We start from the raw sequence: 288,358 nt of genomic DNA, 5'->3' as shown, positions 1-288,358 counted from the left end.
ACTTACTGCCCCTAGAATTTGTCCGGACATGTACTTCCTCGCCCTGCCCTGATGTGGCCATTTGGCGTGCTGAACAGCTTTATTTTTTGTTTTTGTTTTAGAGCCCAGCTCTTTGGCGCCCGTTCCTGCGTTTCGCGTCGCCGTCTGCGTTGTCCCTCGTAACCAGCTCCGCAGCCAGGGCAGCGCACGCTCCTGCCACCATTCGCCGCTGCGTGTCCCCCCCCCCCTCCCCCTACCTTTTTCCTTTGTGGCGGCGACGGTGTTTTCCGGTGTAAGTGGATCGCGGTGCATACATCCTAAGCCGAAACGCAGAGCCATGTTGACTTGACTCGCTAGCGGCGTCAGCGGCATCAGTCAGTCGCTGCTATCTCTTCGCTGCGCAACGCTCCTACAGGTCCATACGCTGCCTTACGCGAACTCCTGATCCACAAAGTTTCCTTCATGTCAGTCAAGAACTGTTAGTGGAGTGTTTCTTGAAGAAATACGTGTGAAAAATAAAATAAAAAAGTTGTCTGTAACTGTACATACATGTCTTGCTCGAAATCTTTGCCTCAATCTATCGAAAAGCTGGAACAGCCAACGAGATACGCTCAAATTTCGCATTAGGAAGTAACGGAATTGTCGGTAATTTTTCCGTTGTAATAAATGTAGAAAAAAAAAAACGCGCGCGCTGATATATGTGGGTGTGCGTACTTTCCTTTTCATAACGCGCTGACCGCTTTCTTTTTTCCCTGGTGGGGGTGGGGGGGGGGGTGGAGGCATTTCCATTGAAACACACGAGGCTATATAGTGTTGACGGTAAGCTAATCGCCCCTCCCCCTCCCCCATTTTTGTTTTTATTTAGAATAGCAGCTTGGGCGTGTTGCTTATGCATCTTGAGGTGACAGCGCGGAACGTGGACGGGAGCACAAGGTCAGAAGACGACACAACGAATAGATTGATGTTTTAGATTCAGCTCCTTTTGCTATATACAGCAACATGAGCAGGTGGACTGAAGGCGAATGCACCAGCGCTGGCAGTAAGCGTACATTGGTAATGGTACTCCAGCTATAATAACTACCGCGAGCTCTAGTTTTAAGTCAGTCTGCGCTCTTGTTGCGACATTTTTAGCTATAAGGTGCGTTGAGAAAGCGGACTGCCATACTAGCAGCACTCGAGAGCGTGAGTGCAACATGATATTTCTGAAATATATTCAAAATATATGTAATGCCTCCCTGAGGGGTAATGTAAATAAAATAAATAAATAAACATATTCTGACGACCAGAAAAGATAGACATCACGAGCAGTTATATAGATATGCTCCGCTTTGCAACTAGCACATGTGTTTCTTGACAATAATTTCATAAGTTGAAATTTACCAGCCCCGGAATTCTATTTACATGTCTGGGGATTGTACAGTAAGATACCCTTGTTGATTCATCTGCGGTTCCAATGAAGAAGGGGGGGATCGCCCCATTTAGACAAGTACTGGCGAACCTACACCGTTTGCAAACATTGTCCCCACGAATGTGTGAAGGGTTTGTTTCATCATTGATGGAAAAAAGAAAAACAGCCCGAGGAAACAGTACGGAAAATCGAAGAACTGACAAACATGGCTGTCAATCCTCACATTCCTTCTGTAGGTAAACCCTCGTAACTGCCATAAATAAAGCGGGTACTCCAAAGCACTTTCCATGCGCCGCGACGTCAACGCCGCCGTCACGGCAGGCGTCGCAAAAGGGGAATGCACCTGCATGTTCGTGGTGCTGGCTCGCTCACCCTCTCGCGCGGACTGAGAAAATTTGAAAACCTTCTGTGAAGAAAAGAAGCAGGGGGAGCTAAGTGGACCTCAGGACGAGAAGAACGGAGTAGGGGACAGCCGCGCGGTCCCAACCCCTCGCTAGTTTTCGACGCGTGTAGCACGCGCCAGATATCTGGCAGGGACAGATCACAGCATCAGAGCTCGCGATGCACGCAGGCGCTGCGCGCATGCGCAGACCGGCTTTGGCTGACGCGTGCGACGACGTTAGCGCGGCAGTGCATGACGCATGTGTGTTTGGAGTCGGGGCTTATGTATTCCAGTAGTTCCCTTCACCCCACGCCACTTCTACCCCCAACATGACGCAATTTTGGATGTACTTTGGGGAAGTGGTATGCCTTTATACTTTCTTCAATCGCCACACTGAGAGAAAAAACTTGACGAATGCTAAGCAGCACGGGCATCGGAATGTATTCATTTTCACGTTAGACAAAACATTTTCCCAGTGCATGCCCACATTATTGTGGTCAATTTTGGTCAATCTAGTCTGAATTTACTAGCTTTTGTAGGCTTACAAAAAGCGGCTGTGAGCTTTAGGCACACTGTCTCTCTGCAATGCTGTTTCTTGGGCTAGTTGGTGGAGTTTGCTCATTTTGACAAAGCGCAAAAAAGAGGCAGGGATGGTCGAGAGACATGGGACAAAGCGCTTTGCCTGTCCCTCGTGCCTGTATATTTTTAGCCCTTGCCCAAAATGACCAGTCGCTGTCCTTCTCTCTTCCTCTATCATGAGATCAATCATGGTGGCAATTCGTTGACCTCACCGCAATGTTTTGTTGTTTCACTATGCCATGCAGCGTTTCAGCAGGATTAGGGTTGAACAATGGCAGAGCTGGTTCAGGGCCACTCGTTGCACCTAACCCTTATCCTCCTGCTTTTTTTGTCCACACAAGAACTCCTTAGAATGACTTTCCAATCAGTCGGCTGAAGTATGCTCGTGAACGCTCAAGATGCAAGTTGATAGACCCTTGAAGCAATATCTCTAAACCAAGAAAATGGCAGATGCTGCGAATATTTATGCAGTTTCTTCTGCGGCGATGCTGTTTCAAGTCATTTTGTTTTTTGAACATTATGTTTCCATTCCCTCCCATTTATTTCCGATTTTATCATTGCAAAGGAGTGGAAATTTCCCTTCTTATCACAAAAAAAAAGTAGTCTGCAAGGCGTGGTCGCCAGTTATCTGTGCACAGCAAAAATGGGTGATGTCTCGACATATAGCTGTCTACATCGAATTGACGTGGTATTGTTATCAAAAATCATTTCGAAACGGATTGAACAGGTTCAGCCCAGTTCGTGAATGTGCCTGAGGGAAGCAACAACTGCTGCCTTGGTAGATCTTGCCGCGTGTCTTCTGCGTGTTTGCTTGGAATTGCTTTCGCACTGCTAGCTGTGCTACTATGCTTATATTTCTGAATCTTTTTGAGTAAGACCACGTGGCTCCTTGATGCTAAGCAGTAAGGATTACAACTAGCGTTAGTCTTTGATTTTATTTTCTTTTACTGCTTTGCATGTTTGTTATCGGAAATGCTTTCAGTAAAAAAAGAAAAATGCCGCTGGTGACCTCGACGTCAAAACTGCGCGCCGAATCAGACTGTCATGTGATTTCCGCTCCACACATCGTCGCATATTTCATTTCGGTGGTGTCAATCGACATTCAGCCATTCGGAGGCAAAAATTCTGAGCCTCCTCTACTTACTTTACTAAAACCAACTGACGTGTTCGAAGGTGTGAAGAAAACGATGTCCTATGTCAACACCAAACGCGACGTTTATTTACTTTTTGTTTTCGGTACAAAACCGAAATGAGGTGCAAGAAACACCCAAAAAGCTTGGAATTTCACCGCGATGACAAATCGGGGATGACCATGTGCGCTCGCAAAGGGAGGCTGTCATTGTGCTAATAAATACGTTCGATTTTTTTCATTGCGGCAGTCTAAAAACAGTGGCGATGTGCGTGTGCCGCGATGGATATCAGTACTCTGTTCTGCACGACCGCCCGATACAGACACGCGCTTCATTCCGCCAACCCACCACATGCACTAAATGTCCGCGAAAGCGTTTACGGTGCATTGAATAATAATAATAATAATAATAATAATAATAATAATAATAATAATAATAATAATAATAATAATAATAATAATAATAATAATATTAAAACAGACCCCTGGCCTTGAAACATGAATCCACGGCTTCGAGGCTTACTATTTTGAGCATAGCGTAGACGCACAGAGAAGTAGAGAGTGCCGGCTGCGCACGCGCATTAGCCCTACTTGGCCCCACTAATGCCACTGCGTGTGCGCCGAAGGAATCCGGTAATTCGGTTTACATGTAGGCAAGCACTTTTCTCTTGTCACAGTGAAATGCGCCCAGCTGCCCTCTCGGTGTCACTTTGTTTATGTTACGCTGTCTGCAGTTGAAACTTCTCTCTTTCCACGCAGCGTAATGCGGTAAACTGTCCCACCTTAGCGAAGATGTCCATACACGCTTCGTAAGTGACCAAATACAATTAGACAGACGTACAACGGCTGTTACGTTTCATTATCGTTTCATTACGATGATTCTCGGTGATGACGTCTGGTTTTTGATTATCTATGAGCACATATTTGTAATGTTTATAAGCATGAAAAGCACTGAACCAAAACAGTGTACATTCTCATTTCAGCTAACGCTCGACATTCGGTTCAGCAGCGTCGAATTCCTTCGTTTCTTTTTTTTTTTTTTTTCATCTGTACTCCGTATGCGACGTCGTCCTTTTGCAGTTGTATTTCTTGTAGCGGCTGCGAAGCTACATTCAAACCGGTGCTTTCCGAGAGGACAGCTGCACCTAAGCACACGTGTGCCACTGAAAGCTCTAGGGAACAGAGCACGCACCAACGAAGATGTGAAGGAGACAACAACTCGATACCACCGGCCGAAACTATTTCTTTTGGTCTACTGTCCTATTCCTTTTTCGACCAATATTTGAGAGTCGCATGACGCACATAGCATTTAAACGGTGGATCATACGCGTGGTACGCCAGCTGGCGTATCGTGATGTCACGTGCGAGCATTTTGCCAGCACACCATGCAGCATAACGTGGCGATATCCGTAGCACTCGCTGTCAAACACATAATGTCTAGATTTTGCGAGAAATACTACTGGACCAACTGCGCGCACGGATGAAGAACCTCGACCAAGCAACCTGCAATCTGTCAAGGCATGTCTTAATTTTGATAAATTTGCACTTTTGTCGCCAGCCGAAAAGCAAGCCCGATAGTGTAAATTTACCGGAAGATTCTGCGCATTCCGAGCATGAAGCGCCTGGCGAAATACGAATGCGTGAGGGAAAAAGTACAGGGCCAGAAGCATATTCAGAAAAGCACAAAATAGCGCAAAGCCCCTCAGCGATTGAGCGTGATGGTTAGCGGCTTAGCACTGCAGGCGAGCGTCCACTGTTCGCACACAATGCAGGGGTGCAAAGGGTGATGCGGTGACCATGTGCAGGTTCTTCGTGCGAGCGAATAGCCCCTGCATAAACCACAGTGTATGCGCGCAAAACATGTGCACGCACGCAGTGTGCGTGTCATGTCGTGTCACCTAAAAAAAACTTTCACTCCGCGGTCCTTCCCTAATGAACTGTTTGTGTTTCCACTTTGAGTAGATGCGTCTCCTTGTGCTAAGAACCAGTGGTGTCTCGCACCACGTTCTAAATCGAGTGGTGCCTCCAGGTATCCATTCATTCCTTTCACTCCACTGACACTCTCTGCTTTCCTCTAGATCATGAATTGTAGCCTCTGCATCAGGTGAGAGAGTTGTCGAAATTCTTCCTCTATTGTATGTTTGAAACCGGATCTGCTGCAGAAAGAAGTTGTTTTGACAGGCAATGAATTTTTGAAAAGTGTGACACTCACCTCACAAACAGCAATGCAAATAGCAACAAGCAAAACACTTCACAGCACAAAAGTAGTATAGGTGGGTTGCTGAAACCTAAAAGTGAGCAGAGCAAAACCCCTTCACCACGGCAGCCAAACCTGTTTTGAGGGCAGAAGTTGGGTGCAGCGCAGAATACTTCTATGTCCAGCCTGATGTGTTGAGCAGAATTCCTTCGCTATTGAGAGCCTGGAGGAGGTAGGGGCAGGGGAGGTGTTATGAATGGCACTCACAAACGGAGGGGTTCTTAATCCCATAATTGCGACAAGAAGAAGAGGGGTACAGGAAATGGACTTGGCCATTATTGCCACAATAGAGGTCTCCTGCACTGCACCTGATTTCTGCCCCCAAAACAGGTTTGGCCGCCATGGTGAAGGGGTTTTTGCACTGCAGAGAAGCTGACTTCTAGATTGGAGGTAGGGAAAAACAGTCAGACGTTCCACCAGTGACAAAGGACGAGGTCAAGAAAGCACTAGAAACTATGAAAAGGGGGAAATCAGCTGGAGAGGATCAGATAACTACAGATTTGCTGAAGGACGGGGGGGATATCGTGCTAGAAAAACTGGCCACCCTGTATACGCAGTGCCTGGTGTCATCGACGGTACCGGAACCATGGAAGAATGCAAACATTATCCTCATTCATAAGAAAGGGGACTCTAAGGACCTTAAAAATTACAGACCAATCAGCTTACTGTCTGTTACGTATAAGGTATTTACTAAGGTAATGGCTAATAGAATCAAGACAACCTTAGACTGCAATCAAGCAAAGGATCAAGCAGGGTTTCGGAAACGGTACTCTACTATCGATCATATCCATACCATCAATCAGGTGATAGAAAAATGCTCGGAATATAACCAGCCCTTATACATAGCATTCATTGATTACGAAAAAGCATTTGACTCAGTTGAAACCTCGGCGGTGATGCAGGCGTTGCGAAATCAGGGGGTAGACGAGCCGTACGTGAAAGTGCGGGAAGATATATATAGTGGCTGCACAGCAACCATAGTTCTGCATAAAGAAAGTAACAAAATTCCCATAAAGAAAGGTGTTAGGCAAGGAGACACAATCTCCCCAGTACTATTCATAGCTTGTTTAGAGGAAGTATTCAGAGACTTGGAATGGGAGCAGTTAGGGATAAGGGTAGATGGAGAATACCTCAGTAATCTGCGATTTGCTCATGACATTGCCTTGCTAAGCAACTCGGGGGATGAACTGCAAATAATGATTGATGACCTAGACAGGAAAAGTAGACATGTAGGCTTGAAAATCAATATGCAGAAGACTAAGGTAATGTTCAACAGCCTCGGAAAGGAACAGCAGTTTACATTAGGTAGCGAAGTACTGGAAGTAGTAGGCGAATATATCTACTTAGGACAGGTATTAACCGCAGATCCGGACCATGAAAAAGAAATAACAAGAAGAATAAGATTGGGATGGAGCGCATTTGGCAAGCACTCACAGATTATGACTAGCAGCTTACCGGTATCGCTAAAGAGGAAAGTATATAACAGTTGCATCTTACCTGTACTCACCTATGGGGCTGAAACGTGGAGGCTAACCGAGAGAGTTCTGCTTAAGTTGAGGACAACCCAGAGGGCCATGGAACGAAAAATGGTAGGGGTAACATTAAGAGACAGGAAGCGTGCAGAGTGGGTCAGAGAAATAACTAAGGTTACCGACATTCTAGTGGAAATTAAGAAGAAGAAATGGACATGGGCAGGACATGTAGTGCGAAGAGAGGATAACCGATGGTCGCTGAGGGTAACAAACTGGATTCCAAGGGAAGGAAAGCGTAGCAGGGGGCGGCAGAAAGTTAGGTGGGCGGATGAGATTAAGAAGTTCGCAGGGGTCAAGTGGATGCAGCTAGCACAGAACCGGGTTAAATGGAGAAATATGGGAGAGGCCTTCGCCCTGCAGTGGGTATAATCAGGTTGATGATGATAATGACACTTTTGCTGCTTTTACCTAGATGGCGCTAGCAGTAAAAAACCTTTAATGACCGAATACAGGTGCAAATACTAATTATCACCATAGTTTGTGCTTCTTATTTTAACTTTATTTTACAGTAATACAATATTAAAAAAAAGCCAACTCAAACAAGGCTCACGTTGTTGTGTATGACGGCCTTCTCGATTGAATGCCGTGTAGGAAAAATTGAATATATTTGAAGGCTCAGTATAATCGTGATAAATGTATAAAGCGCAATTTGCGATCATGTTCACAAATAACTACTATTCTTGTTTCGCCATGCATGATTCCTAGGCTGTAGAATGAGCGGTTTTTCTGGTCAAGCTATGCGATGTGAGGCAGTATTACGGAAATCTTCAAATTGGAAAGGTAATTAAAAACGAACTAGCGAATAAATTTCGATGAAACTTCGTACACTCAACTATTATAATGTGCGCCCGAAGTGGTAAATATTTTACTGTTGTGCACGTTGATAAAGCGCAGATATTCGTGCCCAAAATAGCCAAACTTTACCATGTTGAAAAGGCTGCCGATCAAATACTGATTAAATTAAAACTAATTACGCGCCATGTTACCTAATATAAATACCCATTCTATGTGTAGGCCAAAGGAAACTGTTCTAAGTGCAGCAGTTTCTTCAGCAAATTAATCCGAAGTAGGGTATATCAACGACGCTAGCGAATTTGTCATCTGCAATACCACCTCTCATGCAGTTGATAACGTTGGCACACTAAAGCAGCGCACATCATTTGACAGAGCGTATATTAAGCTTTCGAATGATGCCTACATTGTGATGTTCGAAAAAGAACAACGCGCAGAATGCTCACGCAAACATTGCCTAAAATGGCACATTCGCGCTGCCGGAGTGGGACCCCCGCCACGGAACACAAGAAGGAGTACACGGGACAGCGCTGGACTAACAACTGAAGTTTTATTGGAGAGTGGTAAACCCAGGAAGCCAAACGACACATGCGTATCAGCGCGTTACACCCACGTGATGAGACCCCTTTACACGCTCAACCAACAGCCTCCCCCCCCCCCCCAAAAAAAAAAAAAAAAAAACAATGCATCGACACAGGGAAACTTCTTTTTACTTTTTCCGCCTACACGCGTACACTGTTTTTTATCAACCTATATTCTTTATCCGTTGTCACCCGTTAATAATAAGAGGGATTATTAACGATGCGCCCTTAACGGTGCGCACACTCCCAGACACCCAAAGGCGCGGTTATACTCCGACGTTTTCGGCGCGCAGGCGCGCGCCGGCTGAAGTCGGATACGTCAAGTCGCCGACGCCGCGCCAAGCGAAAAACCGGTCCCCTAGAGTGCAACAGACTCTGACGCGGCAGAGCGTCGGCAGCTGTGGCTGCGCATGCGCAAAAAGCTCAAAGCGTCCAGCCTGCCGCCTTTCGGGAAACTTGCGAAGCAACTTCCTTGTTCCCGGAGGTTCCTTTTTCCCGCTACTCCCGCGCAGCCGCGCTACTCCTAGCTCTCTCGCGCGTAGTGCAGCTGTTCGAGGTTGTTACCGTATTCCTTTTAAGATGGCCTGGACGTATCCGGTGCCAAGGAATATAATTCTAGCGTAACTGCTCCACCGTCTGCGTCGAAAGAGGAGGACGGCTTTCTATATAAGAGCATGAACAGGCATTCGACAGACGTCCCGAGCACGGAGAGTACCACCACCTGGTACAGGAACTGCGGCAGAGCGATCCAGAATACCACTTCAAGTATTTCAGGTAAACGATAGCGAAGGATGCTCGTGTTGCTTCCGGGATTATGCAGCTCGAGTACGTGCTGAAATGTGCTGTTATGGATTTATTGAACGCAGGATGACAAAGGCATCTTTTGATAAGCTGTTGAGCCTCGTATATGAGCGGCTCATACACGCACCAACCCATACAAGGCCGATTTCTCCGGGAGAAAGGCTTGCGGTGACATTGAGGTAAGGATATATTCCGTTCATATTTTTCTAGAAATTATCCAATGCAGCGATGTGCGTGCATAGTGTAGTTTTAATAACATACATTATTTTTTCTTTCGTATGCTTCAGAACTTGAGTCGCATAAGTTTTAATATGGTGTTGGTCAAATAATAAGGGGAAACCCCCAAGGTGGAGTATATTTCTAATAAAAAAGTAATTACTCATTATCATACACCCGAGCGCAGCCTTATGGCTACAAAGGAAAGCTGAATAGCTTTCTCAGAAACTTCGTAGCTAAAGAAAAAAAAAACATGTATGGCTGCGCTCGGGTGGATGACAATGAGTAATTATTCCTTTATTATAATTTTTATTATATTGCGCGATTTTATTTTTATTTGGCGATATCAGCATATTTGTAGCAAGCTGCATCACAAGGCTTTTGGGCTTACAGAAAATCATCCCAGGATGTTTTTCGTCTCACTTTGCATTTAATAATGTTTCTCCCTAAAACCATCACAGGACTATTTCTGGTCAATATCAACTACAAAAAAAAAAAACATCCTCCACGTTTACCTTGGACTCATAGACTTGGCTTCCTTAATTGTTATCACCTTGTCATGTCTTGAGGTCGAAAAACATTTGTTTTTTTCAAGTCCCTGTTTCTCAGAATTTTGAAATTGTATACAGCACCTATATATTTGCTTCCCTACACTTCAAATTCCATGTCTGTTCTGCATGCTATAGCCCTGTAACTGCCCTTATCCTGTTTGTGAAACATGATGCATGTGCTTTTCATTCTTAAGATAATGTATACAGCAATAAAGTTGTTCGATTAATACTTGAACATTACTACAAAACAATGGTTCTCTTCATGTCTTGTTTTGCATGCTATAGTCCTGTAACTGCCCTTATCCTGTTTGTGAAACATGATGCATATGCTTTTCATTCTTAAGATAATGTTTACAGCAATAAAGTTGTTAGATTAATACTTGAACATTACTACAAAACAATGGTTCTCTTCATATCTTGTTTTGCAGATACCTGGCAACAGGGGGTTCAATCGCCGACATCTCAATGAGCTACCGTATGCATGCCTTAACTGTGCTAGGAATCCCAGCAATCTGGGATTGTCTAAAACCAGTTGTGCTTGGGCGTCCAAGTGCAAAAAGATGGGAGAAAATTAGAGAAGAGTTCGAAGTACAATGGAATTTTCCAAATGCCGTGGGAAGTATAGACGGCAAGCACTTCGCCATCAAATGCCCCGACAATAGTGGCTCTCAATATTTCAACTATAAAGGGTTCCACTCTGTTCTGCTAGGCATTTCAGATGCCAATTACCGGTTCATAATGGTGGACGTCGGTGCTCAAGGACGGCTTTCGGATGGTTCCGTTTTCCGAGATAGCATCTTGAAGACTAATCTTTAGCAAGGAACTTTGGGAATTCCCTACATAGTGAATATGTGGCCTGCTTGTTTGCTTGGTGACGCTGCGTTCCCACTACAAACCCATTTAACGCGTCCATATCCAGGGAGGAAGCTTGACGAAAGAAAGTTTTCACCTATCGTCTTTCTAGGGCACGCAGGTGTGTTGAAAATGCTTTCGGTATATTAGTTGCAAGGTGGCGGGTGTTCCTCGGAACAGTGGAAGGCGAGCCAGAGCTCCTCACTGACATGATAGAGGCAGCTGTGTGCCTTCATAACTTCCTCATAGATGATGCTGCCTACTGCCTATATGATTACGGTGACCGGCCATGTGAGGAGGTTGTGCAGCACGGAGAGTGAAGGCGCACAGTTGCCCAAGTTGGCACACCTGCACCACCATCGAACCACCGACCTAGCTCAGCTGCCACGGCAATGAGGGATGAAATTGCAGATTATTTCATGTCTGCAGAAGGCTCATTACCATGGCAGCTGAGTGTTGTCAGGCGGAGCTAACAACCTAACACCACATTACTCATGATTAAACTGCATGAACGACAAGCACCAACTAGCCCGCCAGAAAACCACATTGGTGTTAATATGCCTTTTTCATAAACTCTATTACCACAATTTAAACTTACTTTCTTTTTGGGTTCTACCACAACCATATATTTCATCTCCCCTAAACCACCGCCCAAAAATGAATATTCCACGTAGTATGCTATTCATATTCTTTTCCTCCCCAAACAAGCAAATATTGAAACAACTTACCTGTGTCACTTACTAGCGTAACCAGTACTGAAAATTTTAAAACGGCCGTTCAAGGTTTTATCTTGTAAGATATAACAAATGACTTATTGTGCATAATAGCTATGTTTCTTTTACAATGTATTTGGTACTCATAGTTCCGGTCGCGCTACCATGTAACACTCGGGACGATTGATATTTTTTTGTTGACATTAGTATTCTTGTGGTGTTTTCTATATTTTTAATTTTTTTGTATCTTTACGTTTTGTATTTGCTTTCTTGTGTTTGTTTTCTTGTGCAATTTTCCTTTGTTATTTACCCTTCTCCTCTAAATGTACGATGTACCTTGAGGCTATAACAAATGAATGTATACATGTGAGTGCTTTTCTCTCATGATCGTATAGTCTTGTCATTGGGCTTTTGTCTGACTTAAGGGAACTCATTGCATGCACTGAATAATGATGCTTTTGAATAGGGAACCATGAGCCATAGGGTTCAAGGCAAAGTGCAATACTATAAACACCATTTGCCAAAAACAGAATCACAACACACTAAATCATAAAAATAACGGATTACTCACGGCTACTTTTTTGTGTATTATTCAATTCTTTTCATCCTTACCAGGTATCCATTCTGATGTTCAATGCACTTTTGAAACATATGAAATTCTGTTCTTATTTACTTATATGCAAATTCCTGATCTATTTCCATGTAGACACATATTCAGCACTGTATAGTAGTTTCTTTGAATTTAAGCTGCTAATTCTTGCTATCCATTGCACAACATTCTTCACTTTTTGCTCTTATGCTCGATGCTGTATGCTACATGCTGTATCGTGTTGTTGCCCATACAGTTCCTATAAATTATCTGCCTTTGAATAGCAATCTCCAGTCTGGCTGGATGTGGGTTTTCATGCTTTGGCATAGCTACATACTTTCATTAAAACAAAGAATTTCAGGAATCTATAACAGTACCCACAATCAGACACCCATCAGTAAGGGTTTAGCTTTTTCAAAGATAACTAGTCCTTTCTCACAATGGAGGACTCTCTTGAATAATGATAAAACTGGTCACAACTGTTATATGTGTGAAAAAATTAATCTAGAAAGTAAGCCACAATGGAACTTAACGTTGCAACATTGTGGTGTATAACAGTTCGTGAATAAGTCAAACCACAACATTGCACTTCAACAATGGTATGTTTTTCATCATATTGTCACGATATTGGCGACTAGGGCTAGGTTATCACAGCCGGTGCAGGTGGAATTACACGGTCAAAGCTTTAGGTACGTCCTTCTAGTCCGGAGCCGATTCACTTCGTTCTTTTTCCCCGAGCGCCACTTCAACGTCTTTCGCTCCGAGCGCCCCCTGGCATTCCTCCCTCCTTAAGCGTGACGCACACGGCACACGTGCACACAGGTGGGCAAAAGCAAACAAAAAAAAACAAAGTTTGCAGATGCCGTCTTTCAGTTACCGAATAAAAATACGGCTTCATGCGTAGGACATGAACTGTCTCTGGACGAGGTAGCCGACGGCCTCTCTGCTCTGGGCCATCTGGGAGGACCTCATAGTTAACGTCGCTGAGGCGCCGCAAGATTTTATACGGTCCGAAGTAACGGCAAATCAGCTTTTCTGATAGGCCACGGCGTCGAACAGGAGTCCACGCCCACACCTGGTCCCCGGTGTTGTAGGAAGCTTGTTTGTGGCGGAGGTTGTACCGGCGTGAATCCTTGTCCTGTTGCTGGGCGATGTGGACGCGTGCTAGTTGGCGTGCTTGCTCAGCATCTTGGGCAAAGTGTTCGGCGTCGGTAGAAAGCTCGGTATGTGTTTCGCAAGGGAGCATTGCGTCCAGCATTGTCCGAACCTCCCTGCCGTAAACTAGGCGAAACGGCGTGAAGCGTGTCGTCTCTTGGGCTGCCGTATTGTAAGCGAATGTCACATATGGTAGGATAGCATCCCAAGTCTTGTGCTGGGCGTCGACATACATCGCCAGCATGTCCGCAATGATCTTATTAAGCCTTTCCGTCAGCCCTTTGGTCTGCGGATGGTAAGCAGTAGCTTTTCGATGCGCCGTACTGCTGAGATGAAAAACTTCGGCCATCCTCGGTCCCTCTTCGGTCCCTCTGTCAGTAATAATACAGGTCGAAGCACCGTGCCGCAGCATGATCTGGTGTACAAAGAAATGGGCAACCTCCGATGCTGTACCACTAGGTAACGCTTTGTTCTCGGCATATCGAGTCAGGTGGTCCGTGGCGATGATTATCCAGCGGTTGCCCCCGGAGGATCGAGGGAAAGGACCGAGAAGGTCCATGCCGACTTGATCAAACGGTGCGCGTGGTGGTATTATGGGCACGAGAAGGCCTGCAGGCTTTGATTGCGGAACCTCCCCCCACTGTCCACCCTCCGGTCGAAAATATTTTCTTCCCCGGTGACTGTGAGACTTCGCCCCTAGAACGCAAGGCCGCAAAATGTTTTTGAAAAGAGTAACTAATAACGCAGTTACAGCCACCCCAATCACCCGATTCTGTCATGCTTCTCTCCTTCCGTTCCCTCGCAAAGGTTTTTCACTCTCCTGCCCGAGGTCGTTTAGCCTCCGCAAGACAAATTCCCCTTCCTCCTCCGCGTTGGGCGGGAGGTGGGGCGTGGCATTCCGCGAGCGCGAAAAAAAAAAACGGCCGAGGGAGCGCGCGCCGCTGGATTCAGTCTGGCCGTGGCGAGGGAAAAGCGCGCTGCGAGCGGTAGACACCCATCCTTCTCCCGTCAGTCAGCGAGACGGACCAATGGACGCCGTTCGCGGTACGTACGTCATTATTGTGGCCCGTCGGGCCAGCGCAGGAAACGGGGAAGCTGGCTTCCCACAGGAGAGCATGAGAGAGCTTTGAATTGTGTTTTCGATGCTTTGCGGCGCGCGTGTCACTGTAGCATTTTGCACAGACTATCTCCGGTACCTGATTGAAACACTGGGCTCCTTTGCTTAAAAGGGCCTTCCCTGGACAGTGGCCCACTGTCCACCCTCCGGTCGAAAATATTTTCTTCCCCGGTGACTGTGAGACTTCGCCCCTGGAACGCAAGGCCGCAAAATGTTTTTGAAAAGAGTAACTAATAACGCAGTTACAGCCACCGCAATCACCCGATTCTATCCTGCCTCTCTCCTTCCGTTCCCTCGCAAAGGTTTTTCACTCTCCTGCCCGAGGTCGTCTAGCCTCCGCAATACAAATTCCCCTTCCTCCTCCGCGTTTGGCGGGAGGTGGGGCGTGGCTCTCCGCGAGCGCGAAAAAAAAACGGTCGAGGGAGCGCGCGCTGCTGGATTCAGTCTGGCCGTGGCGAGGGAAAAGCGCGCTGCGAGCGGTAGACACCCATCCTTCTCCCGTCAGTCAGCGAGATGGACCAATGGACGTCGTTCCCGGTACGTAAGTCATTAGGGAGTTTTAGAATAGGGGAACCCAAGGATTGGGGCCCCCAAGAAAATACCGTGCCGTGGCGTAACGTTCGAGCAGACCGGAGAGTTTTAGAATAGGGGTTTGCCGACGCAGCGGAGCGGGGCTTGCGTTAGTCGATCGCAGCGCCCTGACGGTAAACCGTGAAAGCATTTAAATATATAAAAGCCAAAACAACGCTATCTTATTAAACAGACACTGCTGTCATTGTACAAAAATATCCTAAAAATCCCAGTTATATAATCTGTTTTCTTCAGACAATACGAAATCGACCAATCTTAATCAATCCAGGCTGAGCCGGGAAACCTCATTTGAACCTTCCGCGCTTTCCGACGCCTGGTCCCCATGGCAACCACACGATGCGAACTCGCTAAGCCTAGCAGCTCGGTAAATCCGGAAGCAATCTGGTAATATGGGGCGTTTTATCGCTTAAATTTGGTGGTGCGGGCATCATGAGACATAGCACAAGCTTCGTTGGCCTTTCGTTTGCCGTGAACGCGTGACACAATGCAGCGGTAACGACGAATGTGTGCCGAGGCGAGCGGCGGCCGCTTGACCGGACGCCGCCATATTGCCCGACCCTATCCGGCAATAGGGTCCACGCTATTTCGCCGAGATAGGGTCGCCGTCGTCCGCTGACCCAAAAACCCAAGGCCCGCTTGGGTTCTGCGCATGCGCACTCGCGCCCCGCTATTACCCTATCCCCCTAACCGATAGGGTCCCCCTATTCTAAAACTCCCTATTATCGAGGCCCGTCGGGCCAGCGCAGGAAGCGGTGAAGCTGGCTTCTCAAAGGAGAGCATGAGGGAGCTTTGAATTGTATTTTCGATGCTTTGCGGCGCGCGTGTCACTGTAGAATTTTGCACAATCTCCGGTACCTAATCGAAACACTGGGCTCCTTTTCTTAAAAGGGCCTTCCCTGGACAGTGGCCCTTTAACATAGCGCTTAACGACAGTGGTAAGGTTGGGCCAGTAGAATGTCTTTCGTATTCTAGCAAGTGTGCGAGTATAGCCCAAGTGGCCAGAAGTTGGTTCATCGTGGCACGCGGAAAGGATTTCCTCTCGCAGAGCTGCGGGTAACACGAGGAGGTAGGTTCTCGAATCGGATCTAGACCTGCGCTTATAGAGTACACCACTTCTCAGACAGAAAGTTGAGAGGCTCCGAGAAAAGCACTTAGGTATTGTGGCTGGCTGACCTTCTAAATAATCGATCAGGGCTCGTAACTCTGGATAAGCACACTGCCGCTGAGACATATCTGAAGCATCAACAGCTCCGAGAAAACTGCCAAAGTCACCCGTGTGTGGTGAAGCGAGCTCGACGGGCGCACGAGAGAGCGCGTCAGCATCTTCATGCTTATGTCCGGACTTATAGACTATAGTGAGGTCAAACTCCTGTAGGCGAAGGCTCCATCGCGCCAGGCGGCCGCATGGGTCATGCAGGTTGGCCAGCCAACACAAGGAATGGTGGTCAGTGACCACTTTAAATGGGCGACCATAAAGGTAGGGGCGAAATTTTGCAGCAGCCCAAATAATGGCGAGGCATTCCTTTTCAGTAGTTGAATAGTTCGTCTCGGCGCGGGATAAATTACGGCTGGCATAGGCCACGACTCGTTTCACACCCTTTTGACGTTGCACGAGAACCGCCCCAAGGCCAATGTTACTGGCGTCAGTGTGGATTTCTGTCTCACCGTGCTCATCGAAATGGGCTAGAATAGGCGGCGATTGGAGACGGAGACGCAACTCGGTAAAAGCAGCTTCTTGCTCGTGACTCCAAACAAAAGGGGTGTCTCTCCGGGTGAGCCGAGTCAGCGGTTCAGCAAGATCAGCGAAGTTATCGATAAAACGGCGGTAATAACTGCACAAGCCGAGAAATCTGCGAACAGCTTTCTTGTCACGTGGAATCGGAAATTCCGCAACAGCAGTAAGCTTGTCAGGGTCGGGCTTCACGCCGGCAGCGCTTACGACATGACCGAGGAATTTAAGCTCTTGGTAGCCAAAGTGACATTTCTGTGGCTTAAGTGTCAAGTTAGCGGATCGAAGGGCTTCGAGTACTGACCGCAGGCGCTTAAGATGTTGTGAAAACGATTCTGCGAAGACCACCACGTCATCTAGGTAGACTAGGCAACACTGCCATTTAAGCCCGGCGAGGACAGTGTCCATCATCCGCTGAAATTTGGCCGGCGCGGAGCAAAGTCCGAAAGGTAGAACTTTAAATTCGTAAAGTTTGTCGGGTGTGACAAAAGCCGTTTTTTCACGATCTCGCTCATCTACCTCAATCTGCCAGTAGCCACTTTTCAGATCGATTGACGAAAAGTACTTCGCACGCCGAAGGCTGTCGAGAGAGTCGTCAATCCGCGGCAAGGGGTAAACATCCTTCTTGGTTACGGCGTTCAGCTTGCGGTAATCGACGCAAAAACGTAACGTGCCGTCTTTCTTTTTAACTAGAACTACTGGGGAGGACCATGGGGTATTTGAAGGCTGGATAACATCATCTTCGAGCATTTGTTTAACTTGTGACTTAATAACTTCGCGCTCGGTCGAAGAGACGCGGTAGGGGTGCTGGTGAATTGGGCGCACATCATCGAACGTCACGATCTGGTGCTTGGCAATGGGAGTCTGATGCACTTTTGACGATGATGCAAAACACTATCTGAATTCGAGTAACAATGAAAACAGCTGTTCACGCTGGCTCACCGATAGCTCTGAGCTAATATCGAGGTTGTCGAGGGATGTGGGCGGTGGTACGGTTTCTGTGGACAAGCACTCGGAGACTTCAGATATGCGTTCCGCGAAAGCTACGGAAGTATTCCGAAAAAGGTGTCGATACTCGTGCGAAAAATTGGTAACAAGTACCTTGGACTGACCACAGTTAAAATGGACCAAACTGCGAGCCACGCAGACTCCCTGCGTCAACAGTAACGAGAGGTTATTTTCGGCTATTGCATCACCATCGTCAAGTGCATTGCATTTGACATTAACGAAGGTGCTGGTTCGGGGTGGCAGCGTGACACTGTCAGCATAAACTCGAAGCACATTGAGTGGTCGCTGTGTACTGCTGAGGGCCACTGCTTTCTCAGTTGAAAACGAGACCTTAAAATCCCGGAGGTCAATAATTGCGCCATATTCACGAAGAGAATCTACGCCCAGAATTAGGACACGTGAGCAGTTTTTCAGAACGAGGCAGCTTACCACAAATGTCGACTCTTGAATTTGAACCCTGGCCGTGCACATGCCTAGAGGAGTAACCAGATGACCACCCGCAGTGCGAACGTGTGTGCCAGCCCACGGAGTCAAAACCTTCTTCAGAATCGCGGCAAACTGGATGCTTAAAATAGAATAATCAGCGTCAGTATCCAACAAAGCTCGAACATGGCGACCATCCAGTATTACTGGTATGTCCAACGACAGCTTCTCGCGAATTTCAGGCCTCTGAGTGTTTGAGTGCTCTGCGTCAGTGTACGCGGTATGCTTCACCTGCAATTCGTCGTTGTTGCAGGCGCGTTGTTGCGGTGTCCGTTCCACCGGCCATTCGTCGTTGTTGTGGGTGCATTGTTGCGTCGTCTGTTTCACCGGCAATTCGTCGTTGTTGTCGGTGCGTTGGTGCGTCGTCGGTTCCACCGGCAATTCGTCGTCGTAGCGGGTGCGTCGTGGTGGCGTCGAGGTAGCGTTATAATCGGCAACCGCGGACTTTTCCAATGTCGATCCATAGAGTTTCCATGTCCGCGTCGATGGGGGGGTCTCCCGCGCAGCGATGTCCAGCGAGCCTAGTTTTCCCGCTGGGGGCTGGGCAATCGGCCGTGCGCTGCCCATGAGGACCTCGCAGCAGATGGCGAAGGGCGAGCCCTGGGCGATGGTGATCGAGATTGCCGCAGACGAGACGGAACACCACGGCGCTGGTCATTGAGGAAATCTTCAACGGCTCGGGGCCGTTCGCCGTAGCGAGGCCGCGGAGAATCGGCGTAAAAACCTTCGAGGCCCAGTCGACGGTAGGGGCAGCGCCGATAGACATGACCCGGTTCGCCGCAGTGAAAGCATAAAGGCCGTCGGTAGGGGGTACGCCACTCGTCTGCTTTCCGTCTAGACTGTCGGGAGTCCGTTACGTACTGGATCACGGGGGCCGGTGTTGTTGGTGCAGCTACGTTAGAAGGAATGAGGGTCGGCGACTGGGGTGGCGAGTATTGTAGCACCTCGGCGTATGTAGGACGCTGGCACTCAGGTGGCGTAAGAGGAGGAGCAGGGCGAGGTTCACCGCTTGAAAACGGAGGCCGGAGCGCTTGCTGCACTTCGTCGCGGACAACGCTCGCAATGGAGGTAGAAGCTGGTTGATGTGCGCCATACAGCAGTCTGAGTTCGTCGCGCACAATCGAACGTACGAGCTCACGTAGCGCCGATGCGTCTATGCCATGCGATGGTAGCTCAGCAGAGACGGAGGTGGCGTGGACGGTACGATTCTGTGCCGAAGCTCGCTGCTGAAGCACTTTTTCTATCGTGGATGTTTCCGCAAGGAATTCTGCGACAGTTTTCGGTGGGCTGCGCACCAGGCCAGCAAAAAGCTGCTCTTTAACGCCAAGCATGAGGTAGCGCAGCTTTTTGTCCTCGGACATTTTAGGGTCTGCCCGCTTGAAGAGGCGTGTCATGTCTTCGATATATGCCGCAACGGTTTCGTTAGGCATTTGAACCCGAGATTGGAGAGCGCGTTCGGCCCGTTCGCGGCGATCTGAGCTACCGTAAGCAGCCGCAAGATGCTCGAACTCACTCCAGGAAGACAGCTGGTCTTCATGGTTCTCGAACCATGTCCGAGCGCCATCTTCAAGGCTGAAGTAGACGTTGCGAAGCCGGGCGGCGTCATCCCAGAGGTTGAAGGTAGCTACCCTTTCGTAGTACTGCAACCAGTCGTCGACGTCTTCATAGGTGTCCCCGTGAAAGGTCTTTGGGACGCGGAGGTTCTGAAACGTCACGTAAATAGGGGCCGCTCCAGGCATTGCGACGACGTCGTGGCTGCCGGTAGTCATAGCCGATGGGGAAAACTCAGGTAATAGGCCTCGTTGCCTGCGGCTGGTGCGATGAACAGGCGTTTCCTCGAATATATGACCAGCACTCCTGCTTAGCGGAGGGGTACGGGACATGAGACCTCACCTCCACCAGATTTGTCACGATATTGGCAACTAGGGCTAGGTTATCAGAGCCGGTGCAGGTGGAATTACACGGTCAAAGCTTTAGGTACGTCCTTCTAGTCCGGAGCCGATTCACTTCGTTCTTTTTCCCCGAGCGCCACTTCAACGTCTTTCGCTCCGAGCGCCCCCTGGCAATATTTATGCCCCTCAAAAAGTAACACAACCAAAACATTTCATCACATATATATTGCACATTATATACGATATGATGCTTGAAATACAGTAATCATCTCACACTTGATTTGTTCCAAGGAGCATTGATCGCTCGGTTTGAGGCCCACTGCATGGAACATTTGTGGCGACCGAGGACGGCAGCTACCTTGGTTTGGTCTCAGACCCAGGGTTTGAGGCCCACTGCATGGAACATTTGTGGCGACCGAGGACGGCAGCTACCTTGGTTTGGTCTCAGACCCAGCGGCCAACACTCACCAGCGCTGACGCCCGTTCAGGCCACACTATCGAAAAGCTGTTTCAAGTTAGCATGTGGCATTACAACTTAGAAACCTCGGCGGTGATGCAGGCATTGCGAAATCAGGGGGTAGACGAGCCGTACGTGAAAGTGCTGGAAGATATATATAGTGGCTGCACAGCAACCATAGTTCTGCATAAAGAAAGTAACAAAATTCCCATAAAGAAAGGTGTTAGGCAAGGAGACACAATCTCCCCAGTACTATTCACAGCTTTTTTAGAGGAAGTATTCAGACTTAGAATGGGAGCAGTTAGGGATAAGGGTAGATGGAAAATACCTGAGTAATCTGCGATTTGCTGATGACATTGTCTTGCTAAGCAACTCGGGGGATGAACTGCAAATAATGATTGATGACCTAGACAGGAAAAGTAGAAAAGTAGGCTTGAAAATCAATATGCAGAAGACTAAGGTAATGTTCAACAGCCTCGGTAAGGAACAGCAGTTTACATTAGGAAGCGAAATACTGGAAGTAGTAGGCGAATATCTCTACTTAGGACAGGTAGTAACCGCAGATCCGGACCATGAAAAGGAAATAACAAGAAGAATAAGATTGGGATGGAGCGCATTTGGCAAGCCCTCGCAGATCATCACTAGCAGCTTATCGGTATCGCTCAAGAGTAAATTATACAACAATTACATCTTACCTGTATTGGCATAATGAAAAAGGGTCTACTTAAGTTGAGGACAAGGCAGAGGGCTATTTAACGAAAATGGTAGGGGTAACGTGCAGAGTGGGTCAGAGAATAGGAAGCGTGCAGAGTGGGTCAGAGAAATAACTCAAGTTACCGACATTCTAGTGGAAATAAAGAAGAAGAAATGGACATGGGCAGGACATGTAGTGCGAAGAGAGGATAACCGATGGTCTCTGAGGGTAACAAACTGGATTCCAAGGGAAGGAAAGCGTAGCAGGGGGCGGCAGAAAGTTAGGTGGGCGGATGAGATTAAGAAGTTCGCAGGGGTCAAGTGGATGCAGCCAGCACAGAACCGGGTTAGGTGGAGAAATATGGGAGAGGCCTTCGACCTGCAGTGGGTATAATCAGGCTGATGATGATGATGATTAGCACTTTACTGAAATGAGATCCAATATCACAGTAAGCCAAGATAGTAATACCAAACAAGTTAATGAAATAAATATTGCACTTTTTTTAATCTGTCATCATGCTGAAATGGCTATATGTAAAATAGAAACATTACTATTAACCTAATGCAACAATGAGATTTGGGACAGTAATGGTATACACATTACTATCAAGAAGCAAATACCCGTAGTTGTACACTATGTGGTGCCTCGGATCACACTGTACAGCTATTAAATAATCAATGTGTTTGAGGCATTCGCCCTGTTAGATACTGCTGCTCTAGTTGTTGCCCTTGTAATACCAAATGTACGCAAGAAAAAGTGTCTGCTACATGAGGAATGCAATGCCACAAGATATCGGTTCTTGTTAAAGAACAGTAGTTCAACAAAAACAGCTCACCTCCAAGGCAATTCCTTGCTTGGTAGACAATGGATAGACAACTAAAACCATAAGACAGATATTTGTTTTATCCTTCACTTATGTTCCATCAAAATGATGCCTTGCTATTCTTAGTGCCACTTAGAACCACAGGTGGTCAAAATTTCCAGAGCCCTCCACTATAGCGTCCCTTGTAGCCTGAGTTGCTTTGGGACTTTAATCCCCATAAACTAAACCAAACACCTCAGTTTCTCTGCGACTTTAAACACTATAAACTAAACCAAACCAACGAAGAAAATGAGCTACATGCAAACAGTTTTGTACTTCATCAAAATTAGATTTGATATTGCACTGTTAATATTTGTACTACTTTATCACAGCATAGCTTAACAGCATGTCACACCCTGAAACACTCAAGAAATTCATGCAGTCTTGCGAGAATAAATGAATTACACTGAAAATTTTGCGTTCTCTGCATTATTCAGCTAGGTAATCTAGCTTAGCATTAATAAAAGAAAATTTAAATCAGTACTATAAGCAAAACATGAATGCACACCTTATATATATATATATATATATATATATATATATATATATATATATATATATATATATATATATATATATATATATATATATATATATATATATATATTCAATTTGTACCTAATCTTCTTAAAAATGGGGGATTAATGCCACATTAATCGACTCTGGGGTATAATTCCATATCTTCTTCCAGCTCTGCAAGGATCTGCATGATCCGAACCTTACCTTTGGATGCCAATTTACGAGGCATCCTCTCTAAACTCATGGCTACAGTTAGGCCAAATGCCTCTTTCTGTCATTTTTTTTTTCGAGCTGGCCCAAAAGTTGGTCCTCAAAGCTGTCTGTTTTTTGCCCTTTTTTTGTGCTTTTGTACGGCCTCAATGTGCCTTTCTGTTGGTGGTGTTGCCAATGGTGGCGGCGTCACTGGTGATTGTTGCTCAAGAGAAGCATCCAGGAAGCCTTCCATTGTTGTTGGTGATGGTGGGGCACTCAGCATTCTTCAAAAGATGCCCTCAGCAGTCTCGCCAAAATCACCAATAGACTGCGAAGGCGTTTCTATACTGCATGTAGTTCTGCAGAGGAAACGCTGACATTGTTCGAGGAAAAGCAAATGTGCGTTCGTGACGCTAAAAAATTGATTTCGGCATATTTCATTTGCATGCATTGCTCCTTGAGAATGCTGAAAACTTCTTTGGAGCAATAATATCGTATATACAATATTGATATACAAGAAAGAAAGTTACAAAAGTCGCTTGCACAATCGTTGGTGTCATGCTGCAAAAGGTCAAGTTAACATCAACGAGACAAACAATTCTGTCGAAATATTAAGTGTTCAATTTATAGTTGTGTAAGGACCAAAGACATATGAAAAACAGCACTCTTAAGATTCTGTGTTTAAAGAAAAATTAAGATGCGGCCAACTAAAATAAACACATCTATCTTAAACGAATGCACGAAAAACTAATAATGACGCAAACATGAAAATTCAAAACGCAATGCGAATCAGGATCGCTAGGCTTCTCCGCATGACAGCAATGTTGTAGTCAAGAAGCTTTACAAAAACAAAGTATGTATGATTATGGAACACAGTTATCAAAAGAGATGAAAGACTAAACAGCAAAAAATGCTTTCTGAAAACTGTGAGAAAGCACAAAAACTCACTTTCTTGGACGGCCGAAATCCCTGTAAAAGGCCATGGATTCAGCGAACTCCCACGCTCGCCGTGAAACATAGCCGCTGAGGCTACCAAGAGGTAGCCTCAATCGCCTTCAATTCGCGCGTGTATCGGTCCCTCGACCGTTTCCACAATTTGAGGCACTCTTCAACAGAAACGAGAAAAGCAAGCCAAACCTGCCGATGGTGACTGCGTACCAGATCCGGAGAAGTATCCACACGAGCAGTGCCGCTCAATTGAAGCGCACGAGGAGAGACACGAAGCGTTGACGTACCTGTCGCGAGGCCTGAGTGCAGTCGGATACGCTCCCATGCATTATTTTTTCGCCACGATAATCAACTCTTTTCGTGTCGTAGACGCAGGGGTGCTGTTGCACGGCGTCCAAGAACCTCTCTATTACGGACCCGGTGAGGTCCACCATTGACATGGAGTCGTTGGAGGCGGCCATCTTGTGCTGGTAGGAAGCGACGGCGACAGAGGGCGCGCAGTGCGGACGACCACTGACCTCGGCGCGGCCCGGGCGAAATGCAGACGGTTGCATTCGGCGCCGTCGGGCCGCGTCGGAGGCCGCTGAACCCGTCGGCGCCGAGCGCCGCTGGAGTGTAGAGGGTCGCGTTTTGGCCGACGTGACGTCGCCGTGCCGCGCCTGTGAGGGTAGCTGTTCCGGTCGCAAAGGAGATGTCCTCGACCTGCGTGGCAAGCTCAGCCGGAATGCAGCTACCTTGTAGTGACAGAAGGGGGTGGCCGTTTGGTGCCCAGCGGTCGCCGGTTCAACCCAGAGTAAGGTTCGGAGTCAGAAGTAACAAATAAAACACAGTATATGCACAGCAAGAGACGATACAAAGGAATACACAAGAACACTTGAAATGCGCAGACGAGAGGTTCACAGAATACAAACACTAAGCATGCAACTACAGAGGTATTCAATATAACACAGAGGCTTTACAACACAGATGAAACACGAGAGTCACATAAACAAACACCAAATTGTTCACCGGGCACTGTTGCAGTCCGACGCCTCCAGAGTCACGATGTGGCCGCCATGCAAGACGAGCGCCGCTCCCTCGCAGGCCCGTGGGCTTGTCAGCAGCGGGTGATCCCCGGGAGTACAGTCAAAGCACTGGCGAACACTCGCAACCACTGACTGACTGAATACACAAGCGGCGCGGCCTCAATAAATAGGGCGCGCCGCGTCTGTCTGTTAAGGCGCTCTAAAGCTAGCGCGCACACACAGTTATTTGGAAAACTTTGAAAGAGCGCAAACACACACGACCACTAAAGACAAGAGACGAGACACAAGCGCCGTGTGTCTCGGCGCTTGTGTCTCGTCTCTTGTCTTTAGTGGTCGTGTGTGTTTGCGCTCTTTCAAAGTTTTCCGAATATGTACCAACTCGCCCAAAAAGAAGTGTTAATGAACACACACTTAGCTTAGCCGGTTAGAGCGCTCCCTATTCCTCCCGTCGAGCCGCGCGTCGTCATTGGCCACGACCCGTACAACATTCTTGATCGATCTAGCGTGCTCCAGACTGATGATTCACCGTCATCCCCGGGCAATGGGAAACAGGGTGACGCGTACAAAGCTACGCGCCTCTCGCGCGGGGAAGGACGTTTTTCTCTAACTTTCCATGCGGCGCCGCGTGGGCCTCGCCCCGTGAAATGTGCGCCGATTTCGTGACATCCGTAAGGAACAGAGATGGAGCGCTAGCGCACTTATCACTGCCTTGCAACCTAATGTGAAAGGCTTCCAGTATTTCCCTTTCCTCTTTGCTCTGTCCTTTTCCTAGTATGGAAATCTTGTCTAACGCGGAAGGTTATTTTAGTTTGACACACTTTTGAAGTACCTAATTATTGTGTTCGCGTGCCCGGTCATTCACATATCTACCGGTCTGGCCGGTGTAAACCCGGTTGCAAGAGAGGGGTATCTGGTACACGACACGTGTGGAACAACCGACAAACTTGTTCAGATGCTTGACAGTGCAGCTGTTGGTATCTTTCCTTTCTTTGCCTTTCGCAATTCTCGAGCACAGACCAGAAAGCTTACTGGGTGCCGAGAATACCACAGTCACGCCGTGCCGTTGTGCCACTGTCTTGAGATTATGTGAGAAGCCATGCAAATAAGGCGCTACCTCGACTTTCTTCTTTTCAAGCCTAGCATTTTCCAACAGAAAGAAACCCATCAACAGATTTGCGGTGAGGGGGAGGGCAGAAGAGCTGTATTGTCAAGTCATCCATGTAGGTGCGCGCGTAATTGCGGTGTGGCGCCAGTACCTGATTAATGATCCTCTGAAACGTGGAGCTCGCCTTTCGGAGATCGAAGGGCACGACCCTCCATATTTACTGCCCCACTGGCGTGACAAACACCGTGGGTGTCTGTGCCTGCTTCGTCCACAGGTATGCCAGTAGCCTCGGAGCTATTTCTTTTAGGCTGATGTAATTAGCCTTTGCCACACTGAACAGCAGCTCGGAAGGCATGCTCATCGGAAACGTGTCCTGTTCTGCTATCGCGTTCAGTTTCTAATAATCGCAGCACAAGCGCAGCCCTCCATTCTCTTTCGCGACACAAACCACTGGGTGCGCGTGTGGACTGGGATATATCAATCCCTACTCCAGGAGCTCATCCACCTGCAGCTCGACTTCCTTTCGATACCCCATCGGTAACTTATACACATGGCCTGCTCGTGGCTCTTCCTTCAGCGTGATTACTCCAAGGGTGCATTTGCCGGGCTTGCTACTGAAAACTTGCTTATTTCCCTCGATAAATGCCTCTCGCTCCCGGCGTTGCGTTTCACTCAGATGCTCGAGAGCACCGGGAGAGAGCTGGTCTCCCGGCGCTTCACAGCTGGGGAACGTTGGCACGTCGCCAAACTCTGCGTCACCCTCAAAAATCATTCCCACTACACTCGCCCGCGCGTGTTACGCCCTTTTGCATGCACAGACCGACGCGCGCCGTTATAGAGCTCAATGAAGTAACTGTCTTCCGCACCACACCGTCACGGACCCCGTCCATTTAGACATCAGCTTTTCCTCACCATCCTTTTCCAGCCACAGTACATGCTGCCCGTCAGTGAAGTGTTTGTGACTAGTACGCAAGTTATAATGCCCGACGTACCTGCGCTGCGCTACCGCGTTGTTATCCCCTGCCTTCGCGTTTGCTTCAGCTAGCTTTTCGCGCAGTGCCGACAGGTAATCTACCGCAGGTGCTAAAATCGGCACCGTCTAAAATCCGGCACCGTCCAATCTCCGGTCCACGTCTTTTGAAGAATAAATAGGGGTCCAGTCGGTATTCTGCCATACATTAGTTCAAATGGTGACCGCCCTGTCGTCTCAATGGGGACTTCTCTGTACGCGCAGAGCAAAAATGGTACCAGCTTGTCCCAATCACGCCCGTGCTCCAGAACGATGGGGAAGAGCATGGATTTGAAACTCGCATCCCATCGCTCGACCAGTCCATTGCTTTGAGGATGGTCGGGCGTGGATAATCTCGGACAAGCTCCTAAGTTTTTGAGAAGCTCTTCCGTGAGGCTTGCAGTAAAGATTGTACCCTTGTCACAACACACTGTTTCGGGAACTCCTAGGCGCGAAAGTATTCGCAAAAAAACATCGCATGTGGCCTTGGCAGTCAGTTCTTCTAAACACACCACCTCGGGCCACCGCGTGTTTGCGTCTACCACACAAAGTGCATAGCGATGCCCTCGCGTTGATGGAGTATCTATAGGACCTATGCAGTCAATGTTTGTCACTCTGGTCTAGCGATCGCCGCTATCGGCACTCGATCTACTGTGCATGCAGGTGATTTCACTTGGCACGAGTAGCACGAACGACAGTATTCCGTCACGTCGCGCGCCACCCCAGGCCAGTAAAAGGAAGCCTTTACACGCTGCAGCGTCCTGCGCTCGCCGAGATGTCCTGCTCATGCTGAATCACCTCTGAGCGCCGTTCCGTAGGGAGAACAAGCTGGCTACACAGGTGCCCGGTGATAGGCTCCTGGTGGAAAAGAAGCTCGTCCCGCACTGTCATACCATGCGTTCCCTTTCTAGCCTGAGCCCAAGCTTCCCTGAGGGATTCGTCTGCAATTTGCGCCTCGTGAAACTGCTGCCGCTTTGTCGGCACTACAGTAGGTTGCCCCTCACAGTTATCTGCTGTCACTGCGCACGCTAAAATCTCCTCAACCCGCTCCTTAATCTCATCACTTTCTACGTCAGAAGTTGCAACTTCTTCCTCTATAGCCTGCACACGATCTTCGAGAAGCTGCTCGTAGTCGTCATGTGTGATTAGTGCGTTTATCCCAGGTAACAGCTCGTCAGTGACTGCGCTCAGTATGCCCCGCTCCGAGAGGTCGTTGGACACCAGCGGTACACTCTGGGCTGCCACGAGTGGAACGTACGCTAGCTCCGTGACGACCTGTTTCCCAAAAGCACCCTTGAGCTTTATTGTGGACCCAGCGCATTCGTATTGCGGCCGGAGTGACCTACGGATAACCGTTATGTCGGCCCCTGAATCAATACGCGCACTGATGGGATTGCCACTACTCAGCAATCACACCTGTCCTGAGCTAGATTTCTCGCTGTCGGACTGTACTTCACCTGAGCTCTGCAGTACATCATTTTCTTGGAAGGGGACAGATGCTCGGGCGACTACAGCTTTCTCATCTGTGCGCCCACTCCTCACCTCTAGCTTTCCCATGGTGTGCGTTTTTGGGCAAAATTTAGCCAGGTGTCTGCGGCCATGGCAGTTCTTCTGACACGGTGTTCCGCGCTGTCCTGCTTAGCCTGAGCTGCGCTACCCTTTTTTAGCTCGACTGGCTCCTTCGTCGACGCGCTCGCTGCTGGCTTAAATCTTCGGCTCTCGTCAAAATTTTCCTCCAGCTTCACGACCTCGCTAGGTCTCAAGAAGCCTGCTTGTCATTGAGGGCGATATGAGCTTCTGCATTCAGGGCTTCTTTCAATCGATCCGAGATGATTAGTTGTTCGAACCTGTCTAGGAAATTTACCTGGCAGCTGTCAAGGTAGTTTTCTAGACGCACCGCAAACTGCTCCCATGTTGCACGCCTGTACTCGGCAGCCTCAGGCCGTTTTGCTTTTCAGGAGTGCGTACTTGCTCCGCTCCTAGCCAGGCAAACGCGTGCCTCAATCGGGGCAAAACTATAGCCCAGCCCACCAATGGGTCGGAACTTCGACGCCAGTGTGGCCTCTACGTCATCGAACCACCCTCGCAATAGTGCTTCTTGAAGCGGCATAGGTGCATTCAAAAGGTGTGTGAATCTTCTGTCCTCATCCGTTCTCCCGTTTGCTTCCGCTCTAGCCCGTTCGCTGTTGCACTCTACTTGGAGCGTATTGTTGCGTTCTCCAGTGCCAAGAGTTCTTTTTCAACCTGCAGTTCCGCAATTCGTAATTGCACCTGCAGCGCTGTCATTTGCTGCCCGACGCCATAACTGTAGGAGGACTTTCCATTGTCCGCGGCTGCCATCTCTCCGCTTCCCATCCCGTTCTCCATCTCTCGCTACTCAAAACCCGCACGAGCCGGACAGAAAGGTACTCGCCTGGCTCCGCTTTACGAGGCACTGCGCCGCCTGGAACTCAGCGTTGCTTTGCCGATCCCGCTGCTTCCTTACTGATCAGCGTCCGAGATGCGTCTTCACAGCCCCTTCTTGTCTCCGTAGCGTGACCGGTCAGCTTCAATCGGGATTCTTGTCAATTGCGCCAGTTACGCAAAACGAGTTTTTTTTTTTTTTTCTACTTCTTCAACCCCCGATTCCGCGGGACCACGTATGCGACAACTTGCAATGTAGTACAAACGTTTATTAACGCGAAAGCGTTACTTCGCTAGGTTAGCAGGGGCCGGATCACGCACCGCTCTCAAAATCGCTCTCAAGTTTGAGAGCGTGACGTCAAAATGACGAAGCCCAGGCATGTGAAGTTTGACGACATCGTGGCTTTAGCCAATTACAAGCATTACAAGCAAGGCTAGGGGGCTTAATAGCAGAACCCCGCCCCGGAATCTTTTATTTGCACGATAAGAGGGCCATGTGCAAACATTTTTCGTGAAAACGCAGCAAGTAAAAGTATAAATATTCTATTTACGCAAGCAGCATTGTTTGAAGCTAAAAAACGGCGACTAAAGATATAAGCATTTTTAGTATTACAATTAAATGTGTTCCTAGGTAAGTATTTTCGCGTGAACATGGCGGCCTGTAAAGAAACAGTTGATTTCCCGGCTAGTTGCTGCTTCTTACGCGTCATTTAAAACCTGTGCAGATGTCGTTAATAGCCGGAAACATCTGCCTGAAAGCAGTGAAGAGATAGTGTTTTCCATCAGTGCTTACTTACCAGCGATGACAAGCTGTGTGATCTAGTGTTCTGGTTCTTTTGGAAAGTACAAGAGAAAAATGAGAGCTACATTATTACCTCTGCCGACAGGTAGAAGCTGGCAGTATCAGTAAAGTAGGTGGCAGCCGCTATGCAAGAGCTCGCGACTGCAGTGCGGGAAATGAGATGAGGTGCCACCACCTCAAAAAAGTCGCGAAACGTTCAGAGGTTGACGTCGTCTTTTCAGCGCCTAATAAGCTTTCCGCCCTTTGCGCGTAAGTAAATAAACCTCTGATCGCCCATGGGCTGACTTATTCGGAACAACTCGTCCCCTGCAAAACCGTCGTCGTCTACTCCCTGCCCGTACCCTGTGGGAAGAGATACATTGGCCAGACCGGCAGGTGCCTCAACATTAGGCTACAAGAGCACAGGAACAACGTAAACAGCATTGCAATTTCCGGGCACCTCGCCATATGCACTGCAAAAAGTGTAAACGTAACGATGATGATCCGGACGAAACCTGTTACCCAGATTTCAATCGCTGCACAATTCTTGCTAGAGGACGGGATAGGATATCCAGGGAAATCGCAGAAGCGTTCGAAATCCACAGCGCAAAGGAACAATGTGTGAGTGCACCCTCCCTGTGCTTGTCGCAAATAGAATTGGAATTTCTGAGAGGCAGGGTAAATGTTAAATCTTTTTCATAAATGCCGCTCTCCGCCACTTTTTGTTAATCACTTTGTGCCACGACTTTAGTCCCGTGTTTTTTTACCGTTATATTTTAACGCTTCTACTTGCCTTTTTGGTTATGTATATATGTGTTTTTACCGGTTTTACTTTCCGTCCCGGCCTCTTACACCGTGGTTTTTATCGCTTTTAGTCTTTTCGGCCTTCCACCTTTTTATCGTTTTTACTCTTGGACGTGACTACACTGTTTCGGTGATTGTTCAGGATCGCCTTTGCCCCCCCCCCCCCTCTTTGTACCTTATATATGTGACCTGCATTGGAATAAAATTGTCTTTGTTTCCTGTCCTTCGTGTTTCGTCCCGTTCCTTGCGCTGTTTTATTTCATCAAGATACACGAGCTTCATGGAAGGGAAAACAGATTATTTAAAAAACAAACAAGGTTTCACATGCGTTAGACAGGATACCGGTAAGCTCTATAAGGAGACGTAAGATTTCTTTAAGGAACGCCAAAGTATGAAAGCTTCCAATCGAACATAGAGGATATAGTTGTCAGAGACATCAAAGCTAATCAATAAGCGCAAATTGGCCGATATATAGAAGAATAACATGTAGAACATTGAGCATGCTGTAAAGAACGTGGGAAGCCTTAAAGCGATGATGAAGAAATTGGGCATAGGCAAAAATCAGATGTATGCGCTAAGGAACAAGGCGGGAAACGTCATCATGAATATGGACAAGATAGTCAAAGTAGCCGAGGAGTTCTGTAGTGGTCTCTACAGTAGCCAAGGAGGTCAGGACAACAATGAAATTGGCGGTAGGGAAATGCAACCAGACGTTTCACCATTGGCGAAAGAGGAAGTTAAGAAAGCATTAAAAACTATGAAAAGGAGGAAAGCAGATGGAGAGGATCAGGTAACTATAGGTTTGTTGAAGGACGGGAATATTGTGCTAGAAAAACTGGCCACGCTGTATAGGCAGTGCCTGGTGTAATCGACGGTACCGGAACCATAAAAAAATGCAAACATTATCTTAATTCATAAGAACGGGGACGCTACGGACTTAAAAAGTTACAGACCAATAATCTTACGGTCGTTACGTATAAGGTATTTACCAAGGTAATCGCTAATAGAATCGGGACAACTTTAGACTGTAACCAAGCAAAAGATCAAGCAGGTTTTCGGAAAGGGTACTCTACTATTGATCATATCCATACCATCAACCAGGTGATAGAAAAATGCTCGAAATGTAACCAGCCCTTATACATAGCATTCGTTGATTATTTATTTTTATTTGTTTATTCTGAACATACTGCTAGCCTCGTTCGATGCGGTTGCAAGATTGGGGCACATCATGATATTTAATTTGAGACACGTCACGAGTTATATAACCACTATGGAATAACGTCGAATTTGAGTAGCCATCATGCGCGGTAATGTCAAAGTCTAATATGCTATGCAACATGAGTTCAGTTCAGGCGTTCAGTCGTGTCCGACTCTTCGTGACCCTATGGACCATGTCATACCACGCTTTCCGGTCTCTCACCATCTTCCTAACATCACATAACTTCATCTGCAGTGACTCGAGGATGCCATCTAACCATCGCGTTCGCTGCCTACCCCTTCTCCGGCGACCCTCAACCTTTCCCAACATCAAATCTTTCTCCAGCGACTCCTCTCTTCTCATCAGATGACCAAAGTAGCTGAGCTTTGACTTTAGAATTTGACCCTCCAATGAGCAGTCAGGGTTTATGGTCGACAATATCGACTGATTTGATCTTCTGGCGGTCCAAGGAACTCTCAAGAGTCTTCGCCAGCACCACAATTCAAACGCGTCAATTCTTCGGCGGTCAGCCTTTTTCACAGTCCAATCTCGCATCCATACATCACAACTGGAAAGACCATAGCACGAGTTATACGGATCTTGGTTGACAGACTAATGTCTCTGCTCTTTACTAGGCGGTCAAGGCTAACCATTGCTCTCTTTCCCAAAAGCAGGCGTCTCCTAATTTCATGGCTGCAGTCTCCTTCCCAGGTAATACTCCAGTATTTCCTGCCAACATGAGTACAGGTGAAGTAATATTTCTTAACCAAGACTACTCAAATACTAGGTTATGATGGTCCAGAAAAAAATGATTACGGCAGGTTAAAAAGAAACATTTGCCGATTCAGAGCCAACAATATCATCGGGTAACATGTTCCATTCCATAATTGCTTTCGGAGAAAATGAATAACGAAAGGTCTCAGTATGAGAATTTATACTCTTCTAAATGATGTGAATGTTGTGCATTTATTTTAGATGAAGGGATCAGGTAAAGCTCTGAATATAGTGACACATGTCATTCAAAGACGACGAAGGTTTGAACGGGCGATTCGGAAAAGACGACGAAGCAATACGGTGCTGCGCTTTTGTGCTGCCTTGACTGGCTGTTGGTGTTCTTCGGTGCCAGAGTGCCAGAGCGTCTTCTCTGTAACGTTACGTTACAAATCTGGTGGAGGAATAGCCAGGTATCGATCCAGTCCTGCATAATCAACCTGTCAATACGGAGCTTACCCCCGTACATCAACGCCTCGGCCGCCGCCTACGTGGAGAGCCCCCTGAATTTGGACCCCTTCCGGCCGCTACCAGGACGACGCACCCTCAGACGGCCGTAGAACCTGCTGCAATGACATCTGAGAGCAGGCTTCCCACCCACATTCTGTGTCATCAGCCGCGAACACCACCCTCTTTTCATGGCGACGTGTTCGAGGACGCCGAGGACCGGCTTGAGAACTACGAGCGAGTTGCTCGTTACAACGGGTGGACTGATGAGCGTAAGCTCCACAACGTGTTCTTCGCTCTTGAAGAGTCTGCACGGACTTGGTTTGAAAACCATGAGGCTTCCTTCCCATCCTGGGCAGCCTTCTGTCGTGATTTCAAAGCCACGTTTCCTAGCGCCGACCGCCGGGAGCGAGCAGAAGCTGCGCTACACTCACGCATTCAGCGCCAGAACGAGAGCGTGCGTATGTTCTTTGAGGACATGACACGCCTTTTCAACCGTGCAGACCCACAAATGTCAGAAGATAAGAAGCTGCGTCACCTGATGCGGGGCGTTAAGCAAGAACTTTTCGCGGGACTGGTGCGCAGTCCACCACGCACTGTGGCGGAGTTTCTCAGCGAGGCAGCGACCATGGAGACAACGCTGCAACACCGAGCCCGTCAGTACAACCGTGACGTGAACATCATTAGGTCCGACGCACCCCCTGTACATGTCGGCAGTGACATGGACTCACTACGCAATCTCATCCGTTCGGTCGTGCGGGAGGAACTGCAAGCGCTCCGGATGCCTTGCAGCACAGCATCTTTTCCTTCATTGGCTGAAGTCGTCCGGGACGAGGTGCGTATGGCAGCTCAGCAAGTTGCTGACTTTGTTCCCCAGCAGCGCGTTCCTCACCAGACGTTTGACGCGAGGCCCACCTACGCGTCCGTCCTGAGTAAGGCTCCCCCGCCAGACCATAGTATCAACGCCGCAGCTCCAGCAATGGAGCCGCAGGGTCCCCGCATGGAGCACCTCGCATGGAGCCGCATGCAGCCTCGCTACTCCCCTCCGCCAATCTACCAGCCACCCCGTAGAAGTCAAGTATGGCAGCCCCGGGATCGTCGGCCCCTGTGCTATCATTGCGGTGAAGCCAGTCACCTTTACCGGGCGTGCCCGTACCGCCGCGTCAACATGCGGGGTTTCGCCTCGGAGGGCCTCTACCCTCGGAATGCAGAACGGCCCACTGAGATTGCAAGCGACCTTGCAGCACGACAGTACCCCGTCACATCCGGTTACCAAGAGCGTCGGTCTACGTCCCCGACGAGCAACCGTTCGACAAGTCCCCACTCTTCCCGACGCCGCTCTCCCAGCCCTGGCCGGGAAAACTAATACCAGCGGCCTTCGGAGGCAGGGTCGCTGATGTCGGGAAATGTGAAGATCCTCCGTCATCGTCAGGCCGACCCGACGAGATTTCACTTGTGTCAGGTAGCGACAGCATCCGGCATACTACCTCCGATTTGTGTGTAACGATTGATGGAGTGGATGTCACCGCGTTACTCGACACTGGTGCCGATTATTCTGTAATGAGCCGTGGTCTCGCCCGAGAATTGAAGAAAGTTTTGACAAATTGGTCCGGCCCGAAAATTCGTACGGCGGGAAGTCACTTGATTGAACCTGCAGGCAAGTGCACAGCGCGGGTCGGCATCCGTGGTTTTGTGTATGTCGGAGAATTTATCGTGCTTCCTGAGTGTTCGAAAGACTTGATCCTTGGTCTAGACTTCCTGCAGACCAACGGCGCTGTCATTGACCTGAAAGAAGCGCGTGTTTCTTTTTCGACGAAACGAGCGGTGGCGCGCATTGAAAACGAAGATCCGGGTCTGAACGTTTTGCGTATAGTCGACGATGACGTGAGGGTTCCGGCACGTTCTAGTGTGCTGGTTCTTGTAAAGCATGATTTGTTCCACGATTACGAGGGCATCGCCGATGGGCACCTTCCGCTACTACTCGAGAAGGAATTAGCCGTTGCTCGAGGACTGGTACAACTCCAGAACAGTTGTGCTACTGTCCTCCTGACAAATTTTGCTAAGGAGATGCGGCATCTCGCCAAGGACACGGCTGTTGCCGTCCTTCACGATGTTACTGCCTTACCTCATTTATGCACCGCCGGAACGAACCCTAAAGAAGAGGCCGCACCTTGTCATGCTCTGCAAACCGTTAAAATTAGCCCCGACTTGAGGCCCGATCAAAGGAATCTTCTCTCGGCTCTTCTGAGCGATTTCGCAGACTGCTTCGCCACAGGCTCGAAGGTCGGTCGTACTCCTGTCGCCAAGCACCGCATCATCACCGATGAGACCACGTTACCGGTATGCCAGCGCCCGTACCGGGTTTCTCCTAAGGAACGTGACGCCATTAAAACGCAAGTGGATGAAATGCTTGCGGACGACGTGATCCAGCCTTCGACGAGCCCATGGGCGTCGCCAGTGGTCCTTGTCAAAAAGAAGGATGGCACCTTGAGATTCTGTGTCGATTACCGAAAGTTAAATAACGTGACCAAAAAGGACGTCTATCCGCTGCCCAGGATTGATGATGCCCTCGACCGACTACGCGATGCCAGGTACTTCTCCTCATTAGACCTCAAAAGCGGATACTGGCAAATCGAAGTGGATCAGAGAGACAGAGAGAAGACTGCATTTGTGACGCCCGACGGCCTATACGAGTTTAAGGTGCTTCCGTTTGGTCTTTGCTCTGCACCGGCCACGTTCCAACGTATGATGGACACGGTTTTATCAGGTCTCAAGTGGCAATCGTGCTTGGTGTACTTAGATGATGTTGTTATTTTCTCGCCTACTTTCGAGCAACACTTGGACAGGTTGCGCATCGTGCTTCAAGCTCTCAAAGGCGCGCAACTAACGATCAAGCCTGAGAAATGCCACTTTGCTTTCAAAGAACTACGCTTCCTCGGCCATGTTGTCAGTGCACAGGGCGTTCTCCCTGATCCCGAGAAGACTACCGCAGTGTCAAATTTTCCACGTCCCACCGACAAAAAGGCACTTCGACGATTTCTAGGTCTTTGTTCGTACTATCGACGCTTCGTCAAAGATTTTTCTAAGATAGCTGAACCACTGACAGCACTAACCAGAGATGACATACCCTTCCTGTGGGGAGACGATCAAGAGCAAGCCTTCCAGGAGCTTAGAAGCCGCCTACACAAACCCCAAATTCTCGCCCATTTCGATGAAGACGCCGCAACAGACGTACATACTGATGCCAGCAACGTTGGCCTCGGCGCGGTACTCATTCAGTGGCAAGGCGGAGTAGAACGGGTTATCGCCTACGCGAGCCGAACACTGTCACGATCAGAGGCGAACTATTCGACAACGGAGAAGGAGTGCCTTGCGGTAATCTGGGCCATCAGCAAGTTTCGACCATATTTGTACGGACGACCCTTTCGTATTGTCAGCGACCATCATTCCTTGTGCTGGCTGGCAAGCCTTAAAGACCCGTCTGGACGCTTAGCTCGTTGGAGCCTCCGTCTTCAAGAGTATGACGTTACTGTTGTCTATAAGTCGGGACATAAACACCAAGATGCGGATTGCTTGTCACGCGCGCCATTGGACTCCACCGCAGTATAAAACGCCGACGAGTTTCCCTTTATTGGGGCCATTACTCAATCCCATATGGCTGACCTTCAACGCAAGGACCCGGAGCTGGCGCCGCTCATCGATTATCTGGAAGGACGCGGTGGTAGAGTACCGCTTGTTTTTCGTCGTGGCTTGCAGTCATACGCTCTACGAAGTGGAGTTCTCTACAAGCGCAATTTTGAAAGATCAAGAGAGACATTTCTACTCGTAGTACCTACGCACCTACGGCCTGACATCTTGAGCGCTTGTCACGACGAACCGTCCGCCGGCCACTTGGGAGTTAGTCGTACGCTTGCAAGAATTCGGGAGAAATACTATTGGCCGAAATTATTACCTTCAGTACGATCCTACGTTAAAACCTGCCATGACTGTCAACGCCGAAAGACTCCACCCGTGAAACCAGCTGGATTTCTTCAGCCGATCGCTCCACCGCAAACTCCATTCCAACAAGTGGGAATGGACCTTCTTGGTCCTTTCCCGAAGTCAACTAATGGAAAGCGTTGGATTGTTGTCGCGACAGACTACTTGACCCGATATGCTGAAACCGCGTCGCTCACAAATGGAACTGCCACCGAAGTAGCAGAGTTTTTTGTCCACGACATCGTGTTGCGTCATGGCGCTCCGGCTGTTATCATAACCGACCGCGGGGCAGCTTTTACGGCCCGCCTGACTAAGGCTGTACTGAACCTTACACATACTAGCCATAGACGGGCCACGGCATACCACCCGCAGACTAATGGCTTGGTGGAACGGCTAAACAGAACTCTGGCCGACATGCTGTCTATGTACGTGGACATAGAGCATAAGACCTGGGATCAAATCCTCCCATATGCCACGTTCGCATACAATACGGCACTTCAGGAGACGACGCGGCTCACACCCTTCGAGCTTGTCTTCGGCCGTCGAGTGACCACTCCACTGGATACAATGCTGCCCGTATACAACGACGACGAACATGAGCTTGACCTGGACATTGCTAGTTTTACTCAGCGTGCGGAAGAAGCGCGGCAGCTGGCAAGACAGCGCATATACCTACAACAGCAACTAGACGCTGACCGTTACAACAAGGGACGGCGCTTCGCTGCCTACGAGCCTGGAGACTATGTCTGGATTTGGACGCCCGTTCGTCATCGTGGGCTCTCTGAAAAATTGCTGCGTCGGTACTTCGGCCCATACCGTGTCCTCCGCCGCCTCAGCGACGTTACTTATGAAGTTGAATCCGCGACCCAAGATCCCTCAAGCCGCAGACGACTCAAGTTCACTGATGTTGTGCACGTCGTCCGGATGAAACCCTACCACGGTCGCCCCGCTGACTAATCTTGAGACTGATGGCGCCCCGTTTTGTGATCCCATACCAACCTAGCATACTATCTGTCAGCTCATCGCATCAAGCAGCATTTGCAGCATCGAGGCGATGCTGCCAAGAAGGGGGGCAATGACACATGTCATTCAAAGACGACGAAGGTTTGAACGGGCGATTCGGAAAAGACGACGAAGCAATACGGTGCTGCGCTTTTGTGCTGCCTTGACTGGCTGTTGGTGTTCTTCGGTGCCAGAGTGCCAGAGCGTCTTCTCTGTAACGTTACGTTACAATATTTTTAAAACACCGTTTATTAAAAGGAAGAGGAACGTGAGGCGCAAAGTTTGGGAGCGGTTACTAATAGTGGGAAGGTTCGCGCTGTTTGAAAGTTCAGTTGGGGAGTCGTTACGTGGATATTTGCTGAAAATAAACCTTACCGCTTTCCGCTGGACGCTCTCTAATTTATCTATGCATTGTTGTGTGTGCGGAAACCAGCAAAGAATGCTGTACTCGAGCACAGGCCGGACAAGGAGAAAATATGCTAGCAACTTGTTGTCGGGGGAGGCAGACGGGATCGATCATTTAAGAGAAAAAAGCGCGGAAAATTCTTTTGATGTTATATTGTGACGTGGTGGTGACAAAGTCGATGACACAAATGAAGAGTCTTGGAGTGCAGTGAAAAATTGTTTATTGGGCTGACTTGCGCCCGCAAAAGTACTAAGCAACTCGGCGGCGGCGATAGCAACAAACCTGCTCGTCGATCGTCGAACAAAAAATTCCCGTTACACTTGTCAGTACTGAATTTAGAGGCGGCGAAGAAAGATCCAGATAAACCCGCAAACGGTACTAGCATGACCTGGAACATTTTAGAAACACACGCGAGCGGCTGGAATCTTCGAGATACGTCCCGACGCATTTTTCCCTACAAAGAAAATAATAACGTGTCATTTCGCGACAACTAGCATGAACAAACACGGAATACAGAATTGATAGGAGAGCTATAAACCAAATGATAAGGCCACATGCCAGCGGCTGTCGAAGAAAAACCAATAAGGATTTAATCAGTTCGCGGCAATATATTGCACTTGTTTTTTTCCCATTTCCGGTCTGAAGAGATGAGGACGAGATATTTGTATCCTTGGTCTGCTTTTAATGATTTATTTCCAACTTCATACGGCAACAAGCATTTGACTTAGTAGAAACCTCGGCGGTCATGCAGGCATTGCGAAATCAGTGTGCGACGAGCCGTACGTGAAAGTATCTGGGGGGAAGATATATATGGGGGCTGCACAGAAACCATAGTTCTGCATAAAGTAGCAAAATTCCTATAAAGAAAGGTGCTAGGCAAGGAGACACAATCTCCTCATAGCTATTCACAGTTAAGCTTAAAAGAAGTATTCAGAGACTTGGATTGGAGCAGTTGGGGATAAGGGTAGATGGAGAATACCTCAGTAATCTGCGATTTTCTGATGACATTGCCTTGCTGAGCAAATCAGGGAATGAACTGCAAATAATGATCGATAACCTAGACAGGAAGAGCAGAAGGGTAGGCTTGAAAATTAATATTCAGAAAACTAAGGTAATGTTCAACAGCCTTGGGAAATAACGGTAGTTTACGTTAGGTTGCGAAGCACTAGAAGTAATAGGCGAATATGTCTACTTAGGACAGGTAGTATCCGCAGATCCGAACCATGAACGGAAAATAACAAGGAGAATAAGACTGGGATGGAGCGCATTTGACAAGCATTCGCCGAGTAGGACTAGCAGCTTACCGTTATCGCTCATGAGGAAAGTATGCAACAGTTGTATCTTACCTGTACTCACCTATGGGGCTGAAACGTGGAGGCTAACAAAGAGAATTCTACTTAAGTTGTGGACAACGCAGAGGGTTATGGAAAGAGAAATGGTAGGGGTAACATTAAGAGATAGGAAACGTGCAGAGTGGGTCATAAAAATAACTAGAGTCACTGACATTCTAGTGGAAATCAAGAAGAAGAAATGGGCATGGGCAGGACATGTAGTGGGAAGAGAGGATAACTGATGGTCGCTTAGGGTAACAAACTCGATTCCAAGGGAAGGAAAGTGTAGCAGGGGGCAGCAGAAAGTTAGGTGGGCGGATGAGGTTAAGGAGTTCGCAGGGGTCAAGTGGATGCAGCTAGCAAAGGAACGGGTTAAGTGGAGAAATATGGGAGAGGCCTTCGCCCTGCAGTGGGTATAGTCAGGCTGATGATGATGATGATTAATTCATCTAAAAACATTACGTCACTAATTGTTTCAGGGCTGTTGTAAAAATGAGGTCCAATATATTGGAGCCACGCAATGACTTGGAAACTGTTTAAAATATGCTAAAATCTACAGTCACGTTTATGAAATTTGCTGAGGCATCACAATGGGATGATAGCCTTATCCAGTCAATCTGTGGCAAGCAAAAATTCCCAAACAGGTAAGTGACATCGGCCTGGAAGAGTTCAAGGGCCCTCGTCATGCTTTCACGAAGTTTATTTGGAAAACAACTTTAGGAACAATACGAACTGGTGGGCGAGTTGGTGTGACATATTGCTACATATATGCCCTGCGCGTCGCTGGATGTTGAAGAAGAGGACGATAAACAGTAGTGATGCGAGAGGAAGACGAAGCTGAAGAAACCGTTGGGACTTGCCTGAACACTTGCTGTGTTCTGCTTTACTGTGCTGTGAACGCTTGCCCATCACCTGCTGTGGTTTCCTGGGCTAGCCTTCTGCCCCGTATCATCTTGGTGGAGATGCGGGTTAATCTGTGCGCACGGGGATCATTGGTCACCTCCACCAAGTGCGAAAAACCTAGCCTCGACATGTTTTTTAGCGCGAAAACGCACAAAGTAGGCGTGCCATTACGTGTGATCGTTTCAGAGAAAGGCACGTGGCAGAAGAGCCTGGGGAAGTTTTTACAAAACAACCTAGCTTACCTAACTATTGACGGCCCTTATCAGGTAAAGAAGTCGGCCTAAGTAATTGAATTTCTAAAAACTGACCAGGCCAAGCCATTCCGCGCATTTTCCATTGACGTAAAAGACCTATACTATTCCATCCCTATGACAAGCTGCTAAAGTGCATTAGTGAAGCAATTGACGACTACGGAGCGGTAGCATTTCAGAATGCCTGTGGCATTTCTGCAGAGAGCTTTTTATACCTGCTGCAAGTGCACCTTCAGTCAACCTATGCAGAATGGGGAGGCACTGTTTTTATTCAAAAGAATGGGATCTTGCATCGCCCCAGTACTAAGCGACATTTTTGTTGCCAAGCTTGACCGGACACTCGAGCATTCGCTCATTAGCTCTACAGCTGCACGAGTGTTCCGATATGTAGATGAAGAAAAGGGTCCATCATTGCAATCGTGTTTCACCCAAATCGGAAAGAATTTAAGGTGTCGGAATGGCGAAAGCAGCATCTTGTTCAAGAAGGAAGGCGGTCTTTTGTACCGATGCTACACGCAGAAGGACGGACGGCAGGTGCGACAGCTAGTCGCTCCCGAACGGCACCGAGAAACGGTGCTCAAGACGGCGCATGACGGCGTAATGGCAGGACACCTGAGGGCAAAGAAAACAAAAGAACGGATTTTAGAAGAGTTTTTCTGGCCTGGCATCACAGTGGATGTTAAGAGATCTGTGGCATCATGAGATGTCTGTCAGCGTACCACACCGAAGGGGAGAGTGCCACGCGTGCTCCTGGGAAAGCCTCCAGTTATTGACATCCCCTTCAATCGGGTTGCCATTGGCATCGTCGGTCCAATCTACCCCCCGTCTAAACAGGGCAACTGAACCGCCGAGTTCTTCGCGTGTAACACATTATGGGTGTAAGAACGTCGGGGCGGACTGCCTAGCCGACATTAGGGTTCATATGATTTTGCATGCATTATGGAATAATGGTTATGTTCCTATGTTATCTGAACTTCAGTTTTGTTATGTGTTACTTATTGTATATTGCATGTCCATGCGTTCTATCGGCCTGCGTGCCACGTTTTGTTTGTTTAGAATATTATTCCATAATATTCTGAAAGTGGGGGGCCGTGTCACAAACGTGGCAGCATTTATATTTTTAGAATATTGCAATTAATCATATGCAGTATTCTAGAAGAGTTGATTGAGATATTTCAGTGTATTCTGTGTGCCTCTGCCTTGTCGGTAATGTCAAGAGCACGCGTACGTGCGCGTTCTCGTCGCGGGGTAGTTCCCGTGCAGTTAGGCAAATCCCATCGCAGTGCGCGAGCGGGGGCGTCCTCCCAGCTTGTTTTGCAAAGTGACCCCTAGCAGGGCCGAAGCTGTTGGCGTACGTGCATCCTCTTTTGGTTGTTTTGGTTGTGACTTACGTTTTTTCATCCGCAACATGGCGGCCATGCAGTGTGGAAGTTGCGGGGCTTACGTGCCCCTTCCAGCGTGTGCACTTGTGCGTGTTTGTTTCTACGGACCCTAACTTGGGGAGGGAACTATTGCGTGGGCGTGTCTTACGCATTGTCAACCGAAGGCTAGAAAAGAAGCCGACTCGGACCCAACGGCAGTGCGCCTCTCGCCTCCAAGCACTCCGGGCTCCCCGAACCGCCGCCGCATCGCACCACGAAGACTTCGCCCCAGGGCTCCGGAAGGACCATCGCCTTCGAGAGCTCCCCATCTGCATCGTCTTTGTGAGTGGAGTGCCGCCGCGCTCGTCGGACAATATGCCCGTTTCCTAGTCTCTTCTGAACTTTCTCTACGCTCGTCTTATCTTGTTTTAAACATCTGTGTTCAATTTGCATGTATCCTGATAGTGAGAATTTTGACTGATGTATTTCTAATTGCTAGTTTTCTCATGTACGCTACCTTAACTGTGCCTGTAAATGCTTGCGTCGTATCATCCTGTGTATAATACTAAGAATATATAGTTGTTTTTCCATCATTGACTTCGTGGCTCTGTTCTCATTCGCAACGCTGAACATAACCGGCTAACACTGGGTGTCAAAGTTCCAACTACCTTTGCCTCGGTTCGAGAAGGTGTCTTGCACCCCTTCAGGAGCCGTGACAGTCATATCGATAGCCTGACCGCTTTGTTAGGATGAGGGTGGGGCAAAAGCTGGCGACCACACCATCGCCCTTTCGCGCTACAGAACAGATTATTGCTGTCCAAATTGCGCGTATGATGTACTGTCATGATTCTGTAGCAAAATTAGGTGCCAGCACTGATATCCGAACCAATAGCGTGACCTCTTTATTCGCTGTGCAACCTAATGCCACTGAACGCTTTCTAGGTTAGGGTAGCGCTGCAACTTGCAAATTTTAAATTTTGCGGGCCGGCTTAATCGTTAAGAAGGAACACGCGAAAGTTACTAAAGAGTATAATTGTCGCTAAGTAGTCAGTGAAATGGCCCCAAACATAAAAACGACTTCCTGGCTCGGTCAAAGCAACTGCTTACAACCCTGCACATGTTAAAGCATTGTCAACCATGTATCACAGCGCCATAGAGGTAAGCCTAAATTAAATGTGTAACTTTGTGCCTATGAAATCAAACAAAATTTGATGAACCTGCTTACCTAAAGGCGGCGTCAAATAATTCCGCTTGAATCCTTGCATATCACTTGTCTCCTCAACGCCGGCATTCGAAGAATTTGCATCTGATGCACCGTGCTGCCGACGAAGTCGTAATCAACTTTCAGGCCAGCTGTCAGCAGGATTTCGATGTCTCGGGCCTGAAATGGCCTTGCCAACTGGACTGTGTGCGCCTGTGGCAGGATCTTCCTTGCAGATGGCTGAATTAAGTTTCCCCTTCATATGGCGATGTGAGGAACACTTGATGATGATGAAATCGGGGTCTCTTGATGAATTGATGGTTCGGACTCGCAAACATTCACATTACTCGGCGGCAGGACAAAAGGCTAACTATTTATTTAAACATAAATAAAACAAGCAGAAGCAAGCAAGGAGAAAACTGTTTACATGACTGACCCGTTGATCAGACAAAATCAGCCCTGGTTTCAACCGGAGCGCTTATTTTTAAGCCCTCTGTCTACGCCTTTGGCGGGGACGGCAATCAAAAAGACACTTCTCACCAATCGACGATTAAAGAAAGGAAGATAAAGTTTCCGTCACCTAATCAAAGACTGGGGAAAGGATGTTAATCAAAACCTTGGGAAAGGAGAGGTCCCAAGCAAACATGCGAACAGCATTGAGGTCACTGCATTACGAACCTCTGCTTTTCCCTACGTTTTCTTTTCCGCACACGCATGCCGCAGGCGCAATCGCTGAAGGCTCTTGGTAAAAAAAAAAAAAAAAAAAAAGAGAAGAAGAAGAACAATGTTGTCGCTGAGGGTGCTCGCACCTGCAGCCCAAACGATCATTGGCGCCTCATCGCACACTGGTCCGCCACTGTACAGCTGCTAGCGCACAATAGCCCTAAAAAAAACGTCCACTGGCAACAGAAATTACATTCAACACTGTGAACACTGCCTGAAGTTGCGCGCTGGAAAGACGTCTCTGGTAGGAATGCAAGACGAGGGGGGAACGAGCGCTCTGCAGCACAACCGAGCCTCCGTCGTGCGTCCGCGGTCCCAACAATTTGTCAATCCCCGTGACCGGGGACAGGTGCACACCGTTGCTACCTCGCGCCAACCACTCTGTGCGGGAGACCAAATACCGCACCCCGTGACCGGGGACAGGTGCACACTGATTGCTACCTCGCCCCAACCACTCTGTGCGGGAGACAAAATACCGCACCTAAAAGTTCAGCGAACTTCACAGCTATAAAAAAATTCACCAAGATGTTATGTGCGGAAGAGGGAACCCAACTTAGAGGGCAGAAAGGCATAATGCCTCTCTCTTAACTTGCCGTTTATTCGCAACTTTCACAGACGGTGGCGACGCTATGCGGAAGCCGTCGTAACCCTCCATGAGGGGATACCCCGTAGTCCGCTCGCGTCCCAGTCTGCCGGCCCTGCTTGCTTCAAGCGACATCGTTGAGTCTTTCTTGCTTTGGTTTGTCGTGATCGCTTTTTGCGGTGGTTCTCATCTCGGACAGGTGTTTTGTGTCCCAAGTATTCTTTTGACTTCCATTTTGTTCATTATGAGCAAAAAGTATAAGAGCCACAAAATGTGCTGTGTGCCGCAGTGCACACACCGTGCAGTCAAAGGCGAGGTAAGCCTCCATTCTTTTCCTTGCGAAGATCGCACGAGAAAGGAATGGACAGTGAAACTTCGCATCGGAAAGCCTGTCACAAAAGCGATGAAGGTATGCAGCGCACACTTTGTGCCCGAGGATTTCTTCTGGGGTACAACTGGTAAGTGCATGTTTTGTACTGTTTTACAAGTGAGGCTGGGACGCGTTGCAACATAGTCTCGGTTAGTACTCGCGCGTCGAAATCATTTTCATTACCAGGTTTTAAAAAAATCTGTTCGAAAACCATGTAGGGCACAATCAGGCCTTGGTAGACACTCCAGATAAGTTCTCACTGCACCGAAATGTTTTAACATGCGCCTAAATATATCGACTACTACTTTCGCCTGTATTAAAATGCGGCCACCGTGACTGGGATGAAATCCGCCAAGTTGCGCTCGACGCTCTAATCTCGGAGCTGGGAGAAGCAGTACTTAACTGTAGAAGGATTAAACAGATCAAATCAAAAGTTCCGGGTGCCGTATTACTGCGATGCTTTCGGGGGCATCTGCGGACTTAGCTTCTATTTTCGAGCAAAATACGCGCAGTGCTGCTTTCGCCGATTGTGCTTTGGGATTGACAGACGCAATATTACTAGATATCGGCAACGGCTGTGCGACTGATTAGGCTAATTTTATGTTTTTAGCTATTCACATTGTATCTCGGGTTGCAATTATTATTTTGCAAGCACAACGACTAGAAACTGTTAATAATGAATGAAATTTTCAAGGCTATGATTATTTAATGTAGCATAAAATTAAGGGCACAAATTTTGGCTTGCATAGCAGTATCATAGTGTTTGCTGACCCCAAAAGGCATCCTGTGATGGTAGCATTCATGTGGTCATTGCATCATTTTTGGACAGCTTAGATCTCGTAGCATTCAATCACAGCTTTGTAGTAAAAGTTCTGTTATAAAAGGGCTAAAATGCCTAACCCACAGACACGTTGCAGCTGAGTTATGATTTTGTTAGTCAGATTTAGTGTTGAGAAAATATTTCCTTTTTCTTTACCAGCTTTTACTGATATTTGTATTAACCACATTTATTTGTCTCCAAAGGTTGTAAAAAAAAATGTGCGCTATGAAATGCCAACGTAGAAATGTTACTGAAATATGACCTCCCATTGTCAAGATCCAGAAATTTGGAGGCCAGCCCGAAGGCTACTAAAGAAGACAGCAGTACCGTCTCAGTGTCTACCTGTGCGGAGCCTCGATAACAAGGATCCAGCAAGAGACCAAGCATCAGCTGAAAGATCCAGGCGAGCATCAGCAAGAGTAGCAAGTGGGTCGTTTTTTCCTACATCTTGCAGGTTACATATTATCAGAAATTGTTATGAAGTGAAATCTTAACTGTTGTTTCAACACTCATGTGCTATCATGCTTGTTACACATTAAGCGCATGGAATATCTTGTTAAATGTTGTTGCCAAAAGTGTCCATGTTTTGTACATTTTCATTTTTCGGGAAGTGAGAAACATTTTTTTCTCAGCCCCTTATTTTTGTACAAAATGTTAACCGAACAAACTTTAAAGCCAGTGTTATTTGCGGGTGTAGATACTACGTTTAATGAATGCAACATTTCCTCTTTATGCACTATTCAGGATTTCACACTGCCAATCCATGGGATGCCTCTGCAGCTATTCCTTGCTCATCACTACAGAACGATTCAGTAAGTGCAAGCCTATTGTCTAATTTTTAAATGGGCTTCATGTAGTTAAGTTTTGAAAGCATGATATAGTATAATTTATATGTGGTTACATAAAGTAAACCTGTTCAGTGCCAAGAGTCAAATTGTGATTAACGACCAACTGCATTTTTAAGAGTTAATTCTCTTCTGCATGAGAAATTGTCACGTTTCCAGATAATTGACTCAGAAACTTTTCCAGTCATTTTTTGTATTGCATTCAATGCGAAAAAACGCAGTTTCTATTGCCTCTTTCACTGCAGTTAATTTACCCGTTGTCTGTCTGTTATCAGGAAGACTCAGAACACAGAAACGATGGCAACGAGGCAACAGAGGAGACAAGCAGAAGCTGGGCTGCTGCAGCTCTTCTCCTTGGTGCGCACAGGGCGGAATTTGACGATTAGAATAACAATATCGAGGCTCTCCTGCAGTCCGACCAGACATCACTTCATAAGGCTGTTCAGGTCAACTCAGAAACAGCCTCCAGCACGTGCAGAACGCTTATTGACTTGTTCCAAACTGACACTTGTGTGAAAGCCTTCACAGGTGTGGAGGATTTGAAGCTGTTGAACTCTATCGCTGATTGTGTGGCTGAGGTTGACGAGCTTAAAGCGGAAAGGAGCATACTGGAAAGAGTGACGATGGTGCTTGTGCGTCTGAAGACTTTTCTGTCATTTAGGTGCTTACCCACATTATTTGCAGTGTCTGAGGCAACTGTACACAGGTATTTTTATGGCACAATTCGCCCCTTGGCAGCTATCCTTGAAGCAGCCATTCCATGGCCAAGCAAGGCAGAAGTGCAGCAGAATCAGCCTCGATGATTTGTAGCATACAGTGATGTGAGGATAGTGCTTGACTGCACAGAAGTTGAGGTGGAAAAATCCCACTGTGCATCTTGCCGCATTCTCACATACTCCCACTACAAAGGTACTCACACTGTAAAAGCTTTAGTTGGTGTATCGCCAGGTGCACTAATTACATTTCTGAGTGATTGCTTTGGAGGTCGTGCCTCTGATAAAGCATGCGTGGAAGATTCAGATGTATTAGGAAGACTAGAGCCTTTTAAGGATGATGTGATGGTGGACAAGGGATTTAACATCGAGAGCACATGCACTACCATGGGGATTGGTGTTATTCAACCCCCATTTCTGCGGAAGCAGACCCAGTTTTCACCAGAGGATGCAGCCAAAACGTTGCAAGTTGCACGAGCACGTGTGCATGTTGAGCGGGCAATTCAGCGGTTGAAGCTGTTCAGAATATTAAAGGGCCCATTACCTTGGGAAATGCTAGCTGTTATTGATGAGGCGATGATTATAATTGCTGGCATTGTTAATTTATCAGCACCAGTGCTTGCAGACAAAAGATTTTAGAAGGCAAGTTTTGTGATTCACACGAGTTTCACGGCAGTGGTATGTGTGAGTAACAGGTCAACAGTTCCAGCTATTTGGTTTGTGGAGTTTAACGTTCCAAAGCAACTCAGGCTATGAGAGACACCGCAATGCATATAGCGCATATAAAATGCATATAAGCGAACAAGAATTTGCAAACAGAGACTTACACTGGAGCATTTAAAAATATTGTGTCATATCCTTAAAGGCAGAGTTTAAGTTTTTATGATAGTTTTCAATAGTTTTCAATATTTATTCTTCATGCCCTTTCTTATCTCACACATGTAAGAGGCGGGAAAAACATTTATTTGTAATGAAAAAATTTATATCTCGGTTCGTGAGCCCAATGGCCTAAACAGCTGCTTTTCCCCTTCCCGTCAGGTGCGTCTGGACAGTCCCTGCTTTGCAGGGTGCCCTCTCAACATTCCTAGTTGTGTCAAGTGTTTCTTCAAAAGTAGTTTCTTTGGCAAAGTCACGTCATGTGTAACATTGTGCTTGGTTTCCCGCCTAAGGAGTAGGCCAGATTATACATTGTGTGATGCTTTTTGTTCAAGCTACTGGATTTGGCAGAGTGAGAATTCATACTTTGCTGATTATGTGTTCTTCCTTATTTATATTCTTACTAGGTATGGAAAAACTTCTGTTGACCCTATAATAGTCTGTGGTATCCCCATAGCGTATTAGTGGGCTCGACGAGTTCACGGGAGAGTATGATGGCTGCATACAGTCAGCTGCCTCATTACAGGAAGTGTTTGCACGCCCAGAGGTCCGGTGGACCAGTGCACTCTTTGGTGTGTTCCAGCAGGGTTTCCTTACTCACCCTCCGAAGAGATCCGCACTGCTGTTTAAGAGACAGACATTACTGTTGTGTTTCGCTGCAATGGATGACAAGGGCTATCTATGGCTATTTCTCCCACTTCCATTGCGTTCCGTACACCAATTGCTTCGCTTTTAATGAAAGAGCCTTAGGGCATTGCCATCCTTATTGTGGCTATTTAATTCAGCATCTAGTGTACTGTATCCTAGCAACTGGATATACATTTTCTTTTTCTATCACTCCTTTACACAGGACTGGGTGGACCTTTTTTGATACGCTGGTGCTTACAGGTCGTTATTTCTTGCCAACTGCTCGATAGGATATGGTGATCTTGAGCCTTTGAAGGTTTTGACATAGGCAACCTCGTTATTTGGTTCATTCTGTACTCCTCTTTAAGTTCTTCAAACATATTTTGAATGCCGAGTCACATGAGCCTGTCCATTGGCATGCAAAGTGGATGTCATAGTACCGTTTTGACTGCATTCCTGATGTCTAGCTGTCTTCCTCAGCTTTGGTGGGGGTAGCGAGTGTGATACTACATCCATTCTTGCAGTACCATAACCATCAAACTCCAGTCGTTCCCTCAATTACCTCAAACTCTCATTTATGATTTCTACAGCGATTCACAGGCTGCCCTCCGTTCTAATCGAAATAGTATGTTAACCCTAGACTTAAGAGGGGATCTCGAAAAAGCATTGTCGGCTCTCCATTCATAACCCATCACTCTTAGGTAAATTCCTGGCCATAAGGTATTGTCGGAAATGACATGGGTAATCAGTTAGCCTGCAACGTTCAATACTGGGCGCCGTCAATCTTTTGGGCCAGCCCACCTACAAGTGTTGAGGCACTGGGCAACTTGGTCCTGCTTGGACCAAGTTGGTCCGATGATATGACAAATAAACAAAATGTATAAAGGTGCCTCTTTGTCTCAGGTTGATGGGTGTGAATTTCTGCATGGTTGCATGTGTTTGATGGTCTTTCTGTTAAAGATGAAGTGTGATATAGTGATAACAGCACATATTTCCACACAGTGATTACAGTGTTTATGTTTCAATGCATTTGTACGAGCTGTGGCAAATAATGTTTAAAATACACGTACTGCAGTCTTGGAATTAATGCATCAATAAACTGCATACATTTCCTTACAGTTATTACTAAGGACTCCACCTTGCTGTAGACGACAAGGTGGGCTTCTTCCAAATGCAGGAGAAATAGTCCCAATTGGACTTGTGTGTAATAGCAATGTGTGGGCTTCAAGGCATAATTTTCACCTTCAGGTAAAATATACGGCACTTTCTTTTTCCTCACAAGGTCAGAATTTTTTTCTGTTTTGCCTAGAGTAGGACTTTTTACCTCTAGCAAGATAGCTGGCTTTCGATTTTTAAATACAGTCCTGTCTGGGCTGAAGCCGAGCCATGGAACTAGAGGGTTCACAACAAGGCCCATTGATGTCACTGCATTGCCTGTGCTCAACATCTACTCCTCCATAGCTGGCTTTTCACAAGCCTTCCCATATCTCGTGGCATCGCTGCCTGCAAAGTTCTGCGTCAGCATTTTTCTGACCTTGGCTTCCCAGCTCTGATCTGGCGATGGCACAAACCTATAAAATGTATGTGCCTTGCTTCCAGTTATCCGGAGCATTCGTTCCCTTTGCCATTGTGTGCTGTTCTGGCCAGCTGTCTGGTCACAAATGTTTATTGCCTGTGCTTAACTCACAGCAACCATGTAGGAATAAAATTTTGACAGACTAGGACACAGGTCTGTCTTTAGTGCTCTATAAATTGTACATTTGTTCCAATCCTGAAATGCAATTTCGTGAAACTGAAGTTCCTCAAACTTCTGGGCATGTTGGTTGGCAAGGATGTGTTGCAGTAATAAACTGGGCTCACATCGTGTGTTTGTGTCACATATGTCCGCAGCACTTTCTTCAACATTGCGACTCTGAAGGCAGCGGCCCTCAACATGCCTTGCTAGGGCGCTTCGTGGAGCAGCAGCAATAAGCCGCTGTCGGATGTCAGCAAGTTTTTGAGGCCCCAACCGGATCCTTGCTTCTGAGACCACATGACACAAGTCCTTAACTTTTCTTGGCTGATAAATGTTCTTTACTTTCAGCTTCCCCCATGCTTGCTTCACGTCTGTAGATGTACGTCCAAGTTCTGGATGCCAGTTCTGCAGCAGTGAATAGATGGTATTGCATAGTAATAAAGCATTTGCAACAGCAACTCTGTAATTTTGTTAGAAAAGAGAACTGCTACATTCACACATAGACAGGATACAGCCCACCAAACTGTGGCAAAAATGTTGGAAATTAACAACACAGGCAAATTTATGTGAAAAGATCCCATTCTGCTCGGGAATCATCGCTACGCATCCTTACCTGTGTGTAAAAAGCAACAGTGCAATCATGTGCTTGCAACAGGCAGAATTCCCTGCTTTGCACGAGCAGTGGCCCTGTAAGGAACACCAAAAATTTCACTCAATGGATTTCAGGAAAAGCATTTTCATGTTATGATTCATTACTCTCCAGTATGTTTCCAGCAACATTCATATATTTCATATTCGGAGTAAACAGCATAGCTAATCTCCACAGTACGCGCTATTAAAGTATTCAAAAGTGACGGCACGCCCGCGACCCAATATTAAAACGACGAATTAGGAATTGATGCAACACTTGCGCCAAGGGGCGTTTTGCAGATACGGTTCATCAAACGATGAGCAGACAAAACAATGCTCGCACTGCATTAAAATCTGCTTTCTGGAATGCGTGCATGAGTGAACTTTCGACGTGTGCTTTACGACAAATCCCGCTTTAGTGATCACATGCAAGCAAATGCATTTCTTTACAAGCGCATATAAACGGCGCCTGTTTTTGTTTGCAACACGAAGGGAGATTTCGGATGCCGTTCAGGTTGGCGTAGCTTAGCCTGCTCCCACACCTTGCATAACCTCAGGCGCACTTCTTTTGCACGGCGTATTTGGGCTCACTGACCAAAAGATATTTCTACACCTGAACAGCAGACGCGAAGAATGGCCTACTTTGTTGAGGCAAGTCAACGGGAATTCCCTCGTTGGTTAACAACGGCGCGACATAGCAAACAAGGTCAACAAATTCAGCTAGTAAATAGCGCATGCACCCACCTTTAGAGATTCGTCGCTTCCATACTCGAATCACAGCTCGTGCGGACTTTGCCGTACGTGTGATGTTTGCAGGCATAATCCTTGCACGGTATACGACGACGCTGTACATTCCTTCACACCGGCGCAAATAATATGCCCTGTGTTTAAAACTTCTCGTTCAACAAGACATCGAACACGCGTTTCTGCACATCCGATGTGGGACATAATGCATCCTAGTGTCATTGGTGTTTTAAATAAAGACATGGCAACCTTTAAGAACGCCGCGGTGGCTGCAAAACAAAGCGACACGTTCGCCGGGTACACTATCCGGCAGCCGGTATCCCCTCAACTACAGCCATATTGAATACCCAGTGCCGCCCCCTATAGGAGGTGAAAGCTGCGAATATTTTTTGGCTACACTGACATTCATACAACCGAAAAAGACGGAATTATCAGAGTGAAAATATGTCAAAAACAGAACATTGTTTCTCCCAACAATAGATTATAACACCTGACGGAAAAACAAATGGGTTCATGTGATCACCGGTTGTAAGGTAGTCCGTTGCCTCGCTATAGTTCCTCATGCCTTGATATTACTTAAATTATCATGTATCTGCTGCATATGTTGCTGGACCAGATATCATTTCCCAGTCATTAAGAAGCCAAGAAATTGTTAAATGAAATCGAACTTCGCCGAATGCAAGAGATCAAGCAAAAAACAAGCCTTTAGTTCCGACGTTCATCACGTCCACATTCTGATAATGACTGTACAGAGACCAGAGTTAGAGTATTTTGTGCTCGTCACCGTCTATTTAGATTTTATCGACGCATGGACAAACCAGCCTAACGAATGCATGAATGTACAGTAAGGCGTATCGATCACCCCTTGTTTCATATGCGCCATTGGGAGTCGTATATTTTAAATCCTTTTCTTTGCCGCAAAGAATTCGTCGGGGATACAGGCCACTTGTGTCAGCAAAAGACTGCAGAAGCATATTCACAACGAAAGAATAAATATTTGGTGACTTACCATTCACTGTCCTGAAAGTATACACTGCAGCTGCCGCCCTCCAAACTTTATAAACACAACTATAACGGCAAATAGAAAACCAGCTTATTCGCGAAATACTTGATGCAGCCATAACCTCTAATCAATACGCAAACTGAATTGTAGCACGCTATCGTATCCCTTTAGAAAGAAAAAATTTCGTCAATCTCTTGATCGATATATATTCCACCTGACTTAAGCCCAATGCTGTACATGCCACCATCAACGATCCCTTTGAAATTTTCAATTTATTTTGTTCCCTCATCCTGTCAGCGTTGTGCCTTGTCAATTATTGCCTCAGATATATATCACTCCTTTTTTAATTTCCCGTTTAGTGCACCATCACTTTTGCCATGCAATCATCATAGCCACTTTGGTTATTGACATTTGTTTACTCGGCGTTGGTTGATTTTTCTGATTAAGTTGGTGCGTTGTCTTCTTCTCTTTTGTTTGTTTTCTTGATGATTTCGCCTTCGCGACAAGTCATTTCATGAGTGACTGTTATGGAAAATTTCTACTGGTACCTTTGACCGCAGGTTACAGAAATGTGCGTGTGCGCGTCACTTCCTTTCGTAACAATGTAAAGTATGCATTAAATGCTTCAGAAATAAATAGTTTGGATACCATAGTGAATATATTTGCTCAGTTCAGAAATCATTCGTCTCTGAGCGCAGCATGCTTTCTTCAAAAAAGTTAAACCCTCCTGTTCTTTCAGGAGTCCAGACTTCCTAGGGGTCTGTTTTGGTCTCGGTATTTGTTTTTTTTATCTATAAAAATGATGTGGTAGTCTTTGAGTACAAATTTAGGTTAAATTGCACGACTCCGTCATTTATGATGCTGTTCAAAATGATCGCTATACATGTTAACAGTGTACTCAGCAACCTATGTTTCGTTTAGGGGGGCCTGCCGATGAATGGTAAATGTCAATATGTGCTAATCACCTCTGCACGTCTGCCGACGTCTTGAGGGGTTTAGCACCATAAATATCTTGGGGTCGAGTTTTCACTAAACATGACATGAAAGTAGATATATTCAACATCTAATACGCATCCTCAAATTCTTAGCCTCATTCGACGCAATAAAAAGCTGCGCTAATCAGACACGGACGAAGGAAAGGTAGGACGCACACAAACGCAGACTGACAACTTTATTTCGTGAAGAAAACCAAGGCATATATACGCGATCTCCGCTACTATTTAATCACAAAAAACAGCAAGCGAAAAAGTGACGTGCACTAAAAACACAACATATCAAATTCTGCTGCAGAGATGATAAACATAACTAGGGCCGGCCCGCTAAGTAAACCAAAAATCTTCCAGTCTAATTGATTATCAGCACAACCATCAAATGGTAATGCACAGTGATGCAAGTCAAAACCCATAGTACATCATACCACCTTCTTCAGGCTGGACAACGGAACATGGTATAAAACCAGGTCACACAAGCAGCTTAAACAAGCCTCGTCAGAAACAAGAAATGCAGTGAAAAAAGGCACCAAGTCAGGCTAAAACCAATTGCCTAACATTAATACCAACCACAACAACAACACTAACAACAAAACAAATATCGCGAAGCTATGACATCCGACCAACACGCGGCCCACAACGCAGACACATGAAAAGGCAAAAGCAGAACCTATACATGACCGTCTAAAAACTTAATTTCTTTTTCCGACAACGAAATAGAGGGCTTGCTGCCGCAAACGCTTGTGGTGCTGATGAAGAAGGTCTCAATTACTAGGCGCTCCCATTTGTCTTTCGACCTGGCCAGAAACTTCCTCCTCTCAAAGTAAGGCATGCATTCCCGTTTGTTTTCTTTCTTGCAGTCAGCACAGTGCTCGGCCAAAAACCCTCTTTCATTTTTCTCTACATTCAACTTGTGCTCTTTTGCTCTTTCATTAAAGCATCTGCCGGTTTGGCCTATGTAAACTTTTCCACAACTTAGGGGAATGCGGTAAACTACTCCAGAAGCACATTCTGTGAATTTCCTTTGATGTTTGATAATGCTGGGAGGCTTCCTATTCACTTTCATCATCGCACACACCTTCGAGAGTTTGCAAGGTGCGGAGAAAACGATGTTGACGCCGCCTTTCTTCGCAATTCTCTTTACGTTGTGCGAAAATTTATGAAAATACGGGATTACGTGGATCTTCACTGACTGCTCTTCTTCATTACTTTTGCTGCCAGACTTCATTTTCTGTAGCAGTTTCTCGCACACGCTCGAAATGATATGCGGAGGATATCCAGCAGCTCGCAAACGCTGAAGCTGATGCTGAAAACTTTCTTCAGCCATATGGGCGCATGACTTTTCCAGGGCCGACGTGATGCACAACGAAATGATGCCTCTCTTGACCAGCTTTGAATGGGCACTGCTATATGGAAGCAGCGCTTTTCTCGACCTGGGTCTGAAGGACCAACATAAACATTGTTCCCCTATGTGCAAAACTAAGTCCAGGAACTGCAGTTGACCTTCTAAAGGAAACTCGCTGGTGAACCGGAGCCCGCCGGAAACACTTGAAAAAGTAGACAGGACCATAAGGAAGTCATTGAACAAATCAAGAGCGGGCTTCCAGTTCAGACCACAGCCTTTTCGGTGGATATTGAAGACATGTTTTATTCGATTCCACACGGCGGTCTGTTCGCTGCCATCAGAGAAAGCGTTGAGCTTCATGGGGAACTGCGGTTTCAGAATGCGGTTGGTCTCCACACAGGCAATTTCCTTGAACATTTAGATTTTTATCTCAAGTCTTCAGCCATCCACCACAACGGACAGTACCACATTCAAAAAGCTGGAATTTGCATAGGTTCAAGCATAGCTCCCGCTCTAAGCGATATATTTCTGGCTTCCTTTGACAGGCGCTTACAAGGGAAGTTGCAAGATTTGGGTGTGATTTGTGTGTGCCGATATGTTGACGATTATCTGGTTTTCCTGAGTGCTCCTGCGATCGGCAACATCCACGATACGGCTGCGATGGTCCTGTCTACTTTTTCAAGTGTTTCCGGCGGGCTCCGGTTCACCAGCGAGTTTCCTTTAGAAGGACAACTGCAGTACCTGGACTTAGTTTTGCACATAGGGGAACAATGTTTATGTTGGTCCTTCAGACCCAGGTCGAGAAAAGCGCTGCTTCCATATAGCAGTGCCCATTCAAAGCTGGTCAAGAGAGGCATCATTTCGTTGTGCATCACGTCGGCCCTGGAAAAGTCATGCGTCCATATGGCTGAAGAAAGTTTTCAGCATCAGCTTCAGCGTTTGCGAGCTGCTGGATATCCTCCGCATATCATTTCGAGCGTGTGCGAGAAACTGCTACAGAAAATGAAGTCTGGCAGCAAAACTAATGAAGAAGAGCAGTCAGTGAAGATCCACGTAATCCCGTATTTTCATAAATTTTCGCACAACGTAAAGAGAATTGCGAAGAAAGGCGGCGTCAACATCGTTTTCTCCGCACCTTGCAAACTCTCGAAGGTGTGTGCGATGATGAAAGTGAATAGGAAGCCTCCCTGCATTATCAAACATCGAAGGAAATTCACAGAATGTGCTTCTGGAGTAGTTTACCGCATTCCCCTAAGTTGTGGAAAAGTTTACATAGGCCAAACCGGCAGATGCTTTAATGAAAGAGCAAAAGAGCACAAGTTGAATGTAGAGAAAAATGAAAGAGGGGTTTTGGCCGAGCACTGCTGACTGCAAGAAAGAAAACAAACGGGAATGCGTGCCTTACTTTGAGAGGACGAAGTTTCTGGCCAGGTCGAAAGACAGATGGGAGCGCCTAGTAATTGAGACCTTCTTCATCAGCACCACAAGCGTTTGCGTCAGCAAGCCCTCTATTTCGTTGTCGGAAAAAGAAATTAAGTTTTTAGACGGTCATGTATAGGTTCTGCTTTTGCCTTTTCATGTGTCTGCGTTGTGGGCCGCGTGTTGGTCGGATGTCATCAGTTGAGTTCAGGCGTTCAGTCGTGTCCGACTCTTCGTGACCCTATGGACCATGTCACGCCACGCTTTCCGGTCTCTCACTATCTTCTTAACATCACATAGCTTCATCTGCAATGCCTCGAGGATGCCATCTAACCATCGCGTTCGCTGCCTACCCCTTCTCCGGCGACCCTCAACTTTTCCCAACATCAAATCTTTCTCCAGCGACTCCTCTCTTCTCATCAGATGACCAAAGTAGCTGAGCTTTAACTTTACAATTTGACCCTCCAATGAGCAGTCAGGGTTTATGGTCGACAATATCGACTGATTTGATCTTCTGGCAGTCCAAGGAACTCTCAAGAGTCTTCGCCAGCACCACAATTCAAACGCGTCAATTCTTCGGCGGTCAGCCTTTTTCACAGTCCAACTCTCGCATCCATACATCACAACTGGAAAGACCATAGCACGAGTTATACGGATCTTGGTTGGCAGACTAATGTCTCTGCTCTTTACTAGGCGGTCAAGGCTAACCATTGCTCTCTTTATCAAAAGCAGGCGTCTCCTAATTTCATGGCTGCAGTCTCCTTCCGAGGTAATCTTGGCGCCCAAGAACAGAAAATCTGTCACAGCTTCCACTTCTTGTCCATTGATGCTCCAGGACTTGATAGGGCAAGACGCCATGATCTTTGTCTTTTTAATGTTCAGTTTAAGCCCAAACTTCTCACTCTCTTCTTGTACGCGCATCAGAAGTCTCTTGAGGTCCACTTCACTTTCTGCCATTAAAGTGGTATCATCCGCATATCTAAGGTTGTTGATACGTTTTCCAGCAATCTTCACTCCAGCTGAAGACTCGTCCAGACCGGCCTTCCTCATGATGCACTCTGCATATAGGTTAAATAGGCAGGGCGACTGTATGCAGCCTTGCCTCACCCCTTTCTCAATCGGAAACCAATCAGTAAGACCATGCCCAGTTCTGACTGTGGCCTCTTGCCCTTCATACAGGTTCCTGAGGAGACAGATGAGGTGAATTGGAACTCCCATCTCTTGGAGAGCTTGCCACAATCTGCTGTGATCAACGCAGTCAAACGCTTTCGCATAATCAATAAAGCAGAAGTAAATGGGTTTCTGGAACTCTCTTGCTTTTTCCATGATCCAGCGAAGGTTGGCAATTTGGTCTCTAGTTCCTCTGCCCTTGCGAAACCCAGCTTGCACGTCCGGAAGCTCCCGATCCACATACTGCTGCAGCCTACCTTGCAGGATTTTAACATCACCTTGCTAACATGCGAAATAAGCGCGATCGTGCGGTAGTTGGAACAATCTTTGGCACTGCCTTTCTTTGGCAGTGCCAAAGAAAGTGCCAAAGTCGGATGTCATAGCTTCGCGATATTTGTTTTGTCGTTAGTGTTGTTGCTGTGGTTGGTATTAATGTTAGACAATTGGTTTTAGCCTGACTTGGTGCCTTTTTTCACTGCATTTCTTGTTTCTGACGAGGCTTGTTTAAGCTGCTTGTGTGACCTGGTTTTATACCATGTTTCGTTGTCCAGCTTGAAGAAGGTGGTATGATGTACTATGGGTTTTGACTTGCATTACTGTGCATTACCATTTGATGGTTGTGCTGATAATCAGACTGGAAGATTTTTGGTTTACTTAGCGGGCCGGCCCTAGTTATGCTTATCATCTCTGCAGCAGAATTTGATATGTTGTGTTTTTAGTGCACGTCACTTTTTCGCTTGCTGTTTTTTGTGATTAGATAGTAGCGGAGATCGCGTATATATGCCTTGGTTTTCTTCACGAAATAAAGTTGTCAGTCTGCGTTTGTGTTCGTCCTACCTTTCGTTCGTCCGTGTCTGATTAGCGCAGCTTTTTATTGCATTGAACTATGAACCAACTAGCCCGACAAATTTTACTCATTCGACGTCACTTGCATAAAGTCATCCCCCCCCCCCCCCGAAAAAAAAGCAAAAGAACAGCTTTTCATTACAAATCTGAACGCCATACGCTATCCACTTGTATCTCAGAGAAAAACTTGAACACATCGAAACTCATGTTACCAGGTTTATTTCTGATCATAATACCCCCGCAGCAATGCTCCAAGATTAAAGCAAACCTTGGCTGGAAAGAGCCAGCTACACCGCCAGCTAGCCGCGAAATTAGGCAAATTTCCAAATTTATTCTGCTTTTTGTGAAAAACAAAAACAAACAAGAGTTCGCACATTTTACCACCATACTTTATTACTTTATTTATAAGCGATATGCGATCACGGGTTGAAAGTTCTCGGAAAGGGCTTCCAAGTCGGCAGCACGTGGTTGATATGATCGTATTTTGATTGTGAATACAGCCGGTGGTACCGATATATCTGGTAAATATTTTGTCTTCTCTGTAATAGTAATACAGTAGTAGTAAGTGGTTCTATTCACATAAACAAAAACGGAAGTAAAAAGATGCTCGTCAGCACCTATATCTGCTATCTAATCACCAGAAGCACTTCTACTGAGCGGCGGAAATAAAGGGATATTAAGGAAGACGGATAAGAAAAGAGTTGAGCGACAGGAAGAAAGGACAAGGACTTTTGCCTTTCCTGCCTTGCAAGATCCCCGTTTTGGTCTCACCATGGTATGGTATATATAACTTTAATGAAATGCCGGCCAACGACAGTTCTGTTTTTGTTAAGACATCAATAAAAGCCAACGTCAGTCTATGTCCTTTAAAAGCAGGGCGTTATAAACGCAGAAGAGAACAATTAGGCATCGCGAGAATTGAAAAAGAATGACAACATCCGACTAATGCACATCGGAAAGCCTGAGCTCGGCCTGTTGCACATCTCTTGAGACGTTTCGGCTGTTGGGCCTGAGCCGAGGTCGACAGCCATTTTTATAGGACCTTTCAAGCAGTTGTACTACGTCAATCCGTGGTCTGTGCAGTACTGGTTGCAAGAATGACCAATTACTTGTATACTTTGTCCCTATCACTTTGTCCCTATCAATTCGATTTATTGCTGCTCTAGACTGCTATCTATAGTGTTTCCTTTAACTGACAAAACAAATGCTCTCTTCTACGAGAAGTAAAAAGGCTGCAGGCCAAATATCAGGGCATTTATTACGATTTTGCAGTGCTTGAAAGGCAAACTGGAAATAATGTACAAAGCTCCCCTGGTCCTTTCTTGCTGTCGCTCCCCTCTGCACATCCCCCCGCTATCGTCTCCCTATCCATTTGCTTTCCCGCCGGTCGCAGCTCGCTTTCTCCAGATTTTAGGCAGGAGTTGCCGCGGCCGGCAGCACTCTTTTCCTTCCTTTCGTTTGATTATTCAATAAATAACCACTACCTCAACCAGTCGTCAAATCTAAAGACTTGCCACTGTTAGTGAAAGCCGCGTTCAAAGTAACCGCTGTTAGGAGCGCCTTTATAATACATTGTTGTGACCGTGCATGGTCCGCGCTTGCGCGCACTATTGTGCGCATGTTGGCATGGTAATAATATGGGCTGTTGGTGCAAGGGCTCTAAGTGAGCCTGTTCCCAATGAATCCTTTTGTGTGAGCATGCTTTGCTTTGTCGTGACCCTGAAACTGCCAAGTTGGCCCTGTCAAGGGAACGTCAAGAAAAATACAAAGAAACGTCACCCTGTGAGAAATAGCCGGAAGTGCTTTTGTTCAACTGTTCACCCTTCCCGTCGAGAGGCGCTATTGTCAAGTGAGGAATGCCTATTGTCCAAAGGAGACGATCGGAGTGACACATCCGCTGACGTACAGGAGAAGAAAGGAGCATGGTGATTACGACCATTAGAGGATTTCCCGGAAATGCAGGAAAGAGTTGCAATTGCCGGAAAGGGACAATGTTGGGAGCAGTATTCGTGGCGCGCACGTACACTTGGGTTTCTGAGAAGGAAATCCACTTGCCGGAACCACCATATCGGATCTTTGCAGAAGAATCGAAATTTACCTCCTCGCCGTTCCCAAGCTCTACCCGCCAACAAGTGACCACGGCCGACGAAACCATACTGGACCAGTCAGTGCATCAGACCATCAGTGCAGTGATGTGATCGATTGGTTGCCAATATCTGAGGGATGTGTCCTGGAACTGATTGGTCAGCATGTTCAGAGAGGGGCTGGACATAGGGGGATTTAAGGACGTTGCAGAGCACGAAATGACATTCTGATCCCTGGGCAAACGGCTCATCCAGACGCTTCTCGCTATGAACTCTTAGCGCTTGCCATTTTGCAGATATACCCTTTTTTCATGTAAATAAGTTTTCTCAAAGTGCCATTAAACCTGCTTGTGTATATTTTACCAACTTCGAAGATTCAATCCTTCATCAACCCGGAGTCTCTGCACGCTACCAAGTGAAGGCCAGGTTGACTTAGTCCCAGCGTCACGACAACTGGTGACCAGCGGTGGGATATGAATCTACAAGCCACAACATCTGGTGATTGGAGGTGGATCAGAATCTACAAGCCACAACATCTGGTGATCGGAGGTGGCATCTCAAGCAACAAGCAGGAGCAACAATCGGCCAACAAGAGAGCAGCTCGGAACATCGATCGCATGTGTGGGTGAGTGCTTGGCTTTTATTCTGATGTGGACCAGGTTCTAGAACAGGTTAGATTTTTGAACTGGTAAAGAGTGTTGAAACGCCTTTAGATTTGGTAGTTTGCAGAGTTGTTTTGGAAGTAGCCGACACTCGGAGCGATCATGGACCTACAAAAGCTGCAGAAACCGGAACTGTTGCTATTGTGTGAGGAATTGGGAATCGATTAAAGTGGTTTGGCACGAAAACCCTTGATTTTAAAGGCAATCAATGATTTGGGAACCGATGATGAGGAGCTCAGTGAAGCATGGAACCTCATCGGACAAAAAAAGGAGGAGCAGCTCAGACAGCAGAAAGAGCGGGAAAAAGAGGAAAAGAGGCGTCAGCGTGAAATTGAGAGAGAAGCAAAAAGGCTGGAGCAAGAAATTGAGCTCCGGAAATTGAAAGTAGAGTTGAGCAAGAGGTCGGGCAATTGTCCCCAGCTAGCTGTACCTCTTCTCAATAAGGAGGCAGATTTCACATGCAGCCACATGTGACATCAGGGGATATCGGTCTGTATCTGGCTAACTTTGAGCGAACCTGCGAAAACCTGTCCTTCCAGCGAGACACTTGGTCTCAGAGATTATTGACGGTTCTGCCCTGCGAGGCAGTGGAGGTGGTCGCGCGGCTAAGCAAGGAGGACGCGGATAACTACGAGAAGGTCAAGGCTTGCCTTCTGAGAAAGTATATAGGCTTAGCACCGAGGCGTTAAGACAACGTTTTCGGAACGCTACTAAGTCCAGGGACGAGAGTTACCCTGAATTCCTGTACAATTTAAGAGTCAATTTGGGCGAGTGGCTAAAGAGCACTGATTCCTACAGTGATAGGGACGCTGTAGTCGAACGAATTCTTTTGGAGCAGTTTTAAAACTGCCTCCCAGAAAAAGAAAGAAATTGGCTACAGGACCGAGGCGACAGTAATTCGGCAACTGAAGCTGCCGAACTCATGAGGAGTACGCTTCGCGCCGACAATTCAGCAACCCAGCAGTGGATAGGCTCCGCAATCCTAAGTTGAGTGTGAATAACCGTCAGGAAAGGCACTTTGCTAGAGTTGCAAACGAAGAAAGGAAGGCTTCTTCAGGCAAACTCCCTAGAAAGGACGGCAGTGAGAAAAGTGGGCAAGTGAGCAACGCGCAGAGCACAAAAACAAGCGTGAGGCTAGGAAGCCGCTCACATGCTTTAGGTGTAATGAGCAGGGTCACATTGCCGTTAACTGCCGGAAAGAAAAGATTGCTTTCTCGTATGTCAGTGACTGCGATGAAAACATGAAGCATTTGGAACCCTACATGCATGACCTAGTAGTCACCGGGAAGCCTTGCAAGGTACTGCGCGATTCGGCCGCAACGATGGATGTTGTCCATCCGGCGTATGTGTCGCCTTCAGACTATACAGGAGAGTGTGCATGGATCCACCAGGTAGTGGAGGAACAGAGTGTGTGCTTGCCAATCGCGAACGTGGTCATCGAGGGCCCTTTCGGCGAGTTAACAACCGAGGCTGCCGTTTCAGGAAAGCTTCCGAAGTGCTATCCGTATTTGTTCTCCAACAAATCGGACATGCCACTGCGAAAGAGGGGCATCCTTGTCGGAGACAGAGTTGTGCAAGCCTTAAAACGTTCAAAGGCGCGAGAACTAGCTACACTGCTCACTCCAGAAAAATCCACAGCGGAGGAAACGGCAGTTAAAACAGTGGTCGATGCGCAAGATAGCGGGTCAGAAAACTTTGAGAGCGAGGCATCTCAGATAAGTCAACTTGAAAGTGAGCTTGATGAGACGCGGAATGAGGACGTTCTTGAGAGTAACCTCTTGCCGCGAGTGTCTAGTAATCTCACGATACTTTTAAGTGGAACCCGAGAGGACTTAGCTATGGAGCAAGCCAATGATCCCAAGATACAGGAGATAAGGGAGCGCCACCGCGCCACTAAGACAGCAAAGAATATTTCTTTCGAGATGAGAAAGGGAGTGCTGTATCACTTATTTAAGGATAAGCGCGGAGTAGAGCGAGACCAATTAGTCGTTCCCCAAAAGTATCGCAAAGACTTACTACGACTTTCCCATGGCAGCTCGTGGTCATGTCACCTTGGAATAAGGAAATCAAAGCAGAGGCTGTTGCAGGAATACTATTGGCCTGGATGTTTTAAGACACGGAAAATTTTGTACGGTCATGCGACACGTGCCAGCGGGTTGGAAATGCGCAAGATAAGTGAAAAGCTCCGATGGTGTTAGTACCAATCATTACCGAGCCGTTTCACCGGTTAGTAATAGATGTAGTTGGGCCACTTCCTGTGGCAGAGTCAGGGTACCGTTATATCTTCCCGATGGTATGCCCAGCCACAAAGTTTCCAGAGGCTGTTCGCTGCGCGAGGTGACGTCCGAGAGTGTAGTGGATTCGCTGCTGTCAGTGTTTGCACGAGTTGGATTCCCTTACGAGGTCCAAAGTGATCAGGGTAGCGTTTTCACAAGTGTCCTCACTACCTCATTTCTCGAACGATGCGGCATTAAGGTAGTTCACAGCTCGATCCACCATCCGCAGAACAACAGCGTAGAAAGATGGCATTCTGTTCTCAAACGCGTCCTGAGGGGACTGTGCTAAGAAAACAAGCTCGAATGGGATACCTGCCTGCCTGCAGCACTTTTCGCTTTGCGGTCAGTGCCGCACGAATCCACTGGATTTAGCCCAGCCGAGTTGGTGTACGGAAGGTCACTGCGCTCACCTTTGCGAATGGTGCGCGAAGCCTGGGAGGGGCGCGGAGAAGACCCAACAGTAGTAGAATTCATTCTGAACCTCCTGAATCGCTTTCATAACACTAAGGAACTCGTTGAGGCCAGCAGGAAGTCAGCCCAGGCTCGTTCCAAAGTGTTCTATGATAAGTCAGCCCGTCAAAGGACGTTTCGTATCGGGGACCAGGTGATGTTGCTGAGAGGTTCAAGGCAGAATAAGCTCGAAGTACAGTGGGAAGGGCCTGCTGAAGTCGTTGCAAAGCTTTCTAACACTAACTACGCAGTGACAATACCCGGTAGGCGTAAAGAGAGCGCTTGCATTGTATGGGCCATTCAAAAATTGCAGTGCTATCTTGGAGGGGCCAAATTCACCATAGAGACGGACCGTTGTCTCCTGGCTTGACTGCAAACTGCGATTTCAAAGAACAGTCGCCTTCTGAGGTGGAGCTTGATTTTACAGCAGTTCAATTTGAAATAAGATACCAAAAGGGGAATTTAAATGGGAATGCGGACGCGCTTAGCCGCTGTTTCTAAGTGGTCCGAGGTGCTCCTCACCATGTATCCAAACTGATACTCAGGTTCCTTTTTTCGTGCGCTTGTATATATGTGACTATGTAAAGCAGCACGTTTGGTTTTCCAGGCATACGTGGGTCCTGAGCGTCAAGAGTGTGGGCTTTGCGATGGCAGTTTTCCTTAGACCTGGTTTCTTCAGACGGGAGCCGAGTGCTTGCTTAGACATGTGGTTGAGTTTCAGAGACAGCTCAAGCAATTTAGCTTACGACAATCAACACAACGCGACAAGCGACAGCGAGCTTCAAGCGTTCATGTGCAGCTGCGACTGCTGCCCTCCCTGACTCTTCTGGCGGGGGAGGAGGCTGTTGTGACCGTGCATGGTCCGCGCTTGCGCGCACTATTCTGCGCCTGTGGGCATGGTATTAATATGTGCTGTTGGTGCAAGGGCTCTAAGTGAGCCTGTTCCCATGAATCCTTTTGTGTGAGCATGCTTTCCTTTGTCGTGACCCTGCAAATGCCAAGTTGGCCCTGTCAAGGGAACATCAAGAAAAATACAAAGAAACGTCGCCCTGTGAGCAATAGCCAGAAGTGCTTTTGTTCAACTGTTCACCCTTCCCGTCGAGAGGCGCTATTGTCAAGTGAGGAATGCCTATTGTCCAAAGGAGACGATCGGAGTGACACATCCGCTGATGTACAGGAGAAGAAAGGAGCATGATGATTACGGCCATTAGAGGATTTCCCGGGAATGCAGGAGAGAGTCGCAATTGCCGGAAAGGGACAATGCTGGGAGCAGTATTCGTGGCGCGCACGTACGCTTGGGTTTCTGAGAAGGAAATCCACTTGCGGGAACCAACATATCGGATCTTTGCAGAAGAATTGAAATTTACCTCCTCGCCGTTCCCAACCTCTACCCGCCAATAAGTGACCACGCCCGACGAAACCATACTGGACCAGTCAGTGCATCAGACCATCAGTGCAGTGATGTGATCGATTGGTTGCGGATATCTGAGGGGTGTGCCCTGAAACTGATTGGTCAGCATCTTCAGAGAGGGGCTGGACATAGGGGGATTTAAAGACATTGCAGAGCACGAAATGACGCTCTGAGCCCTGGGTAAACGGCTCATCCAGAACTTCTCGCTATGAACTCTTAACGCTTACCATTTTGCAGATATACCATTTTTTTCAGGTAAATAATATCAAAGGGCCATTAAACCTGCTTGTATATATTTTATCAACTTCTAAGATCCAATCCTTCATCAACCCGGAGTCTCTGCAAGCTACCAAGTGAAGACCGGGTCGACTTAGTACCAGCGTCACGACAACATCCAAAGGAAAGAATAATACAAAGAAAGGCCAACTTTGAATGGTTAGAGAACCTTATATGAGCGCCATAACTCTCAGAATTCCAGCTCTGGCTTTCTCAAATAAAATGTCTGAATGAAACCGGAAATTTGAGCACTAGCAGTTTTATAATTACGATTATTGTATGTCCTTTCAATTTTTTTTGCATTGGTTATCTGTTATTCTCTTTCATTCTAGTTCGTATAAAAAGGAGGCGATATTCAGCACATAATTTTCTTATTTCAGTTTAGAATGTCGCATACCTTTTTTGGTTGGCGCACTGCAGCGCCCTCACGCCCTTGCCGTGCGAATGCTCAGTTCAAAAGGAAAATGCACAGCAAAACGAGCGATCTATGAAGCGTTAAAGAAGGCGTCAGGCATATGAAGTAAATTTTTGAACGGCATTTCTTTCTTTCCGCCGGCTGCAGCTCGGGTGCTTAAGATATACCAATGGACATTTTTCAAGTAGCACTACTGCACATGCGCGACGCCTCCTCGACCGCCACTTTCGCCTGGATTTGAACGAGAACATCTTCGGCGGAAATCCGCCTGGTTGGGTTCCTGAAACAAAAGTTTCGGGAACACTATCACCAACCAAAAATATTTGTTAGAACCCGACGTTTCAAGACCAACTCGGTCCCTTTCTCGGTTGCTCAGGGGTGACTGAAATGCAAGGCCCGCAGTAGCAAGCAGCGGTGTTTGCTTCCCCTTTCACAATACTTCGCGGAGTCCAATGGTGTACGCGGAGGGTAGCGTCCCCGAATTCCAATTTACTGCTGCTGCTGTCAGTCGGATGAACCAAGAGTGGACATGTCGTCTTTTGAAAAGATTGGTTTCCACGGCAAGGACGCTTTCCTCCTCAAAGACGATCCCTTGCTCCATCAACGCAACAAACTGTTGCACAATAATTGTGCCCAGTGCTAGCATCCCCTAGGCCTTCGGAATGTACGAATTGCATTGTCCCTGTCTCCCCTAGGTCGCCTAAAGTGAGGAGACATGGCTAGGTTCGTCACCGTCGTGTTAGCAAGGGTTAAAAGGGTAGAGCGGAAGAAGGATCGGAGGGGGGGGGGGGGGGGTGAGTCAAGGTGGGTCCACAGGTGACTCGCATCTCTGCCCAGGTTAAGCGAAACAGCCTTGCATACAACTACTGCTTGGAAAGTGAGCCCACCCCACTATTGTGAAATAATTTCTGCACAATTTTACAGCAAAGCAGGAAAATGAGCTTTTGTCCCCGTGTAGTGTGTGTGTGTGTGTGTGTGTGTGTGTGTGTGTGTGTGTGTGTGTGTGTGTGTGTGTGTGTGTGTGTGTGTGTGTGTGTGTGTGTGTGTGTGTGTGTGTGTGTGTGTGTGTGTGTGTGTGTGTGTGTGTGTGTGTGTGTGTGTGTGTGTGTGTGTGTGTGTGTGTGTTCGTGTGTTGTGTGTGAAAGAGGGGGGGAGGGGGGACAACAATCACTAAAGGGATGAATAAGCCTGAAGCTAATGTTAACCATATGCATATGATCAGTGAGCAGCAGTAGGGCCGCGTCCTTCACTTCCCCTCTTTAGTTAGCAGGCGTGTGGAAGGGACCTAGCGGGCTAAAACGTTTCCGGTAACCTGCTTACAGTCGCCTTTGTGAGCTGGGTGTGATACAACTTGAGGGCTGTATGTTTCACAGCTCACTTCCTCGAAGGCGGTCTTATGGCCAGGGAGCTCGCTGTGCTCGGCGACGGGTCGCGTTCGGTGTTCTTTGACCGTTATTTATGTGTTGCCGAGTTATCAGGTATAGAACTTTAATGCGATACATATGAGAAGTGCTGTGGCGAAAAACGAGCAAGATGGATGAAGGAATGGGCAAGAACGAAAGAAGCCAGGACGAGAAGTATAGATATGGAGGGAAAAAAGGAAGTACATGAAGCAACGAGAGCGCGCGTCAGGGAATCGAAAAGTTGAACGAGGTGAAATATACGAGTCGACCCGACCCGGCAATCTTCTTCTTTCATCCGCTCCAGGAGTGCGGTATTGTCAACAAATGTTCATTATATGCAGAGCTCTAGAACCCAATTTTTTAGAGAACCACAGCTATACTCGATCTTTGTACTTCTTGGCAGCACTACCAAAGCTGCGATGAATATGTTCAAACGCTGCACGATAAAATCGCCATGCGGAAAACTCAGATAAATTTAGTGCGCTTGCGCCAAACGAAAATATTGATGTTGATGTTGCAGTGTGATTTTTGATCAGTGCTTTCGCATGCAACGCTTATGCAGTGAGTGCGATTCGACCGACACGCAAGGACAGCATGCAGGGTTGCTTGATGTTTGCATAGGGAATCCAGGATTTCTCGCGATTATGTCAACAATACGGAATGCGTTGATATTACAATCAGTACGCTTTCAGATTCAGTGAAAGATTCAATTTAACTCGAACAAATAGTTTGATTTCTACCGCGGCAACTCCTCTCACGTGACTGCACATCAGAGGACGCCCCGGTGTTCGTCAGTGTTCGGACGCAGAGCGAGCACAGTCATCATCATCATCATCATCAGCCTGACTATACCCACTGCAGGGCGAAGGCCTCTCCCATATTTCTCCACTTAACCCGGTTCTGTGCTAGCTGCATCCACTAGACCCCTGCGAACTTCTTAATCTCATCCGCCCACCTAACTTTCTGCCGCCCCCTGCTACGCTTTCCTTCCCTTGGAATCCAGTTTTTTACCCTAAGCGACCATCGGTTATCCTCTCTTCGCACTACATTTCCTGCCCATGTCCATTTCTTCTTCTTAATTTCCACTAGAATGTCGGTAACTTGAGTTATTTCTCTGACCCACTTTGCACGCTTCCTATCTTTTAATGTTACCCCTACCATTTTTCGTTCCATAGCTCTCTGGGTTGTCCTCAACTTAAGTAGAACTCTCTTGGTTAGCCTCCACGTTTCAGTGCCATAGGTGAGTACAGGTAAGATGCAACTGTTATATACTTTCCTCTTTAGTGATACCGGTAAGCTGCTAGACATAATCTGCGAGTGGTTGCCAAATGCGCTCCATCCCAATCTTATTCTTCTTGTTATTTCCTTTTCATGGTCCGGATCTGCGGTTACTACCTGTCCTAAGTAGACCTATTCGCCTACGACTTCCAGTACTTCGCTACCTAATGTAAACTGCTGTTCCTTCCCGAGGCTGTTGAACATTACCTTAGCCTTCTGCATATTGATTTTCAAGCCTACCTTTCTACTTTTCCTGTCTAGGTCATCAATCATTATTTGTAGTTCATCTCCCGAGTTGCTTAGCAAGGCAATGTCATCAGCAAATCGCAGACTACTGAGGTATTCTCCATCTACCCTTATCCCTAACTGCTCCCATTCCAAGTCTCTGAATACTTCCTCCAAGCAAGCTGTGAACAGTACTGGGGAGATTGTATCTCCTTGCCTAACACCTTTCTTTATGAGAATTTTGTTACTTTCTTTATGCAGAACTATGGTTGCTGTGCAGCCACTGTATATATCTTCCAGCACTTTCACGTACGGCTCGTCTACCCCCTGATTTCCAATGCCTGCATCACCGCCGAGGTTTCAACTGAGTCAAATGCTTTTTCGTAATCAATCAATGCTATGTATAAGGGCTGGTTATATTCCGAGCATTTTTCTATCACCTGATTGATGGTATGGATATGATCGATAGTAGAGTACCGTTTCCGAAACCCTGCTTCATCCTTTGCTTGATTGAAGTCGAAGGTTGTCCTGATTCTATTAGCGATTACCTTAGTAAATACCTTATACGTAACAGACAGTAAGCTGATTGGTCTGTAATTTTTAAGGTCCTTAGAGTCCCCTTTCTTATGAATGAGGATAATGTTTGCATTCTTCCATGGTTCCGGTACCGTCGATGACACCAGGCACTGCGTATACAAGGTGGCCAGTTTTTCTAACACGATATCCCCCCCGTCCTTCAGCAAATCCGTAGTTATCTGATCCTCTCCAGCTGATTTCCCCCTTTTCATAGTTTCTAATGCTTTCTTGACCTCATCCTTCGTCACTGGTGGAACGTCTAAATGTTTTTCCCTATCGCCAATCTCATTACGGTCCTGACTACTTTGGCTACTGTAGAGATTTGTATAGAACTCCTCGGCTACTTTGACTATCTTATCCATATTCGTGATGACGTTGCCCGCCTTTTCCCTTATCGCATACATCTGGTTTCTGCCTATGCCCAATTTCTTCTTTACCGCTTTAAGGCTTCCCCCGTTCTTTACAGCATGCTCAATTTTCTCCATGTTATACTTCCTTATATCGGCCACCTTGCGCTTATTGATTAGCTTTGATATCTCGGCCAATTCGACCCGGTCTGTTGGATTGGAAGCTTTCATTCTCGGGCGTTTCTTAATCAAATCTTTCGTCTCCTTAGACAGCTTACCGGTATCCTCTCTAACTGTCCTACCGCCTACTTCTACCGCACACTCAGTAATGATGTCTCTGAAATTATTGTTCCTTGCTTCTAGGGTAATGTCGCCATTCTCGGTTAGAGCTGAATACCTATTCTGTAGCGAGATCCTGAACTATTCTGCCCTCCCCCTCACCGCTAATTCGTTGATGGGTTTCTTTCTTACTAATCTGTTGCGTTCGTTCTTCAGATTTAGGCTAAATCGGGACCTCACCATCCTGTGGTCACTGCATCGCACTTTCTCGATTACCTCTACATCTTGCATAATGGCGGGGGTTGAACACATTATGAAGTCGATTTCATTTTTAGTCTCCCCGTTCAGACTTATCCATGTCCATTTCCGGTTCTTCCATTTGCTGAAGAAAGTATTCATAATTCGTAAGGTATTGCGCTCTGCAAACTCAACTAATAACTCCCCCCTGCTATTCCTAGAACCAATGCCATAGTCACCTACTGCCTTGTCTCCTGCTTGCTTTTTCCCTACCTTGGCATTGAAGTCGCCCATTTGTACAGTATACTGCGTCTTTACTTTTCGCATTGCCGATTCTACATCTTCGTAGAAGCTTTCAACTGCCTGGTCATCATAACTACATGTAGGTGCATAGACCTGTACAACCTTCAGTTTATCCCGCTTATTAAGCCTAATTACGATGCCTGCCACCCTCTCATTAATACTATAGAATTCATCGATATTACCCGCTATATACTTATTGACAAGGAAACCTACTCCTAGTTGTCGCCTCTCCGGTAAACCTCGATAACACAGTACATGCCCATCCTTCAGTACAGTATATGCCTCATTCGGCCTCCTAGCCTCACTAAACCCTATGACATCCCATTTCATACCTTCTAGTTCCTGCAAGAGCACTGCTAAACTAGCTTCACTAGCTAGGGTTCTAGCATTAAACGTTGCCAGGGTCAGTTTCCAATGGCGGCCTGTCCAGCAGAGCCAGGCTTTCTTAGCACCCCCTGCTGTGTCACAGGTCTGACCGCCGCAGTGGTCAGTTCTTCCGCAGCCGCTGGTGACTGAGGGCCGGGGTTTTGTGGAGCTTATCATGAGAGGTTGCGGCCAATTACTGCACCAGGGTGGCCAACTCCTGTTCTGGTGAGGGACTGTGTTGCCGGAGGTGTTCACCGGCATCAGGTCGTACCCCAAACCTGTTTATGCAATTCCATCGACACGCGGATTTTTTTTTTTTAATCCGGTGGAGAATTGCGCGGCACCGGGATTTGAACCCCGGTCCTCTTGCATGCGAGGCGGACGTTCTACCGCTACGCCACCGCTGCTCCCTGCGTGCACAGTGACGCTGCTTAAACAGTTTGAGGCTAGACATACACTAAGTTGTGTCGCAGGCTGATGATGATCGCAAAATCAGCGGGTTAAACAGCTCCATATAAAACGGGCGTTTAGCGTACGCGATTTTTGTTCGTGTTTATCGTTTCCAAAATCACGGCTCACTTGGACGTCCGAACCATCGCTTAGAACAGATCTCGTAGCTCTAATTTTAGTTGATTTTTTGTACGGAGTGATGATTTTGCCGCAGAAATGGGGCCTAACAAGTGTTGTGTAGTTTTTTTTATAAAAATGGCTACTGTTCTAACAAGATGGCGCCAGTAGACTGAATTAACGGCTCTGCCAAAAGCTCAGAAGTAACAAATAGCGTAAAGTCCTGCATAATGCTTTTTTAGCTTGCGTAAACCTATCTGCTCTATTCTAATACTTTCTTGCATCGTTTGGGGCACTCCCTCATGAGTGCACTCATATCGCCTCACTGCGTGAGTGTGAGTGGCCATGAGTGTGTGTGTGAGTGAGTGGCCGGGAATGGGAGCAGTCATGAGTGTGAGGGTGAGTGGGTGGCCATGAGTGTGAGGGAGTGGCCGTGAACAGGACAATGGCATGAGTGTGAGTGTGAGTGAATGGGCGTGAACAGGACAGGGCATGAGTGTTAGTGTGAGTGAGTGGCCGGGAATGGGAGCAGCCATGAGTGTGAGTGAGAGTGAGTGGATGCGAGTGTAGACTGGCTTGAGTGTGAGTGAGTGGCCGTGAATGGGATCGGGCATGAGTGTGAGCGGACGTGTATGATAGTCGCCGTTAGTGCGAGTGTGAGTGAGTGGCCATGAATGAGAGAGGGCATGAGTGTGAGCGCGAGTGAGTGGTTGGGTACCAGAGTGACCGTGAGTGCGAGTGTGAGTGAGTGGCCGCGAACAGGAGTGGCCATGAGTGCGAGTGTGCGTGAGTGGCGGTGAATGGCAGCGGGCATGAGTGTGAGTGCGAGTGAGTGGGGTTGAGAGCCACTAGTCGTGAGTGTGAGTGAGCTACTCTTCATGGTGCCGAGACGGTACCAGCTTCGGTCTGTTTTCGGCCAATGGGCCGGACCCTGTGCCATAGAGAAAGAGATTGGTAAAGAGCGGATACTCGGCGAAAACTGGCCTCACGAAATGACGCGCGACTGTTTGCGCTGCCGTCGAATGATGGATGGCGGCGGCACTCGCTGCAGCCCGCCCGAGCAGGTGACAGAAAGCTGTCGAAGGGGCTGACTGTCTACTCGTGCTTCGCCTGTGAGGCCCAGATCGCATATTTTTATCTCTCGTGGGCTGCTACGCGGAACAACTGTGGTTTGGAACGACGGCAAGGTGAGCAACGTATTTTGCTGAACTACGCTGCATTCAAGCAGTTTGCGCTGCCAATTAAGTTTCGTAGCTCGTGAACAGGCGTGCCGGCTATTCAGGCATACAGAAGTTCAGGCGTAATTCGTGACGCCCGGGCAGTTTCCAACCACGGCGAGGTGTAATATGTGTTCACACGAAACTGCACTACATTTCGAACAGTTTAGCTCGGCACGCTGGACAAAGTGGCATGTGAAGGCGCCAAGGCACGCCGTTGTGCCAACATAGCGTATTCGCCGGTCGGTGCGGCCAGGCCTGCCGCGTTTTGTCCATAGAGAAAGAGATTGGTAAAGAGCGGGCACTCCCATAGGGTCCAGCTGCCCATTTTACAGTAGCGCACCAAGCGGCCGGCGGCAACTAAATCCGGTCTTGGTGAAAGGCGCGCGATTTGAATGTAAGCATGCGCTGCACCCTGTCCTTTTGGCGCGAATATCTTTAGTTTTACATGGTCTGCTAGTGTTAGTATTTATTTTCAGCATGCATAACAACATGGACAATAGATTCCCAGTGCTCTAAACTGGCCATGAACGCAGCTGCGTCACAGCCTTTGCAAAACAGTACTGCAGAAAAGATGCCAAGTGCTTTGTGAGATGAACGTTTATTTTGCTGCATATAAAACACATAAGAGATGCAACAGATGTAGACGGAGGCATTGAGAAAACTGGGCACACATTAGGCAATGTGCACAGTACAGAAAAATAAAAATACACAAGGCGAAAAACAACACTTAGCTAGAGACTTTGATTTCCGAATTATGGCAAATGATATGTAACAAAACAGGCATTATACATAAACTACACAGTCAGAGTCGCAGCTACTTTAGCAAGGGTAACTTCTATTGTTCAGGGCAGAGAGGAGTACTGACGCTTGGAAGAAGGCCGCACCGTTCACTCGTCGCATCGGCCGTGCTTCGGCTGCAATCCTTGGGTTCATGCAGCGCTGTTGCAAAAGGAATGAACATGATGCAGAAGGTTGCAATGAAATGTAAGGCCACTGCACCGCGCACACATCTGTGCATGTGGGTGCATACTGAAGGCTTGGTGAGCAGCAGTTATGGTCCAGAGCAGAAAAGCTGTCATTCGTAAAATTGATACAAAAGCTACTCTTGCAACGTAGAGGTCAGGAAATGCAGGCTAACCGAACCTATCTGAAAATGCATTTCTACAGTGAGTGAAATAACAGCCACTAAACTAACAATGTTCTTCAAAAGCCCTGAACAGCTGAAGCAATGCAGCATAATAAAACATTCGTCACTTTAACGTTGTCCCGTTAAATGCAGCGCGACGCCACGCAAAACTAGCCGTTCGCAAAACCGCGTCAGGCGTGGCCAACGCGGCCTAGCCTCACCGCGGCCGGCGATCACGCTATGTTGACTTGCCCTTCATATGCGACTTTGTGAAGCGCAGACCGTCGGGCTGAGCTAAACTGCCTGAAATGCCGCGCAGTTTGACAAGAATGAAAGATTTCTCACCTTGCGGTTACCCTGCTAAACGCGACACTAAGCAAAACTAGTCAATCGCAAACAGCGTCAGGCCTGGCCGCATTGGCCGACGAATACGCCATGTTGGCACAACGGCGTGCCTTGGCCACTTTGTCCAGCGTGCTGAGCTAAACTGTTCGAAATGCAAGCCAGCTTCGCAGGAACGCGACATATTGTCACCAAGACACGTAGCAAACAGAAGAACAACCGAGCTGTCCCTTTTTATGAAGCGAAGCTCGAGACAGACGAGAACGACGCTTAGCCATGCGCCAAGACATTCGGCCACTTGGTGGCGCCAGAAAATGGACAGCGGTTTGGTATTGCCCCGTTTCCAAGAGACATCGGCCCGATGCTGCAAACGTAGGGGAACAATAGAAAAGCGGCGCAAGTTATACGGGAGTCTATTGCTCTGGTTTGGACCCAAAAACGGTTTAACAATTGTAATAGGGCTTCATTCTGCCGACGTGAACTATTTCAGACTTCGGATGCCGAAAGGAGCGGACAGTGCCTTGTGGTAGCACCTCGTAGTTCACCGCGCTGAGGCGGCGGAGCACCTCGTAGGGTTCAAAGTAACGGCGCAGAAGCTTTTCAGAGCGCCCTCGCAACCGTATTGGGCTCCATACCCAGACTTGGTCTCCGGGTGTGTAAGTCACCTCTCGGTGTCACGGGTTGTAGCGCTGGGCGTCGTGCATTTGTTGGTGCCGAATTCACTGTCGGGCAAGTTGGCGTGCGGCTTTTGCGTCACGAATAAATTGGTCAGCCCCCACGACAGTGGAGGGAGCAGAATCCGGAAGAAGCATGGCATCCAGCATAGTCAAAGTTTCGCTTGGTTTGGTTTGGCTTGTGGGGTTTAACATCCCAAAGCTATGAGAGACGCCGTAGTGGAGGACTCCGGAAATTTCGACCACCTGGGGTTCTTTAACTTGCACTGATATCGCACAGCACACGGACGCCATTCCGTTTCACCTCCATCGAAACACAGCCGCCGAGGTCGGGTTCGAACCCGGGTACTCCGGCACAGTAGTCGGGCGTCTTACCCCTGCACCACCCCGGCGGGGCTCAAAGGTTCGCGTCCATACACCAAATGGAATGGAGAGCTTCCTGGAGCGCAGTGTTGTATGCGAACGTGATGTACGGCAGAATTCGGTCCCAGTTCCCATGATCGTCGTCTACATACATAGAAATCATATCGGTAATTGTCTTGTTAAGCCGCTCAGTTAGTCCATTAGTTTGAGGATGATAGGCAGTTGTCTTGAGGTCGGTGCTGCCACTGAGTCGAAGGACCTCGCTCATGAGTGCCGACGTAAACGAGGTTCCCCTGTCAATTAGGACGACTGTTGGGGCACCGTGACGGAGTAAAATGTTGTGAATGAAGAAATGCGCAACTTCCTCTGCGGTACTACGGGGAATGGCCTTGGTCTCACAGTAGCGGCTGAGGTAATCAGTGGCAACCGTTATATACCTGTCACCCATGATGGACTTCGGGAATGGACCCAGTAAGTCCATGCCAACCTGCTGAAATGGGAATTTCGGGAGATCAATAGGCTGCAGGAGCCCAGCTGGTTTAGAGGGCGGTGTCTTCCGCCGCTGGCACTCACGGCAGGTACGGACATAGCGGTGCACAACGGCAGCTATAGCCTGCGCCAGTAGTACTTTCGGTGTATCCGTGCTAATGTGCGAGAAAAATCGAGACGGCCGGAAGAAAGGTTGTCGTGTCACGCACAAAGAACTTCCTCATGAAGCGTTGTGGATACTACAAGCAGTTAAACAGTTTCTGTTGGGCCGTAGTCCTTCTTGTAGAGCACACCATCGCGCAAGCAAAATGACGACCGTCCGCGCCTGAAGAGCTGAGGAGGAGATGGCACGGTTCCTTCAAAGTATTCGTTGAGGGACAAAAGTTCAACATCAGCCCGCTGCTTTCGGGATAAGGTGGATGTCGTGATAACACCGATGAAAGCAGAATTGTCGTCGGAGCCGTCCGTGTGGCAGGAAGTAGGGGCGCGGGACAGACAGTCAGCATCACTGTTTCTTGCCGGACTTGTGCACGATAGTGACGTCACATTCTTGCAACCGAAGGCTCCATCGAGCAAGCCGACCCGATGGATCTTTCAGGTTTGCCAGACAACACGGTAAGTGATGGTCGCTCACGACACGAAACGAACGGCCGGACAAGTACGGACGAAATTTCGTGACTGCTCACATACCAGCGAGGCACTCTTTTTCCGTGGTTGAATAATTAACTTGGGAACGGGACAAAGTACGACTGGCGTAAGCAATGACGCGTTCTGCACAGTCCTGTCTTAACATGGACCGCACCTAGGCAAACTTTACTGGCATCCGTGTGCAGTTCCGTGTCGGCCTCTCCGTCGAAGTGGCCAAGTATGTTGAATATTCCGGGTGCTGCCTTCGCGGTCTTCACGGAACGACATCTGGGCCATCCCACTGACTCTGGGGGAGGGACGTATACGGACTGTAATCGCCCATTCTTCCCCGAGAATACGGCTGTGTGCGCGTGTGTTGTTGCGTGGTTGGCGGGTGGCGCGCGGGAGGAGCGCTCCCTTCTAAGAAAGACAATCAGCGTTTCCGGAGCAGTGCGGTGGTTCATTGAGACGCTCTCCGACCAGTGTATTTGTGAGTGCAGTTTGGACAATTAAAAGTCATGTTGTTGTTGTTTTAAAAGTTCTCCCCAACGTTTTTGAATATCGAACAAAGTACAGGCGTACATTGGAGACGGAACATGAGTTCCGTGAAAGATTTTTCCTGGTCGGGGCCCCAAACGAACGGTTCGGCGTCTTTTGTCAGGCGGGTCAGAGGCTCAGCGATCTTAGAGATATTGTGAACAAAGCGACGATAGTACGCGCAGAGGCCGAGAAATCGACGCAATATTTGTTTATCTGCTGGTTTGGGGAATGAAGCGACAGCGGCTGTCTTTTCTGGGTCTGGGCTAATACCTGGAGCGCTGACAATGTGGCCGATAATTTTCAGCTCATTAAAACCAAACTAGCATTTTTTGGGGTTTTAGAGAGAGACCGGCAGATCGGATGGCCTCGAAAACAGCGTGCAAACGTTTCAGGTGCTCGTCGAACGTGTCCGAGAAAATCCCAACGTCGCCGAGATATACGAGGCATGACTGCCACTTCAGGCCAGAGAGTACGGTGTCCATCATTCGTTGAAATGTGGCACGGGCCGAGCACAGGCCAAACGGGAGCACTTTAAACTCATACAAACCGTCCGGCGTAATAAAAGCAGTCTTCTCACGGTCTCGCTCGCCAACCTCTATTTGCCAATATCCACTGCGGAGGTCAAGTGACGAAAAGTAAGTGGCATGGCGAAGGCGATCGAGGGAGTCGTCTATGCGCGGCAGGGGGTACACATCCTTTTTTTTGTGACGTTGTTGAGGCGTCTATAATCCACGCAGAACCTCAAGGTTCCATCCTTCTTTGCGACGAGAACAACAGGCGAAGCCCAGGGGCTTGTCGACGGTTGGATAACGTCGTCCTGGAGCACTTCTGTTACTTGGCGGCGGATGGCGTCACGTTCTTTTGAAGACATCCGGTAAGGACGCTGACATAGTGGACGTTGGTCGCCGGAAACTATAATTCGGTGCTTCGTTAGTGGCGTCTGTCAGACCTTGCAGATTGATGCAAAACAATCGCGGAACGAATTGACAAGACTCTCTATGCAGCGTTTCTCACTGGGCAAGAGGTGCGGGTTTACATCGGTCTGAACGGCTGTAGACGCTGCATTGTCGAGGTCTGACGTGTTGGTTAAAGCGTACTGGCGTGTACATTCTCCAAGTTCTTCAAAATAAGCGATCGTCGTGTTCGCCGTCAAATGTTGGGGTTCACATGTGAAGTTTGTCACTAGCACTTCGGCTTACCCACGGACAAGTTCGACAAGGCCCCGAGCTACGCAAACTTGTCGAAGTGAGAAGCAGTGACATGCTAGCTTCGGCAATGTCATGCGTGCCGGTGCTGTGATCACATTCAACTGTGACGAATTCCCTCGCGCGCGGAGGGATTGTTATGTGGTCGTCACTGAGGCGCAACATCGTTTTCCGGAAGTCCGTGTTGCTATCAACGGCTCGCTTGGTTGAAAACGATACCATGATCTGCTCCCGAAGGTTTATAACAGCACCATACTTTTGAAAAAATCGATGCCTAGAATCGGATCTTTGCAGCAATCTTGTAATACGGCAAAGGTGCCAGTGAACGTAAAACCGCAGATCTCTGTGCGGCAAGTGCACATGCCAATCGGCGTCATCACATGGCCACCGGCAGTGCGCATCATTGGCCCAGACCAAGGCGTCAGAACCTTACGGAGTGCCGTGGCTAGCTGGCTGCTCATGAAGGAAAAATCGGCGCCGGTATCCACAAGTGTGGTCACATCACAACTGTTGGCGGTTACGAAAATTTCCCCGGAAACAATGCCTTCGCAGCACGTCGGTAAGTTCGTCGGATCGGGTCGACACCGCTCGGGCCGTCGCGTCAAATCGTCGGGTGGAGACTGTTTAATCTGAGTCGTAGCGGCGGCCTCACCCCCGGAGGTCGCCGTGTTTAGTTTTCCCGGCGAGGGGACATGCCTTTGAATTGCCCAGAGGAGGAGTATCGACTGGGTGAGGCAAAGCGTTCCCGGATGACCATCGCGACTGCCATTGCGGTGACGTCGGGTGCATCTCGTTAGCAGCCAGGTATTCCTCAATCTCCTGTGGTCTTTTGCCACAGCGAGGGCGAGGCGCGTTTTGTGGAAATGGGTAATTGCGAAGAATGTGGCCAGGCTCGCCGCAGTGGTAACAGAACGGCCGTTTGTTGGACGTGCGCCACAAGTGCGCCTTGCTGTTAGCGGGACGCTGGTCTTGCTGCGGCTCGACGGGGCGCAGATCTCGTTGCTGCTCGACGGGGCGCAGGTAGCGAAGCGGTGGACCGGCAACGGGGCGGAATGAATATGGCTCGGGGGCAGGTAGACGTAGAACATCGCTATAAGTCATAATGCACGGCTCCGGTTGTGGTGCTGGTGGTGGATGCACCGCTCGCCGGATTTCATCACGAATGACGTCCCTGGTAGAATAATTCACTGCTGGTGGTGCATCCAAATGGAGGTTCTGCAGCTCTTCGTGAACAATGCTCCTGTCAAGCTCCCGCAATGCCTCGTCCCTGGCTGCTGGCACAAACGCGCAGTAGGGTGTGGCTGTTACGCTTGCCTGACGGCTGTATTGGGTACAATGTTCCTGCAGTGAACGTTCCATGCTGGTAGCTTCTGTCGCAAAATCTGCGACGGTTCTTGGAGGGTCGCGAATGAGGCCAGCGAGCAACTGTTCCTTCACCCCGCGCATGAGGCGCAGTGCTTTTGTTGCCTCGGGCATGGTAGGGTCGGCCCGATTGAAAAGTCGCGTCATGTCCTCGACAAACATGGCCACGCTCTCATTTGACTGCTGAGACCTCGAACGGATTGCAATCTCTGCGTTTTCTTTGCGCGCACTAGAGCTGAATGTTGTGAGCAACTCCCGGCGAAAGACTGCCCAGTTAACAAAAGACGCCTCATGGTTACCACGTCTTCGCCGAGTCTTTGAGCGCGACGTACACATTCATTAGGTTTCGCTCGTCGTCCTATTGGTTGAATGCGGCCACACGGTCAAAACTGGCCAACCAGTCTTCGACATTCTCGAACCGGTCACCTCGAAATGATGGTGGTGATCGAGGTGCGATAAGTACGTACGGTGGGGCGTTGCTGGAATGCTGACTTGTCTGGCTGCCCGTCGTAGATGGCATGGCTCGCAGCGGTGTGGTCAGTGGTTCGAACTCAAGTTCTAGGCCTCGGAGGCAACGGCTCGCTTTATGGACGGGAGTGGCGTCCGAGCGTCCATGGGCAGCGTCATTGACGTCTTCGGGGAAAACGTACATGGGATCTTATCTTGCAATATCAACCAAATGTCACCAACACACGTAGACAACAGAAGAACAACCGAGCTGGCCCTTTTTACGAAGCGAAGCTCGAGACAGACGAGGCCGACACTCATCCACGCGCCACAACATTCGGCCACTTGGTGGCGCCAGAAGATAGACAGCGGTGAAATTAAAGGTGCAAGCATGGGTAGAAAGTAACAAGATACTCGGAGAACTTCAGAATGGCTTTAGAAATGGTAGGCGCTTAGACGATAACCTGTTCGTGCTTACCCAATGCATCGAAATATCTTGAATGGAAAATAGATCTTTGCATTTGGCCTTCCTGGACATAAACGGGGCGTACGACAACGTAAGCAGGGAACTCCTGTGGAACATATTAAAAGAAGAAGGTATCGGTTATGAGATAATAGAGTTCCTACAGGAAATATTCCGTGATAACAAAGTAAAAATTACGTGGGAAGGAATAAGATGTACGGAAGATCTCAAAGTATACAAAGGATTAACACAAGGCTGTCCTCTATCACCGGTGCTGTTCACGCTTTATATGATAAACCTGGAACGGAGGATACAAGAGAGTAAGTAACCTAGGTTTTAACCTGTCATATAGATAGGTGGAAAGGCGGTAGAGCAGCGCCTCCCTGGTTTGATGTATGCAGACGATATTGCGCTGCTAGCTGAGAGTGGAAGAATTGCAAACTCTAGTTAAGTATTGTGGAGACGAAGGGGACGCTCTAGGTATCAGTTTCAGGGCAGTTAAGTCGGGTATGATAATATTCAACGGCTCAACTGATCAGGGTCTTAAAATACAAGGCCATGAAATACCTAGAGTAGCAGAATATAAATATCTGGGGGTATGGGCAAACGAAGGATTGGCATACATTGGAAAGCATGAGCAATCACTTAAGGCCACAGGGCGAAGGAATGCCGGGATAATGAAGCATAAGGCATTGTGGGGATACAATAGGTATGAGGTTTTGAGGGGTATTTGGACAGGAATTATGGTGCCCGGACGTGCTTTCGGAAATGCGGTTTTGTGCCTAAAATCAGAGGTACAGTCGGCATTAGAAATACATCAGAGATCCGTTGGACGATTAGCACTAGGTGCCCACGGCAAAACTACAAATGAGGTGGTACAGGGAGATATGGGCTGGGCACCTTTCGAAGTACGGGAAGCTCAGAGTAAAATATTATATGAGGAACGCCTGAGGAAATTGGACAGTAACATATGGGCAGCTAAAGTATTCAAATACCTGTACTTAAAAAGCGTTGACTCACAATTGAGGAAAAGAACTAGGAAACTAACTAGTAAGTATGCTAGTCACAAGGACGGAGAAATAAAGAGCATTAAGCAACAGGTGAAAAACACAGAAGGTAAAAATTGTATAAATTCGATGGAAAAGAAACAGAGTGTGGAATTAAAGTGGAAAATGCAGATCAGGAGGGAAGATATCTTTGATAACGCAGTGCCCTACTTTTTGAAGCTAGATCAGGGTGCCTTAGAACACGCAGCTACAAAAAGAAATTTAACAATGGAGATGACGCATGTGCTGTATGTGGTAACTCCAGTGAAACAATTGACCATATTATATTCGAATGTAATGGCATCCATCCGGAAGTTGATGCAGGCGCAATCACTGTTCCTGTAGCTCTGGGGTTTAGAGATAACAGTGGCCAGGTGAATAAATCGGCGGTGGAAACTAGCAAAAAACGACTGGAAGATTGGTGACTTAAAAGCAGAGAGTGACATAATGTTAGTAATGTAGAAACAAAAAATTTAAGAAATAGAATGATGGTCTAGTTAACCAATCTAAATCGATAATTAAGATATAGGGAGAAAAATGAGCATGATAGCTACTGCTACCACCCCGTTTCAAAGGGGACGCTCCTATATTCCATCCATCCATCCATCCATTCATCGGTGTGGCAATATTACACCTCGCCGGGGCAAGGTATATGTACTATGGTAGCGTAGGCTCCATAGACGCCCATACGTACAAAACATGGCGGCTCATGGGCTCCAGCGACCAATGAAAATTGGGGGGCCATGACGTCAAATGACGTCACGCATTCGTTCACTTTGGCGCGAATTATAAACACGATTTTTTTTTCTTTTAAAAAACCGCCGCGTTGCATTGACGAGCTTGCATCTTTTGAAGGTTGTTGCCTCTCAGCGCGCGCCAATCTTTGCCATCTGAAAGAACTCGAGTTTCTGTTGTTTACGTCCTTGTTTATAAGCACTTGCTCCTGCACAATGAAAGTGGTTGGCAAAGGTGGCGACATAGAAAGGCAGGAACACTTCCAGATAGAGACCACGCATGCACATTCATAATACAAATACTGCTGCAAGTCATGCAAGTACTTTGGCCATTTACTTTGTCCCTCAGCACAGTAAGGTGCGGTCCAGAAACACTGGTGCAACGGGGCAGTCGTGCCCAGTTCGCAACAGAGTGTACCAAGTGAACAATTATGGTTTTCATATTCATGGTTTATTGCATCAACTAATAAAATACAGCAACAAACACAACAATAAAAATGCATGTCGCAGGCAGCACGAACAGTAGCGCTGTTTAAACGGGCTAATAATCTCTATGATCACAGCCGAGGCATAGAAAAGGCTTGAAGTGCCTGCCACAAAACATCCCCAGATAAGAAACATGCATGCACAGAAAACAAAGCTATGACAGCTGCAATTGAAATAAAAATGCCATGAATTAGTAGGTGCATCAAAACATACGTGGAGCATAGAGCACTGGGATCACTCTTCACATTTAAATTCTTCGGCAGAAAGTATCCAGCAGTTTTGAAGGCAATTTCAATGTTGCACCAGTCCAGACAGTTTTAGCCTCAACAAACGTGCTTAACACAGGAGCATTAGAGCATACATTGAGCCTGTGTGAAAGTCAGCCGGGAAGCGGTATAATGACACCGACGGTTGAGTCCACGCTGTTGCAATGTGCCACAGAGCCTCGCTTCCTGACTTTGCGCGGGCTCATCTTGCGATAAAACGCTAAGCGCAATACAATGCTGCAAAAAGACTTCGCACTGCCCGCACGACGAAGGGGACGAAACCAAAAAACACGGCTACAGGAGGATATTAAATCTCACCAAACGGCAACAGAGCAGCGACCAGCAAAGACGTCGAAATCTTCGCAAAAGGGACATTTTCAGACTTGCGAACTAAATTACGCTTTCGCGGGTGCACCAAGGCCCGCACCACAGCAGACGAGCAGCAGACAGCGATAAGAAACCGTTTCGTGCTTCGTCAGCTTCGTTATCTCTGTTGCCTTGGTTACCTCTGGCAGCGCCTCCTGACCGATGCAACGTCAAGGGAGTAGGGCGATAAGAGTGTTGCACGATTTTTTTTTAATTAAGAATGTATTTATAAAATACCTTACCTCATTCACAAGCGAAGTTATCAAAATGTCTATTCTTTTTATGTTGATCGATACTTTTTAATTTGTAGTATTACAATTTCTTACAACCTGAGTGGTTGGCCCCCGACCTGTGGCTATGCTGCGGTACCGCTGAACCGCTTTTGGGCCCAGCCTTCGCCACCATTCTACTTCCGCCATGGCCGGGGTTGGACACTGCCGGAGCGTCCCGAACTGCGCTTGAACTTCTCTATGCTTAAACAGCCGGCGCGCCTGTTCACGAGCTGCGAAACTTAATTGTCACAGGCCGGCGCGGTCAGCGTAACCTGCTTGAAATGCAGCGTAGTTCAGCAAAAAACGTTGCTCACCTTGCCGTCGTTCCAAACCACAACTGTTCCGCGTAGCAGCCCACGAGAGATAAAAATATGAGTTCTGTGCCGCACAGGCGAGGGACGCGCAGATAACCAGCCCCTTCGACAACTTTCTCTCGTTATATAAAAACTGCTGGAGCGGAGGACGCCTATACCGGCCAATAGGTTCGGGTGAAGCCGACGGCAGCCATCTTGCGGGGGCAAGAAGCAGCCTACCAAGCGCTTCGCAGCGCTGTTCGCCGACATTAACAGCGGCTTTTAATTGTTTAACGGGTTTTCAAGCTCTAATGCAACACTCTAGACTATGAGGCGAGCCATATAGGTGATCACAGGATCGATTTTAAACACCTGCGCTTTTTTAAAGCTGAGATATCCGAGTAGTGGGGAGCTTTTTTTTTTTTTCATTTTATCGGCACCAATCTTGGCACCAATATGCGCTGTATGCAGCTGCCGCAAAGCAGAAAAGTAAAGTAGGACAAAACGAGTTCAGCAATTATCGTTTATTCATCTTCTTAAATGCACTCTCTTTAAATACAGAAATTGATCAGTCATGGAAGATGTCAGAACAAAAATCAATTCAAAGACTTACTGGAGTAAGCAAGAAGCCTGACTATCACACTGACACAGCCAACTTGATAAGCATGCAAACAACCGATGCAATTACGTTAATAGCATTTGTGCCCAGTTAGCACGTGAAGGAACAGCAAAGGATCGAATGACCAACATCATTCTGGTAGGTTACACAACGGGATTACACAAAATTACCAGCAACATAAACTACAAATATGAAATAGTTTCTATTTTGGCACGCATATAGTGTTTGTTCACTGAAGAAGACTGACTTATGGCTAAACATAGCAAGCAGATACAACACACTGTCAAACAGCTAAAGAAAGCAAGTAGAATTCATGAAGTGCTGCAAACACATTCAAATGTTCTATATGACACATCCTCAGTACCGACATTTTTTTTTCTTTCAAATACAAGGAGTGGCACTAGTTGGTTTGAATTCCATGACTGATTCTACACACTGCATCTTCACTGGTCTTGTAAGGACGAACCTTACTTTGTCCTTTGTGATGCACCTATTCCTCTCTTTTGTTATGTGATGGATCCTGACTTTAATGTACAGCTCCACTATATCCTTGCATAGCTTGTAGACATGATTGTCTAATGCATCGCAGTCCATGAGGCGCTGATTCAACTGAGAAAACCAATTTTTCTCTGGCGACGTGCTCAACACCTCCAGCACTAGGTGCTTTGTTTTCAGATGAACTGTCTGAATGCTTTCATATTGTGCTTGCAACCGACGGAGTCCCTTCTCTGCCATTTCACACAGCAAAATCACATCTTTTGAAGGTGATACAAGTCCTCCTCGGGTTTTTTTGTTTGACCAACGCCGGTTGTTCTTCAGCATAAACAGCTGCAACGCACTGGTTACAGGTACTTTTTGGAGCAATTTTTCGAGCGACAAATCCTGCAACGTACGGTACAATAGAACTAACAAATGGAGAGAGGATTTCTGGGTAGTCAACTCTATGCGTGTAGTCGTGGTCCTCAGCTTGCAGTATGGAACACCTTCGCATCGTGGCGACAGCCGTAGTTGCGCTCTCCTCAGAAGCAATAACAGATGCGCCCAAGACAGACACCACATCTTGTGAACAGTTTCCAGATTCGGAGGACTTCACCTCCGTCTGCACGAGCACACGCTTGTAGGCAGCCATAAACTGAGCTGCTGTTGGATTATTATTGAATCCACCTCGCCCTCTTATGCAGCCAAAAAATGTATCCGCATGATCTTGGCTCATCTTGTGAGTCAGCAAGTACTTCAAAGGGCCCCTGTGAATAAGCTCATCAAAAATCTCCTCGGTGCTTTGCATGCATATTAGAAAGCCCAGAAATCCTGTTTTCTTGACACCTTCCAGAACGGGCCGTCCAGCTGGCTCCTTGAGGGCGCTTATATACGCTCGAGCATCAGAAAAAAATGTCCTCCAGCAGGATTCATTTTGTGTTCTCAAAGGCGCCTTGTGAGATTTCGCCAAAGGATTCCTTGAATTCAAAATGTCGAACAAATGGTCGAACAACCTCACAAATCTGGCCGTGGCAGCAGCGCCTCTGAACTGTGGGAGCTTCAATACCTGCTCACAAAAATCGAGAGCGTCAGCTACCGAAGAACTCAGTGCTTGGACTGCCAGCCGGACCTTCATTTTTTGTTTTGCCTACTCTATGTGCATTTTTGTGAGCATATTTCCAAGTCTCAGACCTTCCTCACGCTACAAGGCATCTAGCGCTTGTATGTAAGACCACTTCACAAATTGCCCGCCAACATCGACAAGATGGCTTACAGTCGCTAATGAGTTTCTTATCAGCTTGATCATATGGCATGCATCTAACATGATATGCACTTTTTTTGAGGAATCATTTGGTTTTTCAAAGCATGTGCAAAGGGTTTCACCTCCACTGCGAAGCTCAGCCCCCAAACTTGCAGCCATGCTAAAATTAGACGATGCACCATCAAATGTCAGTGAGATGACCTCGCCTCCTACAGAAGCCAATTTTTCGATGCACTGCTTTGTGAGTTCAGCTCTCTCTGAGCCCGTGAGAGAGTCAATCAGAAAATACCCTACAGGAATTTTAAGCCGCATGTTGACTCCAACGAGCACGTAGACACAAACGTTCCTTGCCTCAGGAAGGCTGTCATCTTCCAAACCTGTGCCAAAATCGACATAGCCGACCATCCTGTCGCCGACCAGCTCAACATGCTTTCGTAGCGCCATGTCATCCACAATGAGTGCGCAGTAGAGTACTTCTCATCGTGTTTGCATAAGATTCTCCAGAAAAGCAAATGCTCAGCTGTGAAACGTGGACGTCCATCAAGGGATCGATACCACTCGCGGATTGTGCGTTGCGATGGTAGAGCATCATTGAACTTCGAGCGAACGTATTCATAGGCTGCTGGTGAATAAAAATGTAGTGTAAGAGCGAAGGTGCGCAATGCTGGAGGGAATTTCCCTTTCTTTGCAGCTCCTGCCCTTTCCAGCAGCTGCTGTATGTCATCTGAGAACGCTGCTCTAAACACTTCAGCTCCTTCATCGGATAGAAGTTTCCTTTCTTTTATTGTTTTAATAATTTCTAGGGCTGCCTCATCTCTTTTCTGTAGCCTTCGCTTGGTTTGCTGTAGAACTTTGATTTTTTTTTTCTTTAGGTGCATTGTTTCTTCTTCAGTGGCGTGGAGTCTATTCTTATACCATTCCTTGCTAGGTGAAGGTAAGGCAGCCTCATAATTAGCAGGAGTTTCTGGTGCTTTAGCATCCTCATTAAATGGAGGGTCTCGGGACTTTGGTGGCGGACGCTTCCTTTTAGCCTGAAATATAAAATTTTGTTTATTCAAGTGCATGGAAAGACAAGTCAGCAACCGGATTTAAATTAGAGGGATAACGCCAGCACTTTGACTGCTTGCACGTCAACTTTCCTTAAAGCACACACGCGCGCTAGCACACCTCGCCAAGAGCACAGCACTGCGCACGGCAATATACGATGACCCGAAATTTCTAAGCTAACGACACTGAACGCCTATCAGGATCTACGCACGAAGTGTCGAGACAAGTTCAGTAATGTTCAGCATACATTAGAATAATAATCATGCGCGGCTCCGTCAGCCGTCTGTGTTTTAATGCAAATCAGCAACTGTCTTGAACATCTTTTCATGCTTACCGGCGCTTGCAGTTGCTCCGGGAATGCAGGAAACACTGCCGGCACTGTGCCTGGGCGCAGCCGCGTAGTCTGGCCGGTCCGGTCAAAGCATTCCAGAGTAAAGTGAACCGAACACAAGCGGTCACCGTCTTTTGCGTGCCAGCCTTCGCGACGAACAGCTTGTTCCCAAAGTCTTCGCGCCTCAGCATCCTTCGGAAACCTAGCAGTAAAGAAATTGTTGGTTGTGGGCACGCACGTGCTGCGCAGCGCATTACAAGAAGCACAGCAGTTCGGAATAAAGTTTCCCGAGTTCAACTTACTTGTGAAATGTGACACCTGGCGTCGTCTTCACGCGGTTTGTACAACCGTAAGCTACGCACGAGCCAACCATGCTTGTTCTGGCCGTGTTACATGCCGCGCAAGTGAAGCAGCACCACTTGTCCGTGTACCCACTCGGCGCGCGCTGCGGCGACAGGCGCATAGAGAAAGAGATTGGTCTATGACAGGCGTTCTTTCTGCCCCCCGCAAGATGGCGGCGCGGCGGCTTCACTTGACGGGCGCCCCCTCACAAGCGTTTAAGGGTAGCTCGGCTGGAAACGCTGATTGGCCCAAAATTTGTGACGTCATATATGACGTCACAAATAACGTCATGGGTCACGTGATATTTATGATGTCATGTCCGGATGTAGGGCGCACGTGTTTTCCCTAGGCTGTCCCTGGATTCCCCATGCTTTTCAGAGCGCCCGTAGAGTCCCTAGAAGTATTTGCTAGTCTGCCGTCCGAGCGGGGTTCCCTATGGAACCGGTTGGCCGCTTCCCGGATGAAAGCGCAGGGGGCGCTGTACGCATTCGGAGCGTGATCGCGTTGTGTACGTGGTGCTGTGGCGGTTGTGCCGTACTGCGAATCTGCGCCGCGCTGATCCGTTTGTGCCATGACAAGGCTCGTGCACCACGTGCACTTTTTTTCGCTCGCGGACCGGAATGCGCGCAAATTAGCTAGCATGTGTGCAAGTGTGCCTTTTTTATGGATATGTGATCGCGTCATGTCCAGAAAACGGGGTAAGCGTGATAGCACATGTTTCTTGCCCGGGTGCAAGACCGGGCAGCGCTCGTGCAAGGTGAAATGTTCTCTCTTCAGGACACCGAAAGACGCAGGGAAGAGGCAAGAGTGGGAGCGCAACATCAAGCGCGGCTGCAAAGGCAATAACATTGTTTATTGTCTCAGCTAGGGCATAAAGGAATATGCAAAACGAAAATTAAAAGGCGTAATAAATGAAAGAAAATAGACTGGCTGTGTTCTAATAAAATTCAAGAGAGAACGATGATAAGGCCCTTAATTTCGTGCAAGCAATGTACGAAGATGGGTTGCTCGGTGAAAGGCCCACTGCCGTCAGGTGCCGATATTGTCGGCTTCAGTGGCGGGCAAACCCACAAGTGGTGAATATCTTCCTCATTATTTTGTGAGTTGCAGACAGGAAATCCTGGACGTTGATATAAATATCGGTAAATATAAATATCGGATGATCCGGATCGGGGTTGCCCTCACATTACTGTAACACGAATAAGCTAGTGTCGACGTTTGTGAGCGACACTTCAAACCCTGCTTTATTGAGCGAAGTTTTAAGACAGGTAAAGGTAATTGAGATTCCACGGGATGTTACGCAACTCACGAAGGATGCCATCTCAACTCTGTTTCCTGACACTCCAAAATACTTGTTGAAACCCCTGCCTCTCAAGAGAAAGGAGTGCAACTTGTACGAGCAAAAACAGTTAGCAGGGAGACCTGCAGAGAAAGAAAAAAAGCGCACTGATCCTGGAGCATCAGTGGAGCCAGTTGAAGAATACAGCGGTGGTGGATCGTGTGACGTGAGCCTGCTCCAGGAATGCAGAAAGCTGCATGCCACCGCCACTGGGGACAAATGTCGATCTTTCTGATGTTGAACAATGAACATTCGCATAGTGCCACTCAAGCGAGGACGAATCTCCGGAGGCAATTGCCATCGGCGAGTTCTGCTCCATCACAGTGGTGAAGCTGCCATGAATGCTGCTGTGTGCATTCGAGGAAACAAAGTCAAGGAGATAGCTGTAAAGTCGACAGAAGAGGTAATTAATCTTATTCAGGACATTGCGAAACTCAGCTTGTGTCCTGGCAGCGGATTGAAGCCTATTACCACGACCTTTCCCACCTACAATGGGCGTTGCTTAATTTGCGACGAACTGTACCATTATTTCTGATGCAGCATGCATATAGCCTGCAAATACTTGCGAAAATTAACTCAGAACACCCTGTCAAAAAGAAGAAAAAATTAAGAAACAGACTTCTATGTCTCAAGCAGTTTGTCGTACGAAGGACAAGGTGGCAAAGCTGGTAAAAGCTCTCGGTGAAATGAAAATGAACACCTTCAAGGACAGAGTTTGAAAGAAGTGTTAGTGCCCTTCCTCTCAACTAACAGCTGGCTGTTAAAATATGTTTTAGAGGTTGCAAAACGGAAGTCAACAAAAGTGATGGCATATTCTGATGAGTGGCTACTAGGCTTCCTAAGTACCAAAGAATGCCTATCAGCAGTTTGCCTGAAGCGCGGTGCGAATTGAAGGGCTCGGGTTCCCATCTTACGTGCTTTAATTGTGCATGCATCCGAAAGTTTCTAGTTCTACATACGTGTTATAACTTAGCTAAACGTCCGAAGAAGTTAAGACGAAACTATAGCGTGAATGAAAACGCCGGCGACAGCGCTCTGTTGCTCGCACACATGGTCCTTGGAGCCTAGAATGTGCGTCTAGTATAGTTCTCCATGCAAGCGCAATTGTTTGCACAAAATCCTCAGAAGTCTTCATTACAATACGGCACGGCGGTAGCTTCAGCAGGATAATAGGGTATAAAAAGCAGCTTCGTTTCTACGTCGGCTCAGGGGCATGCGCGCAAAACTTCGCTCACGAAAAAAAAAAAAAAAAAGTCGCATCCGTGGTTATGCCAACAACTCGGCTGCGAATTCAATATTACGACTAAAGTGAAATCAAAGACTGAAGAGCGGCATCGCATGTACAAGGCACCTGACAATGAGCATGCAGCGAATGCATTTCGAAGCGCACGGGCGCGCGCGTCGTCTGCTCCGTCAGCAGTGGCGCACTCCGGTTCACCGCAGCGCCACCGCGGCGATCATTCAGCGGCAGCCCCCGCCGCGGCCGGCGGACGACAGACTAGCAATATTTCTAGGGACCCTAGCGCCCGGGCGCGACCCGGCGGCATGGCCGGCGGTGTCGGCGGCGCGCCGCAAGCAAACGGCAGCTGCCCAGCCGATGGCCGTCGGCGGAGAGGCACGAGGCCTTGCTTGCATGCGGTGCGGACACCGTGGAAACGGCAGCGACGTCAAATAACATATGCACGCTTCGAGCCGCGAAGAGGTTTCCGAACCAGCTTGTCACACCACACGAATTGCCGGGGAAATCACAGTTTAATTGCTTTTCCTTTATCTAGATCTGTGTGAGACCTTTCGGCGACAAAAACAATCGAGGTTCGCCAACGCAGTGTGACCTGTTCGTAGGCCGGCCGGGCGAATTTTCCAGTGACAACTGCACACCATGTTTGCGGTGATTCCACTCTTCTGCACATTGCATATATTTGCAAAACGTTTCCTTGCAAAATAGCTTTCTCAGTGCGACGTCTTTCAGGCGCGCAGGCTGTCGGCAACGGTCGTCCGTCCCGTTGCCACGCGTCCCGATATAATTCGGTCTTTTTCTAAGCGAAATAGTTCATTATGAATTGTTTTAACCAGAAATGCGCTCGGTGACCGCTCTTATTGGCTAAAAAGGGCCTAATTTCCTCACTCCAAACTAATGCGCCGGCGAATGCATATGATGCCGGCCGGCAACACCGCGGCGCCGGCGCTATTATAAGCACATCCTAGTTGCAATAGCTAGCTAGTCGATGACTGTAGGGGGCAAAAAAAAAAAAAAAAAGCTTTGAGGACAAAGGGAATAGAGATACGTACTAGGTCATTCGACTCTACAAATTTTTTAGGTCAGAATTGTGATGCTGGGAGTGATATGTTGATTAGGAAAAAAAAAACTAAATAAGCTGTAGTATTAAAGGATGACCTCTCACTGTTTTGGTTACCCTGTTGTTAAAAACAATTAGGTGCCTAATGAATATCCTATTCTCATTTGGGCTATGATTATTATAAAACTATGTAAGTCATTTCACATTGATCAGGGCTTGTTTTAGATTAAGTTTAATAAAGCAAATCCCCATCTTGCACTTGGAGCATAATGCCTTCTCATACCTCAAATCAAGTTGATGGAGCATATCATAAAGTCGCAATTAATACAACCGGATTTCAGAACATTCAGCCTCAGGATTTCAGGCTAACGAGAAGAAATGTTGTACGTTGTTACTAAGGAGGTCATGCTATATATGGGTAACTATAGGAGCATTATAATTAAGATGTGTACTTTTTAAGTAGTACAGAACTGTGCGTAGCCTTTAGAAAACATCAAAATATTGCAGCGTATATCACATGAAGAGTAATGGCATTGTATGTTTTGTAAGTGTCAGCATATGTTTGCTGTCAAATTCAGATCCATGTGATGCATGCATCTTTTAATGACTTAGTGCTTGTTCTAATGCAACGCATGGACCATTTCAGCTTGTCATGCCTTCGCATGTCTAATATGTAATAAACAGCGTCTTACGTCTTATGCATTTCTTTCACGGCAACAAGTTTTGCATCCGTCATATGTGTCAATTCTGATTTTTAACTGGACCTGTAGCCTGAAACAGACTGCTGACTGCCATCACAAATTTGTTTGTTATATATTCAAACACTGCATTTATTTTTGTCCATAAAAACATTGAAATGCTTTAATAACTTTTATTGCCTTAAGTAAATGTTTGTCATTGGTTACATTGATTGCTTGCAGTCCAGAAATTCTTTACATTCTTATTTGGCTATACCTTACACTTACAAACACATATAAAGTTATATATGTGCTACACTATTTTTCCTTCCATTTAGTATCTTTTTCACACAACCTCAGAGTTTAAAGACAATTATTTATCAAACAGCACTTGTGAATATATCTAAGTGGACACTTTTTTAATTGCACAATGATGGCATAATGCAATGAAGAATAAGCTAATGTGGTCCACCATTTCAGTTTGCAAAAGACTTATGAAAGAGAAAGGTAGCATGCACTATAGCCAATTTTTAACAAAATTTTCTGGGCATATGCCACCTTTTATGCAACTAATATGTCAACAGCAAAAAAAAAACCCTTTCTTATACATTACTAAGGTGTAAAGATGAGTAAAACGAGTATTTGCTGAATTTCGGGCTGTCCAGACATTGTGGGATTGCTTTTCAGGATATAAAAAGGCATTTTTTTTAGCATAAAGGAGGGTTTAGAAACCTTGCTGTCCCCATAGGGGTGTGAGGACTGCACTGGGTGCAGTGCTCAGTGCTCAGGAAAGTGTGGCTGGGAATGGGGGGGGGGGGAGGGTGGTGATGCAAAGAGTGCAGTTAGAGAAATATATGCAAGGCAGTTCACATGCTGCAATACTGTGGGCCTTAAGTTCTTTTCCTCAAGAGAATGCTTTCTCTCTTTTGTTGCTGTAAGAGAAGGTTATTGTTAAAATGAGAGATACAAGTCAGTCCATCATGAAATCGAACCTGACGACCCCCACTATCACTCCGCTGCTGAAGACCACTTTGAGACTAAATGTATTCTGTTAGCAAGGCATCACTGCTCATTGGTACCTTTTTTTATTTGCATGGAGGCTACAGTAGTCTGTGCCATTGCTTTTCTATGTTGCTTGCACCTATAGCATGCAGTACCTGAAGTAGTAAATGCTGCACAATTTCATTTACAGACAAAGCACCTATGCCTTGACAAAGTGGTGGCAAAGATGGATGATTTAAAGCTCTTTCTCAAAGATGATGTGTGGCCACAGTGTGCAAGGCTATTGAGCAGAAATTCATAAAATCAAATGAGCTCAGAATATCAGTAGACAGGCCCCAGAAGTTCAAAAAGAGTATGGTAGGGGAATGTGTCTGAGGTTCAGGGTTTTCATTGCAGGAAGAAAATAAAAGGGGCGATGCGTGACTGCACTGGTAGATTTTATGCCGAGCTCTGCATTAAATCAAAAGCGATTTTAGAAGCCGCAGAACATATCTGGTCCTCTTGAAGTGAAGAGATTTCTTTATTCTACTGAGGGACCTCTCAAGCCTTAAAGTATGTATTCCGAAGCTTACATCCTTCTACGACAAGCTGTCTGATAGAACACATTTCATCGAAATGTCTTGGCTGAGGAGACACCTCAAATTAAAGTGGCAAGCATTGGACTCGAAGAGGCCAACAGTTGGGCAGCATTGGAGTTCCCTTGATTGAGATTTTCTAGAGCCTCTCCCCAGCCTGCAACTATTCCTAATATATGAGTGTCTGTTGTATCCTGTGAGAGGAGGAGGTTGTGTCCTGCGAGGAAGAGGACCTATGTTGGGTCAGTGCACGCTTTCAGATCTTGCATTATCATCTCTCGTAGGTGAGCTGGCAAAAAAACATTGATTTTGACAAACCGAGTAGCAGCTTTGAAACCTTAAAGACCGGAAAATGAAAATGTTGGCATGTCGTTTTTTTTTTTTTGCTTTATGCTCTTTAGATCAATACCAGCTTTCAAAACAAGATTTATAATATCTGAAATTAGTTGCTCAAAGCAAGATGACTTCAGTGTTTCCCACTTTTTGTACACAAGCGATTTCTATAATTGATCGAGGGGTATGCTTATTTCATTTGTGCGGCAGGATTAATTGTGCACCCCTCTGCAAAATTTGTCTTTTACAGCGTAGTTGTTGAAGGCCTCAATTATGACTGCTTGTTTGTTTTTGTAACTTCAGTTCTCTTCTGTGTGTTCGAGTTGTTCTTTCATTATTAGCATGCTTACTTCTCAAATGGCATTTCTACGCCCATATTTGCATGTGAACGCTCAGTCTAACATTCTAGCTGGTTCGTATTTACTTTATTCATTGTCACTGTGGCCGATGTAATTGCAGTTGTCTTGTGCATGTTCAAAGCTTTCAACAGTCCTTATGAAGAGTGTGGAAGCATAAAAAATATGAACTACAATACAGCACATTGGCCAGTTCTCAAGGCTTTTGCTGGCACTGCGCTATGCCTGATGTAAACGAAATTGTTCACAATGGCACCATGTTATAATCCTGGTCGCATCTGCCAGTTTGCCACTTTTTAGTTACTGTGCGTGTTACCAAGTATTTCTACATGCTCAAAGTTTGCAATTCTTGTGGTTTTTATATGCCCTTTTATTTGAGTGGTCCCAATCTAGAAATTCATCTGTCAAAAACCTCTACTTAGTTCTTCACAAATGCACCTTTCTTAAGAAAAGAAAAATATGACATATGCCCCTCGTAATATATCTTATTATCAGTTGTGGGGTATGCTTGTTACGTTGAAGTCTTAAGAAATGAAGGGAAAAAAATGCCTCGGCTTGCACCATGTTGTGCGATACGAAAAACGAGCTTCCCCGATCGAAGAAAGCCTTGACGACAAAGTAGTTGATGGTATTGCGCTCAGGTGTGTTCATGAAGAAGGGGGGGGGGGGGGGGGGAGGTTGCCCCACGTTATTGCACCGGATGTCGCAGACCTACGCCATTGGGGGTTAGAAATGGAGTGTTCTCATGGGATACACAGGAACGAATACAACCGGTCATGGAGACTGCAAACATGCGCCTTATCCGCACTTGTGCCCTCGTTTTTGTGTTCTTTCTGAGTTGTAAACCATCAACAGGTAACAAGGCTCGCATGCAACGGGTACCTTATACGCATGAACGTTGATCCCAGTTGAATTCCAGTGGGGGATCCATTGTTATCCAACTGGTATGAACTGGAAGTTTGTTCCTAAAACCATTTACATCAGTTAGGATTTTTGCCTGGGTTGTTTCAAAGTAATGTAGAAATGTTGTCAGTGTTGTTCAAGTTACTGCCTATGAAGCAACACAATTTTACAAAAAAAGCAATGGTTGTGAGCCGCCTCATGCATTTATTTTTTCGTTTTGAAAATGTTTCAAGCTACAATAATTGTCATGTCACTTTGCGTAAAAGAAGCTCTAGCTTTTTACAGGAATGGTTTTAGAGTGTGCTAAAGAAAGAAAGTGTAAAGAAAGATGGAATAGTGACATGTGGCCTCTTTTATGCATGATGCTTGTGTGCCGCACATGAAGTGAAAAGATATCTCTGTTGGTTAACGGTTTTGCACTCAGTGGATTAGTCATGCAGTGTTGCATGACAGACCACCGAAGGCCCAATACATCCTACAAAAGACTAAAAACAAGGAAACATGACGATGAAGTTGAAGGCCCATGATCTGCCAGGAAACAATGGGGTGGCTCTGAGAAGGACTTTTATATTGGCAGTAGTAAGGATGGCAGTCTTCTGCTTTGTGGATCTTCACTTCGCAGTGACAACACTGGTCTATACTGCACTAACACCTACTGTAGTTTTGACCATGCTGTCAGTTATTCTGAGAGCTGCGGCGGTGAGCATCAGCCAGTGCTCTAAGTTTCAAGTGTTCATTTGTAAAAGCTGTGTTCTAGATCCTGCTAAAGAGTCTTTTATTATCCAATTGAGTTTCCAGAATTTACACTTTCTCTAGAAGCCCTCATTCCATTTAGGCATCTTTTCATTCTTTTGCAATTAGAATTTTCAGTCCTAATTGAATTTCCATAATCAAATGTCTTCCAGTTTCCAGATGACCTCCCAGCTGGAATAAGCACTTAGTCCCAACTGCATAGTTTTAACTCTCTGTAAAGAAGCAATTTATTTTTATTATGGGCTGCTAAGTTATGGTTATCTTACGGATTAGAATTGATATTACTAATGAACATCCAAACTGAATGGACAATTGTTATGCATGGGGAAACTGGAATTCAAACTACATTTCAATGATGTATTGTGTGTGCGCTGGCTAAGATGTTAAAGGAAGCTGGTGCATTTCGCTCCCTAGTAAAAATACACCCAAACATATTAGATTTCAAAGGCTTTGCAGTTAAAAATTTTGCACCTAATTTCAAAGTCCAATCTGGAGTCAATGATTTCAATTCGAGCATATTAGATAGTCTCGAGAGCTAAATTAAATGTTTCAGAGAGCAACTCATGCACTTAGGTCCTGGACCCATTTACAAAGGAGCAGCAGACATTAGCTGCAGAGTAGGATAAAAAATTTACACATTATTTAAAAGAAAGTGCAAGAATTAGAAACCCTATGTCTAGAAGATCTATTAATGCGAAAATATTACTTCGCTATGTTTATTTATTTATTTATTGTAAGGACCTACAGCGCCCATGAGGCATAATTGTAAGGGGGATACAACTACATGCAATAACACATGCAAAGAAGATATAAGGAAACTTGTTAGCAAGGTAACACAACACACTGATAGAACACTAAATGAATTCTCAAGTAGTATAAGTGATAACATAAAATACATTAACACAGCGCTGGCAAATGCACAGATTTCACAGATTTCTGTCCGCAGACCGCGTCCGCACACCGCATCCGCAGAACGTGTCTGCAAAATCATGTCCGCAGCAGTTGTGAGTAATTGAAAAGTTGTGGAGGTTAATGAGTTGTGTCAATCGATGGAGGGTGATGTAATGTTGCAGCAGCATTCGTTCCTTTGCATTGCATTATGCAGATTCTGCAGTGCTCTTTAACTTTGCAACATTTCTGATTTTACAACCCTAAAAAGTGTATTCATAGCTGTTTTCACAATTTCAGGAATGCCTGTTTAAGTTCATTCAGTGAGACCATTAGACTGTGTTTTATTGATTGCAGGTTGCACCAAGTGTGATAGTGCGGGAGAAACCAGAGGTTGGAGTTTTGAGTTAAAAATGGAGTGGCTCTAAATTGCAGCAGTGCAATCGAGCAAAGAAAGCTTTTATTGTCCTGCCAAGAAAAATAGGAAACATGCAACAAGTGGCATTCATAGTTAAAGATAATTATACTGTATTCTGCACGAAGGTGTCATGTCGTAAACCGGCAGTCAACGGTTATGTAAGAAACACACATTTAATTTACTGAGAATTATCATTTTATTGATATTTGCTCTTGTGGTGCTTGCCCACATAAAACTGCAATACCTTATCTGTGGGGACTTGCATAATTAAAGGCAAGGACAGTACCACATCAAGGTAAAGCTCACTCATTGAAGAAATCTTTTTTTTTTATTTGCAGTGTTGTTTATATGAATTTCCTATCTCAAATGAAAAAAATTTACACTAAGACTTATGCGAGTTTCTACAAGGTCAATATTTTTATTATAGATCGGTAGCCATCTCTTACATCATTTTCTTATTTCAGACTCAAAACAAAATAGTTTTTCTGTGCTTATTTCTTCATGAAATTGGACCAGGCAAACGATTTTTCAAGTAAATAATTTTAATGTAAAACAGGCTCATTTAGATCAAAGCCAGTAATAAACACACTATTATCAGCATACATGATGAGCTGAACACTGTTGTCAATATGAATTATGTCATTTATGTACAAATTCAGCAAAAGTGTGCCTAATACTCTTCATTGAGGTACTAAACAAAATATATAAAGGATGATTTGTTACAGTTCATCTGATTCCTTGAATGGGACTTGATTCAATTATTTCCAATACCTTTGTGAGTGCTGGTAATTAAAAAAAAAATATCTCTACGAACGTGTGCTCCATGCTCTAGCAGATTTCATAGAGTTCCCCGATAGAATATTGAGCTTTTATATTAGCATTGCATGACATGTTAATTGGATGTGAAGCATGTTTGATGTTCACAAATGCATGCCATTTCCATAATTTTGACTCCCTTAATTGTACGAAATGTTCGCACAGAGCTGAAGTGTTGCCATTGACCAAATTGTTGACTGGGGGCCAATATCCAAGTTGGAAATGGTCATTTCCGATTTTGATTTGGCCTCAACTGTTTTGTTAAACTTGGAACAAAGCCATACTGCAGCGGTGCAATCCATCGCTACGTACGTGGTTCGGCTAGAGCAGCTCTTTAGACACAGGGACAGACACAGAGACCAATGACAATTTTTATTTAAGAAACAGCCAACAAAAGTGAACTGAAAACATGGCAACGGCTCACCCCATACATGGTTACTATACAAAGTCACACTGCACTTGAACTTTGTCTAGGACGCCTAGCGCGTAGGATGCTTTCGTAAAAAAAAAAAAAAACAAAAAAACACGGCGTTGTACATGGCATCGAATCCAGGTGCGTACACTTCTGCCTTTTCCCGTGCTCTCGAGTTAAGTAATCCTTGGATGGCGACTATAACCTTCGAAATGTGATGCATTTATAAAAAAAAATACACAGCGGCACAAAGCCGCGGTAGCCTACAGTTTGTCGTCACTGCAGCACTGGAGAGAACGACGCTGGCCACGTGCTAGCTGCAGCAGCTGTGGAATGCACAAGGTAAGTGAGAATTAAGCAGTACAGTACTTTATGAAGCAATATTCAAGACGATTATGCAGTTGTTATATAAAATGCCGATACTTTCATTAACATCGCTGAACAAAGCCGCACCACACTAAGAATACTCTAGCTGTTAACCCTGTTGTATGGGCTTAGCGTTCGTCGCGGCAGCAGAGTGACGCTTGCCACGTGTTCTGCAGCTGCTGCACGAAGACTCGGAAGAATGCGTGAGGGAAGCAGGTAATAAGCACTGTAGCACTTTATTGAATCAAATTTGACACGATTATGCATGCGTGTATGTACGTACATAGCCTGGTAAAGAGGCCTAGCGCGCAAGTTATTTTGGTGGCCGCGGCGATTGATACGAAGCCACGTGCAACGTAGAGAGGGAAGAGGAGTACGGGAGGTGCAGGTCTGCGTTCTGCCAGGAAACACTGGGGCGGCCCTGAAAAGGGCCGTTGGGATGCGCAGCGACGTGACGGCGTGGCGAACACAACGCCCTGCACTCGTCCGTGGCCCTTTGCCGTGCACCGTCAACAGTAGTGCACTACGTCGCATACAGTGCCTGGTTATATGCTGCCCTGGATGCTGTAGCGATGCTTCTACTGTAGACATTTACGAGGGTTGCGGCGATGATCTTGGAGAGCTGATCGATGCCGCGATCTCTGACATGGGCTGCTGCGTACAAAGAAAATCCTCGGCCTCTTCGCAGCATACAGGAAACAGTGCTGTAAAAGAGTCGAAAAATGTTGCATTATGTACATAGCGATTTGATGAATGCGCAACATATTACAAAACCTTCGACAAAGAAATCTGCGTTCTTGTACCTCAATCAGGGTTGAGAATGCGCACGGCAGACGTGCGCCTCAGCACAGCAGTCAGGCAGCGGTAAGTTGCCAACGGCGGATGTTTTCGTGGAGGTCTCCATAGCCGTGGCCAATTTTTTTTTTTTTTTTTGAACATCGAGGAGCGTCCATGTCACGAGCTGCTGCTGCACGAGGTCCTGGAAGCACGTGGGGAGAGACAAGCGACACAGCACTTATAAATAAGCAAAATGCGAGACAATTTTGCGCAATTTATACTTACCTTGAGGGTGCTTGCGATCTCCCGCAGGTCGTCACCATTATCAACGTCATTCCGCCCAACGTACAGCACGGATCGGCGTGCTGAAAGCGCATTCACGTAAACGCGCAGGCCCGCCATCGTCGAGCACCTCGGTGACCGAACGCGCCGGTGCCATGCAGCAGCGAGATCCACGAACCGAATGCCGGAATCGCGCGCGTTGCCAGAGCGGGGGGCACCTAGCGATTCCCTAGATCGTCTAGGGACGAAAAAAAAACAAGCAAACCCAATTTTTGACTACGTCACGTCCGGTTAAGCATCGAGCCCGACGCAAAAAACGTCACGCCAGGCCGAGGCGTGTCCACCAATCAGCGTTTCCAGCCGAGCTACCCCTAAACGCTTCTCCCCCTCCGCTCCAGCAGTTTCTATAGGTCCCTATAGAGAAAGGGATAGCGTAAAGAGCGGACACTTCCATAGGGCTCAGCGGCCCAATCGACTGTAGCGCACCAAGCGGCTGATGCTTGACGCACATCCGCTTTCGGATGAAGGCGCGCAGTTTGAATGCTAAAACGTGCTGCGCCATGGCGCGCCCTTTGAATGCTAGCAAGCGCTTGCCGCACTGCCGCGCCCCGTGGGCACATTATTTCTATTCTGTACGGCGTGGTATTATTTTTCTACTTATTTTCAGCAATGAAATATAAACTTAGGTCACAATTACTGCTGGCTGGCCATCAACACAGCTGCGTCAAAGCCTTTGCCAAACAGCAGTATTGCAGGAAAGATGCCAGGAGCTCCGTGAAATTAACATTTATTTTGTTTCATACAACAACAAAACAGATACAGTCCTGTCACAGTTTGCTGCACGAAAGCAACCAGAAAGAGAGACAAAACGTAGGATACATCAGCCCACGTGTACATTATAAAAAACAAACAAAAAGAAATTACACAAGGCAAGAAACAATACATAGGTGTACAAATGTAGCATTACATGCAGATATACATAGTATGGAAAATGATACACAAGAAAATAGACATACACTATGCTCAAAATATATTTGCGGCTCCCTCACAATACCGTGTATTTTATTTTAAACATAGATTTCAAACAAATATACTTCTTGGGTATTATGCCACAAAGACATTGCTTTTAGCTTAAATGCGCACCCTTCCCCATACAATCATGAGTTTTTGTATACGACCTTGGCAGCAAATTCCAGCAGACGGTTATGTCTTTAATTCTCAGCATCACCTTTTTCAGATAGTTGGAAGGGTTCCTAATTACAAATTTTCTGTAAGCCCGAAATAAGCTGGAAAACGTTCACTCATGTTACAAAGTGCCTTGTATTCCTTTTTACAATGACAATCTAACTAGCACTCGGTAAAGACCCAGCCAGAATGCTCAACAGTGTAAATATAAGAATGGTTCCGTCTTTACAGCCTTGGTCTCTTTGGGACGGTAAATAGAAACCGATCAAGCTTAGCTGGCAATATTCTCAGATGGTCACTTTGTTGGTATGTGAAAATATGTACTGATATCAATATTTCAGGAAACAATTGGGACATTTATTTCATGCCTATTACCACATTTTTCAGGTTAAATAACAATTATATCATTATAGAAATACCTGATGTGCGCATTAAACCACGTGAAATGGCTAGCCGAAAGTGAAAGCGCCAACCTACTGACTCGTGGAATGCAGGAAATTGGTCCGGACCTTTTGCACGTATGCTGCAATTGACTCACCAGGGCACACAGCAGAAACTGCCGAATCCTGGCATCAGCTGTAAAATTTACAGTAGAAATATATGTCATCATGATACACCTTTTACTGACACTGTGTAAACAGATTAAACACGAGAAATCTGTAAAGGAATAAAGTCACTAGTATTGACTAATGATTTATCGAACCTCGCGTGCATACCCACACAAAATACACAAATCAAGCTACACGGCGAAGATTCCTACCAGTAATTTCCAAGTATTGCTCCATTTTGCCGATGTTAGTATTTGGTTTTAAAAGCTGCATTGACAGCTGACTACGCGTTTCATTCTATAAAAACATTTGATATCATGCGGCAACAACACAGAGGATACCAGAGTGCAGTTAGGAGCACTGAAAATGCGCGGGTGGAATGCGTGTTTTCAAAAACGGAGAGGACAGAATTATCGGCGCGCCACTTCTTTAGTATCAAGTTGCTTAGAAGCACTCGGCATTTCCTTTTCTATCGCCTTTTTTAAAGGGCATTCAACGCGGGATTTTCGTTGCAGATGATGATCCTCGCTCGGCACACAAGTTTCTAGTTCTCCAGATTTTGTGCGGTACCTTTTTTTTCCTGCCGTGCTAAAAACAACGCTCCCGTAAATGCCACACGAAAGCGCTCGTCTTTAACAGATTAGCCTACTCTCGATGTTCAGATTTCCCCCAGCCAACACATCACCTAAAAGAGATTGTGCACTAGTGAAGGCCATAAAAAACACCCCAACACGTGAAACTCAACGAGAAACCAGGCAAAAGTAACCACTAGGCAAACCAAGCAAAGAACGTGGTTTCGCTCTTATCTAACTGCGCAGTAACCGGCGAGCCCTTGTTGCGCCATTACCGAGCACACAACCGCGAGTGGTCAGCTAAACTGCTTGAAATGCAGCGTTGTTTGCATCTCACCTTACCTTTGCTGGGAGCTGCCAGGGTGTCCCGAACTGGCCGACCCATGACGTGCGCAATTCAAGGAACCGGCCGGCGCAGTCAGCATAAACTGCTCGAAATGCAACGTTTTAAACCAAAATAACGTTCCTCACCTTGCCGTCCTGACAAACTGCAGTAGTTCCGCTTCGAAGGCCAAGGAAGCCGCATTCAGACTTCACGAACACGCAGCCCGCGTAGACGGCCCTTCCGCAGTCTGCTTAGGTCTGCACCGGCAGCACCCGCGCGCGCTGCTCGACAAATGCTGGTGGCGCCATTCATTTGGAGGAGCTGAACTAACGCTATCAGTCATGCGTCATTTCTTGGGGCGAGATTTCACCGAGTGTACGGTCTTTACCCAATCTCTTTCTCTATAGGTCTCTTCGATTTGGCTTGCACTAGCTGCACTAGTTCTGAAAAGTGCTGCAGCGGTGCAAGGTGGTCACGTGAGCGTGCAGTGCCAGTTCCGACACTGGCGTGCGGCGGCAACTGCCAAAACGAGTACGCAAGTGCAGGACTCTGCAACCTAGCAGACGCGTGCGCGCATCATGCATCGCGTGCTGTAACATGATAACGTCCAGTTTCGAAGCCAGCTGCGGTAGGCCTACAGCGCTCGATCGGAAAGTGACGACGACTAACAGTGACACCAATTGACCAAATACGTGCGACTGCGCACTATCGTTATATCGGACGGTCTGCAAAAGTGCCATTCATGCGCCTGGGTACGAGAGAATTAACGTTGTAAGCAGTTGCCACGAGTTCTAGTTTAAATAATTAAGACTGCCTAACAAGACGCTTGATTGGTTTCCACGAACTTCTGTCCAAAAGCACTAGCTGACGCACGTATGTTTGTACCTCATTGCGCTCTCAGACATTCTATGTGCTCCGTGGGCGACAAGTTTGATGTCGCATAGTCGCTGCTCAAGCTGTCTTGTGGCACACGCACTTGGCACGACAGAAACTCGATCGATCGCAACTGATTTCTGTTCGCATCCACCCGTCTTCCGAGGTCACAACGCGATAAAAAAAACTAGATAGGACAACGCGTGCGAAGGTGCCGTATCGCGGCCACGTACCACTACATATGTGGCCACAACTACATATAATACCGCTCCTTCATCAACAAAATGCCAATCACCAGCATGCAGCCCAACTACCTTGTATACGCAACCATTTGCGGATCCGTTAGCAGCGAACCGCCCGGGTTCTGAAGGAGACGGACTTTACAAAAGCTATGCAGAACGATGCGCAGCGTCGTCTGCACTTGACCAAGCGGAGCATACACCACGCTGCACTTTTTTCTGCACCTCTTCTGGAGCGAGTTCAATATATATAACTGTAGTAGCAGGTAGTATGTTGATTGGTCTGTAATTTTTCAAGTCCTTAGCATCCCCTTTCTTAAAGATTAAAATAATGTCAGCATTCTTCCAAAACTCCGGTGACAATGTCCAGACATTGCATATGCAGGGTGGCCATTTTTCAAGCACAATATCCCCACCGTCCTTTAACAAATCTGCAGTTACCTGAGCCTCCCCAGCTGCTTTCCTCCTTTTCATAGCTTCTAAAGCTTTCTTAACCTCTTCCTTTGTCACTGACGGAACGTCTGATTGCTCTTAACTATTGCTAATCTCATTATCAGCCTGGTTAAGTGTAGAACTCCTCGGCTACCTTGGCATGCATACATCGGATTTTCACCTACTTAATTTCCCCTTCACCTCTTTCAGGCTAGCACTGTTTTTTTAGAGCATGCTCAATTCTCTCCATAATATACTTCCTTGCGTCGAACACATTACGTTCACTGAGTACCTTTAACATCTCTGCCAGTTCTATCCTGACCGCTGTAATGGAGGTTTTCGTGTCTTGCCATTTCATAATCAGATATTTCGTCTGCTTAGGTAGTTTACTGGTAGCCTGTCTAATTATCCTATTGCCTACCTCTGCCATGCACTCATTATCAATGGCTCTGAAATTATCGCTCATTGCTTCTAGACTAAGATCGCCTTCGTCACTTAAAACTGAATTATCTATTCTGTTCAGAGATCCTGAATTCGTACACCTTCCCTCGTGTGGCAAACTTTATCCGTTCCCTCCCAAGTGTAGCGTGCTGCCGCGCTAGTTGATGATTCGTGGAGTCTAGAATTTAGCGCAAAAATAAAGAACGGACGAAAAAGGACATATAAAATGATTGACTAGCGCTAGTCAATCGCCTTATGTGTCCTTCGTCCATTGTTCTTTACTTTTGCGCTACATTCTTGACTTCGTTTAGCAAGGAGCAGCAGAAAATGAAGTGTGCGAATGAGATGAAGTATTCAAGGATTAAGTCGCCACAGCTGGCTAAACATTAAGATAGGCGTGTAGGGACCTTGATGTCGATATTGGGACCTTGCCATTTTCAGTGGGTTCAATGACCAAGATACATAGGATTGGCTTCCCTCTTACAAGCGGTTAAGCGTCCACAACCAGGGAGGCGACGCTGGGAAGCTGAACAACATGGTGTCTTACGTGACAGGCGTTGCCAGTTTGTAGAGCAGAAACCACAAAGCAAACTTCATCACCTAGTCTGCTTTTAAACGCGCCTTTTCTTAGATCTTTGGCCGCCCTTGCATACAAAAGCTGTGTTCCAAACAGTACTTGTGAGCCTAAACCCAGCTGCAAGGATCCTTCACCAGTTATTCTGAAGACATTGTGAACCTGTGTACACATCTAGAAGTCTCCAGCCAGAGATGGATCGGATAAAGCGCATTCTCAAAAACATCGAGGCTGACGCAGTCCAGATGTTGTTGTCCGAAACCCTATCACTGTTGCCAATATATTCATGCTTTGCCAGGAGCAAAGCAGCGCATTCTTGTTCAGCCACCTTCTGTGCACTTTGAATCACTTTCCAGCTTGGTTCCGTCCTGGACCAGTTTAAACCAGGGGAGGTGGCATAACAACTACTCCTAATTAAGGACATTTGGGGATCTCCATCTAGCCTGGCCATGACCCTTCAAGCTAATTTGCGAGCAAGTGTCTGAAGTGCTGCCATTCATTCACCTGCAGGTTCCTGCTGCGGTTACGCTCATGTATGGCAACGTCAGATCTGGTCAGACATGTTTATCCCATTCCGCCTTCCACTGTAACCTACCGCCTTCATTCCTACGTAGCCGTCCCCTTTTTGTGTGGACTCCTGGCGCACATATGACAACCTTCTTATTTGTTATGCGTGCAGAGTTTCTGGTCACATTGTGCGTCATTGTCGCCACCTGCAGATGTGCCTGACTTTATGCGCCTCCTGAGCCCCGGCCACGTCTGTCCTGCAGACAACTTTGACACCTCCACTCACCACCTGCCTACTCGCCTCCATCCTCATAGTGCCACTTGGTTTCTTTGCTGCATCTTTGCCCCAGGAAAACTAGTTACTGCCTGAGGCAAGAACTGCGATTATGTCAACAAATGTAGGGCCCACGTATTGTTCCTACAAATGTATTTGAAGCGGTGGAGGGCCGTTCCTTGTTGATACTGGTGCTACTGTATCTGTGTTGTGTAGGAAACTGCACAAGCTAATAAAAGTGAGGACATCATTATCTGATCTTTCGCTTCTCACACCATAATGCGCAGTGTCTTTCGCCTTTGACCGCCTGCTCGGCCAGGGTCGCCATTCACAGCTCGTTATGTACCATAAAATTTGTTCTCTCGTTGTGCTCCTGTGGCACCATTTCAGGTTTTGACTTTCTCTCTGACCATGGCACCATCATCATCATCATCTGCGTTAATGGCTAATTAGAACTTCTCCCATGCAGTTTGATGATTTGTCTCCCACTTTAAGCAAACTGGCTGTGGCTGCCGAGATTGAGCTTCCTGCATGCTCATCTTCCTCCTTACAAGAGAATTAAAGGAGACTTTTATCCTGCAGTGGGTGTAGTCAGGCTGGTTAGGATGATGATGAGGAACCTGTTCGGCTATGCTCTTGCCATTTTTTTTTCCTTTGCTGTTGCACACTATTGCATCCTCTTCACCTAAAAAAAAAGTGCAAGACACCCCTACATAAAAACGTACACAATATCCATGGAAACCTACTTGTTGTGAGATGCTAGTCATTGTTGCATGGCTAGTGTTTTGTACTTTCCTAGGTGCAGAAAGTGCCGAGCATTATTTTCATAGAGTCGCACTAGCTTCATTTTTTATTTATCGATTTAATTATACATACTATCGATCCAACCTGGACGAAGATAGAAGTGGACACAATGTCAAACTTGGAATAGCGCTGCCATTTCGTATCTAAAAAAGAAAAACAACTTTACCAAAAAAAATAAAAGGACACTGCTCAGTTCTATGGCGCAGCTAGGAAGTGTTGTATGGTGCTTCATTTCTTTCTTTTCTGACATGATGGGAAGTTTTACTGAAGAGCCAAGATTTTGCTGGGGAAGCAGTTTCAGATAACAGAAATAAGCAGTTGGTCATATATGTGCTTGGTAGAAGAACATAGCTGCTATTCTGCGAGCATGAAACTGTGCGGCTTGTGTGAGTTCCCAACATTATTTAGGTGCCCCAATTTTTGTGGAATAGGGGTTTGTTTCTAACTAGACACGCAAGTATTTAGACATTTCTTGACAGATGAACATAATGCATGCCTGCAAGACCTGAAAGACACTGTGTTTTGTTGTGCCCGAGTGCATATTTAGCAAATATGGTAAGTGCAGCACATGCCCTCTCATTTTGGAGATGTAAATTCAGGGGCTACTTGTAAACGTAAACTGTAAACTGAATTCTCATTTGAGGTGGAAAAAGATTGCTAGATCAAAGCAGTGCATCTTACTGTTGCATTTCATATTGCTTCCCCACAGTGGCGGCAAGTTTTAGATGCATAGCCGCAGATATCCTGCTGATGACAGGAAAGTTGCTTGCATTACAGACCATATTTTGCGAACACATTTTATAAGCATTGTGTTCATCCAAAAGAAAAGAAGGATTGTAGTATAAGATTATTTCAATTTGAGAGTTTCTATAGGCTCTCCAAGAGCGTTATGTGCCTTTATTTGTACAAATGCTGCATCATTTGTCATTCCTTGTTCATATCCATACAGGTGCATAACCTGCAGGATTTTCATCCTCCTAGGTGTGGGCGCTCATGCATGAAGGAAAAATAAGAGTGCGAGACAAAACAAACTATCGCTTGTTTGTATGCTTGGACCGCTTTGTTTAGTGCATTTATAAAATATCTGTATAGCATGAGTCGCTGTAAAAAGTAAAAAAAAAAAAATCGTCAAGGGTGAGTTGTGCTCTAGTTGATGCCTGTAGTTAGGCTGCTTGCTGTCAGTTGAACACATCAACAAAACTGCCAGGATCAAATCTGCCGCTTGTTTTCCAACATGTCAATCCAGTTGGATTCGTAATGGGACTGCTCAGCGTATTCTTCCTTTTGGGCTCTGCGAAGTATTTTCATTGTCACTTCTATTTGAGCTTGGAATATTGCTTGCGAGAAGAAAAAGGAGCAAGGGAATATCTTCACGTTTCCACTGGTTCCTCACAGGTCTGCGCTGATGTGCCTTGCGATCCCTGCTACATGTCGTGCGTCAAATGTCTCGATAGAGCAAAGCAGCCCTTGCGAGGTCTATCTTCGCAAACATGCGCTCGTTTAAAATAAGTACTTCAAATAGGGCGCCGAAACTGCATTTGCGAGCGGTGCAGATGGCGGCACTTACCAAATTGTAACGAATCATTTTTTCTCTCTTTAGGATGCTACAAACTAAGCTTTCTTATCAAGAGTATAGTCCTAAATGTTGAAGTCATGTTGTTAGATGTCATTCAGAAGGGAACTTTCTTTTTGTAACTGATATTTTCCATAAAGTTGTAATTGTTTAATTTCCAGTAGTGGCGCTGCATTCGCTTTTGCATTTTTCTTCATGGCGCCGTGCTTGAAGCATTTAACAACGTTCGGCAAGTGGTTCGACGTTAGAGGCAGAAATATGTGCTGTTATTATGCTTTTACATTTCCTCTTTACCGCTGTGGTTGTCATATGCTTTCTCAGTTTTTATAAGTCGGCAACCAGACCCTTAAACGCTGCGCTAAAACATTGTTGTACACTTGCAACTTCGACGAACCGAGATCACCGATGCGCGCAATTCACCTCATCTTGGTAAGTTCGCTCCTATTTAAAATGTCCGTGCATCGGAAACGAGCTTAGGAGAGTACAATGATTTTAGCGGCTTCTGCAAGGCTAAAATGGTTCAGTGCCATTTATAATGTCAATGCGTGGGGGCAAGTACAGAACTTGGGCGAGCGCACTAAAAGCCTGTTCGGAATGTATTGGCAGGAAGAAAGTAATTTATTGTTTCCGATGTAAAAAGTGCCAGTTATTCTCTGAAAAACGACAGGACTGTACAAACGTGCACGCAAGATTTGAGGTAATCGATGGTGTGATCAGCTTTCACAGCGCTTAGTTTTCTTTAGTTTGCATTCTTTGACACGCCGCTCTTTGCATCTGTGCCCAACCTGAAGCGCGGATTTTTTTGTGGGTTGCATGTTTTTAATTCGTATTTTTAGCTCTAGATTTTCGCCTATGTACTTCGAAAAACTGGCAAAAAAAAAAATCTTTGGTAGTCATGGTGTCCATGCCACACACTTTCCAACAATTTTTCTTTGCACTGTTCAGCTGACTTGAAGGGGAACTGCGCACCAGGTTGCTTGAGGCGAATTTTTATTTCGGTTTTGCGGGTTCAAAAAGTTTGTTCCGTAAAAAACCATACTGCTGCAAACTGTAGTACTGTACGCATGCCCGTTCTGAGACCCACACATATTACTGCCGCTAAAGCCGGTCTCAATTGCTTTCTCATTGCCGGAGTGAAATAGATTGTTTACTAGGTGGAGGGTTTTTGCTGTGGCAGAAGCCTATTTCATTTACTTCACATACTTTAACACAAGAATCAATCTATTTTGCAGCCCTTATCTTTCCTGTACTGCTTCAGCCTTGAAAAGAACGAAGTACAAAAAAAAAAAAAAATTTCCGTTGGCAGATAAAGACATGTATTCTGTGGCACGTTCATGAACGAAAACAAAATAGTAATACACATCAAGAAACTGAAGTTCCTTCTTGGCTAGAAGCAGCTGTGTCTGCAAAACCTTTCAATGAACTGCCTATCAACATTACTAGAATAAACTCTTTTGTTCTAGAAATGCCTTGATACAAGACTTCGTGTGGAGATTGTGGCCCATGCAGCTTTCACTTTTGGAGCCTTGCTCTTTGCAGATCACAAGAACACTGGTGGAAGGATGGCTGCCATTCCCTTGTAGCTGTTATCAGTTTGAACCATTTCAACTCATCTTGTGAGTATACAGTTCAAAATCTACAAAATGTTTCATGCATGGTAACCAAATGATAGTAGCTTACTGATTGAAATAATAAAGATAATTTTGTTTCAAAGTGTGTTGTCAACTAATTTTTTTTTATTGCTGGAATTCTCAGACCAGAAAACGGTTGGTTTGCTCAACTGAGAAAATTCTGGCTGAGCTACATGCGTTACAGCAATATGATTAGCAGCAGGTGCACTGCTCATCTCTGGCAGAGTGCTGAATTATGCGACGTGTATCAAAGAAAGCAGTACCACGCATTAGCTGCTGGATCAGTCAAATGTATACTTAGTGGAAACACTTAAGATAAAGTAGACTTCAAATAGAGGCTAATTACTCATTAGCACCCACATAAGTGCAGCCATACAGGTAAAAAAAGCTATAAAAGTTTTCCAGAAGCTTCAGTAGTGAAAAATTTGACGTGGTCCAAGGAGTGAACCCTGGACTGTTACTCATGTGGGGCAGTTTGTCTACCAACTCATCTAACCAGGACAACCAGTGGATGGTGGGGCTAGGCTGAATTTATCAACAATGCACAGGACTGTAACTTATGCTTCGATCCCATGGACACCAAAAAGGCCTTCAAGAACTGGCCCTTTATGTCTGACGGTGCACAGCTACACGGCACTAGTGCTGCACTATTGTTACTAAGAACCTTGCACTTTAATGTGCCTGTCGGACCTGTAAAGGGACAAAACATGGACCAAAACGTAACAATATGTACTAAATTAGATTATGGTGTAAATGAAAAAAAATGGCTTTAGTATAGATTGAGCACTATAATATCCAAGAATCAAGGATTTATTTTAATTTGGCACTGAAATTGCATAAAAACAACTGAAGGGATCTCTTGCCATGAAACACTGTCATCATCCCTGTAACCACGTCTTGGGAAAATGTCAATGATTTTTTTTAATTGCACGTGCTCCCTGTTCTTTGACAAGCGCTCACCTTGTTTTATTGTATTGTTACATCCATGATCTCATTAGCGACATAGCAATATTTTGAGTGCTGTCCAGTGTGCCTGTCAATAAACTGAATCCAGCTTCAGCAGAGAGTGGCCTGGACTAAATTTGGAAGTCACCATCATGCTTGACATAGCTGAATTAGCCTGAACGTCTGTTTTGGTCCAAATCAGACGAAGTCAAATTTTGAGGGTAGTTTAGACCAAATTTGGGGATCATCATCGTGTTTGCCATAGCCAAATTTTGTCAGTGGGACAGCTCAATAAAATCTTTGTCCGAGTTGGCTGACAGTGACCTTGGCTGCTCACTTTGAAACGGCAGGCGTGTATGCTTCATTGATTCAAAAGAAAAAAGAAAAAAAAAAACAGGCTTTCCGGATTTTCAGCGTGGGCGGAAGCCGCATACTCATGAAGAGGATTCTGTCATTTTTCATGAAAGATAAAACTTGAATTCGGATAATTCAAACTTTAGCAAAGCAAGACCGCAGTCATTTGGCATTTACTTTTCCTTTCATATTTGCGCACTTTGTTTAAATGCTGGAAAAAACAATCATGCAGGAAGTATGTTACTAGAAAAAACGGTCATTTGTACTTGAACCCCATCTAGAACTTAATGAAGGGTACTTGGGCCTAAACTGAATATTAAAAAAATTAGAATTAATCTCAGCTAATTAACCAATTACATAAAATATAAGGAATACTCCAAACAGAACTACACGAAGACGAATAATATGTCGTCGGTTTCAGTCAGCTGCAGTGCTCAGCTTTTTTTTTTTTTAATCCTTGGTTCACATTACATAAAACTGTGTGCGTGCGAGTGTTTGGTCTATTCACCAACATGACAGTGGCCACCATTTTGCTGTTCATGGAGTGTTGCAAAAAACTGCTGTGCATGTTTCATCGGCTCACCACAATTTACTCCGGATTTCTACGCAAGAGCCATCTTCGGGGCAATAAAACGGCACGTGTGAGGTCATGTAAATACCCCTCTGTAAGCTTGTCCCCCGCCCATGAATAGCGAACAAAATAATAAACAGACAAATTATGAATAACCAAATTTATTGCTATGCACAACAGCACTTGCAGTCTTAAAATTTGAAAGTGCTAAGAAAGATAAGGACGAGAGAGATGGACAGGACAAACGCTTTTGTCTCGTCCACTTCTCTTGTCCTTGTCTTTCCAAGCACTTTCAAATTTTTGGATGCTATACTAGTTAACCCAGCAAACAACTTTGTTAAGCACATGCAATGCAGCTCTGCTATAGACCTTTTTCCAGTCGCGCCTGTTCTTGCAGACGTCAGGCAAGGTATGTTTGGCAGGGCGGGTTACAGAGGCTCCCTCACATAATTTCTGCAGAAATTCTTACACAATAGTAGGGTGGGTTTATTTTCCAAGCGGCACTTGATCTCTTAGAAGGCAAACCTGGCAGCGTCTTTTCGTTTGTTGCAATAGCAGGCAGGGACAATGTATGTGGTCCTGAGGGCCGAGTACATGCTAGCAATGCATGTAATTATTGCGCAACAGTTTGTCGTGTCAATGACCCAGAAGACGTCTTTCATGGTTTTTGCACACGCAGTGAACTTCTGCCCCACTATGTAGAAATAGAGAAGGAGGCTTCACACATGTGCAGTAGCATTACTGAAAATAAGTCCATTGGACCTTTTTCCATTTTATCCTGTCTCCAGCAGCCACCACTTCTGCAGCAATGTACTATTACTGGTTTCCATTGGACAAACAGGAGCACTTCTAGCTACACTAAAAGTGCTCTCGCGAGTTTTGGCGCCTACCAGTGGTTGAACAGGAGCAGTAGCGTTGTGTTCTGTTGGCAGAAGAGGCGCGCTTTTGGGGTCCCGAGAGCAGCCGGGAGCAGTCCTCAGTGCTCCGTCGCCAGCGGCGGAGTACAGGGAGAACGGAGGAAGTCACGTGGCCTTTTTGTTGTCACTTCTGGTTATTCGCCCGGAGCCCAGGCACATCCCAGGCAGGACGGACGAGAAAAATTCCGCGTTCCGTCCGCGGACTGACGAACGCGGGAAAAGTTTCATCACATGACACCTGATGTCACGCTCCCCCTCGCTACGCTGCTCTCCGAGCAGCGTAAATGTTCCGTTGGGGAGACGAGAACGCGCGTCCCCAGTGCTCTTGTGCGCTGCTCTGGCTGCTCGTTGCTCTTATTCCTGTTCGCCCAATGGAAATCCAGGATTGGAGTGCCTACTGAAGAGATCAGAAGTGAATGGCCCACATACTAGGGGCAATGCCTGACAACCCTGAGTGCTGGGAACAGTTCATGAAGAGCATTTTCATAGGAAGTTTTATTGTAGGAAAAACAAATTTAAGGACGGTTAGTTCGAGTGACTGCAGAAGAAATTCACTCACCAATGTATCACTATTCTCATTGTGCACTGTGGTGGCTTGGTCATTGGGTGCTTGACTACAGAGCCTGGAAACCCGGATTCGATCCTTGCCATGTTACAATGGAGACAAAATGCAAGGTGCCCACGTGCTGTGCGATTTCAGAGTGCATACATTCAAGAACCTCACTTAGTCATAATTATCTGCAGCCCTCCACTACAGCGTCCCTCATAGCCCGAGTCACTTTGGAACATTTCAACCAATCCAATTTTAATTTCATCGTTTTTTTTTCACTCTCCAATTATTCCAATCCTGATTATATTCTATTTCTATTCGTCATGGCTTTTGGTTCAACTTTGCTGCATCTTTCTTGTCCAAATATCTCCCTCCTCTCCCATAAATGGACAGCGGGAAATACCTCTTAACACCACCTGCCACAGTTACAAGGCGAAGGCTTCGGATGGACACTGACGCTGAATGCCTGACATTCTTCACGGTCAGCAAATGCTGTCGCATCAGTACTCTCATTAGGCGGATGGGAGCAGAGATGCCAAGTAGTGAGGAGAAGTGCAGTAGCATGCCAAGAGAGGGTGTGCATGTTCTGCCCCTTGAACGATCACCACCGCTAGCCAGACCGCAGTATTGTGACTGGCATGATTGTAAATGAAATGCTAACCTCCATTTCCTCGGCTTATCACAGTTAAGACATTGAAGTTGAGCCCATGTCCTCTGTGGCAACAGAGGCACCATGTGTCAAATAGGTATGACTGCAAAGGGCAGTAATGCTTTGTCACTACCATTTTAATGTGTCAGCATTATGTAGGTATGTTGGCAGTTTCATGTCACCAGAATTGTCATCACAATTACATGTGAACGAAATAAGTTATAAGAAAAAGAATGGTTGCATTAGATAGAAGACCAAGAAATCTTGCTGGGGAAATTGATGCATGTGGGTTAACTAGGTAATTAATTAGAGGGGTAATGCCGACATCCAAACGGGTCACGTGGTACTGACTTCCAGTGGCGGTAAATTTGAAATGTTTGAAACGTGAACGAGCGGGAAAGGGCGTGATTTGCGTGCACAAATGGTAGGAATGGTTAGAAAGTGTGTAAATAGAGGTAATCAGCCAACTTCAATCTGAAAAATTCCGAGTGCTGCAGAATCTGCAGTGGAGAAATCCGAACGCCTGAGCATGGTACATGGTACATCGCACGGCCCTTAATGAACACAACCAGTGTTCCATTGAACACTCACCACCCTTCTATAATTGGTTTACAGGAAAGGAAAGGCGCAGTGTCTGTTACTCGTGGAATCCCGCTGACACATCTTGCGGACAACACAGCAATGCGCATGCTTACGCATTTCTCCAGTGCAGATTCTGCAGTGTTCTCGAAAATGTTCTGCTAAAAGGAGTGCAACACTAATTATGCAGTGTTTTTGATGTCAGGCGACATCCTTCAAACTTGTTTTTGAAGTGCAGCCTGGACTGCTCTTGACTGTTCTTGGTGCTAAGAAACTGCACTAGTTGTATCGCTGGATGAAAGTGTTCCAACCCTAATTCTCCCATTGGAAGCAGCATCTCTTGTGAGAGAACTTTTGGGAGTGCTCCTGCTCATCCACTGGAATACATCATTAATCTGTCCTGTCCCTCTTCTCCTATACAAGTGGAGAAGGGGGGTGCCCAGTGAAGGCACCTGATTGCTCAAATGTAGCAACAGGATATTAAACTCTTAAACACCTTATTTTAATTCAGCATCATTAAAGTCTTCGTCCCCCAGAAAAGCCATTGTCCGCATTGTGAGCGAAAATTCATAAGCATGGCTCTGGCAAGTGGTAGCTGGCAGATGACATGGTCATGCATGACTAGTCATTGAGCTGTGTGATGGCATGAGACGTGGCATGGCCGAATTGGTAGGCGCTGCCAACACAGGCTTCGCCTGTGACATGGAAGGGTGAAATCTGAATCCAGCCCTTCAGGACCCCTAGATCTAGAGTTAAGACATTCGAGCCCTAGGCCACGAAAATACCTTTGTGTGGCTTGGTTAAAATTGTGGTTTAGATCTTTGCCGCGGTGGTTTTATAATGTGGTATCTTGCGACTATGTATGGGACAATGCAGCCTCAAGTTAAAAGCTTCTGACAAGTGAGTGGCAAAGTCTGTCTACACCAAGGTCCACAAAGAAAACTGGCAACTGGCGCCATTAACGCTGTGATGCCATGACCTTAAAGGCAGAGTTTAACTCATCGCACGTTCATGTCATGACCATCGAGGAATGCAATTTCCTTTTCTGACAGATTCACTGATGGAAGTACCAATTAACGCACACAGCTGCATTCTTGAGAATCAAACGTGCCTCATCTTATTTTTTTTTAGTGCTTTCCTCTATATATATGTTTATTCGCTCCAAATAAACTTGATTTGCAAGTTAGCGCTTTGCCCTGTGTCTCTTTCACGTCACTGAGTAAACCCCACTAACTAGTCCAAGAAATAGCCCTGCGGAGTTATGTATTCATTTCCTTTTTTTTTTTATATACATTTGTGTCGTTCATGCAGAGAATACAGAACTGTAATAAAAAATTTGTTGAATGCTGCGACAGTTATAGTACTCTCCTCTGAGTTCCAGAAATTTCACAGAGTACAGGCTCAACATAAAATATCAGAAAAAACAAACTGGAACAATTGGTTAGAAAAACTACCCTTGCAGCATCCTTCTTTGGCTGTGCCTTAAGCGTGGCTGCACAAGAGGAGGACAACAAAGAATGCACTGGGCTGGAGACACATGCTGCCACAGCTCAGTTTGGTTATGCCTTAAAATGTGTGGGAAGCTTATTTTTCCTTGCGGCCTAGAGCACCACATCTACAACCGATTACCTAGGACTAGAGGATGACTGAAGCCGGCACCTGCTCTACAGAGCTGCCCTTACTCTCGCAGAACGTTTCATTGCTGCAACTTTGCCTTTCACCCTTCTGACCCCGGAACCCACAAGTGTGGTTTCTCCAGATTGAGGCACAATTCGGCCCTCACCGCTAAAGGTGTGCAAGGGCTCGGTGAAGGCACGAATATGGTTGTGGTGTGCTAGGAGTCACAATACAGCAGTTTTTTGCAGCATCCTTTCCAGACAAGAGTGTCTGAATTCTCTATACAGATGTTATGTACCTTTACACCACACACCCCTGGCATGAACAGATCTTTGCTAGCTGTCAACGACCAAGCAGAAGGGCTGCTTGTGGGCTATCAAATTTTTACTTTTGTCTCTTCCTCTTCGGCAGATGTTTAGGTATCAGTTTCCAGATTCGCGGTATGCTGTCAGCTCTTCCATGTCTGTGTTGTGCCAGGCCTCGACAAGCCTCAGTAGAAATGGGCCGTAACACCTAGTCAAAGCATCTGCGGTCCACGGCCTTGTCGGTGCCATGAAAGGCACACAGTGAGCAAGATAAGCTTACCGAGTACTTGGCCACAAAATCAACCCCTTGCTCAGAGGTGAAGTGAGGAAACCATAAACCCAAATCTCGCCTTTCTTGCTAAGAACACATAATTCATTGCAGCCACAAGTTACAACAGTGAAAAGAACTTCAGCGTTGCTGGATTCACAATCCAGGAGTGCCACAAATGTCTTAAGCATTCATCAATGATTAAATTGTTCTTGCATAATAACAATAAAAAAAAAATTATTCTATGTTGTGCTGCGCCTCTGTATATTCTACAAATTTCAATCTTAAATGCTACAACTGAGCATTTCAAGGTCTTTCAAGATCAACTCATTATTTGGAAATTATTTCTTTCCTTCTTATCTTCTTCCTTACACTGTATCATTCTGGGCCAGACCAGGGCCGTAAAGGGCCATTAAAATGATATTTGCTTTAATATTCTAGTGAAAGAAATCCATAGAGATGGTCTTTGTGAGTATTAGAGTCAAATTTAAACACTTTGCATGGAGACAATTGACAACTAATTTTTAAAAAGTGCTCCTGGTTAAAGCTCTCAACTGATTAGGGCGACACGTTCCCCCGCGCAAACCTCCCAAATGATGTCATCGGGGCTTGCTGGTTGTGCCCGCTCACTGGATGCTCCCAGGTGACCCGGGCTGAATGGAACGTGGTGGGGTGCCGTCTCAGCTTTTTTTCATTTTTTTCTTCCGCGGTGGCGTGCGTTCGGTTAAGCGTGCAGAGGACGAGCGTCATTTTCAATCGCCAATATTTTCTGCATTACTGACACTAGCGTAAAAATTTGCGTGTTGCAAAGAGGACTGATAGGATACCTATATCTAGAGTGCGTTTTCTAGTTTTCGTAAATAGCTCTTCGTGGGCCCTTTAAGTCTGAACACGTTGCCATGCCAGACTCTGGTCTGTAACACAGATTCCAAGCTAGCTCGGGCTCAGAATTTCCGCCCGTGCACATCTCTACTGACTGCATCACCTCACAAGGTGATTTAGTACAATCATGTCGTATCTGCGCTCTCTCCTGACATGATCAGTGACCTGTAGGATATTCTTATAAACTCATGGGAGATGCCCTCATCAACACCTCAAGACCAAAGTACCCGAGAGAACTATGGCATAAGAACGCTCTCACCTACAGCAGCTCCTTACTGGTGGACCTTGGTGACTGTCGCCTTTCACAACAACTTCACCGGATTTGGCAGCTCCTCGGTGCAGACTCACCACCCATGTTCCGCTGCTTCGAGAGCTCTTCTTCAGCTCTTGCTGATGCCCAAGCATCTGCATCTTGCCTTCCCAGCGGCCAGTGACACAACCATAGAGCTGACCAACCAGGTTCATGAGGTGGCCTTCCAGCTAGCCACAGCTGTCTCACCACTGGTAGACCCGGCAATTTCCTGCCTCGAGGCCTGTACTGATGAGCTTACTACCTCAGTTGACACACTCAGGAGCCTGTCCCAAGAGACCATTTACCATATTCCAGTCACCACTTTCCATCGTGCACAAAGAGCCATAGCTTAACACTGCTGGTATGACTGGCAATTCCTACATCCTGCCATGAAGTGCACGTCTCGTGGTTGGGAAAAACCCCTCAAGACCATTAATGGCAACGCGTGGCTCCCCAATACGGCCACCTTTTGAGGTTTGGCAACTCAGGCTATGAGAGACGCCGTAGTGGAGGACTCCGGAAATTTCGACCACCTGGGGTTCTTTAACGTGCACTGACATCGCACAGCACACGGGCACCTTGCTTTTCGCCTCGATCGAAAAGTGGCCGCCGAGGCCGGGAGTCGATCCCGCGTCCTTGGGAACAGTAGTCGAGTGCCGTAACCACTGCGCCACCCTGGCGGGGTCCTTTTGTGGTAATTGACAAGACCAGTCATACTCCGTTCCTTGTCAACAATGGTGCAGAGGTCAGCGTGATCCTTCAATAAAAAGCCATCGTGCCTAGCTGGCGGGGCAATCGCAACGGGCTGCCATCTCTTCGACCATAGTGACATATAGACTTCGCTCACTCACCCTCAACTTGGTACCCTGCCACACATTCTGATGAGTGTTCGTCATCGCTGATGTTGACCCAATAATCAGCGCATACTTCTTATCGTACTTTCACTTGGGCTTCGTTCAGCATGCAGCCCGACAGACAGTTTCACTCGGCTATCTATCGGGTCTTGAATATTTGGGGGCTGGGATTTAAAAAATTCCTATGCAAAATCTACTACCCCATTCAAGCTGAAATAACGTTCACAAAGTAGCAAAACATAGTCTACGTTATCTGATAAGTGATTCAACATCGGTACTTGCCTAGATTTCTCAAAATCGAGAAAAAACTGCTCTCGGTGGCGTGCACAATTTTCGCAGAAGACAGTCGAAAAGCTATTTTAACATGATGCGCCATCTGTCGAGCAGTGAGACAAGCTCCATCCCGGCCGTTGGCGCGCTTGCCTCGCTGCCCGACAGATGACGCACCATGTTAAAATAGCTTTTCGACTCTCTTCTGCGAAAATTGTGCACGCCGCCGAGAGCAGTTTTTTCTCCATTTCGGAAAATCTAGGCAAGTACCGATGTTGAATCACTTATCAGATAACGTAGACGATATTTTGCTACTTCGTGAACGTTATTTCAGCTCGAATGGCGTAGTAGATTTCGCATAGAAATGTTTTAAATCCCAGCCCCCAAATATTCAAAACCCTCTGGCGTCGAGTCTAATCTTGTCCCCATTGGCATCGGCATGCTGATATCACCTCCTTTGAGAACATCCCGGTGTGATTTCAGTAACTGGTAAAGCGTTTCAGTCTCACCCAGCCACCAAAGCATATTGTGTGACCACCACCAGCAGCACGATCACACCTCTTGTTTGGTGGTCACCTGCTAAACGGGAGTTCAATCATGATGCAGCTCGACATTATACACCCATCATCCAGCGCATGGGCTTCATTCCATCTCATATCTAAAAAAAGATCCAAGTGACTGGCGTCGGTGCAGTGACTATGAAGTGTTGAATGCCAAGACTGTCCACGACAGCTATCCACTGCTTCACATCACATCTCAATGGCTGCACCATTTTTAACAAAGTGGACCTGGTTAGGCACATCACCAGATACCCACTGTGTTTGCCAGCATACCTAAAGCAGCCCTTTGGACTTCAGAACCCAGCTCAAACTTTTCAGCAGTTCATTGCTAAGGTCACAAGAGGCCTCCCAGCTGTGTTCGCATACATCGATCATTGATGTATGCGAACACAGTCAGCAATATGTCTATAGATAACGAGAACTACCTGCGTGCAGTTTACAGCGCCTCCAACAGCACGGCCTGGTTGTGAATTCCGACAAGTTCGTATTCGCCGTTTCCATGCTCACTTTTTGAGCCATTACAACTTATAGTTTAATTGCCAATTGCTAATATTTACTTATTTGTCAACTTTTGCAAGAGTGAAATTCTCGCGGGAACAAAAAAAAAACAATTCCTTTGCAGGTTTCTTTATTGCGGGGTTCGACTGCATGTGCTCTACATTTTGACGGTTGAAAATGAAACTTGCAGTGCTCCGCAACCATTATGATCTGCTGAAGTGGACTAAAGCATAAGTCAATGCAATGGGTACCAGAGGGTTATATGTGGAATACCCCATTTTTACTTTCAAATGAGGAAGTGCTTACTGAGAAGTTCGAGGAAGAGAGAGAGGCGTGCAGACTGTTCTGGGCTTTGGGCCGTTTGCAAGCAGCCTTCATTATTCAAACGTTGACCTGCATTAAACCCATTTCATCCGCTACATTTGGTGGAGGTGCTGGGTAAAAGCATCCTGGGAATCCAGCCAGTACCTCGTCGCAGCCGCCATGTGGCAGGTGTTTGCCACCTTTATCTTCTCAAGAGTACCTTCCAATAGCTACCATCCAAGCGATGCAGACTCAGGAACAGTGAGCTGAAGAGACGACGACCTAGAGATCAGCAAAGCGGCTCAGAACGGCTCAGCTTATTGAAGTGAGCCGGCTCATTTGAACGGTTCACCGGCTCACTTAAAGGGGTTGTGAAACGAAAATGTAGCTGCCCAGTTGCAATTTCCTTTGCTTCAGTAAACATTAGGCATGCCGATTCCAAAATATATCATCGAAATATTGCTTCTGCATTTAATAATACCATTCTGAAATCACAGCATTTTTGCGTTCCTGAAGCGACTATGCGACCCTGTAGGCCGGAATTAGTACTCGCCTACGCCATGTTTAGCCATTTGGAAACGCAGATATAATCATTATTTCCCATAAAATAATAGGTTCCTGTTAAAGTTAGCAAATAAAAATATAGTATATCAATTATTCGCTCACGCAAACGCATTTCTTCAACAATCTGTACCAGGGCAATCCCTTGTTAAGCCGGAGTCACACTGCGGAAACACAACAGCGACATCAACCGAACAAGTTCGCCAAACAAGCCGCCAACATGTTTCCGAACCAACTTGTTGCCCAACAGCATGTCACACCGCAAAAACAGCCGGGAAGCCGAACAGGTTGCTGCAGTGTTGCCTCTGTGTGACAATGTTCAACCGAATAAGTTTGCCGAACAAGCCGCCAACAAGTTTCCGAACCAACTTGTTCCCCAACAGTATGTCACACCGCACGAACAGCCGGGAAGCTGAACAGGTTGCTGCAGTGTTACCTCGGTGTGACAGTGTTCGGCAACCAAAACAAGCAAGAAACAGTGTCTGTCAACGCTGTTTGGCCTGTTCGCCGGCCGGGCGAATTTCCGGGCGACAACACCCCAACCAAAGCACTCATACCTGAGCTGATTGACTCATTCCTGCGCATTTCCCACTTGCAGATACTTTTTTTTTTTTTTTTTTTTGCAGAAAGTTTCCTTGTAGACCATTTTCCACTTGTGGCTGTTGTGGCGTCTTGCAGGCAGCGCATGCAGACGAGCGCTGACGACGGTCGCTCCTCCCGTTGTCGAGCGAGATTGCTGCGGTTGCACACCGGCGTTTCGTAGGGATTCTATGTACGTCCATGCTGTGATGTAAACAATTGTTGAGTACACCTAACTATAACCAAAACTCTGCTTAATTGCAGTTTTCATTCACTAAAACTTGTAGAGGCTGTCGCAGACGGTGCACCGATGGTCCGCGTTGTCCGTCGCCGCTGCCGAGACCGCGGAGTGGTGCAGCATATGTACCGCGGCTTGGTTTGATGCAGTGCATGTTCGTATCAGAAAAAAAGCTGCTATCGGAAGGACTGCCTGCTATACTTGTGCAACAGCAGCATGCCTGCACAAAGTGTGGAGCAGCTTTCGGCAACAGCGCCTCCCGGAGGTGCGCCAGGCGATGATATGCGCTGCTGCCTGCCTGCCGTACTCGTCGCTGGGCCTAGTCTGTTTTGGCGGACGGCATGGAGAAAGAAAAAAAAATAGGAGGGAGCGCCGCGGGCTGGTGGTGAATGAAGCCTAGTCATAAAAAATATAATAGAAAGCACCATGGGAATTTCGCCGTCAACTGACATGGCAAGCGGTAGACGGTAGCTGGTGTCGGTTGCGGTTGCACGTACGCCCCGCTCTGGAGGAATGCCTTCACTGCTCCGGAACAAGTAGCGCCACCTCCCGCCGGCGCACCCATATGTGGTATGTCTGCTCGTCGGAGAGAGGCGGCGGAGTGAACGCGAAGTCTACTCTTCTCGGCAGAAACCTTGTTAAAGAAAACGTTTGTCGGTCATTTCCTGCCTCCTGCCACACGCGCATAACAGACACATGTACCATGTGTGTGTGTTGAAAAATAAACCAAAAGCAAAGCAAAGCGAAGAAAGCCGCTACCCATTCATGCCAGACCCGTCTGGTAGAAAGCCGCCGGCGCTTTGGGCGCAGCGCATCGTCGGTGCGCGAGCGCTTCTGCTGGCGGCTCTACGGGTTTTTTCTTCTTTGAAGTAGGAATTCGGAACCCGAACAATATGGTACTTTGAAAGTAAAGACATAAATAAAACAAAAACTAAGCCAGTGTGCAATGCGCAGCACTGGCTTTTCGCTTCGGTGGCTGTGTATGTGGAAACGGCATGCTAGACCCCCCAGAAGCGACAGCCGAGAGCTGGGCTCCGTTGGTCAATAGAAAGGCTTCTAAAAAAAAAAAAAAAAAAAAAAAAAAAAAAAAAAAAAAACGTCTTCCCGAAGACGGGACGAGCAGGCTGTATATGGAGATGTACCCTCAGGCGTCGGGCCTTGCGTGCACGTGCTTTTTCGGCGCTCGGCATTTCTACCGTAGTTTTTATTTTCTACTCGATGCGTCGAAACGAGTGGTGACGGTTCAGTGCGCGGAAAAACAGCCATGGCTGAGCAAGCTCCACAGCGCGTGCTGTTCGGGGGATTTCGGGCGATCGGGAATGTTGAGGCTTAATTTAAGAATAACTGCTTGTGCGCGGTAAGAAACTGTACGAAGCCAGCACGTGCATGGAGTGCGCGGGGAACTTCACAGTGCAGAAGGGCCCTCGGATATCTTCAGAAAATGCGCTGCCGAAATGAAAACCGCCTTCTACGACGTCAGCTTGGAGGTAAGTTTTATTCGGCCCTTTCGGCATCTCTTCACCACATATGTAATTCCTTTTTTTTGTATGTAGTTGTTGGCGAATCCACGCAACATCACGGATGCCAGTTGCAGTAAGGCCGGGTGCCACTGTTAACGATGCGACACATTGCTCTCGTATGATTTCCAAGGAAATCGCAAAAAAAAAACTTGATTTTCGATTGCTTCCCGATGTTTTTTTTTTTTTTTTTTTTTTAATAGCTATTATGACACCCATAAACACAAGAGCAGATCGAGCTGTTAGTTTAAAAGGACGTTTTCTCTTTGCGGGGAACCATGAACGTGTGGCAAGTAAGAAAGCGCGCGCTCCTGCAATGTGCTTCGCTCTCCATATCGTGCTTCTACGTCTTCTACGTCAGGCTAGGCGTCCCAAAAGCGAGCGCCGAGAACAGATGGAAACTATCAATAGGAAGTCGTTAGAAAAAAAAAATAGTTCCCGTTGGGCAGGAAGGCTCCGCGCTCTCTACTACAACACAGGCCGCGTCCGAAGGCCTGCCAGCACTGGTTACAACTTTTATTAGTTGTCACAACTTTTAGAGCTCAAGTTGGGTCCAGAAGTAAAAAAAAAAAAAAAAAAAAAAAAAAAAAAAAAAAAACCGTTTATTTTGTGATTTTCGCGTGCTAGCGATCGCTCGTGCATGCTTGAAAAAACCTAGCGTGAAGTACTGTACAAAAAAACAAACGTGGGAAATGCGCAGTCTTAACGAAAAGCAATGGGTGCTATATGAGATTCGAAATGACTAAGTAAGTACAGGCCCTTGTTTCAGTCGGTGTTTATTTTTTTATTCTTACGGGGACCCAAAAAGAAATCGGAACACAGCGTCGGTGCTACCCACGGTTGCGGATCCAGACAGCCGCGTTTTACAGCGGCGCCTCCCAGACGGCGCCACATGTTCGGCCAAAGCTGCAGCGCACCAGGCCCATAGAAATCTGAGGCGCGCGCTGAGCGCAGACGATGGATGGAACTTTGGACCATTAGACGGGCCGATGGCCTAGGAGCTGCCGCTGCCACAGTACACACGTGTGTTTCGCGACGTGTGGTTGGGTCCCCTCGGGCCTCACTGCGCCATACGAAATGCTTGCGGGGCTCGGCGCACGAAGAGCAAAAAGGACGAAGCGCTGATCCGCTTCGTCCAGTCGTCCCTCGTGTTCTTGTGGTTCGCCTTTGTGCGCTGAGTCTCGCAAGCCTGGAATCAAACCAACTAGCCCAACAACAAAAGCTGCCATATGAAATGCTCCGTGCCGGAATGCTAGAGCTACACGGATATACCGCCCGGGACTGTCGCTCCAACGGTGAGTGTCCTGTTATGCGCACTCCTCGAGAAACGAGACGTTTGCTTGTCAGGGTATGTGCACGTATGGTACAGCCTCTTTCGCTATTCAATTTTCCCAGCCCCGCGTATAGCGCATGAATTTGGGCGAAATAGTAGCGGAATGGGCGGCTCCTGACATCGGCGCCTCAATGAGCAGCACGTTTTCGCGGTGTGACACGGTGTCGCCCAACTGTCGGAGAACAAGTTCGCGGCAGCTGTTGGCGGACGACAACGACATGTTTCCGAATAGTTCGTGTTGACGCGATGTGACAGGGCCGCCAACACTACGCGAACACGCTGTTGATGGACAGAGTTGACCAACTGTTTCCGCAGTGTGACTCCGCCTTTACTGTCACGTGACGCGCGGTCGGCAGCGGCGGAGGAGGACGGGTGGTGTCTGCTTCTCGCTGCGCTCTGGAACAGCAGGAGGTGACGCTCAAGTTCAGGTTTTTCGTAACCTACCTGAACTTGCAGAGAGCCGGCTCCGTGAACTGCGCATGCGCGCCCAGGACCAAAGTGGAAAGGAGGATATCTTGCTCTTCTGGACGGATGTGACGTCAAATAGCTTTTAGTGCTTGTTTTTTTCTAGAAGTAAGCCTCAAACCCAGATGTTCACTGAGCCGCCCAAAGTATGGCCCAAACAAGGAAGGCTGGCGCGCTTTTCAGACAACGAGCATTTGCGCTTTGCGAGCCCTCGGCACCCTAGGTTGTCTTTCATGCGTCGGTCTGCTGCAGTTTGCGGGCCATCATCCCGGTAGATGCAAACTCGGTGAAATGCGGATTCAGTTCGTGGATTATAGCCTTAAATTCAAGGGCGCAGCCTTCGGTGCAGTCCTACTGACTGCGGTGAGTCGTACATACATGCCCGCGAACTCTAAGTAAAGTATTTGTCGTCTTTCTGCCATCGCCCTCCTTGCAGCTTCTTTAACGAGTTTTTGCACGGCAGCGCAAGCATGCGTTATCCTCAATTATTGACGTGGCGTAATCGCGCTATCGCGCGACAGTCTCCGGGCGAAGGCGTGAGGAGACGACGAGACTGCTTAATGGCGTCCACGATCTCGTTTCATTGCGCTTGGAACAACTTCCATTCCTGCTGCTGTGCACCGATCGGTCGCCGGTTGCTGTTGTCTTCCGGATGCACTGGAGTATTGGGACATATGAGGCGACTAAAAGATAACGTAAAACTATTTCTGAGTTCGCTTATATTTGTTTGGGCAGTATAAGGCATTTTTGCGTGCGCCAGCGTGAACGCGCTGGTTTATAATCGGGGTTTCATTGCCTTCCTCGCAGCTTCAACCGATGGAGCGGCTCGGCCCATAGAAAATGTCGGGCTTCTTTCGGAAAACTGTTGGAAGGTAAGTGGCACTCATCTGTACAGACCATACGTGGTAGTGCTGCAATACATGAGTAATATCTGCGGACTGCTAAAAGGGGGGTTGCTGGCCAGCTGAGAGAGTTTAAACTTAAGTAGGCCCTGTGCGGACTGAGCCTCGAAGTGCAACAAGCCTACTGCACAGCATGAAATGGCTACAAAAGTATGGTTATATACATGACCGAATTCATGTGCTTATTTGCTCAGACCTTCCACTGTCAAGTACTCGCACATTTCGGTGTATGCAGCAATGAAAGTGACTTCATTACTCCTCAGCCAGCATAGGTTCATGCCTGTGACAATATCTGTCCTTTTACTGCCGAAATAACTGCATTGGTGGAACTCACTGAGCTTGTTTATATAGATTTAACACTTTGGATGCATGTTGCTACTGCAGAGTTCCCTAATATATATATATCTTTTGCCTGCTCCAATGCTGCCAAGGCCATTGACAGCTTATTTGAAAAGAGAGCAATAATTAACCTGAGCTGGCATGTTTTGTGGGAGAGTGAGGCACCATTGCGAGTACCTCGTAATCCTGTCAAAGAGCTTGGCAGTTGCTGCTATAAGCACTCTCCATTGCAGTTCCATGCAAGCCGCAGCATATTGGGCACTTACTGCACAAGTGATTTAACTTAGTCTCTTTGTTGCTATTTCAGTGCTTTGTAAGTGTGCTAAATATTTGTATTTGTGCTAGCATTGACAGCCAGTCTCGTTGCTACCTTTTTCCTTCTGCAGCAGGCACTCTCACTTGTTTTACTCGAACCAAATTCTATTGTGAGTGAGTTTGCTGAATTTATGCAAACTAAATGTAATTGCAGTATTACTCTCATTTATTTACATCTGCAGAGGCAACGAATTCTTGGTGGCGACGAACGAGTTCCCTCCGCCAGTTCGATTACACCGCCACCTCAGTTGTGGAGTGAGCTGTGACTGGTGTGACCAAATGGATACTCTCACTGCTTCCACAGGTTTAGAGCGTGCTCCCAGTTAAGTTTAAAACACCTTGCTTGCAATGTATTTAACCTTGTTGTGTAATATTGTCACCGTTGCTGATATGCTATTATTTGAAAATCATTGTGGGTGGTTTGGAACACATGATTTGCAATGGGGGGAGGTGGGAAGCACAAATGTGTGACTGCAATTTTTTGCCAGTCTAGCTTCTAGCCTTGCGAATTAAAGTAACATATTAATACCTGAACAGGCCTGACATTTATTGGAGAGTTTGTCATATAGAAGAAAACTTGATCCGGTGTGGAGGTAACACAGCTGTGGTTCTCCGAGAAAATGTTATCCGTGTGTGATGGTGTCTAAAACATGGCATTGTCTTAGGTAACTTGGCATGGAATCGGCCACTTCTTGTACTCTCTTGACAGCATCTATTGTACTATGTGCTAGGTGATATGCCTTCAGGGATAAGAGTAGATGGAGAATACCTCAGTAATCTGCAATTTGCTGATGACATTGCCCTGAAGCAGTCAGGATGACGGGCAGTAATGTGAGCAGTTTGTACGTCATGCTGGTCATGGAGGAAGTAAAAAAGCCTTAGAAGCAATGTAAAGGGGTAAATCGGCTGGTATGGATAGGCAACTGCAGATCTTTGAAGAGTGGTAGGGAGATTGTGCTAGAAAAACTGCTTGCTTTGTGTGTGTAGTGCCTCACGACCTCAAGTGTATTGAAATCTTGGAAGGATCCTAACAGTACCATAATCTATAAGAAAGGGGCTGTCAAGCACTTGCAAACTTAAACTGATCGGGTTATTGTCCGTTGCCTACAAGATAATAGAATTGGGAAAATCTTGGACTTTCTATCAGCTGAAAGAGCAGCTGGCTTTCGTAAGGGCTGCCATGTTTTTTAATGTGTCTGCCCTGCCGCTGTTGTGTGCTGGATTGTAGCCTACATCCACATCGGATAGGAGGCTGTGCAAACAAACTCTTTTTACAGAAGGGACATAATTTGAACTGCCCATATCATACAATGCAGCAGCAGTAGTGAAAAGTGCTCCACAAGGAGTGACTTATTGTAGAATGGTTGCCGGTAGCGTAAAAGGCGTCACCCTTGAGAAAAATCACAACCATGCCTTTGGCAGGTGACATGGCCATGCACTGATTGGTTGTCTGGTTCTGCGATGTCATGAGGCCACATGATATGGCCGAACTGGCTGGAGCTCATATTGTGGAAAAGCGCAAAAGAGAATGAATCGAGAAAAGAGAGGACGACGCTATCTGGAGCTGCTAACTCAGGCAGCTCCTTTGAGGTGAGAGGGTGAGGTGGAATAGAACCCTCCGAGACCCTTGGATCCAGTATCAGACGTGCTACTCCACATTCATACAGCTTGGTTAAAACAGAGCTTTATACCCATGTTGGGTGGTCTTAGGCACAATGTGGTAGATTATGGTTGTATGCTGACGATTATGTGTGAGATAATACCGGCACAAATTAAGGGATTGGGGCTTATACCTTTCAGGACCGCTTTAAGCCAATCGTTCATATATGAATGATGGTTCTCACACACTGGCAGACGTAAATTTTCGTGTTTGGAACATGTAGCCCCATTTAGGCAGATAGTATGACAAAAGTAATTATAGTAACTAGTTCACAGGGATGGAAAGGCACAGAATCTGTCACTTGTTTCTGTGGGCACCTGAACTGTGTCGTAAGGGAAGGGAGGAGGGAGTCAAAGTGGAAAGACAGAAATGGGTGCTGTAGTGGAGGTCTGTGGAGTAATTTTGACCACCTAGGGATCTTTAACGCGCGCTGACATCACATAGCACACGGGTGCCACTTCGTTTGCATCGAAAGCAGCTGCCAGCGGTCGGGTTCGGACATGGGTACTCCGGCACAGTAATCTAGCATCTTAACCACTGCACTACCGCAGTGGGGCTATTGTGACAACCATAGTTTCTGTTTGTGTGCAGCTTGTTTATTTTTTTATTTTATTTTTTGTTCTTTCTGGCACAGTGTGACATTTAAAAAATTATTCGAAATAAAGAGGTCTTTGGCGCCATTCACACGATTCTGCTGCTTCTACTATAGTTTTCTGTTTATGAGAGTAGTAGCGAAGTCTCTTGAAGACAATTTTACTAGCTCTCAGTTCAGCTCAGATGATGAATCAGTCAAATGTCAGCCTCGAACTTCAGCTAGTGGCCAAGAAAAGCTTAGTTTCAATCTCTAATCACTCTTGGTCAGTTACACGTGCTCATTTTGTGTTCCTACTGTTCTGTTTCCATTCGCTGGGTTTCAGCAGCAATGAAAGCTTGGTACTACTTGATATGGCTTCTCCAGAATTTCAAGTGTGGAACTTCTTCAAGCAAATCGAGTGGAGTTTGAACACCGAGCTCCTATTGCAGATTTTCAAATTTGATGGCAAACTCTCCCACCTTGTGGAAAACATATCACCAAATAATCCAGTCATAAATCCTGAAAGGTTTGGAAATGCCAATGCTATAAACTGTAAAATGAGTAGAGGAAGGCCGAGCTTAAAAATGGGTGTTTTCAGCAACTTAGCTATATTTCTGAGAGAACAGCACACCTTCAAAATGAACTTCAGAACGTAAATTATTACTTCCTTGGCAGTTGGGCTTCGCTGCATTTTGTTAGTGTGATGTGGAGAATAGGTACATGAGACTCTCAACAACTGCTGCAGGAAATCAAGAATGACCACTGCTTCCGAACAGCACTACGGAAAAAAAATCTGCCAATAGGTGCACCATATCTTTACTAGTAATAAAAGAGGCAGTGTAGCATATTTTTTAGTATTCTGAATTATTTGATATTCATGCCCCCTTTTCTTTCACTTTTTGGATTTTTTCTGCAAATTTCGGAGAAAAAGGTTTTTATGTTATGTATAAAGCCAAAACAAAAACATGGGCATTTATTTAATTGAGGATCAAAATACCTGCATTTTAGTATTATCTAATAGCAAGATTGTGTAAATATTTTATTTAATAAACAAATTACATGGTGCTGAAGGAGTTGAGGCAAAAAAAAAAAGACTTCTTCATTTTCAAGCTGTAGTTTAAGAAATGAGCATTTTTCTGCCTTTTGTATATCCTCAAGATTTTATTACAATTTCTTGTTTTTATATTCATGTTTGACAATACTTTGTGAATATTTTACCCAGTGCTGAGAATTTATCTTATGTATTATGCTTATATTCACGTGTTTAGAGGGCATTTAAATAGCTGTATTTTAATTGGCTCATGTGCGTCATGTACAGAAGGTGTGATCAGAAATTGTCATCGAAAAACGTCCTTCATACTGGAACTTGCGTGTGAAGAGCTCTCGCAGGTGCGTGCTCTGTTGCCGCGTTTCAGAGAGGAGGAAAGGAGGCATCCTGGCTGTGCAAACCGCTGCAGAGAGGTGACAAAGAGGCTAATGGCAACCCCATGCATACTCGGGCCACTTATGCGCTTATACACAGGACCTCGGAGGATGGGCGTGTGGTATTCGATCTGTCATTTGACGTGTGTAACTAGAAGGCTGCATTCCCTGCACCGTACCTATTAGTCACATATTCTAATTCTGGTGCCGGGTTGTGTTCGCCTTAGCGATCTTAGAGCTCTTAAGCACTTCCTGCATTTTGTTTTTTTTTTTTTGTAGGTTGCAGCAAAGTTCTTTAAACACTTCATTTATAAAATAGCAAGGTGCATGTATGCGATCAAGGATCCACAAGGGAAGCTGCAGACGGGAGCTGTTGACACTACCATGCTATACGCTTAAAGACAGATCTCAAGTGTGTCCTAAATTTTTATAACAAAACGAACATCCGCACAGTGTTTGCTGGAGATGCTTACAACCCTGCTGTCTTGTCCGAAGACAGGGGTACATGCATTACTGCCCGCCATATGCAAGGCCAGCCACAATTAAACATACGTTACCAGAGTAACATGATTGCCTGGCTTTTTTGTGTGTTCACTTCCTTAGCATACTGTAGCATAGTCATAGTAGTGTGCACCTTTCCAATAAGTGGTCACGGGGTGTCACCATATTACCTGCTGGACTGCTTTGTGCATTTGGTGCTAGCACAGTGGAAGCAGAGCCGGTTTGCAGCAGTCCAGAGAGGAGGAGCGAACAATATGGTGGCACCGAGTAACTTATTGGAAAGGTGTATATAGATAGCTTGTTCCTGCAAGATGCGAGTTAAACTGCTCTCATACGAACAGTTTCGATCCTCATTGAACTGGATCTACATTCAACTCATTGTAGATCGAGGTTGTCACATGGCAACTGTCGAGTGCAGTTGAGCTCGAGCCTGCTTGACTCAAGGTTGCTTCCTCAATCGCTCTCGAGATTTCAAGCACACTCAAAAGCGGTCATTGACACCCTCGTCATCAACGAGCTCTAAAACTTGAAAACAAATAAATGCAATAGAACTGCACATAATAACACATAAATGTATTAAAAGGCATGATAGAACATTCGTAGAACGGCTAATTTTATAATATTGACACCGTAGTCTACTGCCAGTGGAAGCTAAGGTGGCGTTCTCTTCGACTGCGTCAGCGTGGAAACTGTAGAGCGGAAGAGAAACTGCACTGTAGCACTTGACCGCTGGGAAGATAGGTTAGATGACCTGAGGCGCCAAAAGCGGAATGCTGTTGTGCACACTGAAATCGTGCAATCATTACCCCAATCTTAAATTTCCTTTTGAGGCTCATTGCGACTGACAGCAGACGACGGACCACGTAGGAAATTTCTCAATGCTGACTGAAAACGCCCGTGTAGCACCGGATGCTTCAATCCTTCTTGAAAGCCTGAATGCAGATTGAGTTCAATGAGGATCGGAAGTGTTTGTGTGACAGAGGGATTAGTGTAGTGCAGCTAAAGCTTTGTGTTAGCTGGTGTGCACAAGTTGGGTGGCCGAGCTGTGTTAAATGGTATTACAATGCATATTTAGAAAACAAAACAGGGCACCCCAAACGGTTTATTCAACTTCTCAGATTATTTGGCATTACACACATTGTCTTGAAAGCAGTCCACAATATGGCCAGCACAACTTATGTCCTTGCTTATTTCAGATTGTTCATTTAAGAGAGGTAACATATTCAAGGGCTACTGACCAGGTTGACATTTTAACCAAGCCCGATAAGGCGTTGGACATGCTCTCTGCGAAATACTGCAGCGATGCACACACTGGAAAGCAACAAAATGCAAGCCAAAGCTCTCATGGTCCTTTTAAAACAGCCAAACCTCCTCATCCTTTGCGCTGGCCATCGAACTTTGTCGATGAGGTACCAACAGATACTGCATCCATTGGTTTCTCTCTGACTGATGGGCGAGGGGTGTCACTTGGTCTGCTGATGTCACGCACTTTTTTGTCTTGCATTTCGTTTTCACTCATGCATACACTCACACAAGAAAGAAGGCTTTTAGTTTCTTGCCCTTGTCTATGCATGCTTCAGCGTGTTCTGTGCACTGTGCTATTCATACACCAACGGCTGGACTCAAGTGGCAGCGGCGCGCACTTTCATACAGCCTGCGCATTTGCCGCAGATATAATGGCAGCTCTTCTAGGCAAGCAGTGCTCTCTTCCCCGTGAAGTTAGTGCAGGATTTACCCAACCCTGGCCACTCGCTTCTGTGGCGGCGCCCGGTGTGCACCTGCGTTCGCGCCTTCAAGCGTTCAAGTGTTCAGTTTACGGAGTGAGCGAAATACTTAGAGAAATTATGTAGTCTCAATTTTGTGTGCGCAAAAGCGGTGCAGTGTAGGCTCAGGCAACAGTATTATTTTGATCGTAGTAATACTTACTTTGTCTTATTTCTTACAGTGCGCAACATGTGCTAATTACTATCTGAATACAACAGTGATTTGGGTTATCAGTCTGCAGTAAGGCAAGTAGCAGCATACTATTGTAAGGGAAGTCCCTTTATGCTGCACAAAAGCTGATTTTTTTCTTCCTGCTGTAACTTTGTTTCCTTCATGATATGAGGGGAACTGTCAAAAATGCATTGACATGGCTACAGAAGCACAGAATTTATCACATGAACATTTTTGGCCTCTCGGGCCTGTTCTGCCAGGCCTGTTAAAATTAGTGGCCGAGCAAGGAGGAGTACCTGTTTTGCCTACATGCATTATTTCAAATGATATGCCAGTGTGACGGCATCTTTTCGCTTTTGGGCACATTTCTGTCTGCTTCTGCGCATGTACCAAAAGTTCGGGCGCCTTCACGTGTCTGCAAGTCAGGCTGGTCGTTGACCTGTTTTAAGTTGTTAGTGCAAATTAAAAAAAAAAAGGTAACCTGCTCTTATTGCACTTTTTGTGCACTTTGAACAGCGCATTCACTGTAACTGCTTTTCCTGTTCTGAGGCGTGCGCAACATCACCTCGAAATAACAGGAGACATTCATCACCATCCTCATATAAGGATAGTAGGAAAGCCTTCCGACCCTTGTCTTTGCCTGCCACCTATGTTGCTAAGCTCTGCGGCTAGTTTGTAACGAAGCTAACTTCATGACAATAGTTGAGCTTCTCGGCCGCAGTGTGCTTTTGGTATTTCCTTCGGTCCGGACCCATGCGTATGCTTTCTGCCACGCATTTGAACTTTATTTCCTCTGAACGACGTGCCCACGCCTGCAAGTTTGAAAAACTAGCGGTGTTTCCTTCATCAATTTCCGAGTGATGGAGAACTCTGTTCCAATAATTTAGCTATATTTTATGCGAGTTTTTCCCTGGTTTTGGCTCTTCGGCAAGATGCTGATACACAGCCAGAGCCTGTAAGGATGGCTCACGGCCGGCATACCTATCATCTATAACTCTCAGTACAGCAGCAAAAATCACTGCAGGTCGCTCTGAACGCTCAAGTTCATGACATCTCGTTGGCAAGAATCACAACCGGGTGAAAGTGCAGGCTTGCAGCCGCAGGCTTGGCCAGCCTCCGCTTTTTTTTTTTTTCCAGCTTGTTGCACACCAAATGACGGCATCACTGAGTAGACGCGTCAATGCCACACAGTGCCACGATTTCGCAGCTGTAGCAGACAGGAAGCACCCTCCATGCACAGGTCGTAAAGAGCGCACCGTCGCCACTCGAATCCAGCCATGGTACACCATGCATAACCATGAATACAGAAAACACAGAACATCCATACATGCACGGGCTTGGTTTCCTAAGAAAGGCCAGAGGCCTCGCACCTATGCTTCGGCCACCCATTGAGCTCAGCCTCTCCCACTCCTCCTCCTTATTGGCATTGTAGCTGGATGAGCCGAAGGTCACTGGTGGTGCTTGGGTAGCAGAAAGCAAGAAAAAAAAAAAGCTGCGGCGGTAGCTTTTTGATGGAAGGCAAAAAGCAAGGCACCCGTGTTTGTGCAATGTCAGTGCACCTTAAAGAAAGAACTCCAGGTGGTCGGAATTGTTGGGGACCTTCACTATGGCGTCTTTCATACCCGAGTCGTTTTTGGACGTTAAACCCCACAAACCAACCAGCAACAAAAAAAAAATTATGCCTGTAAAAGTCGGGGCCATAATGACTGCATTTGATGCGTTCTCGTAGCTGTTTTTACCCAGCACAGGGCAGCCAGCGTTTTCATTTTGTTGACCAAACCAACATGGCGGGCATAGTTCCTCAAAGCACTAAGAGATGGCGCTCCACATTTCGCGTATTTAGGGAGCCTAGATGTACCAGCCCTACGCGTATTCTTTTGTGGAGGCTAGTCAACCAGGGAGGAGGGAGAGACTCTTTGGTGATGGAAGGGAAGGAGAGAAACATACCGGTTTTGATGGTTGTAGCTCTGTTATTAACGAGTCTGCTGCAAAAGTATTTTTGGCCATCGCGCATTCTGAAGGCGCTGCCTCATAGACAGCAGGTTTGAACACATTTTCGAATCTAGGGTGGTTCATAAACAAGTTCAGTTTATGGAATCGCACCTGAAAACGAAAGGAATGATTTAAGCAGGAGAAATGATAGCACCTTAAAATAGAAACAAAATGTGGATGGGTTTTAAGATGCTTTGCAGCTGTTTTCCACTTGCCCAAAGGCAGTGCAGAGTTTTGGCCGGTGTGCAATGAGCAGTTGGGCGCATGGTTTCGCTGATGGCATGGCAGCTGCGTGCTGGTTGGTGGCATTTTATACACAAGGTCTTGTAGACTTTGTGTCTAGTTGGAAAAAAAGAGGATTGTAGCAAATGAGCATTTATGCTGAAATAATTTTGTGAGTATCTTCAAAGAGCAGCCTTTTTTAAAAAATGGCTGCTTTCCATGAAAACATGGCATTAGATTTTTGCTTTTCTAGATGGGGTTTTAAATTTTGTTTTGATGGTTTCTTGCAATCTTTTGCTTGTTCTTCAAGACAAATGTATTTACTTCATAGCTTGCAATAAAATGCTTCCATTGCAAATAAGCATTCCTTGTGTGTCGTGCTCTTTGGTCTCATTATTTTGAACTGTAGTAGCCATGACAATCGGAAAACATTTGGGAGAACAGCATTGCATCATGTCTACATTATATTCCTGTAGAAAAAGAGAACGGGCATTGCAGTTGATGTCGATGAGACTGAAATCGACATTTGTTTCAGCTAAACTGTTTCCTCGATTTCGAATCTGGTTTGGGCTATTGCATGTCTAAGGCCCCAGCCAAATATTGCCCACTGCCTCAATAACAGCACATGCTCAAGGACCTAAAGAAACTACAAGATGAACGTTTATTTTTTAAACCTTTGTGATGAGAGCAACTTTACAACAAGGAAAGGTATTGACATGGCACACAGGGATCGGGAATGCCAAAGCCTAATGCGGTCTATGAAAGACGGCAAGCATGGGAAAGAGCTAATTAATTTTGACTGCTTGGTGTGCTTTTTATATGCACTGACATTGTATAGTCCACAGGTGTCTTTACATCTTGCCTCTGCCAAAATGTAGCCATGTATTTAATCTTAAAACCTTAGGATTAGCAGTTGAATGCATAGCCACAAAGTCACTGCTGCACATAGGTAGGAAGGTTTCGGACGTAGGAAGGGAGTAATGTTTTTAAGCCAGGTAGTCACTCTGAATCTGAACCATGAGAAACATTTCCCAAAGAGCAAAAAGAGGTGAATGTAAATTTGGAAGGTGCTGTACATATAATGTAATAAAAGGCAGCTTGCTATCATGTGATCATTTGAAAGGCTGAAAAGTGGACATTAAAGCATTAGTTTAAAATACCTAAGCAAAGGACAGTGCAGCAGGTTATAGAAAGTAAAATAATTTGGAAAACCTTCACAAACACAGATGTGGATTAAAGTACAGTATCAAGGTAATCATAACAAGGAAGTAGTAATCAGCTATTATTGAAATGAGCAGGCCCTATTTGCCCTGGGCAGGTGGCGTCCTTGATCCAAAAAGGTGAGGGCATAAGCAGGTTCTCATCTGATGGTTTGTGTGGGTGGTACTTCTATGCTGCCGCAACACCATACCATATGACACAGAGTGCTGGGCATCTTGCAGTAGAGTACCTGCAGTTGAGATTGCAGCACATGGTGCACATCTTTGAGTATGAAGATGCAGAAAACTGAAAAGAAGCATTAGAGTGGGACATGTAATCCAGGAAATAGGGCTTTTCAGCTAATCGATTAGGTTTCGAGGGAGTGAAACAAGCAAGGGATACCAGACACTGGGATGAAGAGATAATGTCGGCAAATGAGCCAAGGTTGGCGGCTGCAGCTAACGCATGAAGCAGCGATGATTGTAGACCATTAATTCCCTTCAGCATACCTAATGCAGGCAGTGATGATGAATCAAAACTCTGTTGCCAATTTATGAAATAACTATAGATATGTAACTGCACTGTGGGAAGGCACTTAGCCACTTGATTTTTCTTCCGAGTTTTTTGTTATGAATGGACAGAGTGAAAATGCGCAAAGGAAATAAATGCCAGACTAGGAATAAGTGTAGTCCTTCATTGAATGGCTCTAGTGTCGCATTGCTGAACTGTGGTTTAAAAGTTACTTGTGGCGAGATAAATGAGTCCTACAGCCTCTGGGAGGCTTGCAGAGAGAGCTGAACTGAGAAGAGAGAACTGCAGAGACTTGTGCGAGCACCGTACAACCAGCCGGTTCAAATGGCGCGCCGTTGCAACGGTTGAGTGACAGCGCTGCAGGTGGCGAAAACGTCCAATACCAACAAAAATTAATTCTGTAAAAGGAAACCTTTAGATAATTAAAATTCGCACTTGTAGTTTATGCGTCACCACCTCCTTTGTTTAACTGAAACTGTATAGTTTCATTTGCAACAATTTCAGATACGATGGTGCGTGCGCCATTATCATCATCATCGCCCCCTCCGCTAAATTATTTGAGTTGCGGCGCGTTACATGAAACGTTTTAAAAAAATGTTTGACGCGTTATTGACTCTGGTTATTCTCCTTCCAGTGCTTTACGGAGCCTGTGTTGCGCTTTATCTATTTGTTGCTAATGCTAACGAACCATAAAATGGCTGTGTTCTGTGTTTATACAGCACAGGCGACGCACTTCGCACGGTGAGCATCACTTTGGTAAGTCGAATAGAAAGCCAGCTGATTGCTCTTTGGAAGGAAATGAGTTAATATATTGATTTGTGGAACATTAACGTACTCGAGTGCCATGTTGGTAAGCATGGTGCCTGCGCTAGAACCGCGATTCTTCCGCGAATCGCTGTGTGAAATTAGCTGGGAACGATTTGTTTCGGGACGTCTAACTGTGAACATTGCAGCAAGGTTACTTTCTTGCTGCACTTGAGGTCGTCTGAGAGAAGTTCTGAGCTTGCCTGCGCAGAACTAAATAAAGCGCTCCGTTGAAAGTGTTTAGGCATAATGACTACAGAGACATCGAAGGCTTACGTTGGTGTCCGAAGTGCTTTGAATTAATTTTTAGTGTGAATGTGAGGCATGTAGCTTTCCCCTAGCAGTCGTAAGATCACCGAGGCCAACGTCAGTTTTGCACTTGCATCGGACGCGCCTTTTCAGCACATGCTGCATGTATGCGCCTGTTGTTGCTTTTATGCATGAAGACTGTGGTAATAGTTTGCAGACTAGCTGAATATAGAACTGTGTTTCAAGAGTGTTGACCGCTTCTTAATAGTGTGTAATGTTGATTTACTAGAAATTAAGCTTCGCTTTTTTTTTTTTTTTTTTTTTTGGCAAATGATAAGGACCTAACACGCTGTCCGTCAGTCCCGAGACGAGTGGTACGCTGTACAGCAAAGTAAATGTACTGCATTACCGAACGGGGTCACGTACTCGTTAGCTATGATTTTTATTTTTATAACTGTAGTGCACAACGTAGATGTAATGTGCGATCGCTTGGTTCTTTCCTAGCGTATTCTTGTAAAACAAATAAACTGGTCAGAACAGCATAGAGATGTGGCTTTAGGGAATGCATCGAAACAGGCTTGCCAAATGGCTTGCCTCTGTTCTCATTCTTGCTCAGATCCGAAGGCAGTACTTATCAACTTATAAGTTCAGTGTTTGACTTTACAGTAGTTGTCTGCATGTTAGGTAATCTGCCCAAGTATAGATGACTTGCAGCACTGTCACATTCTTGGTGGACCAGAGCCATGAACGAACCCTGTTTGCCTGCCTAGCCTGCTACTAGCTACCTGCCCCATGGAAGATACCTATACCTGATTTACTATCATGGAGTATGTGCGACAGCCACCTGATAGCTCGCAGCTGCAACCATGTTTTTATGTTCTACACCTGTGCACTGCAGTGTAACGCTCTATCACGCATTTTAAAAAGGACAGTATTTAATGGCTACATTTTCATCTACAATAATCTGTCACGGTTCCATCCACCAAGGCTGCACAACATTCATAGGTGCCCTAGTGAGGCTCAGAGGAGTTTTGAAAATTCTTGTGCAGTATTGTTGAATTATTACTTACAAAATATTGTCCAGTGAACCAGTTTTAACTGTGAATGTATTTATTTTTTCTAAATTACTACCCACGCAATGTTGTTATTACGGCATTGTGAATGCACAAGATTGTTAGTCTGCTAGAGTTTCCAGTTTGTACAACCCATAGCCATTTAAACAAGAATTGCAATGGTGGCGCTGAATGGCAGCAATTATCTGCGAGATGGCTGATGCATTGTGAGGGCACCAGACATTCCCCTCATCATCTGCGGCGACTGTCATCGATACTACGAAATCACAGTGGTTGCCAGTGTTCAGGTGCGAACTGCTCGGGGTCGCAGTCGTCAACAATTTCAAGCCACTACAAAAAGTGTTATTTGCATTGATTACATCTTTGCATGACAGCCGATGTATCCAGCATGAACTATGTCTTACTACAGGTACCATATGCCATTACTTGCTGTACTGTACGACAGTACAGAGCACATGTGTGATTAGTGGGGTAAATAAAATAAATAAATACTGTCTCCACTGGGAATCAAACCTTCATCCCTTGTATTCCTCACATACTGTACTTTGTTTATGGCAATAGAACATGAGTCAGCATAGATGCATTCTTGCAGTGGAATTATCTAGGCATAGCACTGCTAATTTTTGTTCTAATGTGGCACCTTTTATGGAGTTCACCGATTTTTTATTTTTTGCATCGTTCATATAATAAACACATAAAAACCCTGCAGCACTATGAAAATTTGCCCGTAGCATTCAACTCATGCTACAGTATGTGCAGTAAAGCTACCTTTGTCTTTGTGTGCAAAATGAAATTTTTTACGAAAGATTTACATTTTGCATGTTGATTTGATCAGAATATATTGGTTTTGAACAAGATTGGAAGAGGCTTTTCAATACCCGAGCTGTTTCATGTGCATGGTTAACTACCATGCTGAACTTTGTAGTCAAGTACAATATGTGCATAGTGCCTATATGCATACAATATATGCATAGAGGCAGGTAGAGTGATTGTTTAGGTGTACTGTAATTATCAGGCTGTGCTAGTATCGTTACAGCTATGATATAAAAATTCGCATCAGGTTTGTAGAACTTGTATTGTGAACAGTGGTTATATGGTGTCTGTGTATTTTATTTTAGCATAGCAGTGATATTGGTGCAAGTTCTGTCAAGTTTGGTTTTGTTTTGATTTTAACTTTGCTTATTGCCACTTGTGGACAGCCTTTCACACAGCGCTATTCAGGTTCTACTAGTGTCGAAGATGATTGATTTCACTTTTTTTAATAGACACTGAGGGTTCACTGACACATACGCTACCAAATTTTTTTGTTTCAACTGCTTCAATTGTTTTCCTTCCCAGTGGTGTTGTACATTTTCACAAAAATTTGCTTTCAAAGTGAAGTTGTCGACTTTCTTCCAAGCTGCGTGATATGCTGTGAAAAATGGCATGCGTGTCATAAAACTTGCTCCAGATTTTTTGATCGCATTCTGCATGTACGAGTTTTTTCAATATTCTATGAATGCTTTGTCTAAAAAATATTAAGTATGCAGGCTAACGTAGGATTAGGTTGCATTCTGGGTTCTGTTGTGCCAGGTAGCAGCCCAGCAGTCAGATTCTTTTACTGGACTTGCCTGAGAGTACGAGTTGTGTGAAGCCTGCACACAGGCCCATATCATGCCATTTGACGCAATTTTTACGCTTGACTGCCATCAGTTCAGAAAAGGACTGTATTGGGCTACTACGACAAACATTACCCCAGCTTGTTTTAGCCGGAAAAAAAAAAGTTTGTGCCATGGTCGCCATCTTGCATGTTCTCATACACTTAAATTTCAAATTTGTAAAATTTGCTGTTCTCATCGTAGTTGTTCCAACAATATCCCAAGTTTTCCAGAAGTAAAGGAACCCAAGAAAATTGTTTTGGAGATTAGAGAATATAAGCCATGCCAGAATAAAATTCTTAAATTTAGAAAATTTGCTTTTTGCAGCATTTACAGCTGTAAAATACAGAGTAAGGTGGTTCTAGTAAACGTATGACCTGTATTAAGAAAAAAGAACCACTCCGTGGCATTTATTTTAGGAAGTTAAATCACAGCACTCAGTTCCTTGCTCGCATAGAGCCGCCCAAACCTTCAACTAGACTGCTCAACGGCCACTTTCAACAGTGATGCTGTTTAAGCTGGAGGTTGTTTCATCTATTCTGTGCAGCTTAATGTGTTCGCAGTAATGTCATCATGTCCGGTCATGACCGATGACTTCACCGTGCGATTCACGCATATATGAAGCTAACCTTGCCAGGCATCCAATCTCCCCAGTACTATTCACAGCTTGCTTAGAGGAAGTATTCAGAGACTTGGAATGGGAGCAGTGAGGGATAAGGGTAGATGGAGAATACCTCAGTAATCTGCGATTTGCTGATGACATTGCCTTGCTAAGCAACTCGGGGGATGAACTGCAAATAATGATTGATGACCTAGACAGGAAAAGTAGAAAGGTAGGCTTGAAAATCAATATGCAGAAGACTAAGGTAATGTTCAACAGCCTCAGAAAGGAACAGCAGTTTACATTAGGTAGCGAAGTACTAGAAGTAGTAGGCGAATATGTCTACTTAGGACAGGTAGTACCCGCAGATCCGGACCATGAAAAGGAAATAACAAGAAGAACAGGATTGGGATGGAGCACATTTGGCAAGCACTCGCAGATTATGACTAACAGCTTACCGGTATCGCTCAAGAGGAAAGTATACAACAGTTGCATCTTACCATTACTCGCCTATGGGGCTGAAACGTGGAGGCTAACCAAGAAAGTTCTACTTAAGTTGAGGACAACCCAGAGGGCTATGGAACGAAAAATGATAGGGGTAACATTAAGAGACAGGAAGCGTGCACAGTGGGTCAGAAAAATAACTCAAGTTACCGACATTCTAGTGGAAATTAAGAAGAAGAAATGGACATGGGCCGGACATGTAGTGCGAAGAGAAGATAACCGATGGTCACTGAGGGTAACAAACTGGATTCCAAGGGAAGGAAAGCGTAGCAGGGGGCGGCAGAAAGTTAGATGGGCGGATTAAGAAGTTCACAGGGGTGAAGCGGTTGCAACTAGCACAGAACCGGGTTAAGTGGAGAAATATGGGAGAGGCCTTCGCCCTGCAATGGGTATAGTCAGGCTGATGATGATGAATCCCACAGACTTTCGGTAGAAGCAATGTTAGGTAACCCAAGGGCCGCCTTATACGCCAGCCTAATCATAGCGTCCACCTTGTTTTCCTCCGTCACGTCCATATTCATACAAGGCGTCGCATAAACTGTTCTACTGATCACGAATGCCTGTACCAAATGACTTGACTCCTTTTCCTGCAATCCTCTCTTTAGATTGGAGATTCTTTCAGTGAGCCTCATGGCAGCGTTTACCGTATTCTTTAGCTTTCCTAAGGCCTCCTTATTTTTCCCGTTAGTCTGCAAATACATGTCCTGTTGTAGCGTATCCTCCTCCTCCAATTGTCTGTCTCTACCCATGGTGACACAGAGTAACATCGCACCAAGTGGTGACACACAAGCGATCTGTATCTGAAGAATGGTGGCACCTTAGACAGAGAAATTTTCGTGTCAGGCCGCACAACAAAAAACACTGAAATTGTGTGATTCAGCAACTTCAGCTACAGATTTTTTTTATCGCACTAGCAGCAAAGAAGCCAGAAGAGTCTGTCAGAAGAAGCTCCGATTTCAGCTTTTAGCGATTCAGGTACTACAACCACCTGTAATGCCAACTAGTGGCCAAAGGTGCACATAGTTTCCGTACCCACTTGCTTTTGAGTAGGTACACATGATCGCTGCATGTTCTCAGTTTTATCTCTGTTTAGGAGGGTTTCCACAATCGTTAGCAACGATCTGCTGACACTGGCAAACAAGCGTGTAGTTTTCACGTAGATAGGAACCTAGTGTATACTTGAGTGAAGGCTCTCCAGCTTATGATACAAACTATTTGTAAAAATAAAAATAAATATGATTGTACAGGGATTTTGGGGAAACCAACAGGTTGCTTGTTTTGACGGATGTTTGGAAGAAATGACTAAGTGAAATGCTTAAGTTCATAGGCCTCTTGTTTGTCCAACACGGGCATTGTGAAACTTCACTGGCTGAAGCTGCACTGGAATGAGGACATCTACAGTGGTTTGCCTCCACCAGGAACAATGCTGTGAATCTGCTTCATAGCAGTGCTGGTGCTTCTCAAAGTGGCAGTCCTGTACAATGTAGACCAGCTGCCACAAGTAATGCACCGGTACATCAATCAAGTGCGAAGCCCTCACAGCCACATTAGGCAGTATTTGCATGTAGCTTCCCGAGAAGAGTTCAATAAACAGATATTTAACCTTCGTGGCACACCAGCTCAAATTTTGTCACCCTCTGCAAAATGTGCCAACCATAAACCACAAAAAGTTGACAAATGCACGAAATGAGTTGTGCTATGAGCAAAAGAAGACCAGGCTTAAAAATAATGTTTCTAGCAATTTGGCAAAGTTACGAGAATGGCAAGCCTTCACAATGAACCATGTAACACATTGGTTCCTGGTATTTGGCTTCACTACATTTTATTGGTGTAGTCGGGAGAATAGGAATTTCCAACTCGCAACAACCACCCCATCTTGATACATCAAGGCAACTGCTGCAAACATACAACAGATCCGAAGGCATGTCGCCTAGCACACATTACAATAGATGCTGTCAAGAGAGTGCAAGAAGTGGCCGATTCCATGCCAAGTTACTTAAGACAATGCCATGTTTCGGACACCATCACATACAGAGAACTTTTGCTCAGATAACCACAGCTGTGTTACCCCCGCAAGGGTCAAGTGTTGTTGTATATGACAAACTCTTTAATCCATGCCAGGCCTGTTCACATATCAATCTGTTGCTTTAATTCTAAAGGCTGAAAACTAGAGAGGCAAAAAATTGCAGTCACACATTTGTGCTTCTCGACCTCCCGCCACTGCAAATCATGCGTCCAAAATCACTCTGAATGCTTTCCAAATAATAACATATCAGCAAATGCAAGGGTGACAATACTCCACAACAAGATTAAATACATTGCAAGCAAGATATTTTAAACTTAACTAGGAGCACGCTCTAAACCAGTAGGAGTGAGAGTGTCCATTTGGTCACACCAGTTACAGCTCACTGCACTACTGAGGTAGCGGCGGAATCCAACTGGTGGAGGAAACTCGTACGTCGGCCCAGAGTATTCCTTGCCTCTGTAAATGTAAATAAATGAGAGTAATACAGCAATTACATTTAGTTTGCATAAATTCAGCAAACTCACTCACAGTAGAATTTGATTTGAGTAAAGCAAGTGAGAGTGCCTGCCGCAGAAGGAAAAAGGCAGTAACGAGACTGGCAGTCAATGCTAGCACAAATACAAATATTTAGCACACTTGCAAAACACTTAAATAGCAAACAAAGAGACTAAGTTAAATCATGTGTGCAGTAAGTGCGGAATATGCTGCGGCTTGCATGGAATTGTAATGAAGAGTGCTTATAGCAGCAACTGCCAAGCTCTTTGACAGGATTACGAGGTACAGTCTTTGTCAAAAGTGTAGAGCCTAGGGGGTCTGCTTCTGGGCCAGTTCCTGCGGCTTGTAATGAATTTCCGGTATTCCAACTTTGTTGATGGCAAGAAGATTTTTTGTCCTACCCCCTTCAGTGGGAAAGGCCTCAACTAATTCTACATCAGTGCCACTATTCGGCTCAGAAGCGGACCCCCCGGGCTCTACATTTTTGACAAAGGCTGTACATGCAACGGTGCCTCACTCCCCTCAACAAAACGTACCACCTCAGGTTAATTATTGCTTTGTTTTCAAATAAGCTGTCAATGGCCTTGACAGCAGCTTGAAGCCAAGCACTGCCCACTATTTATGGAGGCATTGTTTCTGCTATCATTCCCAGTTTTCTCAAAGTGATGACGCTGTTGGAGCAAGCAAAAGATATATATTAGGGAATTCTGCGGTATAAACATGCATCTGAAGTGTTAAATCTATATAAACAAGCTCAGCGAGTTCTACCAATGCAGTTATTTTCGTAGTAAAAGGGCAGATACTCTCATGGGCAAGAACCTATGATAGCCGAAGAGTCACCCTCATTGCTGCATGCACCGATGTGAGTACTCGACAGTGGAACGTGTGAGCATACAAGCACAATACATTCGTGCGGGTATACGCCCGTATCTTGTAGCAATTTTATGCTGAGCAGTAGGCTCGTTTCACTCCGGGGCTCATTTCGCACTGGGCCAGTTTACATTTATACTATCTCTCAGCTAGCCAGCAACTCCCCTTCTTTAGCACTTCGTCGACACTGTAAAGAAGCTGACCTCTTGCACTGCAGCACCACGTATGGGCCGCATAGATAAATACCTTACGACAGTTTTTTGACGGAAGCACGACCGTCTCTATCTGCTGAAGCTGCGAGGAAGGCAATAAAACCTCCTGATCATAAACCAGCGCGTTCACGCTGGCGCACCACACCAAAATGCCTGCTACTGCCCAAACAAACTAGGCCACAAACGAAGAATTAAAAAAAAAAAAAGCAAATTACAAACTTCCGTGACTCTCGACTCACAAATAGTTTCACATCATCTGTAAGTCGCCGCGTACGTCCCAATACCCCAGTGCACCCCGAAGACAACAGCAACCGGCGACCGATCGGTGCACAGCAGCAGGTATGCAACGGTTTCAAGCGCGAAGAAACGGGATCGACGCATTTATGCAGTCTCCACATGCCTTCGCCCGGAGACTGTCGCGTGATTACGCCGCGTCAGTAATTGTGACTACCGCATAGCTGCACTGCCGTGTAAAAACTCGTTAAAAAAACTGCAAGACTGTAGCAGAACGCCGACAAATGCTTTACCTAGAGCTCGCGGGCATGTACGAAACACCATCATTCGCGTACGACTCACCGTAGTCGGAGGCTGCAGACAGGGCAGCGACAGGACCGAAGGCTACGCTGTTGAATTTAGGGCAACAATCCACAAACTGAATCAGATTTTCACCGAATTTGCATCTATCGGGATGATGCCCCGCAAACTACAACAAGCCGACGCATGAAAAGCGACCTAGGGCTCGCAAGGCGCGAGCACCCGTTGCCCGAAAAGCGCGCCAGCTTTTGCTCGGGTGCGATGGCTCGAAACGGGGTAAGTGGCATCTGGGTTTGAGGCTTATTTCCAGAAAAAAGCAAATACTAAAAGTTGTTTGACGTCACATCCGTCGAGAAAATTCACGCATCCTCCTTTCCACTTTGGTTCTGGGCGCGCATGCGCAGTTCACGGAGCCGGCTCTCTGCAAGTTCAGGTCTTATACCTCGCTCCGCCGGGTACTCCAAATGACAATGGTTCCAATCTTATTTGTTTTTTTTTTGTTTGTTTTTTTGAACATTCGTGATGGAGCACAACGTCTTGAGCAGTCTCATACCACCGGTACAACTTGGTTGTGCGGCCGCTGCTGTAAATTTTTTTTTTTATTCTTGACGTCATTAAAGGTACGATGTAAATACGGTTTCAGGTCAAAGACATCGACAAGTGTGTTCAATCCGAGTGGTGGGTGGAGTGTTTCAGGCGGCGTACTATTAATTGCTCGCCTCTGCGCTGCATCATTGAGAATAGCGTGTCGAGCTTCGCTTCCTTTATTTCGGCATCATTGTACCAAAAAAAAGGTTGGTACAATGTACTTGGGTGGCCGTTTCACCCAACGCGTTGTCGCAGCTTTGCTCCCCCACCTTCCCGAATTCGTAACCTTTCTCTCTCTCTCTCTCTCTCTATATATATATATATATATATATATATATATATATATATATATATATAAAGGAGGAAGCATACTTCCTACAACGTCTACAGTGCTCAGACTTCGCCTCTTTTTCCTGACAACTTTAGGTTCTGGGTTTAGGCGTGTTGTGCGGGTTTGAGTGCTCGCCATGCCAACCGTGTGCGTCGCGAGGTTGCAGCACGGTATCTCCGAGTGGAAGTAACGCTCGCTTTTACAAGTTTTGGCACACCGATTGGGTTCATGTGTTCGTACTACTTTCTACTGGAAGTCCTAAATGAACCTCGGCGTCATTCGAAGCCTCGGCATGGACCGGAAACGAAGAAAGCTCACCTCAAACGATGCGTCATACCGACGCAAAACCGCTGGCCCAGTGCATTGGCAAAAAAAATGTGTAGGTCGCGTGATAAAGGCAGTAAAAGTAGTTGCGATTTGTAGCCTTGCAGATATGCCTATTTGAGAACTACTCGACTTGCAGAAGCCACCAGTTCTATTTGATTGTTTCCTGCCAGAATGCCTTCATAGCAGTAATATGCGCATTTTGGATTTTTTTTTTTTTATTTTGAACGATATACCGTGAGGCCAGCACAACAGGTGCCCCTCGTACCACCCAGAACAGGCCCCTTGGTTCCACTTTGATCACGTTCTTTCCACAGCACTCATCTAGTCCCATAGAACCTGAAGACTCCAAAGAGGAGGACCATGTTGAGCAGAGCTCAGAATCCTTCACATCATTCAAAAGACATTTCTAGGGTAAAAATTGTTCACCTCAAAAGCTTATACGCCCCGTGTCCTTGCATTACGATGGTGTGATTACCAGATCAACCATCCAGGAGAAATGCATTCACGCAAGTGTTATTGATTGGAAAGGCGGATAGATTGGTTTAAAAGCTTAATATCTGACCTGCTACTCTGTACAGGGGAAGAGAAAGAGAAGAACAAAGAGGGTCGTGACTTGAATAAAATATATACAGGTATAGTAACTTGCACCACAGTCACGGGTCAAGTCCTGTGTCATGCAAGAAGCAGCAGAAAGCCTGCACTGCCTGTAGAGCTTTCCATTTCTGGCCAACCGGCTAATAAATCCTCTGAGAGAGGCCTGTTGCCAAAACACTTCAAAGAAGTAACTCGAGTTATTGTTTTGCACGCATATACTGGGACACACCACTAGTACATGCTCCACAGTCTCCGTAATGTCACATGTAGAACATTCTGGGCAGTCCGCCTGTCCAATTAAGTATAAATATTTGTGTGTGAAACCACATTTAGCTGCAGTCTATGGAGAAAGCATGCATAATGGCATATAATTGGCAAGTGGGTATGGATCCACTAAAGCACTACCTTGTGGCCTTGAGCACAAGTAGATATAAGGAACTCCGTGATGTGTAGTGCCAAAGGCCAAAGGCTGTGGTGTTGAAAACTTCCAAAAATTTGTAATGCAGGCTTTGAAACTGTGAATGCACACCACTTTTGAAGTGGTTTCCCACAGATGTGGAAAGCCTCTTACCAAGGGGCCAAAAGCTCAGCAGCGGTTTGTGGAGAATTATGCCCTAAAAAAAAAATGTCATGTTCTGAGCGGCATCACCACAATTGTAGGTGACGCTTGTGGTAATACAGATCTGTGTATACATGGATAGAGTTGTAATATTCTCACCAGATGTATGTCAGATTAAGTTGCTTGAATCCACTAATTGGTACCATGGATTTCTTCAGTATCCCGAGAACATGCAAATGCACCAAAGGTTGAGTCATTACACACAGAGGTTGGGTGGGGTGGTATGGGAAGTCGTAGCGTGATAGCATTTGTAATTAATGGCAGCGGAGTGTACGTGAAAAACTGCTGTTCAGCTGCTCATCATCAGTGGATGGCAACGGTGTTGTGCAAGTAGTCGTAAATACACACAAAGTGGTTCGTGTGACTATTATGTAGATATTGGGCAGGCACGTGACATTCTGAAGTAACAGTGCAAAACGTGGATGGGAGCACAAGACGAGAAGACGACACAATGTCTCATCGTCTTCTCGTCTTGTGCTCCCGTCCACATTTTGCGCCGTTACCTCAGGATGGAAAACCAACAAGCCCAACCTGCTATTCTGGCTAACATGCCATTGTTTGAGGTGCATTGCTGCAACCAAGGTTTATCCCAAGCACCTGCACTTCTATGTACATGTTAAAGAGTACTGGGAGTGGTGCTCATATGGGTGTGTACCATTTTCCTGGCTCGGGCGATCAGATTGCAAGCGGGCTAGCACACACAGCCCAAAGCACATGTAGCAGAAGTTTGGACTGTCGAACCGCGAAGTCTTCAGTTCAATTCCTTCCCTTATATTTTTCAATTTGTATGAGTATCATACAGTATGTGCTCGTATGGTTAAATTGCGAAGGTTTACATATCACCTGCTCTCCTGACCAACCTCACTCTGCATAAGTATTCACCAAGCAGTTTTCGTTCCATCAAAAGGCTTTCACAATATTCAGCGACATAAGCAGCTACTCAGACAGCATCAGTGTAGCATTCTTGGAGCTTCGAAAATCTGTGGTTATATTGTTTACTAGCAAAACATGCACGGTATGTAGATATGTGCACTAGGACGCATAAGATGGCATGACAATGTGGGCTGCCCTTACGTCTACAGCTGCCCTTTAATCCTGTTACATTCTAGCCTGCAGTGAATTCAGCAGCTAAAGATTTCACAATTAAATCATCCCAACTTTATATTTCCAGACTTGACCCCAGCACCGACGAAGTTCATTGTATTACCAGCATTTTGGTGGCATATTCAACCAGCAGGCCAATTAACTCAACGTCATGCAGGTTCTAGTGCAGATGTTTCCATGCAAACTATGGGTATCATCAACGAAGGAAGCTTTACTATACATACCTTTTCAGCACGCTGTTTTATGACTGGTTAAAGTCTGGTACATTTCAAAGTATAAGACACATATTATTGTATGCATGTCTACAGATTGCAGATTATGTTGGCTTGCTTCTGAATGAGACTGCAAAATGCTGCAAACAATGGCCACCTTTCAAAGCAGCTTTTGCAGAAAACCGTTTGATTTTTCTATTCCCCATGAGCCACTATTTTTCGAGGCCGTGTAAAGGTGAACGCGGCAACTAGAAAATCTAGGTTTGTCAGTGCCACAAGGACCACCACTTTGTAGTACATTTGGGCATTATCGAATGTTACCAAATGAGTGTTAAAGAGAGACATGTTGCTTTCAAAATAATTTATTGGTTGGCCGCAGGTTCATCAGTGCACACAAAATTTTTAAGCTAGAAGGAAGTTGACCTAGAGCAAGACATTTTTTATTCATGCTTCTTTGCTGTCTTCCTCTCTCCTAAATATACAAATGTGTATATACAGCTTCACAATCATGATGTGTTGAGGTCAGTGCTAAATAAAAAAAAATGCATCCGACAAAGGTATAGTTAGAGATTGAGCACACAAGATTCATTCTAAGTGAGCCCATATATATCTTGTAGATTCCAAGGGAAGGCAAGTATAGCAGGGGGCAGCAGAAACTCAGGCAGGCAGGTGAAATTAAAAAGTTTGCGGGGATCAGATGGATGCAGCTGACAGAAGATCGGGTTATTTAGATAGATATGGGAGAGGCATCTATACAAGCAGGTATATACACAAGTGCACAATTATGATGCATTTGCAGTCAGTGCTAAAAAAAATTCCACCCATCAAAGGTATAGGTGGGGAGCGAGTACACAAAATTCATTCTAAGTGAGCCTATATATGTCTTGTAGATTCCAAGGGAAGGCAAGCATAGCAGGGGGCGGCAGAAATTCGGGCAGACAGATGAGATTAGGAAGTCTGCGGGGATCATATGGATGCAGCTGACAGAGGATTGGTTTATTTGAATGGATACGGGAGAGGCATCTATTATGATGCCTCCCCCATTATGATGTATCTGCGGTCAGTTCCAAAAGAAGAAAAATTCTACCCGTCAAAGGTAAAGGAAGGGAGTGAGTACACTAAATTCATTCTAAGTGAGCCTATATATGTCTTTGAGATTCCAAGGGAAGGCAAGTGTAGCAGGGGGCGATAGAAACTCGGGCAAGCAGATGAAATTAGGAAGTTTGCGAGAATCACGCGCCTGGCACTGGATCGGGTTATTCGGATGGATATGGGAGAGGCATTTGCTCAGCAGTGGGTGCAGTCAGGCTAGTGATATCAACAAGACTAACAACTGGATGAGTTGGTACTGATTCATCTTAAAACCAGCCAGAAGACGAAACACGTGAGAGGAGCACAAGACAAAGTTTGACTAGCAACTGAAATGTTACTGAAGGAAAGAGGCAAAAGATGATTCGCACAGAAATGCACGTGCACGAAAAACCCCCAAAGCAGTGAAAGCGTGGAAAGCAGAAAGGGTCTAAAAAATCATCTAAAAAAAGCAAATTCCTTATGGTCAAAAACCACTCGTTACAAAAGGGAAGCCACAGATTCAAATCCAAAGGCACACTATACTGCAAAGGCTAAGGACGTGTGTGTGGCTAAGAGATCAGTCAACAGTCTTTTGGGGCCTTTTTTACATGTGCATCTCTGTGCAAGTCTTCTTTTGCCTCTATCCCTCAGTAAAATTCCACTTATTAGTCCAGCTGTCCTGCAATTCTCTCTTCTCATGTTTTCCGGCTTGTTTTAGAATGAATAACGTGATGACTCTACAAACCTTGTGCAAACTGAAAACCAGTGTAACTGTCAGATAGAAACCTTCCCCTTATTTGGCTTGCATCACAAATAGGGAGGACTTTACTGTGATGTCTGCCGAGGCATCCCCAAAGCCAGTGCGCAAGCTGGCTGTAGCAGACGTAGCGGTGCTTCCTGTTGACAAGAGAAAAAGCAATATGCACTTTTCAGCATAGCAAAATGAAAATATGGTTTAGGTCTTTTACAAATTTGAAAGTTATTCATGCATCTGTACAATTAATTCCCGTCTAACAGAAGCTGTACAGTGTAACTTTCACTGTCGATTTATTCTCCCTGGAGGTATGGCAAACTTTGAATTCTGCTGCAAGTGATTGAGAGAGAATGAGACCCACCCAATATTAGAACTCCAGTGCAATCACAATTTGCTACTGCAGCAAAATAATGCCTGAAGGCAATGCAGCTTTTGACTGACAAAACCTGGTAGTCGCCTTACACCCTTTATACTAGTGTTGTGGCCGATGTCAATGTCCACGCTGATATCGTCCGCATAGCACGAAGATGTTAAGTATGCGACTTATGCATTAAGCAGCTCTGTGCATGGAGTCATTCTATTCGAAGGAGGCATAAATCCACTTCTGTCAACGGCTCTCAGTTGTTTTCCCACAACATGCTACGTGCCAAACTTTAAAGTGCCGCAAAACTACTCTATAACTTCATTTGCTAACTGTAAAATTTCCAACACTTACTCAAGCTGTGGAGGTTTCGGTATACTGGCCTTTGGAAGAACGTCTTTCTTTTTTTTTTGGTTGTCACATTCCAGCACATGTAAAATGTCAGTGTCAAAGCATTTTGGAGAGGTTTACTGTGTGGAGGTGTTGATGATGGTATCAGTGAAGTCGGACAATTTTTTAAATTATATTTGCACACTATACAACACTCACCTAATGCAAGTGGGTAAAAAAAAAACAACTAGCAAATAAAACTTTGAGTGCTGGTATGGTAATTGTTCTGGCAGCAAGTGCGGACAGGCTATAACAAGAGTTGTCGGGCTAGTTGGTGATCGTCTGCAGAAGCAAGTCCTGCTCTGTGTGTTTTTCTCTTCTGTGTCGTTTTTTAGTGCATTTTCCCGCGGCTTCTGCAGGATACAGGCTACTTCACTGCATGCAATTTCACTTAGCACAGTGTCCGGACAGAGTTTTTTTTTTTGTTTTTTTTGTTGTTTTTTTTTTTTTGTTTGCCGTTACTTCACATCAATCAACGTGCATGCCCTTTCCATTTAGCAAGTTCACACTATCAGATGATGCGTGCTTTCTCATTTACTCGTGCATGGAATTAAGCAAAACAGTAATTTGCATGGTGAAACGTCATGCTCATGCGCACCTTCTACGAAAACAAGAAAAATATGAAAACCAGCGATGTTGTGTTCGCGCTAATGTGGCGCAATATCGACACTGTAGACAGTGTAGATGATCGCAAGTAAGCAACGTTAAAGGGGAAGCTTTCTTCTATTAACACTGCCTTCTGCAATAGATTTCATTACAGCATTTCTTGCTCGAGAAAATGAAAAACAGGTGGCCGCTTGTTCAAGTTATGTCGCCTTTCGCTCAAGATTCTTACCTTGTGTTCTCGACTAGCAGTCCATGATCAAGAAGCATTTGGAGTAAATGCGGATGTCTGTAACACCCAGACGGCTGCTTCAACTACGTAGTCGCCGCCGGGATCTCGCCAGATGCCCTCAAGAGCAGTCGGCATCGGCACGCACCGCCCGCAGCTGCACCTGTTAGAAAGCTTCGGTTAGCAATTGCGCACTCTCGCAACGGTCAAACGTAGGCTAGGCTGCAAGACTCGGACATACATACCAATGCGTAGTTCCGAAACGGCTGGGATCGGGAGGCTGACGGTCGGGGCTTCTGCAAGCCAGAGTTGTGCCGCGGGGCCTCTCGACACAAGTGTTACTGTACCGGTCGCTCGTAGGCTCCATCTTCGCCGACCTGGCACCCGAAAAGTTGCGTCGGCGTAAGGCTCAAAGCCCATGATGTAACCATGGTTTAACAGTAGCGACTATATTGCAGCACAGCGACGCTGGAACCCACGGAGGAACCTAGGCGTCGGCCATATTAAAAAAAACCTGTGTGAGCGTAGAGTAGGGCACAATTAAGACCTCTAAAATACACCGAGCTCGGTCAACTTTGGCTCAGCAGGCTCCGGCAACGAGAGCTTCTCATTGGCTTAGCGCTATGACGTATCTGTTGAGTTGAGGAGGACGCGCGCTAGGAAACCGAAATTCTGTTTTTGTCGCTAATAAATCAACGCGGGCGATGAAACGAATCGCGGTATATTATATGATGCAGGACAAGGATTCCATTTAACCAAGCCGTGCAAAATTTCCGGAAAACGTTTCACGACCCCTTTAAGCCTGGGTCGCTCAGGAGCGAAGTGGTCTATTGGAGAGAGAGAAAGACAACTCTGCCTCTCTCGTTCACTGATACGCACCCGTTCGACCTCCCGAAACTAAACGAAAGCGTGGAAATATTTGTGTGTCCATCCTATCTCCCCCCCCCCCCCCTCCCCCCACACATGCTTTCTCTAGCTGATTCGTTTTTCGTATATTCTTATAACCCTGTTGTTCAACTTTGCGACAACAGTTTTTCTAAGTGCCACAGCTCTCAGCACCCCGGCTTCTCCCATTGCTTCCTTTATTCCTGGCAACAGGTTTCTGGCCCGGTCCCCTAACCCAAACTTGTTCAACCTTCCTGTTTTTGCCGCCACATACATACGCAAACCGTATTTAATTCATTCGTTCATTTTGTGTCTACTTCAAGCCGAATCGCTCTCATTCATGCTGTGAAGTGTGGTTTTAATTTTCTTAAAGCATCTGTTCCGTTTAGAGCACACGACGTGCTGCAGTCGGTGCTGTTCGTGACTGAACCAGATATTTTTTTCTGCTGGGCTGGGTGCGGAAGGGGCTATGCATTCCACATTCGCCCTGTTGTAATGCAGCTTGAGAAAACTATGCATAGCAATTACTGAAAGCAAAACAAAAGACGCACAAAAACAGCGGCGACCACTCGAAGCATACAAACATTGCGGCTGCCAGGTCGCCAGCGCGGAGCCTCGACACGGCACCGAAACAGCCGACCGACGACGTGCGAAGGATTGTGCAGACAGCACACTTTTTTCTTTTCTTTATATGCCGGCCCAATCCACCTGTGCCTGCCCACTGGAGTTGCTTTCTCGTACTGCTAATAGATGGCGCTGAAGTTGCAGCAAACAGAATACCGAACTCTGGCAGAACGGTTCCTAACAGCACTCCAAAAGAAACGCTGCTCACGGTTCCCGATGGCTCACTGAACCAGCGGCTCTCCAAAAGAGTGGCCGCTCAGTGAGTCGCCACTCATTCTCGCTATTTTGAAAAAGCGGCTCAAAAGACAGTCAAAGGCGAGGAGATGTTTGCGAGGAAGGGCGGGAAGCATGGCCTCAGAAATCACCCCCGCAAGCGTGGCGATGATCTCGGAGGCAATGTGGGACAGCAGACTCTTTCTCGCAACGCTAATAGATGGCGCCGAATTCACAGAGGATAGGCATGGGATAGGGCACTGAAATATTCCGACAGTGAAACATGCGCCGCAGCCTGGGACCTGCATCTATGTTTGAAGCACGAGGTACAGACTTTAGTGCAGGCCAAGCTTGCGGACCACAACCTGCGTATGATGCATTCACTGTCGTCAGATAAAAAGAGTGCATCAGAGAAGTTTTGGAAGTATGTTAAGTCGCTGGATAGGCCTCCCCCGCTGACAGACCCAGCAACTAGCCGGACAGTGGACAAACTTGGAGAGTTCCTCACAGGCCACTTCACCGCAGTATTTGGGTCTACGGATGCTGTCGATCCTCGCCCGATAGACATTGTGCGTACTGTTACCGAAGCTGGGAATCAAAGTACCCAGAGCCAAACCGCTCTACAGTGGGCGGTCTCTAAGCGGACAGTGGAAGGTGCACTGAAGCACATCAGCGCGGCAACGGCCACCGGTCCAGACTGTCTGCCAGCTCGTGTGGTCAAATGCTTTGGGGATGAAGCAAAAGAACAGCTGGCAAACATCCTCACGGACATCATCCAAGAAGCACCAATCCCGGACGACTGGAAGCATGGTAGGGTTACGCTTGTCCTGAAGCGGGGCGGGGACCCAAGCAACATCAAGGATTACCGCCCCATCACGGTGACCAGCGTGATATACCGCCTTTTCGCTCGTGTAGTTAGGGACTGGCTGAGTGGATGGGCGGAGACGAGGGGCGTTCTCACTGAGCTTCAGAACGGCTTCCGCCCCGGGCGCCGACTGGACAACATATTCATCTTAACCCAGTGTGCAGAGATAGCGCAGAGAGAGGGGAGGTCGCTGTTGTGCTGCTTCCTTGATGTGGAGAAGGCATATGACAATGTTCCCCACGCGTCCCTGCTCAGCTGTTTGGCCAGTCTCGATGTGCCAGGAGAGCTCCTATCCATGATCGCTCGGGTATATGCAAACAATATAGTGACCGTCCACTTCGGAGATGCAGTGTCTGCGCCGCTTTCCGTCACCAAGGGCCTCCGCCAAGGCTGCCCTATGTCACCACTGCTATACCTGCTCTATGTGTCCAGGATGGAGCGGGCACTAATAGTCATGCCTTGGCTTCCGATTGCGGTTCACCACATGTGGAATCGACGAAAATCGCCGTCTACCTGGGCTGGCCTTCGCAGATGACTTGGTCATCATGGCAGAATCGCCAGCGGAAATGCAAGCCATGCTGAACATTTGTAATTCGGAAATTGTCTCCCTGGGACTTAAATTCAGTGCAAAAAAGACGGCCGTCGTCCGCTTTGCAGGGCACGCCAAAGAGGAAGCAGAGCTGAGGCTTGGTAACGAGAGGCTGACAGTACTTACGGAGTACAAATACCTCGGGGTGAAACTCTGTTCGACCAGTGGTAGAATCTGCAGCCTCCAGGAAGAATCGGTGCGAAAGGCAGCTACGCGCGCCCTAGCAATACTCCGCCGACGTTGCCTATGGGGCTGCAACAGATTCGTCATGGTGCGAGGCCTGTGGAAGATCGTCCACGTCCCCGGGCTCACATTTGCGAACGCAGTGGTCTGCTTTTCGGCGACAACGCGCAACTGGCTGGAGCGGCGGCAGCGTGAAGTGGGGCGAGTAGCACTGGGCTGCCATTGTAGGGTTGCTAACGAGGCAGTACAAGGAGACCTGGGGTGGTCCAGTTTCGAGGCCCGGGAGGCAACGAGCAAGCTGGGATACCGCGGTCGCCTCATTTTTTTATGGCACCGGAGCGCTGGGCACGCCGAGTGTTCGAATATTTGTCGGCCACATGCATTAGAACGAGGTGGACGGCCCGGATCTACCAGCTCGAAAAAAAGTTCGGACTTTTCAAGGACCCCGTAGCGGCAGAAACGGCTGGAAAGTGGGCTGCCGAAGTGCGGGAGCGAGTGGTGGAAGCCGAACGCCTACAGTGGTGCGCCAGCATGGAAGGCAAGGCCACCCTGACTCTCTACCGGGACCACAAGCGGAACATAGCTCAGGAGCATCGATACGACAACAGCGTCGGCAGTGCTCTGCTCTTTGAAGCAAGAGCAGGAGCCCTTAAAACGCTTGCCCACCGTAGCCGGTACGATGAGACTATTACATGCACATTGTGTCGGCTGTGCGGTGCCGAATCCGAGACGATGGAGCACGTAGTGCTGCGGTGCGCATGCCTCAAAACATTGCTCCCAGAGGGCGCTACACTCGCGCAGGCGCTCGATTTTGACCCGCCGGACTGTCCTCCGGGTGGTGGCGAGAGTGACGCGAACAGAACTCCCTTCGTGCAGGCGTCCAAAAGGAGACTCACGGAGTGGTGGACAGCAATACGCAAACCGTAATTTTAATTTTTTTAAATTTTTTTTTGTGTGTGTGTGTATGAGTTAAGTGTGGTGTTGTGTCTACGGTACTTTGTATTGTTTATGAATTTTTTTTTTACGACTGCGGCGCCAACATGGTGCCCGCCCGATACGAAGGGTAGAGTCAATAAATCATCATCATCATCATAGGGGGCCTACATGTTGCGCCGCGGCGCCCGGCTTAGGGTGGTGACATTTCATGCCAGGGTTGCCTATTTTGGCTAAAACCGGCAATCAGGCTTGGTGGGCCGCCATGTTGGTTCCCATTAGTGCGGAAGCACTTAAGCAGGTATGACAGCGATACCACTTCTATAAAGGATGATCATACAGAACTCCGTGGCGCCGCGAAGGAGTCTTGTTTTCCCACACATAGTGCAAGTCTTAGTGCAACAATCTCAGTATTTGGTTTCTAGGGAGCTTCGCAGGATGAAGGCTATCAATCGAACAGAGCTTCAAAGCAGTGGAGAGAATGCTAAAGGTTTTGGAGGATATGCAGGAGGTGCGCCTGCCAAAGACACACCCTAAATCTGTGTACCAGGCTATTAATGGAAGGCTGAAAAGAGTTGGCATGCTGAATAGGGTTAATAAAATCTGTCGTGCTTCAAGCAGTTAAAAAGGCAAAAACAACCTCTCCCAGGCCTCACAGAGCAGAAGCGGCTTGGTGCCTGAAAATCCAATGATGAGCGGACAGCACACAGGGGTGCAACAGCTGCGCCAAGCTGTGCATTAAGCGTGAAATTTGTGCCACACTGTGCCAAAATGGCCCGACTATCCGCAAAAGTTTGCCATACTCAGGGACAACTTTCTGCGGCCGTGATATAACTACAGATACTGTAGCATGCGTCACTAGCCTTTTAGTTTTATTTTGAGATGGCATCATGGCATCCTAATGCCTACTCATATTTTTCTCTGCGTCCATGTGCTTTCTCCGCTTTCAAGTTCGGTCACTGTCTGTGCACTAGGAACCCCATAACGCAAATGGGCTGGTTGTGACAAGGCATCACTGCTATTGCTTCCATGGTGGGCCGTGGTGGTACTTGTGATTTTGGAGCAATACTTCAACACTGTATTTTAAGTGCTGCATGTTTTTATTGAATGTATCTTAGTTTTTTATGCGGCTCATGGAAGTTTTCGATATCCTGTTGGGCCATTCATGTACAGCAAGGTTATTTTTATGCTGTCTTGTCGATAGACTCACTTTCCCATCGTCAGATAGTGTAGGAGGTGCGTCAGTTATGGCTTCTGTGTTTGTGCTAGTACAACTGGAGGTGGAACATGTGAAATTTATTTCGAGCATCGGAAGGTCGACAAACTTACAGCAGCCTAGCTATTGAATTCCATAATGCCGCAGTGGAGCCCAAGACTGCCAAAATTAACATTTATGCATGCTGCAACATTGAAGCACTATAAAATATGCTTTGTGCATGAAATACATAACCTAATAATCGTCCACCTCTCCTTAATCAAAATATCCTGTCAAAACCACCGCCAGTCCACAAGAAGCATAATTCACGAGCCGAAGATGCGCTCGTTCGTCAGTTTTCTTTGCTTAAAACTTGCTTTCGGCATTTGCCATTTTGCCTTTTGGTCGGCGTTTCTTTTTGTCTTTGTTTCTGTATTTGCTTTTCAATCAACATTTTGTCTTTGCACTGCGCTCGCTTCTGGACAGAGGCTGATCGCAGTCACTGCTTCAAATTAAGCTCTTTAGGAGTTGCCCTCGCATGACACAAGCTGTGGATTTCGCAGAGTAAAACATTGTTTTTTGAGCCTTGCAAGCAACATAAGATCCCATGATTAAGGTTGTCAACCACGCTAAATGAAAAAAAAAAAAAAAACATTCTCCAGCTTTTTTTTTTATTTAGCCTCTTCCATTTTATGACTCATTTTTGTGTGTGTGTGTGTGATAGCATGCCTAGCAGTACAAAAAGCTTATTTACGAAAATAAATACACGCAGCATCGGTGATAATGGCCCTTGCTAGATTTCCTTTGGATTACATTCATACAGTCCGATATTCACACCTCTTCATTCTTTTGTGCCGAAAGTAAGATTTCTTCCCTGTTTAACAGCTCCAAAATTTGAATTAATTTTTTTTTTCTTGTGAGCTGATCCAAATATGAATTTTGCTGCTCTAAAACGAAGATTTTGCTGCTCCAAAAATCGCTACAAATCTTATTTGAGCTCTTGCACCCCTGAGTAGATCCCTTTAATGAACCACAGTGTAAGTAATCAGTAGTCTTTCTTGAATGGTTAGTAATTGGGCTGGCTCACTATTTCCTTATCTCAGCATCATTCCACATTACAGCAATGTGGTGGGTTCGACTTCCACTCCCAATTTTCTCAAATGTGTACCAGCTATGGCCCAGCCTGGTGCTTGGCTTACCAGGGCTCATGGCTTAGGAAAGGAGGAAAAAGGAACTGCATATGGGCTTCTGCTGCACGAAGCAGACTTAGGGTTGTCTAATGGTGGAACGAATTGTGAATTTTGGTTCATGACCCTTTTCTTGGAGTGAACTAGAATACCTTTCCCAAGCATCTTATCCCAGAAGAGCCGAGAATCAGGTCAGGAGCAATCTTGTACCCACCAGCACCAAGATCGAAACTGGTACCTCCTGAATGCGAGGCAGATTCTGTCACAAGGCCATCATGTCTTGGTGGGGTAGTAGCCTTTGCTCGGGTTCTCGCTCAAATGGTGTTCAACGTGGCCTTGGAAGATCTAAAAAAAGCTTAATGATCATTCATGAATTCAGAAAGGCCGTGGTCAAAGGTGCGCTGGTGTATGCAGTACATTATCGTCTTTTTTTTTTTTTTTTTTACCGAGCGCTTAGGGTGGTTTGGTTTGTGGGGTTTAACGTCCCAAAGCAACTCAGGCTATGAGAGACGCCGTAGTGGAGGACTCCGGAAATTTCGACCACCTGGGGTTCTTTAACGTGCACTGACAACGCACAGCACACGGGCGCCTTGCTTTTCGCCTCCATCGAAAAGCTGCCGCCGAGGCCGGGATTCGATCCCGCGTCCTTGGGAACAGTAGTCGAGCGCCGTAACCACTGCGCCACCCCGGCGGGGGTCGCTTAGGGTGGATTCACACACCAGATCCGTGATGAATATGGTTAAATGATAATAAGTTTGGTCTTGAAAGAACTGACCAAGCTAGAAAAAATTTCACTGCAAGAAGACATCAATGCTCAGCGTACTCAAAATGTTCTTAAAAAAAAAATTATATACACTGGGACGAGCTGTCTGAAAATTTTCAGGAACCTTATAGCTGTGCTTTTTATTTCTAAAACTTAGCCTTTGTCAAATATGCATGTAGAACAATGTTTCTTTAACACTGATAGTCTTTACTGAACACACACACACACACACACACACACAAGAAACTAGATCAGTGATATTGTGTTTAGCTCTACACAAATTTAGTTAAGTGGCAACAAATTTCATGGATATATATTTTATAGACAAACAATGATATGAAAACTAAAAGAACAGTGGGCAAGTAGATTATGTACTGACCAAAAATATTTTGTCATTTTTGTTTTCTTGGGGTATTGTACTAAACTTAAATCTAACATATTGGACCAGCCAAAGACACGGGAACACAAGAAAAAGAAATATAAGGAACAATATCTGCTGTGCATTCAGAAGGTACCAGGTTCGATTCCAGGTTCCGCCTGGTACCGAACAGTTTTCCAACTGGTACAGGATTTCCCCTGACCTGATGCTTGGCTCTTTTGGGGTGAAATGCTTTGGAAATGGGTCTTAGACCAAACAGTGTTGTCCCATGTACTTCTTTGTATTGAGTTCCCATGTCCTTGGCTTCCCATGTCCATGTCCAGCAAGTTAGGTTTGCACCAACTGGTCTGCATGGCCACTATGTAAAAAAATATATACCAGGAAGCACTACAGATATGTTGCAATAATACTAGCTGTGCCCCCCCCCCCAACAGAGTAGGAACCTGGATCCACCTCTGCTACCGTGGTAAATATGCTCTCAATCACCTCATTCGATTTTCTCCCTGTCCATTGCCCGGACAGACTGTTTCCATATTAATGGGACATAAATACATGCTTTAGTGAAGGCCTCCAGAAATTTCTACAACCTTGTCTTTAAATGTGTGCCAACATCGCACAGTTCACGGCATTGCTTTTTGCCTCCATTGTAAAGGGACTGCCGCAACCAGGATTTCATTCTGTGTCCTTGGGTTTAACAATTGAGCACCCCAATCCTGTGCCACCGCAGTGGCTATTACCTATGTGGAGACGAAATCAAGATGATGGACAAAAGATGGAAATCGCCTCCAAGGGATTCCTGTTTCAGCACACGCATCAGGCAGGGAAGGGCCTGGAAATCAGAACAATGCAATAAATGCCGGCTCCTGGGAAAGGTAAGACATGAATGATCCCGCTGCAACACAGAAGGAAAGTATAATGCTAGTAGTTGTCACATGGCACTTATATGGAAACATTTAATGTTCTATCAGTAAAAGCAGTGCATTTGCTGCTTGCAAGATAACATATAGGAAAGCGTGAATATGATTTGGCAGTGTAAACCGAAGAAGCACGGAGATGAAGAAATGATAAAACAAACTTGGCATTTCCATGCGCGTTCCTTTCTTCCTTGGCTTGTTCGCACAGCCAAACCACACTGCAGTGGTGTGCCAGCTAGCCCATCAAAACATGCTACTGGAAAGCTCTTCGAGCAATTATACAATTCTATTTCCTACCATGACAGGCCTACGTGGGCACTCCATGTGGAACAGACTGGCTCAGCCTAGTCCCACCTTAAGCACCTGAATGCCCTCTCACTGTATTTGACAGCTACTGGAAAATATGCACCAGCATTTATTTTCGTAATGCGCTACAGCTGAAAGAAGCAATTTCACCCGCTCGTCAGGAATACAAAAAGGATCTATATAATGGCCACAGAAATAGCACTGTCACTGAGTAGATTTGCTGGTGAATATTGAAAAACTTATTTTACCGTGCCCATGAACAGCAATTACCTTGTATGGTACACAAGACAATATAGTCATAACTAGAAACAGAATTTGAATTCACCTAGAGTTGATGCAAAAATGTCAACATTAACATCATCACGGTTAGCTAAAATGTTATACAAATGTAGTCGTATGGCCGGGTTAGTCCTTTCTAGTGGTTAGAACAATCCGGCAGATATATAATACTGGCACCCCTCCCCCTTTCCTACTGCTTTGGCTGCGACGGTGCTGACCGAAATGCATGCCCAGTGCCCCAGCTTCATAAATAAGGTAACTTCTATTTCATATAGTAGCGCTCTTGTGGAGCAACCTGTTTTTGCCAGCACACATTTTGTACCCACCTTTCATGAGGCACAAGGCATTCATGGTGCAGGAGAGCCCATGAGCAGAAGCTGCGACGTAGCCAAGATCCCAAAATCGCTGTGCAGCAAGATTATTTCGGCATACACTGAAACAAAAAATATAAATGGTTGCTTTTGCTAAGACAGGGCTATTCGGGAGCAAAACGGAGGCGCACTCGAAAATGAGCCGCCGGTGACCGATCGAAGCATGGATATTGAAGGGACTGCTTCCTGGCGCACGGAAAAGAGCTGCGCAGATCCTCTACGAAGCCACCGACTCACAGCAAGATCACCGCATCGATGCAGAAAAACTTTCCAGACAAGCTGTAACGTGAGGAGAGCGGCGCCATGAGCTCTCCTAAATTGGCGAGGAAAGTACGGAGTGCCGCCATAAGTGTTTTGCGCTGCGTTTTCGCTGTACTTACGAAAGTCTGGAGAAACTTGCAAGGATGGGTGCCACCCAGTCTATTTTGCAGAATACATTCCAGTCCGGTCAATCTGAAACAACGCGGCGCAAACAAGCCTCCCGCTTGCTTGTGCCACTGCGCGCCAAAATTGAAAAGGAAAAGAAAAAAAAAGCACTTGGAGGCGGCGATAAAAAAAAAGCGTCTGTGTCCGAGAGTACACACAAACAAAAAACAAAAATAGGCAATTTATTACGTCACATCCGCCAGAATACAAACAGTTCCTCCTCGCGTACCTTCTTTCATCTCGCGCATGCGCAGCTTACCAAGATCGCGCGGTGGCGACCGGCAGGTAGGTTCTAGTGCCTAGAATATAGGGGGTATTCACTGACGCGCTGCGCGCTGTGCATTGTGGGTAATTGAGGCGCAGTCGGCCATTTTTGTGTCCACGGAACGAACAGGGCGAACGTACGTATCAAGTGCTGTCGTGCGGTTCTACAAGCAGTGGCAGCTATATGTTATTTATTGAGCTATCGTAGACTGTAATAGACTCGTGCACAGTGTAAACAACGGAAGCTGAAGAGCTGCGCGAAAGACCTCGGCATTTTAAGGTTCCGGAAGTACACACGAACAACTCCACCCGAACTAGACACTTCCCCGAGATGCGATGCCACGTATGGCTGGCACGGCTCAACCGCACAAGTATCATGGAATATGAGAAATGTATGTCAAAATGGGCTGGACTGGAATCTTCCGGATGTGCCTTAGCAGCCAGCTCTTGTCACTATCCGTGCACGACTGTCCTTCACGCACTCGGAAGACACATTCCCGGTAAAAAATCAGCGCGGTATCGCTTCCAGTCATGCGAATGCATGCAGCGCGCCGCGAACACCTCCTCGTCGTGTTTTGTTGCAATAAAATCCTTCAAAGAGGACTCGATAAACTTTGTGTTGCCGTACTTGCCTCATTCGATCAGAAGTCGGATGTTCGCATCGTCTGTGTCGGCTGCTAATCAAAGCAGACCGCATGCAGATTCGGCGAAGGAACGTAGGCGGGCAGAGTTGTTTTGCAGAAGGTTTGAAGAACTTTATAAGCAAATTTATCTCTAATAACAAATCAAGTTTAGCTTGGCCAAAACTGCGCTTTATTTCAAGAGTTTTGTTGCAAAAAGTTATTTCGAGCCCGCAAGGCAACGAGGTGGCGCTACCGGTGTCATCGCTGTGGCGTGTGGCAGCGGTTTCTTTTGCTTCCTTACCGCCATAGACGATGCAAACATCCGACTTCTTCTGATCGATTGAGGCAAGTACACCAAACAAGTTTTGTATAAAAGATACTGGCTACTAAACGCCATTTATGTGCAGAATATCAGCTACAAAAACTCAGCGGTTTAGTTGGTATAAACGTTGGACGGCACGCACGTAATTGCACAAAGAGCGAGTTCGTCTGCTTCAACCGCGGCTCTTAACCCAGCCGCTTGTAACGTAGTTGCGTTCTTCGAGTGGTCAGTAGGCTTGCGGTTGGTTTTTTGCGATGAAGCTCGTCTGTAGGACAAGGAATTCATGAATGTCGCACATATTTATGCGTGGGCACAGGCCGACGCTTACCGTGCTGTTACGCATATCGACTGCACACGGGTTGGTACCAAAGTTTTGTTTCGTACAGGTCTCTTTCCGCATCGCGCCCACTTTGCAGATAAATCGAACTGTCACTCATGATACCGATTGAGTTTTCATAACAATGGTGCTGGCATGAGGCAGAGTGACAGAGCAAACGGACGCGCACGAACCTAACCGCCGCCCCGTACTAGTACTAGTCAAAACAGGACGCAAAGATGGCGTCGGCTGCATACTGACGTCAGCTGTGACGTCATGTGAATACCCCCTATACTCGCTCCGCGTTCACGGCCTCGGCAGCATAGGCGCCATATAGGTCCGGATAGCGCGCTGCGCTTTTCACTGCGAAACCTGTCTCTTGACGGTTTAAGCGCACTTTGTGTCTAAAAACAGTCTTGGTGGAAGACATTCATATCGTCCTAGTACTGTGCGGAGCGTTTAACAAATACTGTCTGGTCCATGTCTGCTATATATCTGTTTTATTTATTCAGCTGAACCGGATAAGGTCTTAAGCAGAACACATATTGACTTCCTGATATCCAGCGAGAGAAGAAATTTGAGAAAACCACCTAAAGTTGACTCGTTGGTTGCAATATAGTTTGTTAATCTTTCATTAAACGATCGAGTCCGGGCCGGATTCAATATATTGCTATGAAATATTCCGATGACGATTTTATTTGATCTAGAGCCACTCGATTGCGATCCACGCATCGCGATTGCGGATGTAAGGTATCGTATGCATCTTCCTTCTGAGTGAGCGCTCAGTCAGCCCAGGTGGTTGTCCCGAATTATGGGAACTATATTCTCAATCGCGATCTAACCCGGAACGGATCGACGACGACTGTTATTGTCCGTGTGACACAGGTATCAGAAAATACCCTTAATATTTTACACTGTTCATTAATCCAACTTTGAATTTTATTTACTCTTCGGTCTTTTCTTATGGTCCATGGTATATCGCGATGCCGCAGTCAAGTGCTATGCTTTCGGATAGGTTACGTCGACGTTTCTGCAATTCAGTCATGCTTATTGCTAAGGTGATATATATCAGGTTAGTGACGTTTTATAGCGTCACATATATGCTACAGAAAAGAAGGGCGATCTTGCTTTTTCGTAACATATATTGCACGCGCGCATGTTTTCAAAGATCGCATGCGACAATAAACACAAGCAGTCTGAATCTGACTTCAGTTTTTGTTCTTACTCTTTATTCATTTAATTGTTTTATTAGGAAGTCACTTAATTGTTGCTTCATACATAAATGATTATTATGCGGTGTGCTTTCTTTTGTAACAGAAGGAAAGGCAAGAAACAAAAGTGGTGATTGTATCACTGATTCTTTTTTTTTTTTACAAAGTCTACAATATAGTAAAATTTGAGCAAAAAGGCGCAGCAACAATAAACAAGTAAAAATATAGAAATGCACCGCTAAAGGTTTTGGAGAAAGGCCGCACATATGACACCGCAATAATTTTAAAGTAGTCTGATACCAATTTTTGGTGGTATTTTTTTTTTTTTCACTTGCTAATGATGCGCTAGATATTCCTGTATAATTCTCCACATGGTTTCTCGCTTACCACCGCTAAGTAATTTATAATTAATTTTACTTTCTTCACCAGTTTCGGCTTCGCGGTGTCAGCAGCCGAGCGGTTGTTGTACGGTCACAATTGTCTAGGTCACGCGCGGGATTAAAAAAAAAAAAAAAAAAAAAAAAAGCTTTAACCACAGATTCACTTATTAGCTCCTCATTTTGCGCTTTCAATAGAGCCACTTGTTCTGCGCTCCATGCCAGTTTTCTCTTAGCTCTTCTCAGAGCGCGAGAAATGTTGCAGCATTTTTTGGCTAGTTGCATGCTTTTTCCTTCTTCCTGCGCATCTTGTGTTAAGCCTCCGCTGGTATTTGCATTAAGCACAGCAAACCTCTTCAGAGTTGACGGTCAAGCGACACTTTTTCTGCAAAATATATTCCCATGAATGATATGTGCTTCCTGAATCAGCTGGTTGCAGGCCACATTCGGAACAAAGACCCTCCAGTGCACTCTACCTATATAGCTCTATCTTCAGCTTTAGATATTGTTGTATTGTACACGCTTGTTTTTTTCTTTTCCGAGAATATACACTGTAGTGTCCACAGAACTGCGTTCAGGCTTCCAAAAGTTATCACTTTTTCTATGCACAAAGTGACAAAGTTTTTTTTTTTTTTTTTTTTTTTTTTTTTTTTTTTTTTTTAGGCTCGATAACGCGCGTAGGCTACAGATCCAGCAGGTGCTTCGGTTAATTTGGTCCAAGTTGCAGGTATGTAAATTGAGTCAAACGGATCCCGAGGCTCAAAGCTGCACGTCTGCTGCTGCGGGCATGAGTTCTCGCTCGGCTCTTCTGCTGCCAGCTCCTTGGAAGCATTGTCAAACATCCTTGACGGTGCGTGCATGGCTGTCGTCTGCACCACTGGCATTACGGCACTGCGTTTTTGTCGTTTAGCGGCCGGTTGGTCACAGAGGTTCCTCAACTTTCTTTTCGATGTCTTCTTAGGCAGAAGATGGTTCGGATAATGGTCGAATAGCGTTGGCACGGTTTCGGGCTTAATTTGTGGTCTATCTCTAGCGAGCTCGTTGACGATGCCGTTTACTGTCATTTTGAACGTTCTCTCGATGTAGCTCTCCTCAAAATATTTTTCGCAGACAACACACGTTGAAGTCAACTTGCGGTCCTGTCTTTTAATCAGCCGCTTCCACTACGCAAGCTGCGCAGGGTCCGATGGCACACCGAACATAGAAACCTAGTCCTGATTCGAGCGGTAGCCACTCCGACAGAGCGACAAGAAACATGTCTTTTCCCTGCCCTGATGCTTATTTTTAGCATCATTAGTCGTTGCAAATTTAATTATCTCATATGAATGCAAGAAACAACGACTAAAACAAAAGAACAGCGTAGACGCGTCCAAAGCACTCGAACCCACTGATGGCTCGGCCAGCGCAGCTGCGGCAAATCAAGGGCGCGCCGGCGGCGTCGACGGGTCGACGGCACCTTTACGATGAGCAGCGCCCCTGGCGGCCAAAGTTGGAAGGCATCGCCGGCGCGGACACCTCCTCCCATTGAGAGAGCCCTCCGCACGGCACACTAGCCAGCGATGCGCAAAACGCCGACAGCGCCACCTGTCGCCAAAGCCGCAAAGCGTAGGCGGGCTCGGTCGGGCGCTGTTCATGTCAGCGTCTATGCGCGCGTGTCGTGTTTTCGTCTTTGGTCCCGGTTTAACAGATATAACGCCGCTGTCAAACTTTAGCAATGTCCGGGAAGAATTGCTGCGTAGTTGGTTTTTCGAACACACATAAAACCTTGCCAGGAACACGTTTGTATAAGTTTCCAGTGATGCTTCACGAGAAGGACGGGGGACGTGAATCGCAGCTGTTCGAAGCAGAAAGCAAGCAATCGCACCGAATGACATTTTTTCAGGTTAATGTCATTTTTTCGACGCGCTGCTACACGACCAAAACTGATGCCATTTCCAAATTATGGTAACTGTGATTAATATGCAAATATTGGAGTGCCTTCAATATGTTGCGAAGATGACGGCGCTGTAAACGAAAGCAGCCTTTAAATTGACAGTCATGTCTTGCATACCTTGTAACCAACCTCTTGATTAGGACTATCAATTACGAATTAGCGGCTGTGTCGGCGGCGTTTGTTTACGAAAGGGTACGGAAGATACGCACGTCTGCGCTCGACTGTGAAACGCGTACGAGTTTCAACAACGTACACTTTCCGCAGTAAAGCAAGTGTCAAGAGCAACACGTAAAATAGTCAGTATCTAGAGTACTGTCCGACGGCACTTTTATAGAACCTTCGAGTATCGCCCTGCGGCGCAGCATACTACAGCCCCGTTGACTCCCGTACGTTTTCGCCAGATCGTTCGCTTGGCGTATTGAGGCCCGTCGAAAAATGCTCGAACTTAGCCTCATCAAGAAAGCATACGGAATTCATAACGCTTGCCACATCGAATGCCGCGTGATTACCGCAACGACGCTGCCCGCGAAGGCGGCCGACGACGGCGTTCTGGCAGTGTGCTAGGTCATAGTCGTTGTTAAAAGCCGTAGCTGGAAGTGCTTTAGAAATAGTAAATTTCCTATTCATAAAACTGCCTTACTATCAGTTCAATTGTCTCACAAATTGTGTTACAGTAAGCTGAAGGTGTAACTTTGGCGACGCCTTAGCAGCGGAGCTAGAGAACGAAATCGGATGAGCTGCGTCACACCAGCAGCAGCCGCTAAAAGCAGAAATTTGCTTGTATTGCTGTTAACACTTCTAAAATCTCGTTACATAACGACGATCTTCAGTAAAGATATTTTTTTTTTTTTTAGATTTCTTCCTCAAATTAAGCGCGTATTATTTAAGATGAACAGAGCATGCTTTTCTGAAGGTGGCGCCAGAAATCCGCCGTGTCGGCGACTCGGCGCCTACAGACAGCGGTAGCTAAAGCCCCTAGAGGATAGAGGGGCTTTAGCGGTAGCAGGAGCGACCTGCTCCGCCTGCGCTGAGTGCAGTGGCTACGGTACGGGTTGGCTGGCAGCGATGGGTGCCGTTTTTTTTTTTTTTTGTTACGATGCTATTTAGCATAGTTCACATAGATGACTAGCTGCAAAATGATAGGAGCTAGCATTTAATGCCGGTGGCACTTTTGTAATTTATTTTGGGTGTATCTTTTCACAGAGTCTCTGGTGTCGACATAGCACATTTCCTTGTTGATCGCATTCGGATGAGTACCTCAAACTCACTCGATAACTAATGTCGTTGTCACCAAATTTCATTATATTTTCTCATGTAGCAGCAAACATATCATTTTGAACGAGCGTCATTCGATGGAAAAGGCATTAAATTCGCCGTGTGGCAGGCCTGAGTGATAACTATGTTTTCAGTGTTTTTTGCTTGTCATTGCACCTTCCGTGAAACTTGGTCGCCTCCTCTAGCTGGGAAGATACAATACGCATTAAATTTGTGAAACACTTAGCCAGACGCTCTTTAGCGGCATTGACATCGCGCAGAACACGGTTGCATTTTGTGTTTCGCCTCCACCTAAACGCGGGGGGCGCGGTCGACTTCGGTCGCGATAACTCGATCCTGCTCAGTATCCTGAGCCACTGTAGCGGGTTATTGGAGAGATATTTGCCAATATGGGTTTTGAAATTGGTCATGCAATGACTTTGATGACCAGAGTCAGTATTAATTGGCATGATTACGAAAACATATCATGTCGCTGCACTTGCTATTCAGATTGAACTCTTGCTACAGGAACCCAATATGCGCTATTTTCTGATGCTGAGAATGCTGGTTTGCAAGCTCACTGGCTTTTCCTGCGGTCGCACCGGTACGAAACCGCTCGCAGTTTCGACGACGCTGCCTAGTTTACTGTAGCAATATATTGCATGTAAACGAAGCAAGAGTGTGCCATTAAGCAAATAAAGAACATTGGTTCATAGGTCAAGGACTGAACTAATTAGCGTGGCGCTGTGATGAAAGCGGGGCACTCAAAATTACCTCCACTTCGTACGCAATCTTAATTGTTGGCGCTCGTATGCAACATACATTTGATGCATATGGAGGCGACGTAGTTCCAGACGGCCGTGATATCGAACACATGTCCACTATTATCAAGTGCGATCCCTTTGCGCACACTGTCACCGCGGAAGTGCCCGCGAGACGCGCACAAGCGGCAGATCGCACGCGCGCACCACGGCCACGCTTGCCGCATGAGGCCCGCCTCGGGTTCCGACGGCCGCCGCTACGCGGCTTTCAGTGGCGCCCCTATAGGCGCTGCGCATGGCGTTATATTATATATACGAGTCACTGCCTTTGGATCATCCTGTACAGCGCAAGTAGCGCAACACATGGGGTGCGAAAAACTCGTCTCCGATCGAGTGCGTAGTTGAATGGAATCTCGCTGTCATTTTTATCGTTGTCCTCGACTTCGACACCACTATTTAGTAGCAGTGGTAAACTTTAAACACCTTGAAATACCAGTATGAAAAGGCCGCTTGGAGCCTGTGATTTGTACGAAATTGCCTCTCTATCCTGGATTTCAAGAGGTCGGTTAGTGTATCCGCAGGGCAATTGTTTTGCCATTTTCGTTGCATTTATCGGATGTACTTACAAACGCGGAATTCGGTGTCCAATTGATGCAGGCAGCTTGGCAGAGCTATTATGAGGCTCCGGTGCGGTAGCCAGCCCGGGAGCAACAAACACAAACACAAGAGAAGAGACACAGAAGAGAGTTTGTGTTTGCTGCGCCACATTTCTGAATACTATGCAGCACCAACTAGCCCCTCAAGCGGTTATTTTGGGAAGGCCAGCTACTCATCACAGCTCTCAAGCGACCCGCTGCCGGCCTACTGGGCTAGTCATGCAACCGTGGAACCCAGGTATATTTTCATGTAAACTTCTTAGCAGTGCCGGGAGGTACAACGCCCGTGCAAAGAAAGAATGCTCTCCACATCTCCCGACGCAGTCCTGCCTCTAGTTTTGCTCCTAAAGTTGAAGGCTCTAAGCGCAAGCTGTGAAATTCCTGGTATTTTTGCACAGTATTTATCTTCCAGCTGCCCTAGCTCTAGGCAGTTCTTGTGTCAAATTCCTGTAATCTTTTTTTTTTCTTTTTCAGAAGAAATCCCACGGAATCCTATTCGATCGATTTTATTTATACTTGCCCTGCTGTGCTCATCATTGTAGACAAGCATGTAGAATAGTGTCAAACAATAAATAAGCAGTGCTTCGTTTGTGATTCCATCTTTGTCCAGTCATTGCCCTTGCGACTAGTTGCAACATGCACCAAAAACAAAGTTTGCCAAGTAATTATTTCCTCTGCCTTAGGGAAAACAGGCCAGCTGTGAAAGCTGCAAAGATATGGACTGATATCACTTCATATTGTTTCACACAGTCATGCTAAGGATGTGTTGCATTTTCAAAGATTTAAGCAGTCAGCCTGCCAGCGCAAGACGGGAACATTTATTGCGGACTGCATATTGGTTGTGTAGTGTCAAAATACACACATGCATCTCGATTTCAGGACATTCAATACCCTCGGGTGGTCACAAAATACTCCATGTCACGATAGCCAAGTGCAGCTATGGGATAAAAAAGGTATATGGACGTAAATCATTGGAAGAGTAACAAAACTATAAATTTGCACTGTTAAAAATATTGAGCACTACACAGTGAAAGTAGTCTTGCTAGAACCATTGCTGTGACGGACATTTCAAACAGTGCTTGTTGCCTTTAGTGATGTGTTGAGCACAAGGTCTGCATGGAGATTTTAATCCTGTCAGTTGGACGAAGTTATGTCCTGTTTTTGTTGTATTGTCATGCATGCAGGCCAAGGTAATGCCATATGGTCCTTGGTTCCAACGCCGCAATTCTGAAAAAATGACTGCCAACACAGGTCCGATGTACACCGTCCCACTGCTGACCGTGTATATTCCCAAGTGATGTCCAAGTCTTGGGCAGACACTAATCGACGCAGCTCACAAAGCAACATTCCTGCCAAGGTGGTTGCCTACCATAAAAACCACATCCCATAGCTGCCATTCATGGCAGCCCAGAAGTAATGAAGTGCTGACGAAACACATTTGAGATGTTCAGCGAGTTTACACAAGAGGGAGTTGTTAATATGGTTAATTAGTCATCCAGTGAAATTTACACTGTATTTATTTTGTTAAACAAAGCTCCTTTTGTGAAGTAAAACAAGCTCCAAGTAGCCACGGGCACAAAGTAGGCAAATGGCAATACATATTAAAATACTTATTATGAATTGTGTTTTATTGTCGGATTCCTTTGAAGGGACACTAAGGAGGATGGAAAGCAGTTTTCCTGTATCGCTAAGATACAGTGTTCTAATCTTAAAGAGACCACACGAGTCGCTTTGGGACATTAAACCCCACAAACCATTAGAGAGACCACTTAAAATGAAAGCAGAGGTTTTAAAAGGATGGAAAGACCAAGAAACTGAACAAAGATGCTGCCATTACCGGCCAATTTTGCAAGTAAAATGCATGCTTCCACACAGAAGTTTTGGTTCAGATTACTGCAAGATATATTGTGTCATGAGCCACTCTAATGTGGCAGTGAAACATCCTTTTCAGCAAGGTCATCATGAATTGACTCATGGGAAGGCTTCCAATTTACATTTTCTCACCAATAAATACTACATGCCACAACTGTTGCCAGACAACACAGCCTTAATGAGAGAACTAATCAAATATTTACTGAAACCAATGACTCGATGGAGTTGTCCTCAGTGTCCCTTTAAAGGGTTGCACTGAAGCATTCAAGCAAAGTATGCACTGATGCATGTGAGAAAATATTCTGAGGTAACAAAATCTTTGCTCTAACAGAAGACTGGCAACTTCACCACAAAGAGGGAAAACAGCTGCCCAGGTACACCGGTACAGCTCATACAGCAATCGCAATAATTAGCAGACATGCATTGCAATTTACAGAATGTCAAAAAATGTGGTCGCTAGGTTAAATGTAATATTATTAAATGTGCATGCACATTTTGCAGATTGCCGAGATTTATTTGTTGCTTCAATTATTTATTTCATATATACGGCAACCACCTTCGGTCAACAAAAAAAAAAGGGTGTGTAGGTGCCAGGAAAGGGGTCAGATTAGATGTGCTAGGTTTCTCTCCAGGAGGAGCAAGGAGAGAATCATTCTCCTGTAACCAGTTGACGGTGGATTCATCCAAATGTGAAGGTCCGATGTTCGACGACCCAAAAGTTACCGAAACGGGCATCTCTGCCAGCCGTCGACCAGAGCATATGCAAGAGAGGTGGTCATGTGTTGCCTAAGCACGGACATCTGCACGAGAGAAGGCAAAAAAAAAAAAAAAAAAAAAAAGAGCGCATATTTTGGGTATCACATCAAAAATATGTGTAAGCCCACTCAGCAACCAAAAATGACGGACATTGTGCATGCATACAACGCATGAATATGTCAGCGCAACTGAACAGTGTTGGCCGTTCATGTCATGTCGTAATTATGGTGCAGTGAGGCTTGCTGATGAATTAAACAGGCTCTGGTCATCACAAACCTTTCAGCAGCACCTTCCCACAATCAATGTCCTGACCTTTCATTAAGACAGCTTTCTCCTCCTCGCATTGCTAGAATGCATCAGAACTTTCTTGCTCACAGCATATAAATACGATCAGTATGATAAAGCTCACCATGAATGTCGTTACAGTTTCTTCCCCTCCTCCCTTATCATCTGCCTGTACTGTATGCACAGCTTTCTTGACCTATCCACATCCAAATGAGAACAACTTAAGGGAATAGTGAGGGCAAAATGAACTTGGTCTATACCAATAAATTACTGTGTTCTAATAATGAAACACAGGCTTTTTCTATGGTAGAAGTTTTATAGATTACAAAAGTATGGAAACTAAAATACAGCTAAGCCACCAATGGCCACTTTTGTAAGGAAACCGCGGTGACGTTACTTAATGTTTACTCCGGCAGATCTCCAATGCACGACTACAGAGTCGTTCACTACTGAATGATGATAAGTGTGTTTTGCAGCATGAGCTGCATCTCGTAAGGATTAAGGGGGCTCTCCTGGAGAAATTTGTTATGCCTTCATGACATTTTCTGAATTGTGACCTTGTGGTCTGTGCATGCACAAGAGTAGGGTGCATGCGCAGAAATAAAAATTGCCTGCAAGCAAATTTCTGGTCTGAAGCCCTGAGGCACTAAAGCCACTCTCTTATCGTCGGAGTGCGACACCACACACCATGTGATGGGTGCATAATAAAAAGCATATAAATGGCACACGGCTACGAATGTGATTTGAACCCATGGCAAGCTACACAGGTCAGATTCTCTGGGTGCTGCATTAAACAACTAAGCTATAGCTTGTTTTTTTTTTTTTCTTTATTGCCTGTTTTGAGTTCACATCAATTCAAAAAAGATCCACTATAATGGTAAAACTCGCAACAACCAGACTTCGGCTGTCACGAAAGGTTTAAAATTTCTTGAGGACAGCCAGTTCATCGAGCACACTGATCCAGTCAGGTGGATCAGAAAGCACCCGGTACGTTTCCCTAAGGAGCAGCACACTCCTCGCGTACAGAACGCGTGTTGACATCTGCATGTTGCACTTGTATCTTTGTTTTCCACAGGCTGTGGAGGCCCAAGACCATGACTAAATCCAAAGGAATACCCTCACTCTCGACTGGAAGGAACCGTATGCCATACGGATCTAACGGAAGGTCTTTCTTTGGTGTTCTCTGGAGAACATCCCAGTGAAAGACTGGGTCCCAGCAATCCAGAAAGACGTGCTCGATTGTCTCTGGTTTTTTGCAAAGGAGACAGTCCAGGGAACGAATAAGCCTCTTTCATGTAACCAGGTTTTAACAGGTAATGTGTTCGAATGTAGCTTAAAGAACGTTTTAACTGAAGGCCTAACTGGCATCTTTTTCACACGCTTTAAGACATCCTGTCCGGGGCCTCCACGGTGTGGTGCACGGTAAATCGGCAACGGTATCGTCACATCCAGAAGATCTTTGTACAGCTTCTTCTTACACACTTTGCTCAAGTATTCCATTGAAAAACGCACATGCAACATTCTGAAAGACAAGACAACTTCGCGCATGTACCCTTTTAAAGCGCCACTCATATTCTCACCAGAACAGACAACGTATTCTGGAAGCATTTTACACAGTCGTACTTGCATGATCGTCCTCAAGATTTTGTCGTTTTGATCACGAAGGAAAAAAAAAATGCAAGACAACCTGTTGCAAAAAGAGATGCACAAGGCCCAACTTCACCTTGAAATTGCACGCATTATACAGCCACTTTCTCATGCTGTGCGTCACTGCATTCATCAACTTCGACTTGTGCACAGTTTAGTCACAAAGCAAGACCATGCAGACAGAAAACATTTCAACATGTGGTCACTGAAAAAAAAAAATCGTCTAATGCTCACTTCATATGCCCTAGGGAAACCCTCCAAGGTTAAGCAGACTTGCAATAAAATGTTATTACTCATTGCCATCCAACCGATGGCAGCCCTATTGCTACAAGAAAAGATATGCAGCTTTTTCAACCAAAGAGGTTTTGATAAAGCTCCATAGCTCTCCTTTGCAGCCTTATCGCTGTGCTTTGGTGGATGCTTATGAGTAATTACTCCCTTATTCCACTAGTCTTGTAGGTCAGAGGGGAAGGGGGTAGTTGGTAATGCTGGGGACTTCCATCGGCCGAGTCCGTAACTCTGTCTTCTTGGGCGGCCATGCTGTGCTACAGGCCACAACAATTTTTCAGACTGTTCTGCGCCATTTCTGTGAGAGCAAAGCTTACTGCCTTCTTGTCGTTGTTTTATTCGTGCTGCGAATGGGTTTTACTCGACAAGTAGTTTTTTTGGTCATGACACCACAGGTGCAAATCAAATGTTACATTTTGATTGTTTTCGGAGTAATAAATGCACCTCTTGCTGCTGAAAAATTATCAACCTACCTGGAAGAACCCATATAATGATTTTTTTTTTTTTAGATGAGTAGGATGAAACTGTGCAGTGTCCCTTTAGGGAAGCAGCAGTGCAAAACTTAAATAACTGGAAGTATGTAAAAGCTGAGAAGCTATTCTATATCGATAACTCGATAACTTAGACAAAAAAATTGAGTTGCTGCACATTAGTCCCACAGGCATCTGTACTTCAGTGAACCTCCGAAGTTTACTACTTCCCTTTCCTTTCCTTTTTCTTTTTTTTTTTTTTTTTTTTACATACTGCCCATCGAAATTTCTCAGCTGTGTACAGCCCAGCCAAGGAACTGAGTGAAGGCATTCCTTTCATTACAATTTCTCAAGAAATGCAACTGTGGGTGTGTTTTCTCTAATTCTGCCTGCTTTCTTACTAAACATATGAAATTTCTAATAGTACTTAGCCATACAACAAGGGGAAGTTTGCTGCTGGAGAAGAGTAAAAATACTGGCATATTTCTGTAGATCTTTCCCTGTGATGACAATAGTAACAGAATATCTGTTTTGCAGGAATTTATATTTTCACTAAGCTGGGGACGGTGGTGGCATTGCTATGGGCAAAATATTTTTCTTAGCTGTGATAGATATAACCAGCCTTATTTAACTAATAGCTATTTTTAAATTAGTAACTGAGTGCTTTAAACTATAGCTGTAATGAAACATTATTCGTCTTATTTAAATCACCTTCAGGGGCTCCCCCATGCACTAACATTAGAGGAGAGGAGAGTGTCAAAACCTGAGAATTCATGAAGTGCTTGCAAAAGTATGGACGGAGGTCTGGTTCCACCTGGAGCGGGCATGTCGCCTCTTGAGCGAGCAGTTCTCGGAGCTCTGGTGTCGGCCGCCTGTTATTTATTTCTATTTTTTTTTGTGATGGGGGGGGGGGTAGACTTTGTTTTGTTGTGATTTCATTTAAATATCTAGGCTTGGGGGCGTGCCATGGATGGTATAAGTAGGATATAACTTAAAGAAAACAGCAGTTGCTAACAATGACCAATGAATGTTTCCCTGCATGTGTGTTACTCAACTGAATGGTAAACAATCAGTTTTTGATGTGCAAGTACACCAAACAAGCAAGAAGCATTGATAGTATTCTTCAGCTGGTAATTTTGTCTGATGGTTAGCTTCTTATTTAGGTAACCAGAAAGACCTTAAACAGACTAATTTCTGTGACGAAGAAATTGTGCATGGCAGTTACTGCAGACTTAAGTTGTATCCGAGACTATAGAGGGGAAGCAGTTGTTATATTTATTTTTGTTGATGTGTCGCATAGGACAAGCAATATTTATGACTCTGACATTGATGAGAAATTGCAAATGAACACTTCGCTCAAGGGCAGAGGTTGTACTTATGAAAAAAAAAAAAAAAAGAAACTAAAGAACAAGGACTACATAAAATGTGTTGAGAAACTATATGGCATTTCAGGTTACTAGCAAACCTAAGAATGCTGCAAAACATGTGCACCTTTGCACCATGATATAACAGATCAACATAAAGCTATACACGTGCAGCCTTCTATGCAATGCACACAGAAATTCCCAGTGCTCCTGCTGCTATTGGAATAAACGGTAGAATTTCACCCCTGGCGGGCACTTCACGCGGGTTCACTGAGCATCCAATGATGCAGTATTGTATGCGTGACATTGCGAAATCCTTACAACTGCAAACATACTGCCTTATGCTGCCGTGAAACAGCAAGGCATAGGCTTCCACTGGGGATCACATAGCGTCGCTTGTGGCATGATTGTTATGCTTGCACCGTGGCTCTGTCGCTTTGAAGTTAGGATTGTTATTGTATTCACCGTACTTTCTTTCATGAGGAAGTCATAGTTTCTTCCACCATAAGCCAGCTAAAGACAATGTGTCCTTTTGCATACATGCTCGTCTCCCAGCGCTATTAATAAAATTCTCAGTACTGTGCAAAAAAAAAAAAAAAAATAACATTCGTTAAGGAGCTGACTTAGAAAAACATGGGGGCTGTACATACCCCTTAGGTTGTAAGTTGGGCATCACTGCATCACTGACCTTCATTTTAATGGTGGGCTCGTTACTGCCCGCTATCTAGGCAGCGGGCAGTTACATCATCTTTTACTGTCAAGTTTCAAAGATGTTCAGAGCAACAATCCTATTTTGAAAATTTACATTTTAAAATGTCCTGCCGTGTTTCTTACCCCTAAAGCTAGGTATACTTTTTTTATCTGGACACGGAGCGTTCGACTGCCACAAAGAAAATATAGTCGAAAAAAGTCAGCAGACTGTCCTTCAGATGTGAAGCATTTGCTACATTGTACAGAAAATGCTTTGGACTTCTGCACACTATGCCATTTCAATTCCTACTTCTGCACACTACTTCTGCACACTATGCCACAACATTCAATGCTGCCAAAGGCAGTATGCCTGTGTACCGACTGCATTCGTGCCTGAGAAACAGTTTGTCCTACATCCAAGTCCAAAGTGCAGACATGGATCGTCCAACTGAGCGTATTCATCAGTGCCACCCTTGACTACAGCAACGGATGCAGAATTACCAGCATTACCATATCTGTCATGTGGAATGTGATGAAACAGCGAAGCAGTGTGAGAACCTCCTTATAGTGCCAATGGCATCAAGACTACCAGAACAGAAGCTGTCATTAAGTTACTGGCCAGACAACAGAAAGGAAATCAGCAGCTCTTTATGTAGCCAACAGCCACTGTGACTAAACAATGTTGAGGAGAATGTTTTCTCTTCTTAGTTCGTAGTTCTGGTAAGTGGAGAATGAGGTGTGCATTTTTTCTTTTTTTACCTGCCAGACTACTTGAGAAAAGATAAAACAATGTCCTCATTTCCTACCCAGATTTGCATGGTTAATGACATGTACAGAAAAAAAAAAAAAAAGACCGCCATAGGTATTTTTCCCTTATCCTACTCACTGAAAATGAGGTTCAGTCATTTATTCGTCTTAATAAGCTTTGGCGGGTCGCGATGGTCAGGCACATACATTGCCACTAACTTTTCAGATGCTTTAAACTGAAGGAGGAGTCAAGAAAATGTGCAATAAGGAACTGTGACATCAAAGTTACACAGGCCTACGCGAATGGTATATAACAACACGAGCCCTTTCAAAGCAGTTATTTTCATAGCTGCAGATAAATCAGGTCATAAATGTACGGCGCTGCAGTGTTCTAAAAGGTGAGAGAATTGTTATTTTGAATCTATGGAGCAATGACCTGTAGTAGATGATTTTGGTGCACGAAATGCTGTTTTAAATACAAGAAAGGTTATACACATATATTTCATGCAGAACTTTACAACGAACAAAACATTTTAGAAATGTTGCAAACAAGGTCCAGCCATATGTATACATTGAGCATTATCGGCAGGTGGCCAGCTTCCACGATACACACGTCTTAGGATGCGGAATTCAGAACTGACATGAACAGTCGTTCCTTCAGGAAGAACGTACTTTTAATGTAGCCAAGTGGACATGTACCTGCCATTTTTATCGCAGCTCAAGCACAGGTGACCGATAGTTGCCTGTTGCACCCACACAAATGTCGCGGCTCTAAGACAACAGTTGCTGCTGCAGGTGACAAGAACACAATGGGAGCCCGACAACATTGCATCGCGATCCATGGATCCATGTCCATATTGACACGAAAGACGTTGGGCGATTACGTTGTCATGCAGAAGTCTGTACTCACGATCCCACCGCATCCCTTTCGCAATTAGCGCCTCAGCCCCTGAGCCATTAGCCAGTAGCAGCCTCCTTCCGAACCTGCCATCAAAAAAATTACCTAGAAAAGCATGAAAGAATTACGATAGACAAAGGGAAAAGGAGTTCGGATATTATGAAACACAGGGCCCTCTGGAATTATAACAGGTATGAGGTTGTTAGAGGGGTATGGAAGGGTGTTATGGTACCAGGACTCACTTTTGGAAATGCAGTCGTCTCAGACAGAGATAGGTAGGTAACTGGGAGCACATGGCAACACACCTAATGAAGGAGTCCAGGGAGATATGGGCTGGGCATCATTTGAGGTTAGAGAGGCAATTAGCAAACTAAAATATTATCAGAGACTAACCGAAATGGAGGAATCAAGGTGGGCACGAAAAATGTACAAGCACCTCTTCATGAAAAGCCTGAATACGAAATGGACTAACAGAACCCGAAAGCTCATTGAGGGTAAACAGCGCAATAAAGACGAGGACGAACTAAGTACACAAACGGAAGCTCAGATTTAAGTACCTAGAATTTGGAGATGCACCGCAGCAAAACAGCAGCATTGAAAAGCAGGTAAAGGAGGCAGAAAGGAAAATGTGGGAGGAAAGAATGGCCTAGTGCGCTGGTATGGAGGCGCCACTGCTCCGGAACAAGTAGCGCCACCTCCCGCCGGCGCACCCATATGTGGTATGTCTGCTCGTCGGAGAGAGGCGGCGGAGTGAACGCGAAGTCTACTCTTCTCGGCAGAAACCTTGTTAGAAGAAAACGTTTGTCGGTCATTTCCTGCCTCCTGCCACACGCGCATAACAGACACATGTACCATGTGTGTGTGTTGAAAAATAAACCAAAAGCAAAGCAAAGCGAAGAAAGCCGCTACCCATTCATGCCAGACCCGTCTGGTAGAAAGCCGCCGGCGCTTTGGGCGCAGCGCATCGTCGGTGCGCGAGCGCTTCTGCTGGCGGCTCTACGGGTTTTTTCTTCTTTGAAGTAGGAATTCGGAACCCGAACAATATGGTACTTTGAAAGTAAAGACATAAATAAAACAAAAACTAAGCCAGTGTGCAATGCGCAGCACTGGCTTTTCGCTTCGGTGGCAGTGTATGTGGAAACGGCATGCTAGACCCCCCAGAAGCGACAGCCGAGAGCTGGGCTCCGTTGGTCAATAGAAAGGCTTCTAAAAAAAAATAAAAAAAAACACTGCTTCCCGAAGACGGGACGAGCAGGCTGTATATGGAGATGTACCCTCAGGCGTCGGGCCTTGCGTGCACGTGCTTTTTCGGCGCTCGGCATTTCTACCGTAGTTTTTATTTTCTACTCGATGCGTCGAAACGAGTGGTGACGGTTCAGTGCGCGGAAAAACAGCCATGGCTGAGCAAGCTCCACAGCGCGTGCTGTTCGGGGGATTTCGGGCGATCGGGAATGTTGAGGCTTAATTTAAGAATAACTGCTTGTGCGCGGTAAGAAACTGTGCGAAGCCAGCACGTGCATGGAGTGCGCGGGGAACTTCACAGTGCAGAAGGGCCCTCGGATATCTTCAGAAAATGCGCTGCCGAAATGAAAACCGCCTTCTACGACGTCAGCTTGGAGGTAAGTTTTATTCGGCCCTTTCGGCATCTCTTCACCACATATGTAATTCCTTTTTTTTTGTATGTAGTTGTTGGCGAATCCACGCAACATCACGGATGCCAGTTGCATCTGTAAGGCCGGGTGCCACTGTTAACGATGCGACACATTGCTCTCGTATGATTTCCAAGGAAATCGCAAAAAAAACTTGATTTTCGATTGCTTCCCGATGTTTTTTTTTTTTTTTTTTATAACTATTATGACACCCATAAACACAAGAGCAGATCGAGCTGTTAGTTTAAAAGGACGTTTTCTCTTTGCGGGGAACCATGAACGTGTGGCAAGTAAGAAAGCGCGCGCTCCTGCAATGTGCTTCGCTCTCCATATCGTGCTTCTACGTCTTCTACGTCAGGCTAGGCGTCCCAAAAGCGAGCGCCGAGAACAGATGGAAACTATCAATAGGAAGTCGTTAGAAAAAAAAAATAGTTCCCGTTGGGCAGGAAGGCTCCGCGCTCTCTACTACAACACAGGCCGCGTCCGAAGGCCTGCCAGCACTGGTTACAACTTTTATTAGTTGTCACAACTTTTAGAGCTCAAGTTGGGTCCAGAAGTAAAAAAAAAAAAAAAAAAAAAAAAAAAAAGACCCGTTTATTTTGTGATTTTCGCGTGCTAGCGATCGCTCGTGCATGCTTGAAAAAACCTAGCGTGAAGTATAGGGTGTTGAATATTTGGGGGCTGGGATTTAAAAAATTCCTTTGCAAAATCTACTGCCCCATTCGAGCTGAAATAACGTTCACAAAGTAGCAAAATATCGTCTACGTTATCTGATAAGTGATTCAACATCGGTACGTGCCTAGATTTTCCGAAATCGAGAAAAAGCTGCTCTCGGCGGCGTGCACAATTTTCGCAGAAGAGAGTCGAAAAGCTATTTTGACATGATGCGTCATCTGTCGGGCAGCGAGGCAAGCGCGCCAACGGCCGGGATGGAGCTTGTCTCACTGCTCGACAGATGACGTATCATGTCAAAATAGCTTTTCGACTCTTCTGCGAAAATTGTGCACGCCGCCGAGAGCAGTTTTTCCTCGATTTCGGAAAATCTAGGCAAGTACCAATGTTGAATCACTTATCAGATAACGTAGACGATATTTTGCTACTTTGTGAACGTTATTTCAGCTGGAATGGGGTAGTAGATTTTGCATAGGAATTTTTTAAATTCCAGCCCCCAAATATTCAAGACCCTGTACTGTACAAAAAAACAAACGTGGGAAATGCGCAGTCTTAACGAAAAGCAATGGGTGCTATATGAGATTCGAAATGACTAAGTAAGTACAGGCCCTTGTTTCAGTCGGTGTTTATTTTTTTATTCTTACGGGGACCCAAAAAGAAATCGGAACACAGCGTCGGTGCTACTCACGGTTGCGGATCCAGACAGCCGCGTTTTACAGCGGCGCCTCCCAGACGGCGCCACATGTTCGGCCAAAGCTGCAGCGCACCAGGCCCATAAAAGAAAGTTTATTCGACAACTCACGAGGGAGCTCATTGCTTTTTGAGGTTAGGACAGGGGACAGGGGCCCTCAGAACAAAAACGTACATGAAAAAATTTCAGGAAGTAGATATATTATGCGCGGCGTGCGGAACTGAGGAGGAAACAACGGAACATGTTCTAAGGTGCCAAAAACTTCGTCCTGCCCTTCCCGCGGAGAGAGCGCTGGGATTTGCTGGGGAAGATGGACGAATGGATGAGGAATGCGTTTTGATAACCAAAGAGAGGTTAGAGGATTGGTGGAAAAAGTCAAGAGAATAAAGAGAAGAAAAAAAGGGAGGGGGGCAGATACGGGCGAATTAGAAGCTAAAAAAGGGAAGAGATAAATATATTTCTTTCAATTTTCTGGCTAGGCGGCGCAAGCTGCCGTCCGATACAAAGGGCAGAGCCACTATCATCCATCCATCCATCATCCATCCATCTTGCCTGTTATCTTTTTTTTAGCATTTTGGCGAAATCGTGGGCAGGTACGGAAAAGTGCCGCGGCGTTGAAAATGCGCTCTGGTTTTTATTTCTCGATTTGTTTAAATGCATTGTGATAGTTTGTGATTTTCTTCCTCTTTCAGGTTCTTCTAGGCGTTTTTATTTATTTGTTCCGTTTCGCTTTAAAAATGACGATAACATGCCTCAATGCGAGTCCCAACCTTCGTCTCGTCTTCGTCTTTGTGGCCTTGAGCTGTTGCAACCGCTGAAGGACAAGGGACAGAAAGAAATGGTACAGCAAGGGGTACGGAAATTTAATATTGCAGTTGTCGTTGTTCTCAAAGTTGATGGCGCATACCTATTCACGCGCTACGTCCTGTCTGTTTTCTTCTTTGTCCTTCGTGCGGTTGCAATATGCTTTAAAGTACTAACCACCAATTAGCCCCCCTTTCCATGTTATCTTTGTGTCCGTCGTTAGTCGCGATCGAATGTCTGGTCCTACTAGTGTGGGCTGTCATGCTGTTGATGTCATCTTGGCCCCGTGTTTTGCTGCTCGTCCTGATAGTTTTGCAAATGGCAAAAGCTGTCTTATTGAAAGGTCAGGGCATTCATTGTGGGAAGGTGCTGCTGAAAGGTTTGTGATGACCTGAGCCTGTTTAATTCATCAGCAAGCCTCACTGCACCATAATTACGACATGACATGAACGGCCAACACTGTTCAGTTGCGCTGACATATTCATGCGTTGTATGCATGCACAATGTCCGTCATTTTTGGTTGCTGAGTGGGCTTACACATTTTTTTGATGTAATACCCAAAATATGTGCTCTTTTTTTTTTCTTTTTTTTGCCTTCTCTCGTGCAGATGTCCGTGCTTAGGCTACACATGACCACCTCTCTTGCATATGCTCTGGTCGACGACTGACAGAGATGCCCGTTTAGGTAACTTTTGGGTCGTCGAACATCGGACCTTCACATTTGGATGAATCCACCATCAACTGGTTACAGGAGAATGATTCTCTCCTTGCTCCTCCAAGAGAGAAACCTAGCACATCTAATCTGACCCATTTCATGGCACCTGTACGTCCTTTTTTTGTTGACCGAAGGTGGTTGCCGTATATATGAAATAAATAATTGAAGCAACAAATAAATCTCGGCAATCTGCAAATATGCTTGTACATTTAATGCCAGTACACTTAACCTAGCGATTACATTTCCTGACATTCTGTGAATTGCAATGCATGTCTGCTAATTATTACGATTGCTGTATGTGCTGTACCAGTGTACCTAGGCAGCTGTTTTCCCTCTTCGTAGTGAAGTTGCCAGTCTTCTGTTAGAGCAAAGATTTTGTTACCTCAGAATATTTTCTCACATGCATCAGTGCATACTTTGCTTGAATGCTTCAGTGCACCCTTTAAAGGAACACTGAGGACAACTCCATTGAGTCATTGGTTTCAGTAAATATTTGATTATTTCTCTCATTAAGGCTGTGTTGTCTGGCAGCAATTGTGGCATATAGTATTTATTGGTGAGAAAATTTAAATTGGATGCCTTCCCATGAGTCGATTCATGATGGCCTTGCTGAAAAGGATGTGTTACTGCCACGTTAGAGTGGCTCAGGACACAATATATCTTGCAGTAATCTGCATCAAAACTTCTGTGTGGAAGCATGCATTTTACTTGCAAAATTGGCTGGTAATGGCAGCATCTTTGTTCAGTTTCTTCGTCTTTCCATCCTTTTAAAACCTCTGCTTTCATTTTAAGTGGTCTCTCTAATGGTTTGTGGGGTTTAATGTCCCAAAGCGACTCGTGTGGTCTCTTTAAGATTAGAACACTGTATCTTAGCGATACAGGAAAACTGCTTTCCATCCTCCTTAGTGTCCCTTCAAAGGAATCCGACAATAAAACACAATTCACAATTAGTATTCCAATATATATTGCCATTTGCCTACTTTCTGCCTGTGGCTACTTGGAGCTTGATTTACTTCACAAAAGGATCTTTGTTTAACGAAATAAATACAGTGTAAATTTCACTGGATGACTAATTAACCATATTAACAACTCCCTCTTGTGTAAACTTGCTGAACATCTCAAATGTGTTTCGTCAGCATTCATTACTTCTGGGCTGCCATGAATGGCAGCTATGGGATGTGGTTTTTATGGTAGGCAACCACCTTGGCAGGAATATTACTTTATGAGCTGCGTCGATTAGCGTCTGCCCAAGACTTGGACATCACTTAGGAATATACACGGTCAGCAGTGGGACGGTGTACATAGGACCTGTGTTGGCAGTCACTTTTTCAGAATTGCAGCGTTGGAACCAAGGACCATATGACATTACCTTGGCCTGCATGCATGACAACACAACAAAAACAGGACATAACTTCGCCTAACTGACAGGATTAAAATCTCCATGCAGGCCTTGTGCTCAACACATCACTAAAGGCAACAAGCACTGTTTGCCATGTCAGTCACAGCAATGGTTCTAGCAAAACTACTTTTACTGTGTAGTGTTTAATATTTTTAACATTGAAAATTTACAGTTTTGTTACTCTTGCAATGATTTATGTCCATATACCTTTTTTATCCCATAGCTGCAGTTGGCTATCGTGACATATGGAGTGTTTTGTGACCACCCAAGGGTATTGAATGTCCTGAAATCGAGATGCATGTGTGTATTTTGACACTACACAACCAATATGCAGTCTGCAATAAATGTTTCGTCTTCGGCTGGCAAGCAGACTGCTTAAATCTTTGAAAATGCAACACATCATTAGCATGATTGTGTGAAACAATATGAAGGGATATCAGTCCATATCTTTGCAGCTTTCACAGCTGGCCTGTTTCCCTAGGGCAGAGGAAATAATTACTTGGCAAACTTTGTTTTTGGTGCATGTTGCAACTAGTCGCAAGGGTAATGACTGGACAAAGATGGAATCACAAACGAAGCACTGTTTATTGTTTGACACTATTCTACATGCTTGTCTACAATGATGAGCACAGCAGGGCAAGTATAAATAACATCGATCGAGTAGAATGCCGTGAGATGTCTAAAAAAAAAAAAAAAAGAAACCTACAGGAATTCGACACAAGAACTGTCTAGAGCTAGAGCAGCTGGAAGATAAATACTGTACAAAAATGAATGCCATGACATTCACAGCTTGCGCTTAGAGCCTTCAACTTTAGGAGCAAAACTAGAGGCAGGACTGCGTCGGGAGATGTGGAGAGCATTCTTTCTTTGCACGGGCGTTGTACCTCCCGGCACTGCTAAGAAGTTTACATGAAAATATACCTGGGTTCCACGGTTGCATGACTAGTCCAGTAGGCCGGCAGCGAGTCACTTGAGAGCTGTGAATAGCTGGCCTGCCCGGTTGAAGTTCTATTTCCCGGTTAGTTCTGGGCTGGCTATCGCACCGGAGCCTCATAATAGCTGTGCCAAGCTGCCTGCATCAATTGGATACCGAATTCCGTGTTTGTAAGTACATCCGATAAAGGCAACGAAAATGGCAAAACAATTGCCCTGCGGATACACTAACCGACCTCTTGAAATCCAGGATAGAGAGGCAATTTCGTACAAATCACAGGCTCCAAGCGGCCTTTTCATACTGGTATTTCAAGGCGTTTAAAGTTTACCACTGCTACTAAATAGTGGTGTCGAAGTCGAGGACAACGATAAAAATGACAGCGAGATTCCATTCAAGTACTCGATCTGAGACGAGTTTTTCGCACCCCATGTGTTGCGCTACTTGTGCTGTACACCTCAGTCCGATTGTATACGTACTGCCAGATGATCCAAAGGCAGTGACACGTATAAATTTCGGGAAATGCAAGTAAGTACATGGAATGCTGACCACGTCAGTTACTTGCAACATACTGCAGGCATGTTCCGTCGACAAGGGCGAGTTGACACGCACTGCAGAACTAGCGTCGCACGCCAAGTCCGCCTTGCGAGCGATCACGGAGCCGGCGACACTGGCGACCAGCTATCGGCCTATCGCTAGAAACGGCGACGGGAAGCAGCAGACATTTTAGAAACAAAATATAAATTATATTTTACGTCACATCCGGCAAGTTATTTCTCCTCACTGGCGCATGCGCAGAAGCGACGGAGCATTTCAATAAAGGTCTGGTTGGTTCCCGCGTTGCGCGCGGTCTGTGGTTTTGTCGATTTAAATTAACTTGGTCCTTGAACAATGGAGGACAACGACTCCTATGCAGTGCAGCATTTTGGCGTGTCACCAAGGAACGTCGCGGACTCAAGTAAGAATTTCGCTCAACGCGCAAACAAGCTCCAACTGAAGTTTCCTTTCTTTTGCCAAGTTTGCGCTAATATGTAATTGACCTGCAACTCGAGAATAATACATGTGAACCCATGACAACAGCGCGACAGACGGGACGTGGAAGAAAGGACGACAACACAGAGCGCTGACTCACAAATGAAACGTTTATTAGCCACCAGCCAGTATAAAAACTGCCCTGGTGCCAGAAAGGAAACAGGCACGCTTGACTTGCGTGAGATTATAAACGCCAGTACATTAGGCACGTGTCAATTACAGGCAATTGTCATACCTGGGAAGAAAAAAAAAACTGTCAGCATAACAGCAGGAACACGTTAATATTCACAATCTAAATAGCGATTTTCTTTATCTGACAGCGCTACAGAAGGAGCACTGATACATTGTTCCGATGTCTTAGATATCAAGTGGGCTTCTATTATTTCCCTCGTTAGCGTGTCGCGGTTCTTTTCTATCACGGAGCATTCTTTATACAGGGGAAAACAGACATTGGTACCATCGTCTTCTTCATCGTCATCTTTGCAGTGTCTGGAGTGTTTGGCTACGTGGCCTGTGATAGCTGCACGAGAAACATTGTACTCGTGCTCCTTTAACCTTTCGCTAACACTTCGGCCAGTTTGGCCGATGTAGCACTTGCCGCATGACATTGGCAAAGAGTAAATTACTCCTTCTTGGCAGGGCACAAATTGTTTCGCGTGCACCTGCGTTAATCTTCCACTGAATTAACTTTTTTCATATTAGCAAAAGGTAAAAGACGTGCGCAAAAAGTAGATGAAGAAAGAGACGTGACAACAACACGTCTCTTTCTTCATCTACTTTTTGCGCAAGTATTTTACCTTTTGCTAATATGAACCAACTCGCCCAGAAGAAAGTACTTATTAACTTTTTTCACCAGGCCAGACAGTCGCTTGGGCGCTGAAAAGACGACTTCGACGCCAGCACGTCTCCCAATTCTTTTTAAGTTGTGCGAAACTTGATGCAGATAAGGTACCACAGCGATCTTCCTTTTGTTCTCATCTTTCCTTGCCTCGCCCGCCCCATCAATCCTTAACTTTTTCTGCAGTTTTTCTGTAACGGAACACAAAACATCTGGAGGGTAGCCAGCCATTGTCAGACGATTTACTTGGTTGCAGAGGCTGTGCTCCAACCTGTGTACACAAGATTTCTTAAGAGCGTTAAAAAGTACAGAATGAACAATTGCTCTTTTCACCAGCTTTGAGTGGGCTGATGAAAAAGGCAAGATTGGCTTAGCACCACGGGGCTCAAAAGCCCAACAAACATGAGATGAGGTGAAATGAAGCGAGAGATCTAAAAACCTAATAAAATCATTCTCTGGTACTTCGTGTGTTAAAATCAAAGGGTTAAGGCACTTTGAGAATACCGAAAAAAGGTCATGAAATTGCTGCTAGAAATCGAGGTTGTCACAGTCTAAAAACACGAAGTAGTCGTCCACAAATCTGAAAATGCGACGTAAACTTGATTTTTTAAAACGCTCTTTCAAAATTCTATCGCGTGCAGCCAAGAACACATCACTAAGGAAAGATGCTAAACACGAACCAATACAGACTCCCTCTTTTTGAATGAAAACCTCTCCTTTCCATTCGGCAAATGTCGAGGCAAGATAAAGTGACAGCAATTCAAGGAATCCACCTGTGGAAATACCGCACTCATTTTGAAATGCTACAGCACCATGTTGGTCAATAAGGTCACTTACAGATGACAGAATTTCTGCTTGAGGCATGGTGTAATACAGATCCTTTACATCACTAGAAAATCCACAAAGCCTCTTATCGTAGTTACATTTCAAGAAAGCGATCACATCGTCTGAGCGTCTTACTCTGAAAGGATCATCAATTGATAAAAGATTCAGTTTCTTCTGCAGGAATTTTGCTACATGCTGCTGCCATGTACCAATCTCAGAGACTATTACACAGAACGGCCACTCTGGTTTGTGGGTTTTCGCAGTGAAAAACAATTCAAGCAGGGGTTTAGATGTGTCTTTTATCATATTTGACAGCATATTTAATTTCAGCCAATCAAGTTTTTTCGCCTTGCTCTTGACGTTGGCTATTGACACATCATTGCGTTTGTCAAACACAGCAAGAACCGATTCTGATGCTTTTGACATATACGCATCCCGGTCCAAAACAACAAATCCCCATCCTTGTCGGCAAGGAGGAGCGAGAACGAGTTCTCTTTCAACCAGCTGAATATTTGAGCGGGTACGGTGAAGTTGCACGTGAAAAGTACGAGTTGGTAACTTTGGATATGGTTTGCTGCATGCTTGCGTTCCAAGCTCGTGCGGAATGAAAGTCATTTTTTGCTGGGAAGGCGAAAGATTCTCAACAAAAGCGATTGATCAGTAAACGTTTGTAGAGTTGAGCCAATCAAGTGCCTTCCGGCCTTTTGTATCTAGTTATCGCATTGTTTCTTTCTTTCTTTTTTTTTTTTTTTTTGAAGAGCACCCCTAATAAAAGCACATTCTCACTGATGACCAATTTGGCTCACGAAGGAAATGGGCCTTGTAAACCACAAAACTAATTATTTAGAAAGCATATGAACAGAAATTATTAACATTAGGGGTAGTGATAGATTTCTGTAAGGGCGTTGATGGCATTAATCATATAAGATTAATCAGAAAATTAAATATATGGCTTTGGAGGAGTATATTTAAGCTTGATAAAGAGCTATCTTGAGTGCCGGCATCAATTGGTTAATGGGAAGTTATACATTACATATTAAAATGCTGCAGAGATTACTGCAACATGGTAGAAGGGGAACTTCCTTGAAACACACTTATGGGCTTGCTTACAGTCTTTCCTGTACGCCTTCTGTAAAATGGCACCCCTTTAGTAATGTTGCTGGCAGCAAGAGAAGACTGCTTCTTTATTTACACTGTCATAAAGCAGTTTGCACTCCTGGACTGCATAGCTTGATGTAAAAAGAGGGGCCAATACCACTGTTATTAGGAGATTACAGTGTGCCACATCTTGTGTTGCAGTGTACAACATCTGGTTCGACTACACGGAGAGGTGTCTCGATGCTCTCAAGGTATCCATGCGAGATAGGGTAAGGGTGACTTTGATGGCCTTCATGGTACAACTCCTTTCCCAAGCATAAACAGATAGAGGCAAGAAAGATGAGCAACGCACATGCTACTTTGTCTTCATCCTTCATGTCTTTGTTTGTCTATGCTGAAAACGTGAAGAACCTGTAGCAACTAGTTCAGCTTTCCATTTTAGTGGCCAGTATGTTTCGGTTTACCTTAACTTTCCAGGAAACAGGCACTGCTGTACACAGTGTGCGGCACTGTCCAGCACACTTAAGGCCACACAGTCACTGATGAATGTGCACCACTGCCGTACAAGACCAGCAAGTGAAAGCCTTCATGCAAAATGTCAAACAACAGGATGGTGAGCAAATTTAAACAAGGTGCACTTACAGAAAATACAGTGCTGTAGTGACGGGGACAAGAATCACCATAAGCTGGACTATACCCACTGCAGGGCGAAGGCTTCTCCCATATTCCTCCAATTAACTCCGTCCCATTCTAACTGCATCCACTTGACCGCTGCGAACTTATTAACTTCATCTGCCCACCTAACTTTTTTCCGCCCACTGCTATGCTTTCCTTCCCTTGGAATCCAATTTGTTACCCTAAGTGACCATCGGTTATCCTCTTTATGCACTACATGCCCTGCCCATGCCCATTTCTTTTTCTCGATTCCCACTAGAATGTAATGAACTCGAGTTATTTTTCTGACCTACTTCGCACGCTTCCCATCTCTTAACATTATGGCTGCCATTTTCCTTTCCATAGCTTTCAGCATTGTACTCAACTTGAGTAGAGCCCTTTTTGTTAGCCTCCACATTCCAGCCCCATAGGTGAGTACAGGTAAAATGCGACTATTGCATACTTTCCTCTTGACAATATGAAAAAGCACTGAACATTCAGTGCTTTTTCATATTGTCAAGAGGAAAGGGTAGAGGGCAGGAAGCCTCAGTTTGCAGGTCGGGCAAACATTTCGACAAGTGGACTTGTCTTCGCTTGAGCTTAAGCTAACAGAACCTTTCTTTGCAAAGATATTTAGATGAATTTTTGATTATTTTGAAACTTTCATCCGATGACGTTCTAGCAGAAGTAGCTGATGTGATTTTAGGTGAATTTTTCTAGCTGCTCAAGCTTTCTTAAATTCACTGTGGAATTTCCGCAAAATGCTTCCATTCAGTTTTTAGATCTTAAGCTGCTTTTTAAGCACAGTAATCATGTGTGTTGGGCCTTCCAGCCCAAGACGAAGAAAGCCTTGTTGCCTTCCGATCCTTTCCATTCTAAGATGGTGAAGCAAGGCCTAGCCTCTTCATGTTTTAGATCTGCGGTTTTAAAATCGTGCATTCACATGCTGCATTCTAGTTTTCATCTTCAAGTGGAATGACTGGAAAAGGCAGGTTATCTGAGTTTGCTGTTAAGCGCGGCTGCCGAAAGCTACGGAAGAAGGAAAAAGAACCTGTTTCCCTACAAACTACCAGCCAGAAGAAACTTGAAGCCATTCTTTACATTCATAACATTTCATATAATCTTAAAAAGATTTCAGGCAAATATGGCATTGATATTGTTCTTTCTGCACCTTGCAAACTTCCCAGATTGTGCAATTAGGTGGGAAAGAGTGTTTTGATATCAGGCACGTGTGGCAAGAAACACCTAGAAGAGAACAAGCGTCTTGCACGCGTGAAAAGGGGTCGTTTACAAGATTTTCCTCAGTTGTGGGCGTGTTTATATTGGACAAACTAGTAGGTGCTGAAATGATACTTTACGAGAGCTTGCGCGTTCCTTGGGGGTGGCGAGGGGTTTGAATTTGCCGATTCATTGCCACGCTTGTTGGGGCTGTTGCCCACAGCTCAGCCAGACTGAGATTATAGTAAGAAGAAAGGGACAACTTGAAAGAGAGATTGTAGAGGCAGGTGCCATCCTGCGTTTGCATCCAGATGATTGTGTTAGCTCACCTTCTGTCATTCTCCTCCAAAAAGAGCTAGATTTCCTTGTCATGTGACCTCTTGGGTGGTTGTTTTTCTCTTTTTGGTTTATATGCATCCACTTTCTCCGGTGGAACTTTTTGTTTTGGTTTCTTTTCATGCTCGTCTCGTGCTGTTGTCGATTGTTCAGATTCCTTTGTAATGATTTTCTTTTTACAGATCCTGTTTGTTATCACCTGTTTAACATCTTCCACGTGCAGATTGTTGTCTTTTAAGTTTCACCAAGGGTCTTGTTTGGTTTTCATGTTTCATTTTACTTTACCTGATTGTAAGGTCACATGTGCCATCTGTCTTCAAAAGCCTTTGTTTTTTCAGTAAACTTTTCAGTTGCCAGTACCGCCCTGTGTTGTCTCCTCCCTCCGTCCTGTGCCTGCTGCAGTTTTATTTTCCTTAAGGGTTTTTCTCATTAAGCAACAAAACGTGCTCAGTAAGTAGGCATTTAATTACCAGACAGCATCTTCACGACCATGTCATCACCAACAACTGATATAGTAAAGACCCTGATATAGTAAAAATTTTTGCCGGTCTCAGTGAGTTTACTATAAATGGGTTGTACTGTATTATGGCAGCAGATTAGGCATGCTGACATTGTACAGGGTCTTGAATATTTGAGGCCTTGGTTTAAAAAAAATCCTATGCAAAATCTACTGCACTATTCGAGCTTAAATAACGTTCACAAAGTAGCAATATATGGTCTACGTTATTTAATAAGTGTTTCTACATCGGCTCTTGCCTAGATTTTCCGGAATTGACGAAAAACTGCTCTCGGCGGCGTGCACAATTTTCGCAGAAGAGAGTCGAAAAGGTGCTTTGACATTGTGCGCCATCTGTCGAGCAGCGAGGCAAGCGCACCAACCCGAGAGCGCCAACCCGAGAGACACCGCCCCCTGTAGAATCGGGGTGGTGTTGAAACAAGTTGGTCTAGTGCAGTCGAAAAGCACGAGCATCATTTGTCACGGGGTGACCGGTGGAGTCGGTCACGTGCTCACTCAGTCTAAATTTTGTGACTGCTGCACTTGGAAAATTTCCACCCGTGTTTGATCTTTACAGCATTTGCTGCAATAGGAAAGAGTGGCCATTTGGCTGTGTGATAACATTTTTCGTTCTTAGCACTGTTAGAGGGCGTGGTTTGGCATATAGCACTCTCTGCTTTTTTCTCCTTAGCAAATGGAGAAGCACCAGTTAACCAGGAAACCAGTTAGCATCATGCAGGACGCACAGTTTTGACACAAAGCGTAGTTTGGCTAGCGAATGTGCAGTTTTTTCATAAATGTCCCCTGACCACCTGTTAGCAAAAACATACCGGAGGCATACAACTGCAAAAACATGTTTCCAAGCATTGCATGCTGTAGGAATTGGCCTTTCGTGGGTGCTATGCTAGTCTCGCTGCAGGCGTAGCATTACGGGCTATCAATTCTTTTCTGGTGTAGGAAAGCCCCCCCCCCTCACACTTGTCTTGCCCTCAAGAGCTAGCCTTACCTGTAGACTTGCTTACGTACATACATACTTTCTGTTAAAATTGGATGCATTTATCAGCAGGACTAAACTCCAATTTCACATGTGGTTGTTGTGTTGAACCAACAGGGCTGCTGCCCTTCCGTCAGCTTTTACTGGAGTGTGCACACATTGAAATTTTTCAGGCACAAATGAATGGAAAATTAAAATGAGCCAGCATCATTCATCTGGCTGATCGAGAAATCACATGACAGACACTTGAATGCTCATGTGTCTGTCCTGTGCTGTGGAGCTTGTCTCGCGATTTCTTCATCAACATGGTTACAATGCACCAAATGCTCCCTTTATTCTTCTTGTTTATTTCAAAGTTGACATGGTAGTACAGTCGTGCCTCGTTACTATGGACACTTTGGTTTTCGACCAAAACTGTCCATAAAGCGAGTCATCCATAATAACGAGTCATGAATAAAAACTAAAAAGATTTTATTGAAAAAAAAAAAATGTGTAATTAATGACTGCTTTTGTGCATACCGGTGTGCACTGGACTCAAAATTAGACAGAACTCCGGCAATTTTGAGTGCATTATCCCTGTCATCGTTGTCCTCAAAATATTGCAGTGCAGTCTGAAGCGACTCGCGCACTATGGCACGTGTAATGGTAGGCTTTATGTTGGTCGTACTCTCGAGCACCAACTCTTCACTGGCTGATGAATCAGTGTCCGATTCTATACTCGCCGCCACTTCCAAAATGACCTCGTCACTGAGCTGCTCCTCCACGTCCGCTTCATCATCCGCGGCGAGGAGTTGTTCTGCGGCGCTCTCTGGGTCAGCTGCACCGGCCTCTTTTAGTGATTCTCGAAGCCTTGCCAGGGGAATGTCATCATCCAAACTACAACTTTCTGGGTCCAACTCCTGATGCGGTAAAATACCAGTGTGGCGCCAGCAGTTAGTGATGGTCGTTTCACTTATGGCATCCCATGCAAGCTTAAGCTGCCTCAAGCACGAGCGAAGATCTACTGTCTGCGGCTCCTGCTTCTCAACACAACGAAGGTAGTGTCGGACCAAAGCAGCTTGGTAGTGTGCTTTTGTTGCTCTAATTATGCCGGCATCAAGTGGCTGAATCTTAGCAGTCATGTTTGGTGGGAGAAAGATGAGGTTGATATTTTTGAACTCTTCAGGGGAAATAGTGTTGCAGCCGGCATTATCAACGAGAAGAACCACTTTGCGACCGCTTAGCTTTAGGTTTTGGTCAAATTTTTGCAGAAACCCTCTAAAAAGATTTGAAGTCATCCATGATTTTTTATTTGCTTCATATGTACAGTATATAGATGGGGAGAATGTTTTTCCAAAGCATCGGGGTCTTTTTGATTTTGCCACTACGATTGGCTTCACCTTGTCCGTCCCACTCGCATTGCACATGAGGCCTACCGTAATTCGCTCCTTACTGCGCTTTTTTCCTGTTGCAGGGCCGCGAGCAAGAGTTGCGGATGGACCGAGCTTATAGAAGAAACCGGTTTCGTCAAAGTTGTAGATATCATCCAGGAGATAGCCGCTAAGTAGCTGTTTGAGATTTTCTTGAGACGAGGAAACAGCCGAGCTGTCGATGCTGCCGCTTTCTCCATGAATCCGTCGACTCAAAATGCCATGTCGGTTCTTAAACCTTGTCAGCCATCCTCTTGAGTAGCTGAAGTCAGTCACGCCTAGACAGAGTGCAGAATATTTTTTCACAGTAAACATCACCTTGTTTTACCGAACAAAATATTCCATAAGTCATCACAGCTGAAGTCTATCAAGACGGAGGAGAAGGAACGGTACGTACCCATAATGTTGCCGAGGCAGTGAGCCTTCTCTTGAAGCATTTCGTCGCTCACTACAGCACCATTTGCGCACACATTCCCGAACCACATCAATAAGGATGACTCCATCTCTTCAAACTGTGCTGGGCGCTGTCGAACTGTGGCTGACGCTGCGATGCCGACGTTGAGCCATTTGTCATAGTCTTTTAATATCGATGCTACTGTCGACCTGGCGAGGCTGAGGCCTAGCTTAACTTGGGCCCAGTCCCTCACGGCCTGGACTGACTGGGATGGCTTCTGCCGCTTGTGTTTACAGATGTCCCTCTTTGCGGCAATGTTCAGCTCCGTTCTTTTGCGTTTAACTCCCGCCATGCCAAAAGTTCGACTAAAGTTGAGGGTTACAGGCTCCCGATTCTTTGCACTTTTTTGTTTTTGCCTGGTTAACCTTTCTTTTTTTCCCTTTACTCTTTCTGTTCCTTTTACCTTCTTGAGCTGTTTTTGCTGTCCTGCTTGCCAACTTTAAGGAGAGGCGGGGCCAGTCAAGCTGCACCAGCTTTTTTCTCGCTTTCCTCGCCACATGTAGTTTTTTAAACCTTGTGTGGTGAAAATAAAGCCAAAGCAAGGAAGCGAGGGAGTCATGTTGGCAGGCTGCTATGCAGAGGGCTATTGAACAGCCCCTTCTGGCGCTGTTTGTATGTGCTCCTATGAAACAAACACTGCAAGCTGAAGTAAACAACGGCTAGCCGACTACGAAGAGCTCAGACCTTGTCAAGGCCGCATCGTTGACTCAAAGCGAAGCCGACGGCGCAAAATGTGACAGTTCGGCAGCGCAACAGTGACGAAAACCAGGAGCATGAAAGGGAAGCGCGTTCAGGACGGGACTCCCGGCCCCAGTTGCGTGCTCGTCGCATTTTTTTTGTCGCTCTATTTCGTGAGTGTGTCTTAACTCTGACCGAAAAGCGTTATCGGCTTCGTGGAACACACATTGTGCTTTGGGAAAGAAAAACTTCAGTTCCTGCCGCCACGTTAGGCGCTTGTCTTTCTTCCTGTCATTTCTTTCTTACGCCTTTACCGGCCTCTCTGTTCACGTCCAGTAGAATTTATTGCAACCACATGTTGCTGTTTTCCCGACTGCGGCCTCTCTTTGCGGAGCTTCCGCTGCACCCAGAAATCTCCCGGCTCCCTCCTGTCGGGGTCTTTCTTACTTAGCTGGCCCTCGGTTTGCTCCTGCGCTCCCCCATCCCCCTCCCTAAAACGGCGACGCGCCCGCTATGGTTCTTTCCAACTCCACAGGACTCGTTCAAGCATCCGGCCGTATCTGCTATCGCATAGGTTCGCGGGCGGCGCGCCCTTCTTTCACTTGCGTTCGGACTCCTCTGCTTTTTTTCAAGCGCTGTCCATATTAACGAGACAAAAATACATGGGCTCAAGTGGGCTGTGTGCATTCTTCCCCTGTCTATTGTCCAGACAGCGAGTTTCCATATTAACGAGGCATAAATACGTTGAAAAAGTTTCGTCCCCAGAAAAGCTGTCCATAATTCGGGTCGTCCATATTAACGGGGGTCATATTAACGGGGCACAACTGTATTTGCAAACGAAATTAAAATTACAACTGCGCAAAAGCACATGCGGTACTGAAAAATTCATTATACATTTTATGAAGGACTCTCCACACTAGCTTTGCTGTATAAGATGGACCTGCATGAAATCAGAGCTTTTGGATCATACCAGTTGCGAAACTCCGCTTCAAAAAGTGACCGAATTTGTACGCATTTTTCGTGTGTCTATGGATTGTCGCGCCATCCGGAAGCGCTCAATACAAGCTTTTTGCTATTGCCGCCATTGCCTTTTGGAAATCAAATTTTTCCCTTCTCTTTTCCATCTTAATTAACTATATGGCTATTATCCTAGTAATGTTTGCTGCTGCAGGTCTTCAACTAATTGTGTTTTCCATAATAGTTGTGCATTTATCAACAATCAGACAATTTGGAATTTGGACACAGTTTTTTTTAATGGCCGCGGGTGCTGCCACCATTCGTAAACACCCGAATTTTGACCAAACAAAACCGCCGGTTTTTGATACATGGGCCCTACGGGAAGTTTCACAACTGGTAGTATTAGGGAACTCTGCATGAAACTGTGTGGAGCTGTCATATTGCTGCTGATTGTCATATTGCTGCTACATATTGCTGCTGTCATATTGCTGCTTGTTCAGCCTCCAAGGGACCAGAAAAAATGTCCCAATTAACCGAAAGCTTGGAATGGGCCTGAAAAAACTGTATGAAAGTCATTTTATGGGGTGGACATCTACACGATGGTTGTCTGCGTTTTAGATGAAGCCCAAGTGAGGATGGCATTCTCTCCTGGCTTCATCAAGTGATCTGCATACACCATAGAGGGGCTTACACTCTTAATTGGGGGGAAAGCTGAGGGCGCTGCACTTCAGCCACCATGGCCGCGCTAAGAATCATAGGCCAATGTCCTACTTGGTGCGGGGCAGTTGGTTTTTCTCAGGTGCGTGAAGTGGCGTTACTATGTCGTCTCTTTTTCGTTATCATCTCTCGAGATGCGTACATAGAATGCAAAAGCCATAGTAGCGAAGGCGCAAAAGCAGACTTCGCCAATGAAAGGTTTCTGTTTCCCGAAATGATTGCGCAACCATGAATATTTTCAAAATGTTTTTTTTTTAAGTGCGAAATATTAGTATCTGTGCTGCTCAAAGCTTAGCCAATAGGAGAAAGAGCCATCGCTTATATTGGATAAATTTCACACAGACATGCTGCTTCTCTCTCTTATTCCAATTTATAGTCACAAAATTGAATATTAGGACATTGTTTACGATAGAACAATCTTTGCATTAGTTTTGGCCAAAAGTTGTCGTTCTGTGCTCGGTAGTTCTCCGGCCCATAATGCTTTGGGCGCCCATGGGGGCTGAACTGGTCGTCAGGAAACTCCATGTAAACTCCCATAGATGGCGACACAGCTTTCCCTCTAGGTAAGAGTAAGAAACTCTATGGCGTACACTGTAGTTCTGGACGGCCTTCTTCTCAAAAGGCCCCATCAGGTTCTGAGGATGCTTCACTGCATGTGTCTGCGCATTGTCAGTAAATGGAACCGGCTGCGTCCTGACATTGTTGAAACTGCTGATTGTGCAAAGTTTGTCGATGCGCTTAGTTATTACGCGTAGCTTTCTTTATTTTCCCCCTTTCTTGTCCACTGATTGATTACCCGTGTTTGTTTCTTGTATTTGTTATTACTCTGATGCTTTGAAACGGGTTTCTATCGTTCCACACTTCTGCAATACTTATCAGGACGATGTATTTGATGCCTGTACTGTTTTCACTTTAGAACTTCGGCGCTGACAAGTGTTCGTTTTTTGCCTTGTCCCCCCTACTGTAATGCCCACCAGGGCGATATGTAGGTACTTGAATAAATAAATAAATAAATTGTGGTGAAGCTCACAGTACGGGGATACTGCGGTGGTAAATTAAAACATTTTCTAATATTTGGAAATTTCAAATATCAGTTTTTCAAATACAAGTTGTAATGTTTGCTATTCAATTCATATTCGGAAAACTGGTATTCTAAGTAACAAACATATGCAATTTGTGTTTGGATATTTGCACAACCTTAGTTTGTCTCCCTGCCAGACTGATGTGCCCCTTGATGTGGTGGAGTCGACAGTTGGAGCTGTGTTTCAAGCCATGATTCCTGAGATGAACCGGGAAGCAAACAAGTTGGAGGTAAGTTTTCTGCAGGTAACACTGCTGTTTGCAGTTTTAGAACTCTTGTTCGTCGTTCCTGCATTGTAAGAAAAAATAATTGAAGAACACTGCTGAATCTGCATTGGAATAATGCGAAAACACGAATGCTGCTGTTGGTTGCTTCTGGTTGCTTCTAGTTGCTTCTAGTTGCTTAATTCACTTTTGCCCATTTTAGCCTTTGGTACTTTCAAATTGCGTGCCAATCCCTTCCTATGCCCTTTTTTCGGCTCTACTTCTGGTTGCGTGACGTCACATGCTTGACGTCATATCCACTACGGCACCCTTTCTCTCTTTCCGCTTTCACTCCCACCTTCCTCCCTTCCCTTACGCGCAGTTCAGGTGTCCACAGAACAAGTATGGCAGATACTGCACTATTCCTGTGAGCCAGTTATTCTTATTGATTACCTAATTAACTTATTGGCCTAATTATGTTTTCTGTAACAAGATTACGTCACCCTCTATCGATTGATATCACTCATTAACCTCTACCACTTCTCAATTACTCACAACTGATGCAGACACGATTTTGCGGACACGTTCCGCGGACAGGGCCTGCGGACAGAAATCTGTGAACATAGCGAAGTAGTGCTTTCACATTAAAAATGTTCAAAGAACTTTAGACGGAGGCAGACAACAGCTCAAGGCAGGACTTTCATACTTTTTCGCCTTCCTCCATGCTGAGTATTTTTGAATTTTTTTCATCCTTAGAATATCTCGCCAACTGGCCTACAGCTGTGCATCTCTTATTAAACCTAGTTAGAACAAAATGGTAAGATGTCCGCGATTTTTTATTACATTCAGGTTTTATGCAGTTTTCGCATGAAGACTCAAAGGGGCAATGTGGAACGAAAACAGATTAATACCTTTGCCACACAGTCACTTTCGATCCTCTTTGAACTCAATCTGCATTGAGGTTTTCAAGAAGGATTCAAGTGTCCCGTGCTACATGGGCGTTTTCAATGAGCGTCGAGAAATTTTCCTCATGTGCACTTTAGAGCTCACCGATGACGAGGGTGTCGATGACCGTATTCGAGTGTGCTTGTAATATCAAGAGCGCTTGAAGAAGCAGCTTGAAGTCAAGCAGGCTCAAGCTCGATTGCACTTGAAAGTTGCTGTGTGACAACCTCGATCTGCATTGAGTTGAATGCAGATCGAGTTCAATGAGGATTGAAACTGTCCGTGTGACAGGGGTATAAGAATGGGTTGTAAGGAAAACCACCTTGAAAGTAAAGTTTTTGGGCAAGTTGGTCACTTATCTTCAACATAACTGCAGTGAAAAAAAAAAGATTAGCACTAAGGAAGGAAAGACAAACACGACACAGACAATCGCTGCTGTTTTTTTGCACTGTAGTTCCAAATCAACTTTATTTCCAACCTACTAGTTAAGGGTCCCCCAGGCAAAAAGCTGTCACAGACAGCTTGACTGGGGCCTGGGGGCTTATACCTCTGTCACGTGGGCAGTTTCAATGCCCATTGAGTCAATGGAGATAGAACTCAATGGGGATTGGCTACTGCCACACGGCGGTTTTCAATTACGATTGAACTCGATCGTTGTTGATTCAATGAGGTTCGCGAATGGCTATTGGAATGCCAAGGAACATTGAGAGCAGCCCCGCACTCACTCTAAGGTGAAAAACAAGACATCTTCTGTATTAAATTATTTAACTACATTAAACAGTTCACCAACTAGTTTTTCACAAGTCAAAAAGATCGCTCTAGAGAATGTGCGGCATTCATTGTAAACAAACTGATGCTGCTCTAGGCTGTCTAGGTGCTGTTCTATGGCAGTGCAGCATGCTGCAGTGTTTCGCTCATGTTCGGCCTTTACAACGCTTTGCGACAACTGAGACCAAGAAGAGCCCCATATGCGCTTCTAACGATAGCAACTATGAATGCGGCGACGACTGCCGAGCTGTGGCAGCATTGCTGGCGCAAAATGAATGCGGCAATTGCATATCATTCGTCGTCGTTCCACTCTTGCTTCCCTGTGGGTTATATGCCGTGCTGTGAGGTATTTGAATACCCTTCTCTGAACTTTCATTTAATAATAGCTGTTAGTGCGATATCCACCTCGTTTTATCCTGTTTCACTTCATATTTTTACTAGGTGTTTTTACCCGTGGCGCCATCTCTCGCTTGACACGCTCACTACTCAATAGTCTGAAATTTGCGGTGTGGCATTGGTGCATCTCGATGACCCTCGAAAATTCCAATGACCATTCACTCAATGGGCATTGAGATTGCCCGTGTGACAGAGGTATTACAAGCAGCATCTCGCAGTGGACTTCACAGCACAATCAAAAATGAATATGAACATGAGAGCAAAAGCAATGCTTACACTTCGTAAACAATTATACACACAGCAGATATAAAAAAAAGGAATATGAACATGAAGCTCATACAATTAGCAAATGCAGTGTTTACACTTCGTGAAGAGTTATACAATAATATTTCAATATATTTCATTTCGATGCATTTAAAAAACCAATACATGCTAGCACATTATAATGCAAACAAATGTTACTTGGAAGTTATGCGGAAGCACCTGCTTGCAGTAAATGAGAATTGCTCTGAGGGTGCGGTGTGACTGCGGCAGCAGCCTCCACCTCTGCCACGGCTCGTGTCTATGAGGGAGTAGAGAAAGGGGATGGAGGAGGAATCAGTCTGGTAGAGAGCGGCCGCCACTGAGCGAGGAAGCGCCTGCGTCTTCACACATGTCCCCATTCGCCCACTCCCCTCCCTTGCCCCAGGAAATTGACTTTGCCTTGTGTCGCCGGCATGGCCCACTGTAGAGGTATGCACGGGCTGAAATTTTGAGAGCCCGGCACGGGCCTTATATGCTACAGAACCAAGGCGAGCATGGCCCAACACTGAGAGGGCTTATGCCTGGTCTGGCCCGGCCCAGTGCTCAAATATAAAGGCCGAGTATGAGCTTTCGGGCCGGCTCGAGCACATACACAGCTGTACTCCACTGTTGCCGCTACCAGTGTGCAGGAGCCCATGAGCAACCGTGTGGTGGCAGCAATGGGTGCATGCTGTTTGTGGGCCTGGGGTTTTTCTTCTTTTTTCTGCTAACTTTTGTTGCTTTTGAACATGAACTATTGTAGTGCCATGTTCCAAAAGAAAGCAGCAGAGACTGCTGCATTTGCCGTGTAGATGCGCCGTCGGCGCTTAAACGTGAAGCATTAATTGTATCAACTACGGTCGGTCGTTGCTATCGTAGACGTTCATCTCATGTCAATTTGTGTTTATCGCCCTGAAACTTACGAGGCTCTGCCAAACTTCCAGCAGTTCAGCACTAGCTAAGAGATAGTCGATGCCGGTACCATGCGTTCGTTATATGGAAGTCAACTGCTGCGACGTGTTCGTTGCATGGAATTTTCAAATGCACATTCTTCAGTGGCAGCGTTAGGGAATTGAACAACTTCGCAATATCGAGGAATTCGCTACATGGAGGTTTGTTACATAGATGCTTAACTGTATGCCCTTTAAGTTGAGGTAAACTTCATACTATGTAGCCATCTCCATTCTCTTGTTCTACCCTCATTCCTGATATCTAATGAGACTGTTTACACTGATGAGAAGAAGTTTTGCAATGTAGCTCTTCCCTTTATGCAGCTCAGTGCCAAACTTAAGTTGGAGTTCCTCGCCTAATGTGTAGACGGTAGCATTATTTAATCATTATGTAAACTATTCTATTTGCAGGGTAACCTTGGACCTTGCCAGGTGGGATGTGTTTCTTTACAGCACATATGACTAAACGTACTCGCTTCTTATTGGTTTGGTTGGTTTGGTTTATGGGGCGCAACGGTTCAAAACGACTCAGGCTATGGGGGATGCCGCAGTGGAAGGCTGCAAGTGCTAATGTTCGCCTTGCATTGACATCACACTTCTAGCTATAACAAGGTCCCTGCTTTCAAATCGTCATTGCATCTGACCCGGCCACGCAATAAAGTTAAGTGGCAGGCCATGTGAAGCAGCACGTCCGGCTCCCTCTGTGCTTGCATCGTTTTGCATCGATACTCATCTGCGTGCAACACAGTATTGCTTTGAAAGCAGCGTCCATGTTATAGCTAGAAGTGGATGACCCTGTATGTGGGCTCCATCGAAGTGGCTGCGGCAGCAAGGTTCAAACTCAGATGCTTCATAACCTAGTCACTGAGCCACTGTGGCGGGCGTTTCTGTTGTTGCAAGGATGGGAAAGTTGATTATAGTCCATAGTACTTGTGTCATCTTTCCTTCGTTTCGTCCTCGTATTCTGTTATTCCGAGGCAGGCTCTGCTAGACTTGGTGGTGCATAGCTAAGGAGCCTAGAGACTTGGAAGGAGGCCACCAGGACATCAATGACAAAACTGTTGGCAGCCATGGCGTGGTGAAGAGATGGGAGCTGGAACATTATTCAGTGGAATCAGTGTTTGGCATTGCCATTCATGGATCCTGTGCGTCTATACCGACAGCCAGGCGAGACATAACTAGTCCACATCATTCAGCGGCTCAGTGTTTTGAGAGAAAACTCTTAAAGAGAAAGTATGGTGAGATGGTAGAGTATCCTTCTACCATCCATTAATCACCTGTCCATCGATCTATCGATGGATCGATACTCTACCATCGATCATATCTGCAATATAACCAGTCGACAGAAAAGCTATGTATATATAGGGAAATGAGGGGCTGGATATTACAGAGTTTAAAGGAGCTGACAGTTTACGAGTCTAAGGCAAATGTTGAGGATTTCGGCAAGAATTGACAAGAATTAGTCTTATGGTGATTATCGGGATAAAGAATATTAAATGAAAAATGGAAGGAAAAAACAATGCGATGATGGTGTGTTTGTATATATAGACACACATAAAAAAAGAGATATGTATAATGGCTGCACAGCAACCATAGTTCTGCATAAAGAAAGTGATAAAATTCCAATTAAGAAAGGTGTTGGGCAAGGAGACTGATCTCCCCAGTTCTATCTACAGCTTGCTTAGAGGGTGTATTCGAGGACATGGAATGGGAGCAGTTAGGCACTGAAGTAAAACTTGTGGCTGGGCTAGTTGGTTCATCATCGTATGATTTTCTCTCCAATGAACTGGATCTACCAAGATTAGCAAAGTCTATAAGTGACTGCAATGGCAAGAGTCTTAGCATATTTTTTACGGCGAAGACTCATAAAGAAGGTGTGCCTTTTCGTTGCATCGTAAGCGAGCGAGGGTCTTGGCAGCGCTTAACCAACTTGGGTCAAGTGGATGCAGCTAGCACAGGACCAGATTAATTGGAGTAAAATGAAGAGGCCTTTGCCCTGGAGTGAGTATAGTCCGGCTGATGATCATGATGAGAGAAATTCACTCGTCACTCTCGTCCAATAGCAGCCATTGTGATTTGCATAGAAACTCTAAAGATATGTTATCGCTAACAATAGTGTTGTATGTTTTGTTTGGTGCATGGAAATAACTGTCATTACTGTTGGTTACAGACTTTAAAACTTAATTCAAGTCTCTAAATGCGGAGATTTGTACTTGAACGTGTTACATTAAATTCTTGTTAATTCAGCCTTGAAAGGACCAGAAAAAATGTTTGAATTAAGCAGAAGTTCGAATCATTGAATGGGCTGGAAAAAAGCAGATCATCTGCATAAGAGTTAGCTTATCTGATGAACACCTGTATGTCTCTATTTGACATGGCAGGTCAAATGCGGTAGTGTTTTCAACACCGCTTTTTAGAGCGCGCCCGTTCCTGGGTTTCGCGTCACCGTCGTCCCTCTCGAGCAAAGTGGAAATCAAACCTTCCAGGACCCTTGTGTAAGGGTTCCAGGTAAGCCCCTGGGCTGTCTGCACGGCATTGTTAAAGAAGCGGGGCTTTATAGGTGTTGGCTGGTCTTTCCCATAAAGAAGCGGAGCTTTATAGGTGTTGGCTGGTCTTTCCCATAACTCTATGCCGATATGTCTCTAATGGAAAGTGTTAAGCAATAATCGGATGAACAGGGAGCCATTAATGAGAGCACATCATATACAGCAACAGAGTTGAAACTTGGGTCAGTTGGTACATGTTCTTGAAAAAAACCAGTCAAAACACGAAGGACAAAGAGGTAGACGAGTCACAAACATCGACTGGATGTATGTGCCTCAATGTGCGTGCCAGTCGATGTGTGTGCCTCGTCTTCCTCTTTGTCCTTCGTGTTTTGACTGGTTTTTTTCAAGAACATAACTGAAAAGCGAAGCTTAAGTGCCCCCCAGATGTTTTGATGGCATGTGACTGATGACGTTAAAATACGAGTGGCCATTAGCAGTTGGGCTAGCAGGTGCAATGTTCTGTAGTGGCCATGCAGAAATGCTGTGCTGTGTTTCTTCCCATCACTGCAGGAGCTACTGAGGCAGGAGATAATGCACATTCCCCCGCATGTGCTTCTCCCTGAGGACGAGGTGCACCGGGAGGGACCCAGGGCGGCACAGGGGGTGGCCTCCCTCAGGCAGCAGCTCGACGCAGTGCGGAAACGCCTGGCTGAGGTGAGCGCCCTGTTCAAGTGCTCATGCTGATGCTTGTTCAGTACAAGACTCGAGAGTCTGATAAAGGACTCTGTTGACTCAATCGAAACAGGTTCTTAAAGGTCCACTGAAATGGTTCACCAAGAAGGGTAAGCAACGCCATAACACTGATAGATATTGAACCACCCATCATTCTCCCGCAAAAATTTTCTATCTAGCTTCTGTAACACCAGAGATATCAGCGATTAAAAATGACCCTTCCAAATTTCCCTCTCAACCCTTACGCCGAAGGGAGCGATAAAAAAATAAAGAATACAAGCAAGTTCAAAGCTCCGCCCAGAAATGCGTCACTTCGACGAACTTCCGGTTCACGCGCGCTCGCTCGCTGGCGTATTTGCGTCAACTCGTCCTCGCTCGCACACGCCTGAGTTGTTCGCGAGTTCGCGTAGCGATGGTTAGTGTAACTGCGAACCCGTGGTTAGCCCACGTTACACTGCGGACCAAATAACCGCGGTTATCGCAAACCGAGCTTGGCGACCTCGGTTTGCGTCGTTAATCGAGGTCACGGTGTGATCGAGGTTATGACGGCGTCTGTTGACGGAGGCTACTCTTCGGCACCCGAGTGCGCGAAACGTACGAGCGGGTCTGCTTCACAAAGTTATTCATTTGCTCACTGTATCACGTTTAATTTTAGAGATCGATGTATAGAATATAGTGCCGCCCGACGTCTTCGATTACGGCCGACAGCGCACCGACTGCGTACTGAAGCCTTGTCTTGCCTGCAGTATCGTTTGAACGGCTTGTTGCTGAGCAGAACGTCAAAAAATGCCCGGCCTTAGCTATGAAAGCACACGAGTTTGCAACGCTTGCAGTACGGGATGCCGCGAGCAGGCTCAGGTACGTTACCGCAAGGGTGGGGCGCGCGGGCGCGGCGAACGACGGTGCCGTGCGTGACCGTCCCTAGTCGTCGCTAAGCCTAAATTGTTTCGCCTCGAAGCCGCGGCGGTCGGTGCTTTGGAACTGATCAACGCTGCCGTAAATCGTCTACTTATGAAACTGCCTTATAGTGAATCCTATCCTGCCATAATAAAATAATTATAGGATTAACTCTGGCGACGCATTAATCGCAGAGCTAGTAAGAGCAGATCGGATCAGCCGAAATGCACCAGCGGCAGCTGGCTTGAGCAGAAACTAGCTTGTATCACGGCTATCGCTCTTACCAGCAATTTGCTGCTGGTCAGCGATCCTCACAAGGGCTTCATGCTTGATATTTGGCTCAGTATTCCAGACGCCAACAAATTTTAGCACGCTTTATTTCGGACATCGGTGCTAACGATCCGCCGTGTCGTTCGCGAACGGTATGCGGGAGGAGGGGCCACAGCGGCGGTGTTTACGGCGGTAGAGGAGGTGCTGCCATTGTGCGGGGCTTGACCGTGCTGTTGACGCCTCGTCGGACAACACTCCGATACTCCTGAAACCACGTTATATAAATAAGATATTTGTAAATGCAGCTTCGTTCCGCCGATCACTGCGTCGCTTCGGTTGTTGTACTTGATGGGCAATGGTCGCCTAACCGATAAGGGCGGCGAGCTGTGTAACAGCCCGCACAGAGTTCGAGCAGCGCACGAGCAGACGACTTTCGCAGCTACCGGAAGTGTGTCCGTGACGTCATGGCTGCAGTGGCCGCAGCGAATGGCAGCTTCTAGCAAGCCTTGCCAGTCAACTCACCCGTGACCTCACGGGTTAAGGAAATAGTTCCATGCGACACCGCCAAACGACGACTTCTCTGCCCGCGAATTTCAAAAAACGCTGTTTTTAAAAATTAATAATAAATCGCTGGCTTTGTTCCAAGGAGTTGTAATTTGGGTTAGTGCTCAAAAGTATTTGTTCTACACACTGAACACGTTTATCAGTGGCTTCTTGGTGGCCGTTTCAGTGGACCTTTAAAGGAACACACTGAGTTGCATTGATAGGTTACTACATTCCAATAACCGAGAGCCTACTCTCAGTGAAAATGCAAGCTTTATAAGCTGTTCGTCGTTTATGGCAGATTAAGAGAGCACGCGAATGACGTGAGGACTAGCAAAGCTTTCTTGCGAACCACGTGTCTTCATGTGGGTGCATTCCTCAGTTCGGAAAGTGCAAAGTGCTGCGCACGTATAATAGCCAGCTAATACGGGAGCTTTACGAAGCCTTTGTTATCCATGACAAAGAATTTGTGATACAGTAGAATCTCGGTGATACGAACTCGGCTGATACGAAATTCGGTGTGATACGAATTCATAAAATTCCCCGGCCGAATTGCATTGCGTTCAGTGGGCAAAAAGTCGGATGTTCCAAACACTTTTTCTTTTCGCTACGGGTGATACGAACTTCGGTATCAGGACCGGGCGAGGCCCACGCACACACACACAGCGAGAAAAGCATGCGCAGCGGCGCAGCACTGATAGCATGGATCACGCACACGCGCGCGAAAGAAGAAAAAAAAATTACAGCGGGAAAAAACCGGCTTGGCAACCCGCAGCAGCAGCGAAGTTGGCGAAGGAAGGCGGCGATATTTTGCCCCCCCCCCCTTCCGCTCTCTCTCTTTCTCTCCCCTCCCCCCGCTTTTTTTTTTTTTTTAATTGTGCGCACGGCCTTGCGGCCCTCTCCACATTTCTCCGCCGCCCCGCAGGCCACGCTCTTCCGCTTTCTGGAGTCTCCGCTGCAGCGGCAACACGTTGCTACACGTTGCTTCGTTTTCTCGTTTGTTGAGGCTGACACCGCGTTGATAGCGCGTCGTTTCGTGATCATCTCGGCAACGCGAAAAGGTACATCATACTGCAATGTCACGGAAGAGAAAGGCGCTGACCTTTAAAGACAAATTGGAAATTTTAAATAAGGTGGACAAAGAGCCCAAGAAAAGGCGCACTGACATGGCCAAGGAGCTAGGCCTGCCGCTGTCAACGTTGTCAACGATCGTTGGTCAGCGCGACCAAATTATGCAGAATGTGCAGCACTTCGCCATGAATTCTAAAGAAGCCAAATCTGCCCACCATGTGAAGTTGGAAGAGGTTCTTCTAACGTGGTTCAGAGAGGTCACAGCGGCCGGCATCAACATCGACGGAAAAGTGCTTCGTGAGAAGGCAGCGGACATCGCACTCACACTTGGAATTGGCGACTTTCAGGCCTCCGGTGGATGGATTCACCGGTTCAAGGCGCGTCATAATCTTTCCTACAAGACCGTTTGTGGCGAAGGAAAAGAAGTTGACTCCTCCGCCGTGGAAGACTGGATGACAACCACACTGCCGTCTTACATAGCGGGATATGAGGCACGTGATGTTTTTAATGTAGATGAAGCAGGGCTGTTTTACAATCTCTAGCCCAAAAAAAGTTTGTGCTTTAAAGGCGATGCCTGCCGGGGCGGACAAAAGAGCAAACAACGTATCACAGTTTTGTTTTGTTGCAACGCCGACGGATCGGAAAAGATGCCGCTGACAGTCATTGGCAAATAACAAAAGGCCCGATGCTTTAAGGCAGCCGGTCGATTGCCCTGCGTCTACAAGGTGAACAAAAAAACATGGATGACGTCTTCTTTGTTTATGGAATTCGTCACGTACCTCGACGGCAAGATGCCTTGCCACAACAGAAAAATAGTTTTGCTGCTGGACCAGTGCACCGCCCATCCAAAACAAATGACACTGCAGAGCGTTAAGGTGGTGTTCCTGCCCCCGAACGCAACAAGTCATTTGCAACCACTGGATGCTGGGATTATAAGGAATGTTAAGCACCATTTCAAAGCTTTGTTGGTGCGCCGCCTTCTCGCGAAGATTGAAAGGAAGGACGCGAATCTCCAGATCACTCTTCTGGACGCTGTGCATTTTCTTGCAATTGCCTGGGATCGCGTCGTTCCTACGACCATCGCCAATTGTTTCGCGAAGTGTGGGGTTTTCATATCCGCTGTGGCTATTGCCTCGCAAGTGCCAGACCCGATTCCCATCGATGTCTGGAATCAACTTGACGTCGACTGTTGCGTCGACGATTTCGTCACTACGGACGACGACCTTGCCACCTGTGGTCTCCGCACGGTTGAAGATATTGCGGAGGAAGCGTCATCACAGCCTGGCATTCCATGCAGTGACGAAGATGACGACAGCCAAAGCGTTGATGACCCACCGCCGACGGCAGCAGAAACGATGCTCGCCATCGATGTTCTGCGGCGCGCCGTGACCTCCGAGTCTGTGCGGGAGAAGACAGCGGCCCAATTTTTTCAGTTTTCAAAACTCTCTGTTATCAGATCTCGCGGAAAAGAAGGTGAAGAAGGATATACGCGATTTCTTTCAACGAAAATAAATATTTCGTACCTGTTGGAAGGCTTGAAAACGGATTTTGCTCGTTTTTTGGTGATACGAAATTTCGGGTGATACGAAAATTTTCGTCTCCCTTTGAATTTTGTATCACCGAAATTCTACTGTATTTTGTAATTCTGTGATTTTTGTGTTTTCTTCTGCTTTCCTTCCGTATCTGTATTCTTGCACGAAATACACTCAGTTGTAAGTCAGCGCTCGTGTCTGTGCTTCTTCCCGTGGTTTCGCCCTGTTATGTTCTAAGTCATGAACCAACTAGCTCAATAATATTCCCTTTTCAACATGGTATGGTATGGTCATAATCATCACCAGCCTGACTACACCTACAGCAGACCAAAGGCCCTTCATCAAACCTGGTCCTGTGCCAGCTGCATCCACCTGACCCTGTGAACGTCCTAATCTCATCTGGCCACATACTTGATGTCCCCCACTACACAGCTTTCCCATGGAATCCACTTAGTTACCCATTGGTTTTCTTGCCCTCGCATCACATGCCTGTTTCTGGTAGGATGTTTTCTTCCCTGGCCTGCCCTTTTCCTAATGTTGTACAGTTAATACTGGATACTATACTGAACTCAAAAGGGATTGGCAGATGTGTATACAAAAAGGCGTACCCGTGGAAGTTGCATGTAATTTTACGCAGATTGCTCAAAACCTGCAGTGTGCAGTAGTAAAACGGAAACGGGAAACAATAATGAGACTAGCGAACTGCGCATCAATATTTACTGCTTAGTGCTGTGCAGTGTGTGTAGCTGTGGGCAGAATAGTTGTAGATGGGATCATGAAAAGCAGCATAATCTCCATTCAAGAAATGGAGTTCAACCCAGAGTAGGGCATATCGTATGCAGCACAGAAAAAGTTCCAACACAGTGACACCAGATTCTGCTGGGTCCCAAGCCATGCCGGGACAGTTGGTAACGAAGCAGTCGACACATGAGCCCAGAGTGGCAAAATCGAGGAGATGGACATACCCTGGCAAGGCTGCGTGGAGTTTCTAAATACATGATAAATTGAAATCTAAATGCCAGGAGCTTTTGGATAAATCCTGATGGACATTTTTTCGGATCCACTAGTATTGCCTGTGGACAAATCCTTATGGATTTTTTTTGGATCCACTAGTATTGCCTTTGGATAGATCGTTATGGATTTTTTTGGATCCACTTATATTGTCTTTGGATAGATACTTATGGATTTTTTCGATCCACTATTATTGCCTTTGGATAGATCCTTATGGATTTTTTGAATCCACTAGTATTGCCTTTGGATAGATCCTGATGGATATTTTTTGGATCCACAAGTATTACCTTTGGATAGATCCTTATGGATTTTTTTTTGATCCACTAGTATTGCTTTGGATAGATTCTTATGGATTTTTTTTTGATCCACTAGTATTGCCTTTGGATAGATCCTTATGGATTTGTTTTTGGATCCGCTACTATTGCCTTTGGATAGATCCTTGAGGATTTTTTTGGGATCCACTAGTATTGCCTTTGGATAGATCCTTATGGATTTTTTTGGATCCACTAATATTGCCGCGTGCCTTTCTGAAAAGAGGACAAAGAAGAACAGAGGACAAAGAGGACAAAACTGAGTGTAGCGCGTGGAACTGTTCCGATCAGTGATCGCTGCCTTGTACTCGTTACATTTTCTGGTGGAGCAGCGGGGTACGATTTCCCTTTTTGCTGAGTGCAACCCCTCAAGGGCAACCGAGAGCCACCACGGATTTGACACCGGTCCATCGCAGTTGCAGCCGCCGCCTTCGAGGTCAGTCGCCAGAGTTCGGGCCTCTTTCCTGCACGCCTGTGGCCAACATGCATAGGTCCAACCCGAACATTGCTTCTAACGGAGAGTCTTCACCCCAGTTCGTCGTCCTCCAGTCTCGAACGCCACCGTCCTTCCATGGCGAGCTTTATGAGGACGCTGAAGACTGGCTGGACCAATTCGAACGGGTCGCCAATTACAACGGCTGGGATGAGCAAAGGAAGCTCTATAATGTCTACTTTGCTCTCGAAGATTCAGCGCGGACGTGGTTCGTGAACCACGAAACGACACTATCAACATGGGACCTCTTTCGTCGCCATCTGTTGGCGACCTACACCGCCAACGACCGAAGAGAGCGTGCGGAGTCGGCGCTGAAATCTCGTATCCAAGCCCCAAATGAGAGCATTGGAATGTTCTACGAGGACATGATCCGCCTTTTTAGGCGTTCTGATCCAAATATGTCAGAGGAGACGAAAGTGCGCCACCTAATGCGCGGGGTGAAGCAAGAACTATTTGCTGGGCTTGTGCGCAATCCACCTGGCACGGCATCAGAGTTTCTAGCGGAGGCCACCACGATAGAACAAACACTTCGACACAGGGCTCAGCACTATAACCGTAACGTGTCCGCCATGTCACCGGTCGTCTACGGTTCCGGCATCAACGGTTCTGATGATGCCTTAAGGGAGCTGATTCGATCTGTGGTCAGGGAAGAGCTGAGACATATTCAGCTACAGGGTCTAACATCGTCGTCGAGGCTTCCATCACTCGCGGAGGTCGTTCGCGAAGAAGTGAGGCAAGCCGTCGTCCCGGAACCGTCTGTGCCTGGTGTGCAGCCACCGCCACCGAGTGTGCCAACGTACGCGGCCGTGCTTCAGCAGCATAACCTCTGTGATCCTCCAAGAGGGAACCCCACTGTGCCGCATCCAAACCAGCACCACAGTGGGTACGGCTCTCCCAGAGCCAGAGTGAACCCCCCTACTCTTGATCCAAGCCCACGCCATCCTCCTCTTCTAGCCGAAGCACGATTCCGAAGGACTGACGTCTGGCGTACCCCTGACAATCAGCCCCTTTGTTATCACTGTGGTGAGGCCGGTCACATGTTAAGGTTATGTCCGTACCGCCGCGCCGGACTTCGTGGCTTTCATCCGCGTGCACGATGTCCTCGGAGTGGTGAACGACCACCCGAAATCGAGGAGTACCTGTCGACGCATACGAATCCTCCGGACGTCCCACAGTACGGGTCCCGCGTCATTACCTCTTCCCGTTATCGTTCTCCAAGTCCACGGCCCTCTACATCCCGCACTAGCCGCTCGACGAGCCCCCGCTCCCCGAGGCTTCGGGAAAACTAGGAACAGCGACCTGCGGAGGTGAGGCCGCTGACGAGCGAAGTGCTGAACATCCTCCATCAAGTTTAGTGCAAGATAACGGCTATCAGACGGCGACATGTAACGATGAACCTGAGTGCGCAGTTTCGGACATACCAGTTTCTATCGACGATTGTCTCATTACAGCTTTAGTTGATACGGGGGCGGACTATTCAGTTATGAGCAGTGGGTTAGCCAGGAAATTGAAGAAAGTTTTAACCGAGTGGACTGGGCCTCAGATCCGCACTGCAGGGGGACACCTTATTACCCCGGCTGGAAGATGCGTTGCGAGAGTTGCAATTGACGGATTTGTTTATGTTTGCGACTTCGTTGTACTTACCCACTGTTCGCGAGACGTCATACTCGGCTTGGACTTCTTACAGGCTAATGGTGCGATAATTAATTTACAAGAATCACGAGTGACATTTTCGCCGAGCCAAGCCATTGCGAGATCTAGCGTCGACGGTTCATCAACGTCCGCCTTACGTATTACAGCTGCTGACGTTACGGTCCCGCCACGGTGCAGCATTATGGTCTTGGTAGAAAGTGACTCACCATGCGACCGAGACGTACTGGCAGAGACTAACGTGGGCTTGCTTCTTGAGAAAGGGATCTGCGCTGCAAGAGGACTTGTTCGCTTACGGGATGGTTGTGCGAAGCTCTGGATTACGAATTTCGGGACCGAGTTTCAGCACATTGCGAAAGGAACGGCCATCGCGTATGTTGCCGACTTTATTGAGCCAGGGAACATCTGTACTCTGGCGCCGCCGTCACCAGCCAGATGTAATGCACCCGACATTCTATCAACTGTGGACATTAATGCCAATCTGTCGGTGGTTGAGCGGCGGCGACTCCTGGACCTCCTTCAGGAATTTGCTGGATGCTTTGCAACGTCTTCGAAAGTTGGGCGTACACCAGTAGCCAAACACCGCATTATGGTTGACGCGGAGACCAAGCCGATTTCCCAACACCCATACCGAGTGTCGTCAACGGAACGAGAGGCTATTCGAAGACAGGTGCAGGAAATGCTTATCGATGACGTGGTACAGCCGTCTACCAGCCCCTGGGCTTCGCCTGTAGTGTTGGTGAAGAAAAAAGACAACACCTTGCGTTTTTGCGTCGATTATCGTAAGTTAAATCAGGTAACGAAACGGGACGTATACCCGCTCCCACGTATCGACGACGCATTGGACCGGTTACGCAATGCCAAATATTTCTCGTCGCTTGACCTCAAGAATGGCTACTGGCAGATAGAAGTGGACGAAAGGGACAGAGAGAAAACAGCGTTCGTCACCCCCGACGGCCTTTATGAATTTAAAGTGCTTCCTTTCGGTCTCTGTTCTGCACCAGCAACCTTCCAGCGAATGATGGACACCGTTCTCTCTGGACTGAAGTGGCAAACGTGCTTAGTGTATCTTGACGATGTCGTCATTTTCGCGGCTAGTTTTGAGGAGCACCTTGACCGACTGCGAATGGTACTACAGGCACTGCGTTCAGCCCAACTGACGATAAAACCACAGAAATGTCATTTCGGATTCCAGGAGCTCCGCTTTCTTGGCCATGTTATTAGTTCTGAGGGCGTGAAACCAGATCCCGACAAGACTGCTGCTGTGAAAAAGTTTCCGCGCCCAACCGACAAAAAGTCCGTTAGAAGGTTTTTGGGGCTTTGTGCCTATTACAGGCGTTTCGTAGAGAATTTTTCAGTGATTGCCGAGCCTCTTACGCGTCTTACCCGAGACAATGTTCCTTTTGCGTGGCAAGATGATCAAGAGGATGCTTTCAACGAGTTGCGCCGACGACTGCAGGCCGCCCCGATACTTGCCCATTTTTGACGAAAACGCCGCTACGGATATCCATACCGATGCCAGTAATTTTGGACTCGGTGCCGTTCTGATTCAGTGGCAAAATGGCACTGAAAAAGTTATCGCTTACGCAAGTCGCTCTCTTTCAAAAGCAGAGACAAACTACTCAACCACGGAAAAGGAGTGTCTCGCGGTAGTTTGGGCCATAACTAAGTTCCGACCCTATATTTACGGCCGACCTTTTAGGGCTGTGAGCGACCACCATTCGTTATGCTGGCTAGCCAACCTCAAAGACCCCTCTGGACGGCTTGCAAGGTGGAGTCTCCGTCTCCAAGAATACGACATTACGGTTGTATACAAGAGCGGCCGTAAGCACAGCGACGCCGATTGCTTGTCTCGTGCACCAGTTGATGCTGCCCCTCCCGACAGAGAAGACGATGACTTCCCGTTTCTTGCTGTCGTCACGACCACCGACATGGCCCAGCGTCAACGGGCTGACCCCGGTTTACGCCCGCTTATTGAGCATCTCGAAGGCCTTGATGTAGCTGTCCCACGTGCTTTTGCACGGGGTTTATCCTCCTACAGCATTCGCAATGGCGTCCTATATAAGAGAAACTTTCAGCACAACAAGGAAACCTTTCTTCTCGTTGTGCCGTCCGACCTCAGGCCAGAAATCTTGCACGCATGCCACGATGAGCCTTCGGCTGGACATTTAGGGGTCACGCGAACATTAGCACGCATTCGACAAAAATACTATTGGCCTAAGTTGCTGCCTTCAGTCCAGCACTACGTGAGAACATGCCGAGATTGCCAGCGGCGAAAGACACCTCCGCTGAAGCCTGCAGGGCTCCTTCAGCCGATAACTCCGCCAACAGCCCCTTTCCAGCAAGTGGGTATGGATCTTCTGGGCCCTTTCCCAACGTCCGCATCAGGGCACAGATGGATAGTAGTGGCGACGGACTACTTAACGCGATACGCCGAGACACAGGCACTTTCCCGTGCAACTGCTGCAGAAGTAGCCCAGTTTTTTCTTAAGACCATCGTACTGCGCCACGGTGCCCCATCGGTTATTATCACTGACCGCGGTACAGCCTTTACGGCTGAACTAATGCAGGCTCTCTTCAGTCTTACCCGCACAAGTCATCGTAGGACTACTGCTTACCATCCGCAAACAAACGGACTGACTGAACGCCTCAATAGAACGCTTGCAGACATGATTTCCATGTACGTCGACGTTGAGCATCGCACGTGGGATGAAGTCCTTCCGTATGCAACTTTTGCATACAATACGGCTGAACAGGAGACGACGCGTCTTGCGCCATTCCAGCTAGTCTACGGTCGTCCCGTCACCACAATGTTGGACGCTATGCTACCCATAAGTCATGGCGACGATGTCACCAACGCCTATGCAGACGTCGACATATTTCTACAGCGGGCCGAAGAAGCGCGCCAGCTCGCACGATGCCGTATTCAACAACAACAACATCGCGATGCCAGTCGGTACAACCTCCGACACCGAGACGTTCACTACCAACCTGGCGATCTTGTATGGGTGTGGACACCAGTGCGCCGTCGAGGACTCTCCGAGAAACTACTTCGCCGTTACTTTGGGCCATACGAGGTCATTCGGCGTCTTAGTAACGTGACTTACGAAGTTGTTGCTCGGAGCCAGCGACCTTCAACACGGCGGCGCTCAAGTGCTGAAACTGTTCATGTAGTGCAGATGAAACCGTATTATGAGAGGCAGTGATCTTTTGCGCGTGTGCAGCTTTGTGTTTCCTGCTTCTCCTGTGTGCATAATCTGAGGATATTCCCAGCGTCGAGTCGCCGCTTTCGAAGAGGAGGGGTAATGCCGCGTGCCTTTCTGAAAAGAGGACAAAGAAGAACAGAGGACAAAGAGGACAAAACTGAGTGTAGCGCGTGGAACTGTTCCGATCAGTGATCGCTGCCTTGTACTCGTTACAATATTCTCTTTGGATAGATCCTTATGGATTTTTTTTTTTTAATCCACTAGTATTGCCCTTGGATAGATCCTTATGGATAGATCCTTATGGATTTTTTTTTGGATTCACTAGTATTGCCTTTGGATAGATTCTTATGGATTTTTTTTTTGGATCCACAAGTATTGCCTTTGATAGATCCTTATGGATTTTTTTTTTTATCCACTAGTATTGCTATGGTGGCTAGAGGGGAGAGGTGGCGCGACCGCGCATTCCGCCGCTTGGAGAAAACGCGCCTTCGGTTCATGCCGCCGCCACTGGTCGCCGCTGTGACGCTGCTGTCAGCTCTTCTGTCGCAGACATAGAGGAAGCAATAGAGAAAAGCCCCATGGCAGACTGGGATTATGAACAGGTAGAACTAACAGGAGCAGGACACCAATGCAGGCAAGAAAACAAGGATCTTGTTGAATGTCTCTGTGACGATATAAGCCAGTTTGGAAACGGGGCCAATATTATTCTGCTGGGGGACAAGAACGGCCGCATCGACGATTTGGATGGATACACGGATTGTAACGGGAAGCTAATGCTAGATTTCTGTGAGCGACACGATCCAGTTATAGTAAATAGAGAAACAAAATGTGAAGGCCAAATCATGTGGGAATTCCGCAACAGGCAGACGACCATTGACTATTGTCTAATGTCGCAGGAAATTTATAGCAAGGTCACAAAAATGGAAATAGACGAAGAAGGGAAGTGTAGTCTGGGAAGTGATCATAAACGTATTAGTCTGCAGATGGAGCCCTTGATGAAAACAGAAACTTAGACAAAACGTAAATGCAAAATCAAATGACGATCAAATAGCGCAGATAGCAGCAGACATAGAGGAAGCAATAGAGAAAAGCACCATGGAAGACTGGGATTATGAACAGGTAGAACTACTCATAAGGAGGAAAATTCAGGAGGTTAAAGTAGCAAACCACTGGAATAGAAAGAGGAAGCCATGGAGATGGTGGAATAAGGAAATCAGGGAAGCTATTGAACAACGACGGGCTGCTTCAAGGGAACACCGAGTGGCAAAGAAAGCACAGGTATCTCAGGAGGAAATCGACCAAAAATGGGAATCATATTGACAAAAGAAACTTCAGGTGCAGGCCCTCGTCCAAAGTAAAATAAGGCAGTCCATCGATCGCTGGATGGCTGACATACACGATGCCTCTAGAGGTGGAGCAAGAAAATTCTGGAACCATATAAGCTGGCTAGGGAAGAAGAATCAAAGAAAGCAGGATCGGATTCAAGATAACGAGGGAAATTGTTTAAAGGGAGACAACGCAGTGAACTACATTACATCAGTTATAGCCGAGTCATTTAAAAGCGACGATAGGGAAATCTCCGCAAATCAGGAAGCAACACAAGGTAGCAGAATACAAAGCAGCTTAGAACTGACTAATCTAAACTGGAAAAAGGCAGAAAAAAATATTCCTAAAAATACATCTACAGGAATAGATGGAATTCCGATCAAGCTGATTAATGAACTCGGTCCAAAAAGTAAGGAAACGTTGTTAAAAGCTCTGGAAACAGTCATAACGAATAAGCAAATTCCGGACAGCTGGCGGCAGAGTAAAATGAATTTGATTTATAAAGGGAAAGGAGACAGGATGCACATAAAATCCTACAGGCCGATTACCATAACATCTGTTATGTACAGGTTAGCCATGCAGGCGGTGAAATTAAAGGTGCAAGCATGGGTAGAAAGTAACAATATACTCGGAGAACTTCAGAACTGCTTTAGAAATGGTGGGCACTTAGATGACCTGTTCGTGCTCACCCAATGCATTGAAATATCTAGAGTGGAAAATAGACCTTTGTATTTGGCCTTCCTGGACATAAACGGGGCGTACGACAACATAAGCAGGGAACTCCTGTGGAACATATTAAAAGAAGGTATCGGTTATGAGAAAATAGAGTTCCTACAGTAAATATACCGGGATAACAAAGTAGAAATTACGTGGGAAGGATAAGAAGTACGGAAGACGTCAAAGTATATGCAAAGGATTAAGACAAGGCTGTCCTCTATCACCGCTTCTGTTCATCCTTTATATGATAAACGTGGAACGGAGGATACAAGACGGTAACCTAGGTTTTAACCTGTCATATAGATTAGGTGGAAAAGCGGTAGAGCAGCGCCTCTCCGGTTTGATGTATGCAGACGATATTGTGCTGCTAGCTGAGAGTCTGGAAGAATTGCAAACTCTAGTTAAGTATTGCGGAGATGAAGGGGACGCTCTAGGCTTCAGTTCCAGCGCAGTTAAGTCGGGTCTGATGATTTTCAACGCCTCAGGTGATCAGGGTCTTAAAATACTAGGCCATGAAATACCTAGAGTAGCAGATTATAAATATCTGGGGGTATGGATAAACGAAGGATTGGCGTACATTGGAAAGCATGAGCAATCACTTAAGGCCAAAGGGCGAAGGAATGCCGGGATAATGAAGCATAAGGCATTGTGGGGATACAATAGGTACGAGGTTTTGAGGGGTATTTGGAAAGGAATTATGGTGCCCGGACTTACTTTCGGAAATGCGGTTTTGTGCCTAAAATCAGAGGTACAGTCGACATTAGAAACAAATCAGAGATCCGTTGGACGATTAGCACTAGGTGCCCATGGCAAAACTACAAATGAGGCGGTACAGGGAGATATGGGCTGGGCATCTTTCGAAGTACAGGAAGCTCAGAGTAAAATATTATATGAGGAATGCTAAAGTATTTAAATACCTGTACCTAAAAAGCGTTGACTCACAGTGGAGGAAAAGAACTAGGAAACTAACTAGTAAGTATGCTAGTAGCAAGGACGGAGAAATAAAGAGCATTAAGCAACAGGTGAAAAACACAGAAGGTAAAAATTGGATAAATTCGATGGAAAAGAAACAGTGTGTGGAATTATAGCGAAAGTGGAAAATGCAGATCAGGAAGGAAGATTTCTTTGATAACTCAAGAGGCAGTGCTCTACTTTTTGAAGCTAGATCAGGTGCCTTAGAACACGCAGCTACAAAAAGAAATTTAACAATGGAGATGACGCATGTGCTGTATGTGGAAACTCCAGTGAAACAATTGACCATATTATACTCGAATGTAATAGTATCCATCCGGAAGTTGATGCAGGCGCAATCACTGTTCCTGAAGCTCTTGGGTTTAGAGATAACAGTGGCCGGGTGAACAAACCGGCGGTGGAAACTAGCAAAAAACGACTGGAAGATTGGTGGTTTAAAAGCAGAGAAGTGACATATTGTTAGTAATGTAGGAACAAAATTTTTATAAACAGAATGATGGTTTAGTTAACCATTCTAAATCAATAATTAAGATATAGGGAGAAAAATGAGCATGATAGCTACTGCTACCACCCCGTTTCAAAGGGAACGCTCCTATATTCCATTCATCCATCCGAAGTATTCTCTCCGGCGCACGCCGGCGCGTTCGTTCTTGTTTGCCTGTAGATATGCTGCTTGAGCTGTGGTGCTATTTTACGATAAGCTTTGCCTTAGCTCAGTTTATCCTGTTTTGTTTGTTGCCTATATAGTTTTTCTTGCTGAGGTGCTAGTGCGAGTGTGTAGTACATGTGCGTACTTTTCTGTTTCTCTTGCGTTTAGAAACCCGAGCTAAAAAAAAATCTGTGAGAGCATCGTTGTCAGGCAAAAAGCCATTCAATTGCTAAAAAAAATTAATGAAAGCATCGTTGTGAGGCAAAAGGCCAGTCAGTTGTAAAAAAAATTTAATGAAAGCATCGTTGTCAGGCAAAAGGCCTGTCAATTGTAAAAAACACTAATGAAAGCATCGTTGTGAGGCAAAAGGCCAATCAATTGCTAAAAAAGAAATTCAAATATCGTCAGGCAAAAGGCCAGTCAATTGCTAAAAAAAAACTAATGAAAGCATCGTTGTCAAGCAAAAGGTCAGTCAATTGCTAGAAAAAATTAAATTATTTGTCAGGCAAAAGGCCAATCAATTGCTAAAAAAAATTAATGAAAGCATTGTTGTCAAGCAAAATGCCAGTCAATTGCAAAAAAATTTAAATTATCGTTGTCAGGTAAAAGACCAGTCAATTGTAAAAAAACATTAATGAAAGCATCGTTGTCAGGCAAAAGGCCAGTGAGTTGCTAAAAAAATTAATGACAGCATCGTTGTCTGGCAAAAGGCCAGCCAATTGCTAAACAAAATTAGTGAAAGCATCGTTGCGCCAGTCAATTGTAAAAAAAAAAAAAAATAATAATGAAAGCATCGTCGTCAGGCAAAAGGCCAGTCAATTGCTAAAAACAATTAATGAAAGCATCGTTGTCAGGCAAAAGGCCAGTCAATTGCCAAAAGAACAAAAATTAGTGAAAGCATCGTCCATGACTAGCTTCTCGATGTGAGAGACCTGAGTGAGGCAAATGAAGTTCTCAAAGACTGTGGCATCGAACACGCATCTCTTATCACTCAGGCGAGTGATTCAAGGCTCATATTTTATATCGCTGGTTATGCGGCGAAGAAATGCATCGCTGGCACCAAATGTGAAGAGCTGCAGACACCTCCTCACTCAAGAACGGACCTGCTCCAGACGCAGCGTGTCTTACCAGTGCAGTTGACAGAGGCGGTCTTTGTTTCTATCAACCAATCTAAACGCCCTTGTGACATCCCTTAAAAACACCTTTACTCACTGTTTTATTGCGTGTGAAATCCGAAGAGACAGCCTTAAGCCGCGTTCAGACTATGTGTGCATCCGTCGTAAGTATTGTATTTATCGCAGTGCGCATAGCGGCTGCAACTCCCGTTTACGTAGCTTGCGACCGCGCATGTTCACACTGGGCCTTTCGGTAAGATGCGTTCTTTACGACCGGCCAATCACCGCTCTCAACATGGCGCCGGTTAGCAAGCGGCTGATAGCGGAGGTCTGGGCTCTTGAAGCTCCAAATGAGAAGTGAAAGAAAAGACTGGACACACAAATAAAATACAAAAAAGAACAATTGGTATATTAACAATTAACCACTCGATTACAAATACACTTCGTTTCGCACATGCACGTTCGCACACAGTTTTCAAACGTCCGCTCACCATGCTGACGCACCACTCACTCCTTCGCACATTTCTTCACGCGCCCGCTCTCATTGTCGACGTACAGCGCGCTCCTGCTCGGTGTCCCGTGATCGCACTCTCTCGCACCAAAACAGGCGTACGGTCCGCTTGCATCCCTGCTTGCGATTTTACCAGTGCCCCGGAGCGATCTTGGAGACGGGCCGGGGCGGTGACTCAAAGGCCGTACTACTGACACCAAACAATGAGCCAGGGCGCGCGGCAGACACGGAAACGTCCGCGGAACCTCGTCCTCCCTCAGAAAATGCTGTTTTCTTTTTCTCTTTTACGGTGAGCTTCTTTCAAACTTCGACGAGTCCGCACCAGCTCCGTTCTGCGGCCCGACTGCAACGTCGCCCCGCATCGGCCTTTCTCTGCCGGCCAACTGTTTCCTCACTTGTCAACGGAGTCGATGGGCTGCGAGAATGCACGGGGATGAAGTGGGCATCCCCCGCCTCCATAACCTCACTTTTCTAAACTAGAGAAAACATTTGCTTGTTGAGAGCTTGTTCGCACATGAAAAAACGGATTGATAAACAACTTACTACTTTGACTCAGCGCACTGGCAATTTGCAGCCAGGCATCGTTTGCACTTCTCTCTGTGCGATTTCAGCTACTCGTAGTAGAGAGCCGGCCCCTGCCGAACTTTTTTTATGAGAGGCTGATAATTCCACAGCGAAGATTCCGCACTGCACATGATCAAGCTGCGGACAGACACAATCACCGACACAACACATAACACCGGCGAGTCGAGACACTGCGGCAGAGTAGGAGCGTTGGATGATGTCGCCTACAAGAGTCTGCGCGCGAGATCTGGGAGGACCGGAAGCCCCGTGACCGGAAAAGGAAAACCGAAACGGCTGTGCGCATTGGTCGCGCGTAACAGACGTATCTGTGCTAGTCGTAAAAGTCGCGGGTCCTCCGACATTTACGCCCATGCTGGCTGCATACGTTGAGCATTTTATGCTCAATACGACAGCAGTCTGAACAGACACGTTACGTTTTTTGCGCTTACGCTTACGATCCTTACGAACTATACGTGCATTGCGCACATAGTCTGAACGCGGCTTTATGGACTTGGTATCCTTTCTCCAAATGACCAAACTGCAGCTGGTTGGTTGTCACAAACATAGTACATCTGTGACAAAGTGATCAAGTTCTATGTTCTTAGCAGACTACACTTCTACCTGAAGACGCAGAATTATTGCGAAAAGAAAAGCAAGATAGAATGAAACTGTTTAAACTGAGGCGGTTAATTTGCTATTTGGTTGTGAGCGGTTGTGTCTAAAAATTGTTTATTCTACCTTTATTACATGTATATTTGAGGCCTTCAACAGCAACCTCAACATTGCGATATTTCAATTTTCTTTTCAGCATTCTTGCCTTTATGTGCAATACACAAAACTTTGCAATTTGTTCCTTCTGTACTTAAATACCGTTTCACATCGCGTGTTGTATGTTCTGGCTATCATCTGGCTAAAAATTGCACTTTCACACTTTAGACGCACCGCAAATTCGCAGAGAACAAAAAAATACAAATTAGCCTGGTGCCTGCATACTGTGCGATGTAACCGCACAATAATTAATCACATGCCATCTGCATTCTGAGCAATCTTCGACTGCAATGCCCCTCAGCCCGAGTCGCTTTGGCTTTTTAAAGCTCACAAAACCAAACGAAAATAATTAGCTTTATAACTGCGACCACTGTGCGCATCGGGAAAGGGAACGTAATGCACCTTCAGACGAAAACTTCATCGTTTAAGAAGCATTTAGTAGCGCGACAAGCAAAACAACCGGCACAGCCGCATCGCCCGCTTTCGCGGTGCCGAATAGCATATTTGCAGTCGACGTCACTCCCGACTTGCCTATTTTATTTACCTGGTTAAAATATTTCAAGTGGTAACAATACTTTTAACATTTCGTTGGTATGACTGCGCTGCAACCGCAGCAAAGTGTACCCCAGCGCGAGCCAAGCACGTATCGAAGTGCTGAGAGCAGCGCCACCTGCGCGAGGCATGAAACGTAGGAGCGGCACTCTCTGCCCGCTCGCGTCACCTAGCCTTTCTAGCCATGCCTTTGGATAGATCCTTATGGACTTGTTTTTGGATCCACTAGTATTGCCTTTGGATAGATCCTTAAGGATTTTTTTGGGATCCACTAGTATTGCCTTTAGATAGGATTTTTTTTTTGGATCCACGTGTATTGAACGCTCACATGTTTTTCACACCTTCTTACCAATGAAATAAGACAAACCTGTTGGTAAAAACATTTGGAGGCAAGCTCACAGTAAAAGTAATTTTATTCTCTAGCATGAAGCTCAAGAAACAAAGGAAAAGATATTTTACCTACTTTTATAGTGGCCACATCTCTTCCCACTCAATTTTTGCTTCTTGCACTTCTTGCTTTGCCAAGTGCTTCTAGACCTTTAAACAGCAAAAGTGTCTTAAACACACCAGGTTATTTAACGTGTCAGACTTTCATTACTTGATGTTTGCTGCTTGAAAGCCTTAGCTCCTTGTGTGCCATTTAACATAGCGCGTTGCATTTTGTTATCCTCCATTTTGCTGGCCCATAGATAAGTCTTAATGTCGCCTTGCAGTCTTTGTGGGGTGTATTCCATTTCTCCATTCCAGGCTTGAGCAGCACTTGCGTCAGCTCTTTCATTGCCATTTGTATCACATCTGTTAAAAACCTCGGCAGTGATGCAGGCATTGCGAAATCGAGGCGTAGACGAGTCGTATGTGAAAGTGCTGAAAGATATATACAGTGGCTGCACAGCAACCACAGCTCTGCATAAAGAAAGTAAAAAAATTTCCATAAAGAAAGGTGTTAGGCAAGGAGACACGATTTCCCCAGTACTATTAACAGCTTCATTAGAGGAAGTATTCAGAGACTTGGAATCGGAGCAGTTAGGGATAAGGGTCGATGGAGAATACCTCAGTAATCTGCGATTTGCTGATGATATTGCCTTGCTAAGCAACTCTGGGATGAACTGCAAATAATTATTGATGACCTAGACAGGAAAGTAGAAAGATGCAGAAGACTAAGGTAATGTTCAACAGCCTCGGGAAGGAACAGCAGTTTACGTTAGGTAGCGAAGCACTGGAAGTATAAGCGAATATGTCTACTTAAGACAGGTAGTAACCGCAGACCTGGACCATGAAAAAAGGAAATAACAAGAAGAATAAGATTGGGATGGAGCGCATTAGGCAAGCACTTGCAGATTATGACTAGCAGCTTACCGGTATCACTCAAGAGGAAAGTATACAGCAGTTGCATCTTACCTGTACTCACCTATGGGGCTGAAACGTGGAGGCTAACCAAGAGGGTTCTATTTAAGTTAAGGACAACCCAGAGGGCTATGGAACGAAAAATGGTAGGGGTAACATTAGAAGATAGGAAGCGTGCAGAGTGGGTCAGATAAATAACTCAAGTTACTGACATTCTAGTGGAAATCAAGAAGAAAATATGGGCATGGGCATGACATGTAGTGCGAAGAGAGGATAACCGATGGTCACTTAGGGCAACAAACTGGGTTCCAAGGGAAGGAAAGAGTAGCAGGGGGCGGCAGGAAGTTAGGTGGGCGGATGAGGTTAATAAGTTTGCAGGGGTCAAGTGGATGCAGCTAGCACAGAGCCGGGTTAATTGGAGGAATATGGGGGAGGCCTTCGCCCTGCAGTGGGTATGCCTCTCCCATATTTCTCCACTTAACCCGGTTCTGTGCTAGCTGCATCCACTTGACCCCTGCGAACTTCTTAATCTCATCCGCCCACCTAACTTTCTGCCGCCCCCTGCTACGCTTTCCTTCCCTTGGAATCCAGTTTGTTACCCTCAGCGACCATCGGTTATCCTCTCTTCGCACTACATGTCATGCCCATGCCCATATTTTCTTCTTGATTTCCACTAGAATGTCAGTAACTTGAGTTATTTATCTGACCCACTCTGCACGCTTCCTATCTTCTAATGTTACCCCTACCATTTTTCGTTCCATAGCCCTCTGGGTTGTCCTTAACTTAAATAGAACCCTCTTGGTTAGCCTCCACGTTTCAGCCCCATAGGTGAGTACAGGTAAGATGCAACTGCTGTATACTTTCCTCTTGAGTGATACCGGTAAGCTGCTAGTCATAATCTGCAAGTGCTTGCCTAATGCGCTCCATCCCAATCTTATTCTTCTTGTTATTTCCTTTTTTCATGGTCCAGGTCTGCGGTTACTACCTGTCTTAAGTAGACATATTCGCTTATACTTCCAGTGCTTCGCTACCTAACGTAAACTGCTGTTCCTTCCCGAGGCTGTTGAACATTACCTTAGTCTTCTGCATCTTTCTACTTTCCTGTCTAGGTCATCAATAATTATTTGCAGTTCATCCCAGAGTTGCTTAGCAAGGCAATATCATCAGCAAATCGCAGATTACTGAGGTATTCTCCATCGACCCTTATCCCTAACTGCTCCGATTCCAAGTCTCTGAATACTTCCTCTAATGAAGCTGTTAATAGTACTGGGGAAATCGTGTCTCCTTGCCTAACACCTTTCTTTATGGAAATTTTTTTACTTTCTTTATGCAGAGCTGTGGTTGCTGTGCAGCCACTGTATATATCTTTCAGCACTTTCACATACGACTCGTCTACGCCTCGATTTCGCAATGCCTGCATCACTGCCGAGGTTTTTAACAGATGTGATACAAATGGCAATGAAAGAGCTGACGCAAGTGCTGCTCAAGCCTGGAATGGAGAAATGGAATACACCCCACAAAGACTGCAAGGCGACATTAAGACTTATCTATGGGCCAGCAAAATGGAGGATAACAAAATGCAACGCGCTATGTTAAATGGCACACAAGGAGCTAAGGCTTTCAAGCAGCAAACATCAAGTAATGAAAGTCTGACACGTTAAATAACCTGGTGTGTTTAAGACACTTTTGCTGTTTAAAGGTCTAGAAGCACTTGGCAAAGCAAGAAGTGCAAGAAGCAAAAATTGAGTGGGAAGAGATGTGGCCACTATAAAAGTAGGTAAAATATCTTTTCCTTTGTTTCTTGAGCTTCATGCTAGAGAATAAAATTACTTTTACTGTGAGCTTGCCTCCAAATGTTTTTACCAACAGGTTTGTCTTATTTCATTGGTAAGAAGGTGTGAAAAACATGTGAGCGTTCAATACACGTGGATCCAAAAAAAAAATCCTATCTAAAGGCAATACTAGTGGATCCCAAAAAAATCCTTAAGGATCTATCCAAAGGCAATACTAGTGGATCCAAAAACAAGTCCATAAGGATCTATCCAAAGGCATGGCTAGAAAGGCTAGGTGACGCGAGCGGGCAGAGAGTGCCGCTCCTACGTTTCATGCCTCGCGCAGGTGGCGCTGCTCTCAGCACTTCGATACGTGCTTGGCTCGCGCTGGGGTACACTTTGCTGCGGTTGCAGCGCAGTCATACCAACGAAATGTTAAAAGTATTGTTACCACTTGAAATATTTTAACCAGGTAAATAAAATAGGCAAGTCGGGAGTGACGTCGACTGCAAATATGCTATTCGGCACCGCGAAAGCGGGCGATGCGGCTGTGCCGGTTGTTTTGCTTGTCGCGCTACTAAATGCTTCTTAAACGATGAAGTTTTCGTCTGAAGGTGCATTACGTTCCCTTTCCCGATGCGCACAGTGGTCGCAGTTATAAAGCTAATTATTTTCGTTTGGTTTTGTGAGCTTTAAAAAGCCAAAGCGACTCGGGCTGAGGGGCATTGCAGTCGAAGATTGCTCAGAATGCAGATGGCATGTGATTAATTATTGTGCGGTTACATCGCACAGTATGCAGGCACCAGGCTAATTTGTATTTTTTTGTTCTCTGCGAATTTGCGGTGCGTCTAAAGTGTGAAAGTGCAATTTTTAGCCAGATGATAGCCAGAACATACAACACGCGATGTGAAACGGTATTTAAGTACAGAAGGAACAAATTGCAAAGTTTTGTGTATTGCACATAAAGGCAAGAATGCTGAAAAGAAAATTGAAATATCGCAATGTTGAGGTTGCTGTTGAAGGCCTCAAATATACATGTAATAAAGGTAGAATAAACAATTTTTAGACACAACCGCTCACAACCAAATAGCAAATTAACCGCCTCAGTTTAAACAGTTTCATTCTATCTTGCTTTTCTTTTCGCAATAATTCTGCGTCTTCAGGTAGAAGTGTAGTCTGCTAAGAACATAGAACTTGATCACTTTGTCACAGATGTACTATGTTTGTGACAACCAACCAGCTGCAGTTTGGTCATTTGGAGAAAGGATACCAAGTCCATAAGGATACCAAGTCCATAATAGATGTCCGGGCAGTCGATAAAAAAAAAGAATCCGTGTTTTCGCGTTCACTTCGCGTGCAGTTTTAAGTTTTAATTCACAGCGCATTGAACCAGCTGGCTCTGAATTATTTGCGTGAGTGCCAAGTCTACGAGAGAGGTGTTATGAACGCATCGGCCCTGATGAACGTATCGCAGCACCCTACAATGCAGACTGTGGACAAGGAGAAGATATTCCAGTGGATTATCGAGCTCTCCAACCCTGAGACGCGCGAAAATGCTCTTTTGGAACTCAGCAAGAAGCGGGAGGTTGTCCCCGACTTGGCACCTATGCTGTGGAACTCGTTTGGCACCATTGCGGCACTTCTGCAAGAGATAATCAACATCTACCCTGCTATCAACCCTCCAACACTCACCGCTCACCAGTCTAACAGGGTGTGCAATGCCCTGGCTCTGTTGCAGTGTGTGGCTTCGCACCCAGACACCCGCACCTATTTCCTTGCAGCCAACATCCCTCTGTTTCTGTACCCTTTTCTCCACACTGTAAGCAAGACAAGGCCCTTTGAGTATTTACGACTGACCAGCCTAGGTGTGATTGGAGCGCTAGTCAAGTTGTTGGAAGTAGTCGCCTACTACTTCCAGTATTTCGCTACCTAATGTAAACTGCTGTTCCTTCCCGAGGCTGTTGAACATTACCTTAGTCTTCTGCATATTGATTTTCAAGCCTACCTTTCTACTTTTCCTGTCTAGGTCATCAATCATTACTTGCAGTTCATCCCCCGAGTTGCTTAGCAAGGCAATGTCATCAGCAAATCGTAGATTACTGAGGTATTCTCCATCTACCCTTATCCCTAACTGCTCCCATTCCAAGTCTCTGAATACTTCCTCTAAACAAGCTGTGAATAGTACTGGGGAGATTGTGTCTCCTTGCCTAACACCTTTCTTTATGGGAATTTTGTTACTTTCTTTATGCAGAACTATGGTTGCTGTGCAGCCACTATATATATCTTCCAGCACTTTCACGTACGGCTCGTCTACCCCCTGATTTCGCAATGCCTGCATCACCGCCGAGGTTTCAACTGAGTCAAATGCTTTTTCGTAATCAGTGAATGCTATGTATAAGGGCTGGTTATATTCAGAGCATTTTTCTATCACCTGATTGATGGTATGGATATGATCGATAGTAGAGTACCGTTTCCGAAACCCTGCTTGATTCTTTTGGTTGATTGCAGTCTAAGGTTGTCCTGATTCTATTAGCAATTACCTTAGTAAATACCTTATACGTAACAGACAGTAAGCTGATTGGTCTGTAATTTTTAAGGTCCTTAGTGTCCCCTTTCTTATGAATGAGGATAATGTTTGCATTCTTCCATGGTTCCGGTACCGTCGATGACACCAGGCACTGCGTATACAGGGTGGCCAGTTTTTCTAGCACGATATCCCCCCCGTCCTTCAGCAAATCTGTAGTTATCTGATCTTCTCCAGTTGATTTCCCCCTTTTCATAGTTTCTAGTGCTTTCTTGACCTCGTCCTTCGTCACTGGTGGAACGTCTGACTGTTTTTCCCTACTGCCAATCTCATTACGGTCCTGACTACTTTGGCTACTGTAGAGATCTGTATAGAACTCCTCGGCTACTTTGACTATCTTTTCCATATTAGTGATGACGTTGCCCGCCTTGTCCCTTATCGTATTCATCTGGTTTTTGCCTATGCCCAATTTCTTTTTTACCGCTTTAAGGCTTCCCCCGTTCTTTACAGCTTGCTCAATTTTCTCCATGTTATACTTCCTTATATCGGCCACCTTGCGCTTATTGATTAGCTTCGATGTCTCGGCCAATTCGATTTGGTCTGTTGGATTGGAAGCTTTCATACTCTGGCGTTTCTTAACTAAATCTTTCGTCTCCTTAGACAGCTTGCCGGTATGCACTCTAACTATCCTACCGCCTACTTCTACCGCGCACTCAGTAATGATAGCTCTGAAATTATTGTTCCTTGCCTCTAGAGTAATGTCGCCATCCTCAGTTAGAGCTGAAAACCTATTCTGTAGCGAGATCCTGAACTCTTCGGCTCTCCCCCTCACCGCTAATTCGTTGATGGGCTTCTTTCTTACTAATCTGTTGCGTTCCTTCTTCAGATTTAGGCTAATTCGGGACCTCACCATCCTGTGGTCACTTGATCGCACTTTCCCGATTACCTCTACATCTTGCATAATGGCGGGGGTTGAACACATTATGAAGTCGATTTCATTTTTAGTCTCTCCGTTAGTACTTTTCCATGTCCATTTCCGGTTCTTCCGTTTGCTGAAGAAGGTATTCATGATTCGTAAGTTATTGCGCTCTGCAAACTCAACTAGTAACTCCCCCCTGCTATTCCTAGAGCCAATGCCATAGTCACCTACTGCCTTGTCTCCTGCCTGTTTTTTCCCTACCTTGGCATTGAAATCGCCCATTAGTACAGTATACTGCGTCTTTACTTTTCGCATTGCCGATTCTACATCTTCATAGAAGCTTTCAACTGCCTGGTCATCATAACTACATGTAGGTGCATAGGCCTGTACAACCTTCAGTTTATACCGCTTATTAAGCCTAATTACGATGCCTGCAACCCTCTCATTAATACTATAGAATTCATCTATATTACCCGCTATATACTTATTGACAAGGAAACCTACTCCTAGTTGTCGCCTCTCTGGTAAGCCTCGATAACACAGTACATGCCCATCCTTCAGTACAGTATATGCCTCATTCGGCCTCCTAACCTCACTAAGCCCTATGACATCCCATTTCATGCCTTCTAGTTCCTCTAACAGCACTGCTAAGCTAGCTTCAGTGATGTAGTAATAGTAATATGGAAGTGGGCATCAACTTATCTAGGCCAATACCATTTGACTATCATGACTCCCTTCCCTGTGCAAAGCTCAAGTTTGAACTCCTCCACTTGTGCACATCAGCATGTTGCCTTGCACAAGAAGCTTGAGCTGCTCAGATAAACAGCCTGTTCAAGGTAAGGACGCATCTTTCAACCACCATGTACTTAGGAAGTGGTAGAAATCCTGAATGGTCACCTTTCATAGCACTGCACAGAGCTCATGAAACGGAGTATAGATGCTGTTGTGATACCGTTACATCAAGTCTGCTTCATCATCATCATCATCCTCAGCCTGACTATACCCACTGCAGGGCGAAGGCCTCTCCCATATTCCTCCAATTAACCCAGTCCTGTGCAAGCTGCATCCACTTGACCCCTGCGAACTTCTTAACCTCATCCGCCCACCTAATTTTCTGCCGCCCTCTGTTACGCTTTCCTTTCCTTGGAATCCAGTTTGTTGCCCTGAGCGACAATCGGTTATCCTTTCTTCGCGCTGCATGTCCTGCAAGCGCAAGCTGTCGACCAACGAGGCAAGCGCCATCCCGCCGCTGGCGCGCTTGCTTCGTTGCTCGACAGATGGCACACCATGTCAAAACAGCTTTTCGACTCTCTTCTGCGAAAATTGTGCATGCCGTCGAAAGCAGGTTTTTGTCTATTCCCAAAAATCTAGGCAAGGACCAATGTTGAATCACATGTCAAATAACGTAGAGCATATTTTCCTGCATTGTGAATGTTATTTCAGCTCGAATAGTGCAGTAGATTTCGCATAGGATTTTTTTGAAACCCGGGCCTCAAATATTCAAGACCCTGCAGAGTGGGCGCACTCAGGCTAGTGATGATGACTCAGCTCGTCAACACCCCTCTTCAAAGGGTATGCTCCTTTCATCCATCTTAGAGAACTATGCCTTTGAGAGAACAGGATCACGTGCGTTGTTGCCCCCCCCCCCCCCCTCCCCCCCCCCCATCTGCCTTCTTTCCACGTGATTGGGCTAATTCTGCCTCAGCATGAAATGATGTAGCGGTGTGTCATTTCCTCCCAGGAAGCCAGGCAGCAGGAGGACTTGGAAGCTGAACTGGCTCAGCAGAAGCTTATGCAGCAACAGCTCAAGGCCACCCTGGCGACCATCCAAGAGATGAGTGGGGCTGCCAGCACCGGTGAAGCCGTAGTGACCAGTGCCTCTTCGAGCCCTCAGGGCATCTGAAACATTGTTGGCTGCAGTGTGTTGTATTAAAATATAAGCTACTTTGCTGGTGAAGAGGCAACATCATTGACCGGAAATGGACCAAAAGCCGTGCTCAGTACTCAGTAGAGGCTGAATAGGAGCATTGTTATCACGGCTTTTCCAGTTTGTCCTATTCTTTGCACCACTTGTTTTGTGCAGCATTATTTTTTTGTGCATACTATCAGTCCAGCCTGGACCAAGATAGGAGTGGGCACAACATCAAATTTGAGGCAAACGCAGACCAGCAGGAAGAGAAATGCAGTCAATGCAGTAGAATCAAGAAAACTTTGTCAACAAAATACAGTCATAAAGTACAGAAAAAAAATAAAATACAGGTTAGTAAAAGATGCTCTTTATATAATTGATTGCTTTAAATGTTTAGCAAAATGGATGTAAAATTGTTCTCGAGCTTGTGCATTCACAACTTGGTTTGGCAACCCATTCGATTCGAATGCTGTTACGGGAAAAAAGGAATATTTGAAACAATTCTTGCAAAATCTATTTTGACATGCCTGCTGTGTTTATTGCGGCATATGCGTGTTCTTGTTTTGTTTATGTAACAATCTTTCCTCACGTGGACTAAACTATTAATTACATAATAAAAAAGATTAAGTCTTTTTCCTTTCGTCTCTGAAAAAGGAGAGGCAAATCAGCTTTTGTATAAACGGGGGTCACCGTATCCAACCTTCGGTATTGGGAAAAAATGAAGCGTAAGGCTCAGCTCTGTACCTGCTCTAGTTTAGATATTGGCTTTTTGTGTTATGGGTCCCATATTTCGCATGCATACTCAAGTAAGAGTCGTACAAATACGCTGTGAATTTACTGCGTGCAACTTAAGGCCGAGCTTTGGGGAGCCCTGTAGCTGTGGGATATCCATTTCAAGTGCCTGTGGAGTGAGACAGATGTGTCCCTCACTTGCAACGGATCTTCTGTCGGATCCCTTCTGCCTGCACTTTGGAATTAGGAGCCATGCGTGCAAAGTTAAGATGATAATGTGCATGGACACAAGAAAAGCTGGAGTTCCATAGTTTCACAGAGCCTCGAGGAAGACAAGGGCACTAGATAGTAGGCAAACAAATACTCGTGCAGATTACCACGCTAGGCATATGCTGTTACCTAACATGAAAGAGGAATCCGTAAAACAGCACTTCGAAAAATTTCTAATCAAATGTCTGTATAACTTTAAATAAACAGCAGTCATAACCAAACAACGTAAAAAATAACACACAACAAGGTAAAAACCAAAGGTAACTAGCAAAAAAGCAATAGCAGTCAATCCCTCGTAGCAAAAGCAGTGTCGCATAACATAGTTTTGACACTGCTTTGCTACAATTGACTGTTGCTAAGATCTGTATCGTTTATTTATTTATTTATCGTTAATCTTGTGTTTAGTCATACATGCCTAGTCTTGTGATTGATGGATTTTGATACTGGGTGGGGTAAGTGCAATTGGGCTATTAACGCTTGAGTGGCCGAGGGTTTAAATATACGTTCCTTTTTCTTTCCAATAAACAGTTGGCAGTTTGCGCTCGTCCTGTACCCTCTCTTGTGTGTGTCTTTATTTGCGCAAGTATAAGATGTCTGAAGTACTGCACCAACTAGGCCAACAACACATCTTACTGAAGTATATTCATTCTGCACCATAACTAGTTGGGAAAATAATTCCATATAGCGTTAATTGTACAGTTTATCCACAGCACATATACACTTTATCCCCCCTCCCCAATAGCATATCTACATGTGTCTCCTTGTCATTGCCCTTGAACCTTTCTTCTTTATTTTTTTTAATTTTTTTTTTTGTGTGTGTGACAGGTGTGGTTCACTGTCCTGTTATTTATTTATTTAATTTTACTGCAGGCTAAAATGTTGGCCCAAGCAGGAGGGGCAATACAACAAAAGTATTGGAATATAGAGCAATACAGAGCAAAAAGGACAAAAAACAGGACAAAAGTTCAACTCTGGTCACTGTAATGAAATGGACAAAATTCAAGAACATAGTTCAACTTAAGGAGCCTTTGTTCCGAAAAGACATTCCAGTTCTTCTAGGAAGTCGTTTGATTCATAAACATTTGGTGGCAGTTCATTCCAATCGTTCACAGTTTTAGGGGAAAAAAACTGTTCTTATAAGAGTTTGTTTTTGTGAAAATTGGAGCTAGCGTGTGCAGTGTAGTATGTCTTGTTCTTCTAGTAATAGCATTCTGAACGCATTTCGGAAGGTTTAGGGGAATTTTTTCTCACAGACATTTATGAAGAAATAGAAGTCGACTTATTTTCCTGCGTATGTCTAACCTGGGAATCTGATGTTCTTGCATAAGGAAAGGTATTTGCAATATATAAATCTTACGGCCTTTCTCTGTATATGTTCCAGTTTATGTCTTTCTTGGTGTAGGGATCCCATAGTAATAATAATAATACTTTATTTTTTCCTTTACTATAAGGAAAGGAAAGGAGCAGCCGCTAAAAAGCTGCTTCGAAGAGCAGCTTGCATATGACTGCATTTCACAGTAGAGAAAGTCATGCCCACACAGTGAATAAACTGTCAATGGAGAAATAATTAGATTACAAAAAAGCACTAGGTAAATCAAGAAAAATACATGAAAATAAAACAAACGCCGCAAGACAGAACACCTAATTTAAAAATATGTATTTATAGAAACATTTCGCGGATTAATTTAATGGGAGGAAGAGAGATATCTTGACCACTATTAGCAATTGATTTGATATGGTAGGACGCCTGAAACGAAGCATCTGCCTGCCATAGTTCGTCCAGCATGCTGTAACGTGCCAATGCTCTGGGTACTGACGCATATTCCAATTTTGATCTTATGCATGCATTATAAGCTAAAAGCTTTGTACTCGCAGGAGCATTTTTTAGTTTCCTTTTCAGAAAGCATAACTTTTGAAAAGCAGCAGCACAGATATTCGAGATGTGTGTGGGCCATGACAGATTGCTGGTAAGGGTTGCTCCTAGGTATTTATAACTCTCAGCTTCGGAAATCGCACTACTACCAAGGTGATAAGTATATATGCTGGGACACTTCTTTCTGGTAACACGTAGAAGAACAGTCTTTTTCCTGTTCAATTCCATGCTCAATTGCCTCAAGAGCCATCTGCAAAGAAGCGTGGTCTTTCGCGTTTGAGATTTTCTTGAAGACAACGCAATCGTCTGCAAATAATCTGACTAAAACATCATCTGACAACACATCTACTAAATCATTTATATAAATAAAAAACAACAATGGACCCAACACACTTCCCTGAGGAACTCCAGAGGTGACAGAAAACATGCTAGATGAGTAATTTTTAACTTGAACAAATTGCTGTCTGTCTCTAAGATAGGCAAAAATCCAACCAAATATGTCATACGGAAGACCGAGCTGTTACAACTTAAACAATAATTTCTCATGGGGTACTTTATCGAATGCCTTACAAAAATCTAAAAAAAAAAACATCACACTGGCCGGACATGTCGAGAATACTCAAAATTTCATGAACTGTTGTGACTAACTGTGTAACAGTAGAAAGACCTTTTCTAAATCCATGCTGGTATACAGACAGTATGCCATGTTCAGCGAGATATTTCTGCAAGTAACTTGTAATAACATGCTCCAACAGTTTACAACACTGACTGGTAATGGAAACTGGGCGATAATTAGTAACTATCAGGCAAATTCCCTTTGTATGGGTACAACACGTGCTTTTCTCCAGTCGTCTGGTATATCGCATGACCTAAGTGACAAGTTAAAAAGATCTGTAAGGAATCCAGAAATCTGCTCAGCATAGTGCCGCAAGAATAAATTAGGTATTCCGTCCGGTCCACTATTATTCTATTTCTTTGTCCTTCTCCCCCCTTTGCAGAAAGCTTTGGAGAATTGTTCCTCAGCAGATGTATTCCTTATCAGGACCCTTTTGAATGCCTGTTCCTTTTCAAGAAAGGTGTGTCCGCACGAAACATGCTTTATTTAGTTGCTCACTAATCGTTCACCCCGCATTGTAACTTTTCCTGCTGCTGCTGCTTTTTACCTGTCAGTAAAGCGGAAATTTGGGCGAGTTGGTACATATTCATGTCACTCACACTGCACTAAGACTGAACTAAAGATGGAGAATAAAACACAAACAGCGCTTGTTTGTGTTTCATTCTTTGTCTTTAGACCTGCCTTGGTGCGGTGTGAATGAAACGAAATGCTTTTTATTTCTTTTTCAGGCCACAGGATCATTGGTTCCAGGCTGAAAAATATATACTGAAGAAACATTTTTTTCCTTCCTCAACCTACTTCTCACCCACCCCCTTCACCCTCACCAGCTTTTCTTCTTCGGAAGCAAAAGCACCCCTGCCAGTGATGATCGCTCCTGGACAAGGGAACTCCTGGAGGCTTACCATATCAGCAAAACGGGGGCTGACTGCATTAATGATACTTTCATCAAACTGTACCAAGGGAAATGTTGTTTTCTTGACGCCACTGATTAAAGAAGAAATGGGCATGGGCAGGACATGTGCGAAGAGAGGATAACTGATGGTCGCTTAAGGTAACAAACTGGATTCCAAGGGAAGGAAAGCGTAGCAGGGGGCGGCAGAAAGTTAGATGGGCGGATGAGGTTAAGAAATTCGCAGGGGCCAAGTGGATGCAGCTAGCACAGAATATGGGAGAGTCCTTCGCCCTGCAGTGGCTATAGTCAGGCTGATGATGATGATGTCTGAAGACCAACTAGCTTAATGTTCTACTGTATTAAGTGCTTTATCTTTTTTCCTGTCTTGTTTTTGTTTTTTGCATTTAAACCTAACCTGACTCCATGCATCGCGTTCACCTAGACCTCACTCATTCGCACAGCCAGACGTTTGAGTGCTGTGCGATGTCATTAAAAAACACCAGGCAGTCGAAACTATTCCTCTATAAGTATTCCTTATATAGCCTGGGCCACCTCGGGACATCAAACCCCATTGATCGACCAAATCACGTTCAAATATTGACGTGAAGAATGCTTAATCATTTTTTCATGGGAGAAATTTGCCCTCCTGTCAATTTTGCTTCATATAAGATACAAGCAATATATGATGGAAGGGATACTTTGGTCTGTCATACTTGTCGGCCCAGTTTAAGTGCTGCCATAAAGGTGGCATTGGACATTACCGCGCCAAAAATGTCCGCTCTTTATTTAAGAAGAAATTAGTGCTAACACTTGGACAAGGACAGAAGAAACCACAAGATGACTGACAAGTGCTACTACTAACTGCTTATCGGGGTGTGAATTAACACAAGGAATATAAAGGAAAATATGAGCATGCGCAGACAGTACAGGCACACACGTCACGCAACTACAATCGATTATGGCAAGAATAATTAAGAAGGGCAAATATTCAGCATCGTAAATCTGCAAATACGCGTCACTCGCACAGCGATCAGATACTGTTTTAACATGGAAGGCCTCTAGCACAAGCTTTTACATTCGCACTCCTGCTTATAATATGTATTCTTAAAGGCCTAGTGCGCTGGTATAGAGGCGCCACTAGATGGGATGGACGTCCCCTTTGAAACGGGGTGGTAGCAGTAGCTATCATGCTCATTTTTCTCCCTATATCTTCATTATTGATTTAGATTGGTTAACTAAACCATCATTCTATTTATTAAATTTTTGTTTCCACATTACTAACATTATGTCACTTCTCTGCTTTTAAGCCACCAATCTTCCAGTCGTTTTTTGCTTGTTTCCACCGCCGGTTTATTCACCCAGCCACTGGTATCTCTAAATCCCAGAGCTTCAGGAACAGTTACTGCGCCTGCATCAACTTCCGGGTGGATACCATTACATATGAGTATAATATGGTCAATTGTTTCACTGGAGTTACCACATTCAGCACATGCGTCATCTCCATTGTTAAATTCCTTTTTGTAGCTGCGTGTTCTAAGGCACCCTGATCTAGCTTCAAAAAGTAGGGCACTGCCTCTTGAGTTATCAACGAAATCTTCCTTCCTTATCTGCTTTTCCACTTTCGGTATAATTCCACACTCTGTTTCTTTTCCATCAAATTTATCCAATTTTTACCTTCTGTGTTTTTCACCTGTTGCTTAATGCTCTTTATTTCTCCATCCTTGCTACTAGCATACTTACTAGTTAGTTTCCTAGTTCTTTTCCTCCATTGTGAGTCAACGCTTTTTAGGTACAGGTATTTAAATACTTTGTCCAATCTGTTTACTATGAGAGCGACCCCATTCCTTCTCTTGGATTCGTGCCCACAATAAAAGACATAATGGTCGCCGGAGTTAAATTCTCCCATTCCGGTCCACTTGAGCTCGCTGATACCCAAGATATCAATGTTCAATCTGTCCATTTCTTGCTTGACAATATCCAGTTTACCTTGCGTCATAGATCTTACATTCCATGTGGCTATGTGATACATCTCCTTGCAACATCGGACTTTCCAGTCGCTTCCCGACACATCCACAACTGAGCGTCCTTTTGGCTTTAGCCCAGCCGCTTCATTCGTCCTGGAGCTACTAGGAATCGCCCTTTGTTCATCCCCAGTAACATGTGGGACGCCTTCCAACCTGGGGGGCTCATCTTCCGGCGCCATATCATTAATGGTATTGTGACTGGCCATGGGGTTTTCTTGGCAGGAAATACTGGAGTGGGTTGCCATTACCTTCTCCAGTGAATCACATTTTGTCAGAACTCTCTGCCGTGACCTGTCTATCTTGGGTGGCCCTACACAGCAGAGCTCACGACTTCAAAAATGCTTCAGGACTTGCCCTATCAAGTCCTGGAGCATCAAGGGACAAGAAGTGGAAGCTGTGACAGATTTTCTCTTCTTGGGCTCCAAGATTACCTCGGAAGGAGACTGCAGCCATGAAATTAGGAGACGCCTGCTTCTGGGAAAGAGAGCAATGGTTAGCCTTGACCGCCTAGTAAAGAGCAGAGACATTAGTCTGCCAACCAAGATCCGTATAACTCGTGCTATGGTCTTTCCAGTTGTGATGTATGGATGCGAGAGTTGGACTGTGAAAAAGGCTGACCGCCGAAGAATTGACGCGTTTGAATTGTGGTGCTGGCGAAGACTCTTGAGAGTTCCCTGGACTGCCAGAAGATCAAATTAGTCAATATTGTCGACCATAAACCCTGACTGCTCATTGGAGGGTCAAATTCTAAAGTTAAAGCTCAGCTACTTTGGTCATCTGATGAGAAGAGAGGAGTCGCTGGAGAAAGATTTGATGTTGGGAAAGGTTGAGGGTCGCCGCAGAAGGGGTAGGCAGCGAACGCGATGGTTAGATGGCATCCTCGAGGCACTGCAGCTGAAGTTATGTGATGTTAGGAAGATAGTGAGAGACCGAAAGCGTGGCGTGACATGGTCAATAGGGTCACGAAGAGTCGGACACGACTGAACGACTGAACTGAACTGATTTAAATACTTTAGCATTCCTCATATAATATTTTACTCTGAGCTTCCTGTACTTCGAAAGATGCCCAGCCCATATCTCCCTGTAACGCCTCATTTGTAGTTTTGCCGTGGGCACCTAGTGCTAATCGTCCAACGGATCTCCGATTTATTTCTAATGTCGACTGTACCTCTGATTTTAGGCACAAACCGCATTTCCGAAAGTAAGTCCGGGCACCATAATTCCTTTCCAAATACCCCTCAAACCCTCATACCTATTGTATCCCCACAATGCCTTAATGCTTCATTATCCCGGCATTCCTTTGGCCTTAAGTGATTGCTCATGCTTTCCAATGTATGCCAACCTTCGTTTACCCATACCCCCAGATATTTATATTCTGCTACTCTTTTGCTATTCTGTATTTCATGGCCTTGTATTTTAAGACCCTGATCAGTTGAGCCGTTGAAAATCATCAGACCCGACTTAACTGCGCTAAAACAAGCCTAGAGCGTCCCCCTCGTCTCCGCAATACTTAACTAGAGTTTGCAATTCTTCCAGACTCTCAGCTAGCAGCACAATATCGTCTGCATACATCAAACCGGAGAGGCGCTGCTCTACCACCTTTCCACCTAATCTATCAGTTCAGTTCAGGCGTTCAGTCGTGTCCGACTCTTCGTGACCCTATGGACCATGTCACGCCACGCTTTCCGGTCTCTCACTATCTTCCTAACATCACATAACTTCATCTGCAGTGCATCGAGGATGCCATCTAACCAACGCGTTCGCTGCCTACCCCTTCTCCGGCGACCCTCAACCTTTCCCAACATCAAATCTTTCTCCAGCGACTCCTCTCTTCTCATCAGATGACCAAAGTAGCTGAGCTTTAACTTTAGAATTTGACCCTCCAATGAGCAGTCAGGGTTTATGGTCGACAATATCGACTGTTTTGATCTTCTGGCAGTCCAAGGAACTCTCAAGAGTCTTCGCCAGCACCACAATTCAAACGCGTCAATTCTTCGGCGGTCAGCCTTTTTCACAGTCCAACTCTCGCATCCATACATCACAACTGGAAAGACCATAGCACGAGTTATACGGATCTTGGTTGGCAGACTAATGTCTCTGCTCTTTACTAGGCGGTCAAGGCTAACCATTGCTCTCTTTCCCAGAAGCAGGCGTCTCCTAATTTCATGGCTGCAGTCTCCTTCCGAGGTAATCTTGGAGCCCAAGAACAGAAAATCTGTCACAGCTTCCACTTCTTGTCCATTGATGCTCCAGGACTTGATAGGGCAAGACGCCATGATCTTCGTCTTTTTAGTGTTCAGTTTAAGCCCAAGACAGTAACCTAGGTTAAAACCTAGGTTACTGTCTTGTAATCTCCGTTCCAGGTTTATCATATAAAGCATGAACAGCAGTGGTGATAGAGGACAGCCTTGTCTTAATCCTTTGCATACTTTGACATCCTCCGTACTTCTTATCCCTTCCCACGTAATTTCTACTTTGTTATCCGGGTATAGTTCCTGTAGGAACTCTATTATCTCATAACCGATACCTTTTTCTTTTAATACGTTCCACAGGAGTTCCCTGCTTACGTTGTCTTACGCCCCGTTTATGTCCAGGAAGGCCAAATACAAAGGTCTATTTTCCACTCTAGATATTTCGATGCATTTGGTAAGCACGAACAGGCAATCATCTAAGCGCCCACCATTTCTAAAGCCGTTCTGAAGTTCTCCGAGTATCTTGTTACTTTCAACCCATGCTTGCAGCTTTAATATCACCGCCTGCATGGCTAACCTGTACATAACAGATGTTATGGTAATCAGCCTGTAGGATTTTATGTGCATCCTTTCTCCTTTCCCTTTATAAATCAAATTCATTTTACTCTGCCGCCAGCTGTCCGGAATTTCCTTATTCGTTATGATTGTTTCCAGAGCTTTTAACGTTTTCTTACTTTTTGGACCGAGTCCATTAATCAGCTTGATCGGAATTCCATCTATTCCTGTAGATGTGTTTTTAGGAATATTTTTTACTGCCTTTTTCCAGTTTAGATTGGTCAGTTCTAAGTTGCTTTGTATTCTGCTACCTTAATTGTGTTGCTTCCTGATTTGCGGATATTACCTTATCGTCGCTCTTAAATGACTCTGCTATAACTGATGTAATGTAGTTCACTGCGTTGTCTCCCTTTAAACAATTTCCCTCGTTATCTTGAATCAGATCCTGCTTTCTTTGATTCTTTTTCCTTAGCCAGCTTATATGGTTCCAGAATTTTCTTGCTCCGCCTCTAGAGGCATCGTGTATGTCAGCCATCCAGCGATCGGTGGACTGCCTTATTTTCCTTTGGACGAGGGCCTGCACCTCAAGTTTCTTTTGTCGCTATGATTCCCATTTTTGGTCGATTTCCTCCTGAGATACCTGTGCTTTCTTTGCCACTCGGTGTTCCCTTGAAGCAGCCCGTCGTTGTTCAATAGCTTCCCTGATTTCCTTATTCCACCAGCTCCGTGGCTTCCTCTTTCCATTCCAGCGGTTTGCTACTTTAACCTCCTTAATTTTCCTCCTTATGAGTAGTTCTACCTGTTCATAATCCCAGTCTTCCATGGAGCTTTCCTCTGTTGCTTCCTCTATGTCTGCTGCTATCTGCGCTATTTGATCGTCGTTTAATTTTGCGTTTCCGTTTTGTCTAATTTTCATTTTTCTTTTCATCAAGGGCCCCATCTGCAGACTAATATGTTTATGATCACTTCCCAGACTACAATCCGCTTCTTCGTCTATTTCCATTATTGTGACCTTGCTATAAATTTCTTGCGACTTTAGACAGTAGTCAATGGTCGCCTGCCTGTCTTTACCGCACAACTCACAACACAGAATAACTCATGCGTACCAATAGCAATAATTACCACCGCCGCAACAAAATTAACGGCTTTACAGCTATGACAACGAGCAAATTTCACACAGATGAAACGCCGTAGCTAGGGTCTTGCAACGCGCCATTTTAAACGAAAAAGCGCAACCACTGACGTCATCATGCACGGGTCACGTGAGTGTGACGTATTTCCGTGCGTGGCAGCAGGTGAAACGTGTGTGGGATCGGCTGCTGCCACGGGCGTGACTCCAGCCTCAGCGACTGGTGACGCCATGGAGGAAGGAAACAACTTAGGAGAGGCCCTTGCCATTCCCAATGCATTGGAGAAAGTGTGGCGGAAGGACGTCAGAATTTAGGGTTAGCCAAGTCGGGCCAATAGCAACGGCGACGCTGTTGCTATGAAAACTCGGGCCACTAGCAACAGCGTTCTAAGGGTCCTATGTACGTGAGCGTCGCGGAGAAAGAAAATGCAGAGGGTAAAGGAGGAGAGACGTTGCAGCGTCCGGTCACGGCGCGGCCACGCCGGCTTCAAAAAAATGATGTCAGGGCATAGAGGAAGGAAACAATTCTTAGGAGAGTCCCTTGCCAGAGAAGCGTTTAGGGGTAGCTCGGCTGGAAACGCCGATTGGTGGACACGTCGACTGATTGATTGATTGATTGATTGATTAAAACTTTAATTTCCACCGATTTAGGAGGCCGCCTACTCCCCGCTCCTGGCACGCAGGCCTGAGGAACGGGGGCTGGAACCTCCGCGACTAAGGACTGGCGAATATACATTGGTTATTCGCGGCCTCAGCCGCCAGGCGGACGGCTTTCTGCTGGTCAGCGGGGACGTCGCTTCGCAGCCCAGGCTTCCCTACTTTTAATGTTCTCCCTAGCGCCCGGAGACTTAGGGCATTCCCAAATTATATGGTCGAGGGTCCCCCTCGCTTCGCAGGCTTTACATTTATCGTTTTTTTCTCATCTATCTGGGTGTGAAACAACCTGACAGGGTTCGGGAAATTTCCGGCTTGTAATCGCCGCCAGGCTATGGCCTCTTTATTATTTAAGCTAGGATCCGGTGGCGGCATCGGACGTCTTCCTAATCTATAATTATCGATTATTTCTTTATAGGTTTGCAAACGTTCGTCCATCGCCTGGCAGTCGGGCGGCTCCGCGTTTGCCCGGAAGTAGAGATCTCGGGCTAAATCATGGGCCGCCTCGTTGCCGGGGACGGACGTGTGTGCTGGGACCCAAACTAGGGTGATTTTGCGATCGATTTTAGTTGCAGCTTTTAGAATTCGGGCGGCTTCTTGTGAGACCCTGCCTTTTCCGATATTCCAGAGAGCAGTTTTACTGTCGCTAAAGATCAATCTAGCCTTCGTTCCGACGCAAGTGAGCGCTATTGCGACCTCTTCAGCCGTGTCTATGTTTCTACTTCGGATGGTGGCGGAGACGACTGGTGCGCCGCTACCATCGACTACCGCGGCGACTGCCGCCCCTGATAGGCCGCTTGCAGCGTCTACGTAGGCAACTTCTTTTACTCTGAATTCTTTTGCACTTTTAACCACGTGCTTCTGCTCTCTTCTCCCGTCTCTCCTTGTGGTATTCTGGGTGCATGTTGCGGGAGAGAGGACGGACAATGATGTTCTCGCGAAATTGTGGTGGTAGGGCAACCTTGTCGGCTGTGCCCCTATCTATTTTTCGACCCACCCATTCTAAGATGGTTCGACCCGCGCTCGACCTACTTAATCTTTCATGTTGGGCGATTCTCACCGCTTCAGCAAGTTCCGTCCAGCTATTATGCACTCCCATTTCTATCAGCGCGTTCCGTAGAAGAGGAGATGGGTAGACCCAGCGCCCTCTTGACGCAACGCCTGATGAGTGCGTCTATCTTATCTTTTTTATTGGTCCTAATGTTGAGGAACGGTGTGGCATAGCATATTCGACTTATTATGTACGCCTGCATCAGTCTCAAGAGGCTTCTCTCTTTGAGGCCTCTGCCTTTCAATGCAATCCTCCTAAATATCCCTGTTACTTGTGTCGCGTAGGTAGTGAGTTTTTTTATCGTTCCGTCGTTATACCCGTCCTCTTGAATAAAAAGTCTGAGGATTCTGATTTGCTGGACTCTTGGTACGGTTTTGCAGTCGACCTTAATTTCTACGTTAAAGTCGCCCTTGCACCTCATTGATTTTGGATTATATATGAAAAGTTCGGATTTTTGCGGAGAGCACGAAAGACCCCTTTCGGCCGCGTAGGACACAATGGTGTCCGCCGCCGCCTGTAGGCGTTCCTCTATGCTGCCATCGCTGCCATTGTTCATCCAGATATTAACGTCGTCCGCGTAAATGCTGAACTTCAGGTCTTTTATGACTTTAAGAGCGGCAGGAAGGCCTCTCATCACCACGTTAAAAAGGAAGGGGGAGAGCACCGAGCCTTGCGGAGTTCCTTTACTTCCCAGGTGGACAGTGGGGGATTCTAGGTCCTGAAACTTTAGTTTCAACGTCCTGTTTGTCAGGAAATCCATTACGTAATTATATGTCCTCTCGCCGACTCCTAATTCCTGTAGTCCCGCGAGAATTGCCTGGTGTTTTACGTTGTCAAATGCTTTTGTTAGATCTAGTGCTAGAATTACCTTCGCGTCTCTGGATTTCGAGTCAATTATGTCATGTTGTAATCGGAGCATTACATCCTGTGTGCACAGGCCCGGTCGGAACCCGACCATCTCGTGCGGCCACAGGTCGTTTTTCTCCATGAAATTAGTTAGCCTTGTTTGGATTACACGTTCCATAAGCTTTCCAATGCATGAGGTTAGAGAAATAGGTCTGAGGTTTTCCAATTTCGGGGGCTTGTCAGGTTTTGGAATTAGCACAACGTTTGTAGTTTTCCATTGCTGGGGAAGACGACCGCTACTCCATACTTCTTGCATGTAGTTGGTGAGTGCCGTTGTGGAAGCGTCGTCTAGGTTTCATAGCATTTTATTTGTTATTCCATCGGGGCCGGGAGCTGATCGCGTCTTTAAGCTCAGGATTTCGGCTCTAACTTCCGCTTCTCAGATGGGCGCGTCGAGGGCCTCGTTCGGTGGGCCCGCGTATTGCCTAAGAGGAAGGGATGTTGTATCGCCGACATATGTGTCTACGAGTTTAGTTATTAGTTCCGCGTCAGTCCCCTCGAACGCGCGTGTCTTGCCTTTGCTATTGTTGTGTTTGACTGTGTTTTCGAACTGTCGGGATCAAGACGATATCGTAACAGACTCCACGTCTTTGAAAGGCTCATGTTGCCCTCCATTTCATCGCACCTGTTACACCAGTTTTGCTCGCAGAGTTTAATTGCATAATCCTCAATTTCCTTATTGTGCCTGGCTATTTTTCGCCTTAGGTTTCGGTTCCATCTCTGACACCGGAGGCGTCTTTCCATACTTTTTTTTGCTTCCCACATGTGTAGGAGTTTCCTGTCGACTGTTTTCGGTGCATCGTCCCCCTCTAGGGTAATGGTAGCGGATTTAACGTGGTGCATGAGAGTTTCTGCCCAATCGTCGATATTTTCAATATTTTCGTCCATGTTTGCAGATTCCCTAATTTGTCTGAAATTCTCCCATTCGATTGCACTGATGATCTTTTCTCGTCTTACTTTGACTCCTCGTTTAAGCGTTATTTCGAGGACGTAATGATCGCTTCCAAAGTTGAGCTCTGTGTTCTTCCACCTAAGCTCCTCTATGTTTTTGGTGAATGTTAAGTCTGGGGTTGTGTCTTTGCTCACACTGTTTCCCACCCTGGTCGGGCAGCCAGAGTCTGTCTGCAGGGTGAGGTTTAATTCGTGAAAATCTTCCCATAACTGCCTGCCCTTCGGATATCTTGCCTATTATATCCCCACTCTTGGTGGCAGGCGTTGAAGTCTCCTACAATTAGCAGGGGGTTAGCTCCGGCTGCCTTCATTGCTTTGCGAAATAATGTCTTGAACCCAACTTTGCGCTGCTGAGGAGAGCTATATATGTTTAGGACGAAAATACAGGGTTCCTTCTTTCTGCCCGTGATGATTTCAACGAAAACCGCCTCAATGTCGCGAGAACTAATTTCATGTTCGATCACCGCTACGTTCCTTTTGACGAATGTAGTGACCCGGGATTTTTCTTCCCGTCCACTAGCCAACGCTTGATATCCTGATAATTTAATTACTCCTTTGCCAGTTTCCTGTAGGGCTACGGCTAGAGGTTTTTCAACTATTTGCTAGAGGTGTTGTTGCATTAACGCTCGCTTGCGCGGGAATCCTCGGCAGTTCCACTGCCATACCGTCGAATTAATCTTTGGTTGCGTTTTGCCCATGTTGGAATTGGTCAAGTATCCCTTCTCTCACTGTTTGCCTTTCTGCCATAGCAGCAAGAGCCGCGTTTGTTTGTTTAGATTGTTCCTGAATTCGGTTTAGGGCGCCTACGATGTTGGTCATGCCTGTCTCGAGCCGCTCGAGTCTCACCCCGTATTTGGCGCCTAGTCTACGCTCTATTGCCGCCAGCGGATCCGTTTCCCCGCCTCTTCGTTTCTGCGGGGGAGGTGGCCTGCACTGTTCAGTGATCATTGCGTCCTCCTCCGTGTCTGATGCCGCGGGTGGTGTTAGCACCTTTGGCGTCGCAGGTGGAGGTGTCGGTTTGGCTACTTGTTTTGCGGGGGAGCCCCGGAATTTGGCTGTGATTTGGATTGGTGGAGGTCCTGGGTGAGTTTCTTAATTATCTCCTTCAGTTCCTCAACTTCCTTTCTTAACTTTTCTATTTCTTTATCTTTTTCTTTGTTTTCCTCACCTTTAGCCTGGGGAACCCCACTGCTGAAACACACGGTTTACTGTCCCCGCTCGGGCTTCGCTTTTGGGTGGCCGACGGGTTCCTTGGGTCCCTGGAGTTAGCCGTGACTCTGGATTTAAACCCCGACCTGGACTTCGATCCGGACCGCTCCCTGCTGCTGCGGGAGCTTGAACGGTGACGTCGGTTGGCGTCCTCCAACTGCGGGAAGTCCCCGCTCTGTGCCCGGAAGCCTCCATCCCTGTCTTGAGAATATCCGCGTTGGTCACGGTGGTCTCTTCTGAATTTCGAGCGTCCTCTGCGGCCGCTCTCAGGTGTGGTGTTGGGATATTGCTGCTGCTCGTTGTGCTGCTGCTGCTGTTCGGCAATTTTCTGCTCCCATTGACGTTTTTTGGTCTGGTAGAGAGTCCTGTAGAGTTCTCTGCACTTCTTATCGCCAAGCGGATGGTCTTTACCGCACAGCTGACATTTTATTTCGCAGGTGTGTCCCTGATCTGGGCGCTCTTCTCCGCATCCTCTGCACTTAGCGTTATTCGGATCTGGGCAGACATCTTCGCGGTGCCCTAGGTGCCCGCATGCGTTGCAAACCTCGTATTTCTTTCTATATAATACACATCTTTGCCATGTAAGTGAGACTTTCACCCACCTCGGAACCTCTGGTTTTTCAAACAGTATGAGCACGGTGGTTGAGCTCCTGCCCAGGCGCCTGGCTCCTAGCACGGGGGGTTGCCTTTGATCGTGCGTAGCCGTTGCACTATTCCTTCCTCGGTGATGCGAAGGGGAATGTCGTGTACCACCCCCTTACCGCAGTCTTCGGGCATAGCGACGTACGCCGCGATTTCAATTTTCTGGCCCTCGAATTCGAGGACGCGTAGTGCGACGTATTTTCTTTTCCATTCTTCGCTGTCTGTTGCGATGAGGATAGACTGCTGTTTTGTGTTGACCGAGAAGGTGTCTTCCGCAGCCTCTCTGATGTTTATATTCGCGGTGCGAGCGATCAACTCCGCAAGTTCAATGTTGCCATACTTAAGTAGGCGGCTGACTCCTCCCCGTGGGCGGAGAATTATTTTGTCAGTTCCGTCGGGTATCTTGATCGATTGCCTTTCAACCGACTTTGCTGCCAATCTCTTTCCGGCGAGTTTGGACGCAGCTCGCTCTCTCCCTTGATCATCGGTGACGCTGCGTTCCTCGTTCTCAAGTGGCACCGCCTTTCCTCTTTTCTTAGCAATAAACCACTGGCCAGGTTCTTTCAGCTCCGCAGGGTCTATGCTCGTTCCCTCCACGGTTTCCATCATTTTCGTCGAGCTTCTAAACGGCCGGGGGTGCCTTTGTTTGCCTAGGCCTAACTAGGCCTAGTGTCCCCCGTGGCTTGGGAAGTTCTTCAAAGCCTCAAAAATGTGCGAAAGAATCGGCCCACCTTGGAGTCTTGATAATCCGCAGTGAGCGCTTCCTGAATAGAGTCGAATCCCAGAAAATTTCCGAAATTCAGTGGCCGAAATAGAGCGCAAGCGTTCGTGGTCGATGAAGCCCATCGATTGCACGTCCGCTCTCCAGCTTGGTCGGCGTGGAGAGAGAGAGAGAGAAAACATTTATTGCTCTAAAAATTTCTGGTTTTAGCGGCGGACCGATGTCTTCATATCTTCGGCCTCTTCACAAGGTCAGCGCCCCTATTCCAGGGCACCGCTGAGTCTTGCTGCTTCGCAGGCGTGCCGCACCAGTGCCCTTTGGGCCGTGAGCTCGCTGCTGGTCAGCAGACCCTCCCATTGTTCCGCACTCGGGTTGTTTAGTTTGTGGAAGGCTCTGTTTCGTTTGCATTCCCATGTGATGTGGTATAGTGTGGGGGTTGTCCCGCACCACGGACATGTGTTCCTGTATTGTGTAGGGAACATCTTGTGTAGTATGTATAGATTGTGGAAAGTCCCTGCTTGCAGTCTCCGCCAGCAGACCGCCTCGTGCTGTGTTAATGATGTGTGGGGTGGTGGGTATTTGAATCTCCGCCCTCTGTGGCAGTTTAGTATTTCTGCATACGTTGGTTCCACCGTTATGGGGTCCTCCAGGGCTTCTGACTGCCCTGCTCGGTTCGTGATCTCGCGAACTAGGCTGTCTACCCTCGAGTTACCCTCTATCCCGGTGTGTGCCGGTATCCAGAAAATCCTGTCTTAAGGTCTTATTTGGAAGCCTTGCTTCGAGGAGGATGCTCAGCGCTTCCTTGCTTATTTTGCCCCGTGTGTAGTTCCTGCATGCTGCTTTGGAGTCTGTTAGGATTATCAGAGACTTGTTTCTACGGTAACCTTCGGCCGCCGCTAGAGCTACGGCAGCCTCCTCCCCCTCCGTTACCGTACAGTTTCTTAACGTCGCACTGCTGATTGGTTCCCCCATGTGGTCTACCACTGCTGCCGCGACTCTGAACTTTCTGGTCCTGCGGTCCCATGGGTATAGGGCCGCGTCTGTGTGTACTGTATTTTCCATTGTGGCTAGGTTCCGCTGCACATAGTCTGCCCTGGCCTGCCTTCTAGCGGCGTGGAGGTTGGGATCCATGTTTCTCGGCAGGGGGCTGACATCGTGTTTGACGGACCTCGTCTGGAATGGTGGCTGTTCTATCTACGATCCCTTCTACGTCGTGTCCTAATCTATCTAGGAGCTTGCGGCCGGTGACTGTCTGTTGGAGCCTGACTATTTGCGCACTTAGCTGGGCGTCCGTTAGTTCTTCAAATGTGTTGTTTAGGCCCATTTGTAGCAGCTTTTCATTTGATGTGTTTTTTGGTAGGCGGAGTGCCGTCTTGTACGCTATTCTTAGCAGCGCCTCCGTCTGTTCTTTGTCTTTCTTGGTCATGCGGTGGTGTGGCAACGAGTACGTGATTCTGCTGACTATCAGGCTTTTGACGAGCTTGATCGTGTCGCTTTCCTTCATCCCGCTTCTGTTCTGCGATACCCTCTTTATCATGCGGCTTACTTGTTCTGTTGACGTCTTGAGTAGACTGATTGTGTGGGTACATCTGCTTCCTTGGATCCACATGCCTAGGATGCGTATCATGTCCCTTTCCGGTATATTTTGGCCTGGAACTCCGGTGGACACGTCGCGGCCTGGCGTGACGTTTTTTGCGTTGGCTCGATGCTTAACCGGACGTGACGTAGTCAAAAACTGAGTTTGCTTGTTTTTTTTTTTCGTCCCTAGACGCTCTAGGGAATCGCTAGGTGCCCCTCCGCTCTGGCAACGCGCGCGATTCCGGTATCCGGTTCGTGGACCTCGCTGCTGCATGGCTGCGGCGCGTTCGGTCACCGAGGTGCTCGACGATGGCGGGCCTGCGCGTTTACGTGAATGGGCTTTCGGCACGCCGATCCGTGCTGTACGTTGGGCGGAATGACGTTGATAATGGCGACGACCTGCGGGAGATCGCAAGCACCGTCAAGGTAAGTATAAATTGCGCAAAATTGTCTCGCATTTTGCTTATTTATAAGTGCTGTGTCGCTTGTCTCTCCCCACGTGCTTCCAGGACCTCGTGCAGCAGCAGCTCGTGGCATGGACGCTCCTCGTGTTCAAAAAAAAAAAAAATCGGTCACGGCTATGGAGACCTCCACGAAAACATCCGCCGTCGGCAACTAACCGCTGCCTGACTGCTATGCTGAGGCGCACGTCTGCCGTGCGCATTCTCAACCCTGGTTGAGGTACAAGAACGCAGATTTCTTTGTCGAAAGTTTTGTAATATGTTGCGCATTCATCAAATCGCTATGTTCATAATGCAACTTTTTTCTACTCTTTTACAGCACCGTTTCCTGTATGCTGCGAAGAGGCCGAGGATTTTCTTTGTACGCAGCAGCTCATGTCAGGGATCGCGGCATCGCCGCAACCCTCGTACGTAAATGTCTACAGTGGAAGCATCGCTACAGCATCCAGGGCAGCATAACCAGGCGCTGTGTACGACGTAGTGCACCACTGTTGACGGTGCAGGGCGTTGTGTTCGCCACGCCGTCACGTCGCTGCGCACCCAAAGGGCTCTTTTCAGGGCCGCCCCAATGTTTCCTGGCAGACCTCAGACGCACATCCCGTACTCATCTTCCCTCTCTACGTTGCACGTGGCTTCGTATCAATCGCCGCGGCCACCAAAATAACTTGCGCGCTAGGCCTCTTTACCAGGTTATACGTAAATACACGCATGCATAATCGTGTCAAATTTGATTTAATAAAGTGCTATGTGCTTATTACCTGCTTCCCTCACGCATTCTTCCGAGTCTTCGTGCGGCAGCTGCAGAACACGTGGCAAGCGTCACTCTGCTGCCGCGACGAACGCTAACTAAGCCTATACAACAGGCTATACAACCCATACAACCCATGCATGCACACACATTACGGCGCGTGTAAATTCAACACGTCGGAGCATGTTCGCGAGAGGAAGGGTTGGGCGGCCGATTGCACGTCGCTGAAATGGCCGAAATGCTTGCTGCTTTGACTGATGCTATGCTGCGGCCGCATCGGCTGTCGCACATGTCGGTGCGGAATCGTAACACTCTGTACTGCTGAAAGGGATGGGCTAGTACAGCTGTTGTGGCATGGAGTAAGCGCCCCCAGCTCTGGTCTTACTCGTTCTCATGTGTAACAGCATTTTTTCAAGCAGCTGAGCATGAAGACATGCCGAACCAGTGCCATGTGTTTGCGTGGTCTTTTTTTTGCAACTGTTGTCGTTGAATGGATTCTTTCATTCCAGTGTGTTTTATTTGAAATCGATGGTTTTTGACTGTAGGTTGCAAGTCTTAAGTGGAAAATGTCTTTGAATACAAAGAAATGCGCTCATCTTTGTTTTTCACGGAAAAAAATCAAAGTCCAAGCACAGTATCGCATAAGCAATGAATTGATCAGCCAGAAATGTACATAAAAATACTTAGGTGTTATACTGACAAATGACTTCCTGGAATGCTCATGTCGACCATGTGGTTACCAAAGCCGGTAGTTAGGCACTAAATTTTATGCAGCGAAGTTTAAGGTGTTTGCAGCCAAACCTCAAGAAAACTGCTTTTCTCTCTTGTGTTCGACTCATCATGGAATATGTGTGTATTGTATGGGACCCTGCACATCAGATATTAATTGACAAACTCGAGAAAATTCATAATAGAGCAGCAAGGTTCGTCTTGGGGAGGGATGGGCGAAGGGATAGTTGTACAGCAATGAAAGAAGAATTGCAGTGGGAACCACTCGCTCCCCGTAGAAGAAAGTTGAGGCTAAAATTGCTGTACTTAATAATTCACGGAAAAACTGGGATTGATTTTGAAAGTTATATAAAACAGCCGTTTTACATTCCTAAACGACATGACCTCTCTCTCAAAATTAGAGAGTACCGTACCAGGACGAACCTTTTTGCAAATTCATTTTTTGTTAAAACAGTGGAACCGGCTTTCCGAAATGCAAGTGTGTTCTGCAAGTGAAGATGTATTTTTTGCCAATCTGTAACCCCCCTGCTATAACGCCTTCGGGCAATGCGGTGTAACTCTTGAATAAAGAAAGAATTCATCAATTTTTCACTTTTCTCTGCCATTCACCATTTTATGTCAAAAGCATGCCATAAGTTAAAACTGTACCTGTTCAGTGTTTTTGATCATAACTATGTCGTAATGCTCAGCTACTCTTCAGAACATTTGCTGATTTGCATATTTGCCCAGCCGATTCCAGGAGGGCAACAACACAATGATAAAGTTGGTGTACACTTTACAAAACTTGAATTGATGCTTAGCAATAGAAAACAAGATTTATTTCAAGATATACCACAGGCTTTGTATCCCAAGCAGGTGTGGCATACAGTATAGCAATCACACTCGCATGCCAAGGAAAAAAAAAAAAAAAAAAAGGAAGCATAACACGCAGCACATTTCGGTGAGAAGAAAGGAACAAAAACAGCAAATAATAGTAACGCAAACTGGATGGCTTAACCGAGCAAATAATCTTCCAATGCCTTGTCGAACAATAATAGAGTGGAACGTTATTTGGTCGAACATACTTGCAAAAAGGCAGCAGAGCAGGCAACAAAACAGAAGAAGCACACACAGACACAAGTACAATGCTGATTGATCTGAACCCGCACATCTTCTCCTTTCACTTTACCTCTGCAGCTAACTTCTTCCTTAAAGTCTTGCCGCTAAGCGTAAAAAATCTATTTCCTTTTTCAACAGTCCCACCGAAGGCGTGCTAACGCATTGGTCTCCCGAGTTTCTGATCGCACATGCTTCTAAAATATCCCTTGTTAGCCTGTCCTTTACTCCTTCTGAAAACCTGTACATTGCGAAGGTCAGCTGGGCATTTTTAGTCTTTGCAAATCACACAGTGTTTGCAGTGCACTGCTAGGTTAGTACTGAACTTCGCTGATATTGCTGCAGCGTGCTCTCTAATTCTGTCATTATTACATTTCCCTGTTTGCAATGTATTGCTTCCCACAATGCAAAGGAATCGGATAGACAATACCCTGGATGCAATTGGAGCACCTTGTCCGGTGCAGTTTGGCATCTAGACTTAATCTCTCCTGGCTATTCATCCGCGCACACATGCCTTTTGCTCTGTTTGGTGCCATAGGAACAATACGGATGCCGTGTCTGTGTCCAATCTTCATCAAATTATGGGTTAATCCATGAATATGTAGTACCACTGACCACTTATTTCTTCGTGTAATGTCGTCCGTTGCTCTCCTCTACTCTGGAAACCCTGCCTCCAGAAGCCTCTCAGCCTGGCGTAAAAAGCTTTTTCTGATACGGTGGTGGCAGAGCTGTTAAGAGCTGACGTCAACGCAGCCCTCGCAACACCTCTTTTTACAGTTTTTGAATGCTGGGATGTATATAAAAAGAACCCCCACCATATCAGAGAAAACTTCTACTGAGAATAAAGGAATATTACCGGTATCAAAACATACTTTCAGCTTCCTATGGACAGGTTTAGCACTGAAAACACTTTGAAAGTAATGATTCAAGGAAGCTACAATTTTCTGGCCACCTTTTAATGTTTAGTTTCATCGACTTTTACGTTATCTATCACTTGCTTCCTATGACTAAGGTGCCGCTAAAATCTACTGGGCTTAGTATTTAAATATTACGAATGTGTAACTTGGCAGTACTGGTTCTTTGCAATTTCTAACTTTTGCGCTAACGCCCGTTTTAATTCTTAAAATCCGACCGTGGGGCTTCTGTGAACAAATGTCGTTTTATGTTGTTTCGGGTTGTGGGGCCCCACAGCCCCTTTTAGCGTTTCGAACCGCGCGCGCTTTTTTCTGTTTGTGTTGGTGTCCGCCCGGGCAGCGCGAGTACGCATGAGCGAGCTGCCCGGAGCGCGTATATCCGATCCCAACAAACGGATGCGGCGCGAGGGGGAAAACGAAGATGGAGAGGGAGAAGAGGCCGTCGGCTGGCTGTTACGAGCTGCGGCCGACACCCCCATTCCACGCTAGCGACCCGTGGGCCTCGGCTACCTCGGCCAACACTTTCTCGGCGCCCGTGTTGTGGTGGCAGCAGTGGCAGTGCGCGATGCGCGTTGTTGCGTGGATGTGTGTGCGCGCTCTTGTGCTATACTTGTGCCGCGAGTTTTCTCCAAAGACCGCATGCGGCTAGTCATCTTGTCTTGCCCCGGAACTAAATGCGATTTGTGCATTGATTCAATCGCTGGCGCAAGGCCGCTCCACGAAGCCCTTCGTGGCTCAGACGCAGGTTTGTTACATACCGGTTACATGCAAATCGGCCCCGAAATGCGATCTATTTTATGAGGTAACCCAAGCCTTGTATTTCGGCAAGATCCCCACTAAGGTACGACTGTATTACTTACGCCCTCCGGTGAAGAAAAGACCTGCATTTAAAAAAAAGCAAACCGTCCGCAGCTGTGCTTTCTGACCGCCTCTACTGCGTGCAGACACGTTCCGCCGTGCATGCAGTGAGAGTGATTTGTGCATTTCGCAAGGCGGCAATGAAATGAAAGTGCGGAGACCAAAAGCACTTGGCTGCTTTCGGGATGACGTGTTTTGTTCTACTGACAGTAATGTGCGGCTTCTGCAAGCTCTAAATGAAACAGCTGTGATTGAAGTTTGGTTATGTGTAAAGCACGAAGTTCGTTACTCGTCCGCGTTCATGAATGACATGCACGCCCTTTTTTATTTGATCTTGGAAACCAATTCCAAAATTTGGAGATCGCCCGCATTATCATCAGAGGAAGTGACCTTTACAGTATGAAACATTGTTTTTGTATGCTACTTTTTCGATAAATGACAGCCATGTGGCACTTTTCAGAACAATCTTGTTTTCGTTATGCCCTGTCGCCATCTGCTGCCTCTGACTGCACTCGCGAGTTTTGTTTCGTTAATTTGCATTTACTAAACAGCTTTTTGTTGCTCTTTTGGTGTGGTATAAGGGGTTCAACTTCTACAAGCAAGTTTCTTTTTTTTGCAAAGTAAGTGATGACAATTTGTTGCTACAATATATTAATCCATTTCTCTCTGCCACCAGCCCAAAGTGCCATGTCCGGTGAAGGTATATGTCTGTACTGATCAGTTAAGCGAGACAGAATGCATGAAACAAAGTCAATGACTGTTTTCACATAGAGGAATAGAGAAGAAGTAATTCATTTGTAGCCAATGTGCATGAAGCAAAAAAGGTACTATCATTGGCATGTTTTAACCGTTGCAGCATATCTGCGCTCTTGCTGCTCATGCAGCCACTAGTTGCTACTGTTACGATATGGACAAACTGTCCCGATGAACTAGAATTCTGGCTGGATTATCCACAATCACTATAATATTTGGCTTCTGCTGTGCCTTGGTTGTATAGTCCTTCCCCCTAGCAATAGCAACACACTTTCACCACTAGTACATCAAGTGAAAGTTGCTGGTTTGCATCATGCACCTTGCAGCAGCAACCTTGTGCCACTCTTAGGATAAATTAAATTTGAAGGGAATAAACACTGCATGTGATGAATAAGACACCAATGGAGTGCACATCAATAGAGTGCCCAGATGTACAGGCGGCCAAATCTTTAACTGGCGTGCGCGAGCGGCGACTTTTCTGTGCGTCAGCGCCCTATGACAGAGCGAAGTTGGAAACAGGATGAGGCTAAGCGCATGCTCACAAAGCACGCTCAGCTGGATGCGTCGTCTACCAGGCTGTTCCGTCCAGCTGAGCGTGCTTTGTGAGCATGCGCTTAGCCTCATCCTGTTTCCAACTTCGCTCCCTCATATGGCGCTGACGCACAGAAAAGTCGCCGCTCGCACACGCCAGTTAAAGATTTGGGCGCCTGTACCATTCACAGTAGCATACTGCACCAGTGAAAACTGTCAAAAAGTGTGAGAAGCTCATAGCCAACTTTATTATAAGCGGAACATATTTCAGCTCCATCATGTAATGAGTTGCAAGACGAGAAGCGAAACTTTTCCATAGACGTACCATCAATAGTGGTATTTAGTTAGAAATGTTGCAGTAAGGTGTTCACTTGGCACAAATGGTCTGAGGCTAAAGTTGATGGAAACTGCCTAGCCGGTGTCATCTTTCAGAAGAGCCAGACTTTTTCCATGGCCACAATGGAAAATGTGAAGTGCTTCCGAGCTTCTCCTTTCCTACTTTTTTTACCCTCCGTCTTTGTTTATACATAACTTATTTTTCATTTTCAATTCAGTTTCATTGCTTCATTAACATAAACTTGTATTTTTCACACTGAGAAAAACATCCATGAGCAATTTCATTGCTTTAAAATATGGACCTCTGTTAAGAACTTATTCCTGCTTCATTTCTTCACATGCACCAAGCAAAAACCATTAAGCTCTGGTGTCGTAATTTCTGGATGCATAAACAATACTGCCCTACACTGTCACTATCTGCAAAAAAATGTTAGTGTCCTGTAAAGCTGGAAAAAAGGTACAAAATTCTTGTGATGCTCAAGTTGGCAGACAATCCCTGCATATTGTCGATTTCAGTCGTACTCCATGTCTGTCATCTTAAAGTAGAAGGGTATGAAAAGTGAACCAGATATGATTAACGGAGCCTTTTTGATATATTTTGTTCTCAGTGACTTATGAATACACAGCTTTCTAAATATATTTTCTATCACATATGGCCCCTATAGCCAACATGGTTTAGAAGAATGTCAGTTTGGGCTAAATAGTGCATACTGTTCGAGACTGAAAATAATAGTGCTAAGAAGTGACACAAGAGAGAATGACGCAGGACGAGCGCTAAATTCATCTGGCCTTTATTCACTGCCAAGGCAGCAAATATATAGAAATTTTAAGGCATGCGCATGAACAACAACACGACGCATTAAACAAACCGTTCAAGATATGTCATCTCAGTCTTGAAAAGGTGAACCGATGTACCACTCACACGCTTTCCCTCTTTTTCTTATGTGAAACGCCTCCAAGACCTCGCATGCCTTCAAATCTCTACTTCTGCCCAGAATCTTTATCTCATGAAACCGTGGTTCACATATCTTTCAGTGCACGCATATTTTGGCGCCTCGATTGGCCCACATAGGCTTTTCCGCAGGCCAGTGGTATCTCACATATTACTCCTATGCAGCACTTCACATACTGCTTGCTATGTTTTTTGCTGCAAGCGCCCTCCTTTTCATTGCTCGCAATGCGCGCGCATAATTGTGCAAGCTTTCGTGGAACCTTTTTCACATTGTGCGGAACCCTGTGAACATAGGGTACCACTTCTGGTTACACGCTTGACTTTCTTGTCTCGCACGACTTTTTGAACATTACACGTTTGGTTTTCCTTAGGAAGGCTTCAGCATCACCAGTGATTACCGAGCTTGGGAACCCCGCCATAGCAAATCAATCCACTTGCTTTTCAAAGCTCGCCTGCATAGTATGTTCACACGACTTCACAAGAGCAGACCCAAGGCAGAGGTTAGCAATAGCGCGTTTCACAGTCTTTGAATGAGCCGAGGAATAAGGCAACAGCTCCTTCCGTGCTCGAGGCGAGTATTGCCAACACACATGATGCTTGCCCAAGGTAATACTTAAATCTATACTTAAACTGAAAATATCCTCGCAAAGGGAGTTCGCGGGTAAAACACAATCCCTGCCCCTCGTCTTGAAAGTTGGCTAAAACTGGGCTTACAGCATCTGTGTAGGTCAAATCTTTCTGTTCTTTAATAACTATTAGAAAATCATCAACATACCTGAAAACGTTTAGTACTTCCTTCTCAGTCAAACCGAGTTCTAGGGTGCGGTCATTAAAGGCTAAAAAAATGTTAGCACAGGGGCTACGCAGGATCTCATGCAAGTCCTTCGTCTTTGTCGGTAAAAGCTGTTATCAAAAGATACAAACGTCACACTGAGATGAAATTATACCAGCTTCATAAAATTACTAATTGACACACCTGAGGAGTTCTGAAATCAACTGTGCCGCTACTCTCTATGGCATCCCTTACAGAAGTGAACAAGGAAGGCATCGTGGGGCTGTCACATGAATATGCATTCATGCACTTTGAACTCGGGTGACTACAGTTTCTGGACCAAAAAGGTACATTTAACCTAGCAGCAATGAACATTTGTTAGTATCCTTCCTTTAACTGTGCTTTGTAGGCCATATCTGTTAGCAACTTCCTAGCACCCTCTACAGACAAAAGCTTGTGGATGTGTGTTATCAAACAGCCTGGTAGGTACCATAGGTTTTGATGGAACCAATAAGCTTGAAATGGTTGTGAAAATGTTATGAACTCTGGGGACTATGGTTTCTGGGCCAAAAAGGTACATTTAACCTAGCAGCAGCAAACAATTGTCAGCATCCTTCCTTGAACTGTGCTTTGTAGGCCATATCCTACCTGCAACTCAAGTCTGAAGAGGTCTGTACCCACATTATGGCAGTTGTCCAGCTGTCCCCTTTCTTAGCAACCGAACTCTCGTCTTCATTCATGCTGCATATACATTTAGTATGTTTCCTTTTTGTTGTGGCATGAAAGGATAACCACAATATTTAAGATGACTACTGGCAGAGCACTCCAGTATTAAATTTAACAAGGACTTTATGACGTCTTAAATTACACAGCAGAAGTCAAACTGATTGAAGCACTATTGATTTTCTAATGTACCGGTGAAAAACACAAGAACACACAATTTCAACAAAGACAGGCTATTTCCTTCAATTTGTTTACTGCACGGCAATGACATCTGAACAGCACGCACGAGCTGTTATAATTTGGTTAAAAAAAAAAGTTGCATGCATCTGCTCTGGTGTATGTATGTAGGGTATGCTGTATTGCTATTTCTAAAGAAAAAAAAAACACTTTGACCAAAATGTAGCTTCCCTGGCTTAGGTGAGCGAACCACTTTGCGGCTCTTCATCTATTTACAAACAAACACTCTATTACCATCAAGCAAAAAGCCAGGCTTGCTAACCAAGTGTACATATGTTTTACAAAGCTAGAATTTGCATGTTTCGATTGTAGTTTGTACTGCCTTGCAGTGGATATCTAATGGGGGAGGCAGTAAGTTACAACTGGTCGGCCCCACAGCTACAAATAAATATAGCAACGACATACCAAACCCCCACAAAAATACTTATCATCGATGTGTGACCGCTTACAGAGTAAAGGATAAAAAATAATGATTTAGGCAACCAGCGCCAAGGCAACGACGAAATTGAGTCGTGTGTGTTGTCCATTTTGGCCTTGAAGTCGAACCAACTTGCCCAACAGCACAAGCCTCAATCGAACAGTTTGAAGCATGAGCGCTCAAATCTCGAAGCAGTAGTACAAGTATAACAGTAGAAACTTCAATTAATGACGCACATTTCGTGGCACCACCAAAGAACTATATGGATCTAGCGCCAGTGCAGTCAAACCAGACAGGCAGACGCTTTAAAACTCGGATCAACATTATGCTACTAGCCAGAGCCAAGTACTTGCGGGCAACACATGCGGCAACAGCCGTAGACACCCTATGGTAACAGCGGACCGCGTCCGTGAAAACCGCATACATTCAGAACATAAATATCTGTAGTGCATTTCCGTAAGCACAAGACAATTCACGAAAGCCAATAGTTTAAAATCCGGCTTAATGTGGAAGCAGACGGTGCCTGAAGTGGTCATCAGAAAACCAACATCGCTTCAGCACTATTGCTGGGAAAAAATGTGAACTTGCAGCGCAACTGTTTCCACACTCGTTTAAGGTTAATTTCAAAAGAAATGCTTTGCAAACCGGGAGGAGCAAAACAAACCTCTGAGGAGATAGCGAGCTCGCTATACTGGGCGCAGCCTTCTTGCAAAATAACATCAATGACACAAAAAACAAAATGTGTCAAATATAGCCACATTTAACTGTTCCAAATAATGCATGCAAAGTAGTGAATTATATTGTATTTTGTGTTATGACGAGTAAACAAAATAATTTGTAATGTGTCTAAAGGCACATGATTGTATGTGAACAGTAGCAGTAGTCAGGCAGTCAATAGGTAGCAGCGTAGCAACACAACGCAACCACAGCGACATTAGCAGCATGGCGCATTGTGGCGCAGCACCATGCGCAGCACGGGAAGAAACTTGTACACGGTGGTTTTGAATTCGGACATCATCAAAGTGGAGCCATAGAGCTTTCATCATCAGGAACGTTGTAAACTTCGGCTGTGGATCATGGTTCGGACCAGCGGACGGAGACCCGAGGACGACGAGCAGCGTAGGCGCGGTGTGTTCCATGCAGTGATAACTAAAAGATGACCCTTCGTTTAGGACTCCATACGGGTGTTGTAGCTAGAACGCAGCTCGGGGCTTATTCCGAAGCACACGTCTCTGGCAAGGCTGTAAACAACCTAATATTTGAGACGGGGCCTGCTGTCCTAAAACGACTTGCGTACTGCAGCTTTTTTCAGATGCCTGCGGCTGTTTCGTTGGTGATACTCTGACGATGCGCGAGTGCTGCCATGGCTTTGTGAAAACTTTCAAAAGCTGCATTTTAAAATGCGCAAAATAAGAGAGCTAGATAATGCAACCATAGTACATGCTCTCTAGTTAAGTATGAACTTCATGCTGCAAACTGAATTATAGCTCAATTATTCAGCAATCTTGATTCAAAGGTAATTGCGTGAAATGTAGGGACAAGGAAGAAATAATTCTTCCACAACTGCACAAATGTAACGAGCGCTCATATTTTGCACAGTTTTGCATAAAGTTCTCACAAGCAAACTTCTTTCACCTCCCAGTTATGAGCATGCATTGTGTGCCCGTTATTGCTTCCAAAGCATTTTATAACACCAGTACAATTAGTCATACCTTGCTAACAGGTACACATTGATTCTAGACTCAAACTGCCTCATAAAAAGTTTCCTGTTATCAGAAATCTTGATGAAACAAAGATTAAATGCAGTGTCAAGCCAAGTTTGTAGCAGTCAATTGTTCAGTTCTTTCATGTGCAATATCGTGGTTGACATTTCATGCAAATTATTTAACACCTTGACGTGCCTAGTGAGTTATGACAAAACATTGTATAGGCTACATTCTTATATCTTTACAGTGGAACTGTGTTTGTTAAATAAGTGTCTCGTCTCGCACATAATTGCTGTAGAATTGTTACTGAAAGGGCCCACGAAAAGCCATTTATTAAAACTAGAAAACGCGTGCAAGCAATCAGTACCTCTGCAATGCAAACATTTTCAAGCTACCTGCATTAGCACTGATCGTATCGGTGCAAAAAATTACTCTTGTCCCCATCAACTCAGCGCATGCCACCATGTCCTGTCCCGCCTGCCTGCCTGCATCACCTGGGAGTGTCCAGTTATTTTGTGCACCCAGCAGACCCCAATAACATCATTGAAGAGTGAGCGCACGAGAGGCGTCACCTTATTTTATTGCGAGCAGTTGCCAGGAGCACTTTTTTAAACATTATCTGCAAAGCTTTGAAATTTGACTTGAGTGCTCAGAAAGACCACCTCCGTGAACTTCTTGCATTAGAATATTACCATTGAAGCACTCATCAGCTCAGCATGTTTATCAGCTTCAAGCAGGTAGGACAACTTTATAGACTGTGACTGTACTAGCTTAATCAAGCAATTCTTGAAGCTTTGTGAGGGGTGTGACGATACCTCTGAGCATGTCCATCTGCTTCATTCTTTTGCTTGCCTGTGCCCGCAATGAACATGAATTCTCTCCTGCTGAATGATAGTCATAAAGGACCTATGAAAATGCCTTTCTGGGCTGTGTTAAATGCTTCACAAATTTTCCTGATTGTCGTTGCGTTTGCCACATGTCAAAACCTACTTTCTCAAGCACTGACGCACATTTACCCCCATTTTTCAATGATATGCTAGGTCTCCTAGGGCACCACTCACATCACACTTGTGTTCAACAGCACCACTTCCACACAGTATTAACATTACAGCGGGCCTGACATAACAAAGACAATGTTTAGTTCGGGGTCATTTCCTTCTTGCATTAACTGGAATAGTCCTTACCGCTTGCAAAGGTAACAATTTCTTTTTCCAACGGATGCCAAGCGTTGCCCTTAAGTGGACTGATGAAGCTAAGACATTTGCAGGGGTCAAGTGGATTCAACTAGTGCAGGACCTGGTTAATTCGAGAAATATGGGAGAGACCTTTGTCCTACCTGGGCCTAGAAGCAGTGTGTCCTACTCAAGATCCAAGGGTCTTGGAGGGCTGGATTCCGATCTCACCCTCTTATCTCAAAGGCAAAGTCTGAGTTTGCAGCACTTGCCAAAGTGGCCATGCGGTATAGTCTTCTGCCATAAAGACAACCTGATACCCAGTAAGCGCCCGGCCATGACAGCTGCCAACTACTTTCTGACAAAGTTAAAGTGGAAAGACGGGCTAGTTGGTATTGGTATGATGACTGCGGGTACAAAAACACAGGATGAAGGAAGGAGACAGGCGCAGGATGAACGCTTCGTCCTGCATCCTTTGAAGCATTTGCCCTGCGTCTGTCTCCTTTCTTCCCGTGTTTTTTGCACTGAGATGCATATTTTTTTCTGGCAATGGCATGTGATCTTTCGCTCATGATGCTGACAAATTCCATAACGCTGACAGCAAATTTTCTGCAAAACACTGCAAAAATTTCGTTTTTAAAATTAAATTTTAAATTTTAAAAGTTTTACAGGCTTCCCACGCGAATTCAGTTGAGTGGTACCTTCTCGTGAGTGCAGAATAAAGCTCGCTCGATGGCCGATTGGCTGCTGTTGCCTTTTTGTCCTACCAAAATGTTTGCTCACCTATGCCAATGTCAAAATGACATTGCGGCAAAGCGAGCCAGTTCCAAATCAAACAGTTTCATGGTGTAGCGCCTTCCCCTGGCTGCGCAAAGACTGCGGCCAAAGCATGGCCGCTGGAAAAATGAAAAAGGACGCCGGCTGGCAGTGGCACTTGAAACCACAGTTGGCTGGTCTGTTCTAGTCTAGATCCTTATCAGCTGTCTCGTCCTTCGCTCCTGAGGTCTTCAGCCTACAATGTATTCGGCCCCTGTTCCTTTTTGCATAATGCCAGCCTTGCCTCGAGCCCAAGTAGCATTTAGCTTCTGCGGCATTGTTTTGATATGATAGCTTAAAGACTTCGTTTTCCAGAAAATCCAGCAACAGCAGCAATATTGATGTGAGCGAAAAATCATGGGCATGCCTCTGGCAGGTAGCAGTTGGCAGGTGAGAAGCCGTGCACTGACTGGTCAGCAGGTTGTCTGTCGCCACGAAGCCACAAGACATGGCCGACTTGGAACTCCTGACTCAAGCAGCTTCTTTGAGATGGAGGGGGAAATGAGAATCGGACCCACCGGAAGCCTTCTATACTGTAACAAGAATCTCCCATTGATAACGCAAGCTACAACACCGATGCATCGTATCCTCATCGATCGGAGCAGCCAGCTGGGAGCCCCAACCGAGTGCCGTGCGCCGAGTGGAGTGGTTGGCAGCCATTGTCTCCCTCCTCACACAGAGCAGACAACTGACGTTACATGGCATCTCTTCTCTAGCTGCAACACAGCAGGCCCACACCTGTGTAGCCTAGACTAGTTGAACCTGTTATGCCCATTTAAAAACTGCTCGAGTAATTCATCCGTACTAAACAGGCATGAAACAGATAACGAGTCAAGCACATTACTCCTATGCCATGCAGGCACGTTCTTGGTTGAAGCAGGTCATTTTAGCTATGGCTGTTGGTGTTTCACGTAATGTGGTAGCTCACGAGTATAAGCTAATGAGTAGGTGTGGGATGATAGTGTCACAAATTCAGGAATTGGTGATTCAGCGAGTTGTAAAGTAATGAGGATCTGCAGGGGAAGCCATTAAAACTATCGCATTAGGGCTGATGTCTTCCAGTTTTTTTCTCTTTTCTTGCGTTTTTTTTAAGGTTTGATTTTTTTTTATTTTTGAGGAAATATGCTAAAAAGAACCTATAAAGGTAATTATTGTCATTGTAATGCAGTACACTTCTAGGATTTTTTTTGTTGGTATTCAAGTCAAATTTTAAATGTCTCACCCCCTTTAATTTACAAATTTCTCAAAATTGCTTTTCGCAGTCTGTTTGGACATCATCTCACGGCCTACTCTTAGCTGCCCCCTACTGACATAAACTCGGCCATCTGGGACCAAATGATGCAGGCGAAATGGGCCACAGTGGGGAATGGTTGTGACATTTTCTTTACTTTTCTCATCGTCATGTGTCGAGTTGAAGGGAAAGGAGGGGCATTATTTTTTACCTCCATCTGTGTTAGTAAAACCAGCTTAAAAATTTGTGTCGTGGAAATGAGTGATGAAATACTAATCGTTAGTGCACCTTTTCTAGCCACAGCAAATACCTTTTCATTGTTCCTTTAATTGAGCTGAACTAGTTCATTCATTATCACAAAAATGTATGCAGCTTTGCTTTCATCTATTTGTTCCTTCTTTGTTGTGGTTTCCATGCAGCAGTTTTATAACAACTTCATTCCTTTCGTGCACAGACAAGGGTAGGAAAATGAATGGCTCGTGACGACATGCATATGAAAAAAGCCAAAAGTGATTGAAATCAAGTAAAGCATATGGAAATTTTTATTATTGTTGTTTCACAGGATATTCAATGGAAAATTATTACTTTAATCTTTTTTACCTGAAAGATTACGGTGGAAGTAGGAGAGACGGCAACTATATGTAAGTAGAGAGATCCAAAGCTACAGCAGTGGCTGTTAAACCTTGTTCGTCCGAGTATACTAATTCGGTTGTGCATAGCCGAATATTGAGATTGCTCACTAGGGTCACCCCCAACCAATGCGGCAATAGGTCTAATACCACAAGTGCCACTTGGAATGCGATTGAGTGGTGAGAGTAGCAGCTGTACCAAAACCCTTTAGTCCTCCTCTAGGAGCACCAAAGGGTTCTAGCCAGAGCCACTGTTAAAGGTATACTGCAGGGAATTTGCAACTTTCTCTGAAATCGCTGAAATTGCATTCGGGAGATCAGTTATCGAAAGCTGTTTTGTGCACTGCTTTGAGATTATTGTACTGGCAAGTTATATTTTGTAGAAGATGGCTGTAAAAGTGTGAACTTTCCTTAGAACTAGTGCTAAGTAGATTTTAATGAGGAATTATATACAACTCTGAAAAGTTTTGTTAAGCAAAAGCTGTAAAGAACTGTATTAACACGACAAGTACAAACCATCTTCTCTTGGTCACGTGTCAGTGTATGTTGTGCCTCGAGGCTCCTGTATTGTGCTCTTTCTGTGATGGGTTCCTTGCGACATAGGCAAGTGGCTTTGCCTTATGAGTGACCTTAAAGCAACTCGCACTTCCTTTAGTTTTGCACTTGTACAATCAAGCACAAGAGACGAATTATAGGGTCATTCAGCACTACACATCTTGCATCTACAGTACACCTAATGTGGAAAGCCTGGGAGTGTTGCCAGCAATCTCTCTGTTATGCTTTTCTCACTCCGAATTTTTTTTTTATACTGTCCTCAACAGTTGAAAACGCAGCTGAGTTGATGCAGATAATTTTCGGATAATGATTGGGTTTGTCCGCACATTCACGAAGCATGCTTGGGTAGAAATACAGAAAAATACCGAGTTCTCACTATACACTAACTATCTTAAACGTAGTGGCGAACTGATTGTAATCTTCATTTATCGGAATTTGTTTTTGGCAGAATCACAAAGTGGCGGAAATATGTGTAGGTGGTTTCCTCACATTCACATTCAAGAGACTAACAGACCAAAATGTGTCATAAATTATGATGGAAATGGCAAGCTCTTGCCTTGCAATTGAGGACAGCAGTACAGGAAGCAAAAGAATTTATTTATCACTGAAAATCTTATCAAATGAGCTAGAGTGTTACATTGCTGTGAAACCTTGCCGTTACCGGTGCATCCCACCATATGGCCACATCTCGGTGAAGTATTAGAGTGCACATGATTTTTTCTTTTTCTTTCACGAGTGTTCATGTTCTATTTTAGTTTATGCACTCTCTGGCCATCACTCTGCTGATTATAAATGCTCCCTTCACTTCGCCAGTGAAGTGCGTCTAGCTTCTGTCACTCAGTGGAACCACAATGTTTTGCATTTCTTGGCTGCAATGGCGACCACGGTCATTTAATGCTTGCATAGACTTAGGCATTTGTCAAAGTGCCATAACGTCTGGGTGCGGGAACTCATATATATATTATTCTCTTCTGTAAAAAAAAATGAATGTCTGGCAGCAGAGCTTTCTTTTTATATTAGCTTTCAATACATCCTTTTTGCCCGCCTGTGATTGACATTTTGCTCATTTATCATGGTTTCCAGCTTCTTCATACAAACAAAAGACCAGTAACATCAACTGATGAAAATATTCTTGGTAAAAACTTTTCTACAGCATTTCTAACAAAAATTTCATGGAATGATTACCTTAGAAGTATGTTTTTCATTGTGCCGAAAAGATTAGGTGTTTAAACTTTTGTAAGGTGTGAGAAATGTACTCATTTTGCAAAGCCATTGTTGTTGCACGTTGCAGCCATAAAAAGTTTGCAATCTGCAGTTCTCGTAGGACGTAAATTCACTAAGGTGTAAACAAAAAAAATGAGAGATATAGTTAGCTGAGGAGGAAAAACTCGAAAGCCCATCATATTCTCCACTGTAGCCATAGAAAAAAGTCTAGCTCTTCCGCACGATGACACAGCTAGGCAGCTCCGAATGGCTTTATTAACCACTGGCTGTTTGTGTCACAGGAACACTTTTGTTCCTAATACAGTGTGCATTAAAAAACGTTTTGCTTTTTGTCCTGTAACTCATTACATGATGGAACTGAAAGAATTTACATTTAAAATAACGCTTAGAAATGAGCTCAGTCCTACTTCACACATTTTGATTCAGTTTTCACTGGTGGCAGCACGCTAACTGTGACTGGTGCATCTGTTGACTAAACTATCAGTGAACAGCAGTTGATGATTTTTTTATTCTAGGAAGCGTTCAATGGCACAAGGTTGGTACTGTGGGGGGCGCGAGGTAAACCAGCAACTTTTGATGTACAGACTGATGTACAGACGTCAGCAAGTCTGCCCGGAGTGCTCGAACACCAACCTGTCGCACAAAGAAAATGAAATTTTTGAGCAGGGGCCCAATTCTAGGAACAATGATGGCACTATACTGAAGGTGCATAGGCATACTACTTGCACTGACAGCTACACTTTACCACTAATAGAGCAGCCCAGACAAAATTTCACTTTGTTCGCTCCGCAGCACACCTCTCCAGCATTGTAGACGTGCCGACGACTGCACTAGTGGTGAAAGTGTGTTGCTATTGCTAGGGGGAAGGACTATACAACCAAGGCACAGCAAAAGCCAAATATTATAGTGATTGTGTTCAGCCATTTCGCTGCTAATATGTTATTATTATGCTATTATGAATCAAATCATATAAGAATACCCAAGTACAGATGCAGATCTGCTAAGCGAACTCCGAAGCAGATATCTCAATACCGGTAGCAACCCCAATGCTACCTATGAGTACAAAGGGGTTCCTAATGAAGACTTCGACAGAGAGATCGCGGAAGCGGAAATTTGGGCCGCAATTCGCCATTTACATACTACCTCTCAGCAATTAACGACTTAATGAATGAATATTGGAACAAAGGTGAACTTTCGCAGATGTGGAAACACGTGAAGGTTGTCTTTACTTCTAAACACAAAAAGAAACTAAGCATAGAGAACTTAAGGCCCATCTCTCTTACGTCGTGCTTAGGTAAACTTATGGAACATGTTAATCTAAATAGGCTTTAGAACTACGCAGAAGAGAATGACCTTCTGCCCAGCTCAATGATTGGCTTCAAAACTCAACTCTCTACTCGGGACGTAATGCTTCATGCATGCAGCATTGATGCAGCAGTTGCATGCAGAAGTGATAGATCCCCCTAACAAAACCGGAACCAAAGCAATTTTTGCCTTGGATCTGGAAAAAGCCTTCGACAATGTCTCTCATGAAGCCATTCTCCAAACTCTCGCCAACATAAACGCAGGGAACAAAACCTTTAATTACATTCCTTCCTTTCTCTCGGGAAGGACTGCGGGCAGAGCTAAGTATCGCAGGACTTGCATTGGACAAAATAGCAATAGGAGACAGAGGAACCCCGCAAGGGTCAGTCCTCTCTCCCTTCTTGTTCAACCTAGCAATGATAGGTCTGCCTCCCAAACTTGAAGAAATCCAAGATCTTCAACACTCCCTATATGCTGACGATGTCACCTTGTGGGTAGCAAAAGGTTCGGACGCTCACATAGAGGAAACGCTTCAAGAAGCAGTAAATGTAGTCCAGTCATACACTAACCTGATTGGGCTGAAATGCTCACAACATAAGTCTGAACTACTAGCAGTGAGAATGAAAACGCAAGACAAAGTAGAGATAAAAGTCTGCCTGCACGGACTACCCATACCCACAGTCGATACTATTACAGTGCTCGGGCTCTACATCCAGAGCAATAGGAAGAGCAATGTTACTATTAACAGGCTGGAAATGACTGTGCGATAAATCACTAGACTGATACACAGAGTAACGGCAAGAAAGAGGCTGACATTTGTCGTCTTATCCATGCCTTTGTACTAAGTCGATTCACATACTCTGTCCCTTATCTCCGCCTCATTCAATCTGACAAGGAGAAATTAGACACTCATTAGAAGCACCTACAAGGCTGGGCTAGGTCTACCCAGAAACACTGCAACCGAAAAACTTCTCTCACTTGGGATACACAACAATGTAGAGGAGCTGATTGCAGCTACAAAGACTAACAAACTCTAAAGCAGGCAGACAAATTCTCAACCGCATGAGAATTAATGCCGAACCACTAGGACCACTACCAAGAGGAGCTGGCGACAAAATTATCTCCAAACCTGTGCCCAAAAACATGCATCCCTCCTTCCATGAAGGCAGGTGGAAAGCTAGAGCTAGGGCCCTAAACAGAAAATACCGAAATCACGATGGGGTGGTGCATACCGACGCCTTGGATTACTATATGGCTGACGGTGCCGTTGCTATCTTTGTAATTAAGCAGTACAGTAAGTAAATGCGTATCAGCTGCTTCGGTCAAAGTCCGCTACTCGGACCAGGAGGAAGAAGCCGCAATCGCTTTAGCCATCGCTACAGCAGATGCGGACATAATTGTCACTGATTCAAATACTGCCAGAAACAACCTCGCGGATATCAGTCTCGACAGAGAGATAGAACTCGTATGGACACCTGCCCACTCAGAGTACCGAGGCAATGAGGCTGCTCATCAACACGCTCGAGGTTTTGTTGGCCGAGCGGTGAGACCTAATGCCGAGGAACTTGAAATGGAAGAATTGCTCACATACAGCGACCTACAGCTACATACCCCTGCCAGCATTTTAGTTCATCGGGACAGTCTGCCCATATGATAACAGTAGCAACTAGTGCAGCTCCCTCATGACTGCATGGGCAGCAAGAGCGCAAGTATGCTGCAAGGGAATACACTGTCAAGGTTAAAACATGCCAAAGTTAATACTTTTCTTGCTTCGTGCACACTGACTACAAATGAGTTACTTCTCCTCTATGTGAAAACAGTAATAGACTTTGTTTCATGCATTTTGCCTCGCTTAACTGATCAGTATTAGACACATACCTTCACCAGACATTGCACTTCAGGCTGGTAGCAGAAATAAATGGATTAATATATTGTACCAATAAATTATTATTAGAAAAAAAAAACATTTTTGCAAATGTGTGTAACATGCAAGGCTGATTTTGTTAATGCCCACATCACATTGACACAGATAAAGTAACATAGTGTGTACCAGTGAAAAAAGTGATTTCTAGTCTGTGTTTGTGCTAGGCTTTGTTTCTGCTGCTGTCTGCAATCAACAAACTATATTTCTAAGGATTGCATTTGCAAAAGAAAATAGTACTCATATTAAGACATGCTAGGCCGAGGACCTGGGTTCAGTTCCAGCCATAGTGGTCGTTACATATCAATGAAGGTGAAATGCAAGACACACTTGCAATGTCAGTGCACACGAAGAACCTCAAATCAATGGCATTAATGCAGAGCTGTCCACTATGACGTCTCTTATAGGCAGTTTTTCTATATCACTTATGGAAGTTAAACACCATATCCCACACCGAAGGAGGAACAACACTTTCTTTACTGACCAAATAAGTGAAAAAGAAACGAAACTTGCGATTGCCCTGGCCTTTAACCCTGATGTTGAAGGAAAGAAAGTGTATTCAGAGGCAGCAGCTGGTGGTGGCAATTTCCACCTGAGCATGGATATTCAATGAATGCTTGTTTTAATCTGAAAGTAAATCTCTAGTAGGAAAATTGTTGAAGTGCGACTTCTGCAGGTTTCGTTGATGCTATATTGCCATTTATGACACTGTGAACACCCTTTCACTCTTATCTACTACCCTGCGAAACTAAGAAGCAAACAAGATAAGCTTTGAACAGTGCCACATTGCTGCAATACCTAAGCAACAGCTGCACGAGCTGTTTAAAGCCACTTGCAAAATACACAAATCATTTTCACTACATGCACGGCGGAAGGTGTTTGCACGCAGTAGAGGCACTCAGAAAAGTAATGTATCAGCTTTTGGGGTTGAAGCACAGCTACGGACGATCGCCTTTTTTTTTTTTTTTTTTTTTTTTTTTTTTAAAGCAGGCCTTTGCTTCACCGGACGGTTTAGGTGGGGTTCTCACCGAAATACAAAGCGTGCGATAGCATTTCGGAGCCGATTTGCATGTTAACGATATGTAACACAAACCTGCACTGAGAGCCACGAAGGGCTTCATGACGCGGCCGTGCACCAGCGATCGAAAACGTGCACAAATAAACGGCATTTAATTGATTCGTGGCAAGACTAGCCACTAGAGCACTAGCCTCATGCAGTCTTTGGGGTAGTCTCGCGGCACATCACGCACGCACATCCAACGGCTAGCAGCAACGTTACTAGAACAAACTCTAGCAGTCAGCACAAGGGATCTTGCGGAAATACAAGGCTTGCGTTCCCTCATAAAATAGATCGCATTTCGGGGCCGATTTGCATGTAAGCGGTATGTAACAAACCTGCGTCTGAGCCACGATCGGGTTTCGTGGAGCGGCCGAGCGCCAGCGATTGAATCAATGCACAAATCGCATTTAGTTCATCCGGGCAAGACAAGACGACTAGCCTCATGCGGTCTTTGGAGAAGACTCGCGGCACAAGTATAGCACAAGAGCGCGCACACACATCCACGCGACAACGCGCATCGCACGCTGCCACAACAACACGAGCGCCGAGGCCCATGCCTTGAGTCGCTAGCGTGGAATGGGGTTGCCGGCCGCAGCTCGTAACAGCCAGCCGAAGGCCTCTTCTCCCTCTCCATCTTCGTTTTCCCCCTCGCGCCGCATCCGTTTGTTGGGATCGGATATACGCGCCCGGAGCGGGGGCGGCATGTTATCGGCGCGAGACAGGGTAGATAAGCGCGTCGGAAGCAGGGCTCGGGGCTTTTTCGTCGGGCGGCCGGCCAGAGAAGGGCGGCGTGGCAGCGTCCCAAGCCGGCGGGATGTAAGTACACGGACGACGGAGCACGGAGCGGAGTCCTGCGAGGCGAAGACGGAAGCGGCGCCTTCAAGGAAGCCTTAGGAGTGTTAGCGTGAGTGCTGCCACGCGAGTAGCAATGTTTTTGTACCGTGATCAACACTTTGGCCCTATTACTCGCCCTATCCGCGCCGCAGTGTGTTTTGTGTTGTCGCGGTGAAGCGCTGACCCATGTTCCGTTTTATTCTGCGTAGTCCATTGTCGCGAACTTCGACGGCATGTTTCCAGCGCAGTTTTGACCAATGCTGTTTCTTTTCAATTTTATACTTTTCTGTTGATCCGGAATAAACCGTTGTTTTTAAGAAAGACTTGGTTTTCACTCGTCGGGCGAGACCATCGCTCGCGAACCCGTATTCTAGAAGGCGGAGCCTTCAGGGTGTATAACCTACTCGGTGACCCAAGGATTCCTTCGATATGGTCAGAGTTTTTTCAGAGGTACAAAACTTTTTGAATAGCAAACAAACATGAACATCGTCAATTTGGTAATCAATTATGGCCATATCGTCAGCTCGATAAAAGTCTGGCATACTTACAGGTGGTACATTTCGACGAAACAGAACGATAACAAATTATAATAATAATTCCCTGATCAGCATTCAAAGAGCAATTAGAAAAAATTTCACTGACAAAAAACAAATCAAGAAGAGCACTTTCAGCAAGATTTAGTGCTTCTGCAAGTGGGTTCTCTAACTATTTGATTCATATTCAAAGCAACTATTATATCCACGATTCATTATTACATTCACATTGACCATAAGCTAAACATATCCGATACAAACTGGATAAGTTGAAATCACCTCTTAAACACGATGTTAGATTCGTGCTGAATCCTATGTGTGTGTGTTTTTCTATGAAATTAACTAGTACTCTGGCATCCACATTTTTTGTTGTGGTTTTGCTAATCCATCCTAATCCTAATCCAGGACTAAATCCTCCCAGTGATTTCCAGTGAGCACTGTTGTCACTTCAAAATTGAGAAGTATACTTTTCTTCTGAAGTGGCAACTTGAAAGCCTCAGTTGTGACTTAGGTTCTGTAATAGACGGTAATTTTCATATTTCGGAAGCTAAACAAACAGCATGCATTTTAGCAAGTTCCCTGTTACAGAATTGCCTCAATTCCATGACAAGAGCCTTTATTAACCTATCAGGACAACCTTAGACTACAATCAAGCAAAGGATCAAGCAGGGTTTTGGAAACGGTACTCTACGATCGATCATATCCATACAATCAACTAGGTGATAAAAAAATGCTCTGAATATAACCAGCCCTTATACGTAGCATTCATGGATTACGAAAAAGCATTTGACTCAGTTGAAACCTCGGCGGTGATGCAGGCATTGCGAAATCAGGGGGTAGACGTGCCGTACGTGAAAGTGCTGGAAGATATATATAGTGGCTGCACAGCAACCATAGTTCTGCATAAAGAAAGGAACAAAATTCCCATGAAGAAAGGTGTTAGGCAAGGAGACACGATCTCCCCAGTACTATTCAGAGCTTCTTAGAGGAAGTATTCAGAGACATGGAATGGGAGCAGTTAGGGATAAGGTTAGATGGAGAATACCTCAGTAATCTGAGATTTGCTGATGACATTGCCTTGCTAAGTAACTCAGGGGATGAACTGCAAATAATGATTGATGACTTAGAGGAAAAGTAGAAAGGTAGGTTTAAAAATCAATATGCAGAAGACTAAGGTAATGTTCAAAAGCCTCGGGAAGGAACAGCAATTTACGTTAGGTAGTGAAGTACTGGAAGTAGTAGGCGAATACGTCTACTTAGGCCAGGTAGTAACCGCAGATCCAGACCATGAAAAGGAAATAACAAGAAGAATAAGATTGGGATGGAGTGCATTTGGCAAGCACTCGCAGGCTATGACTAGCAGCTTACCGGTATTGCTCAAGAGGAAAGTATACAACAGCTGCATCTTACCTGCACTCACCTATGGGGCTGAAACGTGGAGGCTAACCAAGAGAGTTCTACTTAAGTTGAGGACAACCCAGAGGGCTATGGAACGAATAATGGCAGGGGTAACATTAAGAGATAGGAAGCGTGCAGAGTGGGTCAGAGAAATAACTCAAGTTACCGACATTCTAGTGGAAATTAAGAAGAAGAAATGGGCATGGGCAGGACATGTAGTGCGAAGAGAGGATAACCGATGGTCGCTTAGGGTAACAAACTGGATTCCAAGGGAAAGAAAGCGTAGCAGGGGGCGGCAGAAAGTTAGGTGGGCGGATGAGGTTAAGAAGTTCGCAGGAGTCAAGTGGATGCAGCTAGCACAGAACTAGATTAATTGGAGAAATATGGGAGAGGCCTTCGCCCTGCGGTGGGTGTAGTCAGGCTGATGATGATGATCATTATATCATGCCACTTTCACATAAAGTTTGCTTCACTGTAAAAACTTCCTGTCCCGTGAGCTTGTCCCAAAACCCTCCTGCAATTTTCCTTGTGGCTGTATAGATGCTAATGAGTATTTGTAAAAATATTCATTATAAACTTGTTCACAGGAAAGAAAATGCGCAATAGTTGTCAAACTTCTCAGTGGACGCCTGAAGTGACCTTAATGGAAGGAACGGTGGTGGGACCGAAAGAGGAAAGAAAGAAGGATCTGTAATAAAGGTGTTGTGTATATAGGGCGCTATTTCATCACGAGCACAACCTACTGTCATCTGTATATAAACATCGTCATGAGAATAAACGGGGGTCATTTGGTGGCACGCGCCGCCCCGGAATCTTATCTCTCCTGGGCACCGACGCGCGGCGTCACCACATACTGGCGGAGTCGACAGACCTGCGGCTTGACATTTGGCCATCTCGACTACAGGATTGCGGCTAGTCACGCGCGGGAGGCGTGTCAGGCGATGGATTCGTTTGCGCTACCGCCAGTGGGTCTTTTCCTGGAAGTACCTGGACAACCGCCTGTACCATGGCACCAATGGAAGGAGGACTTCGAAAATTTTCTACAAGCAACCGGACTCGACGAGAAATCGCAGGTACGGAAGAGGGCCATTCTATTGCAATGCCTAGGCGTTGAAGGCCGTCGGGTTTTCCGCACGCTTACTCCGGGACCGGTCACGAGCAAAGCTTCTGCGGACGTTTACCAAGAAGCGCTCGCCTTGCTGGAACGCCATTTCACAAGCGCTGTGAATGTTCCTGTTGAGCGTCGCCGATTCACGCTGCGGCGACAACTTCCGGACGAACCGATACGGGACTACGTCACTGCTCTTCGGCAACTGGCGAAGAATTGCGACTTTGGTGATTTTCTTGAGACAGCTTTGCGTGATAAGATTGTGGATGGCATTCGAAGTGTAGAACTGCGACAGAAGCTGTTACTGAAAGGGTCGACGCTTACGTTGGATAAGGCCGTTGACATCCTGCGGGCGTATGAAGAGGCGGTAAACGGTGCTCGACTGTATGAAGACGGTTACGACGCTTACCCGGTCCAGCGAGTGACAGAGCCAAGAGGTCAGCCGCTGAGGGGCGGTTCTTCGTCGGCCTCGGTGCGCAAGTGCTACCGATGCGGCTCAGCAGGACACTTAGCCAACTCGCGGGAATGCAAGGCGCGAGGGAAGCGTTGTGCAAGGTGCCACAAGATTGGGCATTTCCAAGTGGTGTGTGAAAGTCACGGAGAAGCAGAAGTGCGCGCTATTCGAGATGAAGACTGCACGGAGGTGTTGGGCGCGCTGACAGTGACGCAGGTGAAACGGGGGATTTTGGCCGTTGATGTGTGCATCGAGGACGAATTAGTCCAGCTGCTGGTAGGCACGGGCTCAGCTGTGTCATTTTACCTCACCATCTATACCAAGAAAAGTTCGCCTGCCGGTTTGACTTGGGTCCTGCCGTGGCGACGCTGCGGGACTTCTCTGGCCAAACAATTCCGGTCATGGGGTGTTTTGTGGCCAAGACGGTGTACGGGAGTGTATCTGCCAACGTTCGTTTTCACGTGGTTCCGCAGGGCATGGCATTGTTGGGTTTAGATGCAGTCAAGCAGCTGCGGTTGCGCATTGATGGAGCATCTTTGGCATGTTTGCAGACGACTGTGAGCACCGAGTCGCTGCCCCCAGAATTATGTGAGTTTTCTTCCATTTTCTCTGATAAATTGGGTTTGGCAAAAGACTTTGTGCATGAAGTGAAGCTGCGCGCCGATGTGAAGCCCGTGGCAGCGAAGGTTCGGCGCCTGCCCTTGGCACTCAGAGAACAAGTTTGTAATGAGTTAGCAAGACTGGAACAGGAAGGCATCACAGTGGGTGTCGCCGATAGTTGTAGTGAAGAAAAAGGATGGAAGGATCCGCCTCTGCGTAGATTTGCGGGAAGCAAACAAAGCAGTGGTGGCTGATGGATTTCCACTGCCTCATACTGAGGAACTTTTGAACGAGCTGAATGGGGCACCATGGTTTTCAAAATTAGACTTGGCATCCGCATACTACCAAGTGGAGCTGGCTGAAGGCAGTCGAGAAATAACAACATTCGTGACGCATGAAGGGCTGTTCCGTTTCCGCAGAGTATGTTTTGGCCTCGCTTCGGCCCCTGCTGCATTTCAGCGGATGATGCAGGAGATATTGAAGGGTTGTAATGGCGTTCTGTTCTATATTGATGACATCATTGTCTTCGGCAGGACCAAAGGGGAACACGCCAACCACTTGCGTGAGGTATTGCGACGTATTGCTAAAGCCGGCTTGCAACAAGAAATGTGTGTTTGAAGTGCAAGAACTGTCATTTTTGGGCCACCATGTCAGTGCTGAAGGGCTCAGGCCCCTCAAGTCGAAAGTCGAGGCGATTCTTCACGCGCAGCCACCGACTGATGTGGTTGGTCTGCTTTTTTTGGGGGGGGGACTTCTTGGCTATTATTCTCGCTTCATTCCACATTATGCAGAGGAAGTGGAGCCATTGCGGCGGCTTCTTCGCAAGGGCCAGGAGTTCTGCTGGGACCAGAGCGCGGAAGACAGTTTCTGCAAGGCCAAGTCGCTGCTGGCATCGTGCGGCGCTGTGGCCATGTTCGACAGCGCGCTAGCGGTACAGGTGACTGCTGATGCTTCAGCCTACGGGTTAGGGGCTGTGTTGCAACAAGTTGTTGATTGGGAGTCACGCACGGTGGCATTCGCGTCCAGGACCTTGTCACCACAAGAGCGCAAGTATTCTACCGGAGAACGGGAAGCATTAGCGTGCCTATGGGCTTGCGAGCATTGCCATGTGTATTTGTGGGGCCGAAAATTTATTTTAAGGACTGACCATCAGGCGATAGTGATCTTGCTATCCAGCAATGGCACAGGTCGGCGTCCTCTTCGAATTGAAAGGTGGTGTGCAAGACTCATGCAGTATAACTTCTCCGTACAGTACACAAAGGGAGAAACCGACGTGGTGGCTGATGCACTATCCCGGTTGCCCGTGCCATCAATGGAAGGTGAGCCTTTGGAGGAGGTAGTTGCTGCAATATCAAGTGTCGTTATGAAAAATCAGCTACAGGAAGCAACACAGAATGACCCGCTGCTGCAACAAGTGATGCAGCATGTCGTATCTGGGTGGCCAGAAAAAAAAGGAGCTCGCAGGAAAACTGTTGTTGTTCGCACGCATTCGGGATGAACTGTCTGTTGTAGAGGGGTTGTTGTTTCGTGCAGAGCGTATAGTGCCTCCAGCAGATCTCACATCCAAGTTTGTTGCACTTGCTCATGAATCTCATCCGGGCATTGTCAGAACAAAGCAACGGCTACGAGAGTTGTACTGGCGGCCCAGGATGGATGACGATGTGGAAAATGCCATCAGGAACTGTGCTGGCCTGAGAAGCCATGGCATAAGTTAGGAATAGATATTGTGGGGCCAATGGAACGTGCACCGCCTGACTGCAGGTTTGCAGTAACAATCGTGGATTATCACAGCAAGTGGCCTGAAGTGGTTTGTTTCATCTATAACCGCACAGTCAGTAGTCAAGGTCTTGCTAGAGCTTTTTGCACGGGAAGGGTACCCAGGAAGTGTGGTCACAGACAATGGCCGTCAATTCATGTCCACATACTTTCAGGAATTTTTAAAGGCCAGGGGTATTGACCATTGTGTGACATCATTGTATTACCCTCAGTGCAATGGCCAGGTCGAAAGGTTTAATCGCGTTCTGAAGGAGTACCTGCAGACTGCGTCACTGGAGTGCAGGCCATTGAAGGAAGCCACCTTGGAGTACCCGAGTGTCTACAGGGCTACACCACACGCCACAACAGGGGTGTCGCATTCTTGCTACACGAAAGGAGACCTCATACTCGCTTAGATGTGGTTGGACTTCCAGGAGAAGGATTCTTCGATGAGCCAGTGGCGCACATGGCAGACTTACGACAGCGGGTCAAGAACCGGCAACAACAAGTGAAAAGCTACACGGATGAGAAACGGGGTGCCAGAGATTCCACCATCAACGTGGGGGATTTTGTGAAGGTACGACGAGGTTTCGGTGTAAAAAGCGAGCAGAAGTTTTCCTTGCCCCTGGAGGTGAAGAAGCGTATAGGCAGGAATTCATTTTTGCTGGCAGATGGGAAGAAATGGAATGCGTCGAAGTTGTCAGTAGTTGCCCGGGGAGGTCAACAAGATGCACCGCTGTTGGTTGAGAAAGTGAAGGGGCATCGTGCTGTAGCAGTCGGGTTGGAGATGGATGTGCCTTACTTTGAGTCTCCTGGAGGCCTTGATACTCGGGACACGGCTTTGGCAACAGCAGACACTGCAACATCGGGTGATGATCGTCAGGAGTCTGTGCAGGATGCGGCAGAGGCAGACACACTGCATGAAGAACTTTCTCAGACTTCTGGTGCAGAGTGTGTTGTGCTTGACGGGCAGCAAATGGAACATTCTCAACAGCAAGGAACCACTGGGCGGACGGAAAATGTGGCTGCAGGGGTGCCGCGTAGATCTCAGCGACAACGGACAGCGCCCACGTGGTACCGGGATTACGTAACCTAAATATACTAGTTAGTGTTCTGGTTTGTTTCGTTTTTGCCTGCCTGCAGCAATCTTGAGTTTTAGCATGCATTTTTGTTGTTTATCTAAGGGGGGAAAGATGTTGTGTATAGAGGGCGCTATTTCATCAAGAGCACGATCCACTGTCATCTGTATATAAACATCGTCATGAGAATAAACGGGGGTCATTTGGTGGCACGCGCCGCCCCGGAATCTTATCTCTCCTGGGCACCGACGCGCGGCGTCACCAGGAGGCTAGGAAATAACTTCAAGGGGGGGGGGGGGGGGGGGGATTCTTAATGTGCAATGACATCACACAGACGCCTTTTCATCTCCACCAAAATGTGGCTGCCGTGGTTAGGTTCAAACGCGGGTACTCTGAGTAGCCAAGCATCTGAACCACTGAGCCGATGCAGTGGGTGAGTATTTACCTACTTCACCTTGAGGGATTCCTCTGAACAGTGGACCAAATACCGCTCCCTCTGAGTTAGTGATCAATTATTCACTGTCGCTGCCGTCTTAACTCAGTTTGTACAGTGACTTCCTCGGACAAGTGGTAGTGGTCCTGGGATCCAACTCTGAGCAGGGATGAATTTTTCTTTATCTAGGAAAGTTCTGCAAGAGCGGTATAGCTGTTTGCTTTGTGGCCTGTGCTTGGGTGGATGTTAGTGAGTGATTGCTCCCATTGACGCACTGTTTCTCTCTTCACCGTGATGTGAAACACAAGTTTACATGGATTCTGCATTTCAGCAGCCACAGTCCAACAAGTTGGACAGCTGGCTGGATATTCCTGCTGTCCCTGTATATTAAGCAAAACTCATTCGTGGACATATGGTAATTTTACTGGTAGATATATCTGTGGTCACGTCAGGGATGCAGAAATGTTTTTCAACAGACATGCATACTGTGCTGAATGTTAATGCTTGTCGCTTGTGCAATTTAGTGACCTTCGCCACTGTTTTGCTACCTATTCATTGCAGCATTACCAACCACCTTACAAAGTAAGATATGCAACTAAACAATACTGGATGGCATTTCTAATGCTTTTATGCACAGAAAAAAACAAAAAACAGCAGCTTCTGAGACATGGTTAAAGAAAGGAACAGCATATGTTTTTTTTTTTTTGTCCATGTCTCAACAATGCGCTGTTTTCTTCTCAAGATGAATTACCAACTAGCCCGTTCTGTAGTGCAAAGGGCATCAGTGCAGCTGCAAGGTACTGATGATGTGTTACCAGTGTCTAGCTAGCTGCTGTGCTTGGCAAATGCGGATCAAGTGTCTATTTACAATGGGCGTGATACACTGTACTGTACTCACTATTTTCTGTTGGAGATGTTATTTTCACTGCGCAACAAAAATTACAGCATAAAGCACAATATTTTTGTAGGAAGTGTAAACAAATATATGGGAATTAATCATGGTGTTTTGGCGTCTCAAAATGATAAAGAACATTTCTGTTTTGTTTTTTTTTCACAAAACTTGAAACACACACACACACACACACACACACACACACACACACACACACACACACACACACACACACACACACACACACACACACACACACACACACACACACACACACACACACACACACACACACACACACACACACACACACACACACACACACACACACACACACACACACACACACACACACACACACACACACACACACACACACACACACACACACACACACACACACACACACACACACACACACACACACACACACACACACACACACACACACACGGGCACATTCATGGGTCGATCATAAGCGTGACCGTAAACTTTAGCCAGCCTGAAGCGCAAGCAAGTACAGCCGGACAGGAGCAGCTCACCTTGCGCACGCTTTCGGAAGACAGTTCTTGCCCCCTCCTGTACAGTGCTGTTTTGACCGCAGCCGTCGCATCACACAGGCAGGACAGCGCGCGCAGGAAGTGGCAAACTGAAAAGCGACCATGCAAAATGTAAAGGCAAAACTTCACATAGTGCGACTTCGGACATACCGAGCAGGCATTTCACCAGATTTCACCAGAGACGCAAAAGTTTTCGTCACAGCGTCAAGCTGGCTGTGATATGGTGGCTGTGAGCAGGAATCCCGCGCAATCGCTATTTCGGTACGCATCTGTCCGTGTTGAGACAACTTTTGCCCGAAACTGATCACCCACTGCGTCGCCATCGGTAGAGACTGTCTTCGACGTCGGCTTCTGGGAGACTGGAGACTGGCTGCCACAAGCCTCTCTGTTGTGGTTGTGCTGGAAGCCGTAGCAGCCTGAACTGCAATGCGCAACTATGCAGTCACCGAGAACAGAGAAGATTCGCGAAAGTAATGAAGTTGTATGTTTGCCTTTATAATAAACTCTAAAATGCTTGTTACCGTCGTCAGGATGGCCGAGTGGTCTAAGGCGCCAGATTTAAGCTCTGGTCCTCGTAAGAGGGCGTGGGTTCGAACCCCACTTCTGACAAATCTTTTTTTTTTTTCTTTTTTTTTTTTAATGTAACTATTTTACCCGTTCTAACACGATCACCCGCGTGGGTGTCCACGCTGGTGCTTCCCGAAAAGTTTACGACGTCGAAATGCACACGCGCGGCGTACTGTACTTGTAATAGGCTGATCAAAAAGAGAAGTAGGAAAGGGCCCGGGGGGTGCTTATCTTTTCCATTTCCTTGCCCAAAAGAAAGGGAAAATAAAACCTAAAATAAATAAAATAAATAAATGTAATGGTGGACACATTTTTTAAGCGGGCCGTGTAAAGCACTTTATTATTGGTGGGCCAGGCTGGCTCGGGCCTTGGCAGGGCTCGGGCCTGCGAATGAAAAGCTATAGTTTATTTGTTCATTTATTTGTCACATTACCCACAGCGCCTAGTTTATTATACAGTGTTCTGCAACTAACCCCCGTCTGAAAAATTCTCCCGCCTCAACCGGAGGATCATTTGCGCTGAAACTGCGCACAAAGCTTGCGAGTTGTCCCCTTCATTACAAGGTAAGAAACAAAGATGAGAAACCAGAACCGTCTGCGGCGAGACTGAGGAGCAAAAAACGCCAGCGCAGAGTTTCTAGCAAAGGCAGCCTGACGCATCTAGCGTCGCTGGAGGAAAGCGCAAGCGGCCGCGCGCTCGCTGTAGCGCGGCCGCGCCGTCGTAGTAGTAGCACCTCGCTTTCTTCCAACCGTGACACAGAGCTTCAGGAACAGTGATTGCGCCTGCATAAACTACCGGATGGATACCATTACATTCGAGTATAATATGGTCATTGTTTCACTGGAGGTACCACACACAGCACATTGTTAAATTTCTTTTTGTAGCTGCGTGTTCTAAGGCACCCTGATCTAGCTTCAAAAAGTAGGGCACTGCCTCTTGAGTTATCAAAGAAATCTTCCCTCCTGATCTGAAATTTCCACTTTCAGTATAATTCCACACTCTGTTTCTTTTCCATCGAATTTATCCAATATTTACCTTCTGTGTTTTTCACCCGTTGCTTAATGCTCTTTATTTCTCCGTCCTTGTTACTAACATCGAAGTGTCTAAAGGTACGTCCGACGTATCCATTCGATTCTCGTAAAGATACGGCGGACGTCGATATACAGGCTCATGGCTATATGCACGTCGAACGCGGCCACATTCCGCTTGCTACGCGTGAATGAATCTTATCCTCTATGATATCAGCTAGCCGCGACTCTCGATGAGGTGCTACGAAGAGTGCATCCGTTCTAACATATATATCACGGTCTTCACTTAGGGTTGTGTACGGCAAGCATCGTTTTCACGCACATAGCTGCAGGCGATGCTACGTACTGCACCAGCTCCACCAGCATCGAGATACGCACATTCACGAGCAGCTTTCGCTTCGCACTAAACTATCACCTCGATCTGCCCGTAATGCGAGCGAGCTATTCCTAGCATTTACGCTGTCTTAGGTCCTGCATCGACCTCCGAAGATCTAGCGCCGGCACAACACACACACACCTCGCCGTGCAGAACATTCGGCAGTCCAAAGTATGTATGTGAAATGGCATTATGCTCGTTCCTCACATGCAGACCGAGGAAACAGGATGTTTCTAGCTAAATTCTTCGTTTAAATTCTACCTCAGAGCCATGGCACAAGACATGCCGAGTCTACTAGAGGCCTGCGCTGCTACTGCGGCAAGCTGCACATCGACTCGTCGAGGCGAAGACCTACTGCACCGCACCGCAAGAGTGCACAACCGGAAAGATCCGAATTCTCTGTGAACAGCAATGTTATTTGGTATTTAGGGGAAGACTAGACTAAAGTGCTTAGCCTGCATCTTTTTCTTGTCGTTGAATTTTGCGTACATGTAGTTTAAACCCCCGCATGCTCGAGGTTAGCGTGACCCGACTGAACGGCCGCGCAGCTTTGAAACGATCGGGATCGATATGCATGCGTCGCCGGACTTAGGTACGCGGTAGAAAATGTGCGCTGCACATTTCGTTGAAGAAGCTGACTCTTGGAATTTTGCAGAGTGTGCCATGCAAGCGATCGTTGCTACAACCACGCATCCATGTTCCCACGGCTGGCCTACCCCGAGGCGCATAAATGTTCAACCGTGGACGTATCAATGATCGAAGAGAGGACAGATTTTCACAATATTGGGCGCGAAATTGATAGCTACCAGTGCTCAGTGTTAGAGAAATTCTGCCTTGATCATGCGCAATTCAGTATTTCAGGTGTGGTCAGTAGCTATATAAGTTTGAACAGTTCGCCTGTCAAGTTAGCGGCGCCAGCGATGGACCGGCGGAGCGATTTTCCACGCTACACCGCTGTCTTGCTAGAAAGCCTACCTAGGCGGCGTTTGACATTCAGCTGCTTTTTGTGGGTCCCGTAATTGAAAGCAACGCCTTCAGAAACACGTTAAATGTACAAAAATGTATTCTATTCAACAGTTTCACTCCAGGCTGTCAAGGCAGGCGGACGTTGATAAAACATTTGAGCACTCCAGTCTTTAGAAATCTGTAGAATCGCCTTCAGTTTGTAAAATTATTGGAATAGGTCACTTTCCGATCGCTGGGACATAGACCCTCATGACAGCGCTGTCACGTGAATAAGGACCACACCAGACCGAAAGCTTGTCTCATATAACATAGCTAACCAAGGTATACCTTACAGCATTGTGTTGATTTTTATGGTGCGTAAGCGACTAATGCTGCCATGCACCAAGAACAAGGTTTAATGTATTTATTTTGTGTTTAATGACTAAAATGTTCTTTAGGATGTAGCTTGTTTAGGAACATTTTAGGAAACCAAAAATGCAGGAAATTTTCACGTCTCTCCTAGGATCATGCTGGGATGGAAAGAGATCTGTTGCAAAATTGTACAAAATGTTTCCTCTTATTTTGTCGACTCTGGCGCACGTGTAAGATATGGTTTATTGTTAGTTCATCTCCACACTCCTTGCATATTGGTTTGTCCTCTTTCATAAGTATGAAGCTGTGTGTGAGGTGTGGGTATGTGTTTTGTGAAGATGACCTAAAATGGCCTCCATGTTGTGTTTTTGATTACTGCATGATTTCCATTCCTTAATAACAGGTTTGACAAGTATAGTTTGTAGTTTATTTCAATGTTTCAAAAATCCTGCCATTTCACTCTCACTTTTCTTTGTACAAGCTTCTTGGTATCTTCATGCAGCATATTCACCCTCTGTAATTTAGCATTGCATCAAGGTAACCTGGTTATTTATTTCATCACCTTTCAAGACAACTGTCCCGATTTCATAAAGTGTAGGGTTTCTGACGACAGGAACTCCTTGGAAGTCATAGAAATAAATGAGATCTACAATCATGAGCTATCTAGGGTATGCATACACATGTCCATCGCTCAGTGGAATGGTGTCAGTACGCTGTTAGAACAGGTCTTGTGGTAACAACCATTGTCTGAGGTGGTCCTTTAATGGGCATTGAAATGCTATGCAACTGCAGGTACTGATAGAACTCTTGATCATGTTATATGATGCGATCCTTGCATGCATATAGGTATACATTTCAGAATCTGCAGTGCACCACTTGACCATTTGCCACCAGTTTGTGTGAAAATGTATTTTTCATGCATGTTAACCAGTATTTAACAGATGACCCCTGTGCACAAGCCAAAAGTGCCACGAGCCAAATGTCACGAGGCCACACGACACGGCAGGAGCTGTTAAGTCAAGCTTACAAAGTTATATTTGAAATATGTTCTGGGACGTTTCAGCTCCAATTAAGAAAGGTTGAGGCTTACAGAGGTCTATGCCAGGTTGTCTATCACCTAACAGGGCAGCCTACGACCGTATGCTAATGAGTATATCTGAGGTAACAGACACGAATTAAGGAATTAGTAATTATGTTTGTAGCAAAGGGCATGTAAATTAACGGGAATCCACAGTGGGATCTGCAGACAAGAACCATTAATGCTGGCACACCATACCCTTACAGGTGGAGATTTGGAGTCTCCCCAATGTTTTTCTGCTCAAAGCTTGTCATTTCCTTCATTCTTCCAGATGAGGAAGATGTGAAAATGATAGCATCGAAAATTCCAGAGACCATTGTTAACAAGGATGCTGATCCCAACAGCATAAAAAGGAACTTCAGAAAAGATGGGTGACTAGTAATGCTGGCAACAGTTGAAGCTAAGTGGAAAGGCATGAAATTGAAATGCAACATATGCAGAGATATGTTGCGAGACGACCAGTCTGTGGTGTGCGACATCTGTCTCCGTTAGTTTCATCAGATTGGCCAAAGCAGATGGGGCTTGTGGTTTTGTGATAAGTGCGGTGTAGTAGCATAGATGCAACCTTGCCCATTAATAATTGGATTGGAGTAAGTGCATTGTTTTGTTTTTGTAAGATGTTCATGGTTTCCATGCAAACATTATGGGAAATTTTTTCCTAGAGAATGTTTGCTGAAATGTGAATATAATGTGCAATAAAACTAGTGTTTTCTTGCTATTTACTTTTCCTTGTATACATTAGTTCTGTGAAGAAAACCACCGGCTAGAAGGAAATGTAATGGCATGCATTTTGATACTTGGCCCCGTTGTGCTGGCTCAGTAGTTAGAGTGCTTGGCTGCTGAACCGAAAGATGCAGATTTGGTTCCAGCCACAGCAGGGCCATTTCAATAGAGGTGAAACAATAGGCCGTCATGCACCGTGCGGTGTCAGTGCATGTAAAAGAACCCCAGGTGGTCGAAATTATACCGGAGCCCTCAACTATTGTGTTCCTCATAGCCGCAGTTATTTTGGGATGCTAAACCAGATATATATATCACATCATACTCTGAGTAAGATGCTATTCATGGTCAGTTAATCATACACTAAATGATCAATTTTTTTCTGCATGGTACAGCAGCTGTTGTACAATTTTACTTTAGCCTTCATGAAGAATATCACACTTGCTCCACATGGCCTTCTGTTGACCCTTGATATGCGTCACAATCACACACCCGAGTATGTATTTGTCTAAGGGCACCTATGCATGCAAGGAAGGGACCGTTACTTTCGATTTGTCAGAACGGAAATG

At 45.9% G+C, this 288,358-nt stretch overlaps 2 protein-coding genes, 6 long non-coding RNA genes, 1 other non-coding gene and 4 pseudogenes across 12 annotated transcripts; 7 read left to right on the top strand and 6 right to left on the bottom strand.

Moving 5' to 3' along the window:
* Positions 1 to 23,178: 23,178 nt before the first annotated feature.
* On the bottom strand, positions 23,179 to 24,469 carry LOC146177938 (uncharacterized; annotated as a pseudogene).
* A 22,242-nt stretch (positions 24,470 to 46,711) lies between these two features.
* On the top strand, positions 46,712 to 48,758 carry LOC146177937 (uncharacterized; annotated as a pseudogene).
* A 1,804-nt stretch (positions 48,759 to 50,562) lies between these two features.
* Positions 50,563 to 52,854, bottom strand: LOC146177936 (uncharacterized; annotated as a pseudogene).
* Positions 52,855 to 85,898: 33,044 nt separating this feature from the next.
* On the bottom strand, positions 85,899 to 86,646 carry LOC146177935 (uncharacterized; annotated as a pseudogene).
* A 39,686-nt stretch (positions 86,647 to 126,332) lies between these two features.
* On the top strand, positions 126,333 to 133,618 carry LOC146177934 (uncharacterized). 3 transcript variants are annotated; one of them, XR_014701112.1, is made up of 4 exons: positions 126,625 to 126,949; positions 127,062 to 127,126; positions 127,993 to 129,400; positions 131,746 to 133,618. It is a non-coding gene; the product is annotated as an uncharacterized LOC146177934 (long non-coding RNA). The 3 variants fall into 3 exon arrangements; XR_014701113.1 differs by lacking the exons at positions 126,625 to 126,949; positions 131,746 to 133,618 and adding an exon at positions 126,333 to 126,617 and having other exon boundaries at positions 127,993 to 131,717; XR_014701111.1 differs by lacking the exon at positions 131,746 to 133,618 and having other exon boundaries at positions 127,993 to 131,717.
* A 10,894-nt stretch (positions 133,619 to 144,512) lies between these two features.
* LOC146177933 (uncharacterized) lies at positions 144,513 to 147,129 on the bottom strand. Its single transcript, XR_014701110.1, has 2 exons — positions 146,895 to 147,129; positions 144,513 to 145,197 (listed from the first exon to the last, which is right to left on the bottom strand). It is a non-coding gene; the product is annotated as an uncharacterized LOC146177933 (long non-coding RNA).
* A 24,455-nt stretch (positions 147,130 to 171,584) lies between these two features.
* Positions 171,585 to 172,501, top strand: LOC146177932 (uncharacterized). Its single transcript, XR_014701401.1, has 3 exons — positions 171,585 to 171,769; positions 171,866 to 172,102; positions 172,339 to 172,501. It is a non-coding gene; the product is annotated as an uncharacterized LOC146177932 (long non-coding RNA).
* Positions 172,502 to 173,959: 1,458 nt separating this feature from the next.
* LOC146177931 (uncharacterized) lies at positions 173,960 to 181,690 on the bottom strand. Its single transcript, XR_014701400.1, has 3 exons — positions 181,124 to 181,690; positions 180,894 to 180,967; positions 173,960 to 174,536 (listed from the first exon to the last, which is right to left on the bottom strand). It is a non-coding gene; the product is annotated as an uncharacterized LOC146177931 (long non-coding RNA).
* Positions 181,691 to 188,536: 6,846 nt separating this feature from the next.
* LOC146177930 (protein MIS12 homolog) lies at positions 188,537 to 235,461 on the top strand. Of its 2 annotated transcripts, XM_084580665.1 has the most exons (5): positions 188,539 to 188,699; positions 191,736 to 191,803; positions 200,666 to 200,758; positions 207,129 to 207,272; positions 233,749 to 235,461. In XM_084580665.1, the coding sequence occupies exons 1-5, from the start codon at positions 188,633 to 188,635 to the stop codon at positions 233,908 to 233,910; spliced, it is 534 nt and encodes a 177-aa protein (XP_084436791.1). In that variant the 5' UTR covers positions 188,539 to 188,632; the 3' UTR covers positions 233,911 to 235,461. The 2 variants fall into 2 exon arrangements, with proteins under 2 accessions (XP_084436792.1, XP_084436791.1); XM_084580666.1 differs by lacking the exon at positions 191,736 to 191,803 and having other exon boundaries at positions 188,537 to 188,699.
* On the bottom strand, positions 205,029 to 283,335 carry LOC146177926 (uncharacterized). The gene is made up of 3 exons (XR_014701109.1): positions 282,854 to 283,335; positions 282,686 to 282,792; positions 205,029 to 205,165 (listed from the first exon to the last, which is right to left on the bottom strand). It is a non-coding gene; the product is annotated as an uncharacterized LOC146177926 (long non-coding RNA).
* Positions 252,175 to 252,730, top strand: LOC146177929 (uncharacterized). Its single transcript, XR_014701399.1, has 2 exons — positions 252,175 to 252,337; positions 252,421 to 252,730. It is a non-coding gene; the product is annotated as an uncharacterized LOC146177929 (long non-coding RNA).
* On the top strand, positions 276,563 to 279,242 carry LOC146177928 (uncharacterized). Its single transcript, XM_084580664.1, has 2 exons — positions 276,563 to 277,972; positions 278,776 to 279,242. The coding sequence occupies exon 1, from the start codon at positions 276,590 to 276,592 to the stop codon at positions 277,877 to 277,879; it is 1,290 nt and encodes a 429-aa protein (XP_084436790.1). The 5' UTR covers positions 276,563 to 276,589; the 3' UTR covers positions 277,880 to 277,972; positions 278,776 to 279,242.
* TRNAL-UAA (transfer RNA leucine (anticodon UAA)) lies at positions 283,229 to 283,312 on the top strand. The gene has a single exon. It is a non-coding gene; the product is annotated as a tRNA-Leu (tRNA).
* Positions 283,336 to 288,358: the final 5,023 nt, after the last annotated feature.

The sequence above is a fragment of the Amblyomma maculatum genome, chromosome 10 (genome assembly GCF_055883805.1).
Source record: "Amblyomma maculatum isolate TAMU_Amacu chromosome 10, ASM5588380v1, whole genome shotgun sequence".
Taxonomy (NCBI): domain Eukaryota; kingdom Metazoa; phylum Arthropoda; class Arachnida; order Ixodida; family Ixodidae; genus Amblyomma; species Amblyomma maculatum.
Note: the sequence above shows the minus strand (reverse complement) of the source record. Positions and strands in the feature narration are given on the sequence as shown.

Bases quoted from the DNA above. Each gene is read 5' to 3' on its own strand.
- LOC146177928 (XM_084580664.1), top strand. From the start codon at position 276,590: ATGAGAATAAACGGGGGTCATTTGGTGGCACGCGCCGCCCCGGAATCT.
- LOC146177930 (XM_084580665.1), top strand. From the start codon at position 188,633: ATGGAGGACAACGACTCCTATGCAGTGCAGCATTTTGGCGTGTCACCA. The intron at 191,804-200,665 runs GTAAGGGTGACT...TCTCCCTGCCAG, and splicing joins AGGTATCCATGCGAGATAGG to ACTGATGTGCCCCTTGATGT. The intron at 200,759-207,128 runs GTAAGTTTTCTG...CCATCACTGCAG, and splicing joins GGGAAGCAAACAAGTTGGAG to GAGCTACTGAGGCAGGAGAT.